The sequence below is a fragment of the Mustela lutreola genome, chromosome 5 (genome assembly GCF_030435805.1).
Source record: "Mustela lutreola isolate mMusLut2 chromosome 5, mMusLut2.pri, whole genome shotgun sequence".
NCBI lineage: Eukaryota > Metazoa > Chordata > Mammalia > Carnivora > Mustelidae > Mustela > Mustela lutreola.
The window spans coordinates 42631793-42877608 of NC_081294.1; the positions used below are offsets into that span (position 1 = coordinate 42631793).

The 245816-nt window shown below is 46.3% G+C and overlaps 7 protein-coding genes and 2 long non-coding RNA genes across 18 annotated transcripts in view; 4 read left to right on the top strand and 5 right to left on the bottom strand.

Annotated features, from left to right (window-relative positions):
- The window catches only part of LOC131831783 (zinc finger protein 300), a 10449-nt gene extending 2015 nt beyond the window's left edge, over positions 1-8434 (bottom strand). The window contains exons 1-6 of one of the 2 annotated variants that reach the window (XM_059174064.1): positions 8247-8434; positions 7396-7522; positions 6695-6735; positions 2001-2127; positions 1651-1773; positions 1-551 (exon numbers count right to left, since the gene is read on the bottom strand). The exon at positions 1-551 is cut by the window's left edge and continues 2015 nt beyond it. In XM_059174064.1, the coding sequence (XP_059030047.1) occupies positions 1-551; positions 1651-1773; positions 2001-2127; positions 6695-6735; positions 7396-7522; positions 8247-8285 (1008 nt within the window). In that variant the 5' untranslated portion in view covers positions 8286-8434. Of the gene's footprint in view, positions 552-1646; positions 1774-2000; positions 2128-6694; positions 6736-7395; positions 7523-8246 lie in introns of both variants that reach the window. The other variant, XM_059174065.1, reaches the window with a different exon arrangement.
- Positions 8435-8464: 30 nt separating this feature from the next.
- LOC131831786 (uncharacterized) lies at positions 8465-13010 on the top strand. Of its 2 annotated transcripts, none has more exons than XR_009353801.1 (2): positions 8465-9338; positions 12020-13010. XR_009353801.1 is itself a non-coding variant. In XM_059174068.1 (2 exons), the coding sequence occupies exons 1-2, from the start codon at positions 8802-8804 to the stop codon at positions 12259-12261; spliced, it is 630 nt and encodes a 209-aa protein (XP_059030051.1). In that variant the 5' UTR covers positions 8512-8801; the 3' UTR covers positions 12262-13010. The 2 variants fall into 2 exon arrangements, 1 of the variants encoding a protein (XP_059030051.1); XM_059174068.1 differs by having other exon boundaries at positions 8512-9189.
- Positions 13011-18657: 5647 nt separating this feature from the next.
- Positions 18658-32523, bottom strand: LOC131831785 (zinc finger protein 300-like). Of its 2 annotated transcripts, none has more exons than XM_059174067.1 (6): positions 32401-32523; positions 31063-31238; positions 30164-30257; positions 28607-28733; positions 27927-28022; positions 18658-21772 (listed from the first exon to the last, which is right to left on the bottom strand). In XM_059174067.1, the coding sequence occupies exons 3-6, from the start codon at positions 30176-30178 to the stop codon at positions 20229-20231; spliced, it is 1782 nt and encodes a 593-aa protein (XP_059030050.1). In that variant the 5' UTR covers positions 30179-30257; positions 31063-31238; positions 32401-32523; the 3' UTR covers positions 18658-20228. The 2 variants fall into 2 exon arrangements, with proteins under 2 accessions (XP_059030050.1, XP_059030049.1); XM_059174066.1 differs by having other exon boundaries at positions 32282-32523.
- A 14290-nt stretch (positions 32524-46813) lies between these two features.
- LOC131831338 (zinc finger protein 300-like) lies at positions 46814-51399 on the top strand. Its single transcript, XM_059173454.1, has 2 exons — positions 46814-47013; positions 49992-51399. The coding sequence occupies exon 2, from the start codon at positions 50258-50260 to the stop codon at positions 50675-50677; it is 420 nt and encodes a 139-aa protein (XP_059029437.1). The 5' UTR covers positions 46814-47013; positions 49992-50257; the 3' UTR covers positions 50678-51399.
- A 17191-nt stretch (positions 51400-68590) lies between these two features.
- On the bottom strand, positions 68591-70221 carry LOC131831339 (uncharacterized). The gene is made up of 3 exons (XR_009353605.1): positions 70184-70221; positions 69417-69602; positions 68591-69009 (listed from the first exon to the last, which is right to left on the bottom strand). It is a non-coding gene; the product is annotated as an uncharacterized LOC131831339 (long non-coding RNA).
- Positions 70222-75417: 5196 nt separating this feature from the next.
- GPX3 (glutathione peroxidase 3) lies at positions 75418-83539 on the top strand. The gene is made up of 5 exons (XM_059174075.1): positions 75418-75587; positions 80049-80202; positions 81367-81484; positions 81939-82038; positions 82456-83539. The coding sequence occupies exons 1-5, from the start codon at positions 75501-75503 to the stop codon at positions 82675-82677; spliced, it is 681 nt and encodes a 226-aa protein (XP_059030058.1). The 5' UTR covers positions 75418-75500; the 3' UTR covers positions 82678-83539.
- A 504-nt stretch (positions 83540-84043) lies between these two features.
- Positions 84044-132516, bottom strand: TNIP1 (TNFAIP3 interacting protein 1). 5 transcript variants are annotated; one of them, XM_059174071.1, is made up of 18 exons: positions 132450-132516; positions 112674-112845; positions 111374-111508; positions 109943-110028; positions 108520-108603; positions 105985-106176; positions 102337-102431; positions 100639-100759; positions 96610-96699; positions 94840-94905; positions 94555-94686; positions 92217-92345; positions 90201-90332; positions 88629-88754; positions 88087-88152; positions 87217-87408; positions 86295-86385; positions 84044-84825 (listed from the first exon to the last, which is right to left on the bottom strand). In XM_059174071.1, the coding sequence occupies exons 2-18, from the start codon at positions 112807-112809 to the stop codon at positions 84791-84793; spliced, it is 1908 nt and encodes a 635-aa protein (XP_059030054.1). In that variant the 5' UTR covers positions 112810-112845; positions 132450-132516; the 3' UTR covers positions 84044-84790. The 5 variants fall into 5 exon arrangements, with proteins under 5 accessions (XP_059030054.1, XP_059030056.1, XP_059030053.1 ...); XM_059174073.1 differs by lacking the exon at positions 132450-132516 and adding an exon at positions 127037-127232 and having other exon boundaries at positions 86295-86381; XM_059174070.1 differs by lacking the exon at positions 132450-132516 and adding an exon at positions 127037-127231.
- Positions 96516-100639, top strand: LOC131831789 (uncharacterized). 2 transcript variants are annotated; one of them, XR_009353803.1, is made up of 4 exons: positions 96516-97008; positions 99233-99341; positions 99445-99843; positions 100150-100639. It is a non-coding gene; the product is annotated as an uncharacterized LOC131831789 (long non-coding RNA). The 2 variants fall into 2 exon arrangements; XR_009353802.1 differs by having other exon boundaries at positions 99233-99843.
- An 11096-nt stretch (positions 132517-143612) lies between the features above and the next one.
- ANXA6 (annexin A6) lies at positions 143613-190493 on the bottom strand. Of its 2 annotated transcripts, XM_059174076.1 has the most exons (26): positions 190346-190493; positions 180591-180634; positions 175861-175951; positions 175080-175174; positions 174454-174567; positions 173047-173137; positions 172078-172157; positions 170236-170292; positions 169308-169401; positions 168792-168887; positions 167581-167639; positions 166396-166518; positions 165075-165133; positions 163662-163740; positions 161929-162010; positions 160909-161003; positions 160229-160342; positions 158098-158188; positions 157349-157428; positions 156729-156782; positions 151616-151633; positions 150742-150835; positions 149494-149589; positions 148067-148125; positions 146622-146744; positions 143613-144423 (listed from the first exon to the last, which is right to left on the bottom strand). In XM_059174076.1, exons 2-26 carry the CDS (start codon positions 180606-180608, stop codon positions 144364-144366), a joined length of 2022 nt encoding a protein of 673 aa, XP_059030059.1. In that variant the 5' UTR covers positions 180609-180634; positions 190346-190493; the 3' UTR covers positions 143613-144363. The 2 variants fall into 2 exon arrangements, with proteins under 2 accessions (XP_059030059.1, XP_059030061.1); XM_059174078.1 differs by lacking the exon at positions 151616-151633.
- Positions 190494-245816: the final 55323 nt, after the last annotated feature.

Here is a 245816-nt window from a genome sequence, read left to right on the forward strand (position 1 = left end):
AATACATACACAGGTTTTCTCCTTAGTTTCAACATTGTGATATTGAATAAGGGATTGTTTACTATTAAAAATGTTTCCACACTGATTATTATTACAGGGCATTACTCCATTGTGAATTATTTCAAGATTAGAATCAGATGCACCATGGCTAGATGATTTTCCACATCCAAAGCTCTCATCAGGGTTTTTTCTTGAATTGCTCTTATTACAGCTGTGTAGGTCAACATTGTATTTCAAGTTCTTTTTAAATACATCATAGTTATGGGATCTTTGCCTTAAAGTATCTGGCTCTATGCACTCGTGAAATATTTTTCCCAGTGGATTATATTTATGGCCTGACTCCACAGTGACGGTTTTGTTGTTGATGACTGCTACTTGCCTGAAAAGTCTGTCTTGGTTTTCCTGACATCTCTGCAGCTGGCCACCATCTTGACTGACTTTTAAGATGGAGTAAAATGAACCATCCTTTGTGACTCCTTTCAGGATATTATTACGGAAGGAAACAGACCCCAAAATACATGATTTGGTGTTGTCAAGGTTACTTTTCCTGTCTAAAAAAAAAAAAAGAAAGAAAGAAAGAAATAAAACAACTGTAAAGAACAGAATGCAGAAGAACAGAACAAATGACTAATTCAATGTAGCTGATGAACTCAGAACACAGGGATGGGGACAGGCCATCTCGTAGGACAGTACAGCATAGAGTACGATCAAATGAATGGATGGAAATGGATGTTAAAGAGAAAAAGACTCATGGGAAAATTAGAACTGAAGGACACAGAAAAGAATCTGTGTTACCACTCTAATCTGGATTATTCTTTTAGAATCTTTCCATTTTCTTTGCTTTCTAAATGGAAACCTTTTTCACCTTTTGAATTCATTTTTCTTATAAACCATTGTTATATATATATTTAACTACTTTTATCCTGCCACCACTCTCCACAGAAACAAGGTCCCTCTGTACTCAAAATACTTAAACTCTCCTCAGTCTAGTTTCCTAATTAAAAACAATACAAGCAACAGAAAAATCCAAGATCCTGCTAAGGATTCAGAATCAGATTCACACTTAGAACCCAAGATTATATTCCACAACTTGTCATAAATACCTTCTATATGAACCAAGGGAAACTAGCAAAGTTCTCTCAGAAAAGCCTTAATTCTCTAACTTCAGGTTTTGTTCAGATATGCTCTCCCCACCACAATCTGCCTTTAACCTCCTCCTTCAGCATCATCGACACTTTATATACTTTCAAAGCAGCTACAGCTGCATGCTCTGGAAAATGCCTTCTCAAATTATTGTATCTTTAGATTCTCATTTTCTCTAATTTTTAAAACAGCAACTATATTTGACATATAATGGTGTAGAGCCCCATACCTGAAGGTCTTACTATCTAAAATGCGACCTATGTTCTTGGGAGGAATTTGCCTTTCTATTGCCTCTCATAAAAGGTGTTAAAGATAGACATATATGCAGAGAGAAAGATCAATAAGAAATAGCTGCCCCTTATAAAAGCTCACAATTATTTAATTATTTGTTTAATGCCTACTAAATTCTCAGCACAGGGACAAAGAATAGAGATTTCAGTAGGAACAGAATGTAAACCTCAGGCATCAATCAATTAAGAAAACAAGACAAACTGATACTTCACTTCCCTTGTCTCCCATCTGCCTGATTTTCATCCAGATAGATCCAGTCTGGCATGTCTCTCTTTATGATCCATGGATCTTCTCCTTGTTCCAACTTAGAGATGACATCTGGTTTGGAAACTGGATATCCTATTAAATGGAAATCACAGAGGAACTGGGAAAAAGTGGAGGTGTAGTTTCAGGAAGGCTACAAGGAAGCAATCCAGGGGGCCCTTAGCAAAAACAGTGACCTCCGTATGGGAAGGTCTGAAGATCATTAAAGTCATTATATATGTCAGGAACTACAAACCACAGCACCTGATGAGGAAAGGCACTTGGATGGGCAAGTCTGAGTCAGGCAGGGAAGCCATCCTTACCCATTGAGACCAGGTGACTGAAGTTCTCCAGCATCACATCCCTGTACAGGGTCCTCTGAGCGGGGTCCAGTTGCTGCCACTCCTCTTGGGTAAAATCCACAGCCACATCCTTGAATGATACTAAGGCCTGTAATAGTATATTCCTATTCAATCTGAAGTGATCATTCTCATCATTTCTACTGCAGTATATAAAACTAAACTATACCTAGTTTTGCATCACCGTATTTGGGAGGAATAAAACAAAATCCTGGTTTTACAAGAAGAGCCAGATACAGATCAGGAAACAGAAGATGCTTACTTGATGCAAATGGTAACTTAATAAATGATAAGGGCAGCATGCAAATAACTGAGAGGAAGACAGATTATTCAAAGAATAATACTGAAACAACCGGATAGTCAACAGAAGAATTAATGTTGAATCCATATGTTAAAGGTAGAATTGTAATTCACATATTAAAGTGCTAACCACCAGTTTCTCAGAATGTGACCTTATTTGGAAACAGCCATTGCAGATGTCATTCTATGAGGTATAATCTCATGAGTCTACAATCCACATGACTGATGTATCAATAGAATTGACTGTTCCCTCACAGCCTTCAGAAGGAATCAACCCTGCTGACAACTTGAGTTTTGACTTCTAGCTTCCAGAACTATGAGACAATAAGTTTCTGTTGTTTAGTCCACCAAGTTTGTGGTACTTTGCCACAGTAACCCTGGCAAACAAATACACCATATCTTACGTCTTGGATAACAGAAAACACAGATTCTGGATGAGCAAAAATTTAAACTCTAAAAAGACAGCCAAGAGCATTAAAGTAACAAAACAAAATATGGGAAGACTTTTAGTAATAATTATAGAGCAGAGAAAGCAAAACATTAAAAAAATAATTATAGAGCATAGAAAATAAAACATTAAAGGTAAAACACACATATGGAGAATCACAGAATGTCAGAGTTCTGCAAAATCATAATCTAATCCCCTCATTTTATAGGAAAATAATCATAGCTTCTCCTCAATGAACAGTTTCCTTATATATGCAATACTTAATAACATAATGAAGTACATCAATTACAACAGCAATACTGAAAACAGATATAATGAGAAATATGCAGAAAAAATGATGAAAAAAAAGTAACAGATTATTGATGTGACATTAAAATAAGAGATGTGGGTAAGTGTAGTCATAAGGTATTTCTGGAGGGGAAAGTGACTATTTTAATTATGTCACCATCATGTTCACAACAACTGTCATCTAATAGCAGAACCTGAGTGATCTCTATTATTTTAAACTGTTTTTCAGCTTTTCCCCCTAAAAATTTCATTATTATCAAATGTTGCTTTCAGAAAAAGAAAAATTAAACACTGTTTCAAATAGCCACATTGCCCTGCTTAAAAGCATCCTTAGGTTCCAACCTGTATACACAATCAGTCTCGCCTCAGCCATCTCAACCTTAAAGGACCTCTGATCCCACACCAAGTCCCACAGTCACACCATCAAGCTGCCAGGAACTTAGTTTGTCCTTTAAACAGCCTTCTTAATTTTCTTGTTTTACATATATAAGAAAAACTGCAGATTAGTGGTTAAGTACTTGGCAGAGACTATATACACTGAATGTATGATTAACTCGCAGATTTAAAAGCAGGTGTTCTGAATCGAGAGCTTGAGTTCTTGACCACGCACTCCACACTGCCTCCTTGATACTGTAAATAAGATCTTTTGTATCTTACTGTTTTAATAACACCCTTGGGCAAACTTCCCATGAAACACCCTATTTTTCAGTTTTCCTCAAATTCTCAGCCTTCCTAAAACCACTCTACTTTTTCTACTTTCGCAAATGTTTCTCATCCTTATCCTACTTCCCTCATGATCCAAAGTTCAATAATCTTCGATGCCTATTTTCTACTTCCTTGGAAAGCTGGTTGCTCCCCAGCTCTGCCTTAGCAGTTCCTGGCTCCCATGTCTATTACAGAACTTTTATTTGTCAAGACTGGTTTCCATATCTATTTACCCAAGTTTCCTCTGCATTCCTCCAGGAAAAAACCATACCTAAATCTTCTTGAGATACTCCACAGCCAGCCAGTGCATATGGCATACATTAGGTACTCAACAATGTGTTTGCTAAAAGGAATGAATGACGATTATAGAGAATAAAAGGAAGTTCATGTTTAGTTAAAAATACTTCTGTGCATTAATCAGTTAGAGTCTTTTGATCTGAAGAACAGTGACATGAGGGAAAAAAATACATGTGGAATGTAGAGCACATCCATTCTGACAGGAAGATTAATAAATGTAATTCTAATGTTCAGATTTTGCTTTATTAATTTTACTCAAATGCTTTGGGGTACCTGGGTGGCTCAGTCAGTTAAGTGTCTGCCTTTGGCTCAGGTCATAATCTCAGGGTCCTGGGATCAAGCCCTGTGTGGGGCTCTCCTGCTCCCTCTCCCTTTGCTCCTCCCCCCAACACTTGTGCATGCTCTCTCTCCCAAATAAATAAAGTCTTTAAAAAATTACACTCAAATGCGTCAATAAACTAAGTATGTATAAATTTTGTTAATTGTGAGAAAAATAATCAGTGGAAAATTGTACTTTTATCATCTGTAAACACCTTTTTGTGGCTTGGATGACTGGGATAATGGAGTTGGAGGAGAGCAGGTGTTAGAAAGAGAAAGGAAAAATAGACATGTGTGCAATGACTTCACTTCTGGACACTCTGAAAAAAATAAATCCCTCTTCCTACAGGGAGAGGCATATAATCAGTTAATTAGCTCTGGAAGCTGGATGTATTAAGCTAATAACAAATCCATTTTCCTTATCTAAAGCTGCTCTAACAGAAATACAAGACTAATCAGATAGGTGATTTTAAACTTTCCAGTAGCCACAATCAAAAACCAATTTTCAAATATATATATGTATATCTCCCAATACATTCAAAATATCATTTTTAAGTGTAACCAATTTTTAAAAATTACTAGTGAGCTTTTGGGAACTAGATCTTTAAACTCAGTATGTATTTTACACTTATGGCACATCTCAATTCAGACTAGCCAATTTAAAGTGTTTAGTGACATGTGGCTGGTGGCTCTATGCTGGACAGCACAATTGGAAGCTACTGACATCCAAAAGAAAACAATCCTATCTTTTTGCAATAGAACTCACTTGTTAAGCTTTACTGTAAAATATACATGAGATTTCTAGATTTGACAATAACAGTGATGATGACACAATACTAAAAATAACAACAACTAACACTTAATGTGGAACAAACTCTCCCCAGATACACTTCCAGGCATGGTTTGATTTGCTTAACTCTCACAACAACCCTATAAGGATTCCAATCTCCATTTTAAAGAGAAAAAACAGTCCCAGTTCAACCAGGCTGCAAAGAAATATTATGCATCTGCCAAGATAATAAGGAAATTTGGGTACTGTCATGGGAAGATATTAAAAAACCTTTACACGAGACAGTAAAGTTAAAAAACTAGTTGCAGCATGGAATGTTTACTCTAACATTATTTTCCAAAGGAAAAACACAATAAAGAGACACTTGGATATTTGTACTTTCATACATACACACTGATCACAGTTACACTCATACTGAAAATATCTGGAAGATTACAAACAAATGGTGAACACTGATAATCCCAGGGGGATGAGAGTTTAAGTTAAAAAATCAGTTTTTAAATTTTTATCATTTATATAGTTTAAAATTTATATACTGTGTATATAGCCAATGTTGGCAAGGAGAAAAAGTAAGACAAGCTACTAAAAATGGAAGCGCAGAGAAGGAACTGGTTTTGAGTTGGACAGTGATGCTACATAATCTGAAGTCACAGCAAAGGGTATGAGCACCAGGGGCCCATGCTCTACAAAGCTTTGCCAGATAATTATAATTTTAAGAACTGCCCTTTGGGAGGGGAAAATATATTTTGGAAGACCATTCAAAATGTACCCATTCTGTGTTATTTAGACAATAGGACAATAGGAAGCCTCTGTAATCAATGCGGTCTTCTAAACCAGAAATCTAACAAATTTTTTCCATAAAGTTTGTATTTTCAGCATTGCAGGCCATACGGTCTCTGTTGTACTTACCCACGATGGCACCGTGGCAAGGCAACAACCATAGACAATAATACGTGAACAAAGGTTATGGCTGTGCTGCCAGTGAAACTGTTCATAAAAATAGAGAACTGGATTTGGCCTATAGGCCAGAGTCTGATGAGCCCAGCTCTGAAGATTAAGGCTCAAGGCATTTGGCTATGGCATTATGATACCTTCCCTCTAAAAGAGATCATTTGATGATACAGCTATAAGAAAGCTACTGTTGCATTTACCCCAGGAGTGTTGGTGAGAACACTGTGTACTCCATCACCTAGTGAAAGACCCAGAATGGAAATCTGTTTTAGTCTTACGCAGCAAGAAATAAAATGGAGAGAAATGTATCTGTTTTCTCTTTAGAAGACTGCAAATCATGACACTGATGATGTCTGCAAGATCAGAAAACTTGGTACATCCATTTTTAAAAATGTTTTCAGGCCAGGTTATCCAAATGTTACCTAGAAACCCTTTCTAGGTCTTGATCTTTATTTTGGCTACCTTTTCCCTACTCCAAATTTTAGCTGTCTGTACTTTCCCATTTGACTGGGCAGAAAATGAAAGAGGAAAATTTAAAAATTAAAGATAAAAGCAACTCACCTGGGACTTCATTTTCTGCTCTCTTCTAAAAGGGCAGATGCCTGAAAGAGCAAAACTGGTGATGAAAAGGACATTTTCATAGACTAGACTTGGTCCGCAGCTTCCTCATTCACCAATCCAGAAACATTCACCGCTAGACATCAGGTGGATGATGGACAACAAGGCACAAGGTTGTTTGGTCCTTGTAGAAGGCTCAGGAAGCACTAGGTGAAGGAGTCCACTTATGACTACACTATAATAAACAGAACTTGATCAAGATGATTTAATTGTATACATATGTTTCATATTGACTCACTAACAGCTTATTATTCCCCTATGAACCAGTAATTCTATTGGTAGAATAGTTTTATAAGGCAATAAACATGAATAGATTTACAGTAAGATTAACAGCAGATGGACTTCCTTGGCAATAAGAACGGCCATGACCAAACGGAAACCTGAGAAATGTATTCCCTTATTCCCTGGAAAGAATCAACACTTGAATTCCAATAATCTACCAAGAGGTCTTTCATATTTTCCCTCAACTCAGCACAAATTCTCCTGCCAATCGATATTCATGGACCAAAATGTTAATGTTAAGATGTTTTCTGTTTAAACTGTAATTGCAGGTTTTCGACAGAGCAGTCATCTGCGTATAAAAATGGTGATAGGTTGGAACCACTTATACAAGAGAATATACTGCAATGCAGGATGGTATATACCTGGTCGATTTTTCTCAGCCCCAGGAGGAGTCATGCAGACAAGACTGAACTGGTTCAGAGGCACTGAATGCTCCCATGACAGGGAGACTGTTTTATGTGCTGTTTTCCAGGCGCTGTCAAAACTGATCTGAAAGGAAACAACCAAAATAGCGATGCTCATGTCTGGGTACCCGGCAGGTGTTCATTTAAGTGTTTCTTGAATAAAATATAAAATGACTTCAACAAGCTTAAGAAAAGGCCGAAAGTCACACTTTTGGTAATAATGCATCCTTTTTTATTTGTTCGGTCTTATTTCAAAATGATCATGGGGGGGGGGGGGATGGGGAGGCACCAGGCTCAGGGTGCAATGGTGAACCGAGAAGGGGTCTGACGTTTAAGAAATCAAGGGATGCCTAAAATGGCAATTTTAACTGTATGTAAAAGTCTTTCCCAGTAAATTGGGGCTGATCATCGTGACTAATCGCATTATTGCTCCGTCCAAATTTCCGAATCCTAGGGCCTAGCAATGACACACCCACAGAATTCCCCCATGACCACCACATCACGGACCACGAAAGGGATATCCCGGTCATTTAGTCCAAGCCTCCTCCCCACTCACTGATTCTCCAGAGTCCCCTAAATCACTGACCCCAGTCAGTCCCCTTACACGCCATTTCTGATCCCACAGACAACCCCATCACTGACACATCATTGCCCAATTACTAATCTCATCCCTCACTCCAACTCTGACTCCCCAAAACACCCGACACCGATGGCACAAACCTCCCCACAACGTCCCCACCCATGACTTCATAAACCTCCACTGACCCTCGCGAACCCCTCCCCTCCTGTTACCAATTAAACGGACTCACCGCACGGGCCCGCCTTCTGCCTTGCGGCTCTGTTATCATGCCCCGAGCCGCCCACCACCGCTCTGGCAGGGACGGCTGTCACAGCCATACTGGCGAACTCTCCAGCTTCCTGTCTGGGAGAGTGCAGCGCGGGGCTCCCGAGCCTGCGCTGTTCCGTACCGGGCGGCTTTGCCCACTCGGCCGCCCCGGCCGCTTTGTTCAGGAGGCAAGATGGCGGCTCCCAGGCTGTACCTCGTGCTGGGAGCCGCCACCTTGAGAGTCCGGTCGGGTCCGTACGGCGGAAGAATTCGATTTATTCCTAACTTTGGACTGTGCCACGGCGACAGGGAGGGCAGGAGGCAGACGACGGAAGGGAGGATAATACAGACCAGTGAGGTGTATTATCTTAACCAGAGAGGATAATACAGACCTCTCTGAGGTGCAGAGAGATTTTACAGGAGGATTGGGGAAGAAGTTTTGAGTGCTCCGACCTCTATTAAAAGATTGTATTTGGTGAAGGAGGAGGAATTGGGGATGTTAAAATACTCTCACGGACGACACTGAACGTGCTTGTAAATGGTACAGCCGCACCCCCGGAGGCTGTACTTGCTGAGAGGGGTGAACCGTGGACTGGTACAGTCCCCTCCGCAGAGATGCCCGGCGGAAAGGAGGAGCCGAAGTAGTGGAGGGGGTGGCTGGGGCAGGGGCGGAGGACGGGAATCAGTCGCAGAAACGAACTTTAAAAACGGTTGTAAGGAATCCTCTAGGGGACAGTACTCCTGGAGGAGGGAGGAAGAAAGGAAAACAGAGACAGGGAAGAGACTGAGGCCCCGAGCGATGGCACGGAGAAGCCGGAGGAAATCGGGGCCGCGATCGAGGGGCAAAGGGGAGGCCCGTGTGGGCGGCGATGGCAGCCTGGAAGGCAGCAGACGGGGCGCAGCGGAACCGAAGAGGGGCACTGAAGGTCACAACGCGGGAGACTCCGAGGCAGAGGGAGATGGAGACAGGCAAAGCGGAGACTGAAAAATAAGGGGGAAAAATGGAGAGGTAGCGAGCGAGGAGGCTAGATTTCAGGAAAACATTACGGGAAAAAATAACGAACCTACCGTAACGGTTAGGTCTTACGCCAGGCTTTTATATATTTATAAAATATAAATGAATGTGTGTGTGTGGGGGGGGGGGTTCCTGTGTGTTAACATGTTTCATGGGCTTAAATACATCCGATTTTGAATCATTGTTTTAAAAGGAGCCATTATTTTTGGCCTATGTAATTAAATGAGCAACAATTTCACATTGAGCACTTTAATTTTTCATGTCAAGTAAGAACAAATCTGGACTTAGGGAGTGATTTTATTCAGAAAGATGATTGGCGGGGCACCTGGGTGGCTCAGGTCTGATCTCAGGGTCCTGCGTCAGGCTCCCTGCTGAGCGAGGACTCTGCTTCTCCCTCTCCCTTTCCGTGCTCTCGCTCTCAAATAAATAAAATCTTTAAAAAAAAAAAAAAAAAAGTTTGCAATAGAGAGAACACTTAAATCTGAGAAATCTGCAAGCATCTCAAAATCAAATTGACCCCGCCCCTGACTCGGTTTTTTTGGTTTTTTTCTTACATAGGGTTAAGACAGGTTAGTGGGAACACTGAAGAGGTAGAAGTGTGCATGTGGCAAAAACAGGGCACTTTAAAATGTTTCTGGGGGTCCTCAGATTCTGAGAAAAAGCTGTTAAGGGAGGATGTTCTGCATATACATATTGCTTTGGTATGTGTTTAAACTTAGGGAGGAGCCAAAGCTTAGATCCCCGTGGGAAGAGAGAGGCCTAACTTGACTTGTCAAGACAAAGAGGATAAGAAGTGGGCAGCTGATTCCCTTCAATTTAAACTTCCACAGCTACGTCAATATTTATCGCATGCCTGGGGCTTAAGACAGTGTAGCTCCTGTGTTAGGCACTAAGGGTGGAGTGATGATTAATTCAGAATCCTCAAGGAGTGATGCCAGTGGAAGCTGTAGATACTAGAAGGAGCCAAACCAGAGAGCCTTGTAGGAATAGTACAAACTGCTGTTCTCCAACCAAAGAGTGATGAGAAGCTGTCCTTAATATATCTCATTAAACAAGAAACTGAAGGAGAATATTCCTTCATAATGAAATAAATACAAATTAAAGCTGCAGTAAGATACTAGTTCTCATTTATTAGCTTGGTTTTAAAAAAAGGTATTCTAATTCTGGAAATATATGGTGTTGATCAGGCCACGGGAATCAGGAATTCTCACATATTGGTAGGACAGAAAAACGATACAGCTCCTGTATAAGTGGTTTAGCAATAGCTAACAAAAATACATGTATTAGTTGTCTGTTGCTGTGTGATCAATTACCTGAAACTTAGCAGTCTGCAACCATAAATGTTTGTTGTCACACATTTCTGTGACTCTGGGAACCGCTTAGTTGGATGGTTCAGATTTGGTCTCATGGGGTTGCACCAGGGCTGCAATTGTTTCAAGACTCAAATGGAGAAAGATATGCTTTCCAAGTCAATCAAATGACTGATGATAAGTCTAAGAATATCATTTTCCCAGCTCAGTTCCTTAATGTGTGGACCTTTCTATAGGCTACTTGATTATCCTGACATGGTAGTGGTCTTCCCCCTCCTCATGCTTACCTCATAACGTGATAGCTGGCTTCTACTAAGCCCAGGTGAATCAAAGGAGGGAGAAAAAGAGAGCATACATGGGCACATAAGATAGAAGCCACAGTCTTTTTTTTAAAAAAGATATTATTTATTTATTTGACAGGGAGATAAAGAGCACAAGTAGGCAGAGCAGCAGGCAGAGGGAGAGGGAGAAACAGGCTCTCTGCTGAGCAGGGAGCCCAATGTGGGACTTGATCCCAGGACTCTGGGATCATGACCTGAGCCAAGGGCAGCTGATTAACTGACTAAGCCACCCAGTTGCCCAGAAGCCACAGTCTTTCTAAAACCTAAATTGGAAATGATACCTCCTTATTGCTTCTGTATTCTGTTTGCTAAAAGTGATTCAGTAAGGCCTGCCCACTGACAATCAAATGGGAATTGAGCCCCACCTCTTAAGGGGAGAATTGTCATGTTCTTGTCATAACTTTTACCCTTTGATTCAGAAACCCCACTTCCAAGAATATATTTCAAAGATGAATAAGCAAAAAAAAGGGACAAAAAAGGTCAAAAGATTATTCATTACAATACTGTTTTTAATATTGTAAATACTAAAATAAGCTAAAAATACTATTTTTAGTATTGCAATGAGTAATTTTTTGGTCATGTTTTTAAAAGACAAACATCTACTAACAGAGGTCTGGTTGTATAAATTACGGTATACACATAAAACGTATTATTCATCAGTAAGAGAAAAATCTCATAACTATATGGAGTGAAATTTAGGATATAATGTTATAGGGAAAAATAAAAATAGTTTATTACCACTTAGTTTTATAAAATATGAAAATGAATGAATATGTATACAGTCAGGTCCCATTATTCATTATAGCCATGTTCTATATAAGGTTGTTGCAAACAGAATTAGTGAATGCTGAAACATTGCTCCTAGGTGAAATATATAAATATATATTCACATACATATACATAAGACACGTACACACATAATACATATATATTATAGGGATTATAATCTTAAATTTTACAGGGTGTACTACTTTTACAACAACCTTAAAATCAATTCATCCTGGTAGATTCTACTTTCTTTATTTTACAAAAGAGAAAATGAAGTATTCCGAAGTATTAAGTTACTTACCTGAGGTCACTCCATTTACAGGTGCCAGAGTTGGATTTACCAGAGTGGCCCCAGCGCTGGAGTTTCTAACACTATACTACACTGCCCATGTTGTCTCCATCCTCTTGAAAGCTGGAATAAGAGGAAGAACATCCCCTCAGTTCAGCCTCACACGGAAATGTGTACATGAGGCAACTCAAATGTTTCATTGTTCTGTGCATTTCTGCTATGACTACAAAAGTACCACATTGGTCTGGAGGTTACAGGTCAATTTTAGAAATTAGGTAAATTTGAAGATATGGCAAAATGAAGATCAACTGTATATATATTTACCTGAAAAATAAAAAGCAAATAATGGAAGAATAAATGATCAAAATAGTATCTGTAAAGAATGCTGTTACTTATCTACTAATATGTGAACTTACCTCAAAACCTAGTGGCTTAAAACAACTCATATTTTTTGTCTCTGTGTGTCGGGAATCTGGACATGGATTACCTGGGTCCTCTGCTTTGGGGTCTCCCATAAATATATCATCAAGGTATTGGCCTAGGCTGGGGTCTCATCTGAAGGATCAAATGAGGAAAGATCCACTTCCAAGCTCAATGACATGATTGTTGGCAGAATGCACTGTCTCAAGAATTGTTGAATGAAGGGCATTCACATCCTTGCTGGCTGTTGGATGGAAGCTACACACAGTACTTTGCCATGCGCGACTCTCTAACCTGTGACTTATATATCTAATGAGGCAGGAGAAAGAGTCTGTAAGCAAGATGGAAGTCACAGTCTTTTAAAACCTAATCACAGAAGTAACACTCACCTTATGTTGCCATATTCTGTTGGTTCAATGTTACTTATTCATATGGAAGGTATTGCAAAGGCTATGAATATCAGGAGGTGGGAATCATTGCCCATAAAAGATACTGCCTACCACAGGAAAGAAGAAAATAAGATAGAGGGGACAGAGATAGTACATAGTATTCTTTGAATGTACATGTTCTGTTGATTTCACTTTAGAACCTCAAAAAATTACAACATTATGAAACAAAATTAGTTATAAAACAACCCCAAAGTTCTACTTCTGGCCAAAGTGAAGTCACAAGGCTTGGACTATACTTTTACCTGAAATTATGGAAAACCCAAATAAATGTATGAAACAATGGTTTGTAAGACATTGGACATCAGGGGGCGCCTGGGTGGCTCAATGGCTTAAGCCTCTGCCTTCGGCCCAGGTCATGATCTCAGGGTCCTGGGATCGAGCCCCGCATCGGGCTCTCTGCTCAGCGGGAGCCTGCTTCCCCCTCTCTCTCTGCCTACTTGTGGTCTTTCTCTGTCCAATAAAAGTATATAAAATCTTAAAAAAAAAAAAAGACATTGGACATCAGGCATTTAAGGACAGTGATCCTTAAAGATGGGAAACACATGAGGTAACCCCTTTTGATTGCTCAGTTTACTGCCTTGAGAAAATTTCTAAGACACAACACAGGGAAGGGGAGAACAGGCAAAGTTCCACAGACTCTCAGAGTTGAGGAGATAGAACCAACAGTACAGACTCTAGAGTCACAGAGTAGAAGACCAAAGAGGAGAAAGCTGTCCCCAAAAGAAAACTCCAAAGACTTCCAGAGGGTCTACTTCTCATCAGAATATTGGTCAATATATGTATATAGGGAAACTATCAAAGTTTGGGAAAATAAACAGTAACTAGAGGAAACAGTAACTAGATCTCACAAAAAGCCAAGATCAATGTCTGTTTCTACCAGCCAGACTGGAAAACTTTGCTATTCATGGAGCATTGGGAAGAGCACTCAAAATGTTCTGCCTCAATACTGAAAGTAGTTAGCTCTACACTAAAATATTGCTCTGGTGCCACCTAACAAATCAGATTTGAAAGAATCAAACTGTTTCCAAGCAACAATCATAGAGAAAGGTTTACAAAAAAATGGGAATAAAAAGTAGCACCCAACATGGTAAAATTCACAATGTCTTGTGTCAAAACAATGATTATCAGACATGTAGGGATGCCTAGGTGGCTCAGTCAGGTAAGCGTCTGCCTTCAGCTCAGGTCATGATCCCAGGGTCCTGGAATTGAGTCTCACATGGGACTCCCTGCTCAGTGGGGAGCCTGCTTCTCCCTCTGCCTTGCGGCTCCCCCTGCTTGTGCTCTCTCTGACTCTCTCCCTCTGACAAATAAATAAAACCTTAAAAAATAAATCAGACATGTATAGAAATTGGAAAGTAATACTCATAATTAGGACATGTATAGAAATTGGAAAGTAATACTCATAATTAGGAAAAATTCCAAGGAAAAGAGATCAGAAATGAAAAACATATTGCAGATATGTTAACAAGTTATTACAAGATCTTGCAGTCATTAAATGGATAATACTAAAATATTATTAACAACTTTAGCCTCATAAATCTGACTAGGTAGAAGAGATGGGCCATTTTCTCAGACACCAAAACTCAACCAAGGTGAAATAGATAATCTGCATAGTCCAAATTAAAACTGACTCTTAATTAAAGACCTTGCAAAAAGAAAAGACAGTTTCATTGGAGAAGTCATCTAAATTTAAATAGCATCAATTTTACATAAACTCTTCCACAAAACAGAAGGGAATACAAGCCAAATCATTTTATCAGGAAATTATTACCAAAACCATACCAAGAGAGAAAACTATAGACCAATGTGTCTCATGAACTTAGGCACAAAAAATCCTTAACAAAATATTAGCAAACCAAATACAACAATCCATTAAAAGAATTATGCACTATGACAAAGTGGAATGTATTCCAGGTATGCAAAGCTGGCTCAAATTTGAAAATTAACCAATCACTGTAACCCATTTATCAACAAAATACAAAGAAAAAGTATGTAATTATATCAATCAACACAGAAAAATCATTTGACAAAAATCCACCACCATTCATGATAAACACTCAGCAAACTAGTAAGAGAGGAGAATTTCTTCAATTTGATAAAGAGCATATACAAAAAAGAAGAAAAAAAACCCACAGCAAATAATATTTAATGGTGAAAGACTGCACATTTCCCTTCTTAGATCAGGAACAAGGCAATAGTGTTTCATCACACTACCCTAGTTCAACATAGTATTAGAAATTCTTTTTTATTTTTTAAAGATTTTTATTTATTTATTTGACAGAGAGAGATCACAAGGAGGCAAAGAGGCAGGCAGAGAGAGAGGAAGGGAAGCAGGTTCCCTGTTGAGCAGAGAGCCTGATGCGGGGCTCGATCCCAGGACCCCGGGATCATGACCTGAGCTGAAGGCAGAGGCTTAACCCACTGAGCCACCCAGGCGCCCCTAGTACTGGAAATTCTACCCATTAAAATAACACAAGACAAAATTTGTAGTGATCAGAAAGAATAGAAATAAAACTGATGTGAGTGATGTTGGTCCTTTATAGAAAATCCAAAGGAATGTACCAAAATTAAGCCTAAAACTTAATATGTGAGTTCAGCAAAGTTATAGGATACAAGAACATCAGTGGATAAAAATCAATCACATTTTGGGGATGCGTGGGTGGCTCAGTCATTAAGTGCCTGCCTTCAGCTCAGGTCATGATCGCAGGGTCCTGGGATCAAGTCCCACACTGGGCTCCCTGCTCAGCAAGGAGCTGAACTCCCTCTCTAGCTGTCTCTGTCAAATAAATAAATTAAATCTTAAAAAAAAATCAATCACATTTCTATTCGCTAACAATAAGCATATGGAAATAAAAACATAATATTTCAATCAGTACAAAGGGATCAAAATACTTGGTCTTGCACTTAACAAAACAAGTAAAGGATCTTTAGGAAGAAAATTACAAAATGTTGTTGAAAGAAATCAAATAAATGTAGAGATAAATTGTTTCCATTGAATTGAGGATTTATAAACTATAAAGAAGTTACTTCTTGGGGTGCCTGGGTGGCTCAGTGGGTTAAAGCCTCTGCCTTCAGCTCAGGTCATGATCCCAGGGTCCTGGGATCCAGCCCTGCATCAGGCTCTCTGCTCAGCCGGGACCCTGCTTCCTCCTCTTTCTCTGCCTGTTTCTCTGCCTACTTGTAATTTGTAATGTCATTTATTCAAATGAATAAAATCTTAAAAAAAAAAAAGAACCCTTGTGAACAAATTCTAGCTGAAAAGAAAAAGCTTAAAACATAGTTACATGAGGCAAATATGGAATTTTGGATAGGATCAATGTGACAAGATGAAAAAGATATTCCAAGCAAATGGAAACCAAAAGTGATCAAAGATAGCTATACTTATATCAGACAAAATATACTTTTCAGTTAAAAACTGTAACAGAGCCAAAAAAAAAAAAAAACCCATTATGTATTGATAAAGGGGTCAAGTCTTAAAGAGTATATAACAATTATAAATATATATATACACCCAATACCAGAGCACTCAAATATATTAAGCAAATACTAACAGGTCTGAAATACAATCAGAGCAGAAGACTTTGGTGCCCTATTTACAACAATGGACTGATCAGGAAGACAGAAAATCAATAAGGAAACACTACACTTTAGATCCATTGGACCTAGCAGACATATGCAAAACATTGCATTCCACAGCAGCAAAACACACACTCTTCTCAAGGGCACACAGAACATTCTCTAGCATAAATCATATGGTAGGTCACAAACAAGTCTGAGCAAATATAAGAACACTGAAATCATACCAAGTATGTTTTCTGACCACAACGATATAAAACTAGACATAACAAAGAAAACTGAAGTCTCACAAATATGTGGAAATTTAACACATACCTGAACAACCAAGATATTTCAAAAGTATCTTGAAAACAAATGAAAATGGAAACACAACTTACCAAACCTTACTGGATGTAGCAAAAGCAGTTCTAAGCAAGTAGTTTACAGTGACAAATGCCTACACTAAGAAACAAAGATCTCAAATAAACAACCAAATTTATACCTCAAAGCCATAGAAAAAGAAAAAAAATTAAGCCAAAAGTTAGCAGAAGGAAGGAAATAATAAAGATCAGAGCAGAAATAAATGAAATGGAGACCAGAAAAACAACAGAAAAGGTCAATGAAATTAAAAGGCTGTTTTAAAAAAAAAAAAAAAAAAAGATGAGCAAAATTAACACACCATCAGTCACACTAAGAAAAAAGGAGAGAGAAATCAAGTAAAATTAGAAATGAAAGAGGAGATATTACAAATGATACCATAGAAATACAATGATCATAATGTGACTTAGAACAATTATGCTAACAAATTGGATAACCGAGAAGAAATAAATTCCTAGAAACATACAACATATGAGACTGAATCATTCATAGAAAATCTTAACAGACCAATAATGAGTAAGAGGCTGAATCAGTAATCAAAAACATCTCAACAAAGAAAAGCCCAGGATCGGATAGTTTGATTGGTGAATTCCACCAAATATTTAAAGAATTAACAACAATTCTACTTAAACTCCAAAAATACTGAAGAATGGAACACTCCCAAACTCATTTTACAAGGCCAGCATTACTTTGACACCAAAGCCAGATAAAGGCACTACAAGAAAAGTCCAACATTATTGATGAATATAAATGCAAAATTCTGAACAAAATGCAAGCACACAGAATTCAACAGCACATTTAAAGGGTCATACACCATGACCACCTGGGATGCAAGGATGTTTCAACATATACAAATTAATGGGAGTAATTCACCATATTAACAGAATAAAGGATAAAAAAATCATCTCAACACATTGCAGAAAAATCAAGTATCAAAAATTCAACATCCTTTCATGATAAAAGTTCTCAACAAACTAGTCACAGAAAGAACGTACCTCCACATAATGAAGGCAATATATGGCACGCTCGCAGCTAACATCATAATCAGTGGTGAAGAAAGCTCTTCCTCTAAGATCGAGAACAATACAAGGATTGTATTGTATTGTATTGTTATTCTTGCCCCTTCTCTTCAACATTGTACTGGAAATACATGTTTCTAGACATGATGTATTTTCCGTGCTACTCTGATAGCTTTACATTTTCATTTTATATCTATTGCATAAACTTTATTTTTAGAAACATTGCTACTTTCTATTTCTTTTTTTAAATTTTTTATTTTTTCAGTGTAACAATATTCATTATTTTTGCACCACACCCAGTGCCCCATGCAATCCGTGCCTTCTCCAATACCCAGCACCTGGATCCCCCAACCTCCCACCCCCCACCCCTTCAAAACCCTTTCTAGCTCTAATAATTAACCTATACATTTTCATCTCTATGCATATAAATTTTATCAACAAATAATGTGTTTTATTGTTTTCCAATCATTATACCAACTTTTTTTCTTTCCTGCTTTCCCTGACTAGGTCTTTCAATGCAATGTTGAATAAAACTGGTGAGAATGAACATTATCTTTTTTCCAGACTATAAAGGGAAATTTTCCTATACACCCGTAGGTTTTAAATTTTGCTATATTTTATGGCAATATATAGTACATATTATATCATATCAGATCAGTGAGCTTCGCTGGAAGGTGAAAAGGCAAAATGGAAGGCCCATGAGAAGATAAGAACTCTTGAATCTTTATTTTCCTCACACAATTTCCATAACTGTTACTATATTACCATTTCCTTCTGAACAACATTTCTGTATGTTCCGGAGACCCTAATTTTCCCATGCCATCAAGACCTCTCAAAGCAGATAGATCACTCCATGGTACATGCCTGAATGTTTTATTTCCCAGGTCCAAATGGCCAATCATATCCAATATCAATCACTGTTATTTACAATGACACAGAGAATTTTCTCACACATATTCACACATCTTTATAAGCATGCCATGTCCTCTGCAGAGGTTCCCATACAGAGTCTTAAACTTCACACCGTCATCAGTGTAAACACTGGGGCCCTGCAGAGAAAGAGCTGCTAAACAGGACATATGAAGGAATCAAGTAGGAACTTTCTTGCAGAAATCATATTTAGCCACACAGGTCACTACATCCTTGCTACATAGGACTTCTCCTCATCAAGATGCTTTCCTAAAGATTCTTATGAGAGAAGAGCTGGGCCTACAACAAAGAATAGAGAAACATTTTAGGGATAGCAGGTGGGATTTTTATGTCCTGATTCATACCTGCCTATGTAGGCTACCCCAGGCATGTCTTCCACATTCCCTGTGGATTTTTCCCTGAGGGCCATTCAATTCTTAGGAAAAAGAATGGATGCTTCTGGGAAAGGGTAAAACAGGATCTGTGATGGTATCACACAGGGTCTTTATGTGCAAACACCATAACTTACATGTATTTGCAAAATAAAATAAAAAGTGAGGTCTCTACAACAGTATGAATTAGGCCACCAGACACAAGAGCAGTGTTAATGAAAAAAAGACAGAAAAAGAAATCAGGGGAATCAAAAACACAGTGTCTGGAATGCATCAAATTTAAAGGTATATACCTTGGTATTAGCAACTTCCTGCAAAAGAACAGAGAGGGAAGATGAAGGGACAAATATGAACTAAAACGTGTTCTCTGCCAGAATTTTACACATAGATGAGGGAACAGATACTGCAGATGAAAAAAGGTTTCCCTTAAGTTACACAATTGGTGAGTAGTGGAATAAGCATTAAAACTAATGACCATCTATGTCTTTCCAACACGCCAAGCTCCTAGACAGGAAGAGTAAAAGAGAGAAATAACAAGAAGTGTCAATTCCAAGATCCTGGGTCCATCCACAGACACAGATCAACTTAAATTCTTGAAATGAAACAAACAACCAAACAAAGAGATGACATTTATTGGACCTTATCAACCCATCTTTCCATCCATCTACAAGAATAATTTTACAGGTACCTTTAGGAATGACAATCAAATCCTTCCCCCAGGCTCAGTTTCAAGGTCATGGCATCTTTTGACTCAAGCTTTCTTTATGTCCTCTATGGGGAATTACTGCACAGCCATAATTATGCTAAGTTAACATTAACAATATTATCATATATCCAATTCTTACTATATAACATAAATACATAACTTCAAAATAAACTATATATGTAACTTGTGATATTAATCATTCAGTTCACAAGTTCAAAAGTCTTACATGTCATAGTGAAAATACCCATTATTTATATAACAGAGATGTCTGTATTATTGCTGATAAAAAAATTAAATACATTAGGAACTTCATCAGTAAAGATGCTCCCAAACTCATTGAAATCCATGGATTTCATGTCATTTTTAAGGCTTGAGAAAATACTGAAGAAGACATTTTCTATGCTTAATACATTCTTATGATTTTACCACTGTATGAATTCTCTGATGTACAGTGAGTTGTGACTTCTGGATGAATGCTTTACCACAGATAGTACACTGATAGGGTTTCTCCCCAGTATGAATTCTCCGATGTACAACAAGGTCTGACTTCTGGGAAAAGGCCTTTCCACACTCAGCACACATGTAAGGTTTCTCTCCTGTATGAATGCGCTGATGCCCTGGGAGGTGGGACTTCTGAGAGAAGGCTTTCCCACATTCACTGCATATATAAGGTTTTTCTCCTGTGTGAATTCTCTGATGTCCAATGAGATGTGACTGCTGACAGAAGGCTTTTCCGCATTCACTGCATTTATAGGGTTTCTCTCCAGTATGTGTTCTCTGATGTATGATGAGCTGTGACTTCCGGGAGAAGGTCTTTCCACATTCAGTACATTCATAAGGTTTCTCCCCAGTATGAATTATCTGATGTATAATGAGTTCTGACTTTCTGCTGAAGGCTTCCTCACATTGAGCACATTTGTAGGGTTTCTCCCCAGTGTGAATTCTTTTATGTATAATGAGGTGGGACTTCTCACAGAAAGCTTTCCCACATTCAGTACATTCATATGGTTTCTCTCCAGTATGAGCTCTATGATGTATAATCAGCTGTGACTTCTGGGAGAAGGCCTTCCCACATTGATTACATTCATAAGGTTTCTCTCCAGTGTGAATTCTCTGATGTATAATGAGGGGGGATTTCTGGGAGAAGGCTTTCCCACAGTCATTACATTCATATGGTTTTTCCCCAGAATGAACTCTCTGATGTATAATGAGGGATGATTTTTGAGAGAAAGCTTTTCCACATTCAGAACATTCATAAGGTTTCTCCCCAGTATGAGTTCTCTGATGTACAATGAGATGTGACTTCTCACTGAAGGCTTTCCCACATGTACCACAATCATACGGTTTCTCTCCAGTATGAATTCTTTGATGTATTATGAGTTGTGACTTTTTTAGAAAAGATTTTCCACATTCAATGCATACACTGGTCTTCTCTCCAGTTTCAACATTCATATATTGAATAAGAGATTGTTTATTGATGATAATCTTTCCACATTGACAATCTTCACAGTGTTTCACTCCATTATGAATTTTTTCATGCTTAGAATAGGAAGAAATAGGTGTACTCCCACACCCCAAATTCTCATCAGTGTTTTTTCTTGCATAACCCCTATTACAACTGAATAAGTTTACATTAGCTTCCAAGCTCTTTTCAAAGGAGTCACAGTCATACAGTCCTTGTCTTGAAGCATCTAGGTCTACGTAGTCATGAAATATTTTTCCTAATGTCTTATATGAATAGCCTGACTCTTCAGAAACTGTTTTGTTTTTGATGACCATGACTTGCCTGAGAAGTCTGTCTTGATTTTCTGCATCTCTCTCCAGCTGGTCATCACCCTGCCAGACCTTAAAAATGGAGTACAATGAATGCTCCCTTGTCACACTTGCCAATATCTCCTTTTGGAAGGAAACACCTCCAAATATATCCAACTGAGGATTTTCAAGTCTAGTCTCCTTCTCTGAAAGAATAAAAAAAAATCAAACAGATAAAAAGATTTAGTAGAGGACAAAAGATGTAAAAACAAATGGATGATATATGATGGTCCAGGAGACAGAAAACTGGGAGGGTAATAGGCCATTTGAAAATGTAAATTTATCACTAGTAATTAAAGATGGACTTTACTCTCAGTGGTGATGGCTGAGGTAGTTGAGGAATTCTTCTCCCAAAGAAACCAAAACAAATAAAATAAAAAAGCAACTAATTTAGGGCACTGAAAAACTATTAACAGGCAGTAATAAGCTGAAAAATGCTTACTCACCAGAAACTTCTACTTCATTATGTAAGAATGGGGAGCTAGCATTCTTTCTCAGGGTTTTCCCATCTCCCATCCCTAGTTTATGGGGCATTAAAAGATAACACAAATCCATAGGTACAGCTTAATGCTGTTAGTAAGAGTAGCAAGAAATTTAACAGGAATTTGGAAGCAAAAGAGTCATAAAAGGTTGAGATAATACCGTCCACATACCTCCACTTGACCACTAAAAGATCTATAAAAAGATATTCTAGAGAGCCCAACAGTGATTGGAAATTTGGAGAGTCTTGCAAACTTGCTATACTTGTAAAGTGTTCTGAAACATGCACTACTCAGGCAACAAACAGTGAAAGCCACGCTTGTGTATGATGCCTCATACAACCTCTGCCCAAATCACTAGCTTACCTCTACCTTATCCAAAGGTGGAGGGGAGTCTCTTAGAGAGCCAGATTTAAACAAACAAACAAGAACTAAAGAGAGCCATCAGCAATGACACTATATAGGACAAAAAGATTTCAGTTTAAGCCTAAGCAAGTTAAATGCCTCTAAGACAAAACAGAAACCCTTAGAAGGATCAAAAGAATCCACACTACAACAGATCATCTACGATGTAGCATTTTCAATAAAAAATTACTAGACATATAAAGAAACAGAAAACTGATCTAAACTAAGGAGTAAAATCAGTCAATATGACTTTATGTGGGTACAAATGCTGTATTTTGTAAACAAAGATCCCAAAGAAGCTATTATAAACATATTAAAGAACTTAAAGGAAAAGATTGCTAGGCAATGAATGAACAAATATGTAATTTTAAAAGAGGAAAAAAGCATATAAAGGAACTAGTTTGACCATAAAGAGGCAGGAAGAGGAAATTTTGACTATTAGAACTCTTTTGTATCATGATTGTGGTAGTAGTTAACTTACTCTATGCCCAACATTTATTTTGTGTAAGTTAAAACATAAAAGAACCAAATGAAAATTCTAAGGCTGAAATTAAAATTTCACCAGGTGGGCTTATTAGATTTGAGAAAGTAGAAAGCAAAAAAAGAGAATTACAGGCCAATATCTCTGGTGGACATAGATGAGAAAATCCTCAACAAAATATTAGCAAACTGAATCTAACAATACATTAAAAAATTTATTCACTATGATCAAGTAGGATTTATTCCATATGCAAAATGGTTTAATATTTGCCAAAAAGTTAATTGATATGTCACATCAGTAAGAAAAAGGATAAAGCCAAGTGATCATTTCAATAGATGTAGAAAAAGCATTTGACAAAGTATAACATATATTCATGATAAAAACCCTCAAAAAATTAGGTGTAGAGGGCACATACCTCAACATAATAAAGTCTATATATGAAAAACCCACAGCTAACATCATACTCAATGAGCAAAAGCTCTCAGGTCAGGAACAAGACAAGGATGCCCGCTTTTATTCCATAGTACTGGAAGTCCTAGCCACAGCAATCGGACAAGAAGAAATAAAAGGCATCCAAACTGGTAAGGAAGAAGTAAGACTTCCACTATTTGCAGATGACATGATACCACATTTAGAAAACCCTAAAGAGGGTGCCTGGGTGGCTCAGTGGGTTAAGCCGTTGCCTTCGGCTCAGGTCATGATCTCAGGGTCTTGGGATCGAGTCCCGCATCGGGCTCTCTGCTCAGCAGAGAGCCTGCTTCCTCCTCTCTCTCTCTCTGCCTGCCTCTCTGCCTACTTGTGATCTCTCTGTCAAATAAATAAATAAAATCTTAAAAAAAAAAAAAAGAAAACCCTAAAGATGCCACCAAAAAACTTCTGGAACTGATAAATGAACTCAGCAAGGTCACAGAATACAACATCAATGTACAGAAATTTATTACATTTCTATACATTAATAAAGAAGCAGCTAAAAGAAAAATTAACAATCTCATTTACAACTGTACCAAAAATAATAAAATACCTAAGAATAAACTTAACCAAAGAGATAAAAGATGTGTATTCTGAAAACTATAAAACACTGATGAAAGAAATTATAGATAACACAATCAAAAAAACATTCCATGTTCATTGATTGGAAGAACAAATATTGTTAAAATGTCTATATTACCCAAAGCCATCCACTCATGTAAGGCAATCCCTACCAAAATGCCAATAGCATTTTTCACAGAATTAGAACAAATAATCCTAAAATTTGTATGGAAACAAAAAGATCCAGAAGAGCCAAAGCAATCTTTAAAAAGAAAAACAAAACTAGAGGCACCACAATTCCAGACTTCAAGTTATACTACAAAATTGTAGTAATCAAAACAATATGGTCCTGGCACAAAAACAGACACATGGTTCAAAAGAACAGAATAGGGAGCTCAGATATAAACCCATAATTCTATGGTCAATTAATCTTCAACAAAAGAGGCAAGAATATGCAATGGGAAAGACATCATTCCAACAAATGGTGTTAGGAAAACTGGACACCTATATGCAAAAGAATGAAAAAGGACCACTTTCTTAACACCTATGCAAAAGTAAACTCAAAATGGATTAAGGACCTAAATGAGAACTGAAACCATAAAAATCATAAAAGAGAGTATAGGGAATAATTTCTCTGACATCAGCCCTAACAGCATCTTTTTAGATGTGTCTCTTGAGGCAAGGCAATCAAAAAGCAAAAATAAACTATTGGGACTGCATCAAAATAAAAAGCTTTTGCACAGCAAAGAAAACCAGAAAAACTAAAAGACCACCTAGGAATGGGAGAAGATATTTGCAAATGACATATCTGGTAGATGGTTAGTATCCAAAATATATAAGGAACTTATACAACTCAAAAACCCAAAACCAAATAATATAATTAAAAATGGGCAGAAGACATGAACAGACATATCTCCAAAGAAGACATCCAGCTGGCCAATAGACACAGAAAACATGCTCAATATCACTCATCATCAGGGAAATGCAAATCAAAACCAAAATGAGATAGCACCTCACACATATCACAATGGCTAAAATCAAAAGCTCAAGAAACAACAAGTGTTGGTGAGGATGTGGAGAAAAGAGAGCACTTGCACACTGTTGTTGGGAATGCAAACTGGTGCAGCCACTGTGGAAGTCAGTATGGAGGTTCCTCAAAAAATTAAAAACAGAACCACCCTATGATCCAGTAATCATATTACTGGGTATTTACCCCCAAAATACAAAAACGCTAACTCAAAGGGATATACACACCCTTATGTTTATTGCAGCATTATTTATAATAGCCAAATTATGGAAGTGTCCATCAACAGATGAATGGATAAAGATGTGGTATACATATACACATATATTATGCAGCCATCAGAATATTGAATTCTTAGGAATTTTACCATTCAACCATAAGAAAGAACGAAATCTTGCCATTTGCAACAACATGGATGGATCTAGAGAGTAGAATACGAAATGAAATAAGCCAGTCAGAAAAATACCATTTGATTTCACTCCTATGTATAATTTAAGAAACAAAACAAATGAACAAAGGAGGAAACTAACAAAAAAGAGACAAACCAAAAAACAGACTCAACTACAGAGAACAAACAGAGGGGAGGTGGGTGAGGGGTTAGGTAAGGGGATGGGCGACATAGGTGAAGGCGATTAAGAGCTCCCTTATCTCGATGAGCACTGAGAAATATATGGAATTGCTGAACTGCTATACTGTACACCTGAAACTAATACAACACTGTATTTACATATAGTGGTATTAAAGAAAATAAATTAAAACTCATGTCATAATCTGGGGCACCTGAGTGGCTCAGTGGATTAAGCCGCTGCCTTCGGCTAGGGTCATGATCTCAGTGTCCTGGGATCAAGCCCCGAGTCGGGCTCTCTGCTCAGTGGGGAGCCTGCTTCCCCTTCTCTCTCTGCCTAACTCTCTGCCTACTTGTGATCTCTCTCTGTCAAATAAATAAAATAAAATATTAAAAGAAAAAAAACTCATGTCATAATCAAAATCAAAATCAATCAATAGTGCTGGAACACATGGACTGCCAAGGCAAAAGAAGGGAGTTAGACACTTACTTCATACCATGTGCAAAAATTAACTCAAAGACCTAAATGTAAGAGCACTGACAGTATAAAACTTCTCGAAAAAAACTTGGGGTAAATCTTCATGACCTTGGATTTGGCAACAGATTCTTGGATACAATACCAAAGCACAGGCAACAAAAGAAAAATAGAAAAACTGGACTTTCTGGAGTTCCATGTAAGTTCTGCGTAAGAATTTTACCTCTATAAAGAACTCTTACAATTCTATAATAAAAAGGCAAATAATTCAAAATAGACAAAGTCTCTCAACAGACTATTTTCTTTTTTTTTTTTTTTTTTTTTTTTTTTTTAAAGATTTTATTTATTTATTTGACAGGCAGAGATCACAAGTAGGCAGAGAAGCAGGTAGAGAGAGAGAGGAGGAAGCAGGCTCCCTGCTGAGCAGAGATCCTGATGTGGGGCTCGATCCCAGGACCCTGAGATCATGACCTGAGCTGAAGACAGAGGCTTAACCCACTGAGCCACCCAGGTGCCCCAACAGACTATTTTCTGAACAAGGTACATAATGGCCAACAAGCAGATAAAAATACACTCAACATAATTAGTCATTACAGATGATTTTAGTTAAACCCAGAGTTCCCATACGACCCAGCAGTTCCACTTCTACCAAAGAAGAAGTAAAACATACACCTACATGAGAACTTGCACATGAATGTTTATAGCAGCATTATTCATGTTGCCAAAAGGTGGACACAAGCCAAATATCCATTAACTGATGAACGGATAACTAAATGTCGTGTATCCACACAATGGAGTATTATTCAGCCAAAAAAGAAACGAACTACAGATACACACTATATAACGTGATAACCCTCAGAAACAGCATGGTAACTGAAAGAAGCCAGTCACAAAAAAACACATATTGCACAATTTCGTTTAAATAAAATATCAAGAGTAGGTAAATCAATAGTGAAAGCAGATTAGTGGCTGCTTAGGGCTGAAGATGTGAAGCAGGGGTGTGATAGCAAAAGGGTACAGGATTTCTTTCGTATGTGATAAAGTGTTTTAAAATTGATGCAGCAATCGTTTCACATATCTGTGAATATGATAAAACCACTATATTGTTAACTTTGAATGGGTGAATTGTAAGGCATGTGAGTTAGATCTCAAAGTTGTATAAATAAAATAGAAAATACAGAGTACAGCTACAGTATGGACTTTAACTGTCCATATTCGCACTGTATATCCATGCTTATATCCCTTTATTCCCTGAATAAATAGTTTTTATTGAAGGCAAGTCTAGAAAATTTCTGCAGAAAAGCCACAATGATTCTTAACTCCAAGAACTTGTACACACCCATTGCCTGAGCTTGCCTTCCCCCTCCTCTTGCCCAACCCACACTTCAAATATACTTCAGAATAGCTGGTTCTTGTTTGGAAAACATGCCTTCTTAAGTTATGCCACATTTCTTTAGACTATAATTTTCAGGGAACTCCTAAAACATTAATTACATTGGTGGTACGATTTTATGCAGCCATGAACTCTGATGTTTTGTCTTTCCATGTACAACCTGTGGTCCTGAAAAGCATCTGACTTCTATTGCCTTTGAATTTCTTCCAGAAAGCCACTAAAGATATAATTGTTGAGTGAATCAGAAAGAAATTTTTCTTCTCTTTATGGCTCACTATTACTTAATTAACAAGTTGTTGAATACTTACTACATACTCAGCACAGGAGCAAGAAGGAACAGGAGCGGCCAATCTGGTTGGAAGCATAAATCTCAGCCACCCGCCAATTAAAATCAAAAACAAAGAAACTGAGATTTCACTTCCCTTGACTCCCACCTGCCAGCTTTTTACCTGGATAGATCCAACTTGGTATATCTCTTTTTACAATCCATGGCTCTTGTCCTTGTTCCAACTTGGAGATGACATCTGGTTTGGACACTGGATGCCCTATTATGGAGAAATCAGAGAGGAACTCGGTTGGCTACACTGAAGAAAAAAAAGAAAGGGTTCTAGGCACCTGGGTGGCTCAGTCAGTCAAAGTGTCCGACTCTTTTTTTTTTTTTTAAAGATTTTTTTTTATTTATTTATTTGACAGAGAGAGATCACAAGTAGGCATAGAGGCAGGCAGAGGGGGGGGGGAAGCAGGCTCCCTGCTGAGCAGAGAGCCCGATGCGGGACTCGATCCCAGGACCCTGAGATCATGACCTGAGCCGAAGGCAGCGGCTTAACCCACTGAGCCACCCAGGTGCCCAAAGTGTCCGACTCTTGATCTCAACTCAGCTCAGCTCTTGATCTCAGGGTCCTGAGTCAAGCCCTACATTAACAACAACAACAACAAAAGTGCTATTTTAGGAGCCCCTCAGTGAAGCTGTCCAGCTGGCTCTCAGCAGAGCACTGACCTTCTGCTGGAGAGAAAAAAGAGAGTACAAAGTCAGTCATTACCTATGCCAGGAACCCACCCAACTTGATCAAAGGAGAAGAGAGAGGCACTGGATTGGAAATTGTTATGATATGGGGGAAGTCATCCTTACCCAATGAGACCAGGTGGCTGAAGTTCTCCAGCATCACATCTCTGTACAGGGTCCTCTGAGTGCAGTCCAGTTGCTGCCACTCCTCCTTGGTGAAAGCTATAGCCACATCCTCAAATGACAACGGACCCTATAACAGCACGTTCCTGTTCAATCTGAAGTGATCGTTCTTATTTTTACCATAGCATGCCAAATCATATGCCCAGTTCTACACCATGCCTATTCAGAAAAATGATGTAAAATTCTGTCTGTAGCAAGAGGAATCAAACACATTTGAAGAATAGAAGAGCAAAGAGGCTTAATCACAAATGGGAATTCAATAAAGGCAGCATTTCAAATAAATGTATTCAATAAGTGGTTCCGGGAACACTGGACAGTCAATCAGTTCAATAATAAAAAGCATCACAAATTATTAATACTGGTTATCTCAGGAAAGGGAATACTGAGGGTCCCTTTGACTTTATTATTTTTATTTTTTTAAAGATTTTATTTATTTATTTGACAGAGAGAGATCACAAGTAGACAGAGAGGCAGGCAGAGAGCAAGAGGGAAGCAGGCTTCCTGCTGAGCAGAGAACCCAATGCGGGACTCGATCCCAGGACCCTGGGATCATGACCTGAGCCGAAGGCAGCAGCTTAACCCACTGAGCCACCCAGGCACCCTTATAATTTTTATTTTTTGTATTTTTCAATGTTTTTTTAATGTTTTTACCAAGTAGGGATAATTCAAGCCAAGACAAAATATAGCAAAATGATTTTATAAATTGAAAAAAATGGACCAAAACTGGCATTCCGTTGGGGAGTAGCTTCACCAACTGTGGGGCCATAGCAAAGGCTACGCAGAATCAGAGACCCCGGCATTCCCAAGTGTTTGCCACTGAATTTTAAGTAAAGAACTGCCTACTTGAAAGAAATCATGATTTTGAGACATACAGATCCTCATCATTCCACCTTTTCTAGGTTTTATCTCTGGATAAACTATACGTTAGTTCCCCCAAAGAATAATGCTTATAGAGTTCAGCTCTAACATTACACTGACTGCCTTCTAAAAAAAAAAAAAATATTTAAAGGCACAACCACAAAAAATCTGACATACTTATCCAGAAGTATAGGTCAGGACATCATCTATAGAAGATCCCCCCAAATAAATTTCTTTTTGTCTTAATGGTAAGAAATACTTTCATTGAAAATTCAGTTGATTTTATTTGTGGAGAATGCGAGATCATGTGTATGATATCCTCTACCTCTCCACTGTGGCTGCTAGAAAAGACTGAATAAATTTGACTTTATTTTTTTTCAAATTTGCACTTTAATTTTTACACACTTATATAAAATACATAATATAGATATGGATTATATTTATATAAAATGTACATATAACATATACATGAACTATAATAGTTGCTTTATGTGGCTTAAAACCACATAAATGTACATAGTACACAGCAACTTGTTCCAAGTCTTTGCTCTCTCTACCTTTTCCCTAATTCTGATTTCTAGCTTTCTGCACTTTTCCATTTGACTATATGGAAATTGAGTACAAAATAAGCAAGCAACTTACATGAGACTTGGTCATTTTCTGCTTCTCTTCCAAAAAAGCAGAGATCTGAGGAATCAGGATTGAAAGACTCAGTCTCCAGGAGCCATTTACCAGTCTGAAACAACCACCACCAGAAGTCAGATGGAAATCAGGTCACCTTGTAGAAGGTCATTTGATCCTTATAGAAGGGTCTATAAGCACTACGTGAAAAAATCTTCTTGTGATTATTGATTACATAGATCTTGTACAAGGTGTATTTTTAAATTTTGTTTTATTTTTTAAAAGATTTTATTTATTTATTTAACAGAGATCACAAGTAGGCAGAGCAGCAGGCAGAGAGAGGGGGAAGCAGGCTCCCCACTGAGCAGAGAGCCCAATGCAGGGCTCAATTCCAGGACACTGAGACAATGACCTAAGCCAAAGGCAGAGGCTTAACCCACTGTGCCACCCAGGCGTCCCTACAGGGTGTATTTTTAATTGGATGAATGCAGATATTTCTGTTAATACACAAACACCTTATTGTTCCCCTTTGAACCAGCAGTTCTATTTGTAATTCTATCTGTAAGGCTCTACCATAAGACAATAATCATGTATACATATGTATGTAAGATTTAATTACAGATGAGGCAGTTCCTTGACAATAAGAATAGGAATGGCCAAGTAGAAAACTGAGAACCATATTCCCTAGACACAAGCAGCTGACAAAATCCTAAGAGCTCTTTTACATTTTTCCGCTAATCTAGCAAATTCTCTTGCTAAATCAATATTCATAGATTAAAACTGTTGACTTTGTTGATTTTAACATGTTTTTGTTTAAGTTTGTATTGCTGATATTCAACAGTGCAGTCGTCTATGTAAGAAAATAGTGTCACAGAACCATAGATGAACAGGAATATACGACAATGCAGAAAGATACTTACCTGGTAAATTCTTCTCAGTCCCAGAATGGGTCATGCAGAGAAGGCTGAACTCATTCACAGGAAGTGAGTACTCCCATGAAAGGCAGACTGTTTCCTAAGGGGTTATCCCAGGCTGTGTCAAAATAAACCTAGAAGGAAACAATCCAATAGTCATGCTCCTCTTTAGACACCGAGCTCTGAAACAAGTAAAAAGCAGGGGTTTAATAAATGTTTGTGGAACAGAATGTAGAACACTTTCAATAAACAGGAAGACACGGGGCTGAAAAGAAGAAAAGAAGAAAAGAAGAAAAAAACCAGCCCTCACATTTCAGAGCTGGCCTGACCCTCAAATTCTCCTCTTTAAGTTAATTACACAGAACATCAACACCAGACAAGGTCACTCTGTGACCATGATAGAATAAGCCAAAAACAAGACCTCCCTGAAATCATGTCTGAACACAGACAGACGAAGCATCAACATTGTCCAATACACAAAACACCCCCTCTCCGAGTTAATAGGAACAAGGACTTCCTCACCTATTACAGCTTTACCGTCAGGATAGTCTCCTCACCCTAGATATTTGAAATCCCCCATCACTGAACCACCCCACTTCTCTCAATATCCAATTCAGAGCAAGGTCTACCCCCTTAGGCCCTCCTCAAAATTACCCAATACAAGGATAAGTCCTATAAGAAGTTCTAACGCTCTCATACCAGAAGGCCCCCCCACCCCCCTTTTCTCCAGGGTGTGCGTGTTCCCGGCTAGGTGCCAGAGCCATAAACCCAACTTCTTCAACTACAGGATGTTCCTGGTGGCCTTTGACTAGAGGGAATTGACAATAATAAGGTTAATCCTTTAGATTTGTTTGGTCTTATGTCTAAAGGATGTTTTCTTCTCTGAGGACGTGAGTGATGGAGGGAGATGGAGGTTTGAGAAAACATCTGAGGAGGTGTTTCAACGTGGGGGCGGCCTCTGACCTGCAGAAATTGTAAAGTGAGGTGTTTCCCACTAAACTAGAGCTGACCCTTACCAGTCTCTGGCTGCATTACCGACCGACTCCCTACAAATCACTGAATCACCAGGTGCAGAAATCACAAATCCCAAAGAGCACCTCCAAGAATCCCGATCACAAGACTGGCCATACAGGTCCACAAATCACTGGCACACGGATACTCCAACACCTGCATCCCCGACCCACAGATCATACTGCTCTCCCTATTACTGACCCCTTGTACGTACCCAACATCCATCCCACAGACTTTCCATCAGTCTGCATAGACCTCCAATTACAGACCCTCACAGACCCCCGCCCAACCCCCGACTTCCTAATGACTTAATCCATAAACCCCCCTTCTGACCCCCCAGCTCGATTATCAGGTCCCGAAACGTCCGTCCTAGCAAAACCCCCGACAGCTGTCACAGATTAACATGCATCGAAGAACTCCCGCTTCCTGTCTGGGAGAGTGCGGCGCGGGACTCGCGAGCATGCGCCGAGTCCTGCAGAGCGATTTTGCCCACTCGGCGTCCTCGGTGGCTTTGTTCAAGGAAGCAAGATGGCGACTCCCACACGCCGTGTCTCCTAGTGGGAGTCGCCATATTGAGAGTCCTGTCAGGTCCGTACACGCTGAGGAATTCGGTTTATCCTTAACCTGAGTTTGGACTGTGCCACCGTGGCAGCGAGGGGAAGGAGGCAAGATGACAGAAAGTATTACACAAACCAATGAGAGCTTTAACAGGAGGATTGGAGAAGAAGTTGCAGTAGTACAGTCTTTTACTGGGAAAGAGGAATTTTGAATGGTACAATCCACTGGAGGCGATTCTACTTAAAAGTACTGATAATGGGGGCGCCTGGGTGGCTCAGTGGGTTAAGCCTCTGCCTTCAGCTCAGGTCGTGATCCCAGAGTCCTGGGATGGAGCCCCACATCAGGCTCTCTGCTCAGCAGGGAGCCTGCTTCCTCTCCTCTCTCTGCCTGCCTCTCTGTCTACTTGTGATCTCTCTCTGTCAAATAAATAAATAAAATCTTGGGAAAAAAAAGTACTGATAATGGTTCAGCCCTACACCGGATGATTCCATTGTGGGACCGAGGGGGCACAACTGATGTTCCAGGGGAGCGAAGGGGTTTACAGAGGTAAATAAACAGCAAATCGCCCAATATGCAAAAGAGAATTCAGGCTTGGACATGGTGGTGAAGGGGCAGTGAAAGCACATATGGAGACTAAAACAAATCTAGGATGACAGGCAAGTACTTCTAAATAAATAAAAAGGTTTTTGTCTCCCCAAAAGACATAGATAATGAGTTGAAAATAGTGATTGCCCAATTATATTAGACAGACAGCATAAACATGTATTATTGTATAGTTTTATTCACTGATATATAAAACTGAATAACATTACATTTCCAAACTCAAATGTTGCAGCTAGAATGGCCTGTGGACACACAAAAGGAGAAATTTGGTAACAGATGTGTTGGCCCCTTACAGTGTAGAGTCAATCCTGCTTTCAACAGTATGTCAGATGATACATCAAATCAGGACAAGAAAAAAAATCCCCTAACTCTTCACTCTTGGGCTGAAAAGTGGAGGTCAAACTATCATCTTCATTTTTTTTTTTTTAAGATTTTATTTATTTATTTGACAGACAGAGATCACAAGTAGGCAGAGAGGCAGACAGAGAGAGAGAGGAGGAAGCAGGCTCCCTGCAGAGCAGAGAGCCCGATGCGGGACTCTATCCCAGGACCCCGAGATCATGACCTGAGCCGAAGGCAGCGGCTTAACCCACTGAGCCACCCAGGCGCCCCTATCATCTTCATTTTTAAAAGATTTTCATGAAACTAAAGACAATACAAAATTGTTGGTATCTTGTCCAATTGTAAGCTAGGCTTTGCTCATTTATAAAAAATGTTCAACAGACACTGCAAATGTAAATCTAGGCCTGTTCAATTCACTCTACAAATTTATCAAAGAAAATGAAAACATCTTACGTGCTGAGACAGCATATAGTTGGAGATAACATATGGCTGGAGCATTTTTTCCCCCCATCCATTAATTTAATCTATTTACATTAAAGTGACTACTATTAAGAACTTATGTCATTTTGCTATTTGTTTCTATGTGTCTTACTATATTGGAGTCTCAAATCCCTCAATACTGCCTTCTTTTGTATTTTTTTTTTTTTTACTGTATACTATTTTTATTCCCTGCTTATTTTTTCTTTGAATATGTCTTATTTAGTATTTAGTAATTATTATAATTACAATTAACATCCTAAATATATAACAAACCAACGTAATTTCAACAGCACATAAAGCACTGACCCTTTACAACTCTGCCCTCCCCTAACTTTCATCTTTATGATATTATTGTAGACAAAACTAACATAAGGTCAGAAGTTGTTACAAGAGACAAAAGGTCTTTATATATTGACAAAAGGGTCAATCGATCAAGAAGATTAACAATTATAAATCTTTATGTGCTAAACAACAAAGACCAAAAATATTGAGGCAAATAATGACATTATTAAAGGGAGAAATGCACAGTCTATAACAGTGCAAGACTTCAGCATCCCACTTTGCATAATGGGTTGAACATAGAGACATAAAATCCGTAAGGAAATAAAGAACTTGATTAAAACTTAAACTAGCCCTAAGTGACATATAGGACACTATAGCCAACAATAGCAGAATACTAATTTTTTCAAGTTCACATGGAACATTCTTCAGGATGTACCATATTTTAGGCTACAAAACAAGTATCAGTACATTTTAAAACACTGACATCATATATATTATGTTCTCCAACCCCAAGGGAATGAAATTGGAAATTTATGAGAAGAAAAGCTGGGAAGTCGACCAATATGTAGACACTAAACAGGACACTCTTAAACAACCAATGGGTAAACTAAGAATTCACAAGGTAAATTTAAAAATACTTGGAGACAAATGAAATAAACACACCATGCCAAACTTATGGGATACAGCGAAGGCAGTGTAAGGATGCAAGTTTGGAGTTGTAAATGCCTACATTAAAACAAGAGAGAGAGAAGCAATACTGCAAGCAATTACCTCACTTTACAACTTCAGTAACTAGAAAGACATGAAAACTAGACCCTGAGCTAGCAGAATGAAGGAGAAAATAAAGATTTGAGTGGAAATAACAAAATAGAGGACAAAAACAATGGAAGTCAACAAAACCAAAAGTTGGTTCTTTGAAAGATCAACAACATTCACACACCTCTAACTAGACTGACTAAGAAACAAAGACCCAAATTACTAAAATCATACACAGTTAACCCTTGAACAACATGGGTTTGAACTGCATGGGTCCACTTACATGAAGATTTTTTTTCAGTAAATACAGTATGCTACTGTAAATGTATTTTCATTATGATTTTCTTAGTAACACTTTCTTTTTCTAGCTAGAATACAGTATATAACACATGCAACATACAAAATATGTGTTAATCAACTGTTTTTGGTAAGGCTTCTAATTAATAGTAGGCTGTTATGTACATATTGAAGGAGTGAAAAGTGATATATGGATTTCCAACTGCATGGGGGGTGGGTAGTTGCCCCTAAACCCCAAGATGTTCAAAGGTTGTATGTATGGTGTATGTATGCTGTATGATGGTGGCAACATTAATACAGAACTGTAGATGAGTAAGATTATAAAGATACTATGAACAACTCCATACCAACAAATTAGATAACCTGGAAAAAAGACAAGTTCCTAGAAGCACACAGACTACTGAAATGGATTTAAAAAGAACTAGAACAGTCTTATAGCAGACTTACAACAGATAGACTGAATCAGTAAGCAAAAAAAGAGAAAAGCTCCGAACTAGATGGCTTAACTGGCAAATTCTACAAAACACATAAAGAATGAATGAAAATTATTCTCAGACCTTCCAAGATTATCTGACTTTTTGTTGCTATCCATCCTAGTGGATGTGAAGTGATAGTTATACAAAGACATCACAAGAAAACTACAAACCCACATCTCTTATGAATATATATGAGAAAATCCTCAACAAAATGTCATCAAACCAAATACAACATATTAAAAGGATTATACACCTTAAACAAAGTGGGATTTATCCTAGAAATAAATAAGTCATTCATCATTTAAAAATCTATCAATGTACATTAAGAACCAAGGGGGATGAAATCATGATCATCTGGGCATCTCAATTAATGCAGAAATAGTATTTTACAAAGTCCAGCACCCTTTCATGATGAAAACACAACAAACTAGAAGCAGAAAGAAACTTGCTAAACATGATAAAGACCACTTATGAATAACTCACAAATAACATCATATTCATCAGTAAAAGACTAAAAGTTTTTTTCTCTAAGATCAAGCACAGAACAAGGATGTTTTCTTTCAGCCCTTTATTCAACACTGTGTTGAAATTCCAGCCAGAGAAATTAGCCAAGGAAAAGAAATGAAGGGCATCCAAATTAGAAAGAGAGATGTAAAACTGTATCTATTCACAGGTAACACAATCTTAGTTAAAAAAAAAAAAAAATCCTCCTCCTGCCTCACATACAAACTATTAAAGCTATTAAAGGAATTCATTGAAGTTGTAGGACACAACAAGATCAGCATAGAAAGTAAGTGGTATTTCTATATGATATCAATGAACAATTCAAAAAGGGCATTAACTTAACAACTCTATAAGTTTCCAAAGGAATACAATACCAAGGAATAAGTTAAGCCAAACAACTGCAACACTTTTACATTGAAAACTACAAAAACATTCCTGGAAAAAAAAATTAAAGACCTAAGGAAAAGTAAAGGTAGTATGCAATCATTGATTGGAAAACTTGATATTTTTTAGATGCAATATTCCCCAAAAGCATCTACAGATTCAATGAAATTCCTATCAAAATTCAGTGGCTTCTTTCACAGAAACAGGAAAGATGATCCTTAAATACATGTGAAATTACAAGAGACCCAGAATAGCTAAAACAACCTTGAGAAAAAACTAAGTTGGATGGCTCACACTTCCTCATTTCAAAAGTTATTACAAAATCATGGTAATAAAAGTAATGTGGTACTAGCATATGGGTAAACATATAGATCAAGATAATAGAATGGAGAGTCCAAAAATAAACCCATGCACCTATATTCAAGTGGTGTTTGACATGGGTGGCAAGATGATTCAATGAGGAAAGGACTGTTCTCTCAACAAATGGTCCTGGGAAAATTTGCTAAGCACATGACAAAGAATGAAACTGAGTCCTTCCCTTACACTATATGCAAATAGCCGACAAACACATGAAAAATGCTTGACATTATTAGTCACCAGGGATATGCAAATCAAAACCACAATGAGATACCACTTCACACCCACTAGGATGGCTCGTATCAAAAAGTCAGACAGTAACAAATGTTAGTGGTTAATGACAATGTGGTGAAATCAGAACCCTCATACACTGCTGGTGGGAATGTAAAATTAGACAGTCACTTGGCAGTTCCTCAAATGGTTAAACATAGAATTACTATGGGACCCAGGAATTCCCCTGCCAGGAAATCTACTTTTTAAAAATTTTTTATTTATTTGACAGAGTGAGAGATCACAAGTAGGCAGATAGGCAGGCAGAGAGAGAGGGGGAAGCAGGTTCCCCACTGAGCAGAAAGCCCGATGTGGGGTTCAATCCCAGGATCTCAGGATCATGACCTGAGCTGAAGGCAGAGGCTTTAACCAACTGAGTCACCCAGGCACCTCCCTGCCCACCAGGAATCTAACCAAAACAACTGAAAGTGATTTGTCCACACGAAAATGTATACACTGTTTACATAATTAATCATAAAAGTCAAAAGGTACAGACAAGCCAACATCCATCAAATGCTAAATGGATAAAAAAAAAATGGTATATGCATATACAATGGAATATTATTCAGCCATAAAAAGAATGAAGCACTGATAAATGCTGCCATACCGGTGAACCTTGACTATATTACATTAAGTGAAAGAAGCCAATCACAAAAGAGTTCATGTTATATGATGCCATTTAAATGAAAATATAAATAGAATAGGTACATCTATAGAGACTAAAAGTAGACTACTGGTTGCTTAGGGCTGGGAATGTGGTGAATAGTGGAGTGACAGCTGAAGAGTATGGGGTTTCTTTCTGAAGTGATAACAATGTTCTAAAATTGAGTGTGGCAATGGTTGCACATATCCGTGACTATACTAAAAGCCACCAAATTAGACACTTTAAGTGGGTGAAGTATATCTCAATGAAGATGTTCTTTAAAAAGCTGAAAATCTTAAAAGTAGTCAGGAAAACAGATATATTCCTTTTGAAGACTAAGATTATCAATTGACTCTTAATAGAAACTAAGAAAGCCAGGGGCACTTGGGGGGCTCAGTTGGTTAAGCAACTGCCTTCAGCTCAGGTCATGATCCCAGAGTCCCAGGATCGAGTCTCGAATCAAGCTCCCAGCTCCAAGGGGAGTCTGCTTCTCCCTCTGACCTTCTCCCCTCTCATGCTTTCTCTTATTTGCTCTCTCTCTCAAATAAATAAATAAAATCTTACAAACAAACAAACAAACAAAAAACTAAGAAAGCCAGAAAACAATGCAGTCCCAGAAGATGTATAGAATTCTGAGTTCTTCCTTAGTGGAAGCATTAGGGAAAACTGTATCTACTCCATCTGCCTAAAAGTGGAAATACCTTTATAATTGTTCTTTACCATAAAGTTTTAATATTTTCCATTTGAATCTTTTTTCCTTATAGTAACATGTTAAAGAGTCTCCCCCCCCAAAGATTTAGTACATATAACCTTATATTTTTTTAAATGTTCATAATTTTACAGTTTCATTTCATTTCATTTATTTATTTATTTATTTTAAAAGATTTTGTTTATTCATTTGACAGATCACAAGTAGGCAGGGAAGCATGCAGAGAGGCAGGGGAAGCAGGCTCCCCACTGAGCAGAGAGCCTGATGCGGGGCTCAATCCCAGGACCCTGGGAGAGCTGAAGGCAGTCTTCAACCCACTGAGCCACCCAGGCGCCCCTACAGTTTCATTTTAGTGCAGTATTTCACACAGAGTACGGGCATTTACTACAGAGCAGAGGCTGACAAATTTTTTTAATAAGAGGCCGAATAGTAAACAATTTAGGTTTTGTAGGCCATATGGCCTCTCTCATAAGTCAATTCCTCTATTGCAGAGTAGCAGCAGCCATAGACAATAGTAAATAAATAAATGCTGCTGTGTTCCAATAAAACTTTATTTATAAAGTTAGAATTAGAATTTCACATAATGTTCATGTACCTTGAGATACTATTTTATATTAAGCATATTTTTAATTTTCTCTATGTTATGCTGTTTTGACCTCCTGCGATGGAGGTCATTGCTGGCTGGGGAAACTCCTAGAACTAGTTCATTCCTACTGTGATAACTTGCCTGACAGCACTCCTCTCATAGGTAAATCAGCCAATCCCAAGTCCATGCTCTTAACCACCTCCTTTATCTAACAGTCACACACAAAGCTAATATTCTCTGGCCCTAAATCAATCCAGGCCCAGGTAACAGAAAATTAAGGACAGTCCCAATATCCCAAAGCCCACCAGAATTATTCAAACCAGCCATCCTAAACTGTTTGCTCTGTTCTGCCTATCCTTTCCTGTGAAAATGTCAGTAAAGGCTATGGTTTATAGTGCATTTATTGTGATGAGCACTCAGTGATGTGTGGAATTGTTGAATCACATATTGTACACCTGAAACTAATGTAACTCTATATGTTAACTATACTAGAATTTTTCAAAAGCACTCATATCTTAAAAAAAAAAAAAAGGTCTACGCCTTTACTCCTACCTCTTAACATTGGTGCTTCTCCCTATGGCCCCGTGTGATACTATAATCTATAAGAAAAACATACCTGGTCACTCAGGTGACCAAAATATATTTCTCTATACCTTTGGTATTGTCAGTGGTTCCTGCATCACAGCTTCCAAAACGCTTGGAATTTCCTGAGTGATAAGAGCAATGGGAGCATCTTTTGTCATCTTATTGGTCTCCTGCCTTCAATTTCTGAAATTGCTTTAGAGCCATAAAGGTGAAATGGGTGTCTTATTACTCATAATAGCCCTTTTCCACCATAACTGGGTTTACATTACTGATGTGACTTGTGGAAAGTACCTAAACGTTGTGGCTGGTTGCCAGGGCAACCAACCAAGAATACAGGGATGAAACTTTCAGTCCCACTCCCTGATCTTCAGGGATGGGATAGGGGCTGGAAGTTGAATAAAAATACCAATGGCCAATGACTTAATCAATCATGCCTATGTAATGAAACTCCCATAAAAACCCAATAGGACAGGGTCTGAAGAGTTTCCAGGTTGGTGAACATGTGGGGATATGGGGAGAGTGGCTTGTTCCGTGAGTGTGGAGGCTCCACACCCTCTCCCCATTATTGTCTCCACATGTCTTCCATTCAGCATTCCTGAGTCATATGTTTTTTAATTTTTTTTAAAGATTTTATCCATTCACTTGACAGACAGATCACAAGTAGGCAGAGAGGCAGGCAGAGAGAGAAAGGGGGAAGCAGGCTCCCTGCTGAGCAAAGAGCCCGATGCGGGGCTTGATCTCATGACTCTGAGATCATGACCTGAGCAAAGGCAGAGGCTTAACCCACTGAGCTACCCAGGCTCCCCTGAGTCATATATTTTTATAATAAATCAGTAATCTAGTAAGTAAAATGTTTGAGTTCTAAGCGGTTCAACTAAATTAATTGAACCTAAAGAAGGGGTGGTGGGAACCTCTGATTTATAGTCAGTCAGAACTACAAGTAACAACTAGACTTGTGACTGGCATCTGTAATTGAAGAAAGAGGCGTAGAACTCCACTCAGTAGCTGGTGGGTCAGAAGCATATAATAACCTGGGCTTGTGGCTAGGGTCTGAAGTGGGAAGGGGGGTGTCAGTCTTGTAGGACTGAACCCTTAACCTGTGGGATCTGATGCTATCTCCCGGGAGATGTGGCAGAATTGGGTTAGATCGTAGGACACTGGCTGATGTCAGAGAGTTGCTTATTGTTGGTGTGAGGAACGTCCTCAGTGGAACTGGGACCCAGAAATTTTGACCCTGCATCCCATTTCTAGGCAAACTTTGAGTAATATCAAACTTTTCTTTCAATGAAAAGACCTCTCTGTGTCATCACAAGGCACTTTTATAAACGAAGACCCAAATAAAACTCTATTCTTTTAAATTTTTTTTCTGGTCATTTACAAATGTAAAAAACATTCTGTGGTCACAGAGAGTGCAAAAACAGGCAGCTGGTTGATGTGGCCAGAGAGTGGCAGTTGACAACCTATGCTCTATAGCCATTTTGCCTTGCTCTCCCACTAACTAGTTCTGTACCCCAATAAGTGGATTAATCTGTGTGTCTCAGTTCCTTCATGCCTAAAATGGGGTTAATAATAGAATCTGCTTCATAGAGTTAGGGAGCATTAAATTAGTTAATATATTTAAAGCACCTAGAATCATGCATAATACATAGTCTCAGTGATTTCTGACACCAACTAGCTGGAACTGGGCCAAACCTCACAAGTTAAGGGCAGAATCCTCCATAAGTCTGCCCTTCAGTCCCCAGCCAGAAGCCCAGGAGTTCTCAGACCACCCTCGGAACACCTCTGGCTAGTGGGCTAAAAATTCAGGGATTCTCTGTACCCCTATGATACTTCAATAACTCACAGAACTCAGGAAAGCCCTATACTCATGATTGCAGTTCTATTATAGCATTAGGATATGAAGGAGAACTAGCCAAAGGGAGAAGCTCATAGTATGAGGTCTGAAAGGGTTACAAAAACGAAACATCTGTTGTCCTCTCTGTGTTGAGTCAGGATGTCATACCCTCTGAATATCTCAATGTATGACGATATATATAATATTGCCAACAAGGGAAGTTCATTTGAGCTCAATGTCCAGAGTTTTTATTGGGTCTCATTACCTAGGCATGAAGGCCAGTGACTGAATCACTGACCTTCAAACTGAACACAATCTCCAACCCTGCTTCACTCCTCAGAGGTTGAGAGGTCCACCAAATGCTATCTTGTGATTCAAAACCCCAACTCTCTAGGCATACATCTTTGTGGAGTGGTCAGCCCCTACCCTGAGTCATCTTCTTACTGTTAACTATCCAAGGGCCCACCATGAATCATCTAGGTAGGATGAATGATCAGGGCCTAGGAGGGACATTACTGGGGAAATTCCAAGCATCTAGAGGCTACCTTTCAGTAAACAAGGACAAATCTTTATTTTGCTAGTCATATTCTTTACTCCAAGTAAATGTTATTTAGGTATTTCTTTTTGTTGTAACTTTTAAGCCAGGAACCTGGCACAACACAGAATGATCATCCAAAATTATTTTTTTGCCAAATAAAATTTCCCTAGAACTACAGATACCTACCAGAGCATTGATTAACGTGGCACTAGATCAATTTGGAGCCACAGCATCTTCATAACATCGAACTGCCCTGTAGAAGTAAACTGTTTCTAGGTTTTCTCTAGTTTTTCTTTTTCTTTCCTTCCTTCTTTTTTTTTTTTTTTTAATTTAAGATTTTATTTATTTATTTGACAGACATAGATCACAAGTAGGCAGAGAGGCAGGCAAAGAGGTGGAAGGGAAGCAGGCTCCCTGCTGAGCAGAGAGCCTGATGTGGGGCTCCATGCCAGGACCCTGGGATCATGACCTGAGCCGAAGGGAGAGGCTTTACCCCACCGAGCCACCAGGTGCCCCTCTGAGTTTTTTCTTTTTACTATTACTCAGACGAGTTAGCTATTGATCTTCATATTTGTGCAATCAAAATTAATTTGTGTGTGTTCTTAGAAAATATGCCATTGTTAACTTTGATTTACAGGCATTTTAATGAAATCTCTGAGACGTATTTCCCCTTTCGTCAAAACTCTGTACTCACAGGTCCATTCAGGGAAGCAGAAAGGCTGACCACAAAAATTTGAAAGGCTTTGTGCTCAAACTCAAATTCCAGAGTTAAGTCCTCAAACTTTTAAAGAAACGTGCTCACGCCTGGTAGAATTCTCGAAACGTTGGAGGTCTTAAGGCGGTTGCTGGACTCCTGGCTCAGGGCGCCCACTAGTCCCTCCATCTGGGTCTATTTGGAGCAAGGGCTTGGAGACCCCGGGAGGGGGCGTAGTGTTGGCATAAGGTGCAAAGTGCCGCGACCCCTCACGCTTTCCCGGACTTTCGCTGCGCATGTGCAGCGCCGCAGCGCAGGCATTCTGGGAGATGTATTTCGCAGTCGAAGGGACCCGGCTCCCGTGAGCCCCGCGCGTGGCGCCCTCTTCCGCGCATGTGTGCCCTCCTGATTCTCACGTCAGTGTCCCGGGGGAAGGGGCGAGTCCACAGGCTCTAAGCACCGCGTCTGCTTGGTCTTGGTCGGGGCTGGAGGTGCGGGCTCGTGGAGGATAAGAAAGAACAATAGGGTTCAGCAAGACTTTGGGGTATGCGTGGATCGGGGTGGTGTCAAAAGCTACAGCGACCCTTCTCAGTCTGGGTCTGTGAGCCCGGGGTGGGCGAGGTCCCGGGAGTGAATTCTTGCTGGTGTAGCTAGCGCTGCAGGTGTCGTGCCTGGAGCGCATCCGGCGGTGCCAGTGCGCGCCTAGTAGTGGACACTAAGGTGAGAAGCGCCCTCCCGGTGTAGAAACAGAACCGAGCTTTACTGAAGGTCTGAAATGTTTTAGGTGGAGTGCTACCTGCTTTTCCAAAGGCATCTAACCTTTAACCCTTACAGCAGCCCTCTAAGTCAGTTTTTCAGACAATCGGCTGCAACCCACTAGTGAGTATGAGTGGTGAAATCTGTTTCATGAGCCAAGACTAGTATTTTTATTTACCAGTACTTTTGGGTCCGGTATAATTTACACAGAATGATTTGCATATAATTTACAAGAACAAAAGTGTAAAGTGTGTTGATGCACCCGTGTAACTACCACCCCCATCAAAATACGGGACATTTTAATTCCCCAGTAAGTTCTGCTGCTTTTTAGTCAGCCCTTCCCCCCATCTCCTTAAAAACCAACCAGTTTTACAATTTCTATCTCTCTAGGTTAATTTTGCCTTTGTAGAATATCATATAAATGGAATCCTACAGTAAGCAGGCACATTTAAAAAATAGATAAAATACTGTAAAATACTGCATATGTATACCCTTGTGATAAGGCTTATTTTATGAAATTTACTACATATAACTGTATTTTTTAAAATGACTATTTATTGGGCACCCATGAACCAGGCACTGTTTCTGGTGCCAGGGATATAGTACTGAATATACAGTACTGAATGAAGTAGACAAAAATCCCTGCTGTTATGAAGTTTTACTTGTAATAAGTAGAGACAGCTAATTAATAATAAGCATAATCATATAGTATATTAGATAGTAAATGATACATTAGAATTTATACACAAAAAGTAGATCAGGGTAAGGGAGATGGGGGGAATTAAGTTCAAATTAGGTAGACAGCAGAGGCCTCCTTGGTAATTTTTGAGCAAAGACTTGAAGAAATAGAAGAGTGGGGGTACCTGGTTGACTCAATCTGGTTAGGCATCTGACTCTTTTTTCTGCTTAGGTCATGATCTCAGGGTCATGAGATGGAGCCCTGTGTCTGGCTCCATGCTCAGCTGGGGGGTGTGCTTGAGATTCTCTTCATCTCCCTTTGCTCCTTCCTCCCTGACTCTCTGTCTTTCTGATAAATAAATCTTAAAAAAAAAAAAAAAAAAAGAAAGAAAGAAAGAAACAGAAGAGTGTGCTGGGTAGAGGGAACAATCAGTATGGACATACACACACACATTAACATACTAACATTAGGTTGTTTTGTAAAATATGTTTGTGTTACCTTACTCAATGATTCTTATCTTAATCACTGATAAAACACAGATATTATTTCTAATTTTACTGAGCCTGGAGAGGTGACATTGACTCACTTGCCCAAGATCAAATAGCCAGCAGCTAAATTCAAACCCAAATATTTTCCTCCAAATATTCTACTCTTTATATGTCTCCCAATCTAAAACATTGCATTTAACTGATCTCTACTCTCCCTTAGCTTAAAGCACAGGGATCTCACCTCCCCTGAGAAAGATTCCAGAAAGACTGTTGCACGAATCTCACCAGGTAGACATTATATTTCCAGGGTCTGTTGGTGTCTCTCTTCCGCAGTTCCTGGGTCCCACTAAGAACGTGTTGCTGGTATATTCTACCTTCAGACTCCAACTTGTCTGTGTTCCTACAGCCCGGGTTAGGATCCACAGAAAGCATGAATAAATGGTCAGAGAAGGATGGGCACCAATTGCCATTACATGCAGTTAAATATTTGGCAGCATCATTTTTGATGACTATAAATTACCTTTGGAGTGTGTATTTGTTTGTTTTACCAGTTCCTTAGGTTGTTCCAACTTTTCAGTGTGTTAAAAAGTGCTGCAACAGATATTCTTGCAGACAAATCTTATTGCAAATCTGTGGTTTTTCTCACAATGAATTCTGGAGGGCCCAGGAGACATTCTCCCACAGAGTGGCTTCCTCAGCCCAACAGCTGAGGCACCTATGTGTGGCTTTGTTACACCAGTGATTCTGGGATCTTAAAGTCATACCTGGTCTGTCAGGGCTCCATTCCTTCCCCTTACCTCTGTATTCATGTATCTCTGTCTTTACCCAAAGGCTGCAGAGAATGACCAAGCCCCAAGTGAATTAGTTTTTTCCATTATATAGGAACAGTAGTGGAAGACTAAAAAAGACCATGTGAGCTAAAACCATGCAAAGCAATCTTAATAATCAGTGGGATTTTTTTTTATAATGGTTATAGTTGTTCTATGACCTTTAAAAATTTTGGTTACAACATTAAATCCTCTTACTGTTGATCATACAAGTATAGGAAAATGAAAAGTAGCAAAAAAAATATTTAGTACATTGTTATTTTGAAGCATTGACAATTAAAATATTTTATTTCTTTGTTAAAACAACTTATCAAGAGCGTTTGATGTGGTGCCTTCTTCTCTTTGTATAACTTGATACCAAGTGAGTATCTTTTCTGTGCCATGCCATTTGGATTGGATTCAATATTTGGTCCTTGTATCTAGGACAATCTGTTCTAGATATTTATGGAGTGTTCAGTAACTGTTTGCTTGATGATTTAGTGAATGAATGGTCTAATGAATAATGAACACACAGTGTAAAGTATCTCAAATATGATTTTTGTGTTACCCACAAAATGAAACATAAAACTAGAAAAATGGACATCAAAACATAGTGCTAGAGAAACAGAATGAGACCAAATTAGTATAATATCACCCAAAATGAAATGGGGCTAAAGTTCAGCAAATGTTATCAAATAATGAACATGCTTTAAACAAGTTGCCATGCTTTTTTTTTTTTTTTTTCATATTGTGCAATACCGATGACTTTAGTTGGAATAGGAATGTGTTGTTGCAGGGACCAGTATCATTCAAGGACGTGGCTGTGGATTTCACCCAAGAGGAGTGGCAGTATCTGCTTCCCCAGAGGGATCTATACAGGGATGTGATGCTAGAGAACTATATCAACCTCATCTCAGTGGGTAAGGACCACTTCCCAGTGTTGATGGCATGTGCCTAGTTAACTACTTTTCCTTTCTCAGTTCCTCCAAATAATCAGCCCTTTGAAGTACTTTTACAAGTATGGCTCTAGGTCTTATTAGATTTAAGATTGACTGTCTTTGGGAAGTATGGCTACAGGTTTGTTTAAAGACCTCTCTTTTTCAGGTACAAATGGGTACCTTCATCAGGCAGTCCCTGATGAAGTTCAGGGTTCAAAGGACCTGAAGCCCAGTTAGCTAGGTCCAAATCCCGTATCATTTCCCATTGACAGGATATCAAACCACAAAGCCATCTATGATCCACAAGTTGGAACAAGGTGAAGAACCATGGATGATGGAGAGAGAAATCCCAAGTTGGAGCCATGCAGGTTAGCCATGCAGGTGAGTTAGCTTCCCATGTGGCTGGAAGGGAATGAAATTAAGATCACAGTGATCCGATGGTTACCAGAGGGGAAGTGGTGAGAGGTTAGGTGAAACAGGGGAAAGAAATTAAGAGTATACTTGTCACGATGAGCACTGTAATACATGGAACTGTTGAATCACTCTATTGTACACCTGAAACTAATACAACACTATATATTTACTGGAATTTAAAAGGAATTTTTTTAAAAGATCACAGTTGATCAGTAAGGGTTGGCATCTTTGAAAAATATGCTTTAGGACTCTCTTCTTGAAGCCCTTGGACCTTTGAAAATAGCTGGGATGGTCGGCATAATTTCCTTATTTACCTGAATGCCATTTCCATAGATCACCTTTCCATATTAGTGCCCTCTTTGCATGGCTATTAGAGAGCAACATTTTCCCTTCCAGGTACATTCTGCCTGTGGTTCTTACCAACTTCATTTAAGACTTTGAGGAGTTTTTTTTTTTAATTTTTGCAAAATATACATCACATAGAATTTACTGTTTTTAAGTGTGCATTTCAGTGGCATTAAGTACATTCACACTGATGTGGCACCATCGCCACCATCCACCTCCAAAGCTCTTTCATTATCACCATCAACTCCCCCACACTACCTCCCTGCTGGCTGCGCTAACCACTACTCTATTTGCTTTGCTAGGAATTTGACTATCCTGGATACCTCATATAAACGAAACCAAACCGTATCTGCCCTTTTATGTCTGATTTATTTTACTTTGTATACTATCTTCGAGGTTTATCCATGTTGTAGAGCATGTGATAGAATTTGATTCATTTTCAGAGCTGAATAGTACTCTCTTGTGTGTATATACCACCACATTTTGCTTATCCGTTCATTTGCAATGAAGATTTGAGTTGTTTCCACTTCTGTGAATAATGCTTCTAAGACCGTTGGTGTCCAAATATCTGTTTGAGCCCCTGTTTTCAATTCTTTTAGGTATACTCCCAGGAATGAATTTGTGGACCATGTGGTAACTCTGTGTTTTCATTTTTAAGGAATTGCTGTGACCTTTCCCACAGCTACCATACACAATTTTACATTCCTACCAGCAGTTCATAAAGGTTCCAGTTTTTCTGCATCCTCACCAACACTTGTTACTTTTTTTGTTTTTCTAGCAGTGGTCCTGATGGATATGAAGTGGTATCTTTTTGTGGTTTTGATTTACATTGAATGACTAGTGAGGTTGAGCACATTTTCATGTGTTTTTCGCCATCTGTGTATCTTCCTAGGCCAGGCATCTAGTCCAGCCTCTAGGGAACCAGTGTTGGATAAAGAATGGAAATCTACTCACTGTCTTTAAAGACTGATAGCTTATATGTCAGGAAGTGGGTTAGGAAGTTCCGGAGGATTTTTGAATTCTGAGCCAAGGAATGACTTTATTGCTCTGGATGTAGGTAGCATAAGTTGAACAGTAGTCACGTACTGTCAGAGGTTTACAAAGTAGATGAAAGTGAAGACAGACAGGATTTTAGATCCAGAGTGAGAAATCTGCTGCTTAGCATCTCCACATTAATAGCACCCAGAAATTTGGAAAACATGATGTAAAGCAAAAGTGGCAAGCACATAGTTGTCAGTAATAATACACATAATCATGGTGTCTCATGAACAAAATGTATTATGTGTGAGGCAGTATTCTGAGTACCTTACATCTGTTGACTCATTTAATTCTCATGACAATGCTATGAGGTAGGCACTGTTGTTATCCTTTTCTATAGAAGGGGAAGTTGATGCCCAAAGACATCAAGGAACGTGACCTCTGCCACATGTCTAATTAGTGATGGAGCTAGGATTGAAACCCTGGTAATCTGGACTCAGTACCTGTGTTCTTCTTCTTCTTCTTCTTTTTTTTTTTAAGTACCTGTGTTCTTAACTGTGATTCCTCTTCCATATGTGGTAGATAGAGAAGGTGGGGAGAGTATTTAAAAGTCAGGATTAATGCAGTGTCTGTGAACTATTTTAGACTAAGATGAGACACTCAGCAGTGAGAATTCGATAGTTAATCTAACCCTGAGGCAGGTAGTATTTGGCTTATCCTGTGGCTTATTTCTCTGTCACTGGATACGCGAGTTCCTGGGCCCTCAAACCCATATAAGAACGAATTACCGGGGCGCCTGGGTGGCTCAGTGGGTTAAAGCCTCTGCTTTCGGCTCAGGTCATGATCCCAGGGTCCTGGGATCGAGCCCCGCATCGGGCTCTCTGCTCAGCAGGGAGCCTGCTTCCTCCTCTCTCTCTGTCTGCCTCTCTGCCTACTTGTGATCTCTGTCTGTCAAATAAATAAATAAATCTTTAAAAAAAAAAAAAAAAAAGAACGAATTACCATTACAGCTTTTCAAAGCACTGGCTACAAAGGTGTTCCTGCTTGCCAGCGGGCTTGATGGCTTTGTCAAGTCAGCTTCACGTTGGTGGATGAATAGACAAGAGCTCAGAGACATTGGAAGCAAAGAGATGTGTGAGGATTAAACTGGAGCAATCCAATGAGCCGATGAGGCACCAGCTCAGATCTCTCTGTTCCTCCTCCAGGGTCTCCTTTACTTCGTCTAATCACCACTTCACCCAGTCATTGTAATTCTCTAGATGGACTCTTCCTGTGGACCCCGTAAGAGCTGTCCTCCTTTTCCCCTTTTTATTGCACCTTGTAATCATTTTCATTTCTCTTCCCGGTTTGCAAAGTCCTATTTGCATATAGCAAGATATATTTGTGTTCTTGGTCATAGTCTCTGTTTCTGTTTCTGCAAATGTAGTTGTTGTTTTTTTTTTTAAGTTGTGGTTTTCTTACAAAGCTCAAGGGTATAGATTCCATTAAACTTGGTATTTCTATTTGTTAGGGATACTAGCCTTAAGGTAAAGATTCATTCTCACTATCGGGTGAAAAGTTATGAGCCATAATACATTAGCAGAAATATTCACAAACATATAGCTAATTATGCTTCCTTATAGAAGAAGTCTGGCATCTTGATGACCACTTGGAAAGGCAGCAAGAGAACCAAGAAACACTTGAAGTATGTTGCATTCATTGACCAGGAAACTGTGATGGAGAAAAAGGGCAACAAGTGTAATGCACTTAGAAATATATTTCCTCCGAGCACAGACTTTGTTTCTTCCAAACAAAGACCCCCAAAATATGACTCCTGTGACAGGAGTTTGAATTATTTGGGTTCATTTAATGGTAACAGAACATACGCAAGAAAGAATGAATGTAGCAAATGTGGGAGAAAGCCTTCTTCCAGAAGTCAGACCTCATCATGCATAAGAGAACTCATACAGGAGAAAAGCCGTTTGTGTGTATGGAGTGTGGGAAGGCCTTCAGCAAGAAATCCAATCTTGTTATCCGTCTGAGGATCCATACTCACGAGAGACCTTATGGGTGTACTGAATATAGAAAAGCTTTCACCCATAAGTCACACTTCATCGAACACCAGAGACTCCACACTGGGGAGAAACCCTATGAATGCCCTAAGTGTGGGAAAGCCTTTTTCCAAAAATCACACCTCAACATTCACCAGAGACCTCATACTCGAGAGAAACCCTATGGGTGCGATGAATGTGGGAGAGCCTTCAGCTTGAAGTCACACCTCTTTGTACATACACACAGGAGAGAAACCTTATGTGTGTACCAGGTGTGAGAGAGCTTTCAGTGAAGTGTCCTTCCTTATGAAACATCAGAAAGTCCATATGGGGAGAAACCTTATGAATGTAATGAGTGTAAATAGACTTTTCTGAGAAGTCTGACCTCAGTATACATCACAGAACTCACAAAGGAGAAAAGCCCTATGAGTGCAGTCAATGTGGGAAAGCCTTCAGACATAGCTCAACCTTCTGTTGACATAAAAAGACTCATAAAGAAAAAATTCCTTAAAAGAAACTAATATGGGAATATCCTCAAATAAAAGCCTCAGGAGAAATCAAATCTTATATGTATCGAGAAGTCAACCCTATTAATTCAACATATTTTTAAAGCATGCAGCTTTGTTTTTGTAGAAATCATATTTCGGATGTTATCCATGTTAAAGTATAAATGCTCACTGTGGCCTGTAAAGACCATTGGAGTATTCATAAGTAGACTAATCAGAACATAATTAGAAAAGCATACATGGACAATCTGCAAAGTATGAAAACATTATAGTTCTAGTTGTATTATAATATGTTATGGACCACAGAACATAAATCATATATTGGAATTCTACATGTGAAGTTAATATAACTATGAATATAAAGTAAGTATTACAAGTACAATGACATCGACCAAGATCTTCCACATTAAATAATACTATTTTCTTCTATTTAACACAAAACATGTCATTCAAGAATTTTAAACTAATATTATATTTCAACTATACTTCAATTTAAAAAATCCAGGTCTAAAATAAACTTTTTTCTGTTGATTGCTATACGTGTGTGTGTGTGTGTGTGTGTGTATATACACATATATATGTATGTATATATACACACACATATATTTGACTTTTGATTTTTGATCAATGAAAGAATATGACAATGTATTATTATTGTTCGTACATATGTATGATATAGGTATACAAGAATGACTGGAAGAAAATAACCACATCTTCTTACAACATTCACTCTGGTTTAAATAATTGTTTTCAGTGACTAAATTACCCTCTTCTTACATACTGTTATTGTCTTCCCTAATTAAAGACCTAATGCTCAGTATCAGGGTACAACTGTATTTGGAGATAGGGCTTCTAAAGTGCAGTGACATTAAAATGAGGCCATGAGGTTGGCCCTACTCCAATCTGACTGGTGTCCTTATAAGAGGAGATTAGGACACTAGGGATTCAGGTGCATAGAGGAAAGACCCTGTGAAGAGACAGCAGGAGGGTGACCTCAGAGGAAACCAACCGTTCTGACACCTTGATCTTGGGCTTCTATTCTCCAGAAGTATATGAAAACAAATTTCTGTTTCTTAAGCTACCCAGTTTTTGGCATTTTGTTATGGCAGCCCTAGCAAACTAATACACATGCTAATGCTCTTTTTCATTGGATTACTTCATAAAGCGGAAGATACAAATTATAAGTATTTTGTAACCCAACAATATGATGTGGGTTCATTGTACTGTTCATTTCTGTCTATTTGGCATTTCCTAATTCACCTTGTGTTAGAATAGTAAGAAATACTTTAATAAGGATTTTAGAATTCAGAAATGTAGGGATTTTTTTCAGAGAGAATCATTCATTTTTATTTTATTTTTTAAAGATTTTATTTTTTTGACAGAGAGAGAGAGCACAAGAGGGGGAGGAGCAGCTAGAGGGAGAGGGAGAAGCAGGCCTCCTGCTGAGCAGAGAGCCCAATGAGGGGCTTGATTCCAGGACCCTGGGATCATGACCTGAGCCAAAGGCAGATGCTTAACTGACTGAGCCACTCAGGCACCCCAGAGAATCATTCATTTTTAAAAATTAGACTTGTGGAGATATCCTGCAAATTCACATGTGACTATCTATGGTATTAGAAATCTACTTGTTCCTTATTTATTAATTAAAGATGGAGCCTCATTCTTTGGAAGTGAGTTTTAACAGAGATTTAGGAGTACAGACAGGAAGCATACAGAAGGTGTTGGGAGAGCTCTCGTTCCGGGGCCAGCTAGATCTGGATTCTGGATTTGTTTCGAGCCTCATATTCTCTTTGGTGAATTAGAATAGTGTCATGATTTCTTGGGTCATTGCAAGGATGTATGTATGGTTCTCACAAGATGTTAGCTATTTTTGTATTTTCCAAGGGTATAATTGGAGTTCCTATTGTAATTAAACAGATAAGGAAACGATTCACTGTGATCAGGGTTTTGATGGAAGGGATAGGTCTGTGGGGGCGTGCATGTATCATTCTGTTTCATTCTCACAAGGGTATGCCGCTGGAACGACTGCCCTGCCTCCTTCCTGTATTAAGCCACTTTGTTTAGAGGTTGCTTCTAGAAGTGTACTGCTAATTTAACAAAAACTAAGATACATAACATTGGCCTAATACTGGGACAGAGAGAAAACTGATGTCAGAGCCTGGAAAGATGGTGACCAACTGGCAAAACTTACGATAATATTGCCTTCCTCTACATAAGCCTACGTGCTGACACCTCAATATTAGAAAACAGAATATTGGTAAGATTTGCTGATTGATATTAGCTGCCTTTGGCAAACTCTTACAAGAAAGATCATCTTGGGCAAAATATTATGAAATGAAAACAAATAGAGTCCAGACATTTGGAGACTTACAGAGTTAAAAAAAAAAAAAAACAACTATCCTAGACTTCAAATAATAAGAGAATGATTTAAAATACTGTATTTTCTTTATTTTTTTCTTTAATATTCTTTAAATAGTGTTCACACACAGCATGGAGCCCAACATGGGGCTTGAACTCGCAACACTGAGATCAAGACCTGAGCTGAGATCAAGAGTTGGACACTCAATGGATTGAGCCAACCACACACCTCTAAAAGACTTTAAATATCAAAAACCTGATAAATCTTTTCAGTGAAATAAAGGGACTCAGAAAAAAGATCCTATTAAGGGTCTGAAATCTCATCCAAGTCTGATATCCTCAAAGGAGAGCCACATCTACCGATCTGGCTCCATGTTACAGTAGCTCAATTTTAGTTAGCTGCAGCTGAGAAAACTGGGGCTTCCATGCCCAACCTAGATCCTGCAGAGGCTCTGCCTAAGGCAAGGAAAGCCAAGGACACTGGGATCCTGATCCCACCCCAACCACCATGCTCTAGTTTGTAGGGCTGATGTTTCATGCCAGGGAACAAGGTGAAAGGATAGCAAGCTATCATCCTCCGAGGACCCACTTACAGAACAGAGGTTCTGTCCTGGAAGGGGTGACTCAAAAAGATCTTGAGCTCCCATTTCTCCTCCAAAATCCCACTGGTTGGGTGGAGTTAACATGCCAAGAGGAGAAGCCAAGAAGTCTCCACAGCTCCACTTGTAGGGTAGATGTGTCACTCCAGGAAAAATTGGCTGACCCTTCCAGCTCTTCTATTGCACTGGAGCCATGAGACATCTGTCCAAAGGGAAAGACAAGAAGGGAGGGCGGCAGCTCCACAGAAGGAGCTGCCTTAATTTGGTACAAAGTGGGAGGAATGTATGACTTAGACATTGGTGAAAATAGAGACCTTATTTGTAAACAATTATAACTCTACTAGTTCTATAAAATGAGTAACAACAAATGAAACGGCAGGCCATCCAGAAGTTTAACAGAAAGAACCAGGGAAATAGCTAAAAAGTGCCCTGCACAGTCGTAGTTACAGTAATCCATCTGGAAGGCTGTGCGCCTGTCTAGGTATCACGCACACATCAAGGACAGACCAAACAGGCACTTGAAAGGTGCTAGTCGCTGTTAGACATGGGGCAGGCTTGAAAGAATTCCCCAAGTCATACACAGATCCGTGAACATGGAGTGGAAGCCTTACCGGCTCATGGGGCTTAAGCAAAACCTCTGATTGATCACTGGCTGGAAATTACAGTTTTTGAGCCGGGGTGACTTCTAGGAAGCCCATGGGGAAACTGAGCACTGACCTCAGACACTATACACTGTCGGGGAAAATGGATTCCACAGAAACTAGTCCAGGGAAACCATGAAGCCAACTAACAAAATTAACAAAACAAAGTGACATCAGTGAGCCCTGAGAGGGATGTATCAGAATCCAAAGTTGCCACACCAACCTTTGTTATCTCAAAAACTGAGAGATGCAGAGAAATAGAGTATCTCTCTCGATACAAGAGAAACAATGGCAATTGAAACTACTTTGAGGAGGCCCAAACTTTGAACTTATATGGCAAAGACTCCAAAGAAGCTCTTAGAGTTCCAAAAAGCTAAAGGAAATTATGTTTATGACAGGAATGCATCAAATAGAGAATATCAGTAGGTAAACACCATTTGAAAGAGCCAAGTAGAAGTTCTGGCATTGAAAGGTAACAGTACCTGAAATGGAGATTCACTATAAGGGCTCAACAGTCAATTTAAGCTGGCAGAAGAATCAGTAAGTTTGAAGCTAGATCATTAGTATACATTCTGAGAACAGAAGGGGAAAAAAAGAACAAAGAATAATTAACTGAGCAGCCTTCTGCTTTCTTGTCTGACATAGAAAACTCTGGGAAGTTGTCAGTCCCATTTTTTACAACAAGGAAAACAGTCTCAACAAACTGGAAATTGATGATTCCTCTTGATCTTGCAAAGAATTGAGGTCACAAGACAAAGGACTGCTGTGAATACTAGCCAGGAAGGAAGGCAGATACTGGGAGGTTATGGGGGAGGATGGCTAAGGAGTATAGTATAACTTTCTGAGGGGATGGTGACCCGTGTCTGTGCATGCACTGAAACCCTTGAGTTATATAGTTTGAATGAGTGAATTGTATGATATATCAACTGTATCTCCATAAATCTGCTTTTAAAAATTGAGCTGCTGGGTCTGTAACATAAAGAGATATATTTTACAATACAAAGTAGAAGCAAAGAAAAGTTATGAGGAAGTAAGGAGGTATTTGTGTGTCCTTTCTTCTCTTGGTTTCTTCAAAAGATGTGAAATTATGTAAAGCAACAATTACAACACTATGTTGTTGGGTTTTAATACATAGAGACATGTGAAAACAATAGCATAAAGTGGGTCAAGTGTGGCAAACTTTTCATATATCTTAGAATTAATATCAATCTGAAGGATATTATGACAAATTAAGAGATACTATCCAAGCCCTAGAGCAAACACTGAGGAAATAACAAATAGTTTAAAAAATCAATAGAAACTCTGCCCCCAAGAATGGAGAGCGTAACTTTTTAGTCCTTAGGTGTGTGCTGGGCATACTGGTCACTGGGCATAGTGACCTCCAAAGTGGATAGTGTAGAAAGAGAGGGGAAATGAATAATTTACAGCAGAGAAGCATGACAAACACTACCTCAGACACATGATCAATGTTGATAACAACACTGCTAAGCCATGTTGATACCAGGTACCCTTGCTGTAAGATGATGAAATGGCTCTTAGCCTCTGTCATCTTCCTCCCCAAAACACAGAACTGCAGTCTAAGCATGAGATAAGTATCAGAAAAATCTCAAGAGGGACATTCTGCAAAGTACCTGATCAGTCCTTCTCAAATCTGTCATGGTTATAAAAACAAGGCAAGTCAGAGAAACTGCCTCAGCCAAGAGGAGCTTAAGTAGACATGATGACTAAATGTAATGTAGTATCCTAGAGGGAATCCCAGAAGAGAAAAAGGACATCCGATAAAAGCTGAAGAAGCTTGAGTAAAGCATGGACTTCAGTTAATTATAAGGTATCAGCTTTCATTCATTTATTATAACAAATGTTCCATAGAATGTAATATGTTAATAAGAATTTAATTTGAACCTAGTGGCCAATAGACTATTTCTCTTTCTAAACTACTTCAGATAATGGAATCAACAGAATATAACATCCTGACTATCATCCTACATACTAGAGAATCCACAAATGCTATCCTCCACAAATGGAATCATCCACTAGAAGTTCTTGAGAAAGCCCTATGACGTGGAACAAAATTTAGAACCAACATGGTAGAGTAAGAGGTTTCTGCCTCCTTCTTTTTTCTTTAATAGAAATTACTTGGGGAGCATCCTGACACCTCCCCCTACACAGGGCATGATGGGAAAAGACAGAGTTGGAAGGATTGGGAAAACTTCATGTGTATGAAGATTTGAGTGCAGTCTGCCTGGAGAAGAAGATGGCGAGAAGAATGACATGAATGACATGAAGTCTGAGTAATGCTCTGAAGGAGGGATGTCCAAAGTGTAGGATGATGTGTCTAAGTGAGATGCATGAGGGAAAAGGGTTTTCTACAATGTATTTCTGTTGGGTTCACAGACGGGTGGCTTAGTGGGTTAAGCCTCTGCCTTCAGCTCAGGTTATGATCTCAGGGTCCTGGGATTGAGCCCCACATTGGACTCTCTGCTCAGCAGGGATCCTGCTTCCCCCCCTCCCTCTCTGCCTGCCTCTCCGCCTACTTGTGATCTCTCTGTGTCAAATAAATAAATAAAATCATTTTTTTAAAAAAAGAAGAGGAAGATATCACTTGGCTTGGGAATACCAGCTAGCCATGTATGAAATCCCAAACACAGGAGATCAGAGAAGAGGGTGAGCCTGCCTATAACTGCCTTGACCACTAAACAACCAATGGATTAAAATCTTAAAACCATAGAACCATGGAAACAGAGTCACAGAATTTTGGATCCAGTGGTACTAGAGAGCTCATGTAATCTAACAATTTAACAAGAAAAAAATTATCATTTACTGATTAGAAGTTTTTGGCCATGTGGCTTTTTTTTTTTTTTAACCTGAACACACAAGACAAGAATAGTCATATCTTCTTGGTTGCCTGATAAAAGCGTCAAATAAACCCAAACCCCTGATGTGCCAGAGGCTATGGGGAAAAGGAAGATTATTTGATCAGGAGAGTCAGAAGCATTTACTGGATCAGGGTTTGAAGGTGGTTGAAGTGGAGAATGGAAGGTGCATGAGGTGGAGTGGGAAGATCGAGACTGCTACTTCCTTTATCTTTTCTCCTGAAATTCTTCATTATTAAGACTTGCATTCACCTGCCTTTGGTTTTAACATATAAGTTACAAACTTTAACACAGATATGAATGCTGCTACTTCTGAAATCAAGTTCTTAAAATGCCCAGTCAATGACAGTTCTCTTAGCATATCTTCATAACCTTGCATAAGACAATAGATACTTAAATATGACACCAAAAGCATAAACAACAAAGTTTAAAAAAATGAGTTGGATATCATAATATCATAAAAAATAAAAAAAAAAAACACCTTTGTCCTTCAGAGGACACTATCAAGAAGCCAAGTAGTTATGGAACAAAATTTTGGAAAATTATGTAGATGATAAGGGACTTATAACTAGAATATATAGAGTTCCTACTGAAAAGAAAAATAACCCAACTTAAAAGTAGACATTTCTCCAAAGAAGACATACAAGTGGCTAACAGACGCATGAAAAAGTGTTCATCATCATTAGCCATCAGGGAGATTCAATTCAAAACCACATTGAGATACCACCTTACACCAGTTAGAATGGCCAAAATCAATAAGACAGTAAACAACAAGTGTTGGAGAGGATGTGGAGAAAGGGGAACCCTCTTACACTGTTGCTGGGAATGCAAGTTGGTGCAGCCACTTTGGAAAACAGTGTGGAGATTCCTTAAGATTTTAAAAATAGAACTACTCTATGACCCAGCAATTGCACTATTGGGTATTTATCCCAAAGATACAGATGTAGTGAAAAGAAGGGCCCTCTGTACCCCAGTGTTCAAAGCAGCAATGGCCACAGTCACCAAACTGTGGAATGAGACAAGATGCCCTTCAACAGATGATGGATAAAGAAGATAGGGTCCATATATGCAATGGAATATTATGCCTCCATTAGAAAGGATGAATACCCAACTTTTGTAGCAACATGGACAGGACTGGAGGAGATTATGCCGAGTGGAATAGGTCAAGCAGAGAGAGTCGATTATCAAATGGTTTCACTTAATTGTGGAGCATAAGGAATAACATGGAGGACATCGGGAGAAGGAGAGAAGTGAGTTGGGAGAAATTGGAGAGGGAGATGAACCATGAGAAACTGTGAACTCTGAGAAACAAACTGAGGGTTTTGAAGGGGAGAGGGTTGGGGGGTTGGGTGAGCCTGGTGGTGGGTATTAAGGAGGGCATGTATTGTATGAAGCACTGGGTGTGGTGCATAAACAATGAATCTTGGAACACTGAAAAAATAAAATATTTTAAAAAATAGATATAAGAGGGGCACCTGGGGGAAAAAAACAGAGGGGCACCTGGATGGCTCAGTTTGTTAAGCTTCCAACTCTTGATTTTGGCTCAGGTCGTAATCTCAGGGTCGTGAGATCAATCCCGGCATCAGGCTCTGCACTGGGCATGGATCCTGCCTAAGATTATTTCTCTCCCTCTCCCTCTGTTTCCGTCCCCTCAACTCATGTATATGCTCTCTTTCTCTTAAAAAAAAAAAAAAAAAGTAGACACAGGATCTGAATAGATGTTCTTCCAGAGAAGGTATACAGATGGCCAATAAGCCCCCCAAAAGATCCTGAACACCATTAGCCATCAGGAAAATACAAGGCAACACCACAATGAGATACCACCTCATACCACTAGTGTGTCCATAGTTGAAAAAATAGACAAGAGCAAATGTTGGTGGGGATGTATAGAAACTGGTACCCTCATATACTTCTTTGCCAATGGAACTGTATAAAAGCAGCTGCTGTGGAAAACAGTCTGATAGTTCCTCAAAAGATTAATTGCACTCCTAGGTATCTATCAAAAAAAAAATGGTAACATATGCCCACCCAAAAGTTGTACACAAATGTTCATAGCAGCATTATACATAATAGCCAAAGACTGGAAAAAGCCTAACTGTCCACATGATAAAGAAAATCTGGCATATCCCTGTGATGGAATATCATTTGGCCATGAAAAGAGGTAAATTATGAATACACAATACTACAAGCATGAAACTTGAAAATGCTATGCCAAGTGAAACAAGAACCATGCATTGCAATATTCCATTTATATGAAATGTCTAGATTAGGAAAATTCAGGGTCAAAGTATATTGGTGATGGTCTAGAGATGGGAAGGTTACAGAGATATGGGGAGTGACTGCTAATGGGTACAGAGTTTTGGGGGGCGGCGACGAAAATATTCTAAAAATGATTATGGTGTTGGTTGTACCACAATAAAACCATGTAAATATAACTTTATATGGGTAATTGTATGTATTTGAATTATATCTCAAACTGTTACATATAAAAATGAAACCCAGATCTGGGACCAGGAATGCTTGCTGCTACTGGAGCATCACAACTTCTAGGCCCTTTCCACTGAGAGAGGAAAGAGATAGGTTTATACTAAATCCCATATATCCACATACCTATACACATCTCTATGTATCTATCTCCATCCACAGTTGCTAAACATGATTTTGCACCATTTCCAGCTCTACTCCAATATCGTGTAGACCATCCTAAGCTTCCCCACATGCTTTTCTATAACCTGTCGCTCCAACAGTGAGACACCAGGCTTCTCCATCTGCCACCCATCTATTTAATTGTTCAATTCCAGTATACATGTGTAGTGGTCCAGGATTATTATCCTGTACCTCTGTGCAAAATAACATTAGCAGCTAGGGTACGGTGCTTCTGTTTGTTTGCCTCTAGTCTTACTGTTTCACTCATTTCCCAAGTTAATTTAGGCCAATAACTTTCCCCTCCCCCCCTGCAGACAGGTTGCTTCATACATGTGTCCATACATGTGTTAGAGTCTTTTGTCAAAGTCTAAAGTCCAGCCTGAGATCCTCCTACTGCCCAAGTTCTGCTTTTAATTGATTACATTCAAGTTCATGGTTTGTGCTTTAAAGTTCTGTGGGTTTTGAATTTCACAGTGTCATGTATATTCTTCATTATGGTGTCATACAGAATAGTTTCACACCCTAAAAATCACCTGCACCTCCCCTGTTCAACTCCCTTCTCCTTTCTGAATTCCTGAAAACCACTGATACTTTCACTGCCTGTGTAGTTTTCTTTTCCATGGTCTCGTCAGTGGACTCATACAGTACACGGCCTTTTCATTTGGTTTCTTTCACTTAGCAGTGTGCACTGAGGAGGCACCCATGTTTTTGAGAGGCTTGATAACTCATTTCTTTTTGTCACTGGATAATATTCCATCGTATGGATGTATCAGTTATTTTTTTTAAAAGATTTTATTTATTTACTTGACAGACAGATATCACAAGTAGGCAGAGAGGCAGGCGGGGGGGGGGGGGCGGTGGGAAGCAGGCTCCCTGCTGAGCAGACTAGGAGAAGCACCCGTCCTACCAGGTAAATACAAGACAGCATCTGTAAAGCACTAGGAATAGGGGCTCCTGCTGTTGAGAGTGAAGGGGTGCGTAAGAGTCACAAGAGCCGCGACGTGAGAATGTAATGGGAAGGGAGCAGGTGGATGGTGATAGATAGGGCTTGATGTCCTTCTGACCCCTGAAAGGAAACCTCAAGTTGTGTCCATTTTGATGATCATCTAACAGGTTCCCAAATTCAGGCTTTAGAGGCATGTCAGGGAACAGCCTAGAAGGATACCCACCAGGTATCGTTAGTGTCTCCTCGGACGAGTGTTCTGATAGCCTCGTGGTCCATTTGTCCTCTACCCCAAGAACCCCTCTGCCATGCTGCAGGGAACCCACGTGCACTTCCCCCACAGGGTTTACTCACCTTCTGAACCCAGGTGAAGGATACCAAACAAGCACTGTATTTCCCCCGATTTCGCCCCCATCTGGAAATGGTCAGACAATAGCCTGGTCTAAGCTATGTCTGTAGTGACTTTGTCCACCTTCTAACTCTTCCACACAGTGCTCAAGTGGCTTGGGAATCCCCACAGGAAAGCTCACCACTTTCCCCTGCTCAGGGAGGTATTGTACTCCTGCCCCCTTCAGAACATTTGACAAGGAGAGCCTCCTTTCCATTAACCAGGGACTGTGATCTCGGAATTCTGAGTCACAGACTTGTGTAAGCAGCAGACTTGACCTACACTCCAGAGTTTGTGCCGCAGTGTCCTCCTGCCCTTCTTCTGTCAGAACCTTGAAGAGTAAAGAGACTATCTGCTGGCCACGGAAGTCTTGTAAATTCATAATGATGTTTGCTCCAAAGGTGCCAAGCTTGCCCCATGTGTTCATAACTCTCTAAATGGTTATTCTTCCCAGAGCCACTGCCTGGAAAGGTCATTTAGATTTTTACTTGCCCTCTGGTACTAATGGGGTCAGTTTTTGTCACGTAAGTTTTTTTTTTTTTTAAGATTTTTATTTAAGGATGCTTATTTAAAGATATTTATTTATTTGTCAGAGAGAGAGAGCGTGAGGGTACAAGCCAGAGAGAGAGAGGGAAGCAGACTCCCCACTGAGCAAGGAGTCTGATGCAGGACTCGATCCCAGGACCCTGGGATCATGAACTGAGCTGAAGGCAGAAGCTTAATGGAGTGAGCCACCCAGGCATCCCTGCCACATGAGTTTTAAAAACTCTCTGGGCAGGGGCACCTGAGTGGCTCAGTGGGTTAAGCCTCTGCTTTTGGCTCAGGTCATGATCTCAGGGTCCTGGGATGGAGGCCCGCATCAGGCTCTCTGCTCAGCGGGGAGCCTGCTTCCCCCTCTCTCTCTGCCTGCCTCTCTGCCTACTTTTGATCTTTCTCTCTGTCAAATAAATAAATAAAATCTTAAAAAAAGAAAAAACCTCTCTGGGCACTTGGGAAGTAATATAGCTCAGTGTTTAAGAGCACACGTTTTGAGTCCCTGGTTCCAGTTTGGTTAGGTATGTACCTGGAAGTGGAGTTGTCTGGTCGTATGGTAATTCTGTGTTTAATTTTTTGAAGAGCCACCATACTATTTTCTGCAGTGACTTCTGGGGTACAATTTTAACTTTAGACTTTCTAAAATGGTAAAAAGAAAAGGAAAAAAACCTGGAAGCAGAATGGACCTTCCCTCACAGAGCCAGGTACAGGCCCTGGTTAAAGCTGAAAACGGTACCATCACCCTTCTTGCAGATATGAGAAAACTACTTTTTTTATTATTTAAATTTTGTCTTAAGTCAGGATTATTAAAAACTTAAACTATAGAGTCTTCATATGTTCTGGATGTCTGTGAAGTGGCCCTTGGGTACAGATTCGACAAATGCTGAGTAAACACTGAACCAATGTCTGTTTAACTTATTTGCCACCTCCCTCAGTGACTTTTCCAACCCTCTGCCAGGAGGTTCTTCCTGTCCCCCGAAGCTCCTGGAGCAGGCCCAAGTTGCTGATAAACGACTGTGGAAGCTGCCGCTCTCGGAGGCCCATGTGTCTCGGGGCGACTCCAGCATTAGATTACAGTGCATTATGTGCTGTCCTGGAGCATGGAATCTTCTTTCAAAAAACTATGATTCACAATACTCCCCAAATCAGCGTGGCTTATCACAACAGGTAACTCACAGGCATCTGATTTTACTGACAGGTTCCCCCATGATTAAAGGAGCGGTATTTTTCTTTTTTTTTAATTTTAAGATTTTATTTATGTATTTGACACAGAGAGAGAGAGATCACAAGAAAGCATGGCAGCAGGCAGAGGCAGAGGGAGACGCAGACCCCTTGCTGAGTAGGGATCCCGATGCGGGGCTCAATCCCAGGACCCTGGGATCATGACCTGAGCCGAAGGCAGACGCCTAACCAATTGAGCCACCCAGGTGCTGCAAAGGAGCTATATTTTTCTAATAACAATAGTTTGTGCTCATTGTGAGAATCAGATATATGACTGTAAAGAAGGAAGTGAAAAGCAGCTGAATTCTACCACCCAGTGTAAACACTGTTAATATTTAATGGGGTATCCTTTCATGTATGTACAGATATTTACAAAAAACAGGACATAGTGTTTACGTTTATAACTACAGTTTTATTTGGCAGTACACCATTGACATCTATGTCATTATATTAAAGTGGCTTGATAATATTCCTCTTTGTGGATGTGCCACAATATACTTAGCCAAACTCCGGTTTGGAGGCCTGGTTTGTTTTCAGTTTTTCAGTAATCTAAACAATGCCAAGAGAAACCTCTGGTTTCTAGATGGATGAGGAGCTTAAGACACAGTTTGAATTTTATCCACAAGGGGGAAGCAGGCTACTGTGAGAAGACAAGCTAAGCTTTAAAGGCAAAAAACAACTAGAAAGTTCTTTGGCATACATAAGCTCACCCCAAGCTTGGCAGGTGGATATTAATATTTTCCCTATTTTCTACATAAGGAAAGTGGGTGTTAGGAGAGCAAGTGACATGTACAGATTCTCACCAACCAGTGAGTGCTGAGGTGGGAGTCAAACCTGCTTTCTGATGCCATTCAGCTGGCTTGCTTCATTTCCCTGTGCTTCCAAAGTTGACAGCAGGAAAACTTCTCCCCACATTCAGTTCAGTTCTAGGCACTGTGCTGGCAAACTATGCAGAAATAAATAGGAGGATCCCTGCCCCTCAGGGGGTATTGTCCGGTGTGAGGACAGACTTACACGTAAATAAATGAATGACTAACCCACTAGAATAGTGAGAGCCCAAGTACGCTGGTAAGTCACTTTGCAGTGAGACTAGGTATAAAAGAGACTTGGTAAGAGTAAGAGCTAAGGTTTATTTAGCATTTATTCTGTAAAAAAGCGCTAAGGGCTTTATATGCACTTATTAGAAATTGACCCGCGTAGGGCATCTGGGTGGCTCAGTTGTTAAGCATCTGCCTTCAGCTCAGGTCATGATCTCAGGGTCCTGGGACTGAGCACCTCCTGCCCTCACTTCCCGCCCCATTATTGGGCTCCCTGCCCAGTGGGGAGGGGGGTCTGCTTCTCCTTCTCCCTCTACCCTTCTCCTTGCTTGTCTGCTCTTGCTCTCTCTCTCTCTCTATCTCTCTCTCAAATAAATAAAAATATTTAAAGACAAAAAAAAGAAAGAAAAAAGTGGGGACACCTGGGTAGCTCAGTCGTTAAGCATCTGCCTTCGGTTCAGGTCATGATCCCAGGGTCCTGGGATGGAGCCCCACATCCAGCTCCCTGCTCAGCAGGAAGCCTGCTTCTCCCTCTCCCACTCCCTCTGCTTGTGTTCCCTCTTCTTTCCCCCTCAAATAAATAAAATCTTTTTAAAAAAAGAAAGAAAAAGGACAAAGTTCCCCCATAGACCTGGAAGGTATTATATCCTTTTTATAGGAAAGAAAATTAATGGTCAGAGAGTTAAGAAACTGACTACTTGTAGAACACTGGAATCAACATCCTTCATGTCAGTTTGACAGGATCTAATCAGGATGGTAGACCTTCAACAGGCAGAGCTTAGAAAGAGACTTCTAGGAGAGGAAACATGGAAATAAAGTCTTGGAGTCAAGAAATACCAGTTCATTTGCAAATGCAAGGGGATCAGTGTTCCTGGAGGGTGAGAGAGGAGGAATCTGAAGAGATCAAAACTAGAAAAAGACTGAGCCAGATTGGAGAAGTCTGGGAATGGCAGGCCAAGGAGATCCTACTGGATTTGGTATTCGGGGGGAACCAACCAAAGAGAATGACATGACTTGTGCTTTATGAAGATGAAGTTGTAGCATTGCATAAGGGAACAAGGAGACTAGTTAGGGGGATTGTTAAAATAATCTTGGCCAAAGATAACCAGAGAGGGAACGAGAACTGAAAGACATTTCTGAGAGAAAATCCATAGGATTTGACATCTCGTCAGATGCTGGGGAAAGAGAAGGGAAAGCTATGGTTAAGTTTCCACGTTTGGGTAACAGGGAGAATGTGAACGTGTCTTCCAGAGGAAAGGCCAAGGGGAGGGAAAGAGAGATGATGTCACTTTTCTTATGTGAGACTGAGGGACCTGAGGGAGCTCTGTGTGGAGATGTTCCCTGGGGAGCTGGAAGTAGGAAGTTGGTGCTTTAGATATGGTACCTGGGAATCCCAAGAAATGGCCCCAGGAACTGGCTAGGGAGAATCTATACTTAAGATTTAACAGGGGACGTTCATACCCTGATTACCTGTAATTCTTCTGTCCTAGAGAAATAAAATCACATGTGACAAGATGTGTGAAGAATGTTCAGGCAGCATTGTCTGTGGCAGTGAAAAGACAGGTGGGGGGTGAAATCAGCAAACAAACCATAAAACATCCACGTTGTGTAGTGGTTAATAATTAAGGAGACTTAAAATGCTCACATGGACGAGTTTCGAAAACATACAGTGGATGAGGAAGGCAAATTGTAGCACAATAATGTGTCATGAAAAAAAAAAGGAGAAAAAAGCCAAACAATAAAAATGCTGTCACACATATGTGTTTTAAGTGCATGTGTGCATAGAGAATATTCTGGAGGGATAAAGAGTCTGCTAACTATGCTAGAGGAGAAGAGTTGTGACTCTTCTCATGAAGAACTCTTCTCACGAGGCAAATGGGATTTTCACCTTAGTTATCAAGTTTTAATTTTACAAGAAGAATGTAATCATAGAGAGTGCGAATGAAAATTCTCAAACTATTAAATGTAGGTCCAATGAGAATAAGAGAGATTGGAAGTGACAGAGACATATTCCAAGACTCAAGGTAAGGCACTATTAATGGGAATACTGGGAGAAGTTTCTGGAAGTGCAGGTTGAGGGGTGGGGGGTCCTCTGCACTCACCAGCTCTGCAGGACAACCAGCAGGATGAGCCCTGTGAGCTTAGCTAGTTTTCAACACCTTTCAATTATAGCCACAGCTCCTGTGTCCTTGAAAGGTCACCGTGTCCTACCACTTGCCTTGGAACGAGATTATGTTTTTCTGTCCTCTTTGAGCTGTAAATGTCCTAAAACATTTCATCCAGTTCTTGTGTTTGGACATCCCCTACTTTCCCAGAAATTTCACACGGTTCTTGGTGTTCTCATTCCAGTCTTTCAGACTGTCTATGAAATCCCAGTAAACACTTGCCACGTCTCTTTTCCCCGTTCAAAAATATTTCTAATCCTATTGCTGTGGGAGGTTTCTAATGGGATCTCTCAAGGGACACCCGGCACAGATGTAGCTAACTCTTGAGCCCATGGAGGTTCCACACATGGGGCTAAACTTCATGTAAGTATCTTATTTAATCCTTCCAACAACCTAGTAGGTGAGTACTATTATAACCCTCATTTCAGGGGTGCCTGGATGGCTCAGTCGTTGGGTGTCTGCCTTTGGCTCAGGTCATGATCCCAGGGTCCTTGGATTGAGTCCCACATCAGGCTCCCTGCTCAGCTGGGAGTCTGCTTCTTCCTTGCCTCCCCCCCACCCCCACCCCCGCGGGCCCCTGTGTTCTCTCTCTCTTGCAAAAATAAGTAAATAAAATCTTAAAAAAAATAATAACCCCTCATTTCACAGCTGAGACCTGATGTGTGGTGGTAAGCATGTGGTCGGTGAGAGTGTGTGTGTGTTGTGTGTGTGTCTCCCTGTGTTAGTTGTCCTAAGGGATTAAGTGTGTGTGGGGGGGTGGGGGTGGTAATTGGGGAGGCATGAGGGACTGGACTGGGAACAAATTCTCAAGGGCTCAGGGGGGTTCAGTTTGCCAAGTGCCTTCATAACCATTATTTCATTTGATTTCACCACTATTTTATTTGATTTCAGCATTAGAGCTCTAATGATGGTGGTCATTAGGAAGAATAATGAGATGAGTCAAACTTTAATTTCCTTAAAGTGGCAACCATTGGGTCAAGGGTTTTTAGGGCCCATTAACCCACCATGCTGACAGTTCTGCAAGGGGGTGGAGGTAAACAGAATGTGTGCTCTCTGTGGCTTCTTTTGACCCCGCTCTTTAAGGATCACTGGGTTTCCAGTAGCCGCTCCTCCTCTTGGCCAGGCACCCCCTGCTCTTCAAGCCCGCCCATCCCGGGAGATAAAGCTAAGTGGTAAAGGAGCCAGTTTCCTGGGGTTAATAAACAGGCTGTTTATAGCCAGGAGCAGTCACGGGGCAGGAACAGGCAGGCTGGGAGGTCATGCTCCTTCTGAATGTTGAGATTTCTCATAAACATCCCCCATCAGCCTTCTGGGATGTAAGAACAACTCTGGGCCCATTGCCCTTGCCTGGCAGTGTGCCAGGGCCCCCACACCTTACTTCCTGCCCCTTTCTCCCCACCATGGCTCTCTTCCTCTTCCTTTTCTCTTCTCCTATCCCCTTCTATATCCCTTCTTCCGTAATGGAGAGAGGATCCATTTCCGCATTTGACACATTTAATAACTTTGGGCAGGTACTTCATCCCTCGGAGTCTGTTTCCTCCCTTGTAAAATGGGGGTAGTAACGGGGCCCTGCTCAAAGACTATCTGAAAGGTGCCTGGCACTGTGTTGCACATGCGCGCACGCGCACTCACACGCACAATGGCTATTAAAAACATGTTTGCCTTTCCCTTTCCCCCTCCACTCCATCCCCTCTCCCTCATCCTGGTCCCACCCCCTGTTGTTTACATTCGAGTTGGAAGAAGGGGATAGACCATAGATAGGTAGATAAATTAAAAAAGAATGAGATCACTTAAAATTGTGAAAAGTAATAAAAGAATAACAAAACAAAGTGATGTGGGGAGAGAGGTTACTTCTGTCTGCTGTCCTCAGGATGAAGTCCAAGGTCATCAAAGCCATCTCCATCTGCCCTTGTTTACCTCTCCAGGCTTACCTCTTGTCACTTTTCACCTTGAACTCTCTGCTTCAGCCATGAAGAATGCAGAGTATTAAAACTGGAAGAGGCCACTCAGCCTTTGATGAAATTGTTTCTTCCGCTCCAAACATCTCCCTTGTGTCTCTTCCTACTCCTTCCCAGATTGCCAGTTACTTCCACCTGGAAGCCGGCCCTGCAGCCACTGAGCTAAGCTAGGTTTCCTGCTCCGTATTGCCATTTTCCCCTCCGAGAGTAACCATCACCCTGCGTAGCCGGTTTATGGTCACCTCCTACCAGACTACAAGCCTCACTCCTTATCCACTCTGAGTCCTTGAACCCTCAGCAGCTGGGACAGCGCGTAGCACCAGTAGGCTTAGTAAGTTTATGACCTCAGTAACATGAGGAAAAGGCACTGACAAGGCATGGCTTTAGAGAGAAAGAATGAACTGGAAGGGGGAAAATATCCTCAGTTCTCATTGAAGTTCATGTTCTAGCATCTTTCTGCTCCAACACTCTATCAGAGCCCTCTGAAAGGCTTCCTGAGCCAGCAGGGCAGAAGGCCATTGACCCTATTTAACACCTCCCACCGGGAGGTTCATGGCCCAGAAGGATGAATCTGCTTTGGCTGAAGCTACCCAGGCAGGCGGTGGTAGAGTGTGTCTGAATAAGGTTAGGACCCCAGAGAGGTCATCCCAGCCTCTTGACCTCATGGGGAATGTGCATGGGCATGGTAATACGCAGACTCTGAACTTCATGTCCTTGCTCATTTCAAACCAAAACAGCCATCTGAAAAGTGACAAGAGCCATGAAGGAGGAAACCACATGATTTACTATGATTTACCTTCATTCCCCCATCGCCCTTAACCCAACCCAGATTCTCCTGGGCACAACCCCATTTGTCCTCATGGACTCCTTCCCTGGGGTTGGTTAATGAGAAGCTGTGCCCTCTCAGACTGGCCAGAATTCTGATTTCCTCATTTCCGAATTGGAGGGACTGCAAAAGGGACTAGGCTATGGCACATACTGAGATAGGGCCAGGACTCCAAAACCTTCTCAAAGAGACTTCGCAAGCCCATTTGACATGAACCTTCTGAGTCAGGGAAGGGGTAGGAGTGATATGAAACTGACCTATTTGTTAGCTGTAGTGGTACTGGGAGAAGCGAGTCGGGGACAGGCAGTGATAAGATACCTACCCCATCTTGTTCTTCTGCTCTAGAGTTTATCAGTTCCTTCTAGTCCTCATTGGTTTGATGCAATTTGATGCATTGTTAGTTAACTCACTGGAAGTAGGATGTGGGTTGTTCATTGTTAAGTGCTGATTTATGAAGGTTGTTACATAGTGCTCCTCCAGCACTACAATCTTCTAGCCCAACAATAACCTAGAAAGGATGGAGGTAGGGGGCGGGGTGAGGTCAGCAGAGACATAGGGCTTCCTACTACTAAGAAATGGGGGAAAGGTTTTGGGTTCTAGCAACATATAAGGGCATCCAAGAGAACAGAAGTGGCATTTTGGCTGAAAGCTTGCCACTGCGTTTACTCTACGTGTCACCCTTATAGATGCCTGTGTTTGCTGCGGGACCTTAAACAAATCACTCAGCTTCTCAGATGAGAGGGTTGAGTGAGATAGTCTCTAAGAGAGGCCCTTCCACTTTTTATAAGTCTCCCTCTCACTAAGCAGGCTTTGGAGCAAGTGGGATTCATTAACTTCATGTCACGTAAACTCAACAAACCTGGTCCAACTTGCCAGGCCAGATCCTGGTCAAGTTTAACTGGGAGATCTGCAGAAAAGACTAAACATAGGGGACCTCAATGCTTGGAAAGATCAACTTGCAGTTGGCCCTTGTTTGGCATTTGGGAACTTTAGTTTCAGGAGAATTTCCACCATTCCCAGAACTGATAAGAGTGGGTCACTGTGCCCAAACTGTTGATACAGGTAATGTGGTTTATGCTGAACACCTACCTGCTCTCCTTCTGGAAGTCCAGAATTTTGGTACATACAAAACAGAGGGGGGCGCCTGGGTGGCTCAGTGGGTTAAGCCGCTGCCTTCGGCTCAGGTCATGATCTCAGAGTCCTGGGATCGAGTCCCGCATCGGGCTCTCTGCTCAGCGGGGAGCCTGCTTCCCTCTCTCTCTCTCTCTCTGTCTGCCTCTCCATCTACTTGTGATTTCTCTCTGTCAAATAAATAAATAAAGTCTTTAAAAAAAAAAAAACAAAAAAACAAAAAAACAGAGGATGCCTACTTGGCTAGCTCCCAGGAAAAGCCCTGGGCACTGAGTGTCTCTTGAGCCTCTCTGGCAGATGGCATTTTTGACAACATGTGTTGTCACAGTTCATTGGTAGAGGAATTAAGCACATCCTATGTGACTCAGCTGGGAGAGGACTCTTGGAAGCTTGCTCCTGGTTTCCTCCAGACCTTGTCTCATCCACCTTTTCCCTTTGCTGATTTTGCTTTGTGAGCTTTCACTATAAGAAGTCATAGCATGAGGATGACTTATGCTGAGATCTAGGAGTCCTCCTTGTGAATCACTGAACCCAGAAGCGGTCTTGGGGACCTCAGACAGGCGATAAGCAGGCAACCATAATCCTTTACCAATGTTTTAAGATTATATAGCTTAAACTAGTGGTGTCCAGTAGAAATAGAACATCAGTCATATACGTAATTTTAAATTTTCTAGCAGTCACATTCTGAAATGTAAAAAGAAACAAGTGAAATTAATTTCAAGAACATATTTTCAGGGCGACTGGGTGGCTCGTTCAGTTGATTGTCTGACTCTTGATTTCGGCTTAGGTCATGATCCCAGGGTTGTGGATCAGCCCCCACGTTGGACTCTGCATTCAGTGCAGAGTCTGCTTGTTCCTCTCCTTCTGCTCCTCCCACCACTCGTAGGCTCTCTCTCTCTAGCTCTAAAGTAAATGAATAAAGTCTTTTTAAATATATATATATATATATATTTTTAAACCCAATATATAACTATGAACATTTCAACATGTAAATGATATAAATATTGGGGTATTTTACATTCTCTTTTTCATACTAAGTCTTCAAAAACCAGTATGGATTTTACACAAGTGGCACATCTCAATTTGGACTAGGCACATTCCAAACACGCACTAGCCACAGCTGGCTCATAGCTGCCACTTGGACAACACGGGCTTAGAGATTAATGGCAAGGGCTCTGGAGACAGAGCATCCGCATGAGAATTCTGGTTCTACCATCTACCAACTGCATGACCTTAACCTCTCTATGTATTAGTTTCTTTACCTACAAAATGGGAAGAGTAATGTTAGTTACTTCATGAGGTTGCAGGGGTTTTCCAAAAATGAATAAATCTAAAGCAATATCTGGTCCTTATAGGATTTTGGGTGAATGCTGGCTGTTACTCTTACTGTCCAACAGTTTTGCCCTTGAGATCAACTTGTCCAACTCCTCAATCCACAGATGAAGAAACTAAGGCCCAGAGTTTGAAAGGCCCTGGTTTCGAAAGTAAAGGCTCTAGCTATGTCTCCTTTTGATGGACTCCCTGTCTCCTGGCTGACTCTCAGATTGGATTGGCCGATTGGTCAGAAAACCAGCAGCAACAGGTTGCCCCTGGGTTCTGCAATCCCTTCTTGATTGCAAAATAGGGCTACTGTTTGGGATTGGCACTGTGCTGATGGGGGCTGGGCCTCCCTTCTCCTGCCCCCATCTGAACCCATCAGTTGGGCTGGCTGACCCCATCGTCAAGTCCAGCGCTTACTCAGCAGTGATAGGGCTGGCTTCCATTGTTCTGGTTTTTTACAGCCCGCCTTATTTATTACCTCGTGTTCTATCTTCCTCAAAGACACAGAGCATCAGCACTTTTTAGAAAACCTTCAAGTCATCAGTAGTCCCTACCTACCCACCAAACAGGTAAGTAGTAAGCTCCCTAAAAAAATGGTGAAGAGGCATTGATTGCCCACTTGCCTGGGACTCTGTAGAGCACAGCCTCAGGCTGGAAGCACACTGGCTTCTGATTCCTCTACAGCGTCTGTCTCTACCCTTCCTTTCTTGAAACCCAATGCAAATCATTTACTCTCCTGTGATAAGCTCACTTAGCATCGTGCACATGTCTCATATCTTACTAGCTGCTAGAATCAGACCAGTTTTGTGGGCTTAAACTGTTAGTACATGCTGACCTGAAGCTCTCCTTATTCTGAATAGTGTTTTATTTGGCAATTATTTATGTAATATCTACTGAGCATCTTCTGTGTGTCAAGCCCTGGGCAAAGTTTTGGGAATGAAGCCTTTGTGGACCCTGTGACTTGATGTAGAAAGTAAACAAGAAATGATGATAAAGGAAAACAAAGGGTTGATATAGAAACTATCAGACATTCTAAAAACAATACTAAAACAAGGGGGACCTGAACAGAAGTGGAGACCTGGAACAGGGTAGAAGCGAATGAATTAAGGAGAGAATGTGGAGTGCTCCAGGCAGAGGGGACAGCTGAGACAAAAACCTGGAGGTAAGAGAGAATGGCATGTTGGAAGAAAGGAAAAAAGACCCAGTACAGCTGAGGTAGAGAGAATGAGAGGAGTGTGGCTGGACTTTGAGGACATTGTCTAAAGCACTAAGGAATTTGGACTTCAACCTGAGGCCAAGAGGAAACAGCCTGGTGGAGAATAACATCTTTCAAAACACAGGGTTCTGGGAACAAATCAACTAAATGAGCTCAAAAGGTGGGTGGTGAAAAGACTGGGGCATGCTGTTTCCATGTTTGTCTTCATGTTCCTGGTGTGAAGGCTCAGCCCTCTTGAAAGTAGTAGTATAGGTGGTCCGCAGTGCCCACCATGCTCCACCGACCACAGCCATGGTCCGTGATGCCTGCACTCCGGAGTTTCTGGAAGCACATGCTTTCCTTAGACCCTTGGAACTGGAGAGCCACAGAGACCATCACCGAAAGACTGCCAAAGACTCTTGTTCAACCATTGGACCAGTTGAGACCCAGAGAAGGAAAGTGACATGTGTGTGGCCCCACCACAAGCCTTAGGCTTCTGACTCCTTCTTATTTCCCCCAAAGAAACTGAACACCAGGGCTGGGACCAACATGAGGCAAGTCACCACAGAGGGTGCCAAAATGAAGGAGGCCCTCACTCTTGGGGGTTGGCTGTGCACTTGTTAGACCCTAGGGGCTTACTGGCCTCATTCTACTTCTGGCTCTATAGGACACACATTGAGGACAGAGACTGAAACTTCCGGAAAACTCTCTGATGTCTCTCATGGTGTTTACATGGTGCCAGACACATATTTTGAGGGTCACTAGATGCCTACTCATAATGAACAATGGATTTCTGACAGACTGATAGGTGTACAGACATTTGTATCTGTGGGTAAACACAACCTTCAAAACACAAGGAGCAAAGTGAGGACTGCCTGAGATTAGAGTCTAGAGATCTTGATTCTGGTCTCCACTCTGCCACCAATTTACTGTGGGAACGTGGCAGACCGTTCCCCATCTCTAAGCCTCAGTGAAATGGGTGGTTAAATAACATTTATTGAAGGGGCACCTGGGTGGCTCAGTGGGTTAAAGCCTCTGCCTTCGGCTCAGGTCATGATCTCAGGGTCCTGGGATTGAGCCTGCTTCCCTTCCTCTCTCTCTGCCTACCTCTCTGCCTACTTGTGATCTCTGTCTGTCAAATAAATAAATAAATAAAATCTTCAAATAACATTTATTGAAAACATACTTTGTGTCAGCCGCTGTTCAAATGCTTCTGCACTTTAACTCATTTAAAGACTTTCTGGACTTCAATGTTCCCTTCAACAGGCTGTGGTTTGAAGTAAGAAAGGCTTTATGGAGAATATGGGACTTGAAACAGAACTTCCAAACTCCCACAAGGACAAAATCGCCAATCAGAGGAAAGGCATGCTATCTCAAGGCACCTCTCTGCCAGAAGACAGGATCGCCTGCCTCAGAATCACCTTTGGGACATGTTTGAAAGCAGATTCTCAGCCTCTGCCCCCTCGAAATTCTAATGCAGTGATTCTGGACTGGGGTCTGGGAATCGACTAGAAGCTTCCCAGGTGACTCTGGTAGTTGGGCAGTTTTGGGAAGTACTGATCCCAACACATTCCTCTCTCTATGAACACGATTGTACCAAGACAGCCCAGACCTAGAACTGCCTACCTAATCAACGGTATCTCCAAGCAGAGAAATGAATTTTTTGGTTGATTAATGCAACAAGTATTTAACACCTGTGCTCTAGGCTCTGGGCCAGGTCATGATCATGGTCCCTACTCTCAAGGAACTTCTATTCTAGGTCTTTCTCTTATTTTAGAAGCAAGCCATCTAGGCCGAACCAGAAAGGCTTCAGGAGGTCATCAGCTAATCCATCATTACACAGTTGGGGGAAACCAAGACCCAGAGGGGGAAAGCAACACTTTCAAGACAACACAGTGAGCAATGTATTTTCTGCTCACAAATGGGCTGAGATATCCCAGTGTTCTCTCCAGTAGGGGACTGCTTTCAAAATCTGTGGGCATCCACTTTTTGCTTCCCTCCCACCTTTTTTTTTTTTTTTTAAGGATTTTATTTATTTATTTTAGAGAGCATGCATGCACAGGGAGAGGGGAAGAGGGGGTGAGAATCCAAAGCATTTGCCTCCCTGAGCTCGGAGATCGTGACCTGAGCGGAAAACAAGAGTCCCACGTTCAAATAACTGAGCCACCCAGGTGCCCCCATTCTTTGCTGCTTAAGCGGTAAACCTGTGTGGAACAAATGTTCCTAGCAGTCTCACCGCAGATCTTGCTGTCATTTTCAATCCTTAACATCCTTCAACTGGAATGGAGGAAGGAAGAAAGAGGAAAGAGGGAGCACCACAGGGTGTTTAAAAAAAAAAAAAAAAAAACAACCTAGGAGTAAGAAATGTCTCCTAGGATTGAGCCTTCCATCGGTTCTTCAGTTAGAGTTTAAAGCCCTCTCCCCTGGCTATGCTGGAGGACATTATGCATGCCTCCACCTGCTCTTTTGTGCCTAAAGAAGAGGGGGCAGCCTCATAGGTCCACAAGGACCCGCTCCCATTTTTGCCCAGACTTGCTTATGTCACTGTCGCCCTGAGCCTAGGGAGGAGAAGGAGGGTAAACTGCGCCCGCCCCTGAAATGCCAGCCCCCCTGCAATTGGCTACAGGGACTCCGGGCCGGCCGCGGATTGGTCATCGCTGAGGGCTTGAAAGGTGGCTGAGGGCATCGGACCCCTCAGACGGCGGTGGCCCGGGATCAGACAGCGTCTCAGTCGAGCCCGAGACGCGCCCCGTGCCAGCCATGGTCCGGCTGTTGCGGGCGTCCTGCCTTCTCTCCCTGCTCCTGGCTGGCTTCGTCCCGCCGAGCCGGGGGCAGGAAAAGTCTAAGGTGAGTGAGCTTTAGGGGTGGGGCCCCGGCGGGACGAACAGAGCCCCCAGGTGTCCGTCTGTCGGTGGCGAGGCACCCATCTTCCCGGGCTCCCCTCCAGGAGGGGCAACACCTGGTGCGAGGACCTTAACCCCGGTTCCTCCCTCTCCGCCTCCGGGACCCCCGCCCGGCGCGCCTCTATCTTTACAGTTTTATCTATGGGAGATCTGAGTGCCCTGGGTGGGCAGAATGAATAGGGAGGAGAGTCCCCCTCGCCGAGTTGACCCCGTCTGCCCCACAGCTGCCTCAGGGTCGCCTTGTTACGAGCATGCCAAGCCGGTCCCCAGCTACTCCCCTTCAGGCGGGCCTGAAGTGGGCGGGGGCACAGAAAAAGGCCTAGAGACTCCGCATCTCGGCTGGCTGCGGAGGTTCCCAGGGGAGACTGATAGGCAAGGAGCTGGGTGGTCCCGGTCTTGGAGAATTTACGGCGGCGAGGGCTCTTCTAGCCCAAGCATTAACGCAGGGAGAAATGCCCGCTAGGATTCCAGGGCGTTGGTAGAAGAGGCAGACATCCGTGACCGAAAGCACTCTGGATTGACAGTGCACAGTCCCCAGGACACTGGCTAGACTCTCAATCCTTTATGGGCCTCAGGTTGTTCATCTGTGGTGGGCTGGGGTGGGGGCAGGGTGGGGTGGGGGCGGGGCGGGGCGGGGAGGGGAGGGAAGTGAAGGTGGGGGGCACAAGGAAGCTGATGGTTTCCCGGGGGAATGCTTGGGGAAGCTGCAAAATCCACCTGCTGCTCTGTGAAGGTGTGTTCTGGGGCAGCTTCTCCACCCACCACCCACTGTCCATAGTGGCCTGAGCAGACCTGGTAGCTGGAGAAAGTTGGGGACTGCCAGCTCACAGGAGAGGCGGAATTCTCCTGAACCTCTGTCTATCCCCAGCAGAATGTGTGACCCTTAGCTAGAGTGGGGATGCTGAAGCCAGGAGTGGGGTGACCCAGCCTGCTCATCTCCTAGGATAGTACAAGCCAGAATGGGCCCAGTAGACCTCTCTTCTTCCCCAGGGTGGGAGGCAGAAGCCTTTGGGTAAAGATCCAAAGAGAGAGATTGTGTCTCCACTCTCCCAACACACATAACACACACACACACAGACACAGACACATACACACACATACACACCCTACATGCTTGTATAAGCTCAAGAGAAGCTTTGAGCTTCTGTCTTTCTAAAATCTTCTGGGTCTTTAAGATCTTAGGAGTCCATAATCCTATTTCCAAAGTTCTATCCACTGTCCAATTAGCACATTCCAAGCACAGGGTTCCTTCTGTATGTGTCTATCCCTCCATCCTGTCCTGTCCTCTGCTAAATCCTATTCAGTCTGTTTCTCTTTGGAGTAGATGGTTATAAAGGCATTTCTACGACTCCTCCTTTGTATCCAGCCCTGTTCATTATCCTCAACTCAAAAGACATTTTCCAGGTGAGGGATGGGATTGAGTGTCAAGATTGTGGTGTGGGATAGAGCTGGCGGTGGGCAGGCCAGCAGCATGGAGTCAGCCTTTAATTTCAGTCTAGGGAAAGCCAGAGAAGATTGGGCTCTGACTCGAGAAGGCTGGAGGTACGAAGGTAGACCCCATGAATAACTCATCATAGCTCTGTGTTATTTGCAGAACTCTGGGGAAGGAATAGGTGGATTCAAAGAGAACAGGATGGGTATGTCTAGAAAAGTCTTAGGGTGAGGTATGATCCTATCAGAGGCAGCCTATTAGGACTTGCTGACTAACGACAGTCTGGGCATGCCCATCTCTCCTCCCAGGGCCTGAGAGTCGAGATGTCCTAGCTCCGGATTCTAAGACTCAACCACCTACCTTACCTCCAACTCCAGGGCCAAGGGATAGGATGGTGAGGCACGTGAGGAATGGGATGGGCAGTAGGTGACCTTCTCGGAGGGATGTCTGCCTCCTCCCAGTTCAAAGGGAGGAGCCAGATAATGAAGGAAATCCTCCTTTCCTTGCTGTGTCCCATCTCCAGCCCAGCTTTAAGCTATCCAGGCTCCCTGTCCTTGCTGTGCAGAAGGACTCTGCAGAAGCTGGAGAGGGTAATGACCGCTGACGTGCACGAGATCCTAGTAACCGCTGGTTTCTAGGTGACTCAACCAGGCAGAGAGAATCATGGAACCACAGGCTGACAGAGATGAAGAGCCCTTAAGACAACACTGACTCTGAGCCCATCTGACAGGCGAGCCGCCAGAGCCCCGCAGAAAGGAAAGGAGGGGTCCCGGTCAGAGTCACCATGGATGGTGTCTGAACCCACAGCCCTGGGCTCAGTGGCAGACAGTTTGGAGGCTCTGTCCTCATCGCTTCTCCCCAGAGACACCTTGCAGCAGCCTCCTCTTTCCCCTGGCTGGAGATCCTCAAAGCCCTCTTCACAATAACAGAGGACCCTCAGGGCCTTTCCCCCTAGCTGCTGGCAGAATAATCACTATCTCCTGGTATGGGGATTTCTCTCCTTGAGGCTTTCAAGACTGTTCTGATCTGCACAGAGATTCGCACAGCTGTTTGGGGACAGGTGGCATTATCCTTGCCTGTCAGCCACCTGAGGCTCCCAGAGTGAAAGTGACTCACACCCTCAGGGCCACAGAGCCAGCAAAGACTAAAAAGCCTAGCGTAGTGAGAGGAGAGTCCCCTCACCCCACCCCCATCCTGAAGCTGTGCTCAGAAGCAGATTGTCCTATTTACAAGCTTCTGTTATTTGGACAACCTGTTGAAGGCTTTTGTTCTCGTCAATTCCCAGAATTTGCCTTTGGATGGGGGTGGAGGGGAAGAGCTGGAGCGGCGAGTGGGGAGTCTTTGCCTTCTGGCTTGCTAGACCTCCTCTGCCAGCTCTGGGCCGGGTGTGCTGTACCCTGGTTGTTTGTGTTCAGTGGTGGAACTGACCCAGCTGGGGCTAGAGGAATGTGGAGCTTAGGTTTCGGACCTGTCTCTGGCACCCGCTGGAAGTCACGGGGCATGGGCTGCCAGTTTCACGGAAAACAGGGAATCGGCACTGAGGCCGAGAAGAGAGCTCACAGCTCTCTGGGAATGGCTTGCCGGAAGGAGCCCTGCCTCGCCAGGCTCAGCAGACCTGCGACATTTTCCAGGCTGAGGTGACTTTTCTATACCCTCCTGGGGCCACACCCTGCCAACCAGATGACTCCCTTCATCTGGCTGGGCCCAGGTGCCTCACCTTAACAGCAAGCCTTCCAAGACCGATGGGGAGGAGAGGGTGTGGATTTGCTTCTCTCACTGCTACCGCCGGTCTCTCCTGATCTGTAATGCTAGTTCGTACTACATTTGTTTATTGTCTGGGTACCTGTCTCCTCCCCCATCATGGCCAGAGATGACCCAGTATAATGCTGGCCAACACTTTCCTTTCCCCTCATGACCAGCACTGCTGCTGATTGTGTGACTGACGCCAAGACACCCTTTCAATAGTAGACCCAGAAAAAAAAAAAAAAAATAGTAGACCCAGGTTTTCGTCGCCTGTGCCGGAGCTGGGGTAGGTGGAGAGTGGCGTCCAGGCAATGCCCTGCTGGTTGGCACTGGGCCCACTCCTTCCCCTGCCCACTGCTGGTGATGCTGGCAAGCCGTCATGGTTGAGCGTGGCTGATCCAGTTCAAGGTTCTCATCTTATAAGAGGAAACTGAGGCCCAGAGAAGAGAAGGAGCTATAGCCCCAGACCACACAGGGAGTTAGCGGCAGAGCTGGACATGGAATCCGCATCCCCACCTGAGTCCATTGTCCACTACTTGTTCTAGAAGGTCACTTGTCGGCGGGTGGGGGTGGGGTGCGCAGCAGCTGGGCACAGAGGAAGGCATACCGGTCATCCCAGCTACACACTTACAGGGAACATCTCCCATGGGCGAGGCCCTGTCGGTTTCCCTTTGCCGGCACATGGAATCCTCCAGGCAGGCCTCTCCCCTTCCTGGCTCCTCCTACTTCCTTATATTGTAGCAACAGCCTCAGCTTTCCAGTCCTCCAGTCTTCCATATCTGAATCACCCCTCTGCACACAGCCACTTCCTCCTTTCTGTTCAGTTCGTCCTTGGCAATGCGATCAGCTGGCCCACACTGTCCCCTGCCTGGCTGTCTGCAGCAGCGGCCCCGGCAGCCTCCAGGAGCAACCCGGAGTAAGGCAACCTCCTGCACCAGCATGGTGTCTCTCCGGGCCTGGCCAGTGTTTAGGCATTGGGCACAGGAGGCGACGGAATGGCCATGGAAGTAGGACAGCAGGGTTCCACACACCCAGCTGCTGATTAAGTGCTTTCATAAGCATTCCCTTGCCTAAGGAAGTAGACCTTGGTTCTGGTCCAGTTCTAGTTCTTAGATTGGTCTTGGGTAAGTCACTCGCCCTGTTGATATCTTTCATGATCTTGAAAACGGAGATGCCCGGGTTCCCTTCCAGCCCTAACCGCTCCCCGGGACTGGTCTTCCTCTGTTCTAGACGGACTGCCATGCTGATGTGAGCGGCACCATCTATGATTACGGAGCCCTCACCATCGACGGGCAGGAGTACATCCCCTTCAAGCAGTTCGCTGGCAAATACATCCTCTTTGTCAACGTGGCCAGCTACTGAGGCTTGACGGGCCAGTACGTTGGTAAGAGCCCACCCTCGCCCCCTGCTGTGAGGCTATTTCTGCCAGTTAGGCACATTCTAATCACAGGAGTTTTTTCGGTGCAAGCAGGAAGGGGTGACCAAGATCCCAAGATTCCAAGTCCTGTATCCCAACTCTACTGTCTTCCATATATCAGTGAAGATGACTATATAAGCCTGAGGTCTGACTGCCTTCAGACATGTTCTAGAAGATTCCCAGTAACCCTTCATCTCTGGGGACCCAACTGCCCTGAAAACAGAGGGATGGAGGACATTGGGTCTGTGCCTGGGGTGTTCTTCCAGGGGAGTAAGAAATGGTATCTTTATCCTGGTGAGAATCTCCCATCTGCCCTCAGCTCCATCGGCCCTAGTGCTTCTCTTGGCTCCTATCCGGAAACTGGGCAGTTAGATTGAGGCCCCGAGGACACGTGTCAGTGGCAATCCCAGGTGTTTGCGCTAGGTTTTGTGATCCTGGTATCCTCACTCCTCTCTGTTTAGCCAGGGCAGAGGAAACAGCCTGAGGGAACAGGCTGACCAGAGGCTATCTGACCCCACCCACAGGAAAATGCCATGGGGCTGAGCACAGTCCGCTGGCAGGGTTTTGGGGGAAGCAAGGAACCTGACCCTGAATGTCTGCCTGGCCGTCTCAGGCAAATTCCCAGAAGCAGAGTGACAGTGGGCTGGATGGCCCAGTGGGCTCTTCTCTAGAATCCTTCTTTCCAGACTTTGGAATAGAGCAGAGTGTGTTTGTGCAAGAGATGGGCTGGGTGCTGGCACTGAGGGAGCTGGGAAGCTGGGCCATGGCCTCCATTCAATTCCCGAACTGCCAGGAAGTCTTCTGCCCAGGGATGTATGGCTCTTGCTCTAAGGGACTCAATCCTGAGAGTCCTGGAGGAGCCATTAGCCTACAGGCCCAGTGGCAGTGAGCAGTTGACTGGTTTCTGGTTTGAGAAAGCATATTGCTTTCTCTCCAGATCTCCAATACAACCATACTGAAGTCAGGAGAATGAGGCTTGTAGCCCAGCATTGTCACGCTTGCTGAGCAATCTTCCCCAGTCAGGCCTCGGTTGGTTTCAGCTCACAATGGGTGAGCAGGTGGAGGGGTGCAGACAAGACAGGGGTCCTTGATAGTCTCCGTTCATCTCTGCTCTCTTTCACCCTGGCCCAGAACTGAATGCACTACAGGAAGAGCTTGAACCATTTGGTCTAGTCATTCTGGGCTTCCCCTGCAACCAATTCGGAAAACAGGAGCCAGGAGAGAACTCGGAAATCTTACCCAGCCTCAAGTGAGTGCTTGCTTGCTTGGTGTCCTGAGAAAGTACAGTCCCCTGTGCCCCAGCCGAGGTGCCGGGGATCTCTTGCATTGGCCTCTGCTCTTGATGGGTACTTAGCCACCAAGAACAATGCTCCCCTTCCAGGAACCCCGTTCGCTGGCATGAACAAAGAGAGGTCGGACACAGGGATGACTGCCTGTGTGTGCATGATAGGATGGTGGCAGGGCCGGGGGGTGTGTTGGGGGGAGTGTAGGCAGGGGACAGGGTTACTGAGAAGGTACCAAACCGGAAAAAGAAGCTTGCACATCCACACTATGCCTGTGTCCATTCAATTTTCATCAACTCCCACTGCCTGGTGTGGGAAAAGTTCCAGATTCCCAATAGCCCCTCCCTGCACAGTCCCTTCTTGTCATTTCTGAGCCCTAGGCCCATCTCCTTGGGACCCACATAAGAACATTCCTTGTAGGCATGTCCGACCAGGCGGGGGCTTTGTCCCCAATTTCCAACTCTTTGAGAAAGGGGATGTGAACGGAGAGAAAGAGCAGAAGTTCTACACGTTCCTGAAGGTGAGTGCGTAGCCACAACTGACCCGCTGACCTGGCTCTGGACAGAGCTACAGCCACTCCCAGCTCCCACCCTTGGGGAGACACAGCCCATGCCACCCTCGCCCACCTCTGGGCCCCTGGGGGGGATTTCCTGGCATTTATCATTCTAACCGTCAAGCTTGGCAGACCCTAGGATCACAACAGCCCATTGTATAAATAAGGCCCAAGCAGGGCCCCGGAAGGGAAAAGCTGCTAGAGTCCTACAATCCACTAGAGTCTAAGCTGGTCCTGGGATTCCATTTTCAACTCCGAAACTGGTGCTCTTTGCTCAGTGCCAGGCTTCTCCTACCTTCCCCTCTAAGCCCTCGCGGAAGGCCTGGAGAGGGAGGGTGGGAAGGGCCCCAAGCAGGGCTGACACGCTTCTCATTCCCGCTGCAGAACTCCTGCCCCCCCACCTCAGAGCTCCTGGGCTCACCTGGCCGCCTCTTCTGGGAACCCATGAAGGTCCACGACATCCGCTGGAACTTTGAGAAGTTCCTGGTGGGGCCAGACGGCATACCCATCATGCGCTGGTACCACCGGACCACGGTCAGCACCGTCAAGATGGACATCCTGGCCTACATGAGGCGGCAGGCAGCTCTGGCGGTCCAGGGGAAGTAAATCAGGCCTGCCCCACCCCCTGTCCTCCGTGCGGGGGCTGGGGAGGGACTCCGTTCAGGAAGGAATCCATTTCTCCAACTACGCCACACTCCCACCATAGACCCCTATTACACAAGGCCCCAACTTGACCCAAACACATGCAAACAGTTGTGTCTGTACTGCTGTGCATGTGGGCGTCTGCACACGTGCCTACAGGTGTGTGTGACGGTGTGTGTGCAGGAGGGACCACCACCTGTGTGTACCTGCGTGAATACGGGGAATGTGTACCATATGTGTACGCACAGCTCTGTGCTGGGAGTGCGGGAGTGCAGGAGAACACCTCCCCCTTCTCTCCAGTTCTGTTCGGACGAGAACCATTCACTTTCAGCTGAGCCCACATTAAAACCAGCTCAAGCTCCAACTGTTCTGTTCTGACCTAGACCTCAACTTGGGGGCCAGCACCTCCCTTTGCCTCCAGATACCACCACCACTTAAGTGCCCAGAACTTTCTGGGTCTACCACACTGCCTGATCTCCCTCCTCTCCACCATGCAGCCTCTTCTCCTTCCTGAGGGGCCCTCTCGAGTCCCCTACCCTCCACCCCCACTGTAGTGTTCCCATAGAGCAGCCAAGGCAGATGTTGAGAGCCAGGGCCACGTCCTCGTGTCAGGAATGGCATCTCCATGAAGGAGGGGCCCGAAGCCCTCATGGGCGGACCTCCCCTGAGCCTGTCTGAAGGGCCGGCCCTTAGTGCATTCAGGCTGAGGCCCCAGGGCAGGGATGCCACCCCTGCTTTTCTGGAGGACGTGCCCTTTCCCCTCACCCTGGTCCCTGGCATTAGACTCCTCCCTCCCTGTCTGCCCAGTAAAGGCCTTTCTGCAACAGCTGAGCCTACTGTGGTGCTTCCTCCTTGGGGCTGTCCTCACTGGGCTGGGTAGGGAGGGAGTTGGAGGGAGAAGAGAAATGGAGGGAGTGCTTTGGGCCCCTGCTATTTGGTTTCTACCTAGACCCACTGTGCTTCTCTAACTTGGCATTTGGAGTTTACAAAAGCAGTTCCCATCCACACTCATTCCCTCCCACAATTCTCCAGGAAGCTGGGGCTGAGACGAGGTAGTTCATGTGATGGGTGAGGAAACCGTCTCACAGAAGGGCCGGCCTTGCCCACTGCCTCCCAACATGTGAAGTCGCCTGACTCTCAGCCCAGACTTCTTCCACTGCCCCTGGGTGCCCCGCCCTTGGAGGGGCTCGGAGCAGAGCCCGGGGAAATCTGCCAAGAGCCCTGGTGATGGTCTCGAGACTAGAGGGGAATGGGGCACAGAAAGCAGCACTCTCATCGACTGCGGAGGGAACACTAGCCAGGCCATAAAAAAATACAAATCACAGAATACTGATCTTCAACTTGGATTTATGTCCAAGATTCGTGCAAACAGCTGGCCAGGGACAGCCAGCCACCTTGATCTGGTCCTCTGGCACCCCAAGCCTTCAATGTAGGGCCGAGGGTCTGCCATCCTCATGGTGGGCCCCTCGGCATGGGTGGCTGGCGTGGCCTTCATCCCAGGCTGCCACGGTGCTGGCAAGGCTGCTGTGGGTGGAAGTGGAGGGCCCTGTGACAGAACATTTGTCTTCTGCTTCTGAGAGCAAACTCGTTCTTCTTGGAGCTCCTCGGGGGTGGGGGGGAGGCTTGGGCATGGGGCAGGTCCTGCTACTACAGGGCTTGAAGCAAAAATTCAACACACATGTGAATTGAACATGTTCCACAGAGGGGCTGGGACCACTTCCGGGGAAGTTTTGAAAGGGAAGGGTCTCAGCTGTACCCCACTCTTCAGACTGAAGTCCCCCAGTGATTCCACAGAGCATGGCAGGTCAAAGTCGGATGAGGCCTCTCTCCACTTGGTCCATGCTAGGCGGTGAGTATCTCCTCGTGGCTCCAAAGGATGGGCCAAATGGAAGCCTTCTGTGTGGAGCCTCTCTAGTCTGGAAACGGCTTAGGCTGGTCTGGGGCACAACCCAGGAGCCCCTCAGCCTCCCATCCAGTGAAGGCTCTGGCCACACAGGGAACACGGCCTCCAGTTTTTCAGCATCTGAGATCAGGAGATCCTGCAAGACGGGGTGGAGTCAAGTGACAGAATCTGGTCTCACTGAGGCCCCTCACGGTCATTTTTCGTAGACTCTAAATAAAGAAAAATATTGAGGACTTTAGAAATGATGAAGTACAGTAGGTTTCAAAGGCTTATGGGAACCAGAAAGGAATAGCGGAAATCCCAGAATTGAGGGCTGTGGAGTGTCAGGTCCTGGGCTAGGACGTTCGGTGTCGTCCAGTCCTTCCCTAGTCCTATGAAGCCGGCAGATTATTTTTCCTTTATGGAGGAGGGAATAAGGGCACAGAGAGATTTTTAAGTATTTGCCCAGAGTTCCAGATCTACAAGTGTTGGAGCTTACCCCATTTGACTCCAGATCCCAGAGTGGGAGCATATCTGGGGGAGGAGAGAGCCCCGCCCACTAGCCCCTTATCCCCGCAGCATCCCAGGGGCTCCACACAACCTCCAGGGCTCTGTCAGGAGCCAGGAGAAAATGGCCAACCAGCCCAGTGCCTCCTGCCAACCACCAGCTCCTCCAAACCACACTGGCTCCAATCATCCCACAGTGTCTGCACACACACCTTCCGTGAGGGGCCCTTGACCTCCCGGCAGAGCCGGCTCTAGCTCAGCAAAGCCACAGTCCGCAGGAAACAGCTCTTTGTGCAGAGAAGGACTCAGCTCCTTGTCCCCCACCCCCAAGGCAAGGCAGTGCCCTCTGCCCTGCAGAGCCCTGCAGGAAGCAAAGGAAGTCACCGGGGTCCTGGAGTCCCCCTGTGACTAGCAAACCGACCTCCGGTCCCCAGCTGTGGCTGGCCAGCACTATGACCAGATAGAGCTTTTCAAAATGCAGATCTGATCTGTCATGCCACTCTGCTTTAAACATGTCTGAGGATGGCCCATCATCTTTGGGATAAAGACCAGGCCCCGCCATCGTCTGCAGGTCCCCGTGGAGCCTGGACTCGCCTACCTCCCTGCTCTTGCCTCGCCCGGCTCTCCTTCCCCACCTCGCCCTCGGCTTCTCCAGTCTTCTCTGGCTTTCTCTCAACCCTCCAGTTGGCTTTCCTTCTTTCCTCCCTCCCATCAGGGCCTTTGTACGTGTTACTTCTCTGCAATGACATCTTCTACTGTCCCTCAGGCACTGAGGGTCTGGACTCCAACAGGATCCTCTGCTATCTGCTCTCCTTTCTTCAGGGCACCTAAGTGCACTCGAACGCCTGTCTGTGTGATGCCTGTGTGTGCCTTTTACTCATTTCTTCCTCCCGCACGAGGCAGTAAGCTCCTCGAGGGCAGGAATCATCGACTGTTTCTACCCACGTGGCTTTCCCAGCACCCAGCAGAGTGCCCGCCATTCAGACACCAAGCTCGGAAGAATGAATGAATGACTTTAACCCCCTTGCTCCGCGGTCACCTCCCCATCCTCTTCACCCTGTTTTGAAATGTGAGACCTCTCTGGCACCAAGAGCAGAAGGCAGTGACCTCATCCCCAGACTGGGGCGTTCCTGGCAGGTAAGAAGTTATCCCCCCCAGGGAAAGGAGAGACCCAGGACAAGGCCACTCTCACCTGGCTCTACAGGCCTGGCTGGGGGTGGGTCCATCACTTGGGAGCTCTGGTTGCGCATCCCGCCGCAGGGCGGCCGCCAGGTGTATTCTGGCTGCAACAGAAGTGGGGCTTAGTAGCCAATCACAGCCCTCAAAAATCCCAGGAGCAGCTACCATGCCAGCACAGCACTCAATACACGCTAATCCAGCACACCTGAATCCTTACAACTTGGGCTGCCATCCCCATTTTACAGGTAAGGAAACTGAGGCTCAGAGGGGTTAAGAAACTCGCTGAAGGAGATCTAGCTAAGAAGGTGGCCAAGCTCGGTTCTAGGTCTCTACAATCCCCCAAGCCAATCTCTTAAGCCCCGCCTCTGCTCCGGTGTAGACTACCAAGAAGACGTGTGTAAGGACAGGGCAGAGCAGGAGATGCCAGACAAGAGGACCAGGCAGAAGACAGTGCCATTGTCCAGGTGGGAGCGGGGATGCCGAACCAGGACAATGGCAGAAGGATGGAGAGGGTGGGACAGGTGGCAGCAGCTCTTTGGAGAAAGAATGAACAGCAAAATAAAAGGAAAGAAAGAAGGGAGTGGAAGGGAACCTGGAAAGGGAAACGAAAAGGAAAGCAAAGGAGAGACTGCACAGCTGAAGGCCTGTACCTGGTTACAAGTGCAGGTTCCACGAATAAGGCAAACCCAAACTCTGAGCCCCTGGCCTGCTTCCCGCCCTCCCTCTGAGCCTTTCCTGTCCTACACAAGAGACCCTGAGTAGCTTTGGGCTGGAGTCCTGCCTGGCTCTGGACGTCTGCCTGCACACCACAGTGCTGTTCAGCCAAGAGCTAAGAATGCAGTCTCAGACCCCCTCCCTTGACCTTGCCCTCTGCAAAGTGCATGGGTGGGCCTCTCGTGTGTCCTAGAGTGGGGGGGGGGGGCACACAGACTCACCAAGTGGAAGAGGCGTGAGTTTGGGAGTGGGGGTTGGTGCTCCATGGCCATGGGGGGCGGGGGGTAGCGGATCTGGGACCAGTCCTCATAGCCATGGTGAGGCACCATGGCTGGCATGGGCGCATAGGCGTAGGGGTAGGCCCCGCACAGGTGCTCTGGGTGGGGCTCCATGTGGTAGTGCTCCGCCGAGGCCTGCAAGAAATGTTGGTGTCTGGCTCTAGTCTGTGACAGGCCATCCCAGTGATGCCTGTCTCGCTGCTCTTTCTCTACTTGGTATCTTAGTTCTCTGAAAGCTGGTACAGGGACACAGGTGGCTGGGTACTGGGACATAGGTGGCTTGTACCGGGACACTGATGGCTGGAACAGGGGTACAGGTGGCAGGTACCGGGACACAGGTGGCTGGGTACTGGGACACAGGTGGCTTGTACTGGGATACTGGTGGCTGGAACAGGGGCACAGGTGGCAGGTACCGGGACACAGGTGGCTGGGTACAAGGGACACAGGTGGCTGGGTACCAGGACACAGGTGGCTGGGTACAAGGGACACAGGTGGCTGGGTACAGGTGCACAGGAGGCTGGTACAGGGACACAGGTGGCTGGGTACCGGGACACAGGTGGCTGGGTACCGGGACACAGGTGGCTGGGTACAGGTAGGTGCACAGGAGGCTGATACAAGGGCACAAAATATCCACCGATGAAGCTGACGTGTTCTGAGCACTTAGTCTGTACCAAGTAGTTCGAAGTGCTTGCCCTGCACTACCTCATTAATTAGTTGGACACCTGAGAAGATGCTGCCTCCCCCACTCAGACTTTAGCTCCCTGAGTAAGGTAAGATGAGGTAAGTGCTGCTTCCTCCCTTAAACCTCCTCACCTTTGCTTTCCTCTTCTGCTGTTTGAGGGCTTCTTTTGTCTTCTCCTCATCTTTGAATGCTTTTAGCTGAGAGGAGAAGGGAGGGGGAGAAGACTGTTGGCCCAGGTTGCTTCCTGGCCAGGCCTGCACTCAGGCCGTAAGAAGCCCTGCGGGCTGATGGGCTGCGGCAAAGGGCCAGCACTCCTGGCGGCCCTCGTGGCCCAGCCCCGGGGAAGGAAGGCCCCCAAGGAGCAGAGTCCAGCTCTGGCTGGTGGCTTCAGGGAGGCCTGCTCACCGGGCGTGGTCTGAACAGAGATCAGGAGGGTTCACACAAGCCTCCTATTGCCCTAGGTCCCTATTAACATCCTTCAGTTCACTTCTGAGAGAGAGTGGGGGACTCCAACCATGGAGGCGGGGTCAGAGAGGAGACGGGACTTGCAGAGGTAGGCAGAGCTGGAAGGACCACGTGCATCCTGACCTCCAGTTTCACCAGGGCCCCGCCAAGCCGCACCCCTACCTTGTGAGGGCAGCCGGGTGCCCCTTCCCTGGTCAGCTGCTCTCACCTGGGCATTGGACAAGGTGACCTGGGCCTGTAGTCTCTCCACCTGCTTCTTCAGCTCTTCCTTCTCCTCATTCATGCGTTCTCGATCGCTGCGCTCCCTCTGGAAGTCCTCCTCAAAGATCTTCACCTGGAGGGGAACGGAGGGGAGGGGACGGAAAGGGAGGGTGAGGGAGGAGGGGCTCAGACTGCTCTGGCCTCCTGCTGCTGTCACCCCATCCTCACAGCCATTGTGAGGACTCTGGCTCCCACCTGCAAACAGAGAAGTTTCTGGTTCCCTCTATTTCATAATCTGGGCTTCAACATAGGGCTTTATTTAAACAAGGTATCCGTGGCTTAAAAAAAGAGGGGGTCAGAAGCCCCCCACCAGTCCCATCCCTTCATCTGCTAAGGCCCCTGAGAGAGGTGAGGCCACAGGCCTGGAGCGTGGGGGCAAGACTGGGGGTCATCTCCTGTCTCCCAGGGGACCTACAGAACTCTCCCAAGGCTTCACGGGTGCCTCGTGGGCTCCCTGAGCCCACACTTTCACCTCCCACGGAGACCAGTGAGACGCTGGCCAGGTTAGACAAGGTTTAGGGGGTTCCAAAGCATAGCATCAGATAGAAACACATGGGACAGCCCTAGACTTGCCAACTTCCTTTCAGTCCTTCTGAGCCCCTCAAGGAGCAAGTCTCCATTTATGCTGGCATGTCTTTAGTATCTTTCCAGTACTTATGAATTTACCTTCCCTTGCCTCAAAGAGGACTCAAGTTCAGAGTCTTCATCAGGCAAGCGTATCCAGTTAGAGTTTAATAACACTGTTTTTTGGGGTGCCTGAGTGGCTCAGTGGGTTAAGTCTCTGCCTTCAGCTCAGGTCACAGTCTCAGGGTTCTGGGATAGAGCCCCGCATAGGGCTCTCTACTCAGCAGGGAGCCTGCTTCCCCTTCTCTGTCTGCCTGCCTCTCTGCCTACTTGTGACGTCTCTCTGTCAAATAAATAAATAAAATCTTTAAAAAACTATTTTTCTTTTACTGTATTTCTTGCTTAGCAAGAAATAAAGTGTTTTTCATTTATAGCAGTGACCTAAAGTCCCTTTTTAAATACATTGATTGAAAACGATGTATTTTAAATTTGTTATTTTTTAAACGATTTGTATTTATTTATTTGACAGATAGAGACAGAGAGAGAGGACATGCAGATGCACAAGCAGGGGAAAGGCAGAGGGAGAGGGAAAAGAAGACACCCCACTGAGCAGAGAGCCTGATGTGGGGCTTGATCCCAGGACCCTGGGATGATGATCTGAGCTGAAGGCAGATGCTTAACTGAGCCACCCAGGTGCCCCTAAAAGTTATTTTTAAAATACTAAGTAAATAATAGCACAGCCGGGGTATAGAGATGGTTAACTCAAAAAGGTGGCAGAGAAATGACCTAGTTAGGGACACAGTGCTAGAAAGGATAAACCTATTACCAGACAGGGGTCCTGGCCAGTAGTCAGAATGTGGACTACTAATTAGAACTTCCACGGGATTCCAAGCCCATTGCGGGTCCTCAGGAATGCTCCAGCTCCGGACTCAGCACCTCCTCTTCTTGGACTCACCTGCTGTTTCAGCAATTCGTTCTGCGTGACCAGCTCCTGTTTCCGTAGGAGGCCGCCAGCTCCTTCTGGGCCCCCAAATGCTGCTGGCGGAGAGGAAGGGGAGGCCTGGATGCTCAGGGCTTCCTCCAGGGCCTGGGATTGGGAAGAAAGGAGACAGGCCCATCAGCAGAAGCCCTGGAAGTCCGGCCCCATTGGCAAGGTCACCTTCAGGGACCTTCCTGCCATGAGTGACAATAATAATTGCCACCACCAGTGCTATCTACTAAGGGCTACCCTATTTATTTACATGACACACATCATTTCATTGGATCCTCTCCACAGTCCTATGAAGGAAAGACTATGACCATCACCCCCATTTGACAGATGTAAAAACTGAGGTTCAGAAAACTGTGACGTGTCCAAAGTCACACAGCTTAGAAGCAGGCTAAGTGGGGGGTCCTCACCCAGAAGGGAAAATGTCCCTTTCCCTGAGCAGGGGTAGCTCACTTCCCAACACCCAGACCTAGAGAGAATATTAAGCCTTTCGGGAAAGGTTCCATGTCCTCAACTCGCCTTGCCCTCAGATTCTTCAGCTTTCCAAAACCGTGGCTCCCAAGCTGAACTCTCTGTCCCCAGCTCTTCTGTAGTTAGATTACATAATTCTGACTTATTTAATATTTTGTCTTTATAAGCCTGAAAATGGGCTGAAACATGACCAAATAACATTCTGAAAACAGAAAAGCACCCTTCTTCCACCACGCTCATAAAATCCTTTCCTTTTACGGAAGCAGTGTGCTCAGAGCTTCTTGAAAGATCTCTGTTAATGGGGTTCCCCTTCAGTGCAGTTAGCGTGTTACTTGAGGACTCTGGAACCCCGCTCAGGACCTGCCATGCTCGTTGCCACATGGACTTTAGCCCCCAGCACGGCGGGGCTTCTGCTCGCCATGCGTCGGCAGCGCCCACAGTGCCTCCCTAGGCAGTGGGGGGGCATGAAGAAAACCTCCCCCCGTGTGGACCTGGGCCCTGCTTAGTCTCCTTGACTCTCCCAGAAAACCATGGCAAGTGCTGAACTGAGAGTGAGCCCAGGCCGCTGCAAGGGCAAGTTATGGAGCCACTCTATCCTCTTGTTCTGTCTGCCCATTTTTCAGATGAGAAGACTGAGGTCCAGGCACAGGGAGAGACTTGCTGGAGGTCACAAGCAAAGCAGGTTACTTGCCTTGCATCGGTCACCCACACGTGTGTCTCCCGCTATGCCAGGGAAACCCAGAGGGCAGTGACCCAGCCTGAATGACCTCTAGGGTCCAGCACCATGCACAATACCACACTCTGATTTAGGTCCCCAAGGTCCCCAGCTCGGGACAGGTCATTTTTTCCCTGAGAACAGGTCCCACGGTTCCCCCAAATCAATGGCAAAATCAATGCTTATCAAATCCCAAAACCAAACAGAAAGGGCTCCCCTAGCAGGGTTGGGGCCCAAATATGCCAAACTCAGGCCAGACACTGCTGTGGGCAAGGTCAGGAGGCAGCGGGGAAGGCAGACAGATAAGAAAGGAGGCAAAGATGAACCACAGACAACTCCAGGCTTTCGGAGAATGTTTCCTTTCAAAGCTTCCTCCTTCAGCTTGCTCCTTTAACCCCCATGCTGGAAGGTGGGCAGGGCTGGAAGGTGTCCATCCAGTGTTCAGATGGCAAAACGGAGGCTCGGGAGAGGCTGTAGTGGCTAAGCTGGGACTAAAACCAGCCCCAGAGCCAGCCTCACCCCTACCCACTTGCCTGGGCTCAAAGCAGCGGGCCTCAGCTTTAAAATCCAGCTTCCACCCAGATGCCCCGTCTCCCTGGGTTCCGATTCTCAAGGGCAGGAACCCTGGGGCCTCTGCTCACGCCTCCCTTCAGCAGGCGTTTCCAGAGCAAGGGCTTGATGCCAGGCACTGTGCTGAGTGCTGGGGGCACACAGGCCAGTGAAGAGGAGCACCTCCCCCTGCTGGAGGGGAAGATGGAGCAGCAAACAGGCCACCAAAGGAGATACAAGGCGCCCACCTTGTTGAGCCTCTGGATCTCCTTTTCCTGGTATTCCCGCTGCCGTGTGAGCGGGCTCAGCTGATCCTGCAGGTGCTTGACCTTCTGGCGCAGCTCCTTGGCCTCTGCTGTCAGCTGCTCCTTGTCAGTCTGCGGGGAACACAGGGCTGATCAGCAGGGGCCCCTTCCGGAGGCCTGAACTCCGTGCCCCACCTGCCCCCGCCTTGGTCAGCCAGGCCTCCTCTCTGCCTCTCCCTCAGCAGTCCCCAGTGCTCGCGTGAAGACATCATGCAGGGCTTCAGAGCCCTAATGCCCGAACATCCCGTCCTCAAGGAAAAGGCAGCTCGGTTCAGTGAAAGACTCTGGATTCTGATCCCAGCAACTTTGCCAATGAGCTGAGACCTTGGCCACTGTCACTCACTCTCTGGTCTATGCTCCCCTATCTGCCACCGGATGGGGGCTCTTCACACGAGCCACGGATGGGTGTCAGGAGGTCTATGAGCTCCAAAATGGGATGCAATATTTTGCCTGTGTAATTTTCTAGGGAGAAGAGCCATAGTTTCCTCCAGATTCACACTGACGTCTTCTGTGATGCACAGAAGTGGTCAAACCACTGAGACTATCTAAACGATCTCTTAGCTCTTACAGTCTCTAAGCCTAGAAGAGAAGATACTTAGAGAAATAAATGCAGCATAAAAGGTAGAGTGTTCCTCCACAGAGAAACAAACTACTGTGAGGTGAAAAGAAAGGGCATCACAGCTGAGAAGAAACCAGGGAGGGCTTCCAGGTGGAAGCCCCGCTGCCACACCCACTATGGGACAGGCAGGACTCCTTCACTGCAGAAGGCCACAGCTGGACTGGCCTTTGGGGAGCATCAAGTCCTAATCCTTTAATGTGATGGGAGTGCTCGCTTCGGCAGCACATACACTTTAATGTGATGGGAAATGACTGTTCAGAGAGTGGAGGTGACTTACCTAAGCCCGCACAGTGAGCTGGGGCTAGAAGCCAGGTCTCCTAATTCTGGTTGGTGCTCCCTCTCCCCTTGCAAGTCAAAGGAAGTGTTTCAAATAAGGGAGGTCAGCCAGAGATTGGGGAGGGCAGCCTTGGGCAGAACTTGTGGGAGGGGTCTGGACTCCCACTGGGAGGCTCCAGGATTAGCATGGTCTCTTGTCACCATGTGTCCTTAACACAGGGCCACCTCCTCCCAGCTAACAGGGAGGACCTGTCCCATCCCATGGACTTGTCTCACCCACCCATGTAAGCTAGGGGAAGGGGCCAAAGAGCCAGGGGTCTGGTAGACAGTCACAGATGTGACTGCCCTTGGGGAACAGACAGGCAGTGTCCTCCCTAACACACACATTCAAGGCACGAGGTGGTCACTGAGGCAGGCCAAACCCTCAGATAAAGCCCCTGGGGTCACATGTTGAAAGAGGGAACTGTGCAATGCAATCCGTGTTGAAAATGGCCATTTTTAAGCTAGGTACAAGTGGCCTGTGCCCAGTTCCCATGAAGGGAAAGATACAACGACTTAAATACAATCTTCCAAGAATCTGGGGCTCCCAGTGGCCTTTCCTCTTTAAGCTGTCCCAGGGTCCTGGAAAGCCTTGGCTGTTATCAGTCACACACTGAGGGCTCAGACTCGATTTCTTCAGAGGACCTGCTCCCAGCCCGGCTCAGACCAGACCTGGCTCCCCTTTATGCCCTCCCCTCACTCCCTGGAACTTCTCCTGTGATACTTGAACACATTTGTTCCTATTTGCTTCTGTAATGACTTGTTTCCCATTTCTTTCCCACCCGCTGATCTGTTCCCCGCTGAGTCTTGGTGCCCAGCACGGCGCCAAGTGCACACTCTGCTGAACAGCGGCTAGACAGTGAAGAAAGGGAGCTCTGTCTGATATTTTAGGGCCCCCCTCCCAACCCACTCTAAACAGCCACCACTACTCTAAACACTCAGCTGCCGCCCACTCCCAGCAAGCGCTGGAGCAGCCTGCATGTGTCTCTTTTATACTCTGTGCTTCCCTGTATGGTTCCCCAGTCTGTAACATCTTAATTAAACAAATCATTTAATTAAACAAAAAGCTCTCCTACATGCAAACATGAAAATAGGGGAAGCAATAGCTAATCCAATCTCCTCAATTTTCAGATGGGAAACTGAGGTACAGGGAAAGAAAGTGCTTTTTGCCTGTGGCCACACAGCCCTTAGCGCCAGAGCCAGAGCTGGGACCCCCAGGCCTCCTGACTCTGGCCACGCCCCCCACACCCACCCCCCACTGTCTGTTTACTACACTGAGCTCTTGGCTACTGAGGTTGGGGAGAGAGGTCTCACAAGCTGAACCTGCAGGGCCAGTAGTCAACTTGCCTCCTCCATTTCGATCTTAGACTTGGCCAGGAGGAGCTTTCGGTCAAAGTCACGCTGCTTCTGTTCTCGCTCGGCCTCCAGGTCAGTCACCTGCTTCTGGAGGTCCGCCAGCTTCTGGCGCAGCTCAGTGATCTAGGTTCAAAGGCAGAGACGGGGAGTGCGTGAGGGAAGGGGTGAACCTGCAACGTTTAAGGCTCCTGAGAAGGAAGCAGAGGGTGGAGACCGGGGAGGTCTCGAGAGGACACACCTGGGGCTCAGCCGTGAGTCCCCATCACCCCACACTACCTTCTGCTCGTACTGCTGCTTCATAGACCGGAAATGCTGGTCCCACTGCTTGTTCACTTCGAGCAACTGTGGGGAGAGACTGGGGTTAGCAGGAGACAGGCAACGAAGGCACAAAGAGGGACAACTCCACACGGACTGGCTGTCACAGTGTATGCGGTGTGTGTGGGAGAACGGTGGTCACGGATGCTCTGCCTTGAACCCTCCCCTTCTTGAAGACTCCACGTTCCCCAAGGCGGAACCTTTATCAAGCGCTATATTTTATCTTCACCAGGGAAGCAAGACTAACACCAAAGGAGCAGTAAAATTATGTAATTCTGTAAACTTTATGTAATTTACATAAATTTATGTAATTTACGTAAAATTATGTAATTTTGGAGTATGGTTACACAACACACGTGCAACCTGGGGTTGCGTATGAAAGCTTCCCATTTTCGTTTTCCTTAACTCATTGCTGGTGTCTGAAAAGGAAACCTGAAGGAGCCCTCGCACGAGTGTGCGTAAGTACCCAGTACCAGGCTGGCCGTCTCAGCAACGTCTGCGTGATGGCAAAATCTAGAGGACTACTGATGCGTAGGACGTGGGTTAAGAAAATTATACTAGAAACTGAAAATGAGAAGCTGTGCAGTTAGTAAGAAAATCAGGCCCCTCATACACTGGTACATTTCTAGGACAACCCGAATTATTTGCCCTCCGTGACACACCACTTCCTCAGGGAAGAAAAACAATCCTACACTGTTAAATACATAAAACGATAGGAAAAGCTATCCCCATTTCAGACACATTAGCATATGATGAAGAGTATTCAAAAGTGAAGAAATAGAGTGTGTGTCTGATACATAAACAGTGACCCTCAAGGATATAGTTGATTTTGGAGGAGAAAAGAAAAACCTGTGATCTGCAATCATGCAGTATGGAGGATATAATTTTTTCTGCTTATTTTAAAAAAACAGATTATGCATTAATTAAGTACATAATAAAACTCGGACTGTTGCCAACTTGTGGGCATCTCTAGGTGGAAAGATTCTCAATATTTCTCTAATGAGCATTATATTACTTTTGTCATCAGAACGAAGACCTTACAGCAAAACCAAAAGAAAACTGAAACTGATGAACACGTAAGCAGAAGACTGATGGAAGCCTGACCTGCTCCCGGGCTGGGGGCCCAGGGAGGGCAGCAAGGCCCAGGAATCCAGAGGAAAAGCTGAGCTGTGGGGGTGGGGGGGTGAAATGGCGAAGCCAACAGACAGGACTGGGCTTCCGCCTCCAGTCTGGAAACACTGGCCTGGGGTGGGAGATGGTGGGGGCACATGGGCATAGCCTCAATTCTGGAGACTGCTAGCTGGTGAGAAGCAGTGCTGTGAGAAGGCATCCGATCCTCCTCTTCTGTGACAGTCCCTCTCTGACCCAGCAGCATGGTGACAAAGGAGCTCCGGGCTCCCCACCCGATGCTGCCACCTGCCTACCTTCCACCATCCAGGGTGTGCCAGAGGAGCCTTCCTAAACTATCCCCTGCCAACAATTTTAGGTCAGGCCCCAAATGGCACATCTTCTGAGTGACCCTTGTAGGCAGGGGAACTGATTAAGAAACAAGAGCCCAGAATGAGGTGGCAGGTCTCTCTCCCATGGACAGATGGTTCTGTGGTCACCATGGTGACCACCATGGTGACCGAGGAGGAGGAGACAGGGGGCCAGGGAGGGCCTTCATCCTGCCAGGCCCAGGAGGGAAGGAGGTTCTTCCCTGAATTCCACCCCTCCACCCCCACCACCTACCTCAGTGCGCTGCTGCTCCAACATCTTTACCTTCTTCTCAGCTGCACCCAAGGCCCCCACCTCTGGGCTCTTCCCTGCTGCCGCACAAGCCTAGAGAGAACCACAGAAGGACCCTCAGCAAAGCCTCAAAGAACAAGGCTCCTGAGGGCCTTTACCCAGGGACCCAGGCCTCACCCCCCACTTCTCTAATCTGCCCACCAGCCAGGACACCACTCTACATCCCAGCCATGACTAAGCCTGCTCTGGAAAGTCTATCCAGATCGTTATTCCTCCTCCCCTGCCCGCCTGCCCTCCTGCTCTCTGCTCCCCTTCCCATGGCCACTTCTTCCCCTGCTCAGACTCTATAAGGCACTGCCACCGTCCCCCACTCAACATCAACCAAAAATCCTTCACTAGAAGGTAAGAGTTATGGCTTTTTAAAAAAACAATTTATAAAATGTTTACTACAAACCTGTTTAGAAAGATATGGCATAAAGATAGGTATGTGTGATGAGTACATGTACATGTGCTTCCTAGCTCTGTCCTTTGAGAGAGCTTAACCCAGTGACACTCCAGGAGCAGTGAGCACATCCTGTGCCCAGATCTTTGTTTCTAAATGCTATTCTCCAACAAAATGAGGCAGGGCTCCTTAGAGAAGGATTGTTGATTCCAGGGGCAGGTAAAACAGAAGCAGAGTTGGGAACAACTTGTGCCAGGAAGTAAGAAAGCGCTGGGGTGCCTGAGTGGCTCTGTCAGTTAGACGTGTGACACTTGACTTTGGCTCAGGTCATGATCTTGGGGTCGTGAGATCAAGCTTCACACCGGGCTCTGCACTGGGTATGAAGCTTGTTGAGGTTCTCTGCCTCTGCCCCTTCCCCTACATCTCTAAAATAAACTAATCTTTAAAAGAAAAAGTAAGAAATGGGTGCCTGGGTGGCTCAATTGGTTGAGCGACTGCCTTCAACTCAGGTCATGATCCCGGACTTTCAGGATCGAGTCCCGCATCGGGCTCCCAGCTCCTTGGGGAGACCGCTTCTCCCCCTGACCATCTCCTCTCTCATGCTCTCTCTCAAACAAATAAATAAAATCTTAAAAAAAAAAAAAAAGAAAAGGAAAAGTAAGAAAGTGCTCAATAATAATATGAAGAAGCAAGGCATGTCTCATGGGCACAGGGGACAACTTGAAGAGCTTCCTCTGGCCTAAGCTGGAACAATGTGAACAAAAACATAGATCATGGTCGTAGTAGATGATGACCCAAAGAACAAAATAAATATCCTTGAGTCCATAACTGGTAGAAAAGACTAGCTGAATAGATAAGTAAGTGGGGGAGAAGGGCTAACTCTCCCTTACAGAAGAATTCCCATTACTAACAGAGAAGGAGCGAGGGAAATTCAGAATCTACTACGGTCATGATCTCTGCAGGTAAAGATCCATCATGGATACTAAAATAAGAAGTGTAAGGAGAAACAGGACATTTGCGTAGTCTTAAAGTTTCTCCTCAGAACTAAGTATTTATTAACCATAAGGGGAAAGCTAGTTCCTTTATTACAGAGAAACTGACACATACCCCCTTGGCCAGCAATCAGTGTGGACGGTCATAAGACACAGTGACGTCATGTACCCTTGCCGGGATGCACCAGGAAGTGCATGCCGTCACTCCTACTGTGCTCCCATCCAAGTTCAAGGGCACACCCTTCATCTGATCATGAGGGAATACCAGTCAGACCCACACTGAAGGACACGCTACAAAATCACTGGCCGGTAGAACTCCCAAGCGTAAGCTCGTGAAAGAGAAGAGGCGGCTGGGACAGGTCACAGACCATTAGAATCTAAGGAAATGCGGGGTCCAGGACTGGTGATGCCCGGACAGAAAGTGCTGGAGGAGGATGCAGTAAGAAACCAGCGAAATCTGAACAAAGTCTATAGTTTTAGTTAATATCACTGTTTATTTTCTAGTTTCAATTATTGAACTGCAGTTATGTAACTTGTCAAGGGGGTACGGGAAGTCTCTGGACTACTTTTGCAACTCTTCTGTAAATCTAAAGTTATCTCAAAATAAAGTTTGAAAAAAATTTTTTGGACTAGGAGACGTTGAGGTGAAAGAGCAGAATCAGCTTAGGAGGCTGGCGGTGGAGTGCTGGCTCTCCGCCAAGGAGACCAAACAAGGTGGGCTCCGAAGGCCCCAACCTCTGATATCCTGTGGGCTTGTCAGCATTTGTCCTGGGGTCACTGCCCACACTCTCTGTATCCCCTGGCCCCCCAACTCCCTGCATTTCCCCCAGGGCTTGGGTGGGCGTGGGCGGGCCTGGGCCATGAGGGCAGCATTTGTGAGGCTCCAGTGCCCCCTGCAGGCTGAGGCCTGTCAGCACACCACAGAACGAGCTACGAAGGGGAGTGGGCTGGGGGAGCCCTCCAGAGACCCTGGCCTTTAAGGAAGGCAAGAGATGGGCCTGCCCCTAGAAGCCCACTGCCTCCTTACAGGGCAAGGAGGAAGAGAGGATGGGGGCTCCTGGGGGTACACCCTTAACCTCCATGAAGAAGAGAAGGGTCAGCCTGCCTGGCTGCCAGCACCAAAGCTGCCATGAGAAGCAATAGCTAAGGTCACAGGTTACCATACGCTCCCGGTGCTAAACCTACTTCACAGGTATCACGCCACCGAATTCTCCCAACATCCTCTGAGGCCAGTGTTATCGCTTTCATTTTACAAAAGAAGAAGCTGGAGCCACACAGCTGGTTTGTGTAACTCATCCAAGGTGACTATGCTGGCAAGAGGTGGGTAAGCACTCAAGCTGCATGCGGCTCCAGGGGCCACTGCCTCTAACACCCCCCCCCCCATGGGACCTTCCTCCCCAGCAGGATGCTAAGAGCTGCACCTCCAGGGAGTCGAGCGACATGAGTTGACACCGAAGGGCTGGGGAAAGTGAAGAGGCCTGCCCACAGAATCCCCCAACATCGTGGCTCAGGAGGGGGCTCCATGGGTCACTTCCATAAAAGGACAGCCCAGGAGGGCTCTGCCCTAAGGGGTGAATGGAGGAAGGGAGGGGCGTCATGGGCTGAAGTTCGCCACTTATCAGCGTGCGTCTCTGCTGCCCTGCTGGCCAGCCTGCTAGCAGGTGATGCAGGGAGCTTGGTGACAGGAAGTCATGTGACCTTTCCACACCGCCTGCCAAGGCTGTCATGGAGTCATCATCCCCTCCCTGCCTAGCATACGTGTAGAGTGGAGATCAAATAGGATGACAGATTTGCAAGTCCCTGGTGAGTTCCACATTGCCACATAGTAACAAGGTATTAAGTTATTAAGATAATTACTGCTATTACATAGGTGTGGGGTTTGTTAAAGATGTTGAGTCCTGTTGTGCAGCCATTAAGGCCCATTAAAAGGGGAAAACGTGTCAGGAAAAAGCTGAGACTCAGCTCTGTGGGAAGGGGGAAAGACACAGAGCAGGCAAGGGAGGAGTGCCAGCTCCTGCCTGGGAACTGGATGTGAGCCACAGCTGGGAGCGGCCATGGGAAGGGGGGGCCAGGCCATGGCAACGTCAGCTAACCCCCACTTCTCTCCAGGTCAGAGGTCCCAGGACGCAATCCCAGGAGCTCACCTGGGTCCCCTGAGGAGCTTTCTCAACCCAACACCCCATTCTGCCAGGAATATCTGAGACCCACCCATCAGAGACCTTCACAAATGGGACCACGTTTAGGGAATGTGCCCAGAATGAGCGAAGGACTCGACACCACTCTCTGTGAGCAGTGGCCGAAGGAACTGGAGCTACTCGGCCTGGAGAAAAGATGGCCTTTGGGGACCACCGAGCCAGGGTCACGGCCAAAATCCCGAGTGTATACACCAAGGGATGGGATGCTGAATGAGGGCCGAGGAATGGAAGCTCCAGAAGTACGGACTGTCAAGCTGAGCTGAGGAGATGCCATCTAACAAGAACCTTGACCCAGGGATGCTGGCTGCGGCAGGAGGTGGGGAGCTTACTGCCACGGGAGGTGGCCGCGGAGGCCAGGCCCTGATGATCGAGGATGCCGTGGAAGGAGTTTCTGGGCACATACCTGCTGGTGTCCGGCCACCCCCTTCTTGCCTACGCCTTCCGTCTTTGGTGAGCCTGGCTGCCCACAGGTGTCCTCTTTGCCGCAGCTCATCAACAACTTCTTGAGCTCCAGGTTTTCCTCCCTGGGTCAGAGGCAAACACAGAGGTCACGTTGCTGGCCCTGTGTTAAGGAGGCTGGGGTTCCTAGACCTACTACTCTTCCGAAGCATAGCTGAGTCCTGGAGAAGGTGGGAACCCAAACCAAAGAAGGAATCCCTAGGCCTCTTTGCTGGCAATCTGGGCTTCTCTATAAGTCTCTGGTCATCAACAGCAGGGTTTCCCAATGGTGGGGGCTCTGCACACATGACATCTCTAGGATGTCACTCAAAACCTTCATTAAATGACTCTGATCACACTCCAGAGAGCAAGTTACACTCTTTCCAGTCGGCTTCAAACCTCCTGTGTAGAGCAGGGAACATTCTCAGCTGAGGCCAACAGGTCTGGCGCTCTCCTCCAGGACGTGCTATTCTGCCTTATTTGCAGGAAAGGGCAGGCTTCAGGCTCAGAGCCTCCCGAGGGCCATGGCACTTTGCCAGAACTTAGTAACACCCTTCCATGTTTGCTGTATTTCTTGTTGGGCTTGTCTTCTATTCATAGGGAATACGGTTTTCTATTAACTCGGAGTTTTATTTATTCTGTTAATGGCAAGTTTTTTAAATCATAATTTTCAGGAAAAACATGATTCAAATCAAAGCCAATTCTTAAACCGAGAAAGTAGGTGACATAGAACATAATAGAAAGTGTTGACGTGGGTTCAGGTATGAGTAAAATTGGGAAAATATTTACGTTGTATTTGCCAGCCAAGCTTCCATGTAATAAGAGAAAAACAGAGAAGTAAAGTGGCTTTCCACAGGTCACACAGCAGGGACCTGCACTCTTGCTTTCTAGTCCTGAGTCTTTCCTCCACCTGGGGTCTCGGATCCATGGATGGAGTATTATGGCTCTTAAACCTCCAAGTGTTCGGCCAGGAAATCACCCAAAATGGCACAGGGACTCAGCAGTTACCTGTTGCACTCCCTGGGCCCCAGTCTTCCCTCTGCACAATGCGAGGTCTGACCTGTGTAATCTCGAAGGGCCCTTCGAACTCTGACAAGAGCACTGTTTCTCAAGTGTGATCCCGGGTCTACCCACATCGTAATCCCAGAGGCCCTCGGGAAAATGCCTAGGCCTGCCTCACATCCACTGCATCAGGAGCTCAGCTGAGGAGGGAGGGCTGGAAGTGCGAACTCTTCCAGACCCGCAGTGACTCTGAGGCACAATGGAGAGCCAGGAGGCAAATGAGGGACCCCTGAGGCAAATGAGGGATCTTTCCTGAAGATAGGCAGGAAAACGGCAGGACATGATGGTGACCAGCAGAGGGCAGCAAAGTCCCAAGCCCTCTCCCAGCTGTCCCAACAGCAGGTGGGCCGGCTGCTGTTAACAGGCCAAGGGGGCAAGTTCCTAAGGAAGGAGCCCAATTTGTGCAGACCTTCTTCTGAAGCTCTCAAGGCCCTTGAGAACAGTATTAAAAGGGCCAGAGAGGGCACCCAGGGAGAAGGACCAGGAGACCCGACATCAAAAGCCTCAGAGCCCTCAGCCCACAGCCCAGAAAAATCAATGCCAGGCACTACCCTCTCCTCCTGCCCATCTGACTCCTCGCTCCTGAGGAGCCAGGACTTACCGCAGCCTCTCAGCAGCCTGATCCCGCTGTTCCAGGCCCTTGTCCAGCTTGGCCTTCAGGGCCTCGTTCTCCTTCCGAAGCTGCTCACACAGGGTCTGCAAGCAGAGAGGTAGACGGGGGGCAAGGTGAGGGCAGGGGTGCCTCCCAAGTGCAGGCTGACAATGGAGGCCAGAGGAGGGCCACAGCCACACCAGGTCCCAACACATGATACCCTTTGTGTGGCCTCAGCAAGCCCCTCTCAGGACGGCTGGGAATCCAGGCGCTAGGCCCATACTGGCTCCTCTATGCATCCTCTCCCTCGGGAGCCAGCCATAAGCATGCATAACCAAGAATCAGCACAGGCCCTTCAGGTCTTGCTAGGCAGAGAGCTCCATCCCTCCTCCTCTTCCACTGCTGTTCCCACAGCACTGAACACTCTTCCTCACCAGCCCTCCCCCAGCTGACTTTTACTCCCGCTTCAGCTCTTAGCCTAAACGTCCCTTTGTCAGAGAAGTCCTCCCTGACTCTCACACCTTGGGGGAGTGAGGTCACTGCCTTTATCCTTGCTCATAACCCCTGCGGTCCCCCTGCTTAGGACCTGTGACAAGGACAGCCGAAGAGCCACAGTCTGTGAGCACCCAGAGGCCCGAGAGCCCCTCCCCACTCTCCTGTCCTCCGTCAAATCCCCAGCCCAGCTCGGGACCTAGCGCAGCCAACACTCAACTCTGCTGAGGGAATGCCCGACCACATGACTGAGCGGCCCCATGAAGGAACGAACAAGTGAAGAGCGATGTCCCAGGAGGCCCATGAGCTAGTCAACCCAGGGAAGGTCAGAACCTTCTGGTGTGGTCAGATGGCGAGAGAGGGCATTTGCTCAAGACCTCAGCAAGGTCTCAGGTGCCGCTCAGGCTTGCTTCACTTCAGACACACAGCTCCCTCCTCTCCACACGGGGACAACAGTACCTCCTCTGCCTCCTTTACAAACAAGACCCTCTGGAGCTGGCCAGTCCCCCATGCTATCTGTGGACTCCTGCTGGGAGGCGGGGGGTGGGGCATGGAAGATGGCAGGGACAGACCTGGAGGGCGGGACGTGCGTGATGCGCATGTCCGTACAGAGGTGCTCACTCTTTAGACACATACTTAGTGAGCACCTAGTACGCATCACGTCCACGGCCGGGTGCTCTTCCACTCACTGCCTTGTGGGAGCCGCACGGCTTCCCCAAAGCTACTGAACTCTCCGTTTTAAAAGCCCGGCCGGTGCAGGTGAAGTGATTTGCATGAGGTTGCACAGCTGCTAAGAATCACGGCTGGGATTCCACTCCATGTGACAGATGGAAACTGGGGTGTCCTCCCCACCCCCCTGCCCCCTGCACAGAGAGGGGAGGGAAGGCCTGTAGCTGGGCCAGCGCACAGCTGGTGGTGGTCACAGCCTACCATCTGTTCCCTTCTGTTTCTAAGTCCCGGGCTCTCTGCCATCACCTGCCTACTCCTGGTCCATGAAAGTGAGCAGCAGCAACCTGTGTTCGCTGCTGGGCTGGCCCAGGCACAGTCCTCTGGTCTCTCTCCCCGGTGGCTGAGGCTGCCTCACAGCCCAAAGGGCATGCGAGGCCGGGGTGTCTGTCAGCCTGGGCCTCTCAGTAACTGAGGAGCGGAAACAAGCCGCTGCCCCACAGGATCTGTGGGAAACCTGTACGGTAACCAGGGAGACTTCAGAGTTGTCTGTTTCCACAGCAAAACCTAGCCCTTTTTGACTAACACAGGGGAGACCCAGGAAGGCTGCGTGGAGGAGACAGCCTGGAAACGGAGGCTGGCAGGACACAAGGGATCCGAGGCCGAGGGGGCGGAAGACTACCCTGACTGGTTCCAGTGCCTAGCAGAAGCCTTGCACCATAACTGCCTTTGACAGTGTTTGTGGAGTGAACCAAGAAACGAATCAATGAATAAATGAGGAGAAACCGGATTAATGTGCCTCCACCCACAGGCTAGGCAAATGCCCAGGATGCCATGGCCCTGGGCGGGAAGAGAGTATCCTGCTTCTGGTCATGAAGGGAAGGCCGGGACGAGGACTCGTGCGCTGTCTACCTGCCAGTCCAGAGGGCTGCTTCCTCCGCGTCTTTGGGCAAATGCCTTGGGCACAGAACAGCCAACAGAGGATGTCACCAAGGTCATCACCTTCCATCGAAGGGGCCAAAAGAGCAGACCTGTAAGGTCATTTGATCACTAACTCACTCACTCAAAAACGTGCATGAAACACCTGCTATATGCTGGCCCCTAGGACACAGCAGTGACCGTGCCAGGTAAGGAGCTGCCCTTCCGCAAGAGGCTTATAGTCCAGCAGGGAGTGCAAGGCAACAAAATCAAACACAAAGTGGATAAGCCGCCGAATAAGATAAAATTCGTACCAACATGACTAAGAACCAAGAAGGCAACACACAAGAGCTCGATGCATAAAAAAGGAGGTTGGCAGGACCCTCTCTTATGAGGCCTGGTATTGATCCCCATTTCAAAGCCAAAAGGTCAGCACTCGAGATCTCACTGCACATAGCGCACCACGTTCACCTCCCCGGAGCTCGACTTGGACACTGCTAAGCCTCTGTGATGGCGGAAAGACCTCACTCTCAGCCTGGCCACCACTCCCCCCGACCCCGAGACCCTCATGGTGTGCTCCGGTCACTCCCCTCAACACACGCCTCCCTCATGGGGGGATGGGAGTCCTGCGTTCTCCCTGGGGTCCTCTGCCCCTCACCTCTGTCCTCACATGTGTCTCCAGCCTGGACTCCACCCCTGCTCTTGTCAGCCCAGCCCTTCTCAAGGTCACACACAGCAGACTCCCCCTTCCCCCCGGCCCACAACAACTGGAGCGTCTTGAATGTCTGCTGACATCAATGAGACCACAGACGAGTGACTGAACAGTGACTGGCATGAAGGCAGGAAGGAGGCCTCGGGTCCCCTTAGTGCCTCAGTTTCGCCATCTGGGAATCCTTTTCTGCCCCAGGCCCTTGAGGCTAAGATCCCCAGCCTGGTACGGATGACCGAGCCCCATAAAACACGAACAGTGACCACATGCTGCATCTGAGGCTGCCCTGGGTGCTCCACCGGGACAGCAATCCCACGAGGGAGGCATTCCCAACTCCGTGTTACTGAGAGGGACAGTGCAGGACAGAGGATAAGTGACCTGTCCATCCTCATACAGCTGAATAAACCAAAAAGTCCCTACTGGAAGCAAGGACCATTCTACTCCAAGGCCCGGCCCGGCCTAGGAGGGAACCTGACGTCATGGCCACGGCACAGGGAGGGTTGGGAGGCGGGAAGGGCGCTTTGGGCATGGGATTCAGAGCATGATGGACTGCAGGCCGAATCCCAACTCTTCCACCACTAGAGGCGGGGCTGCCGCCAAGTGCCCAGGCCCACTCCCAGGCGGCACCCCTGACTGTGACGTTCGCATTACCCACACACGTTTTCCAATTTCCTGCCTCTTCCTCCGGCCTTCCCACAACTTCCTGACCTTGCTTGCCACCCTGAACAGTAAGCCCAAGGTCGGCCCCCAACATCACCCTCGGAGGGGCCCCTGGGACCCCTGGCTCCCCAGGAAGAGCGGGTTGGGGGAGGCGGAGAGGGAACACACCTGCCATCCCCGCCCCACACCCCACGCCCCGTAGTCGGCCTCACCTGCAGGATGGAGGTGCGCTGCTCATTCTTGTGCACCTTGGAGGCCAGCCGGTTGAACTCTAGGGCCATGCGGCCCAGGTGCGTGAAGAGCTGGCTGTGGTCCGGCTCCTCGGCACACACGCTCAGTGTGCTCTCCAGGCGCTGCAAATGCAGCATCAGGTTGCTGTCCTCGTGAGGCAGGGGACCCAACACCTGGTGGGGGGAGGGGGGCACATGGACCACTCACCACCAGCCATTCTCCCTCAGCTTCCCCCACCCCATGCCTCATGACTCAGTTTCCCCCCAAGCCCCACATACCCCAGGGAAATTCTCTAGTTACACAGGTTCCCTGTATGAGGCTGACTCACGAGGCAGGACTTGGGACTCCTAGGCTCCAGGCTGGTTCGCCAGCATTGGGTCCACCTTCCTCCCACACTCTGGGCCTCACTGGGTGCCTGCGGGTAAACCGCTTGTCCACCAGGCCTCCGAGTCCCCTAATAAATGTACACACACTCCCCTCTTCCCTTCTGCCTCACAGGGTTCTCAGGAGGATTAACGAGATATGAAAGCTGCAAGCCCAGGAGAGGGGTGTCCCTTTATAAACAGCACTGCTTCTTTGGTTCAGGGACTCTCGACTAGGGAGCCATGCAGAAACCTACACTACTTTTGTGTCTGTAGGTGTATCCCTTCTTGGGAATGGTCCAAGCACTCAGAAGGTTCAAATAGCCCCAATCTAGTAGTACATGGAAGAAATGAAGCAAACTGTGGGTCTAATCTCAGTAATCAGTCTCTCTCTCTCTTTAGGCCACTCTCCTGTCTAGAACATTCTTACCAAACAATGGTATTTAGTTATGCCAACACCAAGCCCAAGGATCCTCACTGGCCCCTTAGAGCTCACTGCGTCGAGCCCAGCTCCCCTGCTGGGTATCTGATTCCCCACCATCCCCTGCCTAGACCTCCACACACCAGGCCCCACGCCTCCTCGGTCTTCATTCCCACAGTGCCCCCTCTGCCCATCCTTCCCAGCTGGGCCCACACTTCAGCTCCTCCAGCAGCCTCCCCTAAACACTTATGGAAGTCACAGACATCAGTGCCGTGGGGAGCCTCAGGGCTCAGGCTGAGAAGCCACAGTACGGGCAGAAGGAACTTGCCCGAAGTTGCCCAGTGACTCAGTGGCAAAGCCAGGACTGGAACGTCAGCTTCTGACTCTTGATCCGGCACCTGCCATGCTGAGCTCCCTCGTCTCTACACTCGGCTGCCCTGGAGGTGCCCCATGGCCACTGCATGGCGTCGGCGAATGGCTCCGCAATACTGTTAGCACCTTATCCACCCAGGAGCTGAGGCTGCTGCTTCTGCTGGGCCTCCGATCTCCCACTGCCTCCTCCCACAGAGGATCGGAGGTGCTGACTGCTGCTCTATTTAAGGCTCGTGGACCACTTCATCTCCATGATCTCTCCCACCAGCCTGCAAGCTCCCTGGGAGCACAGAGGCTGTCTTGCCTTTGCTTGGTGCAGACGAGGCACATGGCGGGACAGCACGATGCAACTACTGGGCCAAGGTCATAGAGTGACATACTCTCTGAGCAGGGGCGGGGCAGGGGGGGGTGGAGGGCGGGTGCTATCTTTCCTCCTCAGCCAGCATCTCAAGAGCCTCCAGGCATCAGAAAGGTTCTGATGCTCAGACCTGCCCAATACAGTGAGGAGCCACTTGTCACTGAGGGCGTGCTAGTGTAAGCCAGATGACCACTTGATGGGGACCCTGCAATGTAGGGGGACTGACAGACACAACACGCCACCAGTGAATCAAAGAGCAACACCTGTCCCTTAGACCTCAGTGGGAGGAGGAAACAGGAACCATGGGGAAGAGTCACGCCACTTCCTGCCTTATTATCAGCACTGAAAAAATCTCAAAGTGGACACAGAGGCAGAAGGAGGAGAGGACAGGACTTTCAAAACTCATGAAGAATGTTCTAGACCTTCCGCAATGGTTTTCCACTAAGTCTGCCATTTTAAGAGAGAGCAGAGGGGGACAGAGTTGGCGTAAAGGCAGCAAGCAGGGTGAAGTATGGAAAGAGGGTGCTGGGAGACACCCCCAGAGCTGGAGGAGTGTGTGTGTGTGTGTGCGCGTGTGTGTGCATAAACGCCCTAGAAGTGGACCCGGGAGGAGCAGTGAGCCTGCACAAAAGGGTAAATCACCTGCCTTGAGCTGTTCGGGGCTTCTCTGGCCCTTTCTCCTCCCCCCAGGCTAGGAGCCCACAGGCCCAGAAGCTGACTCACAGTATGTGGAGGTGCCCAGCACAAGGCCAAGACCAGCGGGGCTGGCAGCCTGCCCAGGCTTTCTCAATGGTCGGGTGCATATGCGGCCCCAGTCGGGGAAGTCATCCGCCAGGAATTTGCATATGTGAGCGAGAAGCGCCCCCTGCCCCAGCCCCTTGTGGAACCCCAAGTGACTCCAGAGTGCCCCAGGGATGTGAGAGATCCTGTGCCTCTCTGCCAGTGCTAGGTGACCGAAACAGAGAGGAGACGCGGGATGAGCCAAGACCCGCCATCCACTCACCTTTGTGTTTCTGGCGTGGCCGCCGCTTGCTGGGGGAGAAGTCTGGTCATCGGCGGGGACCACTTCAAATTCGGAGGAGGTGCCCTGCACAGAAAGGGAGTTAGGGACTGTCTGAGAGAATACCACCTCGCCCCTCTGGGGCCTCGTGACAGAGCAGGAGTTCCTCCGGGCAGCCCCTCCGCGCACAGGCTGCGCCCACAGGGCAATTCCACATGGCTTCCTGTGAGCCCCCACAGCAGGATTCCCAGCAGGTCTGCCCGCACCCCACTGTGTGATGTGAGGTCACTTTCCCCTCCACGGCCAGTTTCCTCATCTGTAAAACGGGGATGTGGGGCTAGTGACCTTGAACTGCTAACTAGCTCGTTAGGCCTTGCACGTTTAGAATGTTTGCAAATTCCAGTGTTTCTCAAAGCAACCTACAGAGAGATCAGAGGGCCCTATCCCCTTTGGACAGATGAGGAAACTGAGAGCACGTCATTAGTTCACGCAAAGGCCGGCAGCACAGATCGCAATTAGCAGGGCCCATACCAGGGCAGTCCCGGGCTGGCCTTGCTGACCCAGTCCCAGAGACCGGAGTTGTGGACCAATATGCAGTAAGGCTCAAGGATACGTCAACAAAATGGAGAGCCTTTCAGGAGTCACCCAACTGCAGGGTGGGTGGCCAAGGACTTTCAGACGATCATACCTGCAGCCATACCACGCAGGATGCATGGTTGTGTAACTGACAGTCAGGCCAATGGCTCCCCTCAACTAGGAACTGGCTCTGGGACTGCAGTTGAATCTGGTCTCCAAGGCCTATTCCAGCCCTTCCCTCATCCCAGGAACGGGCAGACAGGCAGAAGGGTCTCTGCACTCAGCTTCGGCTGAGCCTCCCCGCCACCAAGAATCCAGCTCGGGATCTCAGCCCCACCTTCCTAAGCATCCCTTTCACCTCCACTTCCTGAGTGGTCTGCACGACCTTACAGAATGTTCTTCCCTGTCTGAACCTCATTTGTAGGATGAAGACCCTACACCATATGACCACTATGGCCCCTTCCAGTCATAAGATACCAAGAAGAACTTCTCAAGGCATATCTGGAGAAAGTACTGTCTGAGCCCCCCGGAGAAGAAGAGTTCCAGGTCACATCTATTCAGTGTCCCAGCACTGTGTACAGTCAACACCCACTCAGCATTATGCAACTCAGTGGATGGGAGGAATGCCCTGTGCACCCCGGGGTCTTCCTGGTTAAGTGTTAACTATGACCTTCATTTGAAAACAGGGAAAGTGAGGCCCCAAGGAGACAGAGATCAACTTGCCCAGTATCACCTAATAAGTCAAAACCCATGCATTTTGACTTCAACCTTCTCTCTCCAAATTCCTGTATCTACCACAGGGCCCTTGAAGTCCAGGCAACTTTCAGCCATGGTTCCAAATGTAACTTACGCTGGATGGAGGTTTTTGGACCGGCTCAGGTTTGTCGCTGGGGTGTGCAGGGTCAGCGGGCGGTGCTGGACCACCTGCATCCTTTCCTGGAGAATTGAGAGCACATGGATAAGCAGCAGGGAAAGGAGGAAAACCCATGTTCCGTGCCCTTGAGGACAGCCTGGGCCAGAAGCGTTCTCAGCATTCCCTATATGAGTCTGGGAAAACAGGAGGTGGTCCCACCGGGGGCAGGCAGCCTAGGAAAATGACTGGAATAATGGGGACAGAACCTGGGTGGAGAGACATCCTCTCTGCACTTGCTGGGAAAAATCCCAAGGTGGCCTCTGCTCCTCACTACCCTGGACATGCCTCCCTGATGACAAAGGGGACACTGCATGATTAACCAAGTATTTATCATCTCAGCCAGTACTTGGGACAGCTCTGTATCTCCACTTTCAAGTAACGAAAGGGGAAGCCAGGAAAGGTCACCAACCGGCCCACAGTCACATGGCCAGCAATGGCAAAACCAGGACTCAGACGGCTCTCCCTGATCTCCTGCAGCTGCTGGAGGGTGGCTGCATGTCCCCTCAGAGGGTAGGCCCGAAGCCGAGCTGGGACTCCGAATTCACTGCTGAGCAGACCAGTGGAGGCTGGAAGCTCCCGCTGACTGTAGCGCAGTGGACTCTGGGATCATCACTTTCTTCACTAGTCCATTCAGTGAAGGTAACCCCCAGTCAGCAGAAGGCCGGCACACGGGCCTGGGCCAAGACCAGAGGCAGGTTGCAGCAGAAGGCACTTCAGCCTCACATGAGGGGACCTTTGCTTTCCTGGTCCCTGACCTTGCCCTATATTCGGAGACACACCAAGGAAAGTGTAGTGACCCCACTCAGGACTACAAGCCTTCCCCCTAGTCAGTGTTTCCCCTTTAATAGGTGTGTAGGTACCTGACACCTGAAATACACTGCATCAGGCTAACAGGAAATCCAGATTCCTCCACAGGCCTCAGACTCCCCCGTGGTAAAATGGAACAAGTGGGGCCAGCCCAGAGAGCTTTCCACCCATGTACCAACTCTTGAGTGGCTTGAAGTGGCTGTCTGGAACTCGATGCCTGGTACACAGTAGCTGCTCATTAAAGATGTGCAGAACAAATATGCTGCCACAGACCCTAAGGCCACATCCTGGGTGCACTGTGACCCATCACTAAGGTGTGCCAGGGCCTCTGGAGTGCTGAGTCCCCAGCCACTTTTGGACAGAATGATTTTGAGGTCCCTTCCATGCCTGACCTTCTGAAGGATACTGGAGACAAAACACAATGAGGAGGAGAGTCTGTGGCCTCAGGACCAGTGGAGGCGATGTGGGTTTCTGAATGAATTCTGAATGAATGAGACCACTGCTCAGATCTAGAGTTAGGAGTCTGGGGAAAGGCAGCGGCCCACCGGGCCCCCCTCATACTTGCGAGCTCAGCCAGGTGGTCATAGGAAGCCAGCGAGGGAGACGGCGTTGGGAGCAGCTCGCTGTCCTTGATCAGCTCCTCTGCCTTCTGCCGCAGTCTGGATGCTTCCATCTGGGACTCTTCCAAAAGCTCCCCTGGGGAGAGTTACTCAGATCAGTGGACCCGTTCTCCCGGCTCCACACCCCAAGCCTGCTTCTGTGTAGCTTCTGATGCTGCGGGCCCTGGGCTGTGCCCCAACCATCACCCTGTGGGCTGAGTGCGACACACATCATTCCCGCCCCCCAAGCAGAGATGGGTAGGGAAAGAAGGGACCCGGCAATCAGGGGAAATGGAGTAGAGGGGAACTGAAAACAAACTCCTGGCCTCCAGGCACTGTCTTGCTGACCCATTCCTGCCATACCTGGCGAGGGACTCTACAGAAAGCCAGGGGCTTTCTGAGAGCAGCGATCATGGGCCCTGGGGCCTACCCACAGCCTACACCCGCCAGTCAGGGGCTGTCTGAAGGGAGATCTTTGGTAATAGCACTACTCCTCTGGGCCTCAGTTTTCTTTCTACAAGTGGAAAATGGGGAACTCTCCTCCCCCTTGCCGAATCTGCCATTCTAAGCAGAGATCTGCCAAGCAAGGGGTAAGCATTTGGAAAACTGGGGACCTATGCTCACCCCTCAAGGCCTACGGCCAGAAAAGGTGGCAGCAAAGGAAAGGAAGAGTTTCAGGGGTACGGAGAGCAAAGAGACTCCTCTGGACAGGGCATCAGTGAATCCTTCACACGGAGGAAGAGATGGCATCTGGACTGGTTCAGTCATAGGGACATAAGCAGACTTGTTCCAGGCAAAGGGGACAGCTTGAGCAAAAGCCAGGAAAAAAGAAACCAAAGGACCTATCCCTGCTTTGCTTCAAGCCGAGCTCAGCTCCCTGCTCCAACACTTGGGGACTGTGCCCTTGTTGGCCCGGTGAGGCCAGCTCTCCCATTTCTGCTGCTTCCAAGAAGACGAGGCCATTCTGTTTCCATGTGCACAAACTGGACCTTCTAGCTCCTCCCCCCTTCCCCACCCACACTTCCTTCTAGGTCACTAGGGTGTCCTGAGTCCAGCCCCCATGGCGCTGCAGAATCGGGGCCAGGGAACCAGGGCCGGGGACACTGCCAACATGCTACAGGAGTGTGCAAAGACAGAGCTGTAAGGCAGGAGCCAGCGCTGTGCCAGGAGAGGCAGAGGGACGGCTCAGCGAGGCACAGGCCAGCAGGCATGGCAGGCTGCAGGAGGTGGCTTGTAGGGGGCGGCAGCAGGCTCTGTTTTACCTAACATCTTTATCCCTTGCATTTTTTCCTTCAGGCGGGAATTCTCCTCCACTAGGCGCTCAAAAGTTGCGGAAGCCTCTCCCAGAGGCAGGCCGCCCCCGGGGTCGTAGATCCGGTATGGTCCTCTCCCTTCCATGAGGGTGGCTCAAGCCCTGCCGTGGCGCCCACGGGGCTGTAAGGACAACACAGCATGTGAGGGGGCTGGCCAGGCCATTGACACACCCTAGTCCGTCAGCGCCCCCGCAAGGTGGTCCCCATCACCCAGGAGAGAGCACAGCGCTCGAGGCTAGCCTGGACATAGGACACCAGAACAGCAGAGTCACCCCCTTTGAGCCAGACACCGTGTCTCTATGAAGAGACAACCCCAGAGTGCCACCAGTTTCTTCAAGCGGCCTCACTGCCCTGCTGGTTCATTCGGAGCAGCAACCCACCCGAGGTACCAGTGGGGGCTACAAGAAAGAGCAATGCACTTGGAAGTCAAACCACCTAGTTCCTGTCCTGTCGGCAGGATCCAGAAGGAGGGGGACCCTACAGCCCCAGCACCCAGCTCCGTAGAGCTATCAAGTGAGTGCCCAGTGAACATTCAGTGAATGAATCAACAACCTCGCCATTGGCTCACTGCGCGATGGCGGACAGTCCCTTCCCCACTCTGAGGGGAAATGAAAGTCTTACACTAAATCAGTGATCTTTAGACTAAGACGCCCGGGGCCCTAAGGGATAAGCAAGTCAACCCAATCCCAGGTTTCATTTATAGGTATGTCCTCTTCTCTAAGAGAAAGAAGAAGAAGAAAAAACCCTGACTAATGTTTAATATACTAACTGACACGGTCACCCTCATCCTTCAGACATATCGCGTACGGTCTGCCCCTTACAGTTCTAATGAACAGACGAATTTTCCATCCAACCGCTATCTACTCATGCCAGCCAGGGTTTTGCATCAGTGTGTTCAGTTTCATCTGCTTTATTTCATTTGATACCGCTGTGGGAAGTGGTCTCAGAATCCCAGTTCTGGAACTTAGTAGAGAAACGCCCTCCTTCCATTCATTCCTTCATGTATTATCTACTTTGTGGTAGGTACCAGACTGGGTGCTGGGAAAGGACCAGCTAATAAGACAGACAAAAAGCCCTCCTGGAGCTTGCATTCTAGTGGCCAAGACAGAAAGATGATAGAAAGGGAGATAAACACAGTATTGGAGGTGACCTTGACCTACCTATGAACAAAAGTCAAGCAGGGAAGTATGAGGCAGGGACTTAAATTTTCAGTGGAGCTGTCAGGAAAGACCTCACAGAGAAGGAGGCATTTTAGCCAAGACCCAAAGGGGTTGAGGGAACTAGCTATCTGGGGGAAGAATATTCTAGGCAGAGAGAAGAGTTAAGTACAAAGGCCCTGAGGCTGAAAATTTGACCTGGCTTCCAGCCCTGCAAAGAGCTAGCCAACAGGAAAGAGCTCCAAAGGGCTTCACTGGGGCCCTCAGAAGGACTTGGGGCCCTAAAACCTCCCTTCCAAGGTCACCACCCCCAGAGCAAAAACTGCTTCAGTCAGGAATCCGCAAAGGCCCTTTGAGCACCCACACAGGGCTCACTGAAAGAAAAGAGGGAACAAGGACTAATAATGATGGCCCCATTCACTCATCAGGACTGATCATGACAGCCCCCTCGCCAGGCACCGCACTTACGGCTTCGGGGGCATAACTTGCTGCCTCAGCAAGTGAGTTAAATTAATTCCCTGCTACACGGGCTCCACATCCCCAACAAGACTCAGACCCAAGGGACGGACAGCGAGTTCCAGCCTGGGGAACTCAGGGAAGGACACTTGCCCAGCCATCAGGTACTCTCTGGGCTGTTTCCCCTACCTCATGCAGAAGAAATAATAAAGATTTTGCCCCAAGGGTCCCTATTACCATGGAATGACACGGGCCAGAAAGAAAAACAGCGTTCTGGTGAGTGGGACCCCTTCCTGAAAGACTGAGAAGCAGAAGACGAAGACACACTTCGAGAGGCAACCCACGCCCAGCTGGGCCCCACAGAAGCAAAGGACAGCTGCCCACACAGCCAACACAAAAGTCATCACTTAGTTTAGGGGGGACTTGTTTTCGACTTGAAAAGGTCAAAGTTACAGCGCAGAGCAGTTCAAGCAGGCAAGTGTTCACTGAGATACGAGACGGTGTGGATAAAGCACTTAGCACCATGACTGGCACATCACAAGCTGCTCAAGATGCTGGCAGACATGGGGGGCGCAGAGTCCTTCCTCTGTGCTCCCCACTCCTCAGGGGCCTCTCCAGCGACACACTCACAGCCCAGGATGCAGGGTACAGGGCTGGTGTAAGCAGCTGTGTACCCGACGGAGAAGGTCCTGGAGGGGGAGCGCGAATGCTCATCTGTTACCAGCACAGATCTAGTGCCTGGATGGTGAGCCATGACCGAGAACAGAACGGAGTTCCCAAGGAGGGAAACAGAGGGCTAGAGGAGGCCTGGAGGCTCTTCTGGATCCTGCTCTCCTCTCTGCACTCGCCCTAAACAAAACTCATAGCTGACGTCATGATGTGGGCATGTTCTCTACTCTACTCCAGCCCAGCTGACCAGGGGCTCCCTGAGAGCAGGGCCAAGCCCACCCTGTCTGCCAGGGTTTCTTCAAAGCGGCCCAGAACAGACCTTCAGTAAGCCTCTAGTAAGAGACACTGAAGGACCAAAGGGGCCTGGGACCTGCCTCTGTGCCAAGAGGCCATGTGAAAGCGTTCTCAGAGCACGACTGTGACCCGCCAACCAGCAGAACTCTGGACACTTCTGGAACCAGGCGGAGCACCACTGTGCTGCCTCAGAGATGCCCAGACATGTGGCCAAGTGACGGAACAGGGTGTGGGACACAGGAATTGAAACCCCATCTCCACGTCCTCCACACTGTGTGATGCTCAGGTTCTCCCTCAGCATTGGGGAGCTGACACGGAAGGGGGTTCAGGGAAGCCAAGCAAGGAGCAAGCAGGGCTACCCCCCCCCCCCCAAATTGTGGCCTTGCAGGCAGAGCTCCGGGGTAGGGCACGAGAACAGGCTGGCAGGCAGTAGGCCAACAGAACCCATACAAAGCAGCCCGATGTGAGAAAACCCTCTCTGGAGCTCAGGGGAGCCACCCAGGGGAGGGCTGGACTTCTGGAGGGAAGAAACACAAAAAGAGAAATGGGGAATTTCCATGTCCTGCTGACCTCATGCCCAGATGGTCAGCGGCAGTTCCAGGATGACTGCCGGGCAGACAGGAACTCTCCTCCTGTCAGTGTTGTTTCTAGAACGTTTCCTGAAAAGGGGAATCATTCCCAGGATGACAGAACTGGAAGGGAATCTCCAAGGGCAACAGGATGACCCTTTAGCAGGCATCCAGAGGCCTTCTGATGGAGGGGCTGAGCTGCTCTCCTGCCTCCTTGGTGGACGGCTGGTTTCCGCTCACCACAGACGGCAGAATGTGTGTGGAGGCAGCAAGAGGAGCAGACCCAAGGCCCCATGCAGGGCAGTACCGGAGGCCAGTGCCCAGGCATCCTGGGCTTCAGCTCATCTGACTCTCTCCCTCATGATGTGAGGGCAACAAGTCGGGGCCCAGACATGAAGACCAAGGTCACCCGACATGTCAGGACGGAGCTGGGACCAGAGGATCCTTGCTCTCTCTCTAGTCTTCCCATTGCCCTCGGCCTGTGTTTCAGCTCCTGCACTGCAGAGCTTTGGCCCATCAGAGACTGTCTTGTGTGATCATACATGTGCTGGTGCCGGCGGGGATGGGGTGGGGGGGTGGGGTGCGGGGCGCTCCCAGGCCCTCCAAAAGAGATGAGTCTGCATAGCCTGTAACATCTACAAAACGCCTGGTATTTTCCCAGGCTTTGTTTTCCTGTCTGATTGTCCTAACAGTCTGGGAAGAAGGCAGGATGTCTGTTTGACAGATGAGGAAACTGAGGCCCACTTGGGAACATGAATAAGCTCAGACTAAAGGCATCGGGAACTGGCACCCGGGTGGCTCAGTGGGTTAAAGCCACCGGGCACCGGCTGAAGATTGGAGGAAATGAAGTTCCCCTTGCCCCCAGAGGAAAAGTCCAAGCAGATTTTTGGTACCAGAAGCTAGGAGGTCCCAGAAGGTCTCCCAGGCCACCTCCTTGGGCAGAGGCAGGGGCTGCCTGGGATGCCTGAGGGAGGGGCTCACAGAGGGCTGAAGGGAAGCGACCTCTAGGAAAGGAGGCTCCAGACAGAAAGTCCAAAGGTGCTCGCATCTACTCCGCTGCCTTTCACGGCCGTGGGCAAGTCTGTCCACTCTCTGCATGTCGGTTCCCTCGTGTGCAAAGGGAGGAGCCTGGACTAGAGAGAAAGCAGGGGATGGTGTCGAGCTGGCCTAAGGATCCACGCAGACCCAAGCCCAGCTCCGAGGCAGCAGCAAGGCAAGTAAAAAGAGGCGATCCGACATACTCAGGATGGCACAGCCATGGAGTCAGGAAGAAAGGGTCCCGACATGATGTGGGGGTGGGGTGAAGCTGGGCACGCAGCACAACACTGAAAGGGGCTCTGGAGGCCAGGCACACGCTTCTGAGCAGGAGCCCCACTCCTGGTCTGCCTGCCCCTGGGGGCCTCATCGGTGTCTGCTGCTCCCTCATCCCAGCCCCATCTGCCCCGTCCACCCTGGAGGCTGCGAGCCTTTTCTGAGCCTGGGCTGCCTCTGTGGCAAAACAAGGAAAGTAAGAGATCGTCAGACTGATATAATTAAATGCAACGATACGTGTACGGTGGGAAGGGAGTTCTCACTTTCTACTTCTTACTTCCTGGATTGCTTGATTTACTCAACAAGAAACACATTCATTTTATAGTAATAAAATTTCCAAAGTAATAATGATGTGTGTATAGCACCTAGTTAAATGTCTGGCACGCAGTGGGTTCTCAGTAAAAGGTTGGGGCAGCCCCATAACTCTGCCCCACCGATTTAGGGCCGAGTCTCCCCCACTCCCAATCTACTCCCCTTTTTAATGGAGTTTTTAGGTTCCTCTGCCAGCTCAGTAAGCTAGGTTGTGACACCCACTTAATTTCTGGTAACTCCGAAAGGCTGTTAAGTAGGGACGCTGGTCCAACCACAGCCAATGAAGATATGGCTCCCAAAAGCCGATGGACTGAGAAAACACGTTCACAAAAGACTGGGAAGCATCTGAGGTTCCTCTTCCTCAACGGTAGGTGGGACTATCCTACAACACCCCCCAAGGATGTGACAGGAAGGCATGAAAGCACCGTGCAAACTAAAGCAAAAATCTCTCCGTATTCATACTTCATGGATGACCTCCGGTCGTTCCCCAACCTCCCATTTCACTGTCAGGGGAACTATGAACCCAGGGACACCCATCAGGGTGCCCGTCCTGGCTCCTCGCCATGAGCCAAGGACTTACTTGGTCTTTGCGACAATTCGGTAATAAAGAGGCTGCAGGCGTAGCATGTAATACAGGGAACTGGGCCCAGAAGCTGTGGGAGCAAGTCAAGGTCCGCCAAAGCGAACATGTGCCCCTGACTGATCCTCGGTTTCCCAAAAGAAGGGGTTTGTATTTGCAACACTAGCAATAACACAACACAAGGGATCCACTAGGCAATGTGTGGAACTTGCAATTTATTATCACCCCCTCCTACAACCGTCTGACCTGGAGAAGGCTGCTCTCCTCAGCTCCAATCCCTCCTAACGCCCATGTGGATTTCCCTGAACCAAGAGTCCTCCTTCAAGTGCTCTCCGGGTGCCTTCCCCTCCACCAAGGGCAGTCAGAAACCCGCAGATGATGTCTGCAGCCCTTCGCGGGGTCCTCCCCTCCACCCTAGCAGGCACCCCGGTTTCAGCCCAGCTTGAGGACTGTGTCCCCGCATCTCCTCTGTGTCCTCCCTTCCTCCCCTCCCCTGCCCAGGGAGCCCCACTGCCCCCACCCAGCCTCCAACACCCAGGCTCCATAGCACAGCCTAGGGCTGAGGGGCTGGACTAGAGCCGACAGCTGGCTGGAGCCACTGAGAAAGAAGGACAAGGAGGCTCTGCTGAGGGCTGGGAGAGTGCCTACAGTTAAGTCCGCCGCAGATCAGGCGCTGGGCTGCCGCTTGAGGCTCACCACCTTGTGTTCTTCTCACTGCACAGAGAGAAAACTTATCACTGTTTTCCAGCAAGGAAACCCCTTTTGGCTAAATAGTAGTATCTCTAGTTTTCAGGTAAGGAAGCAGACTCAGAGAGGTGAAGTCACTTGCCTAAGAACACACAGCTGGTAAGCAGCAGAAAAAATAATTCGGGCTCTATGTGTTCAGGCTCCAGCACTGATACCCTCTCTGCTGGCCCGCACAGCCTAAAAGACAAGGGGCTGAAGCTCAGTAGGAGGAAACCAGTCCTGCATCTGGCCAGAACAGACTCCCAAGTTCCCAGCCCCTGCCTCTACGTACCTCTAATTTTGTATACAGTCAGGTCCCAGTCTGCCCCTGATCCCCTGCAGTCACTGAGGCTTAGAATCTCAGGCTGCAAGGAAGCTTCGGGGGAAACGCAGTCCTGTCCTTACTCAGTCGCCAGGGGAGCCAAGGGACTCGAGAACCATCTTTAGTGACCCCACTTCCTCCCTAAGGACCCCCCACCCCACCCCGGTAGCCAACATTGGCTGTAGTTAGACTACTCCCAGTTCTCCCCCCACCAGTCCTTACACGCTGCCCTCTGAGGTTCTGGAACCAGGAACACCATATTCCTCTTCTCCAGTCCAGCCCTGAAGACTGCAGCATTCTCTTGAAGCTAATTGGACCCTGTTTCCTGTGCTGTTCCTTGAGGGACTGGCCTGCAGACCCTTCCCTATCCATTCCCCTCAACCTTCTCCCACTAGCCTATCTGTAGCAAGTCTTGAAACTGGATACAACACCCAGGTGTGGTTTATCTGACCAAACAGAGGAACTTTCACCTCCACCTTTTTAGGTATTATGTTTCTATTGATGCAGCCTTGGGCCGCCTGCAGCAAAGAATGTCCTTTCTCAATGATATCAATACCTGCTTGCATGTCTGATTAGCTGAGAACAAAGTGCTCTTATAGAAATGTATGCCTTGAGGTTTAGTTATCTATACAGCCAGAAGTTACTGCCTGAATCAGTAATCCTCTATCTAAGAATCTAGAAATCTCTGCATCACTGCCCACAGGGGCCGAACAAAGAGGTGCATTGTGACCTGCTTTGTAACAGCAAAAATGTCCTACATGTCCACCAGGTATAATGAGCCACGGTGCATTGAACCACTGGAAAACTATGCAGTCATCAAAAGAATGGGGCACACTGCTTTGCAAGGACATAAAAAGATGTCCATAAAACATCATTAAGAATAAAAAGCAAAGTATAATAGAATACTTTTTTTAAGTTTATGTAATTTTTTTTAGTACTTATGACCTGGAAACCAAGAGTCATATGCTCTTCCAACTGAGCCAGCCAGGTACCCTAAGATACTATTTTTTTTAACATACAACTACATACATGTCTATATGTATATATGTACATCTATATGTACATATACATATTTGTGCATAAAATCTTAAATGTGCATAGGAAAAGGTTTGGAAAGTTACATACCAAACTGCTATTGGTACACAGTTCTAGAAAGGGAGCTAGGATAGGGACCAGAAACCAAAGAAACGTTTATTTTACCTACAAAATTTATACTCTTTACAAGGGAAATCTACACCTGTTCTACTGAAAAAAATTCATTCAAAAATATAGTGGGAACAGGGGCAGTGCAGAAGAAGGAGAAGACAGCTTGCGCTTTTTACTTTATACCTTTGGTATTGGTTGAGTTTGGGGGAGTTCCTTCAATGATAATGTTATTTTGTAACTTTTTAAAATAAGTTTTAAAAATATAAGTGCCTTGGGGTGCCTGGGTGGCTCAGTGGGTTAAAGCCTGTGCCTTCGGCTCAGGTCATGATCTCAGGGTCCTGGAATGGAGCCCCATGTTTGGCTCTCTGCTCAGCGGGGAGCCTGCTTCCTCCTCTCTCGCTCTCTCTCTCTGTCTGCCTCTCTGCCTACTTGTGGTCTGTCTGCCAAATAAATTAAAAATTAGATATAGATATAGATATATACACACAAATATAAGTGCCTTGACAAGGTCAGAATAATAGGGAAGGCCCATTGTTCTGGCATCAAATGAGGCTGGGGGGGCCACAGGCAGGGGTGACAGCTCATTACGTACCTGCCTCATATGGACACATAAGGCTGAGGGATTTGATCATCAATAAGGAGGAAAACCCAGGAACGAGTTTTCTAGTCAGTGGATGGAAAGCTGGCAACTGCTGGGGAGAGTTTCAACCTAGAATCTACCAGAAAGGATCTGGATTCAGGAAGGCCAAGGCTGGCCTTGAGGAGCTAAAGATGAGAAGAGAAGCGGCAGACTCTGGATAACCACCCTGAACTGGGACCAGTACAGGGCTCCCTACCCACTGCTTGTGGGTCCTCACAGCAGGTACACCCATTTTGCTGGAGAGGAAGCCAAGCCCAGATAGGTACATGGCTTGGCTCAAGGCCACACAGTTCCCAAGGGACGAAGCAGAACCCACATCTGATCATCACATCACTGGTCCTGCCCTGCACTCTTTGCCGCCAAAAGCTCCCTGAGAAGACAGCCCCGGCAACCCCAGCCCACTTTCCTTCTACCCCATACACGACTCCGCTCAGCTTCTGGGATCCACAGATACACACATTCCACACCTAGGAGCTGGCTTTCCTCCCAGCACCTGGGACCTCACTTAGCCCAGAAGGGATGCCTCGACTATCAGCTATGGAAACAGAGGGCACTAGGTCCACCCTTACACAGAAGGCAGGAAGGACTTAGTCGTCCTTCTGTCTCCCAGTCCCCAGTATGCTAAAGCTGGCTTACCCAATGAAGGGTTTCTCCAACCCTGTAACTGCCCCCTCTAAGGAGGAAGAGGACAACTTTTAAGAATTCCCCTTCTCTAAATATGGTGGAAGGACGGTCCATCGTGTTCAAATCCTGGCTCTGCTCCTTGCCATGCGACCCTGAGCTGGCCTCACTTTCCTTGTTCCTCCTAATGGAAATGCTGGGAGGATCGACTAGGAAACACAGAGCTCTCTACAGACCCCAGCAGGAGTCATAATGGCTAGGAAGGGGACAACAGGACAGGGGTGTTAAGACCACTCAGAAAAAAGCCAAAGATATCTGGTTCTAGCAGTAAAGGCTGGAAACTACCTGATGAGGATGAAAACAAAGAAATACATTGGGGCGCGGTCATACCCCAGAATATGATATAGCCGTGAAAATGAATGAGCTACAGCTAGAGATATGAACACAACTGAATTTCATAAACATAGTATTAAGCAAACAAGGAAGTTGCAGAACACGGGCAGTATGATGGCTCTTAAACAGCATTCTTAAACCTACAAAACAGTACTACATATTGTGTAAGGAGGCCTATATTTACACTAAAACCATAGATATTAGGAAATAAATTTTAAATTCAGAATACTTGCTACTTCCACATGAGGGGGAAAGGGGATGGTCAAGGAGATATTTCAGGTGTACAAACGTGTTATTGCTGAAGCCAGATGGCTGGGTGTATGGGGTGTGCCTGTTACCCTCTACGTCTGAAAGATTCCTTCATATTTTCAAAGAGTTAGTGCTGCTATCCTTCAACCTCTGTTCTTCCCAGGGGTTGGGGCAGGGGAGGGGAGAGCCCTTGCCGAGGCAGAAGTGGGGACGTGGAGGGACGGGGGTTCCTCAGACCACTGATAAAGCTGGCCACGACAAAGGCCTAGGACGATGGCCTGCCCGACAGTGGAAAACAGAGCAAGCACTCTCCAGTGTGGGTGGAGACCAAACCCCAGGCCCCTGACTCATGGGACACCCCCCACACCCGCCCTAAAAATACCAGCTCCGGCCTCTGAGTATGACTCCTTGGTGACACAACTCCCACCGCGCCCCCGCCCTCCCCCACACATACATCTGCAGGGCCACCCGGTTTGTCCACCCTGTAGGTGTTCAAGGGCACGAGGAACAGCTTCAGGGGGAGGTCCCAGGGAGAGAAGAGCTCAGCTGCTCCTCGGGCCAGTCATCTGTTCCTTTTGGAAGAGTGACTGTCCTTGGCCAGTCATGGGGGAAAAACACCAAAAACTTCCTGCAACTAATAGGCCACGGTGACTGCCAAGGTCGGCCTCTGGAGGTTGGGGAGCTCTGCTCCATAGAGCAAAGGGAGCTTCCCCCTGCTTCCCTGCGCCTCCTTTTTGGCAACTCTCCAGAGGGCCTTGGACACCCTCCATTCAAAGAGGGACAGCAAAAAGAGAAGTGGGCACTGTAGGCAGGCAAGGGTGCAGCAGCAAGAAGTGGGGAGGAAGGACAGGCACAGAGAGGCCTGGCCCCGCGGGAAGAGCTCAGGAATGGATGGATCCAGGGCACTGGGCCACAGTTTTTAGAGCTAAAAGAACATTTTAAGACAGCAGCCAGTGCAATCCCTTCATGCTGCACTGGGCACACCAAAGCCAGAGAAGGACAAAGACCTGCCTGAGGCAGCAGAGGATGGCAGTGACACAGAGAGGAGGCAAACCCAGGCCTCCGGGGGCCAGCGAGGCACTCTCTTACTGCCCGGCACCATGCCCTTCCTCCCCCCAAGTGGTCAGGTGGGCAAGGAGGGAAAAGGGAGGTGAGATAGGATGAAGTTGCACCCAGGGCGCCCCAGCCGTGATACGGGAAGAGGCTACCTACAAGGTACAGCACCCCCTGACTCTGGGGGCAGAAGTCAAGCCAAGACTAGATGATCACCGGCTGGGGTGCTAGAGGCTTTTTGAGGGAACTTGGGCCAGAGGTCCTCTGTGCCCCAGGGATAGAAAGGCATCAGACCCTGGGTGACTCAGATGGTTAGGCAACTGCCTTCAGCTCAGGTCATGATCCCAGGGTCCTGGGATCAAGTCCTGCAACAGGCTCCCTGCTCGGTGGGGAATCTGCTTCCCCCTCTGACTTTACCCTGGCTTGTGCCCTCTCGCTCACTCTCTCTCCCTTTCAAATAAATACATAAAATCTAAAAAAAGACAGACAGACATCAGACCCAGAGCAAAGGATGACCCATCCAGAGAAGACACAGCATAGTCCACAGGTGGCAGAGGGGTTAAAAGCGAGTTATCCCAAACCATGAAAAATCGGACCATTCCTACCATCTCCTACTGAAATGCCATCAGCACGCTCATGATTATCCTCACTCACAAGACCAGCAGCTAGCACCGAATGACTGCTTAGCATACACCAGCCTTGTACAGTCTGTCCCCTTAATTTGCAGCACTGGAGAAGCCAGCCCTGGCATCAGAGGACCTCACAAGCAGGGAGCAGGGGCCACACTCATCTAGGTGTGCCAAACCCAAACTCTCGACCAGGGACAAAGTAAGTCACAACTGTGGCAGTGGCATGGCCACTGCTCACTGGATCAGCCCCTCTTGGGGGGACACAGCCTGGTGTGTTCAGCAAGCCACACAGGTGCTGCACAGGCACACTTACGTTTGCCAACCAACCGCTCTAATCACTTCCTGATGCTGCCCACAGGGAGAAACCACAACTTCTCTGCCTGGTAGTCAAGACCTTAGGGTTTTTCCTGGTCCAGCTGGCCAGCTCCCCCAACCCAGCAGAGCCTTACCCCAAATCCTCTACCCAGTCGACTAAGTTCCAGAAGGTGCTCAGGCCCCACTCTGCACTCATCATCTTTCTAGAGCCTGGCCTTGAAGCTGCCTGCCCGGAGAGGTACCCACCCCACACCCCAATGACCTGGGGCCCCCGAACTGCCCTGTACTCCAGTAAGACTTCTACCGGGCACTTGCCGGTGTGCAACGTCTTCCAGATCACACTCAGAGCACATCTCTCCCCATTCCGCTACACGTGCCTGGAGGGCCAGGCTCATTCCTTATGTACCTGAGCCACCACGCTCCTTGCCAAACAATGGGCACAAGACAGTTCAGGAAAAACTGGCTGACTATAAGAAAGAAAGAAAAATGTCCCCTTGGGAAGCATGTTCTGGTTCTCATCCTGATGCTGCCACTACCTTTCTGGGATAAGTGCCTTCCCATCTCCTGGCCTCAGTTCCCTCATCTGTGAAATGCACCATTATTCTAGTTTCTTCTATTCTACTCGTCCACTGAGTGAATGCAGCAGAGCCTTACCCCCCCAACACTCTGATCCAGGATCAGGGACTGGTCCCTGCTCTCACCCTTCTGCTCCAGGAAACAGAGAAAGGCAAAAACAAGGAAACACGAAACATTATTACATTCCAGACACTAAGTTCCATATACATACTTTCTCATTCGCAAATAAACAAGATTATTGCAGAGTATGATGAGCGTACAAAAACACAATAGTAATATGTCAGAAAGTGAAAAAAAGGGTGCCACTTTGCATAGAAAGGTCAGGGAAGGCCTCTCTAAGAAGGTGACATTTGAGCTGAGACTTGACAGATAGGAACCAGCCGTGTGAAGAAATGGGGAAAGGTGTTCCAGGCAAGAAGGAACAGCACACAGAAAGTCAAGAACAAGCTTGGCACCTTGGAGGGGAAAAAAAGCAGCTGCCGTGGCTAAACTGCAGGGAAAACGGCAGCAGTACCCAGGGTACTCAGAGTGATAGACAGACGACCTCCTTCAATGGTGAGGTGCTCAAACCAGTGCGACCCAAGCCACCCCAGAACATCCGGGACCCAGCTCACAGGCAGCATTAGGGGTAAGGGTAAGAGTCAGACCCCATGGCTTCCTGGGGCCCCCCAAGACCTGGTGTGGGCATAGAGGCAGGTAGCGCCCCTCCGCATGAGAGCCTCACCATAGCCCCAGGACACCCACGGGTGGGGGAAAACAGAATCACAGAAGTATGTAGAATACAAGACACTCAAATGCAGCTCCCAGGGGGTCATGATCAAGTGTTTCCATGAAAAGCCAGTTCCTGATTACACTCTTTTCCCAGGACACAGAGAAGACAGCAACCTTGGTCAGTGGAAATGGAACAGGGCAATACTATGCAAGGCTTACTGGTCTTGGCCAAATCTTAACCTTTGTGGGCCTCAATTTCCTCATTTGAAAACTGAGGCTACTATTAGTGACTATCTCCCAAGGTTGTTGAAAAGATTAAATGATACACTGAAAATAAAGCAGTGTGCATGGCAGAGGTTAAGTGTTCATAAATGTACACTGTCTTCATTACTGCTCTTGGTTTTTCAGTGCCTCAGTTCTGTTTGCTGTAAGGATATTAATATAACATCACAAGATTCCTAAACTTTTGTACTACTAAATATTCCAGTCTCCTGCATGCTCAAGAACAAAGAAAAAATAACTGAGAATCATCCTCTCTGACCTCTCATTCGATGCTGAATTCCCCTCTACCATAACCTGGAAAATACGTGCTGATTAAATTCTATTTTCATGATACTGTGAAATTAAAATGATGCATTAGGAATCCACAGATTTTTCTGTACTGTCATTCTGCAAGGGGGTGGGGATGGACGTTGCCTATTCTTCTGCATCATCCACAAACCACCCCAACCAAAACACAATCTTTCACCCTGGGGCACAAAATTCACGCCCACCTCCATACACACAATTAATGAATGTACAATGTAATCACTTCCGTATTGCCCTATCTCTCTCTCTCTCTCTAACACACACACACACAAATGTTCTACAGTGGAAAACTCACCCATTCGTAAAAACACACCGAAAATCACTCCCAGACTCACTACAGCTACCCTGCACTACACATGCACACAAAATGTTGCCTCCAACAGTGTGCAAAGTATGTTCAAAAGAAACTGGATAGCTGAACTCTGGAGCCAAAGGCCAAGGTTCGAATCCTGCCTTTGCAACTCCCTAGCTGTGTGAACCCAATCTCCAGGTGCCCCGGTTTCCTAAACTGTAAAATGGGGGTGATAATAATAATATTCATTTTAAAGAAAGATGTGACAATTACAAGTTTAATACACCAAAAGGGTTTAGATGAGCGCTTGGAAAGCGCCCAATAAATTATTTTCCTTTCCATTACATGTGCACACTGCTTCCAGGCCTGTCCCGCACACTATACACAGACCCGCGCCGACTCACTCCCCCCACCCGGCTGGTCCGCACGCATTGCACACTCCGCCTGCACGCCGTTCCCAGACGCGCTCGCCCACACAGTGCGCAGGCGCGCCCCCGGCCCTCGGCGAGGGGCAGGCATTCGCCGCCGCCCGCCCCTTGCCGCCTCCGGGACCTCAGGTGCCTGGGCCCAGGGGCCGAGGAGCCTAGGTCACCGGGCCGGGCCCGACCAACCCTTTCCTCCGCGCACGGTCACTGCCGAGGCTCTGAACACCCGGGTCGCGGGCTCCCTTCCGCCCCATCCCCGCTCAGCACGGCCGGCTTACCTGAGGTTGGGGGCCCAGGGACACACCGCCCTCCCCCTCTGCGTCCAGCCACGGATGCAGGGACGGGTTATCGGCCGCGGCCACTGTCCGGCCCTTCAGCACTCTGCGGGTTCCCGGGCCGGGTAGGGGGACCGCGCTGCGGACGAGGAAGTGTTGGGGGCAGGGCCGCCCTACCCCTGGGAAAGTCCCCGGCGACTGACAGGCCGCTCGCCCAATCGCGCTGCGCCCTCGGGGCGGGCCAGCGACCGTGGGGGCGGGACGGAGCGAGGTAAACAGCAACCGCCGGGGGAGGTCCGGGGCCGGGAGCAGTTGAGCTGTAGCGGTTACCCCCGCCCGTGGGCCAGCCCTTCGGGCGGTGACCTCCGGGGCTTGGGCAGCCCCCCGTGTCACTCCCCGCGCCGGAAGCCCCAGAGCCCGGGCTGAGTCCGGAATCTCAGAGCAGAGACGAACCGCAGAGACCACCCCTTCCCTTCTTTGATGCCAGGGGCTCGAGGACCACAGCGGGGAGGGAACTTGCAGAAAGGCACGTAAGCATCTGGAGCTGGGCCAGGGCTAGAGCTCGGGCCGCAGAGTGGGGTCCAGGGCGCTCCTGAACGACTTCGCGGAACTCCCAGAAATTTAAGCTGAAAGGACCCCTAAATAACTTTTTTTTTTTTTTTGCATAAACTTACAGCCCCAGACATTGTAAGCATTTTGTATGCATTATTTCTTTCACTGAGCCACCCTAGTGATATGGGTTTACCCCTTGTTTACTGTAAATAAATTAAAAAACAGGCACTGAGAGGAGGTTGGTTGACAGTAAGTGGCTGAACCAGCATTTAAACCCTAATGGGCAAATCCAGAGCCCTCCTCCCACCCTGTCTACGTATTTGTGGGTCAGATCATCCAAACAGCTGTGGGATTTCCCAGACCCTTAAGAAGCAGCTTGGTTTAATGGTGGGAACGCTGTCTTTGGTTTCATCATTTTATTTAAGAGGGTTTTGATTTCAAAAAGTGGAAGGACCTAAACTGGGAATAAAGGACAGCTCTTTAAATGGGGGTAAATACAGCTTTATGAAAAACCTATTGCAAAAGACTCATTTCCCCAGAACTGATGAAAACTTAGTCATTGACAGGTCCTGGTCCTCAGAAAGGACTTGGTGAGCTATTTTGTACAAGTCCTGATTTTACAGAAGTGGAGATCTGTCCATCAGCTGTGACTGTGAACACACACACACCCCTCTACCCAAGTAGGAACCTAATTGGAAGATTCTCCTGTCAGGCCTGTGACTTCATTTACTTCAAAGGTGTCTTCAAATTCTGGGATGCCTTTGGTTACTTCAAAAGTGTTACCACATTCTCAAAACAATAGTAATTCTGGTTCATTTTTAACTAGGAAAAGAAGTACTCATAAGCTCTGAATTTAAAGAGGGTGGGGAGAACAGGATACAAAGGCCAACCCAAGCACATTTGACCATCACCAACAGGGGAGGGGACGGAGGGGTTAGAATCGGGCTGGTTCACCAGAAGCTCCGTAAGCATCACCTCTACCCAGTAGGCTTCCCCCAAAGCGGGGTTTTCTTCCTGCTCTTTGTCTACAGTTCCCAATTTGCCTCCTCCCGGAATGCTGTCTTCCTAATCTCAACCCAACTCTTCTTGTGAACGCTGAAATTTACTTTAAAAAAAAAAATGAAGAGTCTCCACCTATTTGCATTTTGCTTCCAGACTATTTCAGCTGTCTTTGTAAAATGTCTGACCTTCGAGATTTAGGCAAATAGCTTCATCCCTTAAATTGCTTGATGACCACTAGGAGGACTTGTTGGACAGTGCTCTGGTATGACAAAAAGGTTACGTGGTCTTTTCTTTTTTTTTGAACTGATTCCCTGTTTTGGGGTACTTTTTCCTAACACTTATAATGTGTGAGAAAATCCTCTTCAAAGTCGTGAACACACCCACCCCTTCCCACCTTTTTAAAACTTCATCTGAATTCAGAACTTCCCACCATGTTAGAAGCCATGGAGACCATTGTTCGCAATCCCCTATTTGATAGATAAGTAAACTGAGTCCTCAGGATAATAAAGGACTTGTTCAGGGCCGCACCCATTGAATGATGCCACCACGGTTAGAAGCCAGGACCTTGGTTTCCAGTAATATGTGCTCTTTTCACTGCATCCTGTTATCTTTCCAGTGTCATGATTTTCCCTATAGAAACTCAACACTCATTAGGAACAAGGCTGGGTTCTAACTCCTACTCGACCACTTGCTACCTGGGTGGTCTCTCTAAGCCTCAGTTCCTCTCTGAAAAGTGGAGGAAATTGCATCTTACCCCTCACGGGATCATGGGGATAAATGAGTTAATGCAAGGAAAGCCCAAAGCTTGGCACACAGTAGGCATCTGAGAAACAGTAGTGGCATATAGACACGGATTGCCAGCACTGGACAGAACTTCACTGTTAAACCCAGGAATGCACTCTCCCCAAGCTCCATGTCACCATCCACATCCTCTATGGACCCTGAGACCCCTGGCAGGCTGGGAAATGGGTCCCCCAGCCTGTCACCCCCTGCCATCCCTAGATCTGGAAGGAGATGTCCAAGCTGAGAGCCGAGTGACTCAGGCAGCTGGAAACTTCTTGCTCTTCCAGAGTGATGACAAGCACCTGCATAGAGCCCCACCTGGGAGGAGAATCAAAGGCCTGTGTTTGGTTTGTTTGGGTTTTTGTTTTAAAGCCTGCAACTTCCCACCAGTCCTCTCTCTACTACTTCCACTAAGGATGCTCCAAAGAAGAACCGAAGTCCACACTTGATAGAAATAAAAAACCTACCAAAAACCTCACCTGTCACCAACCGAGCTTTAAATCAAGTGCCTGAAAAGGAGTGTTTTTGCCATGCAAAAAGGTTGTTTTCACCATGTGGTGGCTCTGCTCTCTGACCTAACAGGATATCTCCCAACCACCCTGAGGCCATTACCACTGTCATGCCCATTTCACAGATGAAACTGGGGCTTTGAGGTGTTAGATGACTCTCCCAAGGTCTTATACAGCAACGAGTCCTAAATTCTTTCTGCTCTTAAGCATTAGACTATAGAGTCCTGCCAGCCAGTAAGAGCTCAAAATACTAGTCATTATGGCTCGTTTAGGAAGGATTAGATCCAACCTTTCTCTCACATGGATACAACCACTGAGGGCCATCTGTACACCCCACAGATGGGAAGAGGAGCTTCTAAAACCACTAAGCTCAGCCTTACTCTAGGAGGTGAATTTGTGAGTTAGGGTCTTGGCTGCAGGGGAATGAAACTCAAGGTGAGCGGCTAACGCACTAGGAAAAGAGCAATCCTGGCTCTGGGTCCCTTCCTTCTATCCAGTCTCCTGGTCCCATAGCCTGAGGCAATCTGGGGAATATAAAACCCTTGGTGAATTCTAGGTGCTTTCTGGTACTGGGTGTGTGCACACGAGAGAGAGATTTTAGTGATAGTTAAATGAGAAATGCAAGTCAAGCACATGCTGTTGGCTGAAATTGTAGGTAACTATATTTTTTGGTAAGAAATAAGTAAGCAGAAGCAATGGTCCCCTGTTTCCCATCCTCAGCCTCAGAAGCATTTTAATTCTATCTACCTCCCAGATCACTGCACGAGGGATGGATGGATGGCTCTAAGATTTCCATAACTTTTCATGTTCCTTAGGCACCTTAAGGTAAATTAAACCATACCAGACTCACAATTTGCCCCTCCTCCAAGAGCATGTAGGTCATGCAAGGGTATGGGCTCTGGAGTCAGATCTGGGTTTAGGTCACAGCCTTGCCCTTACACCTTGTGATCACTCTCTGCCGGTTTCCTCACAGAGAATGTGAAGGGACAGGGTCCAGTGCATAGGGTAGCGAAAGAATGAGGTGCCATAGGGCTTGGGGTGAAGTTAAAGGCAGCAAAGCTCAGGGCCCAGAGCTACGGAGGAACTTGGCCAAGACCTCACAAAGTGTCCTCAGAAGCACCAGGCCTAGATGGCATTTCCCTGACTTTTTCTCCAGGGTCTTCCCTGTTTTCCTCCTCCTCCCTCCCAGCTGTTTCCGCTGCAGCCCTGGGCCTGCCGTTTGTGCTAGGGTTTCTAGGACACCGCTGCGGAAAGGAAAGAGCCAGTGACTCTGGGGGAAATTCCCGGCCTCGGAGCCTATGTGGCCAGGCACCTCCCACAGTTGCTGGGAGCCCCAGGCTTCCCCTAGTCCACGTCCTCTCCCTCTGGCCTCCCTGTCTTCAGGTCAGGGTGTCGAGCCAGATCTGAGTTTGGATCCAAGCTTGCTCCTCGTGATCCTCCTGGGAGGGCAGAGAGGTCAGCCCAGCCCAGCCCCTGAGGGAGGCAGCCCCATGGGAACCAGACATTTCCTAATCCTGGGAAGCCCTACCAGGGCCCAGGGAGCAATCCTCCTACCACCTCACCCCACCTCATACTCCTTCTTTCAGGGTCCCTCCCACTGTTCCCTCCATTCTTATCCAGCCCAGAAGCTGCTGTGACAATGACTTGGTCTCTACTCCTTGCCCCTCCTAGCCAGGGACTTCCCAGGGCTGGGCCTCCGACAGGCTCTGGAAAATCTGGACTGTTTGTGATTAAAGAGGAGGCCATTATCACCACCGTCTGCCAGCTTTCACCCTCTCCCTGTGCCTCAGACCCCGTATGAAATGTTCAACCACAGCAGGGTCCAGCCAGCCCTAGGAGGGAAGCAGGTGAGCGAACCTTCCGGAGAGCCATTTGCTCCAGCGCTGAGGAGGGTCTTAGCTCTCCATTGCGTTCCCGAGGGAGGCAGAGCTAGACTCCCACCTGGGCTCTTCCTACCTCACTGTATAGACCACTGACGTGGGCAACACACACACACACACTCGCCCACCCTCAAAAATTCACATTCACCCAGAGACGCACACAGGTTCATATAATGACCCAGACACTTCCAGATACATACGCACTTAGACACGCTTGCGAACTTGCACTCACACGTATACCTCAACAGATCTGACACAGACGAAATTCACCAACAGAGATGCACATTCACACACCAACACAAATCTACGTTCATACTTGTGACCCCAATCCCTTTCCTCCAGGGAAGGATAAGACAAAAATAGACTCTGCTTTTTCCTTCCCTTGGGAAGAACTAGAAGCGGCTAGAAAGAAACACACGGGCTGAGGAGGGCAGGAAGAGGAAGTAAGAAATGGAGGGAGAGAAGCAAGAGGAGAATGAGACCAGGCAAGGAGGTAGAGAGGCCCAGAACCCAAGCCCCGGTAGGAGAAGAGGGAGCTGGCCCAGGGGAGCAGCCGACCCCAGCTGGCAGGAAAGTAGGAGGCCAGGTGGCTCTTGGCAGAGCTGGGGGGTGGCCTGGTGGCCCTGACCCCTCATGCAGTGAGCTCCTAGCCATGTCCTGACCCGCCGCCCCCTGCTCTTGGTCACTTACCTGGGGCAGGAGAAGACGACCGGGGGCGCAGTGGGGGCTGGCACCCTGTGAAGGCTCGTCAGCTCACTGTGCTTCTGCAGGAAGGAGGGCTGGGCTGGGCTGACTTTTAGGCAGGAGGGGAATTCCCCGAGATGGAGGAGCCAGCCGCCAGGCAACCCCACAAGGCCCAGCTGAGGCCCCATCCTGCCCGCCCTGGCAGAGCACAGGGCCCTTCTTTGTCAGTTCCCCACCTGTCACTTCCCAGACTGGCTATCACTTGCCAAGCGTTCTGGGGAGGGGAGGGCGTTCTGGGGAGGAGCTGGAAGCCTGAGGGTTCTGTGGCCGGACCAGGAACTGGCGCGGGGGCAGCCTGGTCTGCCCACCCTACCCCAGCCTTTGACTTCTTCTGAAGACCGCTAATGCCTCCTTTGCCTGAGGTGGGGGATTCCAGTGCCCGGGACCCTCAGGAAAGGGCCAGATACCCAGCCCACATCGTCCTTCCCCATCCCTGTTCCATCTGTTTCCATTTAGTGTCTGTGGACTCTCCAGAGGGAAGGAAAAGCCCCCTGCTTCCCTCCGTGCTCATTTCCAGGTCAAGTGGGGCCTTAGCAGGCTAAGCTCCTTAGCATAGAGCCACCCAGCTCTACACTAACCAGCCGTTTCTGCTGCTCCTCACTTTCCCATCCAGACGGAGCCTTGGTGATCCCCAGCTGTAAAATGGGTATAAGGAGTCCTGCTGGGTCTGGCTCTTGTGATGAGGTGATTAAAAGAGAATGATTCTGAACGTTTGAGTACTTTACAAACATAAGGTCTTAGTTCATTATCCACCGATAAGATGCTTGGGGAGGACATGAGTTGGCTGTGGATGAACTGGCCTTTCTTGATCATTTCAGGTTCTGGAACTTCAGGTTTTGGAACTTTGTTCTTAACAGCAACATTACAGACTGATGAGGATACAGGGATGGACAAGTCAGACCCACTTCCTGCCCTTTCCAGTATGGTAGCCATAAGCCACCCATGGCTATTTAATTATACATTAGTTAAAATTAAATAAATTAATAACTCAGTTCCTCGGTACAGCTCGCCATATTTCAAATGCTCAGTAACCACATGAGGCTGTCCGAGTAGGCTGCACATATATAGAACATTTCCATCATTACAGAAAGTTCTATTAGATAGCATTGCTCTGGGCGCTATGGGCTAATAGGTAGTTATAATCAAGAATGGTAGAGATGTGTTATGACAGGAAAATACAGGGAGCTACAGGATCATGGACGGGGAGCATTTAGTTAGGATTCGGGGATCTGGGAAGCCTTCCTGGAGGAAGTGACACATCAGCTAAGACCTGAAAGCAGCGAAGCAAGAGCACAAGGAACAGTGTTCTTAGCAAGGGGAATAGAATATGCAAAGAGAGAATACATTCACGGAACTGAAAATTGTTCACTTGGAGTGAAACATGGAGTTTGAAGCAAGGGGGAAGTAAAGAGGTGGACCTGGAGAAATACGGAAGGTCAAGTCACAAGGGGCCACACTCAGCTTAAGCAGGGGGTTGGGAGGCAGAGGATAGGAGGTGAGAGATGGGGAGAGTGCACCGAATCCACTCCTCTCCTGCTTCTGTGTCCTCCTCTCCTGCTTCTGTGTCCTCCGGATTGGGATTCCATGAGGAACACTAGAGAGAGCTTCTGGCCCAACAGAGGAGGAAGTGAAGGCCAGACAGGGGAAGTGACTTTCCTAGTGACTAAATGAAGGGACTTCCTGACTCCTAGTCCAGTGCTCTTTCCCATGCTGCACTCAGACCCTTGGTGACACTGGCCAATTTTTAAATGTTCAATAGCCACATGGGGCAAGTGCCTACCATACCGTATGGTACAGGCATTTCCATCCACACAGAAAGTTCTACAGGACTAACAGCACCAATCCTTGAGCTAGATCAAGTGCAAAGGATGATTCACTTCCCTGCACATACACCCTTTTCTCTGCAAGGAATAAATTATACCTCATGCTGACAGCATCACATGCTCCCCTCTCTCCCCTCTGCTACCTGCTTGCAGGTCCTTCCTCACCCATGTCCCCAGCTGGGCAGGAACAGGCACTCAGGATGGTGGCAGGACTCAGCATCAGGGAGAGCAATATTATCCCTGGCTCTCTCTGGGAAGCCTCCTGGTGGCCTGTGACTAGCCATCTGGGTCAGCCAGGACCTTCTATGAAATTGAGGAATGTCCCTTCCTTGAGGAAACTGGGTTTCAGATTCCTCATCAGTATAGTGTGTAATTCAGCCCTGATGTGCCTGGATTGCAGTGTTTCCTTTAAACCTGACATCTTTCCGCAGGCCTCGGTGATCATAGATCATCTGTGACTTCACAAAGCCTTGCTTGGACTGGTTCCTGCTCAGGGCGTCTTAGATGATGGAAGGACCTTGAAGGGCTAGGGAGGCTCAAGGAGCTGGCCCCACGTGAACCAGAATCTCCAGGCAGGAGCACTTGGCTTGCAGTTCCTGGGGGACAACCGACTCTGGACTCTCCGTGCTGGAGTGCTGAGCACAACTAGCTTCTCCCACCTTCTCTCACACCTCTTCTTCATCCAGCCATGGATTCCCTGAAATTGCCTTCCTTGTTCAGGCTGTGGGATGGATGTCAAGGAGGAAGGGACCCTTGGACTGCGCATGAGAGGAGCTGAGCTTGAGTCCTGGCTCTGCTGTGTGGCCTGGGGCAAGTCCCTTCGCCTCTCTGGTCCTCAGCTTCCCTTTCTGTAATGTGAAGGAATCAGACCGGATGATCACTAAGGGACCTTCCATTCTGATACTGTAAGGAAGTCCAGAAGTTCAGAAAAAGGAGAAATCAGGGCAGGCCAAGATGATCAGGAAATAATAACACTAATAGCTAATGTTTTAAAAAGATTGTATCTATTTATCTGAGAGAGAAAGAGAGGGAGAGGGAGAGCAGGGAGGAGAGGCAGAGGGAGAGGGAGAAGCAGACTCCCCACTGAGGAGGGAGCCAGTGCAGAACTGGATCCCAGGATCCTGGAATCATGACCTGAGCCGAAGGCAGACACTTAACCAACGGAACCACCCAGGCGCCCACTAATAGCTAATATTTAAGATTAACGTGTACTGGGCATGATACTCGTGGATTCCTCATCAGAACTCTTGGAGATTGGTACCCCTGCTTTGCAGATGATGGGGCTTAAGCCAACACCTAATGAGTAGCACAGGGAGTTCAAACTCAGGTCATGTCTACAGAGCTCACCTGGGGGAGACAAGATCCATGCCAGACCTCAAAAGATGGCTGAATTTGGATACACACGGGGAACCTCTCACTGGCCCACCCCTCTGACACCTAATCGCTCAGGCCCACCTCTCCTGTCCTGACATCTCTGGTCTCGTTGACATTTTTGGGAACAGCACTGGGCCAGTCTCATCCTAGTCGATCAACATTTATTTAACAAATGAATGGACTTGACGCCATGGGTTTCCTGATTCACCAAGTCTGCCTGATGTTTCCCAAGGATGGGAATTCCTCATGCCATGGGGACCTAGTCCAGGACTCTGGGCAGATTTCTGGATCCCACCATAGACCTAAGAAATCATACTCTCTGGGGGTTAGGGCCTGAGAGGCGGCGTTCTCAGTAAGCTCCCGCGGTTATCTTAGTACTTAGTAGTTTGAGAGGCCCAAGCTCCCTAACTGGATCTTCCAGCTCCAAAATGAGCATCATCTTCTCCTATAAAGGCAGCCAAGAACGCAGTGTCATGGACTAGTGGGCAGTACCTAGCGTGCTAGTACTTCTCTGGGTCACCCATGCATCAAATCCATGACTTTTGCAAAAATGCTTTGGGTCTACCAGCTTCCACTAGGGGCAAGTCCCATTGCTGTTACTAACTCTCTGTGTGATGTGAGCAGCCATTCCCTTCTCTGTCCCTCACCTTCCTCATCTGGGAAAGGGGGTCAATGCTCTTCGCCCATCTATAATCCTGGGAATACCTATGTGCACAGAAGAAGTGCCCACTGAGGTCATTTCATTAGGAATATCATAGGTCAGGGGGTCATCCATTTGAGCGTTTGCCAGCATCATCTGATCTATGTGTCTGGGTTAGGCTGATCTCAGGTCAGTGGTTCTCAATCCTGACCGTGTTAGAATCACCAGAGGAGCTTTGTAAAAATACAGATGGGCAGGCCTCACCGCAGACTAATTATATCAAGATCTTGCGGGGTGGAGGGTGTGGCCTGGGATTGGCATTGAAAGGCTCCCCCACGGGGCCCCTGGGTGGCTCAGTGGGTTGAAGCCTCTGCCTTTGGCTCGGTTCAGGATCCCAGGGTCCTGGGATCGAGCCCTACATCAGGCTCTCTGCTCAGCAGGAAGCCTGCTTTCTCCTCTCTCTCTGTCTCTCTCTGCCTGCCTCTCTGGCTACTTGTGATCTCTGTGAAATAAATAAATAAAATCTTAAAAAAAGAAAGAAAGAAAGAAAGGCTCCCCCAGGTGATTCAAAGTTGGGACTCCTGCTCTCAAAGCTGCCTTTCAAATCTTTGGTTCTGATGCGGGTGGTCCTGGGACTTCACTGTTCCCCTTTTTGTTCCAGGAAAAGTGCCTTCTCAGTACCAGCATCAGAGACCAAGAAGACAACAGATCTTAGAATCTGGAGAGAAGAGAGCTCGAGTCCATGCACTGTGGGTCACTGGGCATTATACACAGTGGATTAGAAAGGCAATATTCAACCTCAAACCAAGTCACTGCACGGAGAGGAGGTACATGTCATTCTGGAGCATCTGAAAAAATGGGATTCAGGAATGCATTTTGCAAAATTGTGCTTTCCAAGGAAAGGAAAGGAAATGGACTCAGGGCAGTATGTTGCAAGGTTTTTTTCAAAGGAAGAAGATCCAAGGACAAATGTTGCAAGACTGTGCTGCTAAAGGAAGTGGGGTTTTTTTTAGCTCATTCGATCTGGAACAGAACTTAGAGATTATCTTGACCACTCCCTTGGCTGGACAGAAAGGGAAACTAAGGCCTGGGGAAGGGAAGGCATGTCCCTAAGGTAAGGCAGGGAGTTGCTGACAGAGCTAGTATTACTAGTCTTCTCAACCACCCCCTGCCTGCTGACTTTTTCTCTAGTCCTCCGATGTCTGTCATTTCTGGCTTTGCTCCAGGCCCCCAGCCCACCCTCTACACTCACATTCCTGGACAGCACCCCAGGTCCCCAGATCACATGATGGACTAAATCTGTGAAGCTGGGTCTCCACCTGCCAGATAACAGGGGCCCAAACCAGCAGGAGGCTGGGGCAAGCTGGAGAGGAAGGTGCTGCGTCTGATGATGTGGCCTGACCTCAGAAAGGAAGCCTGGTCACCAGGGGGAATTTCCCCGGGGGGGTGAGGTCTCATGTCTATGCAAATAATGCATGCCAATGAACCTGGACCCCAGGATGGGAGAGGGGTCTGGGGAGAGAGGACCGGGAGACAGGGGAATTGGGAAGTGACAGAGCCTGACAATAGAGCCCTATGCCAGGCCCCTTGTATGCTGTATCTCCTTTGGTCCCTGCAACAGCCTCCTCCCTAGGAGAGCTAGGAGGCTGAGGCCCAGTGAGGGGAAGGTACATTTGCCCAAGAGAACGCAGCACCACCCCGAGAGGAGAGCAGGCCTGGGAGAGCCGTGATGGGGGTGGATTTGGAGCTGCTGTTGCTGCTGGCCAGAGTGACAGCAACAAGGCTAGAGTCAGAGAACTCCAGTGAAGTTTCATTTTGGGTTTCCATCTCACTCACCTGGGGGGTTTTATCCTGGGGACAGCTAAAAGGCAGATAGGGAGGTAGTGACCCTGACTTCCCTTGGGCAAATCCCTGCACTCAGGTTTTCCAAAGCCCAAAGGTGGGGTGTGTGTGGCCTGGGCACTGTTAACCCTTCCACTGCTAGCTTCTAGAATACTCCTAGAGAAGGGAACAGAATGGGATGGGGGTTTCTGAAGGGATATTTCTCCCTCTTACCTCTTTACATCTCACTCACATGGAGCCTCACTACCCCAGGAAGACCTCCGCAGGGATTTTATTCTTTCCGGAAGGCTGATCCCACTTATAGCCTGGTTCTCTGAGGAGCTGCTTCTGCTTCCTCTGAGCAGGGATGCCTGTAGGAGCAGGCTCAAGTCAGAGCAGTTGGGTGCAAAGTCTGTCCTCCGTAGATTCCGGTGGTTTTGTGGTTTGTTGTCCTGTGAAAGAACGTACATGAGAGCAGGCAGGTCACTGATTTCTGGAGTTGTGTGCTACACACTAAGGCTGTGTGCCAAACAAACTACTGAGTGCCTACACGCCCTAGGGAGTGTGTGTGAAAGGCAAGTCTGGGTACTTGTGCAAAGAGTTTCCTGTATGGCCGGTAGTTCATGTAGAGATGACAATATCTGTACTTCTAAGCAGTGTGTTTGGGGCCCAATCATTTGGTTTTTCCCCACGTGGTCTGCCGTGTATGTTTCTGTGCATGTGTTAAGAGCTGTGGGCTTCTTTCTGATTCTGGATATCCATAGTATGTCCCTGTGGGTATGACAGGCAGTGATTTGGAATTCTGGGTTTGTGATAAATAGTATTTATGGACTTTGAGAGGACAACAGCTGTGTGGGAGAACAGTAATTACCAGCCCAGCATAGTCATGGGATCTCTAGGTCCACTCCCCGCCCTCCTGGCTTGCCTATCAGGCCATCCTGTTCCCGCCTATGGCTATCTCCAGGTCAAGGTCCGTGGCCATCCCAGTGTGGAGGGGCACTAGGTCGTTCTGATTTCAGTTGACAGAACAATAGGCAGATGGTGGTAACTGGGAGGGGTGAGACCATCCCACAGAAGGAAATACATGTTCTGGAAACTGCTAGAACAGCTGGGCTCAGGGGCAGGGCTCATTTCCAGATGGCTCTGGTTTAGGTCTTCTTCCTTATCTGAGAGGTGGGTACAAGAAGCCTCTGGCCTCACATCCTGCTTTTATTATTTATTTATTTTAAAGATTTTATTTATTTATTTGATAGAGATCACAAGTAGACAGAGAGGCAGGCAGAGAGAGAGAGAGGAAGAAGCAGGCTCCCCGCCAAGCAAAGATCCCGATGTGGGGCTCGATCCCAGGACCCTGAGCCGAAGGCAGAGGCTTTATCCCACTGAGCCACCCAGATGCGCCCACATCCTGCTTTTAAAAGCACTTCCTGCCTCCGGGTTCCCAGATAGTGACATCTGGCTTTGTGTATCTATCTGCCTCTGTCTCTGATTCTCCACAGCAGGTTCCTTGGTTTCCCGCACCACCACATCTTTCTTTTCTTTTCTCCATGTCAGCTTCTTCTGCCCTGGCTCATGTCCCCATCCCTCCATTTCTGGGAAACACTGCAAGCCTGTCTGATGGTCTCTCAGCCAGTTTCCTTCTCCACGCTGGCCGCAGAGAGCTCTTTCTAAAGGATACCTCTACTCACACTACCCCTGTCCCTGGCACCTTTGGGGGCTGGCCAGGGCCTGGAGGGTAAGGGCCACACTGTGGCCTGGACTCTCTGTGACCCTCCCAGATGATGTCTTCACACACTGGATATGCGATCCAAGACACCCAAGGCCACTTCCCATGGTCTCCACTTCCCACCTCTGGGCCTTTGCTCCTACTGTTGCCTGGGCCTGGAATTCCCTTTCATCTTAGATATCTTTTATTGTTGAAGACATCTCTCCTCATTTTTTTTTTTTAAGATTTTTTATTTATTTATTTGACAGAGAGAAATCACAAGTAGATGGAGAGGCAGGCAGAGAGAGAGAGAGAGAGGGAAGCAGGCTCCCCACTGAGCAGGGAGCCTGATGTGGGACTCGATCTCAGGACTCTGAGATCATGACCTGAGCCGAAGGCAGCGGCTTAACCCACTGAGCCACCCAGGCGCGCCCATCTCTCCTCATCTTTTGAGGTGCCTCTCACATGCCCCTTTTCTAAGGATCCTGTGTCCGTCCTTCTGTGGTTATCTGTGGCCTCTGCACGAGGTACTTCTTGCTCTGTCTTGGTTGTATTTTCTCTTCTTTTCTCCATTGAGCTCTTCAGGGGTAAGAAGCAGGCACAGTGCAGGGACTCATCAGAGGTTGTTGAAAGAGATTCCTCCTCCAAGTCCTCCTCTAGGAAATGGAATCCAGCCTATGTATTAATACCAAAGACCCAATATAGGGCCCTTATTATGTCCCAGATAGTGTGCTCAGAGGTATCCATGCATTGCCTTATTTAATCTTCACAAAATCTGGTGCAGTAGAAATTTTTGTGATTGCCACTCTACAGGTAAGGAAACCAAGGCATAGAAAGGCCAAGTGACTTAGCTACTTCTAAGTGGTTGACTGGGTTTCCAATCTAGCCGGCCTGCCTGCTTTCATAGATTAACTGCAGAGCAGAGGACTCAGTTAGGAACTGCTTGCCTAACTCAGCTGTAAAGTGGGGAATTCTGCCTGGGGAAACCTGAGGGCTCCCAGGTCTGTTAGAAACACGGATTTGCTACTTTTGGGTTCTGAAATTCGAATTGGGCAACTTGACACTTCTCCCTCCCATTCTCAGCGAAGTTTGGCTTCCATTAATCAAGAGGAGGAGGACAATGGCATGTCTATAGTGAGCAGAGCAGGAATCAGGAGACCCAAGTGCCGTCCCCCAGCAATACCATGGTCACTGGGCCTTGATTTTCAAACTCGTGAAACAGGAGCGTTGGTTTGGATGAGCTCTCAGCCCACTTCCGGCTCAGTCCCTGGTGTGTCGCCTGTACCTTTGGCCAGTTTGCTTCATCGCTTGGTCCCTCAGTTTCCTCATTAGGAGAACAGGGGTGATCCCGAGCACTACCTCAAAGGAAGTCTGGGCTGCGGAGGAGAAGCTGCTCCTCCCGAGGTGACTGGTGGCTCCGCAAAGCGGGGGAACTCTTCATGGGGCTTCCAACAGCCAGCTGTCCTCACGCTGCTCTCCGACAGCTGAAGTGTGGCCCCAGCGGTGCCCGGAAACCCCCTCCCCGCCGGTCACTTGAGACAGTTCCTTGTGGCCTCAAAGACTGAGGTTGGAGCACCCCGGTTTAGGGGTTCTGAGAAGTGTTCCCTCGGAGGGGAAAATGCAGGCGTGGAGGCAGGAGGCGGAGCAAGGAGCTAGAGGCGGGGCGGGGGCGGGGGCGTGGCCGCGGGAGAGAGAGGCCAGGGTCCAGGGCGAGAGGAAGGTCAGTGCCAGAAGGTTGGGACCTGGCAGGACTGGGAGGCTCCACCTCGGTCCTCCGCTGAAGTGCCAAGTGCCCTGGAGCCAGTCGCTTCCTCTGTGGGAGTGACAGTTGTCTATAAGTGGGAGAGGGAGGTGAGACTTTCCGAGGGCCCCTTCCACACCGAATACATCACCACCATCCTCCTTTTCTCCCGCTTTGAGACAGCAGTGGTTTGGGCTTCTGCTTTCTCTTTCCTTTTAGTTTTAATTTAGTTCCTGCCACTTGTGTCCTTTAAACTTTGGCCAGGGAAACGCCCTCCGGTGTCCCTCAACACCGTACTTTGGAGAAGGCTGGGTGGGAGGGACACTCAGGTCAGCTCTTAGGGATCAGGACTCCACAGTTTTCCGTGTTGTAGCTTTAGCATCAGGCACGTGCCACGGAGGGGCCCAGGGGAGGCCTTCAGTAAGTAGAAGCTGCTCCAGTGAATGACTGAATGACGGAGGGAGGTGTTGGGTTTCGGATAGCGGATAATAGCGGACAGCAGCCACTCCCTCCTCTGCCGCAGCTCCAAGGGAAAATGCGGTTTGTTCTGCAGGCACCTGGGTCTTAAGTGGGATCACTGCAACAGCCTCCCATCCGGCCACCCCTCCTTCACAGGTTTTTCTGAAGTGCTCTCAAGCACGAGGTTAGCCTTCCCTTCAAAGGACCTCTCCCCCGCCAACCTTGTAAGAGAAAACGCTGATGGCCTCTGTCATTGGATGTAAACTCCCATTTCTAATCTCATCAGCCTTACCCCCCCAAACCCTGAGGGTCTCCCTCCTACAAGAGACCAGCCCCAGACTACAGCCCACTTACACTGAAAAGTAAGTGAAAGCTGCACGGTGAGGAATTAGAAGGGTCTCGTACATTATAAGCGCTCTGTGAGCTCTCCTCATTCCTGGTTTCTGGGGATTCTAGAAATTCCTGGTCTCTCTGCTTGTGTGTTCCCCTTCGCCTCAGGGAGCCTCCTGCTTCTATTCCCTGGGATTCCATCACTCTTTCCTTTGGACTCCAGAGCTTTTTTTTTTCCCCTTAGCACACATTTTTAAGGCACTTTTCTGTTTGTCTTTGGATGCCTTTGTGATCTGCTGCTGAGTTCTTGACAAGAGAGCTCAGAAAACCTCAGGGTCCACTCATCATCTCCTACAGTGGGGCCTGCGTCTGAGCTGGTGGTGCTGACAGCTGACCCCAGGCAGGGCCCGCCCCTGCTGAGTGCTCACAGGTGTCACCTCATTTCCTCCTCAAAGGCTCACAGTTGGTTAGCAGCAAAGGTCTGACTCCACAGCTCTTAATTGCTTGTTAATTTATCTTTTGGTAACAGTTGTGTGAAGTTGGGCAAATCCCCCCAAAAAGCTATCAGCGGACCCTCCTATTGCTTGGGTTCACAGCCGGGTGGAGGGACAGTCTTGCTTTCAGCATCATTATGGCAGAGATGAAGATGGGGCTCTTTACAACTGGGGGGGCCATCCGCTCACTAGAGATGCCCGGTGAGGGCAGTGGCTGGCCCAAACCCTGTGATCCCTGCACACCTACTGTAGCAAACAGGCTCTGAACTGCCAAAATAGGTCAGGCCAGTCGGGACAGGGAGCAGGGCCCTCACGGCACTCGAGGGACCGCTTCACGTCCAAGTCTCAGAGCAGAAACACAGCTCTCGGGAGGGAGACAGAGAAGCTGCAGCTGAGCCTGCTGCTTATCAGTGATCTGCACAAAGTAGAAACTTTCCACAGGCCTCCCCAGATCACGATTGCATCTGGTGCCCTTGAACAGCTCTAAGGAGGAAGTCTGGGTTTGGCTGTAATGGATGAAGAATGCACAGAGCCACGTGCAGGCAGCAGAGGGAGGAGAGGGGAGCCGAGAGCTGGAGGGGGGTGGGGCCGGCCTGTCCGGGCGGGATGTTGGCTCACTCTCACCTGGGATTCCCAGGCAAGAGGATGAGGTTAGGACTTACTCCTGGGCAGGTGCCTACCTCAGGCTGCAGGGCTAGGACAAAAACACAGATCCCCAAATGAAATGTGTTTATGTGTCTATAGGTCTATTTTTATTTAAAGAGGCCAGTGGAAAGGGAATGATTTGGGGGCACATCCTACAATGTCAATGTTAGAAGAGAAAGTCAACATTCTTTTGTCCAACTCTCTCATTTTGTAGATAAGAAAGTAGAGACTCGGGGAGGGAAAGAAATTGGCCAGAAGCTAGAAAGCACATGTGTGGTGACACAAATTTGAAGGTATCCAGACGCCTGGTTCTGTCTTTCACACAAAAACCTGAATGAGGGTGGGTGGTGAAACAGTGGGAGGTCTGGCAATTGGCAGGAAGACATGAACTGTCTGTCCCCTCCCCTGGAACACTCAGCTGGCACCGGCCACCATACCCCACGGCTCAAAGCACACACTCCACTCATTTCACAGGCAGAGGCTCAGTATGTTTTTGGATTTGACAAAGCCCAAACCAGGGCAGTGGCCACAGCGAGGGACGGAAGCCAGGAAAGGCAGAGGAGGAAGACGGGGAGTGGAGATGAACGGGATTTGTGGCTACGGATCTTCAGCTGCTCACACGGGAGCAGGAGTGACCGTGCTGGGCCTTCAGTGGCCCGTGGGAATGGGAGCCTTCCCTAAACCCCGGCTGAAGACAAGAGCCCACTCATGACCCCCTCCCCCCACCCCTGTCCCTTCCTTCATCCCGGGAGCTGGAGCAATCAGGCTTGGTCATGGCGGCTGGTGCTGCTGACCGTTTCTCGGCAGAGGTGCTGGCCAAAGCCGGTGGCTCTAGTCCTCGCCCCCACAGACAGCGAGCAAGGCCTTCAGGAAGTCTCCAGAGGTGTCACCCTGGCAGGAGCAGAGGAAAAGCAGTGAGAGAAAGCAGTCCTGATGGCCTCAACGCCCCTTCCTCCCAGTGGCTATCAGCTTAATGTCTCCTGAACACATAAATATGACTACATCCCTTCTACGGGTCCTCGCTACCCTCAGGAAAAGGTCCAAGCTCTCAGCTTGGCTTGAAGGCCTTTTGTGGGCTGGCTTCACCTCCCCCCTCCCTTGTGGGGGCACCCTGGTTCATTTTCCTACGTTAATATCTATCATTCCTCTGACCAGCCGGCCCTCTGCACCACCCCCAAATCCTGCCTGCCCTTGAATGCCCCCTCCTCTATGAAGTGTTCCTGCCCTTGATTCTTGCTTTCCTCCTCCCACATCCATTGACACATGTGAACGAGACATCTCATTTGAACCAACACTATGGAGCCCTTACTGAGCACCAGGCCCTTGCAGGAATTTACAGGAACATCGTTGCCTTTAGGATGCATCATAATGTCAGGCCTACAGCAGAGTGCGGGGAGCCCAGACTCTCCCTCCTGTTATTGTCTCCTGTCATTTTTATGATACATGTTGTTTTTCTTTTCTTTTGTAAATTTTATTTCAAAAATCACTATTATAAACAAGGTAAGTTAAAGGAAAGATTTCACAATAAAAAACTTCCCACCCCTGACACCTTTTTCCCCAAATCAAGAGAGAGGCACGGTGACTGGTGTCTGGCTTTCTAGCAACAGTCTGTGCATGTGCTAACAAGTATAGGTACAGAATGTCCCTTTTCTACACACATGGACACACAGCATTCATACCCTTCTGACTTAAAGAAGATCCCAAATCAGCAGATGGAACTGCTCATGCTTTTTCATGGTTGTATTATATCCTATCTTATGGATGTACCACACCTTCTCTAACCAATTCTGTCCGGAAGGCTTCTAGTCTTTTGTTCCTGTGAACAATGCTAGCATAAACACTTTCCTCCACATCGTTGGGAACACGTGTAGCTCTGTCTGTAGGATCAATTCCCACACGAAAATCACCAAGTTCAAAGCATATGTGTTTAAAATTCTGAAAACTGCCCAACTACCCTTCAAAAATGTGCTAGCAGTGTATACCCCCACCAAGTCTGGGTGAAGCTGCTATAACATTTCCCACAGGCTGTCAGCCAAGGCTAGTATCAAACTTTTAAGATCTTGGCCAACATCGAAGACAAAAAAAAAAAAAAAAAAAAAGGCTGTGTAAGTGAGAGAAGTCAGATACCAAAGATCACATACCACGTGACTCTATTTCTATGAAATACCCAGAAAAGGCAAATCTATAGAGATAGAAAGTCACCCGATGGGTGCCTACAGCAGGGGTGGAAATAAGTAAGCGGGTATAAGGGGTGTGGTATCTTAAAGGGGCACTGGAAATGTTTCAGAACTGCATTGTGGAGATGATGCATGACTCTTCAATTTCCTAAAAAATATTAAATGCACCTTAAAATAAGTACACTCTATGGTATATAAGTTATGTGTCAATAAAGTTATCTTTATTTTTTTTAAGATTTTTTTCATTTTAGGGGTGCCTGGGTGGCTCAGTCATTAAGCATCGACCTTCAGCTCAGGTCATGATCCCAGGGTCCTGGGATCGAGCCCTGCATCAGGCTGCCTACTTAGTGGGGTGCCTGCTTCTCACTCTTCCACTCCCCCTGCTTGTGTTCCCTCTCTCTCTCTCTCTCTCTCTCTGTCAAATACATAAATAAATAAATCTTAAAAAAAAAAAAGATTTTTTTTCATTTTACTTGTGTGAGAGAGAGAAAGAATGCACACAAACAGGGAGAGCAGCAGGCAGAAGGAGAAGCAGCAGGCAGAAGGAGAAGCAGGCTCCCCACCGAGCAGGGAGCCCGATGTGGGACTCCATCCCAGGACCCTGGGATCATGACCTGAGCTGAAGGCAGACGCTTAACCGACGGCACCACCTAGGCGTCCCAACAAAGTTGTCTTTAGAAAGCAGCCCCCCAAGATGGGCTGTTTTATTTAGAAGTCCTTCATTATAACCCTTTGAGCCACCTGGAATTTATTTTTGTATACACAGTGAAGTAGGTCTTTCATGAATCAGTAATCTCTGCTGTCAGAGAGAACTCAGAAAAAGACGAGAATAGGAGGGATTTGTAATCCCACGCTCAGGAATGTGATGCTCCTCCCGCCCTCCCCTACCGATGTCCAGCCCCTCCCCCTTACTTCAATGGCTTGGTGGAGAGACTTGTCGTATTTCTCAATGAACTCCCGTCGGATGTTGAGCAGGTCGATCTCACTCCGGGAGATCATGATCCTGGTGAGGGTCTTCTCATCTGTGCCAGCACCCTGGTGGGACCAGGGGAGAGGGAGACAGAGGGCAGGAGGGGAAACAGGGTCGGGTTAGGCAAGAACTCCTAGGTGTCCTTCTGCTTCCCTTCCTTTTCCCTCCCAAACCCTGTGAGGCATTCTGCCTCAGTCTTCTGCAAGTAGTGCTGACCCAGACTCCCCCAGGGACTGGCTAGACCGGCAAAAACAAGCTGTTAGAGTAGAATGGCGTGCCCCCAAAATTCACATCCAACTGGAACCTTACGACAGGGCCTAATTTGGAAATAGGGTCTTCACACATGTAATGAGTTGAGGGCACACTGGATTAGGGTGGGCCCCAAATTCAACAACTTGTGTCCTTGTAAGAAGGGGACACATGGGTACACACACAGAGAAGGCTGAGTGAGGATAAAGGTAAAGCCTGATGGACGTGCCCACAAGCCAGGAAACACCAGGATTCCTGGCAACCACCAGGAGCTAGGAGAGACCCATGGGAGTTTACCCCTCAGAGCCTCCAGGAGGAACCTAATGCCTTCAATTTTGATGTCTGGTCTCCTGAACCATGAGAAAATAACTCAGTCTGTGGTAATTTGATAAAGCAGTTAAAGGGAAATGAAGAGGGGGCCCACGGATCAGGCGCAGGACATGGAATGTGTGGGCAGTCAGGGCCCACTTCAGCCCCAAGGGAGCTCCGGGACACCAGCTTGGTGGGTGCTCAATACATGGCCATCATGTCTGAGGCTGTAGGTGGAGGAGGGTTTCAGGCCACCGAACAGCCTACCCAGACTCTGTTAGCAGCTGAGATACCCCTCGCTGGGCTGAGAAGGTAGCCACAGCAGCCTGGGTTTTCAGGAAGCCAGGGCTAGTCCCAGCGCCCAGCACTGGCTGCCTCTGTAATTAATCATCGGTCACAGGAGACACTGTCACCTGCTTCACTGTGCGCTCCATGAGGGCAGAGACTGGGTCTGACTCAGCCCAGTGTTCCTGGAGTGAGTTTCTCAGCCTGGGCCTTTGGGGCCAGGTCGCTCTTTGCTGGGGGACCCATCCTGTACAGCGTAGCATGTTTAATAGCATCCCCCACCCTCCGCTCTCGTCCCACCAAATGTCAGCAGTGACACTCCCCAAGTGGTGGTGACCAAAATGCATCTGAACATGGCCAAAGGTTCCCCAGGGGACAAAATCACTATCCTAGAGTCAGACACGGGGCAGATGCTGCTAAGCATCAAGGGGGCAGAAACAGTGGCCAGAAGTCCTGGCTGGGGCTGGTGGGACCGCACACAGCTGTGTTTGTGGGTGGGCAGAAGGACCTGAAGGGAAGGGAACAAACAAGCAAGTTTGTTTACCTTCATGGACTTGTAAAGTTTGTCAGCAAAGAAGAGAGGCTTGTTCTTGACACTTTGGACTGGTAGGATGAGAGAAATGCAGGGAACTTGGTCAGAGGCGGTGTGCCTAGACCATGGGCTGAGCTGGCCTCTCCCACCCCCTCTCCCTCCAGCCTGGGACTGGGAAGGTCACGGCCAGTCCCAGGGTCTTACCCAAGGCCTGATACCTTCACTCCCCCTTCCCGATTCCTCCTCCTCTGGCCCATCCCTCAGCTTGGCTCTCACTGGCTTACAACTCCCTTCTTGCTACAGGGCTTGCAGCTAACCGAGATCAGTCAGGACTCAAAGGGAAGAAACCCAAGGCACAGGGCCTCAAACTTCAAAGGGCCTGAGAATCACTGGAGAACCTGTTGAAAACTTGGGTTTTAGGTGCCACCCCCCAGATTCAGACCCCAGAAATATTTTGAACTGGCTTGCAAAGCATGGTTCCTGGATGGCTCTAGCAGCAGCATCTGGGAACTTGGTAGAAATGCAAACTCGAATGGCCCATACCAGATGCGCTCAGACTGCAACTCTGAAGGGAGGTGACCAACCTGTCCCACTCCGCCAGGGATGCTCCTGGTTTTAGTACAAACCAGCATGGTTGGGTCTGCCTACTCTGGGGCAGCCTCATGTTGGAGAGCAACTGATGGACAGGAAGACCAGGCCCACAGATGACTGTCTGTTGGTGTGATTTAAGGCACTGTGCCCACCCCGGGGCTGTGTTGCTCCAGAGCCTGCCCACTCCAGCTTGCACTGGCAGCCCTGCGCCCCATGCACCATCCCCACCCCCCACATAACGCTGCCTGGCTGTACCAGTCCCAGCCCCTTCCCAAGGCCTGGGGGGCTCTAGCTCTCAGCAGCTGCTGGATTTCAAGGCTCCAGTGCCTACACAGGGGTGTCTCAGGCAGCTTAAGGAGCAGGAGTCAGATACCAGTATCTGAAATCCAGAATGACTCTGGATATAAGTGTGTCTGTGAGGAGGGCAGGGGGCAAGGGGCTGGAGATGCATACCCCAAGGGCACAGTCACCTGGGGTATGTGTCATGTACTGGCTCAGGAAGCCACACACCAACCTTCCTAACTCTCCAGGTATGGTATGCACATGTGTGTGTGTGTGTAAATGCACATGCGTGCATGGGTGTGCACACCCTGGTCCTGCAGAACACAGGGTCTCTCCCTGCCCTCCCCATGACCTCCCCTGGGAGAGCCTGTTCCATCATCCTGCCCTGCAGCCTGGAACAAGTCTTCACACTAACACCCCCTACCACATGCTGGCAGGACCCCCACAATGCTGGGGTTTACTCTCCAGTACGATGAGCTCTGGAAGCCGCCAAGGCCACCCCTGTCCAGGGAATCTGGCCAAGTTCCCAGCGCCCCCAGCGCTTTCCCGGGACATCCATCAGTTACCGATGGCCACAAACACGTCCCTGACGTCCCCAGACATCTCTTTCTTGATGATGTGCTCCACGTCATAGTTGGTCATCTTGACAAACTCCTGGAAGACTGGCCCCAAGAGAAGCCCCACAGGTGGGGGGTGAGCTTCAATTCAGAGGGTTGGGGGAGATCACCCTTGCCCCGCCCACCCAGCTCCCCTCCCAGGCCATGTCCCAGGGAAGGGGAAAGGGACAGCAGGTGCGGCTGCAGCCCAGGCCCAAGTGCGCTGGGCACGATCAGGTTGGGAGGGAAATTCTGACCTCGAGGCTGCCTTGGGCTCAGAGCCAAATCTGTGTCAAATCAGATGCTGTTCTAGGAACGGACGAGTTCTAGGAATGTGGGCTGGGGTAGCAAAAGGAGCTGGGGTCCTGGTAAAGGCTCTGCCTCCCACTGAATGGCCTTGGGAGAACCCCTACCCCCTTCTGGGCCTCCCCTTCCTCCTGTGTCAAGCTGGGATCGAGATTAATGTAAGTAATCATAATGAAAACACGGAGGAAGTCACCACGTGCCAGGCATTATGCTAAGTGCTTTTCATGCATTATATTTTCTGTATCTTTATTAGGAATCATGTGAGGTAGAACTAAAATCCCAATTGGCAGATAAGGGAGTGAGGGCCCAGATATCCACTAACTTGCCCAAGGTCACACAGCTGATAAGGGGGAGATTCAAATCAACGCAATCGGGCTCCCAAGTCCATTCTTCCAGCCACTATGCTAATGTACCTTATGTATTTTACTGAAAAGTGCCAGGCAAATCCATATTAAGCCATAAATGTCCTAGTGGCCAGGGCATTTCATGAACTAATGTCAGGTGCGCCCTGTGCATGTGGCTGCCTGGGGCCCCGAGACATGTGGCTGGTCCTGGTGCCATCAGCACGCCTTGTGGCCTTATTCCTGGCAGACATTGCCAGAGGGTCATGACCCTGAACCTCTGGAGGCAGCCACCACAGTCTACTGGAGTGGCCTTGGGGTTGACAGGCACCAGCCATCCTGTATCCCAGGCATCCCACCTGCTTCCCTAAGGAGGTAAAGGGTGCTGGCCCGAGGCTGAGGGTCAGGAGCAGAGCCAGGGCCAGACTCCCTACCAGCCACAACATTCCGGTGCTGGGTAAGGAATGGGTGTGTGGACACCTGGTTCTTCTCGCCACAGAGAGCGGAGAGGCTCCCATCAGATTTGGGGGACTTCCTGCAGCATCGGGAAGGGGAGGGGTTGAGGCCTCACCTCTCCGGAGGTGTGGATAGCTCCGCGTGCACAGGATCGTCATGAAACGGGTCTCCAGGGAAGTCTTGTCTCCGCTGGGTCTGTCTGCTATTTCCTGCGGATGCCAGGTTGGGAGAAGGATTTGGGAGGGAAGACACCAGAAAGCCTTGGTTATTATTCACTTTCATGTCTTTGCCTGGGGTGAGGGTGGTCAGAAACTGGGTCATCCCAACTAAGGAGGCTGACATTGGCCCCTTCCTCCCTAACCCTCCATCCCCTTGTCCAGTTCTCAGGAGCCTTCTGGACTGACACGGGGGTGCTCTGCACCGGGTACTTCTGCTTTAGCCTCAGGGCCTTAAGACTGGGGCCCAAGGGAGCGCAAACAAGCACTGGGCATGGGGACGCAGAGTCCTTCTGTTCTCAAGCCCTCCAGAAAGGCCCTCTGGGGAAGTGGGTTTGTTCATTGCAAGGAAAATGGCCTAGCCAAGTGTTTCCCTAAGAGTCTAGATGGGCAAACATATAACACATTGCATATATATGTTTCCACGAGGATCTTCCAGCCATCCACTAGTCCTGTTCATATCGACATTAAATTTTAATTGACATTAAAATAATTCATTTCAGATTAAAAAGGATCCATTTAAAGAAAAATACTCAAAAACTGGTGGTATATAGCACGAATCATGTGGGAGGTAAGTGGCTAAAATTTGGGAAACACTTGCCTGGCCCATTTTTTACCCAGTGGGGCTCTTAAGAGGCTGTGAAAGGGAGAGAGAGAACCTACGGGCAGGTCCCCAACCACTGCCTGACTGGCCGCTCAGCCCACCCAGAGACACAGCCACTCAGCCCTCACTCAAGAAGCCACGAACATCCCCGTGAAGAACAGGTCACTCACCAAGATCTCAGCAGCCACCTGAGAGCAGGGAGGAGAGAGAGGAGGGAGAGAGGGAAGGCTGAGTCAGAGGAGGCCGGGAGAGGTGGCTCTGGGGCCCTGGGGACAGGGGGCGGGCAGGGAAGAGGGAAAACACCTTTCCTTGATCTTTGGGCTGGAGCCCCAAATGGGGACAGGCCTGGGAATTAATTTTAAAGTGTTTGCCTGAGGGGCTGGGGAGGACACAGAATAGGGCACTCTAACTGTCACTCCTGGCCACTGAGGGAGACTCCAGCCCTCAGCCTGCTTGTCTCCGCAGGGCGGCCCAGAAGTGAGAAGAGAAGCCCTGAATCCCCCACATCCTTTACCACCAGGGGTCTGAGACCCATCATTTTACCCCCTCGTGTTACAGGCAGGAGAGACAGGGAAGCGGAGGCTGGGAGGCAGGAGACTGGTCGGGGGCACAGCCAAAACCAGGTGCGGGAAATGCCAGCGGTCCGGTCATCTCACAAGGGTGACTCGGTCACTGCGTTATGCTGAGTCCTTAGAACATGACGCTGTTAGGCAAGCAGTAGTGCCTTGGAGTGTCTGGGGAAAAAAATACAGCACCCCCTGGGGGCCCCAGACTGGGTTTTGCTCTTGCCTGTCTCCCTGAAACTCTGCTGAGCCCTTGATTCTATTGGGCAGACCCCAACCATCCTCCTTATAAACTTCACAATAGCCTTACGCTTTAGAAAGCTCTTCTCATTATATATGTTGGCAACGTCTTTCAAAATTTTAAATGCACATGACATCTGATCAAGCAATGGCATCACTAGGAATGTGCCTTTACGGACACATGGGCCAAAGCCTTTCAAGATAGCAGGAAAGGGTGTTCACCGCAGCATTCTTTGTAATAGAGGAAAAACTGGAAACTACCAATAGATGATTTGTTAAACAAACTATGGTTATCCAATAATGGAAATCCACAAAGCTATTTAAAAGAATGAGTCTACAGTACTGAGAAGGAGAGTTTCCCCTTAAATTAAGCCAAACAAAAGCAGAGCACATTGTTTGCAACAGTGTTCCTTTTATCTGGATAAGAAAAGGTAAAGGCACCCTCACTCTTACATATTTGCTGGGAAGTCATGCTATAGGCATGGTCAAGGTGCCACGGGCGGTGGTTACCTTTGAGGAGAAGGACTGGGAAAGCTTTTGCATTTGATTTTTCCTGAAATTCTATGTTTCCATTTTCTCAACAAGCAAATGTGTCCTTTCGATGTTTTATTTTAATGTTCAATAGAAGTTATCGGGGCCATGGGGATCACGGGATTCTTTTGGACTTTTTTCATCCCTTTCTGTATTAAAAACCTAGCTGAAACTTGAGGACGTTATGGTCCGTGAAATAAGCCAGTGATAAATGGGTAGATACTGCAGGACTGCAATTACACACGGTCCCTATAGTCAGATTCAGAGAGACAAGGTAGAAGCGGTTGGTTGTTGTCAGGGGCTGGGGGAAGGGGAGGGGCAGTTACTGTTTAATGAGGACACAGTTTTAGTTTTACAAGAGAAAATGAGTTCTGGAGACGGATGGTGGTGATGGTTGCATAGCAAGGGGGACATGCACTACAGTCACTAAACTGTATACTTGAAAATGGTGGAGATGGCACATTTTACGATGTGTCATGCCTTATTATGTGTTATGTGCATTTTACCACCATTTATAAAAAGCGATGCTAAAAAATACCTGTTTTTTGTTTGTTCGTTTTTTAAAGAGAGGGAGATATGTCATTTTTCTATTTTTATTTTTTTTAAAGATTTATTATTTATTTGACAGATCACAAGTAGGCAGAGAGGCAGGCAGAGAGAGAGGAGGAAGCAGGCTCCCTGCTGAGCAGAGAGCCTGACGTGGGGCTCGATCCCAGGACCCTGGGATCATGACCTGAGCCGAAGGCAGAGGCTTTAACCCACTGAGCCACCCAGGCGCCCCGAGGGAGATATTTTAAAAATCAAACAAAAGGGGGCACTTGGGTGGCTGAGTTGGTGAAGTGTCTGACTCCTGATTTCGGCCTGCGTAGGGTTCTACACTGGGCATGGAGCCAGCTTAAGATTCTCTCTCTCTGCCCCTCCCCACCTTCTCTCTCTCTCGCTCTCTAAAAAAACAAAAACAAAAACAACAACAACAACAAAAAAACGGCAAATAAATAGGAATCTAAAGTGCCATCCATCATTTCTTTGGGTCAGAGGACCCCAGACATATTTGTTTTGTCAGAGCATCTGTAATGATATGTGCAATATGATAAACGCAGTAGGCTATTAAAACAATTTTTCAGGGGCGCCTGGGTAGCTCAGTGGGTTAAGGCCTCTGCCTTCGGCTCAGGTCATGATCCCAGGGTCCTGGGATCGAGCCCCTTGTCAGGCTCTCTGCTCAGCAGGGAGCCTGCTTCCTCCTCTCTCTCTGCCTGCCTCTTTGTCTACTTGTGATCTCTGTCTGTCAAATAAATAAATAAATAAATAAACAAACAAAACAAAACAATTTTTCAAATAACACAAAGGCTTTTCCCTATTAGCCTAGCTAATAGGCTACAAAAAGTAACCTGGGAAGTTCCTCCAAAATCTAAACACAGAGTTATCCTATGACCCAGCAATTCCACTTCTATCTACCCGAGAGACATGAAAATATACGTACACGCAGAACACAGACACGCGTGTTGACAGCAAGCAGCGCTGTTCTTGAGAAGTAGTCCAATGTCAAGTAGCTGATGCATGGACAAAAAAAAGGTGATGCGGCCATGCAATGAGGTATTATTTGGCAGCGGGAAGGGATGAAGTACCGATATAGGCTAAATACGAATGTTGGACACACTAAGGGAAGGAAACCAGTCATGAAGGGCCATGTATCGTATGATGCAATTTATATGAAATAGGTGAGCCTACAGAGAGAGGAAGTAGGTTAGTGGTTATGCAGGGCTGAGGGCAGGGAGGAAACAAGGAACGTGTTCAGGGTCCCTTTGGGGGTGATGAGATGGTTTAAAATGGACTGGTGATGGTTGTGCACGTCCGTGATGATGCCATGAGCCACTAAGGTGGAGGCTTTCAATGGGCTGAAAGCATCGTGTCTGGGTTCTAGTTCAACAAAACTGTATATTCAAAAATAACAGCCCGGGGATCAAATCATCCCAAACTGGCCACAGGTCTTCACTTCCCTCTGGTTTAGATTGTCTGTGTTATTGTCTGGAACACGGAGGGTGGAAGGGAAGCAGTCAGCGATCCCCATGGGATGGCAGGTGAACACGGCACACTCGTTTGCACAGTGGTCGCAGACCCGGACCTCCAAGAGTTCGGGGTATGCTAGACGCCTAGGGGACAGTGTGGGAAGGAGGAGGCATGACACAAAAAGGACCAGGTCCCCCTGTGTTCTGCAGATTGAACGCCTTCCATTTCTGTGTACATTCTCCTCAGGTGTCCGCGTTTCACCTCTAGAAACCTAGCTAAGGAAAACGTTCCTGCGTATGAGGGGAGAGTTGGTGACTGGGAAGAGCGCTGCCCAAATAAAGCTTGGTAGTAGCTTCTTAAGTGGAATAGGACATGGCCATTAAGTGACGTTGGTTTTTAAAAATAATATGAATGGCATTCGCGGAATATTAATTTATGTATGTATGTATGTATGTATGTATTTGTTGAGGCTTATCTGTTTTCTAGAGTCTCTACAAAGGATAGGTCTTACTTTAGAAACCGAATATTCTGACTCTGAGAAAATGAGTCCACACTAAGACTAATCCGGGTCCAGCACCTGTGAATCTGGATGGGCAGCTGAGTTGGGCAGGGTTCCCTTGTTTCTGCTCCCCAGGTTCTCTCTCACCCCTCTGCGCCTGCAAGGTGTGGATGCAGCCCACCACTCCCCCCTGCTGGCAACAACTGGAAGCACAGCCCCATAGGTAGGCCCCAGGCGGAAGTGTTCCCTAGAGGATGAATTTCAGAGTAGAGGATGGATTTGGGGTGAGCTCTAAGGAGGAAGCCAGGTTCAAAGGCCCTCAAGGGTGCAATGGGACAGTCTGTAGTAGTACTTAATACATACATGTTGAATAAGCGAATGAAACGTGGCCTCAACGGGCCTCCCTAGGGGCTGGGTTCCAGGCTAGTCCTTGTAAACACACCCATATGCAGCTGGAAAACCAAACTTAAATGCAGCCCTGTAGCTTTGGACAGCTGCATTCTGAACTGGGGGCTGTACAACTGGAAAGCAGCAGCCCCCTGGTCTGGAGGCTGTGGGGAAATTGCCGTACTGGGTCTGGGAAGGTATCAAATTGTATTAACATAGGCTTTGGTGGGCTTGGGTTCAAATCACACCCCAGCCACCTAGAAACCATACCCTTGGATAGAGCAAGGCACAGGTGAGTGGGGACAGTGCATATGGCCTTAGGAGGGACTGCCCAACCATAATGACCCTTAGGGGATTTGGGCTTGTCTACCCTCCATGAGAAACCATCTCCAGACCTCAAGCTTCCCAGCCTAAGGGGCATGGCAGAAACAGAGCAGCCAAGTGACCCAAGAGAACCCCTGACTCCCTATTCATTTAATAACAAATATTGGCTGAGTTCTGACCATATGACCACTTGGGATACATCAGTGAACAAAACAAAGATCCCAGCCCTTGATGAACTCACTTTCTAGGCTCTCTCAGAACATGTCCCTCAACCTTGGTCCCATTTCATAGGTAAGAAACTGAGACCTTTAGCACCCAGGCCCCCTTCCAGCAGGCCCCCAGACCTGCTCCCTCCGGCTCAATTCTACCTAGGCCACTGATTTGCTGTGTGACTTCCAGAAGTTACTCCCCCGCTCTGGGCCTCCATTTTCCCCCACTGTAACATAAGGAGTTTGACCTGCTGATCTGTAAGTCCCTTCTAGCTCTGAAGGTCTGGGGTCTCTCAGCCTACTCTTCACACAGGATGTCATAAGACCAGCATCACACTCATGAGAATCCTTCCGAAAGTTGTGGAAATACTCAAAATCTCACTTCTAAGGGTAGAAAGGGGCAAGGGGTCCCTGAGTCTAAGGATCCACCAATTAAAACAGCCTTCCCCGCTCCCAAACAGCCAAGGCCTGGCAAGACGGACATCAGCTGGAGACACTTGGAGGGGGAGGGGACGGTTCTCACCTGGGCATCTTCCCGGGCCTGGTCCCGGTCTTCTCCTGCCTCCTCACGGTTCCCCTGCAACAGGACCCGTGAGAAAGGTCAGTTGCCAAACATCCACCCTCTTTGGCCCTCAGCAGCCACAGGACCCTTGACTCAGCCTCTCTGCCTCTCAGAACCCTCTTCCTGAGCTATAACATGGGGACAGGGATCCTGCCCTCAGAGGGAAGGCTGTGGTAAACATTACATTTGAAGGCACTCAGCCCAAGGCGACTTAAACACAGGCAGCTTCAATACCATGCGTCAGGCCCTGGGGTCTGGGCTGGGGGAATGCAAGCAATGGTGAAGGATACTTGCAGGTAACGTGGGTTGCCCACATGGCCTCGTCCTGTCAACTGGGGACCCAGAAAGCCAGGCTGAGGGCCACCAGGGAGGGCTGCCTGGAGAAGGTGGCCCCAAGCCAGCTTTGAAAAGTAAACAGCGGGAGAAGGCCTCACACGAGCCAGTCACAGCCTCAGCGGTGGGACGGAGAAGGCAAGTAGAGAGGACACCCTTTCTTCATCAGGGGTGGGCTCCTAGCTCCCTGCCCCCCCTTCAGGGCCCCTGGGGGACCAGGTGGGACCTGGGGCCATGAACTCACTCACCGTGGCCAGAGAGATAAGGATCCTCTTGAAGTGGCCAGATGTGTCTGAGCTCAGAGCATCCTCTAGGGACTTGTGATAGTCTGAAACAGAGAAATGGAGTTGTGGGCAGCTGCTGGCTAAGGATGGGGCGTGCTTCTAGAAGCTCAAGACTTGAGCCAGAGCATGTTGGCTGGGGTGGTGGGGATGAAGGCGTTTGCGGTTGGTTTTTAGCAGCATTCGGCCACGCCACTATGGGTCGCGACACACTGACACCCCAGTCCATCGCCTCTGCCCCCATCCCAGCTGAGGGCTCTTGGAACCCTGCCTCTCCTGCTTCATGGTCATTCTATCTTCCCTCTCTTACCTTCCCACCCATCGGACAGGGGCTGGACCCACCCGCTCTGGCCACAGCTCTAGCCCTGTCAGTCCCCCGCTCAAAATTTCAGCCACTTTAGAGCTGCTGACAAGGAGAAAAGTTTAAACATTTCTGACTAATACTTAAGATTCTTCACAATAACGTTCTGACCTTCTGCCCATCCAGGAGGCTGCCTGCCTGCTCCCCAGCAGCCTGGACACGTTCTCCTCACTCCCCGCCTCCAGCTGGGACTCTCTGCCTGTGGCGCCCTTTCCTCAGACACAGGGCTGGGCATACCCATGGGCTTAGCAGAGCGTCGTGGCCGAGAGAGGGGAGAACAGCAGAGCTGCGGGGTGAGGTGGTGCTTCTCGCACTGCCTCCCAGCGGTGCTGACCCCAAGGCCTCCCACACTCACCTTCCTTATAGGCCTCACAGATGGCCCGGATTTCTGCATTGGTCCGAGTAGCGAGGATTTCTATGAGAGCCTTTTCATCTGTGCCAGCTCCCTACAAGGTCAAGACCAAGAAGACTTAACCACAGCCCTGACCCCATGCAGAGACTCGAGAGGCCCTGGCCAAGAAGGCCCCTGTTTAAGCAACCATCCAGGGGGCAAATGCTCGGATCACCAGGCCTTCCTGGATTTTCTCTTCACCCCCAGACCAGAGACAGCACAATCAGGGCAGAACATGCCGACTCGTCAAGATTTCCAGAACCTCCCATGAGAACTGCTTTGGACCAAAATTAAAAAGCAAAGAATATGGCCTATAGGCACGTGTATATAAAAAGGCACACACACATATGTCTCTGCACATATTTATGTGTAAATGTATAAAAACAACAGAGCTCATGCTTCACAGTATAACTGTGACTGTGGTCTCTGGATGGGTGAAGGATCACAGGCGATTTCTCATTTCTTTTTTTTTTCCTCTGGGTAGATTGTCTCACATACTATTTTGTCAGAAGAAAAAAGGTTCCGTGCCTCAAGGGAAAAACATGCTGGATTTGTTGATATTTGCCTTTGAGGAGTGATCTAGGGACAGACCCGTTAGGTTCTTTGGACTGAAACAGCTACTCAAATGTCCTCACGCTGGGGGAGGGGAGGGGGGCAAAGGAGATGGATAGATCGATAGATTCAAGTATCTGTTAAACACCTGCAACGTGCCAGTCGCCGCACAAGCCGCTGCAGCCACAATTGTAAGAAACAGGAAAGCCACATTCACTGCCCTTAGAGGTTACTTCCCGTGGGGTGGCCAGTCCGTTGGGGCCCTGACCTGAAGGAGACTGAGGCTGACGGAGATCTTCACAAGTGCTTTATTCAAAGCAGGCATATGGGGGAGGACAGCCTGATTCCCAGAGCATCCTAAGACCCAGGGTCTAGCCCCTTCCCTAGGGCAGGGTCTGCTAGCCGGACCGCTAGCTGGGTGTGCTCAGCCTCCCTCGGTTTCCCATTGTGGGAAAGGGAAGGGTCGGGTCAGGTTATCTCACTGCTCCCTTCAACCTCTAAACTCCGCATTTTCAAATCCTTTGCTTTTCTTGTCTAGGCATTTTAAAAGGACGAGAACCTCAATTTGCTTTGCCCAGGAAAATGTCTGATCTTCTCTGAATCCTCCAGGGGCCCAAAGTCCTCGTGGTCTCAGGCTCCAGAGCCAGACAGACTTGGTCTGAATCCCAGCTGTTACCTTGTAACGCTGTGACTTTGATCAAGGGACTGAGGCTCAGAGCCAGACTTTCCCATCTGTAAAATGGGGATAAGACAATAGCCTTGCCTTGTGTGTTGGTGAGACAAGGAGCTGAGCCCAGGACGGGTCGCTAAATGCTCTGATGACAGAGAGGAGCCCCATACAGCTGGTCCCTTGGGAAATCAAGCAGCTCTAGCAACAGCTGGGCTGGGACATCACATCCTTTCTTGCTAATCAACCGCAAGGGCAGGTCTTCAGAGTTAACAGTGTCCTTCACACCCATGACCTTGCCTGGCCCACTCCATGCTTGAAGGGCAGGGATGATCACTGCTGTTTCACAGATGAAGGCATGGAAGTTTAGAAAGTGTAAGGGGCCCAACATCACAGTGAGTTCGAATACAGGCTCTGACTGCTGTTGTTTCCCTTCCAGATCCATCCTGCTTTCTCTAGCTGCTCCTTGAGATCCCCTGACACCACTGATTACTGGGCATGTGACCTCACTTCAGCCAGAGCGGAAGCCAGGACTTTGGTGGAACTTCTGGGAAGAAGGACATACATGCACAAGCCATCCTACCACAAGAAGGAGAAAGCTTTCTGAGAGCAAAGCCACCACAGAAGACAGACAACCTTGGTAGGGGAGAGACAAGAGTCCACGTAACATTATTTGAGTCCCTGGATTCAGCCATGTCTAAAACCAGATGGAGTCCTGTACCTCTGTTATCCCCTTTGTAGTTCACACTAGTTGGAATTGGGCGTGGGAAGGGCTCTGCCAAGGAGCTATGGCCAATCCACACCTGTGTTTGTGGGGAGCCCCCGGGTCCCCCCAACACCCACATACTGGACATCCCTTTGGTGCCCCCACCATACCTCCATGGCCTTCTTCAACTGCTTGGCATCATAATGGGCCGGTGGCATCATGAGCCCTAGAATCAGCCTCGCCAGGTCTCCAGAGATCTCAGACTTCAGATCTGCCATCAAGTCCTACGAAGGACGGGGGCCGAGGTCACGCAGGCATTACCACATGTTCCCGAGTGACCCAGGACAGGGAGGAGATATGGAATGAGGAATCAGGGGCTCCAGGTGAATGCTGGGGATAGCGATAGTGGGAACCCACCCCTGTCTTTGCTGAGGTTTACTATTTAAAGGATGGCAAAAACCCCAAGCAGAGGGAAGACTGGCTCTCCTTGGAGGCAAGGAGGTAGAACAGGAAAGCGGGGGAGGGCTGAAGGACATCATTCCCACTGTGGGGGAAGCTCGCCAGCTGCAAAGGCACAATAATCTCAGTCATTCAGCCTTGGGGCCTTGAAGCCTCTGGAACTCGAGATCCAGAAAACGCTGTGTGAAAGCAACTCATCTCAGCCCCACACTGAGCCATCCCCACGGGTGCTGATCCTGGGGAACTGGGGGACGGACAGAATGTGCTACAGGTAGCCCAAAACCAATGAGGGAGATACTCCAAGAACACATGACCACAGGGGCCCCAGGACCGCCCATACTTGGGCACTGGCTGTGAGAGCCAAGCCCCCCGGGCCTGGCTGAGGCCTCACCCGGCCGAAGTGGGACTTGAAGGTCTGACGGATCTGCTGGCGCTGGGCGTTGCTGCGGTGCGTGATGATGTCGATGATGGTGTCCTCGTCAGTTCCTGAATCATCAAAGCTGCATGGTTCAGAGGAAGACCCACAGCCCACTTCCCCCGTCCCCTCTACGCCACAAAGGGGCCGAGTAGCTACTAAGGGATCCTTCCAACCTGCCCATCTAAATCCCATGGGGACCCCGTGTCCTTTCTCTTCAGCTCCTAGGAGCTGGAGCCCAAGTCCTTGTAACCAGTGCATGTCGACTCTGAGAACATCAGGATACCACCTCTGAACTCCTAGATGAATGCTTTCAACCTCGGACTCCACACAGGACTCCACCTTTCAGAAGGACTCTTGCACCTGTCATCTCAGTCCTAGACATGCTCGGGGGCTATTATCATTCCCAAGAGACAAATGGAGAGGAGGCCCAGATGGGGAGGATTTAAGCCAAGGTCTCTGGGAGGTGCTGTTAGATGGGCAGGGTCAGGGGTGGGCAAAGTGTTGAAGGCCAAACCCGGATCCTGTCCCCGATGGCCTTTCTGAGAATAGGCCATCCACCCACAGAGTAGTTCTTCCCACTAGTTCCAAACAGGGGCTCTGAAGGGGGAACTAGTAGGGGGCACTCCCATCCCAGAATTGGGTCTGCAGCTCTTACTTTATAGTGCGGGAAATGGATGCTTTGGAGGCATTGAAGGACCTGCCCAAAGTCACAGTGAGTCGAAAGCAAAGCCAGGGGGAGAACCCAGGCCTTAAGACTTCCTTCTACTCCAGGACACTGCTCCTGACAGGCTGGGGGACACCTTGGTCTCTAGGAAGGGTTCATTCCCAGGTCCTTACAACCCCCCTCACTCCTGCTTAGACTCATGGAGCCAGGACCCTCCTCGTTCTGTGGACCCTAGTTTAGGCCTCCGCTCTCACTCCTGCCCAGCCCACTGCCCAGCCTGCCACACCTGCTGCCCCAGAAGTCCACCCACCCCTTCCTGGTCCCCTTACCGAGTCCCTTCATGGCCTTCCGCAGTGCTTTGGCATCAGCGTCAGGGTTGAAGTTGTCGACTGGACGCACGGTTCCCTTCAGCTGCGAGAAGCAGAAAGAGCCTCAGCAGGTGTCTGGAGGCCCCCCTGGGGGCCAGGCCAAGAGAGGAGCATGCAAGAGAGGGGAAGCTTTCCCCATGAGCTCCAAACCAAGCAGCTTCGGGGGAAAGAGGCAGGGGTGAAGGCACAGCAGACAGACCCCTGCCCTAGAGCTGAGAAAGGGAGAGGGGGCAAGAGACAGACCCAGACCTGGGAGCAGGGCAAATGCTGGTCAAGCCAGCTTCCTGCCCCAGGAGTTAGCCCTGCCCTAGCTGCACTGGGGCCTCCCCAGTCCCTGTCAGAATCCTGCCCTGTCCCCAAGGCCCTCCTGCCTCTTTAAGATCCCCATCCCCTGAAAAGGCAAACAAAATGTCTGAAATCCCAGAACAGAATCTCCCAAATTCAGTCACTCCTAAGTGGGGTTCTCAGTGTTTCCTTATTTGCATATGCCCTGTTCTATTTCTCAATATTTCTACTGAATTCAACCTCTTTTCTGTTTTACTTAAATGCATTCACTTTTAAGTGTATTTAAATACTCCTGAAGGGCAAGGAGCTTTGTTCATTTCATTCTTGGATGGATCCCGAGTGCCTACAACAGAAATAAGCACTCAAAATATATTTGCTATGTGGATTAATGAATGAAAAGAATTTTGAATCACTATCATAAAGAGAAAATTGGTCTTAAGTGCCATCGACGGATGATAACCCATGAAAATAAATGTAATAAAGAGAAAATACCGTCTTGTCAAATATCACCAAATTTAAGCAGATGCTGTTGCTTGTCAAAAGCTCTGAACTTGAAGTTAGCTCTCTCAGCTCAGTTTGTGAAAAAAGGAAAGTCAGTGAGGGTGGCACGGAGCCAGACTCTCCCTCTGACAGAATAAGGAGGAGGTTGGGATTGAAAAGTCACTCTCTCACTATGTGAGGTTTGGTGTTACCAAATGCCCCCAAGGCTCCCCTCACCCGAAAGAATTCATTTCTTAGGTAATTTAAAGTCACCTGCAATGACACTTCTTGGCTTGCAATTTGGGAAATGCTGTTCTAGAATATCAGTGCTCAAGAGCCCTTGGAAGGCACTAAGTTTGCCGTGTCTAACACCTCGCTCGAAAGATGGAGACAGAGGCCGGGAGAGGTAGGGACCTGCCAAAAATGGCTCCATGAGTAACAGAGAGAATGCAACGTGCCAAATTATTTTCACGTAGACCAAGGGCTACTAGTCCCTGGAATGGTTAGCCCCCAGTACGTCCGCGGACCCTGGGTCTCAGGATGGTCAGAACAACCTCGAGTCACCCAGCGCCCTGAGGGGTGACAGACCATCTGGAAGCCTCCAGAGGCCAACTGTCTGACCGAGGATGACACAGGCCCATCCACAGAACCAGACATGTCTCCGTTCAGCAAGCCCTGTTAGTACTCAGCGGGCCCCCAACGCTCCCCTGCGTGTTAGAAGTTAGGGCGGGAATCAGAGGCCCACAGCAGAGTGCCCGCCCACCAAACTCATCACTCCTGGAAGACAAAGAAGCTTCAGATGTGAGAACCGATGTCTCAGGTTGGCCGCCAGGGGGCAGCTGGGTGCCAACCGGAGCAGCGGGAAGGTGCGAGCAGAAGACCGGAAGCTTGTGGTCAAGAGGTCAAGCAGGAGGTGGGGAGGGTCTGACCTCTACTCGGGCCACTGCACTAAGCTCCCACATCTGATAGGCCACCTGCGCTGCCTCCGGGAAGAACTGGCCAGCAGCACTGGAATGGAGGGGGTTGGGGAGAGGATAGAAGGGAAGGTCATCGTGGGCAAGACCACACACACAGCAACAGCCATGTATGCACACGGACAAGGACACACACACACACACACACAGCCACACACTTGAAGTAAATCCATCTTGCTTTACCTCCTATCAAGCCTCATCCATCCAGAGCCTCCCCTCCATTTTTAGAAACCTTCTACCTTCTCCTGAGACCCCCTGCAGCGCTCGGTCTGCCCAGCTGCCTTCTAGGCTCTATGTTCCCAGCAGGAGAGGATTTCTTGAATACTCTGTCCTCCCCTTTCTCCCTCGTGATTTGAGTGATTTCTACCCGACTCTCCCCTCTCAAACAAGCTCAGTTACCAGCTTACAGCCATGTCCCCTCGCTTTCTACTCCTGCAAACTACCTGGGCTTACAAGATGCTGAGTAAATGTCTGCGGAACCGAAATCAGCCCCCAAGGCACTTGTCAAAGGTTAACAGAAGGTTCTCGTATCCCTTACTTCACTGGATCCTTATAAGCTCTGGGAGAGGAAGTCAGAGGACCTATGGCTCCCCTCCTAGTCCACAAATCTGGTCAAGTCACACCCAGTGTCGTCTCTCCCATGGCTCCCACTACCCCAGGAGAGGTTCTTCTGCCAGCAGGAGGCCCCCAGGCCCTGCCCACCTCTCACCCTCTTTTCTTCCCGGCCCCAGCAAAAGTGCAGCATCAGGTACAGAAACGAACCAGGCTGAACGTGGTCGTCTCTAGGTCTTTCCTCCACCCACTCTCCTTCAGAGCCTCTCTTCACCTCCTCCTCCTTAAGGTCTCCCTCAGGCCTCTGCTTCTCTACCCACAGTCTGGGAGAGTGCCCCGATCTGTGCGTTCCCAGGCACAGAGACTTTCCCTATCCCGTGACGACCCCACATGTAGGCCCTGGTCCGGAAGCCCCACCGGGCTGGGGGCTTCACCAGGGCTTCCCTGCCAAGAGGCCTGTCCCAGAACATACTGGGCACGAACGTGCTGAATAAAGGAGCAGGCAGACCGGGCACCTGTATTTTTTCCATCGAACAGATGATGAAATGGGAAGCAGTTATGAGGTAGCGGGGCTTGGACCCCCCTGTTCTGGATTCCCAGTCCACACCCACATGGGAGCAGACACCCCCACCCCTCCCCCAGTCTGGGAGAGCCCATTCCCGTCACACACACTCACAGACTTTCACCAGGCACTGAGGAATCCCCAAGCTCATCCAGTCCATGCATCCATCAGGATGAGGGCCAGGGGAGCCTGGCCTGCCACCGCTCCCCCCACTCAGGCCACCCCCTCCAGCCCAGGGTCCAGGAGCCACTTACTCATCATCACCCCCACAGAGTTTCAGCAGAGCCTTCTTGTAATCACCGGATGTGTCGTTCTGGGGAGAAAGTGAGACAGAGAAAGGTGACTTCTCACCCTTGTGCTCCCCTCGGATAAGGAGGGGAGGTTGCGCAGAGCCCAAAATAGGGGAAGGCTGAACACTTATTTGTGGCAATACTGACTCTCCTCTGGTCTGGGGTGGCAGAGACCACCAAGCAGTGGTGTGCTGGCAAGTCCTGAACAACCAGCTCTCGGGGAGGGGAGAAGGTTAAAAAGCCCTAATTTCTTTCTTTCTTTTTTTTTTTTTTTTAAAGATTTTATTTATTTATTTGACAGAGAGAAATCACAAGTAGTTGGAGAGGCAGGCAGAGAGAGAGAGAGGAGGAAGCAGGCTCCCTGCTGAGCAGAGAGCCCCATGTGGGACTCGATCCCAGGACGCGAGATCATGACCTGAGCCGAAGGCAGCGGCTTAACCCACTGAACCACCCAGGCGCCCCAGCCCTAATTTCTAATATCTGCCAATTTCCGTGGTGTAAACACGTCCAACAGGGATACTTTCAAGCTACCCATAGGATTTCACTGAACGTGAAGCCCATGGGAGCTGGCCCCAGCACACTTCTACTCTCTGACCATCCCCAGCCCAGCACCCCCATGTGAAATAGTCCATGGAAATAGGGTTCCATGAACCAAAACACCAGGAAACGCCAAACCCAGACCAATGGATGTAGCTTATTTTATGCCTCTCTCAGAGCTTCATGATGGATTTAACCAATTAAAGGCTGTGAGAAGTTCTGAAGGCAACAGGCTGCCTTGTCTTACTTTCACTAGCTTTTTCCAAACACTTCCCATGAACCATTGTTGCATTTAATATCTATAACACTCGGGGAACATAGCTTGAACTCAGAAAGCTTTATCTCACTCACCACCCCCAAAAAGAAAAATACCCAACCCTCTATGTGTCTCTTGGCCGAGTGTCAGAGGCTGGACATCGCAGTCATCACAGATCACGTGGCCCGGGGCCAAGAGTTCTACCCTGACTTCTGCAGCCTGAGCTCACTGCCCTTGGGATGGAGTCCTCATCCTTAACTCCGCCCGCGTGCCCTTCCTGACCCAGGCCCGCCTTCCTTTTGAGCTTCTTGACTCATAAGCACCACCAGACATTTGCTTCTCTGTTGAGTTGTCTCACGTGCCCTGAACGTGCCATGAGGCAGGGGCTCCTGGGGTTCCCAAGAGGCTCCCAGCTCCTCAGGACTGTTCTTTTCTCCTAGGCGTGGTTCCCAAGCCCTCCGCTCCTCTCCGTACCCTGTTGGCTCCGCTCACCTTGATCATGCTATACAGGGACTTCTCATACTTGGTCCGGAATATCTCCCGAATGTCAAGCATGTCCAGCTCACTGCGGGTGACCATGATGCGGATCAGGGTGTTGTCCCGAGTCCCCAGGCCCTGGAAGACAAGTGGGTTTGGGGGACAGGAACCTGAGAGGAGGCCAGACGGCTGACAGCCCCCAGCTGGTTGAAAAATACAATTTTTGTGCTAGCACATTAAAATTAAGAACAAAAGAAACAAAACATTGCCTTTCCCCTGAAGCTCCCTATGTGTCCCTCTTGCTTTAATTTCCTTCCTCCTTTCATATGTCAGGTCCATCCTTGGTTTCCTTGACAATTTTACCATAACTGTATAACTCTAAATACAGATTGTTTATGGTTAGATATCTTGGAACACTGTAAACAAACCACTTTGCATTTATTTCTTTTGCTACGCCTGATGGACACTGGGTTGTAAAAAATTTAGAAGAAACTGCCACATTCTTTGGAATGCATGCACACAGGAACCTTCTCTCCTGGGCTGAGCTGCCTGACCTCCCTCTGAAAGAGAATGGGCCATATTTCCCTTGCCCTTGGGATGGCCGACTGACGCCACGAAGGCCTGAGCTCCTGGGCCTTGGGTCTGTGGCCTCTGCATTCATGGGTCCTGTTGTGCTACAGAACTATCATTAGTTTCTGTGTGTCCTGTGGGCAAAACAGTGGGAATCACTGTTTTCATGTACATGCTTAGGGTAGAATCGCTGGGTCACAGGGGTAAACATTGCGAGTCTTAGCCGACAACGACAAGGATCTTCCAAAGTGGTCTAATCTACATCCACTGTACAGAAACATTCTGGTCAATTAATATTTTTGAAACGTGTGGGTTTCTAGCTCCTCTGGCTGGATGGGTCCAGTGCGAGCTGTCATAACACCCTGTTATCAATCACGAGGCGGGAGCAGGTATCTGGGTGGGCAGGCGTGCGCCCGGACAGTGACCCAAGCTCAGGAGCTCGCCTGGAAAAAGGGCCGTCACTCTCTCCTGTAGTCAATCCCCTGAGGGCTCTCTTTGGCCAGTGGGTCCTACAGACTTGTCAGAATGTCTCTACAGTCCCATGGGGATGGGCAGAGACCCCCTCCACAGCTCTTTCCCACTGATCCCACACACACACACACACACACACACACACACACACACACACACCTTCATCGCTTTGAAGAGCCTTTCCGCAAAATATTCTGGAGTGCTCCGGATACATTTCACTGGGAAGAGGGAAGGAGAGGCGGAGTTACTCCAGCTGTCTCAGAATGGGTTGGGGTGGCCTGACCCCTTCTTTATTCCTACCCCTTAGGGACCACGAAGGGCAAACCCAGGATGGATCCAGGCTCCTGATAACCCAAGGCGCCACCCCCTTTAACACAAACCCAGAACTTCGAGAAATCAGGAACTGGGCTGGTGAAATGTGGGCTGTGCCTCTTAAAGACCCACTTCGTCTTTCTAGTCTGCTGGGGGGCTGGCAGGGAGCAGGCCCAGGTGGGGGGCAGCACCTGCGGTAGAGCTGGGAGGGGTGTTTCTGTTCGTCCTGCTGCGGCCACAAGGGTATCGGCAGCTACGTCACTTTGGATCCTGCTAGGAGAGCAGGCCAGAACCTGACTGCCTAAAGCAGAGTGGGTTGGGGACAGCTCCGGGAAGGAGGAGGAGGCTGGGGCTAGAGCTCTCCCCCAGGAAACACGCACACAACCCTCCCCAGACTCGGACAGACTGCCTCTTGCCATGTCGAGCTTCTGAGGGCCTCTGGGTCAGGCAGGGCCTCACCCCCACCCCCATTTATCAGATGAGGGAACTGAAGCCCAGAGAGGACAGGAGACTTGTCCCAAGTCAAGAGCAGATTTGGGAGAAGTCCTGGGTTGGAATCTTGGGTCGACCAACCGACTAGTCAGATCCTGGTGTGCCCTGTGCCTATGATACCCCAAGTCATGACTGAACTACCCCTTGGCAAGTGACATAGCCTCTGCGAGATATGGTCTCCTTATCTGTGAAGTGGAGATCATGCCCCTCTCCTGGGTCTTTTTTCAAGATTAAACACTCCACACAGCACGCCGCATGTGGTATGGGCCCCACACAAGTCTGCTCTCCTGCTGGTTCTTCCTCTGGGCCCGGGCTCATAGCTCTATCTTGCCCCGCCTGCTCTATCTCACAGGAGGGAGTGACAGGAAGTCAGCCCCCCAAGGCTCCACTCCCTGCCTCCCTGACTTCATGTGGCCTTGGCCAACCCGCAGAACTCACTGCGCGTCCGATTTTCTCCTTCCTGCCTCCAGATCATGTAATCCCTCTTTCCCATTCTTGGGCTCTTGTTCCTGGGCCAGAATCCCAGAATCCCCCAAAGCCCCTGGGAATGCAAGGTCAGGACATACCCACAGCCAGCATCAGCTTCTCGAAGTCCCCAGACAGCTCTCCTCGGATGCTGGCTTCAATTGGCTTCCCAGTGGTCTTCAGATACTCATCAAACACTGAGTCAGAGAGACAGGGGTGTTGAGAGTGCCCCAGAAGGCAGGAGAAGCCAGGACTTCAGAAGGGGAGGCCAGGACCAGAGTGCCCACCATGAAGTCAGGGCTGGTCTTTGAGGAGCTGGCCAGCAGGGAGGTCAAGCACACCACCAGTCACCATGCAGCTAGGCCGTGTATGACGTGAGGGACTTATGTGTACCTCACACTCCAACAGGAAGCAGGTATTCAGCTGGGAAGGTTGAGCATCCTGTCAATGACTTTCCTGAGGGACTACACAAACCACCATCTAATAAAATCAGGACTAGTACTTGCACTGTAGGTGAAGTAACTACCCTGCTCTATTAGTAGCAAAGGAAAAAAAGAATGGAATCGTTGGCACAACTCCAGGGGAGCAGCTGTAGGTCCTTGTTCTCTGGAACTTACCCAACCGAAGATGCTGCTTGCTGCGATTTCCCAAAATGTAAATGAACTGGGCTTCATCTGTTCCCCATTTCAGTTCCCCTGCCTCGTACAGGTCCTGAAGGGGAAGAGGAAGGACTTCATGGAAAGGAGACAGAACTTACTGGCCAAGCGAATCAACTGCTGCTGAATCCCTGAACATACGAGTAATTGGTAGCCTCAGGACCTCTGCATACACCTGTATACCCTCCTTTCTTTCTGGGGAAACTCCGACTCAACGTTCAAGGCCCAGATTAAATGTCCCGTTTGTTCTTGAAGCACTTCCTGATGTCCCCAAGGTGGAGTCCTCTTTCTTCTCCTCCTTCCCTCTTCTAGGCTCCCATAGTTTTGTACCTCTCTATTGCTTTGCTTCACTGTATGTTATAACAACTTCTTTATAAGCCTGTCTTCCCACTATGGCATGGGCTCCTCAAAGACAGGGACTATGTCTTAGCATTCTCTGTATCTACCCTTGCAGTGTTGCATGCACACAGTGGGGCTCAAAACACCTTGAACGTAATGCTATATCCCTAGAGATGGTGTTTGTATGACTAATATTTGCCTTTCTCTCCTGGTACTGTGTGATTTTAATCAGTAGTGATCCCCCAGTGCTTGGCAGAGTGGCCGGCACATAGTAGGTATTCAACACATATTAGTTAACTGAATGAATAAAGGAACAAATGACAAAAGCTCCAAAATATATCTCACCAACTTTATATATGTTGCGTACCTTTGAAAGACAATTTAAGTCCTTTCTTCAACAAAGCACTGCATAAAACACTGGCCATGAGTCAGTTATTTCTGGTATTTGATGCAAATTACTCGGCCCCCAGCCCTTCCCTGGATCCCCAAGCAACTAGCTCTCGGGGTTCCCTTGCTGTGCCCCAAGAGCCCCTGGTCAGTGCTGGTTTACCTGGACGTCCTGCTGTACCAAGTCCTCGCTCACAACATCATCCGCCTCCCTGGTTCCCTGAGCAGAAACACAGGGACACGGGATTCACATACCAGGGCCAGGGAGATGGGATTGGTGTGGATACCAGGGAGAGAACAGGACAGTAGAGAAAGTATGGTGGCCCAGGTGGGTCTTGGAGCAGTGACTTCAGCTGCCACTACATCAAGACTGATGCATCTATTTTGTGGGGAATCATGGGGTTTGTTGGCTTTTCCCTTCATCCTTGGAGTTAAGAACAAAGGGGAGAGTCCTGAGAATGACCAAGGTCCCTCTAGGTGCCCCATCCCAGAGCCAGCCAGAGCCTGTACTGAGAACAGGACCCCATACAGGTCCTGGTATGGCTCACGATGCCCGTGGAAAATGATACTACAGGGCTAAAAAGACTGCACACCGGCATTCCCCTGGGGGCTCACAGACCTTGACCCAGAAAGTTCAGCAGGGAGGATCTGAGACTTGGGCCCTGAGATCTGAGCTCATAAGCAGTGAAGGCACCCAGTGCTATTGGTGTTTCTGCTGCTCCTGCCAGGCTCAGTGCCCCATCCAACAAAGGAACTTGCAAGGGATGGGGCCAGCCCAAGCGGGCATCGTGCTTCCGTGGGCGCGGGTCAGGCCTCCTCCCCTGGACTATGAATCTCAGGATCTCAAAGCCCCGGGCTCTCCTGTGGACACAGCTTCTGAAGACAGAGCCCGCACATTCACAATCCATGCTGTGGCACTGGCCCCCTGGTGTTAGATGTTGAAAAGGAGCTGGAACTCTCCAGAACAAATGGCTTTGAACTTGGGGGCAAAGGTCACACTTGCCCATTCCTGCTGTTTCCAGTAATCCCCCAGCTGCTTACTGTGGGATATGGGTTGCTATGGCAATGGAGAAAACGACCTGGGAGCAGCTGGGGTCAACTGTGTATGGGAGCAGAGGAAGTGAAAGAAACAGAGAAATGGCTTAATTCCTATATAAAGCTTCCCACAAGCGTGGTCCTTGGACCTGGGCTTGAAACTGCTCAGTGCGAGAATTTCCGGGGAGCCGGGCAGGTGAAGGGGAAGCAGCAGGGTGGGTCATGTTTTCCAACGCTCTGCAGCCATACAAAATGCAGGTCTGCTGGTGCCGGAACTTTCCATTATTCTAAAGAATGTAGAAATCTGGCTTTTGAGTAAAAATTCCCCATTTTTAAATGTTAGTAACTAACTCAAATATTTAAAAAAAACATTGTGTAGGAAAACCAGGGAGAAAAAAAAACCAGCTTGGCAAATGGAAGCCAGTCTGCAGCCCTGACTTCATGGTCCTTCTTATGTCTCTGGGGATGGGAGGGAGGAGCCGCAGGGCTTGGCTGTGGGAGACGCAGTGCAGGCAGCCCCAGAAATGTCACATCCCTGCGGGTGACTCGTGGACGTGCCAGCCGTGGCAGCCGTGGCTGGGGAAGCAATGGCGGGAGGGAGGCCTGGAGAGGAGGGGGAGGGGTGGGTGTGAAGAGAGGATGGAGGTCACGGGAAGATTTTCCTGGGCACAAGAGAGCAGAGATGTGTGCAAAGGGATATGTGGATCACCTGCCTGCACAAACCAGGGGCGACACAGCAAACCCCTCCATGCTCGGATTCCACACCCAGGTGAGAGAGAGAAAACATCTCAAGTTCAAGGATAAATGGGCAGTTGGGGAGTAGCCACAGCTGAGGAGGACTTTATACCCGAGGAGCCACCAAGGAACCTCTCACAGGCCACCCTGTCTGGGACAAGAGGCAGATGGTACCCATGGCCCTCTGCCTGCACTCTGGTAGGGAACTTCCGGGAGGACCCCAATGTGGACCAACCTGGAGCAGGACCACGAGCATCTTCTGGAAGTGGCCAGAGGTGTCACCGATGATGTCAGCCTCCAGGTCTCTCTCATAGGCTGCAGGAAAGGAACACAAGCTCTAGTCCCATCCCCGTGAGACCTCAGGGATCCAGGATAAAGGTCCCTGTTGTCCCCAGTATGATCCCAGCATCCAGGCTCCGGGCTGTCACGGTAAGACCCAACATGTACTCTCACAGGTTTCTGCACTGACCCCTGACACACTGAGATGGAACCTGTCTACTTCCTCCATCCACACCTGTGCCATCCTACTCCAGGTACTGTGGTCACCTACCTGGACAGTGGCTAGAGCCTTCTAACTATTTCCCCTGCTTCTGTTCCCCCTCCCTCTCCAATCCACAGCAACAAGGGTGACTTTTAAAGCCCTCTCCGATCACAGGCTCCCCTGCTTCCCGCTAGACTTGGAATCAAGCATCGCCTCTTTCTCTTGGGCTGCAAGGCCCTGTGTGATCCTGCCTTGCCCTTTACCACTCTGGCCTCACACTAGCTACTAGGCTAATTTCTGCCCCAGGGCCTTTGGGCTTGCCATTCCCTCTGCCTGCCAGGATCTTCTCCCTATTCCTTACACAACGGACTCCTCATTCCCTCCCAACACACTTATCTGGAGAACGTCCTCCAGAATTAAAGTCTGATTCTTGTTACTTCATTGTGTAACAATGTGTTATCATTGTGTTGACCTGCGTATTGTCTGTATCCCTTGTTACCTCACTAATCTGTACATTCGAAGAGGCAGGGACTACATGGGTTCTGCCCACCACCATATTCTGAGAACCTAGAACATTGCACAGAGCAGCTATTTCTGACAAGGAGAAATGACAGATCAGAGGGCAAGAGGAAAGATGGCGGATGGGTAGCCTTAGTGTCCTTACTCTTGGAATTACCCTCATTTCATAGCTAAGTCCTGAATGGCCCCTCCTGCCCATCTCACCATCTTTGTATGCTGCCACCAGCTGGTGGATCTGCTCATTGGTCCGAGAAGCCAAGATTTCAATGAGACACTTCTCATCGGTGCCGATACCCTGGGAGAACAGAAGGGACATGGGAGTCAGGGCTGGGATGGGAGGCCACCAGCAACCATGGGTTGCCTTCCTAGAGTGGCCAGAGCTATGACACTCCCAACACTCAGGGTGCCCCTACCACAGCTCTCGGGCACCAGACTGGAGCTGCTGCCCTGAGACTCAGAAGACATAGGTTCTAGTCCTGCCTCTGCCAGCAGCTTGCTTTGACCTTTCATTAAGAAACGTCTTTCTGGGGACGCCAGGGTGGCTCAGTTGATTGGACGACTACCTTCGACTTGGGTCATAATCCTGGAGTCTCAGGATCGAGTCCCGCATCGGGCTCTCAGCTCCACGGGGAGTCTGCTTCTCTCTCTGACCTTCTCCTCACTCATGCTCTCTCTCACTGTCTCTCTCTCAAATAAATAAATACAATCAAAAAAATGTCTGGGGCGCCTGGGTGGCTCAGTTGGTTGGACGACTGCCTTCGGCTCAGGTCATGATCCTGGAGTCCCAGGATCGAGTCCCATATCAGGCTCTCAGCTCCATGGGAAGTCTGCTTCTCCCTCTGACCTTCTCCGTGCTCATGCTCTCTCTCACTGTCTCTCTCTCAAATAAATAAATAAAATCTTAAAAAAAAAAAAAATGTCTTTCTGGGCCCCTGTTTTCTCATCCGTGAAATGGAAATGATGCCAGTGGCTCTGCCAAAATCACAAGGAGATTGAAAAGGCGATCTCTCACATCATTAAACTTACCAATATGGCAAGTAAATTCATGTTGAACAGTCATCTGGGACAAAGCTCAAGGCACTTTACAGACAATAAAGTGCAGATGCACTGAAGGGCTTTGCTTTTTCCCCACTTGCTAGGGAGCCACCCTCTCCTTCAACCAGAGCTAGCCACGCTTCCTGACCTGAACACACTCCACCACCTCTGCTGACCTCTTACCCAGCTGGAAGGACCCTCCCACTCTGATCAACCAAATCCTCCCTGGGGCTTCTGGGTGTGACTTGATCTCTCATCTTCTGTGATGCCTCTCAAGCCACCCTGAGCCTGCCCTCCTGCCCTCCTTTAGTATGCCCTTGGCCTTGGGGTGTTGGGCACAACTTGTCTTTATGCCCCTATATCCTGCTTCCTCAGGGCTGGAAGCTGCTGCGTTGAGGTCTGTCTCCTGCCAACATCTGTCCCACATCTGGCCATCTGAAGGAGACCGTGGCACTCCTCTGGGACAGGGTTTGAGCCTCTTACAGCAGCGCTCTGTGAGTACTTGCTGCAGAGACCAGAATCTGCCCCACATATCACACCCCCACTCAACACACACGCAGACCCATGCTTCCTTACCGAGATGGCATCTTTAATTTCCTTGGCATCACAATAGGCAAGTGGCCTCATGAGACCCACAATCAGTCGTTCAAACTTTCCTGTCAGCTCATACTTCAAGTCAGCAATGAGGTCCTGGGTCAGGGGTCAGGGGTGGGGAGGGAGAAGGCGATGGAGGAGGAAGAGGAAGAACATTTAGGATAAGAATTACATTTAAAGAGCACCTGCTCTGTAAGGCACCAGGCTACATAAGCCCATGGCAGTGTCAGTCTGGGAGGTATGGGCTCTCATTAACCCTAAGAAATGGGCGTAGAGACGTCAGGGAAATTGCCCAAAGCTACGTAATGAGCAGAGGGTGGTTCAGGAGCAAGCCTATGGCACCGGGCCTCTCCCCACAGCACTGTTTGTTCCCTTGCTTATGGGGTGTCTCTCCCACCATCTGGAAATCCACGGGTGCACACCTCGCAGGTCCCATTCACCTGTGGGCACCAGCACCCAGCCAGTGCCCAAGGACACAGCAAGTACCATGGATGTATCTGTGGCTGAATGGGGCCTGGCTAGCATGGAGGCTGAATGAGGATACAACAGGAGAGACCCTGAATGAATGCACAGGCCCGCCCCACCTGCCCCGCGGTCGCCATGGTTACCTTGCCATAGAGGGACTTGTAGCTCTGACAGATCTCCTGTCGCTGTCTGTTGCTCCGAGAAGTGATGAGCTCCAGGATGGCCTCCTTGTCACTGCCTGGAAGACAGGAGGGCACTGGTGACCCTCCCCCAACCAGCCTCCAGGAAGCCCACCAGGGCTGCTCCCTGCCGTCCTCAGCACCAGCCTTCTCTGTTCATCAGGCGGGGATGTTGGTGGCGGAGGATCTATGGAGACCGGTCAAGCCCTGACTGAGAAGGATCACAGCACCCACAGCATTTGGGCTCAGAGGGCCTGTGATCCAGCCCCTCATCAGACCTGTTAGGAAAATGAGTCCCAGAGAGCAGCGAGGACTCACTCCAACTTTCACAGTGAGACTTGGCTTAGAAAACCCCAGGCATCTTAACACCCAAGATAGGGTTCTTTCAACAACAAGAAAAATAAAAGAGAATCATCAGCATCAAACTCGGGTTAGCAGTTCCCCCCAAGGGGAAGGCAGGGCTGAAGCTTCCGGAGGGGACCTTCCAAGGAGCTTTCAACTCCATGAGGAAGCATGGGCTAGTTGTCAAGTTGCGTGGCAGGCCTGCAGGGGAAGCTTCTATTATTCCTTAGACCTTTGGGTTGGTCTGGAATATTTAATTAGAAAATGATGAAAAATAGTAAAAACGGGAGACAAAAGAATGAGTGAGCCCATCTCCACACCTTATCCCCACCCTCGCCCCCAGACGGGCTCTGGGCTGGGCCCCCATGGGGGAATGCCCCCACGCTGGTGACTGAGCACCCACCAAAGCCCTTCATGGCGGTGTACAGGGCCTCGGCATCCTGGCCAGGGTCAAAGTCTGGGAAATCGTGAATGGAACCACGGTACTTAGCACCCTGGGGAGAGAAAAAGCAGAAGGTAAGCCGCTGACCATGGCCTTAAACGGGGTTCCCAGCCCCACCCCCCGATCACACTCTCAGCCCTGGCAATAGGCAGAGTCTAGGCTGAGTTCCCTTCCACCAAAATTAAGCCCTGACTACAGGAAGCCCAGGCAAGGGTAGGGACAGCTCTCCCTGGACCTCCTGCCACAGCCCATCCCGAGGCTGTGGGATGGGCTTGCCCTGTGGGACGGTGGCACCCTTGCCCTGTGGGACGGTGGCTCCGTCCAGCCCACAGCACAGTACAAGCTTCCCAGGACCCAGGAGGGAGGAGAAAGCCAGGCTGAGTGCAAGGGGTAGGAATGATCCCTGTAAGAGTTACAGGAGCTCCTCATATTTTTATGGCACTTTACAGTCTACAAAGCCCTTTTGCCTCCTTTACTGGGATTCCAACTTGCAGAAGCACTTAATATTATCTGTATCACAAAAACACAGAAACTGAGCCCAAAGAAGGAAAGCGTTTTGCTGAGGGCCCCACGGAGCCCAGATCTCTGGCCCAGTCCCCTCTGCTCTCCAGCTCCAGCAACCTTCCAGCCACTGGCATCTGAGGGTGAGGTCATGGCCCAAGGGAAGCCCGGAGCCACCCTCAGAATCAGTGCCAAGAAAAGATAATGCCCCTTGGGCCTGGTAAACTGAGCTGGCAGCTGGCATCTGAGGACAAGCTGGCTGGGTCTTCAGGGTGAAAGGGAGGAGAGGCAGGGCAAGAGTATCTCAGACATTGAATCTGAATGCACAATGGGCTGGTTCACAGAGAAGTCAGATGTGGGTCAGCTACATGACCCCAGAGAAGCAAGGGGCTGGGAGAGGGGCTGAGAGCTAGGAGGGCTGGGGATGCCGGAACCCATGGCACGGTGAAAGGGTGCTCAGCCTGGGCCAGCTCCAATGCAAAGGGCAGAAGATTCAGGAAGAAAGAAGACCTGGCCCTGTCTTTCATGAGCTTTGAACCCAGAGGAGAGAGACAAGCACACAAATCAGCATAGAACTCATCACTGATACCCTAAGATGGAGGCAGGCCGATTCTAGCTAGGGGAGGGGGCCAGGATTGGGGTGGCCCACATACAGTGCACCTTAAAGGGGTAAGAAGCAAGTGCAAAGATGAGCCTCCAACCACCTCCTGCGTCTCCCGGTGCGCACACTGAAGGACCTGGCCAGACGTGTGGCTTACCCCCGGTTGTCTGCAGCTGCTGCTCCTCTGAGGTATGCATGCGTGGGCGCAGGGTGGCTATTTAAAGTTCTGACAGGGCGGGTGACCAAAAAGGACACGGCCCTCTTCCCGCCATCCGTGAGTCCCCTGCAACCCGATCGCACCCTTGGACACAGGAGAAACGCGGGCGAAACACCCAGACCAGAAAAGAGTCAGTCCCTTTAGAAAGCCCTAGGATTGTCTGTCTTGCTCACGGATGCCTCCCAACTCCTGGCACAAAGCCTGGCACAACCAAGCCCCCACTGAATATGTTTCCCAGAGGGACAGGCACAGGGATGGATGAATGACCGAGTATATTCTGAGCAGAATGAATTAGATTTCCTGGCTGGGACGTCTACACTGAGTCCTAAAGGACAAGTGACAGCGGGGGGCCCCGAAGGAGGGGGCAGGGGACAGAACAGCAGAGAGGGGGAAGGCTTCATGCAGGGAACAGCACAGTCAAGCCCTGGAGGCAAGAGCAGGCGAGAACATCGGGGAGGCCGCCCAGATTCTTCAGCACAGATTCTTCAGTGCTCGGTGCAGACACCCCAGGTCGCCAAGACCGTGGGACTCCAAGTTGCCAGGAAGGAACGAGAAGAGGAGAAGGTGGAAGGGCTGAGGCCTCAGCAGCCGGCCAAGCTCCCCGCCAGCTCCCCCGCCAACAAATGCTGCTCCTCCACCTCAGCCGGCCCCTCCTTCCACAGCGGGCAGCAGGGCCAGGACTGCCACTGAAAGATGAGGTCATGTCCTCCAGGGGGAAGGGAATGACTGACAGGGAGCTGGAGCCAAATGTTCCCTTCGAGACCGGTTTAGTGAGGAGCGAGGCCAGGTTCCCAGGTGTGTCTTTGCATAAGGATAATCAACTCTCCCAGGGGCCCTCGGGATCACAGCTACTAGAAGAGGCGGACATGGGGGGCCTTAGCACTGGTCACATTCAGAGGCACAGAGACAGGCCCTCAAATCACCCAGGCCTGGGCTCCCACGATCAGTCATCCTCACGCCAACCTGATAAAGTCTGTGTCCCCACTTCTGCACCTCACCTAGATGGCCTGTGCTCCTTCCGCAGGCAGGATCCCGGCATTAGACACCATGGCCCCGGGGATGGGAGAGCACAGAAGGGACTTTCCACCCTGAAATATTCAGCAGGTCCTGCTGCCAGCTGGTGAGCGGCCTGGGCCCTGGGGCTCTGAGGTCTTGGGACCCATCCCAGCTGTTGCGGGAGTGGAAGCCTTGGCCTCTCCTGAGAGCTGGTTGCCAGGCCAGGATGCCTCCTCAGAGCTCCTGTGATCACACCTGACTGGGCCCTCATCTCTGCAGCGGCTGGAGTTCCGGGCACCAGCGCCTGCCCCTTTGCCCGGTCCCCAGTGTTCTCATGCCCCCAGCAAGTTCCACCCCAGACCATCCCTGTGGCATGAACGCCGCAGAGCCATGCGTCCGGGACCTTTCTGTCCCCACACTATTTTGTCACAACTGTGGGTCCCCAGTTCCCTTCTTCTAGAAGGAAAGAGCACCATTAACACAGCAGAACTAACTGGGGGGTGATCTGGAGCAGAGAAAAGAGGGAGTGCCTTATTCTGTGCATGTGTGCATGGGGACGTGTGGGGAAAGGGGTGCACAAGATGCAGAACTGGGGTGTCCATAATTGGAAGCAATGGATACCAACTTCAGCTCAAGAATGGAAGGAAGACCTTGCTCAGACTCCCTGGCTTTGTTTCTGCAAACTCCTCTCTTGCCCAAACCCTTGCACTCCCAGCGTGCCAAATTACCTTTGTTGCCCGCCCCGCACCCCCCCCCCCCACAACACACACCCTCTCCTCTCTGGCCATCTGTTCCAGCAACCCCTCCCCCCAAAGCACATCAGCTCCCTATTCTCCCCCAGTAACTCTCCAGGACCCTTTCCCCGTTTCCTCCCGCATGCCCACGTAGCTCCCTTATAGCCTCCACCAGGGCACGAGTGCCGTGTGTGGGGGATTCCAGCTCATCTCATGGGATGAGGGAACCCCAAGGCCCTGCCACCGTGGGACTCTTGCTTGCAGACTGCCTGCAGGCCCCTGGTCCGTGGCAACAAGAAACCACGGGTCAGCCAGGCCTGAGTATGGCCGGGAACACTGGAGCAGGATTGCAAAGACCCACACCCTGGGTCCGGGCCCCTCTGCTCTCCCAGGATCTGCTCTGGCCACTCAGGTCTTGCAGAACCCTGCACTTTGAAGTCCTCCCAGGAAGTAGCTGCGGTATGACTACATACGGAAAATGGGGAACAGCAAGCTATGGCTTGGACCTTTGCCCGTAACCACTAACACTTTCTCCTCCCGGTCAGAGAGGCCACTTGTGCAAAGGACGCTCCTCAGAGGGTGATAGGGAGGGGACTCTTGAGTACCGATCTTGCGACACATGACACACTGTGCTCTTCAAAAATTGTGAATCGATATCCTTAAGGCCCTTGTTCACTGGGTGACGAGTCATGAAAACAGAGGCCCAGAGAGGGTAATGAACTCTCCCAAGATCACACAGTATTTCTATTATGTCCATGGCCAGTAGCTCTGTGACTGAAGCGAGGAGCAAAAGGGGCCTAGTCAGGCGTCCCTTGGTTTCATTCTCCCTTCGCCATCCCAGCATTGTAGCAGCCGGATCTCCTTTTCTAATGCAAGCCAACTGGGATCAGTCTCGGGTGAAGCTTGGCACAGGACACCCAGCTCTGCGCAAGGACAGAACTTGATCCTGGCCACACCCAAAAGTAAAAGCTCTGTCACATCTCCATTTCTACTGCCTAGCAAAGTGGTCCTGCAGCATGAAAGACGGGGGTGTCCTAAGCAGGGAAACTTAATTCCAGATGCACGTGACAAGGAACACCTCCAGCTCCAAAGCAGAGAGAACCCTCTCATGCTGGGGAACCACTTCTAGGCCATGCAGTTCAGGTAGGACCAACTCTACCACCTGAATCCAGGTCACTACCAGTACAGCCAATGAGAACGAAACCTAGGATTTGCCCTGGAATCACTTTATAAAGTGATATAAAGTAAATAAATTATATTGTTTCCTCCATGGCGGCTGGTGGCTGGGGTCCCAAATCAGGGAAGGATCACCCACAAAGGAAGCCACCCAGAGTAAGTTCAATTCACAGAGGCAGAATCCTGACAATATCAACTGGGTCCCTGGAACCAGCCAAACCTGAAGCCCTGGACTGTCAGTCACATAAGCCAGTACACATCTCTTTCTTCTGCTTAGGATGTTGTGTGTGGTCACTGGGCACTTGCAACAGAAAAGGGTGTGACTTGTAACGGGAGCAAGCAAAGCCTAAGAACCTGTCCTGCTCCTTTCTAGAGGAAGGTACCAGAGATCTGCAGAGCAGACCTAGGGACTATAAGAGCCCAGGAAAGGCAGACCACAGCCTCCAGGAGGGGAGATGCTCCTTACCTGTGCTGGTTTGGCCATGATCTCAGGTTCTACAGCAGGGAACACTGTGGGGAAGAAAGAGACCCATGAGATCTGGTTCCCTCCATGATTTCCCCCAATTTCCTCATCCTTCTTACCTCCCAAGGGAAGGTATGCTCCCCCTGCTGCTTTCCAGCTGCACCCAGCCCTTTAGGTTAAATTACACCCAGACCTGCCTTGGGGCTAGATGCATTTTTCTGAAGACAATGGAGAGACTGGCCTGGTCCAGACACTCACACCACTATGAGAGAGGGACTGGGAACTGAGAGGGAGACAGGGCATGGCCACTGAGCACATGACTCTTCCAGGCCATGCAGGGCACTTTCCCACATGTCCCACTTAATCCTCACGGTGATCTTTCCCAGCATCAGATTTCCCCTTTCCCTAGAGGAGGAAATGGAGAATGGGAAGTCAGGGAGGTTGTGCATTTACCCAAAGTCACACAGCTTAAACTGAATTCAACGAAGTGCAGATTCCAGAGTCCAAGCTATCTGCACCACACATGCTCTATGCTAAGTCACCAGGAAGGGTTCCAGAAGCCTGGGATTAACTTTCTGCAGACGAGAATGCTCCAAGGGCTCTGGGCCACCTGCTGCAAATATCTGAAGGACTAGCTTCCGGTTCCGGGTAAGTCAGTGCGCATTTCCTGAGCATTTGCTCTGATTAGGCATTGTTCTGGCACTGAGGTAGAGCAATCAATAAAAGAGATTTTTAAAACCCTGCTTTTCTGCAGCTTACTCTATAATGGGGAAGAATAACAAATACAAATGGCAAAAAGTAAGGGAAAAAGATAACACTTGGTCAGAAGAGAGTGACAAGGAGTAGTAGCCTAGGCCAAGTGGTCAGAGGATCACGAACCACGTGGCTACTGGGGCGGGGGGTGGTCAAGGGACTCAGGATGGCTAGTGGGGCAGCAGGGAATGGGGGCATGGGACCAGTGCCTGAGGCCATGGTAAAGGCTCTGGATTCTTCCCTGTGAGGACAAACAGGAGATAAGAGCTTTCAAAGAGGATGTTGAAGGGATGCCTGGGTGGCTCAGTCATTAAGCGTCTGTCTTCAGCTCAGGTAATGATCCCAGGTTGTGGGATCGAGTCCCACTTCGGGCTCCCTGCTCAGCAGGAAGCCTGCTTTCCCTCTCCTTGTCTTCCTGCTTGTGTTTCCGCTCTCGCTGTGTCTTTCTCTGTCAAATAAATAAAATCTTAAGAAAAAAAAAGGGGGGGGGGTGTGTTGGAGACAGGATCTAGAGGGAAGAAATAAACAAGTGTCTTACACCTAAAAAGAAATGGAGAAAGGGCTGTCACTGGCTTGGAAATGGGAAGAAAAGGGGCCCAGACGGGTGAGCATGCCCAGCAGGAAGGCAAAGGTGTAAATGAAGCCATTCTCCCGAGACAAGAGGAGAATGACGGGCCAGTCCTTTCCATTTCAGTCGGGATGGTTCCATTTGATCTTTTTAAACCATGTCTCTGTATTACTTTTTAAAAATGAGAATAATGAACTCTATCTGGCTTATTCAGTAAGACCTACAAGGAGTTGAACTAGAAGAAAACCAGGGTGGCATTTCAGCTCAATACTTTCCATTCCCCACATATCCCACTACCAAAAAACAAAAAACAAAAAAAACAACTTAGGTGAACTTGGCCCTTCCTGACCTCAGCCCATAATCCTGCTGGGGACGGTGCAACACAGTAAGGAGAAGACAGGTTTTGGAGTCAGATGGACAGGACTAGATTCAAATACATTTTGTTACTTATTAGTTCCATGACCTTGAACACATTGCTCATCTCTGAGTTCAAGGTCACCTCATGGACAAAACTGGGGCTTGCCCTTTCCTGCCTTGGAAGGTTGTTGGAGGATGAGACATTAACTTATGCCAAGGGCAGAGCCCAGGACACTAGGCATTCACTGTATTGGTGGGAAGTTCTGACCCGGCTTTGTCGTGTTTGCCCGTAGCTCCAGTGCCTGATGGTGAGTCCCCATATCGTGGTCAGCAGACAGACAGACAGGAGGTGGGGCTGAGGAGGAACAGCAGAGGACAGAGATCTGCCTGCAACCCCAGCAGAGCTGGAGGAAACACTGCTATTTCCCTGACAACCAGGGGCCCCTCTGTACAAATGTGCAACTCTCACCAGAAAGTGGAAACTCCCCCTGCAGGGGATGGGGAACCTCATCTACCACAGGGTCTGGCCAGGAGCCAGCTCCGGCTTTCCCTGCCTGGGGCACGGTGTGGGCAGGCTGTGAGAGACCCCCAAGTCCAGCACAGCAACAAGGACCAAAGGAGGCCCAGGAAGTCCCATGGGCAGGGAGGGCTGAGGCCTGTCTCCTGCACCTCCACACTGGAAGCGTTTTCCTTTGGCCTTGTTGCTGGAAACTTCAGCTGCTGGCTGCAGCCCAGGTCTGTCTGGACAAGAGCCCCTTTTCAAGGAGAGACAGCTTGGAGGAAGGGCCTCTGAGTCTTTGGGAAAATATTCTCAGCTCAGAGAGCGGTTTATATGTGCTTCATGTAAGTACAGTCTTGTATATACACACAAAGCAAGCTTCTTCCAGAACTAGATGTGGAGACTGCAGTTTAGGGGTGTGGGGGGGAGGGAAGGGGACCTCTGTAGGCTCTGTGGACTCAGGAAAACTCTGGAACTAATCATAGCGGTGCTGTTTACCTGGCTTAACAAGGATCTCTGCTCTCTCCCAGAGCAACCCAGACCCTACCTCTCAAATTGGCTGAATAAAAAGTTTAATGTACAATGTTTCAGAATCCCAGGGTTTCTTAAGCATCCACTACTTAACCAACTGAGCCACCCAGGCATCCCTTTAAGCATCCACTACTACATCAGGCCCCTCACTTTCTGGGTGAGGTAAAGACATCTCAGGGAGGGTAAGTGACTTGCCAAGGCCCAGACCATGGCCAGTATCTGTGCCTCTGAGCCCCAGGTCCAAAGCCCCCACGCAACTGTGGACATTGGCTGCAACAGGAAGGACATTAGGGAGAGGCCAAAGAAAAAGACCTAGGTGTGGTTCCCAATCTGTCTGTAGCCTCAGACAAGTCAGGTTCTCTCTCTGGACCTCAGTTTCTTCATCTATAAAATGGGGATAATATCACTATCTCTTCAGGCATATCCAGAGTGGATGAGAAAGTTTTTTATAGATTCCAACCATGGATTTTCACAGCAGAATCTCAGGATATCAGTCCCAGGAGGGTTCTTCCCCCAAACCTCCCCCTATCCAATATGCAAGTTTTATCATCCTGGCTGAAATAGCTTCTCAAGACTGGCAGCCATGGCCACTCTAAACCTGTGCCTCTCTCCTCCAAGAAACCCTGAACCTCTTCTGACCTGCCTATCCAAGAGGGCTCATCGTGGCTGATCATTCCAGAAATCCATTTTAGGGTAGAGTCTCCTAGCTTTATGCTACCATGGCTTGCCCCTGCCTTAGCCCTTTAGCCCACAAGCAATCATGTTTCCTTCCTTCCCCTTTGGGAGCTGCAGACTGATCCCAGGAGGAAAGCTCTGGGGGAGAGAAAACACCAGAGCTGGCAGGACATGCGGCTTGCCGCTGGCCAAGTGCAAGATGTGGGGAAACTGGGCACCTGGGTAGCTCAGTCGTTCAGTATCTGTGCTTCAGCCTAGGCCGTGATCCCAAGGTCCTGGGATCGAGTCCCACATCGGGCTCCCTGCTTGGAGGGAGGTCTGCTTCTTCCTCCTCTCACTCCCCCTGCTTGTGTTCCTCCTTTCACTGTCTCTCTCTGTCAAATAAATAAATGAAATCTTTAAAAAACAACAACAACAAAAAACCACTCCCTTGTCTTAACAAAAAAAAATTTAAAAAAAAGGAAAGGAAAAAAAAAAGAGTTAGGGAAACCGAGAACTGGACAGGGGAAAGGTCTTGCTAATTCATGCAAGAGGTATGGGCTTTGAGGTTGAACCTTACTGTGAGTCACAGCTCTGCACCACCCCCCTCCCATTTGTGATTTAGGTAAATTACCCTCACTGAATCTCAGTACCCACACCTGCAAAATGCACATAAAAATTATCCCAAAACACTGAGAAATAAATGAAACAGCAGATGAAAAGCCCTAAGCCTATTATAAAGTAAAGGCTCAGGAAATGGTAGTTTTTATTATGATAAACCCAAACATTTACAAGGGAGGCAGCATGGCATCATAATAAAGAATGTAGGCTTTACAGTCCGGGCCTGAGTTCAAATTTGAATTTGAAAATTCCAGAAAATTCCTAGTTCGTGACCTAGGGCAAGTTCTGTCATTTCTCTCAACTCAGTTTCTTCATCTAGAAAATGCTAATCTCATAAGGTTTTCTGTGAAAATTCAATGGGCTAATGCAGGTAAAATACTCAGCTGGTCCAGGAACACATTTAATGTTTAATATGGGGTGGCATCTGTCATCCCAGTCACTTGTGATTGGTGGGGTTCTGGGCACAATGAGACATGGGTGTGCAGGACAAAAACACTACAACTTTCTAAATTTTTTTTTTAACCTTGTCCTTTCTCATTGAATGTGTGATGCGTGTATCAAGTTAAAGACACATGTTAGGGGTTCAGGCCAATAGGTGGGCACAAGCAAGAGTCTGGATGTCATAGAATGAAGCCGATGGAGGAGAGAGGGAATATCAGACAGAACAAAAACACCAGCCTAAGAAGAAGCATTTTTGTCCTCTGAAGGTATCTTGCATGCATTGGAGGAAAAGCGTGCTTTTAGGGTGGGAGGAAATGCTGGGTATAAGGGGGTGAAACCAGACTGTGCAGGAAGGAAATTTGAGAAAAATCAAAAATAACATGGAAGGTCATGCAAAAACTCCCCCAGACCTCTGTACCCCAGGGGAGCCCTGGGAACTCTAACTTGAGCTGTGTCACTGCTTGCCCACGTGTCCCGAGACCCCCTTTAATGCAGGCCCTTGTTGCTCAGCACTGAAGGCCTGCGACATCCTTCCTGATTTATCTGCCTTCCCCTCTTTCCCTTTCACCCCTTCCCTGCCCCACCAAGCCAAGAACCTCTTCTACCAGCATTGCCTATCCAGCATCAAGCTTTCCATCCTGCCTTCATGAATCCCACCTGGGGAGTTTTTCAAATTTACGAAAGCATAAGGTCAACTCCCTGAGATTCTGATTCATCAGTTCTGGGGTGAGGCCTGGACTTTGGCAATTTTTAAAAATTTTCCTAGGTGATTCTTTCAACTCATCCAGGAAGCCAAAAGGGATTTCTCTCTCCTTTGAACCCCCAGAGCACTCAGAAACCACCTACTTTTGACTGGCTTGGATTCAACCATTGTGGATTTCATCATCCCTTGAGTAGATGGAGGCTGCCTGCCTCCAAAGTATTCTAGGAAAAAAATCTCGACTTCAACCTCTCCAGGTTATGCTTTCAGTCTGAGCAATTTTACAGCTCAGTAATTTGTAGGTAAATGATGGTAATGCAAAATAATTCTTACAGACGTGCTCAGTGTTCTACTTGGTGAAGGTCCAATTAATCTCCCTCCCCTTCCACCAGAAAAACCAGTTTGCCTCCATTTGTACATTCCTTTTAATAAAAGTGTCCACTGATCCTCTTTCAAGCTGGTCAGAACATCTGGCTGTCCAGTCATTAGTCAGTGACTAGAATAAAATTTTTGGCATGTGATCACTTTTCTATCTTCTGAATCATGACTTTACTATTTCTTTCTTTCTTTTTTTTTTTTAAAAGATTTTATTTATTTATTTGACAGAGATCACAAGTTGGCAGAAAGGCAGGCAGAGAGAGAGGGGGAAGCAGGCTCCCCGCTGAGCAGAGAGCCCGATGATATCCCAGGACCCTGAGATCATGACCTGAGCCGAAGGCAGAGGCTTTAACCCACTGAGCCACCCAGGTGCCCCAACTTTACTGTTCCTTAAAGATTACTGTGTCTGCTTCTTTGCTGCACCCCTTACTACAGGGTGTGGCTCATAAGGATTGTTGGGTGAAATGCACTGAGTTGTTTTAATGCTCCTTTAGTGAACCCCTTGCGGGGGGGGGGGGGGAGGCGGGAATCACACAATAAAAGGACATCCAGTCTAGGGGTCTTCAAACTGTGCTTTATTCCTCATTCTATAGCCAGGAGAGGCAATGACTTGAGGTTTAAGTACAATTTACCCAATGTGGTAAAGAAAATTAGTGATTAAGCAGGAGCTCAATTTTCAACAAAATCCTTACTGAGCATGTTCATTGGTAGGAGATGGGGATAGAATAAAAAAATGAGACAGCTGAGTCTCCCACACACACAAAGCTGGCAATCTGCTGCTGTAATCTGTCATCTTTTTGATCCTATGTGCCACCAGTAACCAAGGAAAAAATAGTGAGTATTCGTCATGATAAAAATATATTTTATAAGCATGAGATTAAAAGCATATGTAGTAAGAGGCCTAATAATTTCTTCCTGTACCCCAGAAAATGATCTTAGTCCCTCCCAGGACGTGTGCACAGGACTTCAGAGGCTCCAGGCCTGTAAGATGGGGATCCTTCCCTCCCCCTTTCCTGATGGCTCCTCCCCCAGCCTGCGGGAAGATACCAGGACCAGCCCCACTGGCCTCGGGGAGTTAGCCTCTGATGAAGCCCGGGTAAAAGCCATTCCTGGCCCTGAGCCTGGGCACACCCCCTCCAGCTCGAGACAGGAGACACTAGGGTTTCTTAGAGAGCAATGTCTTTCCCACTCCTGACCCAGAACCATTGATCTCAGGGCTGGGCAAGGCCCCAGTTAGATCATCAGAGGCTGCCCCAGGCTTGGAAGTGGATGGGCCCGGGGTTTGAATCCCTGTTCTGGTGACTTTTGTGAGAGACAGAGAAGCGTAATGTCTAACAGGACAGGGGCTGGAACCACCCCTCCTGGGACTGAAGCCTGACCCGCTCTTCAGGAGCTGTGTGGCCTTGGGCAAGTACTGAGCCTCATATGTAAAACAAGATAAAGATAGCGCTTGTCTCAGAGGAGTCATGGTGAAGATGAAAAGAAGACACACCTAGAGCTGAGGAATTGGCCACGACTCATGGGAAACACACGTGCATTTAGTAGTATTTCTCCCCTAAACTTCAGAGGGCTGACTTTCCACATCTGCAAAATGGGCACGGCAGCAGTGTCCAATCTATGAAGGGTACAGCCTGGCAAGTTGCAAGGTTCAGTAAATAACGGACGTTACGATTTAATTATAACTTAAGAGGTCCCAGGACACCCATTTTACAGATGAGGAACCCAAGGCTCAGGTCACCTGCCTTCTCAAGCACCACACCCTTCCGAGAGGACAAGAGCAGCCCTTGCTTCTCGGTGCCCTGCACTCTGCAGTTCACAAGGCACTCTCACATCTGCCATCTTACAATCTTACGACGTGCGGACCAGCCTCATCCTCTTTTCTACAGACGGGTTATCTGAGGCTCAAAGAACCCAAAGACAGTCATTCCTCCACAGCCAGTCCCTGTGGGAGCTTCTCAACCCCAGGCAGAAAGGAAATGCAGTGCGGCAGGATTCCAAGCCAAGAAGTTTACAAGCATAGAGGACTCGCCCCCCTCCCCCCAGACTTCCTCTCCACCATGGTGGGGGTGGCAGGGGTGCAGACAAGACTCGGACTTGCATGCTTAGAAATCAGGGTACAGACCACATCCTGCACTTTGTCCCCACCCAGGAAGTATCTTGGAGAAGCTGGGTGGGGTGAGGGTAAGTGATACCCCTGGGCCTCCCCAGAAAGTCCTAGAATAATGCAACATGAGGAGTCATGCAGCCCCAACTCATTTTACCAGCTGTGCCCTGGGCACATCTCTTGCCCCTCTAGGGAGGAAGGAACCAAGGCCTAGAGGGAGTGGGTGTGCCCACCCACCCACGCCGGGCGGGGCAGGGGGGTTGGAGCCAGGTGGCCCAAGGCTCCTGCTGGGTGCTGCAGTGCGGATGCTCCCAGCGCTGGCAGCTCCCCAACTCTGCAGAGCCTCTTCCACCCCTTCCCAGGGTCCGCTCCCACAGGTGAGGTCCGGCCCTTCCCCAGGACAACCCCCTCCTCTGCACACTGGTATCCACATTCTGCCCCAGCAAGAGCTATTGCCCTTACCCAGAAACCTCAAATAGTTTCTGAATCCAAGCAGCCAGTACTTTGGGAACAAAGGGTGGAAGGCAGAGGAAGATGGATGAGTGACTGCCACAGCTGCAGAGGGGGATGCAGGCCTCGGCCTCCCTCCCCAGCCCCACCCAACTCCCAGAATCCTAAGTCTTAGAACAGCTGAATCCTAGAGTGCCAGAGCTGGAAGGGGCAGGCGGTTCAGCAGCCTTTGCTATACAGATGGTTAACCAAGGCCCAGGCAGGGAAGAACCTTGCCCCAGGACCCCTCCAGCACCGGGAACAGTAACTCTGCTTTCCAAGGACTCGCAGGCCAGTGCCCTTTTGCATGGCACGGGGCCTGCCAGCCAGAAGGGCACGGTCTGTGGGAGCTGCAGCTGGAAGGGTCATTCACCTGGAAGGGCAAAGCAGGGCAGGATATCCCTTCTGGGTCAGTGGGGTCAGCAATTTCAGGTGCGCTTTGGGTGCGGCAGAAGGGGGAAGTGAGTGAAAAAAATGGCAGGCTGAGGAAACCCGAGTCCTTTGGCCAACCCCGGAGCCATATGTCCAAATTTGGAATAGTCAGAGAAGACCCGCGGGGCTTTAGAGAAAAGGAGGGGCTAGGAAGGAAGCAGAGGCTAGATTCTCTTCCCAAAGGACCCCTCCACTCCCCTTACAGGGCCTACCAGCATAGCCCAGGCTTGGCAAGTCTGTAATGAAGACCTCCCAAATCTGTAATCATTCCTTGCAGCTGACAAGTAAATCAATGTTAACGACAGCCATCATTTCCACGGAGAGGGGCTGGGTTTATCAGCTCCGGACTTGGAATACGCTGAGACAGGGAGACGGAAAACTCCTGATTCAAGGTCACAGCTGCAGGTCGATGGAGGAGCTGGGATTGCATTCGGGGCACTTCAGTCTATTGCTGGTATTTTGGGAGTTATCTGAAGACCTAAGCTTCGGGAAGGCCTAAACTGGGCTTCCGGGGAGCAGGAAGAAGGGTGGGGCATATGCCCTGAGCGCCCAGCTGCAAGTCCCCTTCAGGCCCGCAGTGGTTCAAAGGGGAGAGGTGGTCTCCTGGGGTGTGAACAAGGCAGTCCCCCAAGGGTCTGCACTCCGAGAGCCCCACTCCCAACACACACAAGCCACTGTGGAGGGTCTGCCTCTTCCTGCATGCCTCAGTCTTAGGCCTCAGCCACACCCTTCCCTGCGGTCCTTAGACCCGCCCCCACTCCCCCCCACCCCGCACTAGTCCGGTTGCCCCCAACCCCAGGTCTTCGAAGTCTCTCCAGCCTCCCACCCCAGCCAAAGCGCGGCCCGCATCCAGCGCTGCCTCCGCCCGAATGCCCCCGGCCCCTGGACCACACCCGCGCCAGAGTCCGCCCCGTCCCCCCGTGCCCTCCCTTCCACTCCCCTTCCCCGTTCCCCTCCCATCCCCCCAGCCTTCTCTTCAGCTCCCGCCGCCCTAGATTGGTTCCACTGCGCTCCCCCAGACACGTGCAGCCTGCGACCCTCTCGGGTTCCCGCCCCTGCGGTCCCCCACCTGCCCGCGCCAGCCACCTGCCTGCGCCCCACCCCGGAGTCCCGCGGGAGGCACAGGTCGGCGATGACTGGGCGTTTATCGCTGGTCCCCACGTTCCCTGCAGCCCCCAGGAGGGGGGAGGGTCCCCTGATGCGGTCCCCTCTCCCGCCTCAACCCACTCACCGCGCGGCGGAGGCTTCCTGTAGCGAACCTGCAGACGCGGGCGCCGACGAGGAGCTCGCAGGGTGAGAGCCCGTTAGCCCAGCGGTAGCAGCAGCCGCAGCGCGGGGCTGGCCGGGAGGACAGCGGGCGGCTCCCCAGCGGGACACGTGGCGCGCCGAGGCCAATCCGACTCGCCCCGCCTTCCCTCCTCCAACCCCACCCCCCCAAGTTCATTCGCTCCTGGAACTTAGAATGTCACGGGCCAAGAAGGGCCTAGCCAGGAGAACATAGGGCAGTGCTCAGACCCCGGCCGAGATCTAGAGAATGTAGGGGGATTTGGCCAAGGTCACACGGCCACTCAGGGCCAGAAGTCAGAGCTTCCAATTCCCTGATCTGGACATTTCCCCCCAAATTCCAACCAGTCGCCAAAGCTTTGTTGAGAAACAGAACATCGAGACAAAATTGAGGCTGAGCACTTTATCTGCCTGATGGATTTCATTCCACAATAGCCCCGCCAGGCTGGTGACATTACTTACCCACTTTGGGGAGCCGGAGAGCCCAGAGACGTCCAGTTATTTGACCAATGTGACGCGGCTAGTCATTTGTGGAGCTGGGATTCTAACCTGGGCCTAGTGACTCCCCAGGGATGCTCACTGGGGCTTGCCTCTGGGAAAGGCAGAGAACAGCAGTTAAAGCCAGGGCTGCGTGGAAAATGCTACAACACAGAAAATGATAAACTATTTGGGAATCTAGAGGGAACAGAATGGTTGTCCCCCAGGGTATTTGTTGAGACTTCCTGGGGGAGGTGGCCCCACAGTGAAGGTCAGTAGTATCTCCCATCCCCTATACCTCCATAGAAGCTCTGCTTTGGTGAAAAGGTAGACTGATGACAACCGGGGGCTGCCACTCACGTGCTGTTTGCATGGGCAAGACACTTAACTGCTTTGATTATAAATTTGCTCATCCAAGAGATAGTGACAATCAAAGCCTTGTCCAAGGGCTGTCCTCAATTTGTCACTAGTTCAGAGTCCTCTAAGCCTCCCACAAGGAGACCTGGTTGGAAAGCATGTCCTTTCATCTGTTTGGAAGGGCCAAGGGCAGGCTGCTCCAAGATGGACCACTTTGGCATGAAGATTATTTTGAATTAAAACCAGATTCAGGGGCGCCTGGGTGGCTCAGTGGGTTAAGCCGCCATGATCTCAGGGTCCTGGGATCGAGGCCCGCATCTGGCTCTCTGCTCAGCAGGGAGTCTGCTTCCCTCTCTCTCTCTGCCTGCCTCTCTGTCTACTTGTGATCTCTCTCTGTCAAATAAATAAATAAAATCTTAAAAAAAAAAAAATAAAACCAGAGTCAGGAAAAGCTCTTTATCTCCTAAATGTACAGTGGAAAGAGCCTATACCAAGACGAGAACTCTCTCTCTCTTTTTTTTTTAAGGATTTATATATTTATTTGAGAGAGGGAGAGAGTGAGAGAGGGCACGAGAGCACATGTTTGCACGAGGGAAGAGCAGAGGGAGATGGAGAGAATCCTCAAGCAGACTCCCCACTGAGTGTGCAGACCAACAGGGGGCCAATCTCAGGACCCCTAAGATGATGATCTAAGCCAAAATCAAGAGTTGGATGCTCAGGGGCACCTGAGTGGCTCTGTCAGTTAAGCTTCTGCTTTCGGCTCAGGTCATGATCCCAGGGTCCTAGGATTGAGTCCCCAGTCGGTCAGGCTGCCTGCTCAGTGGGGAGCCTGCTTCACCTTCTCCCTTGCCGCTTCCCCTGCTTGTGCTCTCTCTCTCTGTCAAATAAATGAATAAAATTTTTTGTTTTAAAGAGTTGGATGCTCAATGGACCCACCACCCAGGCATCCAAGAAGATAACTTTTTTTTATTAACATATAATGTATTATTTGCCCCAGAGGTACAGGTCTGTGAATCATTAAACTTACACATTTCACAGCACTCACCATAGCACGTACCTCCCCAACGTCCATAACCCAACCACCCTCTCCCTACCGCCCCCCCCAGCAACCCTCAGTTTTTTTCATGTGATAGATACACACAATAAAATATTATTCAACCGGACACCTGGGTGGCTCAGTTGGTTAAGCAACTGCCTTGGGCTCAGGTCATGATCCTGGAGTCCCAGGATCAAGTCCCACATCAGGCCTTCTGCTCATCAGGGAGCCGGCTTCTCCCTCTACCCCTTGCCCCTTTCATGCTCACACTCTCTCTCTCTCAAATAAATAAAATCTTAAAAAAAAATTATTCAACCATAAAAAGAATAAAGTACAGACACACGCAGCAACACGAAGGAACTTCAAGACCACTGTCATGATGGCTAATCTTACATGTCGGGTTGACTGGGCTAAGGGATGCCCAGAGAGCTGATAAAACATCCTTTCTGGGTGTGTCTGTGATGATTAGCATTTGATTCACTGAGAGATTAGGATTTGGTACAGTAGACTAAGGAGCTGCCCTCACCAGTGTGGTCAGGCATCATGCAATCCATGGAGGGCCAAATGGATCAAATGAGAGAAAGGGTAAATTCAGCTTTCTCTCTTCTTGAGCCAGGATGTCTATCTTTTCCTGCTCTCAGACCCACAGCCCCTTATTTGCAGGCCTGCAGATTCCAGCGGAATCACACCAGTGGCCCTCCTGGTTCTCCAGCTTGCAGACAGCAGATTATAGGACTTCTCAGCCTCCATAAAATGCCTGAGCCAATTCCTCTAACAAATCTCGTCCTACATCTATTTCTATATACCCTGTTGGTTCTGTTTCTCTGGAGAACCCTAATGTAATCATACTAAATGAAAGGAGCCAGACCTGAAAGGTCACACATTAGTATCATTTCATGTATATGGCCCATTCAGAATGGACAAATCCGTAGAGGCAGAAAAGCAGATTGGTGGTTTCCAGGGGTTGGGTGCCGGGAGGATGCAGCGTACTTGCTTAATGGGTTCGGGGTTTCTTTTAGGGAGATGAAACTGGTTTGGAACTATGCAGGGGGGGTGGTTAGATAAGGATGTGAATGTACTAAATGTCACTGAATCGTTCACTTTAAAATGGTTAATTTTCTGTGATGTGAATTTTACCCCCAAAGAAAGAAAACAAATGGCATGACCCTCCTCTACTCAGCACTCTGCAACAGCTTCCCAAAAGCCTCAGAGTAAAAAAAAAAAAGTCCTTACAAGGACCCACAAACCCCCTTCCCCACCCCCATTTGATCTGGTCCCTCCTTATCTCTGTTTTCCCGGTACTCCCCTCCCTCTCACTCCACTCCAGCCACACAGGCCTCCTTACAGCCCTGCTCCCCACTCCCACTCGCCTCAGAGCATTTGTTCCAGCTGTTTCCTTTGGCTGAGATGCTCTTCCTACAGCTTGGCGACCGTCCTTACCTCTTCCACATTGTTGTTCCAGTCTCCCCCTCTCTTAGAGCAAGGAGTCTTACCCTGCAGAGGATCTCATCTTTCTTTGGAGGGCTCCAACAGCAGATTCATTGGCACTGATTGAAAAATTCCTAATTGACCAGTTAAGACGACATTTCTGGGGGAGGTTGAAACAGATTAAGGATTAATCCCCAAGCCACTGTTTATGAATTCAGTCTCAATGACACTATTTCGGGCCAGCGGTTTCATTTTTAACAGATCTCATCATAAGGGACTCCAGGATCATGACCTGAGCCCAAGGCAGTTGCTTAACCAACTGAGCCACCCAGGTGTCCGGTTGAATAATATTTTATTGTGTGTATCTATCACCTTTTGCTTATCCACTCATCAGCTGATGGACACTTAGGTTGTTTCCTCTTTTTGGCCATTGTGAACAGTGCTGTTATCAATATTTATGTACAAATGCTGGTGTGAGGACTTGTCTTCAATTCTCTTCTGTATTTACTAAGAGTGGAATTCCTAGTCCATTTGATAATTCTATATTTAACTGCTTGAGGAATTGCTGAGCTGTTTCCACCAGCAATGCACAGGGTTCTTCATGTTCCTGCCAACACTTGTTATTTTCTGTTTTTGTTTTGTTTTGTTTTTGTTTTCAATGCCATCCTAGTCAGTGTGAAATGGTATTTTGTGGTTTTATGTTCTGTTTTTATGACTGTAGTATAGCTGAGTGTTTTCTTTTTTTGGTATCTCCTGATTTTGATTTGCATTCCTTTAATGACTAATGATGTTGAACACCTTTTCATGTGCTTATTGGCCACTTATACATACATCTTCTCTGAAGAAATGTCCTTTGCCTGTTCAAGTTATGCAAATCTTTTACCTATTTTATTTATTTTTTCCTCTGTCCATCTTTAAACTGGGTCATCCTTTTGTTGTTGAGTTCTAAGAGCTCTTTATATATTGTATATTATAGTTTGTTGTAAGAGTTGTAAGAGCTCTTTATATATTGTACATTATGTAAAATATTTATATTTTATAAGAGCTTTTATATTCTTTATATATTGCTCTTTATATGTTTCTATGTCAAGAATAATGATAACTAACAGGACACAAGAGTAGGAGCTGGAGATCTGGTAGGAGGCTTTTGGAATAATCTGGGGGAGAGATGCTGGTGGCTCAGCCAGAGTGGCATAAATGGAGTCGGTGAGAAGAGGTTAGACACTGGATATACTTCAAGGTAAAATTAACATGATTTCCAGAAGGACTGGATATAAGGTGAGAGACAGAGAGGGGAGCCAAGACTGACTTCAAGGATCTTGGCTTGGCCCACTAGAAGAATGGAGTTACTATGAACTGTGAGGAACAAAATTGGAGGAGGAGAATTTTGGGGAGTGAAAGTGGGAAAAAAATTGACTTCCATTTTTGATCAGTTTGTTTAAGATTTCTATTAGATATCCAAGAGGAGATGTCAAAAAGGCAGTTGTATAAACAAATCTGGCATTCAAGAAAGAGGTCAGGGCTGGGGATATAGATTTGAAAGTGACACACATAGAACTACTGTTCAAGTCCAGAGAAAGCAATGAGCTCATCAAAGGAGAAGAGAACCAAGGGTCACCCCTACCTTAAGAATCAGAAAGGAGGCACCTGAGTGGTTCAGTTAGTTAGGTGTCTGACTCTTGGTCTCATCTCAGGTCTTGATCTCAGGGTCATGAGTTCAAGCCCTGTATTGGGTTCTGTGCTGGGCAAGAAGCATACATAAAAAAGAAAGAAAGAAAAAAGAATCAGAGAGAAAAGGGGTCCCTGGCTGATTCAGTTGGAAGATCATGCGACTGTTGAACTTGGGGTCTGAGTTTGAGCCCCACGTTGGGGGCAGAGATTACTTAAATAAATAAAAAACTTAAAAAAAGAAAAAAGAATCAGAAGGAGTTGAAGAACTCAGCAAAGGGGACTGGGAAAGAGCTTGCAGTAAGCTACAAGGAAATCCAAGAGAGTGTGGTGGTTTGGAAACCAAGTGGGAAAAAGTGTTTGAAGGAGGAAGGAGTGGTTAGTTGTGCAAATGCTGCTCTTAGGTCCAGTAAGACAAGACCCACATATCCATCATTGTGTTTAGCAGTAGGAAGTTCAAGTTTCCTGTGAAGAACAGGCTTGGGGGAGTGTTGGGGGCAGGGCCTTATAGGAATGGGCTTAGGATAACAAGTACCAACTACTCATTTCTAAGAGTTTTGCTGCCAAGGCCAGCAAAGAAAATGGGGCATCCCTGGTTGTGGGCGGGGATCAAGAGGAAGGTTTTGGTTTATTTGCTTAGGACTGGTGACATCACAGCATATTTGTGAGCTGATGGGAATGACCAGGTAGAGTGAAGAAATGGAAGAGAGCGGGGAGCGATATTTGGAGAGAAAATGGGATCTAATGTATGAGTGTAGGGTCTGTTAGTATCCTTCTTCGCAGTAAAGATGACGGACGATCAGAGAAAACATGGCGTCTGCTCTCACAGTCAGCCCATGTGACTGAGACAGGATTGCAAGCCTGGTTCCCTGACTGCTGAACCCAGAGCCTTATTTATTCCCTGAGCTGCAGAAAAAGAGGGTAATAGACTTTTCATTTTCTTTGACTGATCATCTCATTTCTGGGAATCAGTCCTAAGAAAATAATTTGAAATACAGAGAAAGCTTTTTAGGTTCCGCACGTATTTTTAACTGCAGAAAGGAAACAACGCAAACATCCAGGGGCCATGGAATAGCAAGTGAGCATATGTCACATAACCTCACTGGCTCGTGGACACAAAGCCTGGAAGGAGGAAAAACGGGGGACGGAAACACGCTAAGATGACTTCATCTTTATGGTGCTGTTCCAAACTCCTTCCTACATAGAGTGGCCCTTCTAAAGTGTTTGTAAGAGAGACAATGTGGTGTGGAGATGTGGGCAGAACAATGGATTGGGATTCCAGACTCTTTCCTCAGAGTTTCTCTTAATTTCAGAGGAGAAACTTTAGAGGTCTCTGGGTTGCCTGCTGGGAAAGCTGCAAGTGGTCAGATACTGCCACCTGCTGGCAGATTCCAGTTCTGCCGGCTTCCATCAGGACAGTGGGCCTGGCATGGCGCATTCCTGTTCTCACTTTCACAAAAGGAAGGGGTGGGGGTACTGTTCATACGGCCACCGGGAAGACCCTCTTCTTCCACAAGAAAGTCCTGTTTCAGTGCCCGCGACATTCCTCTGAGGAACTTGGGGATTGCTCCTCTCTGTGGGAAAGAACATAAGGAGTTTCTAACTGCTTAGCATGAAGCAGATTATTTTTAGCTCTAGGGTCTTAGTGATGTGAGGACACTTAGTTTTGGGCAGGCAGGTCACTTGGAGGGTGGAGAGATGGAGAGACAGAATGCAAGCAAAAAATAGGCTTAAAAAAATTAGAGAACCACTTTTCTAATGATTTTTGTTTCTCTTATTGTAAAAATATTGGTTATCCATGGTAATCAAAAGATGAAAAGAATTTTTTAAAGATTTATTTATTTATTTGACATCCAGAGATCACAAGTAGGCAGAGGGGCAGGCAGGGGGTGGGAGAAGCAGGCTCTCTGCTGAAAAAGAGAGCAGGGCTCCATCCCAGGACCCTGAGATCATGACCTGAGTGGAAGACAGAGGCTTAACCCACTGAGCCACCCAGGCACCCCAAAGGGTGAAAATAATTTAAAGACATAATCCTATAATCCAAAGGTAGCCTACAGCAACACTACTATTAACATCATTCTTTTATTATATAACAATAACAGCAATGATTATAGTTACAGCACTGCTATAGTGCTTATGTGCCACACATGTATGTATACTCTTATTTGCAAAAACCCAGAACTTACTGTAAATTTTACTTTATCTTTGATACACTTTAACTTGTTGTGTACACTATTTTATGTGATTAAATATTCTCCAAAACATTGAAAATAACTATATCAAATTCCATCCTAGGGTTAATAGTATAATTCATTTATCTAATCACCCATTGTTGGACGTTTAGGTTGACTCTGAATTTTTTAGCACAGCTTCAAGATTGTTTCCTAGAACTTGAATTCTAGATAAAAGAGTAATCAATATTTTTTGAGGCTCCTAATAGTCCCAAATTACCCCCCATATGGAGGAGATCCATCCATGCTCTCACGCACAAGGTAGAAACCACTGAAACTTAGAATGCTTACATATATTTCATAAATCATGCATTATCTCTCTACAACTGAGGTGAACAGAACAGGCACTGTCATCTCACCTAAAAGAGGTGGTGCCTAGGACCCAGGGAGGCTCCGTCACTGAGCAGTGCCTAACCTAAGATAGGAACTATTTTTCCTGATGGTGTTTCTTGGATCCCATAAACAGACTCATTTCTTTTAGATTTAACAGCACATTTCAGTTTCAGAAGGCTCATTTTTTTTCTTCTTTTTTATAAGATTTTATTTATTTGACAGAGAGAGGGGGAACACAAGTCAGGGGACTGGGAGAGGAAGAAGCAGGCTTCCCACAGAATGGAGCCCAATGCAGGACTCCATCCCAGAACCCTGGGATCATGACCTGAGCAGACGGCAGATGCTGAACAACTGAGCCACCCAGGCGCCCTCAGAAGTCTCCTTTGATGTGAGAGTGCACTACAGACCTTCCAGGAAGCTTATCAGCCCACAGCAATGTTGGGCCAAGAGATTACCTTGACCCCTTAAGGGGGAAGTCACAGGAAGGCTGGGGTCACTGCAAAGAGACCTGAAAGCAACTGCTTAAGAAAAACCTGTGTAGCACCATGCTTTAGAGCACAGTTTTTGTTTTTTTTTTAAGATTTTATTTATTTATTTGACAGACAGAAATCACAAGTAGGCAGAGAAGCAGGCAGAGAGAGAGAGGAGGAAGCAGGCTCCCCGCTGAGCAGAGAGCCTGATGCAGGGCTTGATCCCAGGACCCCAGGATCATGACCTGAGCTGAAGGCAGAGGCTTTAACCCACTGAGCCACTCAGGCACTCCTAGAGCACAGTGTTTAAATTAAAAAGCACATAAGCAAAAAAATCCCTAAGGTTCTGGTTCCACATTTTAGCTGAGTAAACATTTATCATTTATATTGTCCCTGAGATTGTTTTCTTACTTATAATGCATGGGTATTACAAAACATCTACCTCATGAGTTCGGTGTTGGAGTGCACTGATACAATGATATAAATCACTTAGCGGCAATTAGTATCTAGTAATGAGAAAATAAATATAAGCATTGTTGCTACTATTATTATTTGTTAAATGGACAGAGTCCTCATCTATTGATAATAAGAGGCAAGAGTTCTGGCTGGGTTCTGTGACTGTGCACTTTTGTTCTGTTACTATCTGTACAACAGTAGAGAAGGAGATGGGAATAAACTCTTTGAACGATTCCCTTTTGCTCTTACATGTGAAGACTGAGTCTCTAACATTCAATTCTAAGGTTCCATTTGCTGTTGAAGAGTTTGTCAGTGTTTATTTTCAGGATTCTGCAGGATTAAGATTCTATAACTCTGAGATTCTCTGTCTGGGATTCTAAGATCCCATGACTCACTCAAAATTCTATCAAAACTTTCCATTCCCTTGGAATGAAAGCTCTTCTTGTAAGTCTGGTAGAAGCTTATCTATTCTTGTGGGTTTCTCCCTAAATAGCACTTCTTCAGAAATTCCTTCCAAATCCTTTCTCCAGCACACTGTATACACCCCTCCCCATCATCTCTCCTAGGATCCTGTTCCTTCCCATCATAGCACTGTCCTCATCGGTGATTAGATACTTGTGAGATAATGGCTAATACCTGTATTCATGTCTCCATTGCTTGGTAGCATCTCAGTAATATTGAGTGGATGAAATAAATGAGTGAATGAATACTATAATTCAAAGCCTCAGTGAATATCTGCGCCCCCTAACCCCCAGGTCTACTATTCCAGACACTCCCCACCCAAGGGCTGACGCCCAGGAAAGGAGTGACCTTTCTAATTCTGAGATGTTGCCTAGACCGTTGTACCCTGGCCCTTCTGCTCCTCTCTCCTCCTTATTTGCCTCTTATGGAGCCCTTGGGTTAGAGATTATGTCTCTTGCTGAGACTAGGCTGGAGCAGCTCATTTATTCATTCAGCAGTGGTTGGTCTAGTGCCCACAAAGTACTGGGCACTGTACTAATGGACCAGGACAAAGGATGCTCAGTGAGAGCGTGGGTTCAATGTGGTGCCCTGCCTAGCTCCCAGCACCTCCCTCGAGAACACTGTGCCCGTGTGGCTGGCAGCTACGCCATCATCTCTCGGAGCTCTGATGCTCCTTGAAGGACTCGGTCACTGAAAAGAGGATGTCAGGGCTCTGAAAGGCCAGAGCCCTAAGTATCCCAGACCCTCCTTAAACAGCTAGGGAAACTGAAGACCCGTGAGATGGCTCAAGGTCAAGTGGGAAGGTGAGAGCGGGGCCCCAAGCTCCCAGTCTCCCCATTCTCTGCTACATCCCAGCCCCACATACTACCTTCCAAGAATAACCATTGAATTTGTACAGAGGGAATCCTGTTTCAACTGGAGGCCAGAAGACTTTCTACCTGCTTACAACTGATAACGGGCAGGTACACAAACCTCTGCAGGAGAGAAGGAGGCTTCTGGCTACACTGAGAGGGACTTGCCTGGTGGTGTTTCCTGTGTCAAACACACGAGCGAGAACACATCTGCGCTCGCATGTCTGTACAAAATACCATTCTTTTATTTAACAAGCCTTTAATCTTCAAGGTCATGTAGATAGTTGAGTCTTGAAATGTTCCTTGCTCTTTGCAGCACTGTTTCCAATAGAAAAAAAGGAAACACGCTGTGTGTCCTCTGGTAAGGGAATAATAAACTATAGAGCCGAGTGATGGGATATTATGCAGCATTTTAAAGTATCAAGGTAGGTCTCGGCCAGGGGCCAAGGAACACGGCTGAGTTCAAGAAAAGCAAGTTTAAGGAAACTAGGCATGGTCTAAAACCACCTACGGAAAGAAAAATTCACAAGGCAATCCTTTATGTCTCTATAGATATGTACGTATGCTGATGTAAATGCCAGAGGGAGGAGGAGGTCTAGAAGAACACGCACCCAGGGGTGACCTCTGAGGTTCGTGGAAAGCGCAGGTGGCAGGGGGCGGGGGATGGTGAATCAAAGGGAACTTAAGCTTTGTCATCTTTTTTGAGCATGAATTTTATTTACATATGGTTTACTTTAGTGAAATTATATTTTTAGAAATACCAACCTTTGGGGCGCCTGGGTGGTTCAGTCAGTTAAGCCTCTGCCTTTGGTTCTGGTCACAATCTCCCGGTCCTGGGAATGAGCCCCATGTAGGGTTTCCGGATCAGTGGGGAGTCTGCTCCTTTCTCTCTCTCTCCCCCTCCCCGCCCTCTCCTCCCCCTATGATCTCTCTCTCAAATAAATAAATAAAATTCTAAAAAGAAAAAAAAAAAAAAAACAGAAGAGAGAGAGAGGGAGAGAAATATCAAGCTTTCCAGCAAGAGTTGACAAACATCTTCTGCAGAGGGCCAGGCCGTACGATTTTGTGCTGTGGGCACCCCCCGCCCCGTCTCTGTGGCAGCCGCTCCATCCTGTGGCTGTGGTATAAAAGCCACCCTGGACAGGACTACTCCAAGGAGTGTGGCTGGTCTCCAAAACTGCTTTATTTATGGACACTGAAATCTGAGTTTTACATCATTTTCATGTTGCCAAATACAGGGTTTTTAACCATTTAAAAATGTAAGTACAGGGGCGCCTGGGTGGCTCAGTGGATTAAGCCGCTGCCTTCGGCTCAGGTCATGATCTCAGTGTCCTGGGATCAAGCCCTGTATGGGGCTCTCTGCTCAGCAGGGAGCCTGCTTCCCCCTCTGTCTCTTCCTGCCTCTCTGCCTACTTGTGATCTCTCTGTCAAATAAAATAAATAAAATCTTTAAAAAAAATGTAAGTACACCCTTTGGCAGCACATCCCCTAAAATCGGAACTGAACCAAGAAGATGAGTATGGCACAAGGATGAGAGGAAATTCAGGAAGGTTTCCATATATATTTTTTAAAATATGAAACCATTCTTAGCTCCGGGCCACGCAGAAGCTGGCTGCTGCAGGCTCGATTTGGCCCCACCGGTAGTCACCCCCACCCGGCCACACTCACCTGCTCGTCCTCAAGTAGTCCTGTCCTTCAGGCACCCCATGACCCTTCTGTGACCTTCCATGACCCCGCCAGCTACGTCCCGGCTCTGCCTGTCTGCTCTGGGGGTCACTCCTCTCCTGGCTGCAGGACTGTTTTCTCCTGAGCACGGAGAGTTCTGGATAGCTCCATTCACCTTGGCAGCGGGAACCCAGAGAAAGGAATTTTATTTGGAGTCCTAGAGAAGTCAGAACTCAGGACTTGGATTTGAAAATTGGGCCCCTCCTCTCCCATTCCCGGGGGTCCCTCACGACTTCCCTGCTCCCATCCTTTGGCCCCACCAGTCTCTCCCCTGCAGCTCTTGCTGTCACATCGTCTAAGGTCTGAGCTCCTGGTCATCCACAAGGGACCCCCGAGCCCTCTGCTGGCTGTCCTGTGGCCTGCGCATTCGAGTCATTTCAGGTATGGACATCTATCTCAAATCTTTTTACTCCCCTAGGGCATCCCAAGACCCCTTGTTTCTGCCCTTCCCAGGAGAACCCTGTGGACAGCATGATGGGGGTATGGAGGTAGTGAGCTCTCGAAGCCCTAAGCGCAGCTTTCCCATGGATTGTCCGCACCCCCTTGGCAGAGTCCCGTGTCTGAGCTCAGCTTCCTCATCAGCACAATGACAGGGTTGGACTGCGTGGTCTTCCAAACCCTCTCCAGACCCCTCTGTGAGCGTTGAATGAAGTGCACGTAAAGCGCTTTGCACAGCGTCCGGGGCCCCACTGATTTTTAGTTAAGATCGTCATCATTCTCGGATCCTGAGAGCAGACTTGGTATCTTCCCCAAGTTTTCCTATGTGACTTGTGGGCTCGTCAAACCCAGAGTCTCCAAAGCTGAGGACATCTTGATGGCTCATAGAGAGTCACCTCCCCACAGCCCAGCAGCCCTCATGCTGGGACATGGAGCCTCTGCTCAGGGAGATGTGTTTGTGGCACGCTCCCTGCAAACAGAGGTCCCCGTGTGCCCTGTCAGAAGTCAGCCAGCACAGCCCCAGCTCTGGGGGCCATGCTAGCTCAGCCCTTGGTTGAATTTCAGCTTGAGATCAAGTCCGATTCCAGACCCAGGACCCAGAGATATCTCCAGCCAGCGGCTGTAACAACAGCTTCCCAGTCAGAGCAAGCAGAGAACCAGCAGGTACCCCAAACCCTGTCTTATCCTGCCCTGTGATTGGCTTGCTTCTGCTTCAAGGAAGGCCTCTATCTGTGGATCAGTCCTTGATATTGCTTGTTCCTTTATCTATTTATCTTGAATTCAAAAGCTTACTTACAGATGTATTGTCCTCAGTTCTGTTTGCCATTTCCCCACTACTGTCATTTGCGTTTAAAAAAAAAATGCAAAATGTGCGGTGTGTGCACACATGCAACACCTAGTAACTATCTTATTCATCAGTAGATAACATGGGAACTCCGGAAACACAATGTTCTGTGGAATCCATGAATCTCCTAATTCATTGACAGCTCTGTGGGTTTCTAGCTTGATGAATCCTAATATACCTGCACCCTTCTTAGAGAATAACTTATTAGACAAAAACTCATGAGCACTTGTATCTTTTCAAATAAGAGTTTTTGTCTCCACTGGGCAAATACTGACTAGTGGAAGACCTGGATTCTATGGTATCTCAATTTTTAATTTTTTTGAGGAACCTCTGTACTGTTTTTCCTAGCAGCCACCCCAGTTTGCATTTGCACACGGTGCACAAGACTTCTTTTCCTCCATTCTTCCCAACATTTGCATTTACTGTGTCTGGTGTTTTTTATTTTTTCCATTCTGACAGGTGTGAGATGACAGTTCACTGTCATTTTTATCTGCCTTCCCTGACGATGAGTGATCCTGAGCAACTTTTCGTGTCTCTGTTGGTCTTATATATGTTGCCTTTGGGAAAACATCTATTCAGCTTCTTTGCCCATTTGTAATTGGATTTTTTTTTTTTTAAATTTGGTGTTGAGTTGTATCAGTTCTTTATACCTTTTGGATATTTGTGGTAGAAAAATGAAAATCAGACCAGCAAGAATTTGTAAGGTTTTTTCCGGCGAGATAAACACAACACCAGGCAAAGTGAGTGCAAGGCAAGATTTATTAAAAACGCTCTCCGGCGAAGTTTCAGGGCTCAGGAGAAGGGGAGCCAGGAAAGTTGCGCCTGGAGGAGGTGGGCACCCTTGGGCGAGGTTCTGCGACTCTGGAAAGCAGAGTGGCGGAAGTCGCGCCCAAGGCAGGGAGGAGGGGGCTTTTAGGGGGTCTTGGGGAAAGTTCAGGGGTCTTTGGGCAAGTTTCCCTTATTTGGATATCCCGCTCATCGGGATCCCATTGGTCCACAGGAGCCCGGGGCGGGGGTCTCAGATTCCTGCTTGGGCCTTTGTTCTCCTGTCCCAGCTCAGGTCTTGTGGCGGGAACTTTCGCCATCTTTAGTAGCCCTTCCTGCCAGCCCAACAGAATTCAAGGGACGCTTGGAGAAGTAGGAGTACTCGAACTTATTTCACGCGGCGGGGGGGGGGGGGGGGGGGGGGGCACCCAGATGAGCTCATGCTCGAAACTCTGGGCTCCAGGCAACAGGGTCACAAGGCTTTCATAGAGGACTGCAGGCAGTCAGGTCCCCAGCATTATGCTGACTGCTGGGAGATGGGTTTGAACTGGGGGAGCAGGGAGCCTGTGGTGGGAAGCCTGTTTGCAGAAGCAGAAAGGGCTGGTTAGCTCTTGCTGCCAGTAGGGCTTCTGTTTATTTCTAGCTTATTGTTAGTAAATTTCCATTTTCTGGAGCCTCCTGGCCAGGGCCTGCTCTGGGTCATTTTCCTCTTCATATTAACCCCTTATCAGAAAGGTCATTTGCAAATATCTTTTCCCATTTAGGAGGTTGCCTTTTTGTTTTGTTGCTGAGCAACCCAAGTGTCCACTGATAGATGAATGAATCAAGAAGATGGGACATATATGTACAATGTAATATCCGTTAGCCATAAAAAAGGAGACCTTCCATTTGCAAAAACATGGATGGACCCAGAGGGAATATGGCTAGGTGAAATAAGGTAGAGAAAGACAAATATGATTTTGTTCATGTGTAGAATTTAAGAAGCAAACAAAGAAAAATAGACAAAAAATTCTCTTAAATAGAAAAGACTGGTGGTTCCCAGCAGGAAGTGGGGGCTGGGGTGGGGGTGGGGGTGGGGGCTGGGGTTGTTGAAATACATAAAAGAGAGGAAGAATTCACCTCTGTTCATGAGCACAGAGTAATGTACAGAATTGATGAATCATTATATTGTACCTGTGAAATTAATATAAGACTGTATATTAATTATACTGCAAAAATTTCACGAGAACACATGATTTCAGTAAAGTAGCACCTTGCCAGGAATGGACAGCCATCCTTGTACCGATGGATCAAAGATTACTCCGAACTTTGCTGTCACAGAGAGGCAAGGCAAGGGGGTCAACGGTTGGAGACCCTCTGCCCTTCTTTGTCCCGGCTTTATGGGTCCTTCAGGATAATCACAAATCCTTACCACTGTTTCTCAACAAGGGGGTCTTACTGAACCTAGGAGGAGCTGTTTCTGGAAAAGATACAATATGCTAATCTTCCTGTTCTACGAGTTGGGCCAAACATAGCCTGGGGGACAATGCATCCTTCTCTTAGATCACAGGGCAGCTGTTTGGGCTAACAAAGCTTTGGGGGAAGGCTCCTCCCCGCATCCTTCCAACAGCAGAGTGGGGAGCAGGCTGCAGCATTCCAAAGGCCTCCGCCCTCCTCCCAAACCTTCCATCACTGCAACACCCTCTGTTGCATTTTAGCAAACCAGGTGCTGCTGCTGATTTCCTGCTCCCCATTAACCCCAACAGTCCCTGGCACTGCTCTTTGGAGGATCCTTACTGTGGCGCCAAGAAAGGTAAGAATTTGTTTTCATAAGACTCAGACCATCACTCTTTACTTCTTCACCCACTTTCCTCCACTCTTGTTGATTTGTCTTTTTATTTGCCTTTCGGATAGCAGGCAAAAAATACCAGAAATTCCCTTCTCATAATGAGGCAGAGATGGTGGCTACATTCGTATTATGATCTAAATTATGGCACAAAATCTAAATGCTTTGAAATTATCTGGCTCTAACTAGTCCTATCCAAGGTCACATTTTAAGAAAAAAAAATGATATTAAAGTGAACACACATTTTAGGAAGGCACACAGTTACCTTAGTCATTTCACATCCTCCCAAATGCAAACATTTGGAATTTCCTAGGTTAGATAAAGTAAAGAATCTAATTTGATTGGGGATATTTAATGGGGGGGGGCAATCACTAGTTTTCCTGCTGCTCATAAAGGAAGTTGTGGAGAGTGTCCCATCCAGGCTGGAGGTACTGGGGCAAAGGTAGGACAGGGGTATGCAGAAGGCTTCATAAATGTCAATCTTTAAAAAAAAAAAAATGCCATGACAAGAGGAAAGGGATCTAAACAGTAGTAGTGGTTAATTTCAAGCTTCCCCAGGGTTCTAGCATTTGCCCAGGGACCTGAAGTGAAAAATTTAAAAAGATCCATGAAAGGAATAGCAACAACTGGAATTCTTTAGAAACACTTGGAGAAAAGTAGTCCAGAGTTTGATTTTTGGAAGGGTTGTGTTGGTTTGAGTTAAAAAAGCAGGTTTTGGTACAAAATTGGTACTGTGTTTTGAAAGGGAGATAGATGAAAGTAAATAAAACATGAAACTGCAAGCCCTTCCTGGATGTGACTATATAGCTTAAAGTTTCCCGTTTTTGCTTGGATTAAACAAGCTCCACTGGAGATCAGCTTTTGGGTCATTAGGTGCTGAAATGGGGCGATCTAGGGAGCTCTTTGTCATTGAACCAGAAAATGAAACTAGATGGCAATGTTAAAAAACAAAACAAACAAACAAAAAAACTTGTTAGTGGGAGAAAAGCCCTCAATGTCATTATGCTTCTGAAAAGAACAGTCTCAACAAACAGTTTGTACCCCCAAAAAACCCCTAATATTTAATCAGAGCAAGCTATGTTAAAAAGCTATAAAGTTCCTTGTGGTATCTTCTGCTTGCATGCTCCCATACCTAGTGTTCTATGTGCCTCCGTTCTTGCCAAAGGTGTTATTTTTGCCCTTCTATTTAGTCACAGTGATGAAGTTCTAGAATATAAGTGAGGCTCCGTGGTAGCCGGTAACCAAGAAAGAATTCTTGAGACATCGTCCGTGCAAAATTTGAATGGAGCGAAAGCAGACTTTCAATCTTATACCACTTTCCTTTAAAATCTGTTTATTTTAATCTTACTCTGCCCTGACCATACCTAAAATTCTGTTCCAAAATTTTCCCTTCACAAACCTTCTACAACTTTCCTTTGCATTCAGATTTTGTCCCAAGCCATCTTGGCAAACAGCCATCTTATTAAGGACAAAATTACCTTTTACCTTCAACAGCAGTGCATTCCCATCAGTCATTTAGAATTCTGCATTCTTCAGAAACCTTAATCTCCAGTGAAGACTAAGGAATAACCAACTGTGAACTGTTCCATCAGAATTCGTTAGATGGCAAATTTGTGACTCCATTAAGCACAAAACATGTTTACCAACAAATTTCAACATCCTTCATTTCCTTGCTATAAAGCACCAATTTATGTCCAGTAATTCATGACTTAGCACTTTATCCTATTTGGAAAAGACCTAGATGTCCAACGAATTTAATTCCATTTCTCATCCAAGTACAAAGACTTTGAAAGCTATCTGAACAATTTCCTGTGAAAACTTTGAGACAGACAAGGAATCATCAGTTTAGTCATCGTTTTGCTAAAAAATTACAACAGAGATCATATTAGCTTATTTGACTTTAAGCAAACCTTGACAGAGTAAGTTTCACATTTAGTGCTAATAACTTTGAAGACATGTCTGTCTTAATTAAACCACAAACTTAACTTAGTTTAAATACTGATTGACATTCCACCTGGGCCCACCCCACATCCAATGTTTACCTGAAACACGGGTGGGGAATCTGGAGTGGGAGGTGTGAGGTCCAGGGGGTGGTCTTCTTGCTCCCTGACCCTGAAGAGAGGGGGAGCCATGGTGCAGGAGGCACCGAGGATGGTCTAGAGGTGGGTCATGCAGGCTGCACCCATGATGGTGTGTTATGCCCAAGCTTTCATGTCTGAGAGACAACCAAGGAGCCAACACTGATGCAATCACATGAGGCTTTATTTAACAAGCTTAAGCTTGGGCCAAAGTGTACCCGACACAGCGGAGTAGGGACTTGGACCCCGAACCAGATTATAGTCAGAGTTTTTATTTCTTTTTTCCTTTCATTCTTCTTTTTAAAAAATTTTTTATTTTATTATTTTTTTAAAATTTCTTTTCAGCATAACAGAATTTATTGGTTTTTTTTGCACCACACCCAGTGCTCCATGCAATACATGCCCTCCATAATACCCACCACCTGGCTCCTCCAACCTCCCACCCCCCCCCCGCCCCGTCAAAACCCTCAGATTGTTTTTCAAAGTCCATAGTCTCTCATGATTCATCTCCCCCTCCAATTTCCCTCAACTCCCTTCTCCTCTCCATCTTCCTATGTCCTCTGTGTTATTCGTTATGCTCTGCAAATAAGTGAAACCATATGATAACTGACTCTGCTAGACTTATTTCACTCAGCGTAATCTCTTCCAGTCCTGTCCATGTTGCTACAGAAGTTGGGTATTCATTCTTTCTGATGGAGGCAAAATATTCCATAGTGTATATGGACCACATCTTCCTTATGCATTCATCTGTTGAAGGGCATCTTGGTTCTTTCCACGGTTTGGTGACCATGGCCATTGCTACTATAAACATTGGGGTACAGATGGCCCTTCTTTTCACTACATCTGTATCTTTGGGGTAAATACCCAGTAGTGCAATTGCAGGGTCATGGGGAAGCTCTATTTTTAATTTCTTAAGGAATCTCCACACTGTTTTCCAAAGTGGCTGCACCAACTTGCATTCCCACCAATAGTGTAAGAGGGTTCCCCTTTCTCCACATCTTCTCCAACACACGTTGTTTCCTGTTTTGCTAATTTTAGCCATTCCAACTGGTGTAAGGTGGTATCTCAATGTAGTTTTAATTTGAATCTCCCTGATGGCTAGTGATGATGAACATTTTTTCATGTGTCTGTTAGCCATTTGTATGTCTTCATTGGAGAAGTGTCTGTTCATATCTTCTGCCCATTTTTTGATATGATTATCTGTTTTGTGTGTGTTGAGTTTGAGAAGTTCTTTATAGATCCTGGATATCAGCCTTTTGTCTGTACTGTCATTTACAAATATCTTCTCCCATTCCGTGGGTTGCCTCTTTGTTTTGTTGACTGTTTCCTTTGCTGTGCAGAAGCTTTTGATCTTCATGAAGTCCCCAAAGTTCATTTTCGCTTTTGTTTCCTTTGCCTTTGGAGACATATCTTGAAAGAAGTTGCTTTGGCTGGTATCGAAGAGGTTACTGCCTATGTTCTCCTCTAGGATTCTGATGGATTCCTGTCTCACGTTGAGGTCTTTTATCCATTTTGAGTTTATCTTTGTGTACAGTGTAAGAGAATGGTTGAGTTTTTCTACATATAGCTGTCCAATTTTCCCAGCACCATTTATTGAAGAGACTTTTTTCCACTGTATATTTTTTCCTGCTTTGTCAAAGATTATTTGACCATAGAGTTGAGGGTCCATATCTGGGCTCTCTACTTTGTTCCACTGGTCTATGTGTCTGTTTTTATGCCAGTACCATGCTGTCTTGGTGATCACAGCTTTGTAGTAAAGCTTGAAATCAGGTAAAGTGATGCCGCCAGTTTTATTTTTGTTTTTCAACATTTCCTTAGCTATTCGGGGTCTCTTCTGATTCCATACAAATTTTAGGATTATTTGCTCCAGCTCTTTGAAAAATGCTGGTAGAATTTTGATCGGATTGGCATTAAAAGCATAGATTTCTCTAGGCAGTATAGACAGTTTAACAATGTTTATTCTTCTGATCCAAGAGCATGGAATGGTCTTTCATCTTTTTGTTTCTTCTTCAATTTCTCTCATGAGTGTTCTGTAGTTCCTCGAGTACAGATCCTTTACCTCTATGGTTAGGTTTATTCCCAGGTATCTTATGGTTCTTGGTGCTATAGTAAATGGAATCAATTCTCTAATTTCCCTTTCTGTATTTTCGTTGTTAGTGTATAAGAAAGCAACTGATTTCTGTACATTGTACAGTCAGCGTTTTTAAAGGCAGAGTAGGGATGGACTCGGCGGTAGGTGAGGACAAAGGGGATTAGGGATGATGTAAGTCTCTAAGAATTTTGGAAGCAATGTATCCAGGACCTTGAGGGGCTAGCTATTGTTGGGAGAAAGGTTATTTATTACCAGTAATAAAAATCTTCTCTTGAGACCCTTTAGATGTTTATCAGTGGGTCATGTGCTTGGGAATGATTCTCAACACTATCTTGGAGATTTAGAGATAAAGTTTCCTAAAGGAATTGTTAAAGAAGACTTACAGGATCCTGGTTGGACCTGTCAAGGTAGGGCGTCGGTCAGGCTAGGATTGTCCTTAGCAAAACCTCAAGGTGAATGCAGTTAAGTCCCTAGAGGAGAGCCACTCTGCCTGTTTCAAGGGCTTGTCAATAGGTAAGGAATTTTAATGATTTCCTTCTGCCTCTGTTTCCCACATTAGGTGTAGAAACAGGGGAAGGGGGAGTCAGAAGAGACAAATTGCTGCCAGAAGGCAGAGAAAGCATTCCCGATTTCAGAGCTCATCAGCTCCAACAGAGAGGCAAACACCATGTTTTCCCGCCAACAAGGGGAGGGAGGGGTTAGGCAGTCCAAGATGGGCCAGAGAAGACAGAGAATTTCCCTGGAACAAAGGGAGTTTGGGCAGCTGCTTGGGAAAATTCCTTAATGTCTCCGTCCCAAGGGAGACTAACCCCAGTTGGCTCCAGTTATAGCCATCAACCCAAGAAATGAGTGAGGGAGAAACCCCCACATCTGTTAGGAGGAACACAGAGAAAGTCAGAGTCCCCTTTGCTAGAGATGGCCTCTGTATCCTCTAGCAACCTGGGTTTACCAGGAGGCCGCTTAGTTACATAATTATCATCCAATATGTCAGGAGGGGATTCCTAGCCAGACATACTTGGGCAAACACATTCTGCAGGAGGCCTTTAGGTTGGGGTCCCAGTGTAAAGCAATGAAGGCCTAGGTATGAGCAATGAAGGTCCCCTAGGTCCATTCACCCTATTCCCTGCGGAGGCGATCTGACTGATAGATCCCATGGAGGCCATGCAGTGTTCCAGGAGCTCAGTCCTTTCCTAAGTTTTGCAATGCAGTTTGCTTCCAGTAGGCTAAAAGGCACCCCAAGGTAAAGTCCTTGGGAACCGAAGAAGCCTACTCAGGCCATGCTCCCTGAAAAGTAAAAGTCCATTACCAAATGCCTGCTAACTCCTGGCTGGCATCCCACGCATGATACATCAGAGGTTCCTCTGTGTCAAAAGTGAATGGAGGCGTCCTTCAAGCAAGACATCACTAGTGATCACAATCCTGCCTCCCCATGAAGGCACTCCTGCCATTGAAGTCCCTGGAGGGGTGCTGGCATCCCTCCCCTTCCCCACTGCATCCTAGGCTACAGATGGGAGCCTGGTGAATGGCCTGAAATGCCATGCCACGCCATGCCACCGTCTGTCCTTAAGGTTGCGTACTACCCTGTCATTTTAACCAGTGGAAAATACTAGAAAAGTTTTGCAAGGGGAAATTACCAAATTTTTTAGCTTAAAGTACTTAGTAGAGGACACTGACAAGAAACAGTAAAGATTGAAACTCATCATGGTCTAAATGACATGGGGTCCTGACAGCCAACTTTCCTAAGAAACAGTCCCCGTTGGGTTTTAATTCAATTGAATACTGGTTTCAGCCAGCTCCCGGGGATGAGGGAACAGAAGGGGGTCTGAGGATGAAGCAAAAGGCTGACACCGTGCAACCTTCCCCACCCCCACTTGTATGTGAGGCCAACTATCTTAATGTTAATACCTTGCTTAGAAGGGAAAAATGATCTTGACAATGGCAAGGCCTCTGGTATCGGGCATTTTACAGGTCCTCTTTAGCATATGAAAGTTCTTTTGAAACCTCCCTTTTTCCTTGCCTCCCCCAATCCCCTGTACATAACCTGCCACACCTCACAGCCCTGGGCAGCAGCTCTTTCTGCCCATGGGTCCTGTCCTCATATTTTAATAAAGGACCCTTTTGCACCAAAGATGTCTCAAGAATTCTTTCTTGGTCCTGGGCTCTGGATTCCATCCCAGTGAACCTCACCTATATTCTAAACCTTCATCACCAGTGGAGGTCCTGGGGCCAGAAGTGGCTAGTCCAGGGATGTGGAGGGGATCACATTAGATCAATCAGGAGGAAACTGCACACAGGAGTCATAAGATTGACAGCCATACTGATGACTTAGGTGGCTGTCCTGTGCCCAAGGCAGACAACTTTGTATAAGAACAGGAATAAAGAGAGGGCATCAAGGTTCTGGGTCTTATTACTGTAAGAGCCTATTTATTTATTTTAAAGATTTTATTTATTTATTTGATAGACAGAGATCACAAGTAGGCAGAGAGGGAGGAGGAAGCAGGCTCCCCGCCATCAAGCCCGATGTGGGGCTTGATCCCAGGACCCTGAGATCATGACCTGAGCTGAAGGCAGAGGCTTAACCCACTGAGCCACTCAGGTGCCCCTGTAAGAGCCTATTTAGCCAGAGCGATTCCATCTTGTTAAACAATGACTTTGTTATTTATGCAGTAAAACTTACTGTTCCTTCCCCTCCCTCCCCCCAGGGAGGTAACAAAGCCCAAATACAAGGGCCAATCAGGTCAGGTGGAGATAACTGCCAAATGCCCGGATGAGTTGGGTCAGGTGGAGATATCCAATCAGTAAAGCACAGATACTGGCTCCCTAGCTACACAGGAGTGTAGGCCCCGCCTTTTGGGCGCCAATTCTCACCAAGGTGATAGGCTAGTTCAAATATCTACTATAGGGTAAGTTGTAATTCAGTTGGTCACTTATGTGTGACCTAGCATGGCTGTGCAGCTTTCTGTGTGTGTTACAATCTCATTGGCCACCTGTGCGTGGCCAGGCCCAACCACATGGCCTTTGCTCTATAAAAGTTAGTCTGTGAGGCAGGGAGGGGTCACCCTCTCTGTAAGGTGTGGCTCCGACCACTAGTTTGACAGTCCCGGTTTGATTCTCAATGCCTGGCAGGAAATAAAGCGTTGCTTGACCTTCGCTTTGTATCAGTCTCGCTCCTTTAATCACAGACCCATTATTAGGGGACCTTTCAATTACCATGCCAGTCAGGGTACTAACTTCCAGCCAAAAGGCAGGATTACTTCTTCCATAGAGCAGCCATGGGCTAGAGGATTACAGCCTGAGCACTCGACGTCCAAGTGTTCCAGTGAAACCATACTCCTTGGAAAGCCCCTAAAATGAGAGTAAAGGAAGAGGAAAGTACTCACCAACTTTGCATGGAAGCCCGGTGTCTAGATGTAAAGACTGTAAGCCCCACATTCAGGCACCAAATGATGAAGTTTTAGAATATAAGTGAGGGTCGGTGGGGAGAGGTCTGGAGCCAACAACCAAGAAAGAATTCTTGAGATGTCTTTGGTGCAAATGGTGGTTTATTAAAGTGCAGGGGCAGGACCTGTGGGCAGAAAGAGCCACTGCACTGGGGTTGTGACGGGGCAGCTGATTATAGACTATGGGGTTTGGGGAGGTAAGGAAAAAGAAAGGGCTCTAAAGAACTTTCCTATGCTAAAGATGGCCTACAAGAAACCAGATACCAGAGGCCTTGCCATTTTCAAGGTTTTTCCCTCTAGCAAAGTATAGTTGGAAGATTCCTGGAAGAGTGTCCCCCATGTCCCACCCAGAAGTGAGGGGCTGGGGGCCAGGGGACAGGTGTCAGCCTGCACTGTGTACTTAGCTTGCCTTCTCTTCCCTCATTAATAGTGGAATATGATTCCAAAGGGTCAGAAACAAGAAAGTCTTCATTTTGTTTTCCATATAATCATTCTCTCATTCTGCCTAATGATACTGCATGGTGTATTTTTACAGGGCAGACCTCAAAGATATCGTCTGTGCTCCAAGCAGTGTGATAAATTAAGTGTCTTGGAGATTAAAAAAAATATATTTTATTTATTTATTCGACAGAGAGAGAGAGAGATATCACAAGTAGGCAGAGAGGCAGGCAGAGAGAGAAGGGAAGCAGGCTCCCTGCCGAGCAGAGAGCCAGATGCAGGGCTGGATCCCAGGACCCTGGGATCATCACCTGAACTGAAGGCAGAGGCTTAATCCACTGAGCCACCCAGGCGCCCCTTAGAGATTTTTTTTTTAATAGAGCAACGTAGCAACCCTTCCCTAGATGAGTACTTGGTACCATTACAATGTTCTTCTGGCCTCCCTGAGTTTGGCAGCACTGCACACTTACTTCCAGTGGCACAGTTCCTCATCTGGTATGAATTAGCATCATACAAGGTGAAGGGTGATACAGACAAGATTGGTGGAAGTAAAATAAGTCAATAAACATTTACTATTAGAATCATGTTAAAAATGTGATATGAGTGATTCTGTCCCATAAAAGCCATAAAGGAGATGTCCATCATCCTGAGAAAGCTATGAAAAGTTGCTGTTGTTTCTTTTTTTTATACTTTCCTATATACGAAAGGAAAATGGGAATTTTACAAAATTTGTTGGAATTACTGGCAAACATATTCAGAGAAGGAGAATGTAGTACTTCTTTATACAGTTTGCAGTATGTGTTTGGAGGTTTTCTAAAAATAGTTCATTTTAAAAATATTTATTTATTGATCTATGGTTTTTTGACTAGTGTAAATGTCATTAAAATTCCAAAGAATGAGAAGAAACTGGTCTGTAAAATTTCCAAGAATCTAAGAGGTAGTGATCATCCTTATATACTGCAGTCATCGATAGAAAATCACACCATTATATGTACAAAAAGTCACTCAGAGATCATGAAATTCAGTTTTCTACTCCCATTAGCATGTTGACTCTCTCACTCAGCAAGGGGCATGGAATTTTCTACTCAGGGTAAAACAACAGGGATGAATTTTTTTCCCTGACAACCTCTCCACTCCTATAGCGTTAATGGCTAGATGCTGATAGAAAGCCCATTACTTGACATTTAACAAGTATTTGGAGATTACAAAAGGAAATTAAGTCAGCATTATATTAAATACAAACTACTTTGCTAAAAATAACACACATTTATTCACACAATTACATACCAAGTATATGAGTGTTATGAAGTTTTTGTTTAAGCCTTTAAAAAAAAATTAGTCTAAATATATTTTCCAATCACTTTTGACTCTGGTAGTTTGTTATGGCATCACCATGACTGACTGATATTTATGGCCTGTGTGAGTGATCAGTAATAACTTATTACCTTTTGGTTAAGTTTAAAATGTTGAGGCATATTGAAGAAAACCCCAATGTTCCATTTTGTTTCATTTTTAACTACAGTTGCACTTTTTTCTCCATCTTGATCTCCTTTACCCTAAGTAGATTATATGTCATTTAAAATCATGCCTTGAAAGCATTTCATCAAATTTAGCCAGAAGCAAATTTCGAGTTTATTAATTCTCAAAGCAGAAATCCATGTAAGACCTACTATGTGCCAGGTACTTTTCTTGCTCTATGGATTCGGTGGAGAACAAGGCTGGCAGACTTCTCTTGGGACTTACATTCTTGCTCTTTGAACATGCGTCTTTGGTTTTCTCTTGAGGTCAGGGAAATTATCGGTTTTTAGCTAGCTCTGATAGCCTGCCCAGTTCTTTTCTCTTCCTGAATATCTGAGTATTATCATTCTGTTTGATTTTCAGATTTTTTTCTCCAAGCCTCATCTTTTTTTTTTTTTTTTTTTAAAGGGATAATTTATTTTATTTTTTTTTTTAATTTTTTATTTTTTATAAACATATATTTTTATCCCCAGGGGTACAGGTCTGTGAATCACCAGGTTTACACACTTCACAGCACTCACCAAATCACATACCCTCCCCAATGTCCATAATCCCACCCCCTTCTCCCAAACCCCCTCCCCCCGGCAACCCTCAGTTTGTTTTGTGAGATTAAGAGTCACTTATGGTTTGTCTCCCTCCCAATCCCATCTTGTTTCATTTATTCTTCTTCTACCCACTTAAGCCTCCATGTTGTATCACCACTTCCTCATATCAGGGAGATCATATGATAGTTGTCTTTCTCTGCTTGACTTATTTCGCTAAGCATGATATGCTCTAGTTCCATCCATGTTGTTGCGAATGGCAAGATTTCATTTCTTTTGATGGCTGCATAGTATTCCATTGTGTATATATACCACATCTTCTTGATCCATTCATCTGTTGATGGACATCTAGGTTCTTTCCATAGTTTGGCTATTGTGGACATTGCTGCTATAAACATTCGGGTGCATGTGCCCCTTTGGATCACTACATTTGTATCTTTAGGGTAAATACCCAATAGTGCAATTGCTGGGTCATAGGGCAGTTCTATTTTCAACATTTTGAGGAACCTCCATGCTGTTTTCCAGAGTGGCTGCACCAGCTTGCATTCCCACCAACAGTGTAGGAGGGTTCCCCTTTCTCCGCATCCTCGCCAGCATCTGTCATTTCCTGACTTGTTGATTTTAGCCATTCTGACTGGTGTGAGGTGATATCGCATTGTGGTTTTGATTTGTATTTCCCTGATGCCGAGTGATATGGAGCACTTTTTCATGTGTCTGTTCGCCATCTGGATGTCTTCTTTGCAGAAATGTCTGTTCATGTCCTCTGCCCATTTCTTGATTGGATTATTTGTTCTTTGGGTGTTGAGTTTGCTAAGTTCTTTATAGATTCTGGACACTAGTCCTTTATCTGATATGTCGTTTGCAAATATCTTCTCCCATTCTGTCAGTTGTCTTTTGATTTTGTTAACTGTTTCCTTTGCTGTGCAAAAGCTTTTGATCTTGATGAAATCCCAGTAGTTCATTTTTTCCCTTGCTTCCCTTGCCTTTTGCATTGTTCCTAGGAAGATGTTGCTGCGGCAGAGGTCGAAGAGGTTGCTGCCCGTGTTCTCCTCAAGGATTTTGATGGATTCCTTTCGTACATTGAGGTCCTTCATCCATTTTGAGTCTATTTTTGTGTGTGGTGTAAGGGAATGGTCCAATTTCATTTTTCTGCATGTGGCTGTCCAATTTTCCCAGCACCATTTATTGAAAAGGCTGTCTTTTTTCCATTGGACATTCTTTCCTGCTTTGTCGAAGATTAGTTGACCATAGATTTGAGGGTCTATTTCTGGGCTCTATATTCTGTTCCATTGATCTATGTGTCTGTTTTTGTGCCAGTACCATGCTGTCTTGATGATGACAGCTTTGTAATAGAGCCTGAAGTCCGGAATTGTGATGCCACCAACGTTGGCTTTCTTTTTCAATATCCCTTTGGCTATTCGAGGTCTTTTCTGGTTCCATATAAATTTTAGCATTATTTGTTCCATTTCTTTGAAAAAGATGGATGGTACTTTGATAGGAATTGCATTAAATGTGTAGATTGCTTTAGGTAGCATAGACATTTTCACAATATTTATTCTTCCAATCCAGGAGCATGGAACATTTTTCCATTTCTTTGTGTCTTCCTCAATTTCTTTCATGAGTACTTTATAGTTTTCTGAGTATAGATTCTGTGTCTCTTTGGTTAGGTTTATTCCTAGGTATCTTATGGTTTTGGGTGCAATTGTAAATGGGATTGACTCCTTAATATCTCTTTCTTCTGTCTTGCTGTTGGTGTAGAGAAATGCAACTGATTTCTGTGCATTGATTTTATATCCTGACACTTTACTGAATTCCTGTATAAGTTCTAGCAGTTTTGGAGTGGAGTCTTTTGGGTTTTCCACATATAGTATCATATCATCTGCGAAGAGTGATAATTTGACTTCTTCTTTGCCGATTTGGATGCCTTTAATTTCCTTTTGTTGTCTGATTGCTGAGGCTAGGACCTCTAGTACGATGTTGAATAGCAGTGGTGATAATGGACATCCCTGCCGTGTTCCTGACCTTAGCGGAAAAGCTTTCAGTTTTTCTCCATTGAGAATGATATTTGCAGTGGGTTTTTCATAGATGGCTTTGATGATATTGAGGTATGTGCCCTCTATCCCTACACTTTGAAGTGTTTTGATCAGGAAGGGATGTTGTACTTTGTCAAATGCTTTTTCAGCATCTATTGAGAGTATCATATGGTTCTTGTTCTTTCTTTTATTGATGTGTTGTATCACATTGACTGATTTGCGGATGTTGAACCAACCTTGCAGCCCTGGAATAAATCCCACTTGGTCGTGGTGAATAATCCTTTTAATGTACTGTTGAATCCTATTGGCTAGTATTTTGTTGAGTATTTTCGCATCTGTGTTCATCAAGGATATCGGTCTATAGCTCTCTTTTTTGGTGGGATCCTTGTCTGGTTTTGGGATCAAGGTGATGCTGGCCTCATAAAATGAGTTTGGAAGTTTTCCTTCCATTTCTATTTTTTGGAACAGTTTCAGGAGAATAGGAATTAGTTCTTCTTTAAATGTTTGGTAGAATTCCCCCGGGAAGCTGTCTGGCCCTGGGCTTTTGTTTGTTTGGAGATTTTTAATGACTGTTTCAATCTCCTTACTGGTTATGGGTCTGTTCAGGCTTTCTATTTCTTTCTGGCTCAGTTGTGGTAGTTTATATGTTTCTAGGAATGCATCCATTTCTTCCAGATTGTCAAATTTATTGCCGTAGAGTTGCTCATAGTATGTTCTTATAATAGTTTGTATTTCTTTGGTGTTAGTTGTGATCTCTCCTCTTTCATTCATGATTTTATTTATTTGGGTCCTTTCTCTTTTCTTTTTGATAAGTCGGGCCAGGGGTTTATCAATTTTATTAATTCTTTCAAAGAACCAGCTCCTAGTTTCGTTGATTTGTTCTATTGTTTTTTTTGGTTTCTATTTCATTGATTTCTGCTCTGATCTTTATGATTTCTCTTCTCCTGCTGGGCTTAGGGTTTCTCGTGAGGAGGAGTCAAGATGGCGGAGAAGTAGCAAGCTGAGACTGCTTCAGCTAGCCGGAGATCAGCTAGATAGCTTATCTAAAGATTGCAAACACCTGAAAATCCATCGGCAGATCGAAGAGAAGAAGAACAGCAATTCTGGAAACAGAAAAACAACCACTTTCTGAAAGGTAGGACCGGCGGAGAAGTGAATCCAAAGCGACGGGAAGATAGACCCCGGGGGGAGGGGCCGGCTCCCGGCAAGCGGCGGAGCAACCGTGCACAAAATCAGGACTTTTAAAAGTCTGTTCCGCTGAGGGACATCGCTCCAGAGGCTAAACCGGGGCGAAGCCCACGCGGGGTCAGCGTGGCCTCAGGTCCCGCAGGGTCACAGAAGGATCGGGGGTGTCTGAGTGTCGCAGAGCTTGCGGGTATTGGAACGGGAAAGCCGGCTACAGAGACAGAGCCGACAGTAAGCTCACAGCTCCGTGTTACCTTGAACCGGTCACAGGCTCGGTGAGTTAGGAGCGCGGCCGGAGGTCAGGCAGACGGGAGTAACTGGGCGCGGTTCTCTGAGCGCGCACTGAGGAGTGTGGCCCTGGGCTCTCGGCTCCTCCGGGCCGGAGACCAGGAGGCCGCCATTTGCATTCCCGTCCTCTGGAACTCTACGGAAAGCGCTCAGGGAACAAAAGCTCCTGAAAGCAAACCCGAGCGGATTACTCACCCCAGCCCCGGGTAAGGGCGGTGTAATTCCGCCTGGGGCAAAGACACTTGAGAATCACTACAACAGGCCCCTCCCCCAGAAGATCAACAAGAAATCTAGCCAAGACCAAGTTCACCTACCAAGGAGTGCGGTTTCAATACCAAGAAGAGCAGCAGAATTCCAGAGGAGGAGAAAGCCAAGCACGGAACTCATGGCTTTTTTCCTGTGATTTTTTTTAGTCTTGCAGTTAATTTAATTTTTTCTTTTTCATTTTTTTTTTTCTCGCCTTTGGGTAAAATTTTTTTTTTTAACTGTTACCTTTTTCTTTTTTAACGATTTTATACTAGTTTATCTAATATATATATATTTTTTCTTTTTTACATTTTTCTTAGGTGTATTCTTTTTTAAAAAATTCTTTTCTTTTCTTTTCTTTTTTTTTTTCTTCTTTTCTTTTTTTTTTTTTTTTCTTTCTTCCTTTTTGAACCTCTTTTTATCCCCTTTCTCCCCACTCACGATTTTGGATCTCTTCTAATTTGGTTAAAGTATATTTTCCTGGGGTTGTTGCCACCCTTTTAGTATTTTACTTGCCCCTTCATTTACTCTTATCTGGAAAAAATGACAAGACGTAAAAATTCAACACAAAAAAAAGAACAAGAGGCAGTACCGAAGGCTAGGGACCTAATCAATACAGACATCGGTAATATGTCAGATCTAGAGTTCAGAATGACAATTCTCAAGGTTCTAGCTGGGCTCGAAAAAGGCATGGAAGATATTAGAGAAACCCTCTCGAGAGATATAAAAGCCCTTTCTGGAGAAATAAAAGAACTAAAATCTAACCAAGGTGAAATCAAAAAAGCTATTAATGAGGTGCAATCAAAAATGGAGGCTCTAACTGCTAGGATAAATGAGGCAGAAGAAAGAATTAGTGATATAGAAGACCAAATGACAGAGAATAAAGAAGCTGAGCAAAAGAGGGACAAACAGCTACTGGACCACGAGGGGAGAATTCGAGAGATAAGTGACACCATAAGACGAAACAACATTAGAATAATTGGGATTCCAGAAGAAGAAGAAAGTGAGAGGGGAGCAGAAGGTATACTGGAGAGAATTATTGGGGAGAATTTCCCCAATATGGCAAAGGGAACGAGCATCAAAATTCAGGAGGTTCAGAGAACGCCCCTCAAAATCAATAAGAATAGGCCCACACCCCGTCACCTAATAGTAAAATTTACAAGTCTCAATGACAAAGAGAAAATCCTGAAAGCAGCCCGGGAAAAGAAGTCTGTAACATACAATGGTAAAAATATTAGATTGGCAGCTGACTTATCCACAGAGACCTGGCAGGCCAGAAAGAGCTGGCATGATATTTTCAGAGAACTAAACGAGAAAAACATGCAGCCAAGAATACTATATCCAGCTAGGCTATCATTGAAAATAGAAGGAGAGATTAAAAGCTTCCAGGACAAACAACAACTGAAAGAATTTGCAAACACCAAACCAGCTCTACAGGAAATATTGAAAGGGGTCCTCTAAGCAAAGAGAGAGCCTACAAGTGGTAGATCAGAAAGGAACAGAGACCATATACAGTAACAGTCACCTTACAGGCAATACAATGGCACTAAATTCATATCTCTCAATAGTTACCCTGAATGTGAATGGGCTAAATGCCCCTGTCAAAAGACACAGGGTATCAGAATGGATAAAAAAACAAAACCCATCTATATGTTGCCTCCAAGAAACTCATTTTAAGCCCGAAGACACCTCCAGATTTAAAGTGAGGGGGTGGAAAAGAATTTACCATGCTAATGGACATCAGAAGAAAGCAGGAGTGGCAATCCTTATATCAGATCAATTAGATTTTAAGCCAAAGACTATAATAAGAGATGAGGAAGGACACTATATCATACTCAAAGGGTCTGTCCAACAAGAAGATTTAACAATTTTAAATATCTATGCCCCCAATGTGGGAGCAGCCAACTATATAAACCAATTAATAACAAAATCAAAGAAACACATCAACAATAATACAATAATAGTAGGGGACTTTAACACTCCCCTCACTGAAATGGACAGGTCATCCAAGCAAAAGATCAGCAAGGAAATAAAGGCCTTAAACGACACACTGGACCAGATGGACATCACAGATATATTCAGAATATTTCATCCCAAAGCAACAGAATACACATTCTTCTCTAGTGCACATGGAACATTCTCCAGAATAGATCACATCCTCGGTCCTAAATCAGGACTCAACCGGTATCAAAAGATTGGGATCATTCCCTGCATATTTTCAGACCACAATGCTCTAAAGCTAGAACTCAACCACAAAAGGAAGTTTGGAAAGAACCCAAATACATGGAGACTAAACAGTATCCTTCTAAAGAATGAATGGGTCAACCGGGAAATTAAAGAAGAATTGAAAAAAATCATGGAAACAAATGATAATGAAAATACAACGGTTCAAAATCTGTGGGACACAACAAAGGCAGTCCTGAGAGGAAAATATATAGCGGTACAAGCCTTTCTCAAGAAACAAGAAAGGTCTCAGGTACACAACCTAACCCTACACCTAAAGGAGCTGGAGAAAGAACAAGCAAGCCTCATCTTTTCCTTCGTATGTTTTGTATCATTCTTTTTTTTTTTTTTTAAAGATTTTATGTATTTATTTGACAGAGAACACAACTAGCAGAGAGGCAGGCAGAGAGAGAGAGAGAGAGAGAGAGAAGCAGGCTCTGCACTGAGCAGAAAGCCCGATGCGGGGCTCAATCCCAGGGTCCTGGGATCATGACCTGGGCTGAAGGCAGAGGCTTTAACCCGCTGAGCCACCCAGGTGCCCCTTGTATCATTCTTGATACTTTAAAATAGTATTTCCACTTAATTTTGTGAGACCAGAGGTTTTGTCCCACCCTTTATGGACTTGAATTTGTTATTCTGGAAGACATTTTTCAGTTACCATAATGTACTTGGTGGGATGTGATGTGCTTCATTTTCTACAAGGAAGACAAAAGACCTTCCCCTCAGGCCTGGCTGGGCAGTGAGAGCATGGTTGGGGGTGGAGCTCAGACCTTCCCCAAACCCAGAAGCAGCCCCAGGACCCAGACCAGGCAGCTGGTAATACCTTATCTCCCAGAAGGTGGGTCAAGCTCTTACATGTAGCCCAGTCAAGCCTCTTGAGCAGCACTCTCCAGGCTCTGCTGGAGGGAAAGACCAGTACCAGCTCTGGAACCGGCTCCGAGCTCCTCGCCTGCCCACTCCCTGAGGTGGTTGGCTCAGGAGAAGTGACAGAGAAATGTGTGTACACCTGGGTGAGTATGTGTTCAGTGCCATATCTTCCCAGAACTTCTGTGGGAGACACCGGAGCACTATTTTTTTTTCTTTAATGAGAAATCTCATCACATAACTTTGTCTTATAGAACATATCAGTAGACTCTCACTGCCATTAAAGTGCTTGAAAATGACCTTTGCATCCTTGTGTCCTCAGAGTATGGATTATTTCTAAATATTTTCTGCCCTTCTCCTGTAAGTCAATCATACTGGACTGGACAGACTGCTTCCAGGTCTGCATACCACATTCCTTTATACCTCAGAGCCCACTATGTTTTCCCCTCTGCCTATCATTCTCTCTCTTCCTTTCATTTGGCTCCTGCTGACTCAACATCTCAATATATCCATTCTTCCCCCTTCCCTTCAGTGTGTGCTGAGTACTATTATGTGCTAAGGGTTAGTGATACTGGGGTTCAAAATTAATACGGTTTCGGTCCTTGAAGAGTTTTTAGTTCACTAGGAGAAGAAGACCAAAACACTGTATATAAATATATAAAACTTCATCATAATGAAAAAATCACATAATGAAAAATATCACAATGAAAAATAAGATACATTTGTCTGCGGACACACAGTTAACTGAGTGAAGGGCTGAGACAATGAACTCTCTGTTTTCAAGAACTTTTCACAATCACAACATTATTCTGTATTTAGTAATTAGAATTATTTAGTTTATTTCTCATACCATCATTTTTCTTTTTAATACTCACTACTTAGGATAAATCCCGAGCCACTTAGAAAAACACAACAAATTGCAACAGCACGGTAAAAAATGAATTGCATTATTTTTCACACCTTCCCGTTTTTGTCTGCCAAGTGACTTTGCAGTCCTGTCTGCTACAAGTCTGCAGCATTTATCCACCTCCTGGGTACATAGGTTAGTAAGTGGTTTGTTATATGGCAGTTGTTTGTGACAGTAATTGACAAAAACTGTAGATACTGCCAAGTCCCTTGCGTATTTTAGAAAACCTCTTGGTGTATTCTAATCTTCAGTGTAAGAAGGCATTACCTCACCAACATTTCTTTTGTGGCATAATACAAAGAGAATTACAAATTGCTTGTTTAAAATAATTATGGATTCACATTTTTAGTCATAGGAGCCTCAACCGCAACACTCCCACTATGTCCCCAAAAGTATGACTTACTGGAAAAAGGAAGCAAAACTATGGACTAAAACAGAGACATCCCTGTCTGGTACTACCTGTAGTGTTTATTTTTTGAAATGTAGAAAAAGGGAGTTTAGATCTCTGCATTTCCTGTTCAGAAAGACATCTGTATTGATGTTCGGATGCTCCCATACTCCAATGAAACTGGAGTTTGAAACCCAAACCTTTATTGATGGTTTGGTGGTAGGGGTAAAAAATAACTCAGGAAGGTCACTAATTCAAGAAGATTTTAACAGAGATGGTGATGAGAGGTTAGTAGCTGATTAAAGTATAAAAGTCAGAAGGTCAAAGACGGAATGAGGTGATTTTCATATGGTACCATTCCCAGAGAATAAAATCTGCTTGTGATATGTGCTGTCTTCACACACACACACACACACACACACACACACACACACACTGACCCCATGTCTCCCTAAGCATCACTCCTTCTCTGCTCTATTCAACAATCTTCTCAAAATCAGCAGCTTGTTCTCCTCAAGAATATTCCAATGAGACTTTGATGCCACAGCTATTTCTGTCAAAATCACCTAGAAACACCTTGCTAAATGCAGGAGTCCTTAGTTTTTACCATCCTTTATTATCAGCAGAATTTTACATATTATTCAATCCCACTTTTCTTACTTGAAAGATTGACATATAACATTATGGTACCTTTAGGCATAGCTATTTTCTAAAAATCCTTCTTCAGTGGTATTCTGGGGCCCTTCCCCTTCCCTGTGTTTTCCCTTCTGTATCAGTGGTTATTCCTTTTAGCTTCCCATGACTAACATCGTAGAGCCTTTAAACACAATATTTGGATATTTCTCTCTTATTTAAATCCACTCCTTAGTAATCATAGCTTTAAATATTATCTAAATATGAACGAGCTCTAAAAGTATTCTCCAGCCTGGATTTCTCTCCTAAATCCCTGATTTCCAGACCTGTACAATGCCACCTACTGTCTTTCCCTAATTAATCAAAGACACCTTGAAGTCAGCATTTCCTAATCAGACTTGTCCTGTCTCCCAAAGCCTGCTTCCCCTGACATCTTCTCTGTCTGGATTATAGCTACATTGTTTTTCAGCTGCCTGAGCTAAAAATCTTGGGGTCATCTTTACTTCTTCTTCTTTTATAGCCAGCATTCGCTTTGGCCGCCAGTTCTATCAGCTCTACTTTCCAAATACATTTAAAATTCTGTAGCTTACTACATCCACCACAGTGACACGATCCAAGCCATCCGTGCTTCTAGTCTAGAGAATTGTGAAGGCCTCCTCGTTTGTCTCCAATTCTGATTTTGACCCAATGACCTATTGTCCACACTGCAGCTGGGGGAAATTATCCATATCTGTATTTATATCGACACCAATATATGAATCTATAGACATTTGTCTTTTTGGATGTCAATCATATAATGCCACTCCATCCTTCCAGACCTATCAATGACTTGCCCTACTAGTCAGAGAGAAAGCAAAAATCATTATAGTTGCTCACTTCCCAAGGCTTCCGTCCCCAGGCACTTCTTCAGTGTTTCCTAATCATCTGATTTGAAATTAAGCTCCAATAATCTTTTTAGCAATTCTTTTCCCTATTTCTTCTATAGCTCTTAATGATACCTGACGTCATACCTTTTCGCTAATTATTTTTGTTTCTTGGTCTTTTCCTATTTGAATGTAAAATTCATGAGAGTTGGCATGTTTGCTATTTCTCGACTGTATCTTCAGAGCACAGTATGGATTAAGTATTCAGAGAAAAAAATGGATAAATGAATTAATCTCATGAATCTTGTTTGGCTGAAATCATAGGTGAATAAATGAGCTAATGAGTTAAAACTGTCAGAGCAGATTCCAGCATCAAAACAGAAGTAAGGGGGCGCCTGGGTGGCTCAGTGGGTTAAAGCCTCTGCCTTTGGCTCAGGTCATGATTCCAGGGTCCTGGGATCGAGCCCCACATCGGGCTCTCTGCTTTGCGGGGAGCCTGCTCCTCCTCTCTCTCTGCCTACTTGTGATCTGTCAAATAAATAAATAAAATATTAAAAAAAATAAAAAAACAGAAGTAAGGGTATAGGTTATCTGATCTTTAGATATCCCTTATACCTTAAAGTCTTTGGATTCTCTGGAGACAAGGCACGAATTAGAAAAGAAAAAATTACATTAGTGCTTCCTTTTTCTTTCTCTTCCTCCAGGTGGTGACAGCATAGGAAACACAGCCGATAATGGAGAACGATAGCTCTGCCTCTGCACAGCAGAGGACAATGGGCCATAGGAAATGGGATACACTGAAGAATTAAGTATGTCTTCCTGAAAGTTGAGTGAGCCCCATCCCATAGATCCCACTCTGTGTAGTCCTATGTCTGCCTTTCAAAAGCCACGATAACCAACTGATAACCACCCTGATTAATTGCACATATTAAGTATAAATTTGATGACAGACCAGACTGGCCTTGGAGGTAGTAAAGACCATCTCCTATCACTGAGGGGCATTCTTGAAATTCTATTCCTGTCAAGACCTAAACCCCCATACATTTCACTCCGCCGTGTGGAGATTTACAGGGTCAGCAGTTTCAGTGCAGTTTTCATCTGCTGTGCACAGAGAAGGATTTGAAACAGCAATAGCATGTAGTCGATGGGCACTGAGGAATGAAAGCAACAAGAAGCATGAGTGCGCACACATACATATATTAAGGGCAAGGGCCCGAGAAAGGGGAGTACAAAAGCATACTTAATTATTTTCAGTCAAAAAGGCATATGTGAATTAATAGATTGAAAAAAAAAAAAGCATATGTGGCAGTTGATGTGACTGTGTAGAGCGTTTACATTTCCAGATTCTCAAATTCCTTTAACTCCTAAAAATACCACTATTATATTATGGCTTTATTAAAAGATGGGAGAAACATATTCTTGATCTCTTCTGGAATCATAGAGCTAAGTGAGTGGGTAAAAACTTTTAATTATATAGAAAAATTTGACAAAAAATGGAAGTTCACAGAAGTGACCAATGAATGTTTTCACTTTCACGCAATGCTGAGGAGCACATAATGAAGGGAAGCTGGCCTGTGCCTAGAGAGCCGGTCTTACAGTACATGGTAAATCTTCTTCCTGCCTTGATGCCATAAAATCGTTAACTGCATGATGTTTACAAAATTATAAAAGTCAATAAATGGAGAACTATTCAATGTCAGGAGAAAGATGCTGATTCAGAATTCAAATGGTCAGGAACTAAGAAAACATATAGTCATTCCTGTGCCTCGCCTCTTACTTTTTCCTAAAAAACAGCACATGTCTCAGAACAGAGATGTTGACCTTGAGACCTCAGCTTGACAGATGTCAGTTTGCGAGATGTCCAGATGGTAAAGTACTTGGCACAAGGTAAATTAAATAAATAAATACATAAAAATTAAAAAAGAAAAAACAAAAAACCTAGGCTGGGAGACTCTGTATTTCCAAACAGGCTCAAAGGGAATAAAGTAGCGAGGGCTTGTATACATGGTAATTGAGAGCATGGCAGAAAATAGCACATCGAAAACATGGTTAAAAATGACTACGGCAGGGCACCTGGGTGGCTCAGTAGGTTAAGCCTCTGCCTTCGGCTCAGGTCATGATCTCAGGGTCCTGGGATCGAGCCCCACATTGGGATCTCTGCTCAGAAGGGAGCCTGCTTCCCTCTCTCTCTCTGCCTGCCTCTCTGCCTACTTGTGGTCTCTATCAAATAAATAAATAAAATCTTTAAAAAAAAAAAATGACTACGTCTAGGAGCACCTGTGTGGCTCAGTTGGTTAAGTGTCTTCCTTTGGTGTAGGTCATGATCCTAAGGTCCTGGGATCAAGTCCCACTTCAGGCTCCTTGCTCAGCAGGGAGCCTGCTTCTCCCTCTGCCTGCTGTTCCCCCTGCTTGTGCTCTCCCTCTCTCTCCCTCTTTCTCACTGACAAAAATAAATAAATAAATAAAAATGACTCTGCCCAGCAGGAACACCACTACTATGACTCAGAAAATAGGAAAGGTGATAACGTGGTTGTGAAGGTCAGGATGTTCATGTACCGCATCAGTATCACCTTCCAATGAACCCAGGCCACAGAGATGCTAGGATTCTATTGAGGCAAAGAAATTTCGTGGTCTTATCCTTGAATACGACTGTGTTTGTTATCTGGACCTAGAAAATTAAGTTCTCTTGGAGAAACTTTAATCACTGATGTGGTAACTATTTTCCACTCAACAAGCAATTTCCTAGAGAATATAGAGGCTCGTGAAATGCATTTTGGAAGTGCTCTAAGAAAATATTGATGGACTTACAGGGAGTGTACTGAACTCCTCATACAAAGATCATAAGGTAAAATGGAGTTCTGAATGTGACTTGTCAGCCCAAGAAAAATTTCTGATAACTTAATTCAGTAAGTGATATATATTTTATTTATTTATATATTTATTTATTTGTGATGGACTCAAGACTCCTTTTTTTGATCAGTCCTTTTTGTTGTTGTTGTGCATTTAAAAGTGAGTGTCTATGGGGTGCCTGGGTGGCTCAGTGGGTTAAAACCTCTGCCTTCAGCTCAGGTCATGATCCCGGGGTCCTGGGATCGAGTCCCACATCGGGCTCTCTGCTTAGTGGGGAGCCTGCTTCCTCCTCTCTCTCTCTCTGCCTACTTGTAATCTCTGTCTGTCAAATAAAATAAATAAAATCTTTAAAAAAAAGCTATTAAAAACTTAATAATAAATAAGGTAATAAAGTAATAGGTAGTTCACCCCCCCCAAAATGCATCTCTAGTTTTCAGAATATATGTTCTGGAGGGCACCTGGGGGGTTCAGATGGTTCAGGGTCTGCCTTTGGATCAAGTCCCACGTAGAGCCCCAGTGCAGGCTCCCTGCTCAGCAGGGAGCAGGGAATTGGCTTCTCCTTCTCCCTCTGCCCTTCTTTCTCCAGCTCATGCTCTCTCTAAAGAATGAATAAAATCTTTTTTAAAGAAAGAATATATGCTACGGAAAAAATTAGAGGAGCCTCCTCTTGTAAGCTCTACCTTCTAAATTTATTTGGCTACCACTTTAAAGTGATAGAGAAAATTCTACAGACTCATAATCTGTTGTAGTTATTTGTACATTTTTAGGAAGCTTTACTATGGGATGGGAGGACCACAGGGGAACACAACCGTGAATAAGATAACTTTCCAGCTCTCAGAACTTTCAATCTTGAGGAATGTAGAAAATACATATATAATTACCTCATACAGTTTTAAGTCTGGATGGAAAACTATAGAGGTGACAGCAGCAGGAATGGGAGCCGGACTAAGCTGAGCAGGGGAAGGGTAACAGAAAGGTAGACTTCCACAAAGTCATTTATGGATGGTGGTAGAGAGCAGGACACCGAATGGGCAACTCTCTTGGATAAAGATCATGACATGTAAGGCAGCCAAGAGGCAAGGGAAGAATTTAAAGATTTGAAGCAAGTTTCAGAGTGTTCTCTTTGTTGTTTATTTTGTTAGTTTTTTGTCATGGATAGTGAGAGCTGAAATAGAGCAGAGATGTGATTTTATTAATATGATGCTTCTCTAAAGTGCTCTGTCATTTTCAAAGATTTGTCAAATAAGTCCTGTCCTTTGACCCCTTGAACAGTGCCAAAGTAAGTGGTGCTGTTCCAATTATGCTCTTTTGCTGTTGACGAAACTGAGACTCCTATGGCGTCTCACGGTTATTAAGGAAGTGAGTGCCAGAATGGAAATTAACATCTTTATCTCTTGATTCTTAGATTGCTGTGCCTGTTGCCTTCTTTCCACTTGTCTTCTAGAGAAAGATAAGCAATGACTCCCTCTTTGTCAGTGAAGTACATACCATCCATTACAATTTAATGGAAATTTAAAAAACAGAGGAAATATAGTGATGTCTCTCTTAAGGAACTATTTTGTATTCTGCTCTAGTGTGGTTTATGTGTGGTAAGTGATGTTATTTTATGGCATTGTAACAGTAAGGGAAGCAGATCTGTGGCAAGTCCTTGAACTGGGAAAAATCTTCAGTTTCTGAGCAGAACCTATAATTTGCATTTGATCTTATAATTCTAAGATTAAGTCATTATAGCATGTCGTATACAATTAAGGCTGAAGAATACTTTCATTTTACATACAAATGATGTTCACATTGAAAAAGATGTCCATGAAAGCCAGACTGAGAAAGTCAGTGAAAAGTTGGCCTGAAAAAAAAAAAAAAAAAAAGAAGTATTTTACATCTGAGGTAGAGTGATTTCAGTTTGAAGATGATGTTAGACTTTGCATGTGGAAGAGATCAAAGAGAGAAGTAAAAAGTTTATGTGTAATAGCATAACTTAAAATAGAAAGCTTATTTTCTTATTTTGGCTCCATTAATTTATATGAACCAAAGTATAAACTCATCATGCAATACTTTGTTTTCATCTTTACAGTGCGAGGAAAATGACATCCTTACTTCTAGTGAAATTGTGGAACTCAAGAAGGAATCTCTTAGAGAATTTCTTTTTTTTTTTTAAAGATTTTATTTATTTATTTGACAGAGAGAGAGATCACAAGTAGGTAGAGAGACAGGCAGAGAGAGAGGGAGAAGCAGAGAGCCCGATGCGGAACTCGATCCCAGGACCCTGAGATCACGACCTGGGCCAAAGACAGAGACTTAACCCACTGAGCCACCCACGTGCCCCTCTTAGAGCATTTCTAAATGGAAAATATTATACAAGGGATAAATTTTATAGAGATGAGAACTTGAATGAAAACCAGGGGAGAGGGGAATTCCCCATCTGGAATAAAATGAAAGAAATGGAAAATAAGAGTTGCCTGTAACTCTTAGAAACTATCTTCTAGGTTACTGGGGTTTCTATTTAGAATTTTTGGAAACCAAAATTTCACCTTGGTGCCTCAGAGACTAGAAAATAATTTAAGTAATGGATCTTGCCAGATTTCCTTTTGTGTATATTATGTACTTTGTATTTTGCATACTTCAATGGTATTGTGTGTTTCCATTTTACCAATTTTTCAGTTTTTACAGGTTTTAGGGGTCAACCTTTTGCTCCATTTATATATAGTAATCTTGAATTTACTTTTACTTTTGAATAAAGATTTTAATGGTTTAATCAGTGGACGGTAATTGAAAGTATTTATTGAGTACTGGCATAAATTCTGTGTCTGAAAAAATAAAATGCATCGTTTAAGAAAAATTGAAAGCTACTTCCATTTAATTCATTAGCTTTTCATTTACAAAATCTAATTAATGAATGGGACAGCACTAACCACAATATAGACGCTTCTGATTATTCCTAAAACAAGGCTTCATATGTAACAGTTTTCATGACTTAAAATTTGAGATACGTTATCACAAGTTCTAAGCAGTCTGGCCACACAGGAACTAGAACATTTACAGTCTGGGTTTGATCACCCCTCCAAGACTCTCATTAACACAGTTCCTGTTTATTGTTCACTTTCCTTTCCATGCCATTATTAATTCCATGCCACTATGAATTGCTCCTTCGTCTCATTTACTGTAGGAAAACTTCACCTCCCTGACACCACGTAAGGTTTTGTGCCATTATTTCATTAAAGTGCTCAAATCAGGATGCCCATCTTCATAGTTATCCCTGGGCTTTTCCAATGAGCTTAAGGTAACAGTATGCTATTAAGATACTTTTTCTTGTATCATCAATTATTTTTATAAACAACAGTTTAATTTTTTGCTTTAACTGAAATTTTACTTCTTCCTTCAGCTCTCGTCACCAGAGAATATTGTTTTATCAATTTCCTAATTCATTAGAAGACTGAGCAGGTTTCCATGCTAATTGCAGACCATGCTTTTGCCTCCGCTAGACAGCAATCGCTTTTTGGAAATCATTACCAAACCTTGACGCTAGCCTTTTCACAAGTGGCGTCAGCAACTAACAGTCAAAATGCAATCCCTCTCATTGATGACTTCACCAGCAAGCTCTTGGTTTTTATCTCCATCTCCTACCTTGCCAAATATTTTTACAAGTTCACCATCAGCAGCAATGACCCTTCTGCCACCTGCAATGTCCATCACATCTAGATATTTCAAGGCCATTTTTATATCACTCAATTCACCCTTGAGAGACAGGTCATGCTTTTCGTGTTTGGAAATGATCAATCTCAATGAGCTCACACTTTGTGCACAACAAAATCATATTTATTGCATCTTTTTTTTTTTTTTTTTTTTTACCTTTTTGCAATTTCCCATCCTATGTTTTTCCCATTCCTCAATTAAGTAGTTTGGCCACCATATTGAGTGACTAACGATTTAATTCAGTTAATTATTATTAATTATTGTGGATAGGTACTGGATTAGAGAATAAGGATTTGAAGAATTTAAGACAAAAACAACAAAGGTTGATAAACATAGTAACTCCCCCCAGAAAATTTAATTCAGTAAACACTAGAAAGTACTGCCGCAACAGTTGGATCCCCAGCATGTTGTAAAACAAAAATCCAACAGTGCCAGCTCAGGTGGCTCTATAGATAAGATGACAGTCTCTGTCACAAAGCCCAGAAAAAATATGTGGATGATAAAGTAAGATACTCAGAAGTTGTAGCGTGGTCATGGAGGTGTTACAGAGTCTAAAGTCAGACTGAAAAAGATTCAAAGAAGGATTTCTTGATTAAGGACAAATAGTTTGCAGCAAGGCATCCAAAAGTAGAAGCCTGAATACTGTCTCCCCAAAGACCATCCAGAAAGTCACATCTCACTGACCACAAGCACAGAATCTGGACTACACCAGGGACAACACGGCAAAGATGAGAGCGGTGCTCAAAATCAAAAGGAGATTCAAGGCCTTCTTATCATGTTACAGTAAGAACATTGAAAGATTTGTTATGTCATGACCTCATCTTGGAGAAAATGAGAACAAGAAGAAAGCATCAGAAAGGCAGGATTCTCTGCCATCCCCATTTTAGTAAGAAATGACTGACATCCATCATTGTGTAAGTTTAAGGTGTATACATCATGATGGTGTGATTGACATGTATAGTGAAATGATGACCACAAGAGGTTCAGTTAACATCCATCCTCTTATATAGATCCAGGAAAAAGCAAAGAAAGAAGAAAGAAGATAAAATAGTGCTCCTTGTAATGAGAATTCTCATGGTTTAATCCAACAACTTTCCTATATATCCTACAGGAATGTTAGCTTTGTCATGTTGTAAATTATGTTCCTAGTACTTATTTATCCTCTAATTGGTAATCTATGCATTTTAACTATCTTCCTCCCATTTATCCTCCCCCTAAACCTCTGCCTCTGGAATCCTCAAGTCTGGTCTCTTTATGTATGATTAGATTACTTGTATATATAGATACAAACATACTTAGATCCCAAATATGAGATTATACCGTATTTGTCTTTCAATCATGTAGTATTTCTCTTTCTCTGACTGGCTTATTTCACTTAGTACAATGTCTTGAAGGTCCATCTATGTTATTGCAAATGGTAAGACTTCCTGGTTGTGTGTGTGATTGAATAATATTCCACTGTCTATGTATAGACCACAACTTCTGTATCCATTCATCCATCAATAGACACTCAGGTTGTTTCCAAGTCTTGGCTACTGTAAATAATGCAGCTGTGAGCATGGGGGTACAGCTATCTTTTCAAGTTAGTGTTTTCATTTCCTTTGGTTGTATTCCCAGGAGTGGAATTGTTGGATCCTAGGGTAGTTCTATTTTTAGTTTTTTGGATTCTCCACAATGTTTTCCACAGTGGCTACACCAGCTTATAGTTCTACCAACAGTGCACTAGGGTTGTCTTTTCTTTACATTCATGCTGACATTTCTTATCTTATCTTTCTGATAATGGCCATTCCAACATGTTGAGGTGATAGACCATTCTAGTTTGAACTTGAGCACCTTTACATGTACCCACTGGCCTGAAAGGCAGAGTATTTATCTGAAGGTGACTAAATAATTGAAAATAGGTTTTTATACTTGTGAAGACTGTGAGATCATATGTTGGCAGGTTAAACTACACAAATGACCCTTGAACAATGTGAGGGTTAAGGTCATCAACCCCTGTAAAATTGAAAATCTAAGTGTAACTTTTGACTCCCTAAAAACTTAATTACTAAAAACGTGTTGACAAGAAGCCTTATGGATAACTTAAACAGTCTATTAACACATATTTTATAGGTTATAGGTATTCTATACTGCATTCTTATCATTAAGAAGGTAAGGAAAATGATAAGAAAATTATAAGGAAGAGAAGAAATACATTTACAGTACTGTACTGTACTGAAAAAGTTCACACATAAGTAGATCTATGCAGTCCAAATCTGTTGTTCAAAAGTCACCTGTTCTTTTTCCTTCTTTTAAAACACAGCAAAATGGAAAACTGCTATCAAATTTAGATCTTTTATAGAAAACAAAAATGCTAGCTTTCCTTTACATGTTTCAGGAGTATTGAGTAAATTTTTAAAAAAAGATTTTATTTATTTATTTGACAGACAGAGATCACAAGTAGGCAGAGAGACAGGCAGAGAGAGAGGGAGGAAGCAGGCTCCCCTCTGAGCAGAGACCCCGATGTGGGGCTCAATGCCAAAACTCTGGGATCATGACCTGAGCCAAAGGCAGAGGCTTTAACCCACTGAGCCACCCAGGCACCCCATGAGTAAATTTTTAAACCTACAATTGCTATCTATTCTCTTCAATATAGATCTCTGTAATATGTAATCAGGAAAATGGGAGTATAAAACAAACACTTTCTGAGACACAGCAGAACGTACATAATCAAATGTGAGTCGACTTCCTAAGTCATCAGTTACCTGACACACAATCCATGGATGACAGATCTTCAGAGCAGCAGCTCATTTGGAATTAGCTATGAAGGCATTTCACCAGTGCCATAAGGAAAGCAGTGTCATTATTCTGTGACCATACCTAGAATTCCTCATAATGTCATCTCTTTCAGTGTAACTACCTATCTACCATGACTTTTCTGTAGCCATGCAAATTTTTAGTTTGAAGGGAGAATTAGTGATATCTCATCTGTCAACAAACACTCATGAAAAATCAAAAGCTCAGTTGGGTTTTGCAATGATGATGACAAATTTCCTCAGAACCATGGACAGCAGCAACCACCCTACTGCCCTGCTGTGAATTACAGACTTAATCTGTGGCAGGAATAGCGCCATGCCATTTACATATAACTACACAACATATACAAGAGATAGAAATGTGGAACATGTTCCTCCCAATGAAACCAGAAATGGACAAAATAAGAACTTTTGGAAGATACGTAGGTTGTGAGTGGACTTTGAAGCTAATTCATACTGATTTCAGTCTCTGATTTTAGTTACATTTTTAAATTTGCTGCTGGAATATTAGCAGATGCCTGAGTTTGATTAATACACTCTAGGATGATGCTAGAAAGTGTGTGAGGCTCATGCAAATGAAATACTGTTTTTGTTGGATTATTTTCTGAAAATTGTTTCAGTAAGCAATTGCCTTCATTTTTCAAGGAAATTTTCAGTGTTCCAGAAGGAAATGCTATGGCTCTGTATCTTGAGGACTGCCTTCTAGCTTAAAGATAGAAAGACATAAAAAGTTTTGTAATGAGTTTTCTTTAAAAAAAAAAATCAAAACATTACAACAGCTGGCATGTATATCCTAGAGAAGCAGGCAAGAAACGGAGACTGTAAATACGGCAAAACAAAACTGTATGGGTTTTGAAAAGAATATAGGAAGATGTGATTTAGTGTTATATTTGTGTTACATTTATTGAAATTTCAGTGTTCTATTTATTGATATAACACAGAAATATTCTATGTTCTATTTATTGATATTTATTCTGTTATACTTATTGATATTTCAATTATGTGTATTTGTCACTGCCTTTGACACTCTAAGTAGGAGTGTCAATAAATTTTTGAAATGACAAAATGCAAATTACATTAGTGATTGGTGTGGCAAAAAAATTCACTTGAAGAATTGTCAAAATAATCTTACAAATGCTAAAAAAAAAAAAAAAAAGGCAGCAGGACCTTTAATAATAATAATAAAAAAATCCCCAATCCATTCCCCTTTAACCCTTTATCTAAAAACTGAGTTCTGGGGCACCTGGATGGCTCAGTGGGTTAAAGCCTCTGCCTTTGGCTTGGGTCATGATCTCAGGGTCCTGGGATCAAGTCCCATGTTGGGCTCTCTGCTTAGCGGGGAGCCTGCTTCCTCCTCTCTGCCGGCCTCTCCACCTTCTTGTGATCTCTGTCAAATAAATAAATAAAATCTTAAAAAAAATAAAAGCTAAGTTCTTATATTACTAATTTTGGTTCACTGATTTTTCTCTACTATGGTAAAAGGTTATTTTTCAAATATCCTTAACTCTCTCATTTTCCAAATTTAATTGTTACCCTTTTTAGCTAAAACAGGACATGATGTTTTACTCTGATAAAATTTGTTTTGTTCTTTGCTCCCAATTCGTAAAGTGTTCTCTAACTTTTATTTCTTGTAGAGCTCTTTCTCCCTGTGATTCTCCCCAGACTCCCAACTTACATTGCCTGTCTTACATTGCTCTAAAAACAAAATGAAACAAAACAAAAACACTAAAAACAAAAAAACAAAAAAAAAATCCTCTCTTGCAAATTCCTTTTTTTTTTTTTTAAAGATTTTATTTATTTATTTGGCAAGGGTGGGGTGGGAAGCAGGCTCTCCACTGTACAGAGTGTCTGAAGTGGGGCTCAATCCCAGGACTCTGAGATTACAACCTGAGCCCAAGGCAGATGCTTAACCTACTGAGCTACCCAGGTGCCCCATATTCCTTTTTATTCACCAAACACCTCCCTTTCTCCTGGAAACTGCAGCCCTGCCTCTGTAGTCTGGACTGACTGCCATCTCTAGATCTGCTACTCCAGGGCACTGGAATTTTGATGTCATTTCCTTTATCACCTTTTATTCATGTTTTCTTTCCTTATAATGCTAAAACATCTAAGTAACCTTCTAGGATCAAATATGTGGAAAGAAGTTTCCTGATGTCGGAAATTATTTTTTTATTCTAACTCAAACTTAATTGAAAATAGTAGTGAATAGCTGGTTTAAAATAATCTCTTAAAATTAAAAACAAAACAGAACAAAAACGAAAGTCACTCCTTTGCCAGTGTTGCTGAGGGGAATACCAATGCTAATTACATAATCCCTCCTTCCCAGGGAACTATTTCCTCAGCCTCTTCTGCTTCCTCACCCTCCTTCCTACAGACAAAAAAAAAAAAAAAAAAAAAAAAAAGGAAAAAACAACTTCTAAATTTCTTTAGTTTTTCTGCCATTTCACAACTCTTCATCACAGTACCGGGATTTCTATTTTCATGGGTTCGGGATGCTTCTCCAACATGAAGACATGTTTTTTCACTTTGCCCTTCGGAGAGGCTCTGTGAGATTGATGTCGGACGGCCTCCACTGATATTCTCTGTTGTCACCTTCCTCTCGTGCTCTGTGTCATCCATTTCTCTTATCTTGGAATATCATCCATGACCCTTTCTACTAATTGCTACTCAGCAAAGATACTTTCATTTATTGTCTCCTTCCAAGACCCTTCTGTCTCTCACCTCTTTTGAATAGCATCACACTCCATTATGTACTTTTTCTGAAGATATAGTCATTCGAGAAAGACTTTGCTTATACATCATGTTCTCACACTCTCCCTCTGCCAGGGTTCAGGCTTTCCTTGAATCTATGTTGGTCTTGACTATCTGTTCCTATTTAACAAGTAGACCATGCAAGCAGAATCCAGGAGCGCTTTGTAATTTGTTGGGGCGGACTAAGGAAGATGCCGTGTTTCCCTGTGTGACTGGAGGACAGGGCAGGCTTTTAGAGTGGGGCGAAGTGCTGGTATGTGAAGAACTTTCTACCCCAGAGCCATTCATTTTTCTCTCTTTACCTGGGTAGGAGAATACAGTTTTCTATGTGGAAGACATTTTGTCAGTACTCCAGGGGAGAAGTCTATTGTTTGAAACACTGTTTCACTCATATTTAGGTTTCCTTTTGTGTCTCACATCTGCCCCAAGTTACTACCAGCCTCTCAAAATACTGATCTCCAGGGGTGCCTGGGTGGTTCAATGGGTTAAACCTCTGCCTTCGGCTTGGGTCATGATCCCAGAGTCCTAGGATAAAGCTCCCCATTGGGCTCTCAGCTCCACAGTGAGTTGGCTCCCCCTCCCCCGCCCCACCCTTCTCTGCCTGCCTCTCTGCCTACTTGTGATCTGTCTGTCAAATAAATAAAATTAAAAAAAAAAAAAACCTGATTTCCAAGGTTATCCATGGGACAATGTCTTACTTATACTCTTTTACTTCATTTATTTTCAATTTATTGTATCTTCAGAAGACAGAAAAAGATATGTATGGCCAATTTTTCTTTTTGATAAATGTTACTGTTTGGAAAATTAATGTATAGCTTCTGACTTTTCAGATCTAATGTTATGTTGGTTCAAATTATTTTTCTTTATCTAAATATACTTGGAGTTCTTAGAAAAATGTCAAACCGCACAATTACCCTAATATGATTGGCACTGGCATGCAATGGATTACTTCAAAAATTAAGGTATGATTGTGTGAATGATTGTGTGTGTGTGTGTGTGTGTGTGTATTTTCAAGCCTGGAGTATCTAGTACTTTAGGTTCTTCTGATAATTTTATTCAACACCTTAGCCACAGCAGTTAGGCATAAGAAATAACAAGTATCCAAATTGGAAAAGAACAACTAAAACTGCCACTATTTGCAGAGGCCATGATTTTATATTTAGAAAATCCTAAAGACTTTACCAAAAAAAGTGAGAACTTATAAGCACATTCAGTAAAATTGCAGAGTTCAAAATCAATACACAAAATCTGTTCCATTTCTCTCCATTATTGACAAATTGCCAAAAGAATTAAGAAAATAATTCCATTTATAATTGCATCAAAGGAATAAAATATCTAGGAATAAATTTAACTAAGGAAGTGAAAGACATGTCTCCTAAAATGTGTATACAGTTGATAAAGAAATTAGAAATAAATTAAAAGATACTCTGTGCTCATAGATTGAAATAATTAAGATTTTAAAAAAGTCTATATTACCTTAAGCCATCTATAGATTAAATGTAATCCCTATCAAGTATGGAGCAGCATTTTAAATATAGAAATAGAACAAATAATGTTAAAATTGGTCTGGAACAACAAAGATCCTAAATAGGCAAAGCAATCTTAAGAAGGAACAAAGCTGGAGGCATCCTGTTCCCTGATTTCAAATATTAACAAGCTATAGTAATCAAAACTGTATAGTGTTAGCAAGAAATCCAACATATAGATCCATGGACCAGAATAAAGAGAAATACAGTCATGCATGTATGAGAACTTATGTTAAAGAAGACCAGAATATAAAATGGAGAAAGGGTAGTCTCTTTAATACATGACATTTGGAAAACTAGACAGCAATATACCAAAAACAAAACAAAACAAAACAAAAAAACCACAAAAAACAAAAAACTCAGACTACTCTCTTTTATCACATACAAAAATCAATTCAAACTTGGTTGAGAACTTGAATTTAAGACTTGAACCCATGAAAAGCTCATTTAAAAAACAAAAAAAAAGTAGGTGGTAAAATCCAGGACACTGATATTAGTGATGATTTTTTTTTATGTGACTCCAAAAGCAAAAGAACAAAAACAAAAATAAACAAAGCAAAAATTAACAAATAAACAATAAAACTAAAAAGCTTCTGCACAGAAAAGGAAACCACCAAAAAATTCAAAAGGCGACTGATTGCAGTAATTTCTCCCATTCAAATCATATATCTTATTAAGAGGCTAATATCCAAAAGATATATTTAAAAAAATCTCATACAATTCAATAGAAAAAATCTGATTAAAAAAATAGATGATGTGAAAAGACATTTTCCCAAAGAGGTACAAATGGTCAACATGAAAACATACCAAAATCACTAATCATCATGGAATCACAAATCAACACCACAATAACATATTATCCCATACCTATCAGAATGGTTATTATCAAAAAGACAAGAAATAATAAGGGGGCATCTGGGTGGCTCAGTCAATTAAGCGTCTGACTCTTGATTTCAGCTCAGGTCATAATCTCAGGGTTGTGAGATCAAGCACCCTTTCAGGCTCGGTGTGGGGAGTGGATCCCACTTTAGATTCCCTATCTTCCTTCACACCCTCTGCACTCCCCACCCCCAAAAGGCAAGAAATAACAAGTGTTGGCATAAAGAAAAGGAAACTTTTGTGCAATGTTACTAGAAATATAATTTGGTACAACCAACATGGAAAACATTACAAAGGTTCCTTTAAAAATTAAAAATAGAACTACCCTATGATCCAGCAATTCCACTTCTGGGTATTTATCTGAAGTAAATAAAAACACTATTTTCAAAAAGATGTATGCACCCCTATGTTTATTGCAGCATTACTTTTAATAGCTAAGATATGAAACAACGTAAGTATCCATCAACGGATGAATGCATAGGGATGATGTAAATGGGTGTGTGTGTGTGTGTGTGTGTGTACACACATGTATATACATACATATGTAACATGTATATGCATATACATTATGTATATAATTGAGTACTATATTTTTTATATATAGGAATATATATATAAGGAATACATATATATATGTATAAAAATATATACACACTATAGATCTATATATAGGTATGTAGGTATTTAGGAATACTACTCAGCCATAAAAAGAATGAAATCTATTTGCAACAACATGGATGAAGCTTGAAGGTATTATGCCATGTGAAATAAGTCAGAAAGAGAAAGAGAAATCTATATAATAGTACTTTTACGTGGAACCTAAAAAACAAAACAATGAACAAAATCAAACAAAACTCATGGATACAGGGAACCAGAAGGGTGGTTGCCAGAGGAGAGGAGCAGCAGGGGGTGGGTGTTAAGTGAAATGAAGTAAGTTTCACTTCAATTCTAGTTATGAAATAAGTAGGTCCTGGGGATGTAATTTTATAGCATGGTGACTAGTGTCAGTAACACTGTATTTCATTGCATATTTGATAACTACTAAAGGTAATCTTAAATGCTGTAATCATCAACAGAAATGTTTTGTATCATTGTATGAGGACTGATAGTAACTACTTACTGTGGCAAACATTTTGCAGCATATATAAATACTGAAGCAATATGTTGTATAGCTGAAACCAATACACTGTTATATGTCAATTATGACTCAAAAAAAGATTCATAAATGAGGGTGAAATTAAAGAAAACTTTATTTTTGATAGCAAAATACTGCTTGGGATAAGCAAAGATAGAAATCAACTTACTGTTTCTGTCCTTACATCTAGAAACAAAACACCTGTGTGGAAGGAGTATATGTCTGCTGTACTGTCCAGGGTTTGTGGCACAAGATGTTTCAACTGTTAAAAATAAGGGGCAGTGGTGATGAGGGGTAGAGAAGGGGCCCTTGCATTACAATAGAGAACTACTTTCTTCATAGATGTTGGTGTCAACAATTCTTGATGATAAAATGAAAAAGTTCTAGATAATGCCATAAAGTTGCTATTTCTCAAGAATCAGCTCATAAGCGCATTTAACCATGGTGTGAAATGTAGACAAAAAACATAAATCCTTCACTAAGAAATCAAAAGGCATAGCAGAGAAAGAGTTTGCAACAGGGTGCTTTAGCCAAAAGGGGCATTGCAGGAATACTTTTAAGAAAATGGGACAGAGGGGCACCTGGGTGGCTCAGTGGGTTAAAGCCTCTGCTTTCGGCTCAGGTCATGATCCCAGGGTCCTGGGATTGAGCCCCACATCGGGCTCTCTGCTCAGCGGGGAGCCTGCTTCCTCCTCTCTCTGCCTGTTTCTCTGCCTACTTGTGATCTCTGTCTGTCCAATGAATAAATAAAATATTTAAAAAAAAAAAGAAAAAAGAAAATGGGACAGATTTTGCTTAGTGCTTGGAAGATCAAGAGCATAAAAACTGTAAGTAGAAAGAGTTCAGGGTCCCCAGAAAAAGAAAAAGGAGGCATAGCTTCTGTGACACAAAGTCATTTTAGGCACCCAGCTGTTTTCTATAATCTATACTCTACTTGCCCAAGCACATGTGTTGCAGAACTCCTAGAAAATGTCAGAATTACCTAAATAAATAAATAAATAAATAAATAAATAAATAAATCTTGGTAATTAAGGACTTCAAGGGGAAAAACGGACTGCAAAAAATGAATGGTCTAGCAGACAAGGAAAGAGCCTAGCCATATCAGAGACACTAAATGAGTAGAAAAGCCCCAGTGCTGGGTCAGAAGTAAGCAAGGCCCTGCATTCCCTATCTAAGGTAAGGAGCCCCAAACCCCATCTAGTTTATTATTTACTTTTTATTTTGCTTATTTTTTTAGTGTCAACCTATAATTTAAATTCAGTTCATGAACACACAGTGTAATGTATCATTTCAGGTGTAAAATTTAGTTATTCATTGTTTACATACAACACCAAGTGCTCATTACAGCCAGTGCCCCATCTAGTTTATATGGTCTCTCAGAACATGCCCACAGCCCCCTTCCCTTCCTCCTACCTCTGCTTCATTATAATGTTAAAGTCTCCACTCAAGGAGCACTACAAATCCCACGAACATAACATACAATGCATGTATAGGCATGTTTCCTAAGCACTCACGCATGACATCATGCCCACCTGGACATGCAATGACAACACTCCCCTTGTTGAACATTCATCTTAACCCTAAATAAAAGAAACCCACTTCCCCCAACTGGGGAGTCACAGCTTTGTAACTTCTTCTGCAACATCTTTGCTGCAAAAAAACATCCTTTGTATGACAACTCTACCAGGTATCGTCACTCTCTGTAACTCACCAAGAAGTGAACTTACATTAGTTCTGTTACAATATTCAGCTTAGGAGACAATTTTTAATACAGAAGTCAATTAAACTAGTCTCTGCAAGGCCTTGGAGAAAATGTTTTGGCTTCAGATGGCAAAATCCTCTGAGTTAAATGGAAACGAAATCTTATGGAAAATCATGTTGACAAAAAACCACTTGAAAATTGTGGTTTTTTTTGTGCTTAGGCTTGAGTGTGCGGAAGGAACTCAAGTTTCAAGTCTTATTGAAGGAAGGGAAGCCCTACAGGACAAAATGAACATTTAGTTTCCTTTCTGGACTGAGCGAGTGTAACCCTCTTTCTGAACCTTTGGCTTGGCCAGAGTGCCAGAGTAGTGGACTTTGAAAGAAGAAAATGTCAGTGAGCTGTAGTATGTAGTCTGATGACCTTCAATTTGAGATGACTGCTCTGTCCGAAGCCAGCAGTGTATTTCTATCAGAGTTCCTGTTAAGACTGTCTTGCCATTCATAAGAAAACAGTGAATAGTTTGCTACTGTTTCCCATTCTTTTATGTGTATTTAACAAACATCCTGAGCAGGAGTAGAATTTATTTCATTTCAATTGAAAATAAATCCCTTTCCAGTTAACTCAATCTTGCCTGAGAATTAAGTATTTTGTGCAGCAAAAGTAGGCACAGGTCTCATGTTAAAGAAATTTCAATTCTTTACCTATAGCACAAAAATACTTTTTATACATACACAAGCTTGTAAAAAGAGTTCATGGAAATAAAGAGTTTGTATGGTAATTCTGTGATTACTATGCCTAACAATTCACTTTTATGATGCCACTCCACAAGGAATGTTTTTTCAAAGTCATATAAATTTGTGTCTTAGACTGATTTGTTTTCACATTGTTTTGATTATAGCTGACTTAAAATTTGCTATTGAACACTGTCAAGAATATTAATGAAAATAAACTTTGATTTTACTTCAGTAATTTAACAAAAAGTTAAATTTACCTTATGGATTTAAAAAATTTATACAAAGAAATAAAATTAAGTTTAAGAAAAGCCAATTCTTGGGGTGCCTGGGTGGCTCAGTGGGTTAAAGCCTCTGCCTTTGTCTCTGGTCATGATCCCAGTGTCCTGGGATCGAGCCCCGAATGGGGCTCTCTGCTCAGCAGGGAGCCTGCTTCCTCCTCTATCTCTGCCTGCCTCTCCGCCTACTTGTGATTTCTGTCAAATTAATAAATAAAAGGAGCACCTGGGTGGCTCAGTGGGATAAAGCCTCTGCCTTTGGCTCAGGTCATGATCCTAGGGTCCTGGGATTGAGCCCCGCATCAGGTTCTCTGCGTGACGGGCAGCCTGCTTCCTCCTCTCTCTCTGCCTGCCTCTCTGCCTACTTGTGATCTATCTCTCTGTCAAACAAATAAATAAATAAATAATCAATCAATCTAAAAAAAAAAAAAGCCAATTCTTCCTAAGAGCCTTCTTTGTTCTTCCCAAGAAGTTTGCCTTTAGTTTTAAGAGCCGGGAGCCTTGAAACTGATGCTAAATAAATTATGTACAATTTATCTACTTCATTAGCAACTTGTATAGAAGAAATTTATGAAAAGAATTTAAGATCCAATTGAATACATTTTTTGGCATGGAATAACTAGAATTTCAACGCCCTACCTTTGTGACATAAAGTGAATATAGTTTATGGTGATGGTAAACTACACAGAGAGAGTGAGCTAATGAATTGGCTGAAAAAAAGCACATACACAGGAAAATGTCCTTCTCTCCTTAAAATAGCAGTGAAAATTATTACTGCAATATTATATCTACAAATTAGTGACCTCATTAAGCTACTAAAAGCTGTGAATATAATAACTTGTTGTGTGGCTGAACCTAAAAATTACTCTAAAAACTTCCCCTGAGTGAAATGATGAAGAAATATTGCTCTCTATTATAGATTATATAGATAAATTACGTATATGCAAATATACAAACATGGAAGAAAGAAAGAACATCTTTTTCTGTTGTAATGCCCTCCCACTATTCAAGTACTCTAATGTACACCTTCTAAAAATCAGGACAGTCTTCTATATCACCATTATACAACCCTCCCTCTTAGGAAATCAACATTCCTACAATGCTATGTTCCAGTTCAGAGACATCCCTGTAATTTTGCCGCCATCACATGAATGTATCTTCTCCATTTCTAGTCCAGCTACTTGCCCAGGAAACAGTTGTTTGTGATTTTCATGTTTCATAATTCTTCAGTCTGAAAGAGTTGCTTAATCTGGCCTATCTTTTATATCCTTAACAGTCTTGAACATTTGCAAGTTTTCACATTATAAAATGATCCCTCACCTGGGTCTGGAGCATGTTTTGTCATACCCAGACTCTGATTGCTCCGTGGTAAAGTTGTCATTGTGAAGAGAGCTATTTCAGTATTACTCAAGCACACTGATCCTTAACAAAGCTCTAGCCACCATCATTATTTTCCCCAGTTATTAATGACTTGCATTACATCCTTATTTTGTTACCTTATTAAAGAAGAATTTTCTTTAAACTTCTATTTTTGTGTTTATATATTTGTATCAGTATGAACTCATGAGTTCCTGTTTTATGAAAGGGGGTATAATCTGATAGTTTTAATTATTTTGATGCCCAATTGTTCTAGATAATTCTCACTGAGAGAACCATCAAGCAGGCTTTTATATACTTTGACATATCTTTATCATTCTTTGAGCACGTCTTCGCTTTCTGGTATAAGTTATTCCTGGACAAGAAGTCTTGTTAGTGCCAGTGATATTTAGAAACCAAAAATAATGGTAAGTGGCTGTCAGTAAGCCTGCACTCATCCATGAACACACACACACCTGATTCTCATTATTTATAGCATAAAAATAGACTTTATTCTATGAAGTCATTGCAAGTCCCAAATTAGGAAACACTGAATCATTGTCCATGTGGATACAGGGTTAATTTTCCAGCAGCCTCTGGTCACATTTCCACCAACTGATC

Excerpts from the sequence above, each read along its gene's own strand:
- LOC131831786 (XM_059174068.1), top strand. The coding sequence starts at position 8,802 with ATGGTACAGCCGCACCCCCGGAGGCTGTACTTGCTGAGAGGGGTGAAC. Across the intron at positions 9,190-12,019 it reads ACCGAAGAGGGGCACTGAAG|GTGCCAGAGTTGGATTTACC; the intron begins GTCACAACGCGG and ends CTCCATTTACAG.
- LOC131831785 (XM_059174067.1), bottom strand. Across the intron at positions 28,023-28,606 it reads CAGCCACCTGGTCTCATTGG|GGCATCCAGTGTCCAAACCA; the intron begins GTAAGGATGACT and ends TCTCCATAATAG. Across the intron at positions 21,773-27,926 it reads ACCAAGTTGGATCTATCCAG|AGAAGGAGACTAGACTTGAA; the intron begins GTAAAAAGCTGG and ends TTATTCTTTCAG.
- LOC131831338 (XM_059173454.1), top strand. The coding sequence starts at position 50,258 with ATGTGGGAGAAAGCCTTCTTCCAGAAGTCAGACCTCATCATGCATAAG.
- TNIP1 (XM_059174071.1), bottom strand. The coding sequence starts at position 112,809 with ATGGAAGGGAGAGGACCATACCGGATCTACGACCCCGGGGGCGGCCTG. Across the intron at positions 96,700-100,638 it reads GGGTGGCCGGACACCAGCAG|GCTTGTGCGGCAGCAGGGAA; the intron begins GTATGTGCCCAG and ends GGTTCTCTCTAG. Across the intron at positions 94,687-94,839 it reads AGCAGCAGTACGAGCAGAAG|ATCACTGAGCTGCGCCAGAA; the intron begins GTAGTGTGGGGT and ends CTTTGAACCTAG.
- ANXA6 (XM_059174076.1), bottom strand. Across the intron at positions 163,741-165,074 it reads CTCTGTGGGGGTGATGATGA|TGCTGCTGGCCAGTTCTTCC; the intron begins GTAAGTGGCTCC and ends CCTCCATTCCAG. Across the intron at positions 161,004-161,928 it reads GAAGGCCATGAAGGGACTCG|GAACTGACGAGGACACCATC; the intron begins GTAAGGGGACCA and ends TTGATGATTCAG.